The sequence below is a fragment of the Lemur catta genome, chromosome 17 (assembly GCF_020740605.2).
Source record: "Lemur catta isolate mLemCat1 chromosome 17, mLemCat1.pri, whole genome shotgun sequence".
Classification (NCBI taxonomy): domain Eukaryota; kingdom Metazoa; phylum Chordata; class Mammalia; order Primates; family Lemuridae; genus Lemur; species Lemur catta.
This window is the reverse complement of record NC_059144.1, coordinates 21,166,702-21,406,296: the sequence shown is the minus strand read 5'-3', so window position 1 is coordinate 21,406,296 and position 239,595 is coordinate 21,166,702. Positions and strand designations below refer to the sequence as shown.

At 42.0% G+C, this 239,595-nt stretch overlaps 5 protein-coding genes and 1 pseudogene across 8 annotated transcripts; 2 read left to right on the top strand and 4 right to left on the bottom strand.

The window, feature by feature from the left end:
* Window positions 1-2,946: 2,946 nt before the first annotated feature.
* Window positions 2,947-62,785, bottom strand: RBL1 (RB transcriptional corepressor like 1). The gene is made up of 22 exons (XM_045528629.1): window positions 62,352-62,785; window positions 58,449-58,582; window positions 46,132-46,332; window positions 45,692-45,756; window positions 45,463-45,591; window positions 45,197-45,357; window positions 42,159-42,208; window positions 41,355-41,541; window positions 40,066-40,232; window positions 34,133-34,245; window positions 33,841-33,944; window positions 30,324-30,461; window positions 28,422-28,586; window positions 25,913-26,045; window positions 22,256-22,522; window positions 21,157-21,368; window positions 19,101-19,277; window positions 17,212-17,283; window positions 15,574-15,664; window positions 8,280-8,428; window positions 6,531-6,695; window positions 2,947-4,041 (listed from the first exon to the last, which is right to left on the bottom strand). Exons 1-22 carry the CDS (start codon window positions 62,505-62,507, stop codon window positions 3,871-3,873), a joined length of 3,207 nt encoding a protein of 1,068 aa, XP_045384585.1. The 5' UTR covers window positions 62,508-62,785; the 3' UTR covers window positions 2,947-3,870.
* Window positions 62,786-74,929: 12,144 nt separating this feature from the next.
* Window positions 74,930-130,169, bottom strand: MROH8 (maestro heat like repeat family member 8). Its single transcript, XM_045528628.1, has 24 exons — window positions 129,829-130,169; window positions 125,835-125,956; window positions 123,260-123,405; window positions 119,848-119,970; window positions 114,558-114,637; window positions 113,706-113,850; window positions 112,039-112,134; window positions 110,679-110,783; window positions 106,042-106,177; window positions 104,020-104,138; window positions 102,637-102,789; window positions 100,514-100,674; window positions 96,873-97,008; window positions 93,325-93,515; window positions 91,801-91,938; window positions 91,402-91,516; window positions 90,237-90,377; window positions 89,139-89,303; window positions 87,970-88,125; window positions 85,669-85,791; window positions 84,067-84,166; window positions 83,707-83,772; window positions 75,661-75,831; window positions 74,930-75,240 (listed from the first exon to the last, which is right to left on the bottom strand). Exons 1-23 carry the CDS (start codon window positions 130,113-130,115, stop codon window positions 75,683-75,685), a joined length of 3,153 nt encoding a protein of 1,050 aa, XP_045384584.1. The 5' UTR covers window positions 130,116-130,169; the 3' UTR covers window positions 74,930-75,240; window positions 75,661-75,682.
* On the top strand, window positions 129,650-182,954 carry RPN2 (ribophorin II). Of its 2 annotated transcripts, XM_045528625.1 has the most exons (18): window positions 129,650-129,975; window positions 131,813-132,006; window positions 142,197-142,292; window positions 143,368-143,543; window positions 147,664-147,739; window positions 148,835-148,969; window positions 151,449-151,625; window positions 153,679-153,797; window positions 155,852-155,957; window positions 167,261-167,352; window positions 169,057-169,171; window positions 171,416-171,610; window positions 172,826-172,912; window positions 174,872-174,967; window positions 176,339-176,414; window positions 178,281-178,410; window positions 179,857-179,904; window positions 182,627-182,954. In XM_045528625.1, the coding sequence occupies exons 1-18, from the start codon at window positions 129,963-129,965 to the stop codon at window positions 182,637-182,639; spliced, it is 1,944 nt and encodes a 647-aa protein (XP_045384581.1). In that variant the 5' UTR covers window positions 129,650-129,962; the 3' UTR covers window positions 182,640-182,954. The 2 variants fall into 2 exon arrangements, with proteins under 2 accessions (XP_045384581.1, XP_045384583.1); XM_045528627.1 differs by lacking the exon at window positions 179,857-179,904 and having other exon boundaries at window positions 129,657-129,975.
* On the bottom strand, window positions 159,589-159,881 carry LOC123622365 (annotated as a pseudogene).
* A 5,401-nt stretch (window positions 182,955-188,355) lies between the features above and the next one.
* On the bottom strand, window positions 188,356-192,322 carry GHRH (growth hormone releasing hormone). 2 transcript variants are annotated; one of them, XM_045528623.1, is made up of 4 exons: window positions 192,240-192,322; window positions 191,889-191,993; window positions 190,372-190,491; window positions 188,356-188,472 (listed from the first exon to the last, which is right to left on the bottom strand). In XM_045528623.1, exons 1-4 carry the CDS (start codon window positions 192,320-192,322, stop codon window positions 188,454-188,456), a joined length of 327 nt encoding a protein of 108 aa, XP_045384579.1. In that variant the 3' UTR covers window positions 188,356-188,453. The 2 variants fall into 2 exon arrangements, with proteins under 2 accessions (XP_045384579.1, XP_045384580.1); XM_045528624.1 differs by having other exon boundaries at window positions 188,356-188,469.
* A 23,212-nt stretch (window positions 192,323-215,534) lies between these two features.
* Window positions 215,535-238,679, top strand: MANBAL (mannosidase beta like). Of its 2 annotated transcripts, none has more exons than XM_045528621.1 (3): window positions 215,535-215,578; window positions 225,640-225,845; window positions 237,738-238,679. In XM_045528621.1, exons 2-3 carry the CDS (start codon window positions 225,696-225,698, stop codon window positions 237,843-237,845), a joined length of 258 nt encoding a protein of 85 aa, XP_045384577.1. In that variant the 5' UTR covers window positions 215,535-215,578; window positions 225,640-225,695; the 3' UTR covers window positions 237,846-238,679. The 2 variants fall into 2 exon arrangements, with proteins under 2 accessions (XP_045384577.1, XP_045384578.1); XM_045528622.1 differs by lacking the exon at window positions 215,535-215,578 and adding an exon at window positions 223,534-223,558.
* The last annotated feature ends 916 nt before the right edge of the window (window positions 238,680-239,595 follow it).

Sequence of the window (239,595 nt, the reverse complement as noted above, 5' to 3'; positions counted from 1 at the left end):
CTACCCACTAGATACCAGTAGCATTCCTCATCCCAGCTGTGACAACCAAAAGTGTCATTGCTAAATGTCCATAAGGGGGGCAAAGTTGCCCCAAGTTTAGAAGCACTAACCTAATTTGTCTCTGATTTCAGTCTAGCCATCCTCTAATCCACCCTCTGTACCAATTCCAGAGTTCTAAGCCTTGCTACTCATGTATAGTCCTTGGACTGCCAGCATTGACCATCACCTGGGAGCTTGTTAGAAAAGAATTCAGGCCCAACCTCAGATTTACTGAAATTAGGCAATCCATGTTTAACAATATTAACAATCCCAGGTGATTCCTATGCTCATTTAAGTTTGAACAGCACTGCCAGAAGGTCCCTAACTTGCTCCAGGGTAAATATCACTTGGAATGGAGGTTAATGAAACAAAATTCCTGGGTCCTTTCCCTGGAGATTATGATTCCATTGGTCAAGGGTGGAGACTACAAATCTGTATTGTTAATATGTCTCAGATAATCATTGTCCTTGGTCAAATTAGGGAACTGCAGCTCCAAAATAAACAACAGATTTTGTTATTATCTACTTAAAATTAAAACCTCTTCAGTGGCTTTCCATGGCCTACAGCAGTGGTTTTCAGCCTTAGGTACTCATGGGGGGACTATTTAAAAATCCTGATGCCTAGCTGGCTCCTAAATCAATCAAATCAGAAATCTCTGGGAGAAGAAGGATCCATGAATTGATGTATTTTTTTTAGAGCTCCCCAGTTGCAGCCAACATTGAGAAACATTGAAAATGACCAAGGCTAAATTCCTTAACCTGGCTTTATAACCTCAGTTATGAAAGTCCCCTGCCTGTCTTTCTAGCTTTACTTTTTTCTTTTTCTTTTTTTCTGCCTGTGGGGGAGATCTAGTTTTACTTGCTACACTCCAGCCTCACTAAATTACCTGAATTCTTTTTTTTTTTTTTGAGACAGAGTTTCACTCTGTTGCCCGGGCTAGCTAGAGTGCCGTGGCATCAGCCTAGCTCACAGCAATCTCAAACTCCTGGGCTCAAGCCATCCTTCTGCCTCAGCCTCCCGGGTAGCTGGGACTACAGGCACGCGCCACCATGCCTGGCTAATTTTTTCTATTTTTAGTTGTTCAGCTAATTTCTTTCTATTTTTAGTAGAGATGGGGGTCTTGCTCTTGCTCAGGCTGGTCTCGAACTCCTGGCCTCAAATGATCCTCCTGCCTCCGCCTCCCGAGGTGTTAGGATTACAGGCGTGAGCCACTGTGCCCAGGGTAATCCTGTTTATATGTACTGAAGGGTTTTTTAAAAAATTAAAGTGAAATTCACATAACATAAAATTAATCATTTTAAAGTGTACAATTCAGTGGCATTTAGTAAATTCACAATGTTATGCACCTACCACCCACGTCAAGTTCCAAAAAAGTTTTCACCAACCCCTCCACCAAAAAAAACAACTCTGCACCCATTAGCAGTTACTTTCCATTTTCCCACTAGAAACCACAGGAACATCAACTTTTAAGTTACACTAAGGAATTTAAAAGATATAAAGTAGATATTTAAAAAGACATAGAGTTTTCATGGCTGTGCAATTACTTCCGTCACACAAAAAAGGGCAAAAGTATAGTTTTGTTAATAATCTCAAAAATTCAAATTTTTATTAACCATTTTATGTACATTGATACCAAGTCCTAAAATCTGATAAACAAACGTCCAGAGTTTCTTATATAGTCAATGTACAAATGCTCATTTATATTTTGCACATGAATAATGGAGATAAAAATGATACAATAGTTATAGCTACATAAAAATATGTACAAGGATTCAAGACAGACTTTACTGTTTTTTTTTCTTCTTTTTTTAAGAGACAGGGTCTTGCTCTGCCACCCAGGCTACAGTGCAGTGGTACGGATCATAACACACTGCAGCCTTGAACTCCTGGGATCAGGCTATCCTGCCTCAGCCTCCTAAGTAGCTAGGACTACAAGCACAGACAACCACCCCCGGCTAATTTTTTATTTTTAGAGATGGGGTTCTGGCTATGTTGCCTAGGCTGGTCTCAAACCCAACTCCTGGCCTGAAGCAATCCCCTTGCCTTGGCCTCCCAAAGTAGTGGGATTATAGACGTGAGCCATCATGCTTGGCACAGACTTTATGTGATTTGGCTTATAACAACGCATAGATACTACACAAAGAATGAGGATGTAATTTTTAGTTAAGTAAAATGTGACCAAAATCCATTTTCTTCTTAAAATTGAAAAATAAAATTCCTGACAATATTAATTGCTAATTGACAGCCAAATCTTAGACTATTTCAAATTAGCCATGGTTAGACATAGGTAAGGTAAATACTATACCTTTTAAACATTAAGGTTTTTGATAAATCTTCTCAAAATTAGTGAATAATGGCTTATCCATGTCCTTCCAGAGTCTAGAAACACACTAGAAAAAAGTGAATGATGAAGAGCTGATCCTTTGGAGAGCTATATCCCTACTGAAAAACATCTTCAGGGGGACCCAGCGGTCAAACCCTAATAGGAAACTCATGATGCACTAATAATACTGAGAACAAAGTTGGGGGAATAATAAGTAGTTACTTTACTGATGTATATTAGAATTATAAGGCATGAGGTGATTTTAATGAAGTTTTAAAAAAAGGTTTCAAATATTCTTAAGGAATCAATTAGACATTGAGAATGATCTGTTTTTTTTTTTGAGACAGAGTCTCACTCTGTGCCTGGGCTAGAGCACCGTGGTGTCAGCCTAGCTCACAGCAACCTCAAACTCCTGGGCTCAAGCAATCCTCCTGCCTCAGTCTCCTGAGTAGTTGGGACTACAGGCATGGACCACCATGCTCAGCTAATTTTATATATATATATTTTTAGTTGTCCAGCTAATTTCTATTTTTTTTAGTAGAGACGGGATCTTGCTCTTGCTCAGGGTGGTCTCGAACTCTTGAGCTCAAACGATCCGCCCACCTTGGCCTCCCAGAGTGCTAGGATTACAGGCGTGGGCCACCATGCCCGGCCAAGAATGATCTTATGATGACTTCAGAAACAGTATATCACACATTATCATGGTGCTACCTTACTAATAGGAAATTCAGTTTCTAATAACTTATTCTGAATTTTATTCTACTGGCTTAAGAAGCAGCTTCATATGTGACAATTACATGACTTACTACAATCATGCATAATTAAGTTAATGTCATGAAAAACAAAATGATAGTAGTTTAAAAAAGAAGTACCCCTTTTATTGGGTTGTGACACCAAGCTAAGAGAGCTCAGGGTTGGAAAGCAAGGAATGGGGGTAGCAGAGGCTCAGGCACAAATCTGCTTATGCTCAAGGAGAGGAAGGGCACAACCCAGAAGAGTAGTGGCACCTGGATGCAGAGTTACCACAGTGGGCCAGAGATAGGCTGGTGCATAATCTTGTGGCCCAGGTACTATGGGAACCAACCCTTACCTTCAATATTAAATTGAAAATACAAATATCTCACAGCATGCTTAATAAAAATAGATTACCCTTATATTACAAAGCACACGAGGAGACATTTGATTATTTTTAAAAGACAGCTAAAAAGTTATGGGGTTCCTCCTTACTTTATCTTAATAACTAACCCAAGGAACAGTTAAAAAATTCTATGACTATTAATACTTCTAAAAGGCACTTAAAATATTCCTTTCCAAGCCAAGTCAAAAAACATTTCTGTCAACTACATTTTGGATAAATGTAAAAAAAAAAAAGCACATAATTTTGGTGCACTTTTTCTTATAACCCAATGACATTTTACCATCTACAGAGCTGAAAGATGTGAAGGACAGAGCCCCAACTTTCTGCAGAACAAACTGAAAGTGCTTTTATCATAGAAACAGGAATGACATTAATGATTTGCTCTTTCACTGACAACATCCTGTAGTCGTTTAAGTAAAACGTCATCATTTTCTTGGCAGAGGCGTTTGGCAGGTGATTCTGCATCACTATCGATGGCTATTGCTCGCTTCTTGGTTCTCTGCTCACCTTGCCTTATCATGTTGTTGATATCTTTCAAACTCTGTGCAAAAACAGAGGAGATTTGTGAGTAAAAGAAGTAGGTGTGGGGAGGGAAACAGCAGCAAAGAATCAAGCTAACTGCATTTTCCTGTCCTCTATCATCTATCCAAATCTAAACACTGGGGTAGAGATTATTTTTTTGATTTAGACCAATTTATTAAGGATGGCTAGAACTAATATTTTCAGGTGGCTTAAAAATTGGATTTACGGCCGGGCGCGGTGGCTCACGCCTGTAATCTTAGCCCTCTGGGAGACCGAGTTGGGTGGATCGCTCGAGGTCAGGAGTTCGAGACCAGCCTGAGTGAGACTCCGTCTCTACTAAAAATAGAAATAAATTATCTGGACAACTAAAAGTATATATAGAAAAAATTAGCCCGGCATGGTGGTGCATGCCTGTAGTCCCAGCTACTCGGGAGGCTGAGGCAGTAGGATCACTTAAGCCCAGGAGTTTGAGGTTGCTGTGAGCTAGGCTGACGCCACGGCACTCACTCTAGCCCGGGCAACAAAGTGAGACTCTGTCTCAAAAAAAAAAAAAAAAAAAAAAAATTGGATTTACCTTGTAACAGTAGTTCTTAGCGTAGTCCCCAGACAAGAAGCATAAGCATAAGCATGTAGGAACTTATTAAAAATGCAGATTCTCAAGGTTCACCCTAAACCTACCGAAATCAACATTCTGGGGTAAAGCCCAGCAATCTATGTTCTAATATCCCCTCCAGGTGATTCTGATGCTTCCTAAAGTTTGAGATCCTTTACTTCAGAGTAATGTTTTTCAATCTTTAATGTGCTTATTAATCATTTGGGGATCTTTAAAATGCAGACTCAGAACTAGCAGGGCTGGTGTGGAGCCTGAGATTCTGTGTTTCTTTCCTTTTTTTTTTTTAGACAGAGTCTTACTCTGTTGCCCAGTGTAGAGTGCAGTGGCATCATCACAGCTCACTGCAACCTTATACACCTGAGCTGGAGCGATCCTCATGCCTTAGCCTCCCAAGTAGCTGGGACTACAGGTGTGTGCCACCACACCTGGCTGATTTTTTCCTATTTTTGATAGAGATAGGGTCTTGCTTCTGCTCAGGCTGGTCTTGAACTCTTAAGGGATCCTCCCACCTCAGCCTCCTAGAGTGCTAGGATTATAGGCCTGAGCCATCACACCTGGCAGAGATTCTGTGTTTCTAACAAGCTTCCAGAGAAGCAGTTCCTGAAATCTGTGCATCACAAACATCTATGGAGCTTGTTTTAATTAGTCTCAGACCTGACTGGTAGTGATTTGGATTCAATAGGTGTGTGGACCAGGTATCTGTTCAACAAGTTCAACAGGTGATTTTCACTCATGGTTTCAGAATCACTACCTTAAAAGTCAACTGGTCTAATCTTTGATTCCATGCAAGAATCTCTTCTAAATATTTTTATAGGAAATCAATTTCTATAAAGAAGAAAAATAAACCTGGTATATATATCTTAGACAACCTTTTTGTCAAGTATGGTAAGAACTCAATAGGTGTTTGTGGAACTGAATAGGAAACTAATGAGATAAGGAGCTGTCCTTGTATTTGAACTGAGTTACAATCTGCCCCCCTACAATTTCTTTCAGTTGATACTGATTCTGGCTTCTGGAGATATACTAAACTTATCTGCTTGATAGTCCTTGAAATATCTGAAAACAGTAATCATGTCCATGTCACATCTTCATCACTATATGAAGATAAGATAGAGACAACCACAGGGTTGTCTATGTACGTAAGAGGAGGCCTCTGTTTTCAGACTTTTCACTATCCTGGTTGCTATGCACCAATGCACTTTCACTTCCAAGGCCTTTCTTTAAATTTAACAGTCTCATGTCTGACCATTTGCAGGTGTTGCCTTATGGGTCCCTTCTCAAGATCATGCTTGAACAGGGAGACACACTGGACTCTGGACATGAACTCCCCAAATATATCAACAGTAATGGATTAAACTACTTCAACTGAATATACTGCTCTAGATCACAGGAAACGTGCTAGAGTTAACAGTTTATTTATTTATTTATTTTTGGAGACAGAGTCTCACTCTGTTGCCTGGGCTAGAGTGCCGTGGCATCAGCCCAGCTCACAGCAACCTCAAACTCCTGGGCTCAAGCGATCCTCCTGCCTCAGCCTCCCGAGTAGCTAGGACTACAGGCATGTGCCACCATGCCCGGCTAATTTTTTTCTATATAGAATTTTAGCTGTCCAAATCATTTCTTTCTATTTTTAGTAGAGACAGGGTCTTGCTCTTGTTCAGGCTGGTCTCGAACTCCTAACCTCGAGTGATCCTCCCGCCTCGGCCTCCCAGAGTGCTAGGATTACAGGCGTGAGCCACCGTGCCCGGCCTACAGTTCACATTTTATCAGTATAGGAGTAATTTGGCACAAAAAAAAAGGCCAGATTAATGATTATTGATTGGTAATCTGAAATCCAACTTTTAACATATGTGTGTATATAAGTTGTTTTGGAGTAAAGCCTGTATGCACCTTACCTTAGAAGGGCTGCCATTGAACTTGTACAGCAGAGCACTTCTTGGTGTAAGGCCTGACCCATTCTTGTGCGGGGAAACATAAATGGAGTGTTGCTGGGAAATGCGGCGTGGTGAGCCGGGCTGTTGCTTAATGTGTGGAAAAGGAGACAGTGGTGGAGCATCCATCTAAAATAACCCAAAAGTCAGATTTTTAAGATAAAAGTTTTTGTTTTTTTGAATCCCATCATATTTTTATTCTTACGGCATCTCCTAGTTAGGAGTCAGTTATACTGCAAGAGATTATTTATGGCTAAAAAGTGCAAAGAAATGGTTCATTACATCTTGGGTTTTTTTGTTGTTTGTTTTCTAACAATTATTAACAGATAAAGTAGAACTTATTTTTCTGGATCTTTCAGGAAATCCTGTAACTAGTATTAAGAATTCTGGGCAAGACATCAGGAGTGGTAAGAAAGCAGTGGTTAGAAAGTAGGGACAAAGAATAATCAACATTCTAATACTTGCAATAAGAATCTCTCTACACTCATACACACCCATGAACAAAACAATAACAGAATGAATAAAAGAGAGGCAGGGAATTCCATGAGCCAGCAAGATGATTCCAACATGGAAAAAAATCTGTTAAGGAAATGGGAAAGACACAGAAATGCAAAAGATTTAGACATAAATTAGGTGAGCAAGGATTTCATTTTTCTTTAACATTCTGTACAACACAAATAAATAGAGATGGCTCCTTAATTAATATTTCTTTCTTTTTTGTTTTTTTGAGACAGGGTCTTACTGTATTGCCCAGGCTGGAGTATTGTGGCCTCATCATAGCTCAATGCAACCTTGAACCCCTGGGCTCCAGTGATCTTCCTGCCTCAGCCTTCTGAGTAGCTGGGACTACAGGTGGATGCCAACATACTCAGCTAGTTTTTTTCTATTTTTTATAGGAACAGGGTCTTGATCTTCCTTAGGCTGGTCTTGAACTCTTGACCTCTAGTGAGACTCCTGTCTCGGGCTCCCAAAGTGCTAGGATTATAAGCGTGAGCCATTGTGCCCAGCCTTATCTAATATTTCACTCATCATCTTCACTTGAAGCTAATACAACTAGTTTCAGTTGGCTGACGGTAAAGATATTCATAGCACAGCACGTGACAGAGAGGAGGCAGAACTGATGGAACAGGATGAACAGTTATGGTCTGTGACTATCCTCACAACATGCTACTGGGTGGCTGGCTGCAGCTTGTACTAGGGCCCTCTTTCTTATAGCTAAAGGCTGGTATCCTGGTAACCAACCTCAGCATATACACTGGTAACACTTTTTCAGGTCTGCTGCTACTGCCAAAACTAGGGACGATATAAAAATTTCTTAGTGTTGCCTCTATTAATGATCCAGGCCTACTTACTTATTTCTTTTTCTCTTTACCTTGAGAAAAACATTTATCTTCCACAATATAACAAGAGAAACCAAAACAAAAATTACCCAAATTAATTGTTTTAATATTTCCATGTTCCTATCTAGTCCTTACCCATATGTATACATAATTTCTAGCAACATAATCACAGTATAGATAAAATTCTCATGATGCCCTCTGGTCTCTGTTGTATTATAGTCTTAATCATTCTGATTATTAGTCATTCTCTGATTAACTGATAATACATTTTCTCTTACATAATGTATCAGTGAGGCTTTAAACTCTGAAATATTTAGCAAAAATAAACTCATAGTAATACAATATTAACAAAGTAGTAAAACATGAAACATACCACATGGTCCTGATTTGACAAGTCGTATTTCAATGCAAATGACTTCACTCTTCCTACATATATTGTATTGTAAAATTTGATAAGATCACCTCTTTCCTCTTTCACTGGTCCACTGGAACAGTCTGGTGTTTTTGTAGCCTCTTCCAAGACTGTTGAAAAGAATTCAATGTTGTGATAGATATACTTTAATATATAAGGTGGTGATTGGAATTTCCTCTCTACAGTATTAAAAAGGCCACCACAAATCTTTATGTAAGGCAATTAGTATTTTCAGAGACGGTTCAGAAATCCACCCGTGTTGGCCAGGCACGGTCGCTCACACCTGTAATCCTAGCACTCTGGGAGGCTGAGGCGGGTGGATAGCTTGAGCTCAGGAGTTCGAGACCAGCCTGAGCAAGAGAGAGACACCGTCTCTACTAAAAAATAGAAAGAAATTAGCTGGACAACTAAAAATATATAGAAAAAAATTAGCCAGGCATGGTGGCGCATGCCTGTAGTCCCAGCTACTCAGGAGGCTGAGGCAGAAGGATTGCTTGAGCCCAGGAGTTTGAGGTTGCTGTGAGCTAGGCTGACGCCATGGCACTCTAGCCTGGGCAACAGAGTGAAACTCTGTCTCAAAAAAAAAAAAAAAAAAGAAGAAATCCACCTGTGTTATTTATAAATCAAATTGGAATCAAGAAAAATACAAACATATGAACTTAAAGTGGTGCTCTTTTCTCTAGATACCACTTTAGCAAGAATGTTTTCACAAGCATAGCTTTTGGATTTACTGTCACTGGTGGCCCTTAGAAGGGCACCAGTTCTGGGTTGGTGTTTAGCTAAGTTCCACAGTATGGGTGGCAGTGGCAAACTCTGGCTTCAGATCATAAAAGGGCCTACAGATATTCTTATTGGCTTTTTAAGAAAGGTGGAGAGACTCTAAAAGGTAAAGCATATCCTCACATGTTAAGGAAGAAGCAAAATGAATTGTTTGTGTTTATTTCTCTGCAAATATATGGCAAAGGTATTCAAAAAGCCTTATTTTCCCATGCACAACAGGAACCCTGATCAGGAACCAGTGTTCAGTTTTTAGTGAGCCCCCTCAATTGTAAAATGACAGCTTGTCCCAAGGTGCTTTCCTAGTTACTAGGGTTACTCTGGGATAGCTTATGGCACCAACAGAATTTTATCCTACTCTTTTTTTTTGGGAAGAGTATTACAAACTATTGTCTACCTGTATATACAAGAATCATCTGTTTAAAGGAACTAGGAAAGCCACTACCAAGTAAAAAGAGTTCAGCATATATAAAAATGTTCTCATTCTCAATACACTGGCCTGCAAACATTGAGCACAATGTTTGTAGAAACATGCCTTCCCCTTAGGAAAACCAGAAAACTCAAACATGGGTCAAGGCTCAAGCAGTCCCAGGGGATTTCAGTCCTAATATGAATGTCTTTTTTGCTATTGCTATTTTTGAAGGATCTTCACTGGGGCAGCAAGGGGAAGCTATGTGGTTAAGTTGAGAAAATGCTGCATATTATATTGGAAATTCAGAATGTATGTTAGTATATTAAGAAGTAGTATGGTGGGGAAAAAAAAAATGTTCACTTTAACTTCATACTTTCCAAATTTTTTATACATAGTCTGTCTTCCCCCAAAACATTTATACTATCATTCTTGGAAACACTGTTGCAAAGCATACTGGCTTGGTAACAGCTATTTTACATTATTCTCATTACATGGATGAATTAAAATTATTTAGTATCCTCCTTGGGTTAGAAATTTCTTTTTTTTTTTATTTCAGCTTATTATAGGTGTACAAAAGTTCAGGTTATATATATTGCCCATGCCCCCCCATCCCCCCGAGTCTGAGCTTCAAGCGTGTCCATTCCCCAAATAGTGCGCATCGCACTCATCAAGTAGGTTACACCCATCCCCTCCCCTCAGCCCCCACCTCTGTCCGATACCCAATTGGTGTTATTCCCAAATGTGCACTTAGGTGATGATCAGGGAAACCAGTTTGCTGGTGAGTACATGTGGTGCTTATTTTTCCATTCTTAGGATACTTCACTTAATAGAATGGGTTCCAACTCTCTCCAGGAGAACCAAAGAGATGCCATATCACCGTTATTTCTTTAGAAATTTCTTGAGGCAGAGACTATACTCACATATTTCTGTGTCATTCCAATTCCAGTTGTTAATATTTACATCAGGTAAGGACTATACTTCGTTTAAATGAACCAAACATTTAAAAGTCTCTGGGACCTTGGATTCTAATCAAAAATTTTTATTTAGCTATATTTTCATTTTAAAATAGCAAGACGTCAGTTATCTTTTATACAGGAGACAGATTTCTACCGTATCAGTTCATTAAGGACCCTTGGCACTCTGAAAATAAAGCTTTAGTAGGCCTAGTGACTATCTTACCATACATACTTATTTAAAAGATGAAACGTATGAAAGAATGGGACACAGAATGTGATCAAAGGTTTGTCTGCATGGTGCTATAAGTGTTACAAATCTGTTTCCCTTCATATGGTAGGGATCTCTGCCTAATATAATCTGAAACACATGGTATATGTTTGATACCTATTTGTGAAATGAACCAGTGAACAACTATAACCAGCTCCATGAACAAAAAAGCCTTTTTGCAGTTCTTTTTTTTGAGAAAGAGTCTCATTTTGTTGCCTGAGTTAGAGTGCCGTGGTGTCAGCCTAGCTCACAGCAACCTCAAACGCCTGGGCTCCAGCAATCCTCTTGCCTCAGCCTCCTGAGTAGCTGGGACTACAGGCGTGTACCACCGCATCCAGCTACTTTTTACTATTTTTAGTGGAGACGGGGGTCTCATTCTTGCTCAGGTTGGTCTCGAATGCCAGAGCTCAGCAATCCTCCCACCTCGGCTTCCCAGAGTGCTAGGATTACAGGCTAGGATTACAGGCGTGAGCCACTGTGCCTGGCCCATTAACTTTTTTTTTTTTTTGAGGCAGAGTCCTGCTCTGTCACCAGGGCTAGAGTGCCATGGCATCAGCCTAGCTCACAGCAACCTCAAACTCCTGAGCTCAAGCAATCCTCCTGCCTCAGCCTCCCGAGTAGCTGGGACTACACGCATGTGCCACCATGCCCGGCTAATTTTTCTATATATATTTTTAGCTGTCCATATAATTTCTTTCTATTTTTAGTAGAGACGAGATCTTGCTCTTCCTCAGGCTGGTCTCGAACTCCTGAGCTCAAACAATCTGCCCGCCTTGGCCTCCCAGAGTGCTAGGATTACAGGCGTGAGCCACCTCGCCCGGCCCCAGTAACTTTTGAGTTATTTTCCCAGGAACAGCAGAACCTCCTTGCAGCCACAAGATAACCGCAAGGTCTTATTCCACCTGTTTATCCAGAGAAAACAAGGTAAGCACCATCCCACCACAGATCTTACTCAGGGATCCATTTAGCTACTACTCTCCGCATCCCACCTAAGAACAAGACCAAAAGAATGACTAATATTAACCCTGGCTCATTATACTACTGAAATCTCCGTCCCAGGAGGGACTTATCTGCCATTTTTTGATCATGTGATATATGTGCTAGTATGATTTCTCACTGGGCTGTCTTGCCTTGTACTCTGCCCCAAACATGTAATGATGCTCACTCACTTCATGCATTATTCATTTTACCTCTACAAAAACCTGTGACCCTGTCAGTCGGGGAGGCAGATTTCAGGCAGTCCACCTCTCCCACCTTTCTTCCTTGACAATCCTCACTGTCTCAGTAATTGGCTTTCTGTGTGCTAAGCAAATGAAGGGAATCCCCTTTGCAGGTTTGTTAACACTATTATGGTTTTATAATTCTCCCTACTGCTGTTACAAAAGAGAGGAATGTCCTTTCTTGGATTACAACGTATCACTGTCAAGCAACTAAATGTGGTTTTATATAAACCATTTGGTGAATAAGACAAGCCCTTAGGAGAACACAGATACTATCTGCAGAGCTCCAGGACATGCTAAATTTTTTACCCTAGATCTTTGGCTTGAGAATTTTCCAAGGATCTAAAGTAAAAGTGGGAAGGGAGAAGGCAAACTATCTCACAGCTGTGGGTGGCCAGAGACTGTTAGTTTTATACCCCAGGATGATACATGTACATCCAAGGGAAGAGAGTTGAAGGGAAGAGTAGATATCCATTTCTCATTTAAACTGGTTTCCTGGGTTAGGCACATCCAAATTGTTTGGGATTACATTTTAGTGAAATCCTCATCTATCATTCCCAGAGGAGCTGCTCAATTGGCTGTAGCTGGTTTCCTTGTATACACTGTCATTAGTGTTTAGTTTGAGAAGAGGTATATACTGTGAACCTTACCACTTAAAAATGGAGAAAATAAGAAAGCAAAATTCTTTTAAGATAAAAGTAAGAAAGAAGATTGGAATTTATTTATAAACCAAAGGGTCAGGTTGAGATATGATGGGCTTGACCAGCATAGTAGCACTTCCCTAGATTAGGCACTTAGCATTTATTTTACATTTCTCCTGCCACGTCCTCCACCATCCTTTTTGCTCCTCAAAATCACAGTGTGCAGGAAATAGTTCAGACTGTTTTCTAAGAGGGCAGTGGCATTTAGTTCCAATTATGCAAAAGCCACTTATCACAGACGAATTAAAAACTTCAATGGTTTTAGATCATTTCGGTGATATTTTGGTAGTTTCTTGTGGGCTCTAAAAGGCATCACTATAATCTAAAAACAAGTAAAAAATGTGCTCTACTCATATCATGGTTATCTGTTTCGTGACTGTAACATGGGTATAACACAAATAAAGTCACCTATTTATCAATTTGAACTTACCAAACTTATACATCTTATATGAAAAAAGAATTTTTGCCCCTTGAGAGAATTTGCTTTAACTGTTTTTTGTTTTGGTGGGGATGCAGTTTTCAACATAAAGGTTTTTTTTTTTTTTTTTTTTTTTAAAGACAGGGTCTTGCTCTGTTGCCCAGGCTAGAGAGCAGTAGTGTCATCATAGCTCACTGTAACATCAAACTCCTGGGCTCAAGTGATCCTCCTGCCTCCGCTTCCTGAGTAGCTGGGACTCCAGGTGCTTGCCATCACAACTGGCTAATTTTTCTATTTTTTGTAGAAACATGGTCTTGCTATGTTGCTCAGGTTGGCTGCAAACTCCTGACCTCAAGTGATCATCCCACCTCAGCCTTCCAAAGTGCTAAGATTACACATATGAGCCACAACACCTGGCCAAAACACAGTATTATAATCTTATGAGGCCACTTTTGTATATGCAATCTGTCATTGATTGAAAGCACATTATGCAGCACATGACTGTGTGCATGTGTGTGTGCATTTTAAATAGTAATTATTTTACATCTAATAATGATTTTGTTTATAGAACCAGAACTGTTCTTCCCAAGGTGGTAGTCTTTGGTGTGTCCAAGTCTAGGTTGTAGCATCTAACCATAGCTCCAGGAACTAGAACAGTCTTATCTGAATATAGACTTATCTGACTGAATCCTCCTCCATAACTTCCTCTGGTCTTGAGTGCTAGAATTCCTGAGTCCATTATTACTAAATACCCTCCCTGTCCTGTGCCATCACCACTGTACAGGATCTCTAAGAATGGTTTTTTGCTTGGTTGCTAATATATATCTAGTTAATATATGTTTGTATAGAAGAGTTTGAGCCGAAACCTTTAGATTATAAGGGAAGCAGCTAACAACACCTCAAACTTCTTTGGCATATACTTACCTATCAAAAAAAAATCATGCTCTATTACCTTTTGCTTACCTCTCTCTAGAACTTCATTGCTTTCTGCATCTGAGATACTGGTTAGCAGTTGCTTGGTTTCTCATAGAGAAAACACAAAACAGACAAGGGGTCCACAGTTTCCTAGCTAAACTATGATGCCTAGTTTTGTAGAAAAACCACTCTGGATAGGTAAGTAACAAGTATAACAAACATAGAAAAAGGGTTTTTGATATTTTTCTGAGATACTGTCTTATATACTTCTCATTGCCTTAAAAAGGCTCAGGAATATGTATCTATATAAAAAGAATTAAGTTTGGTCTATGTATCCTTAAATGGGATCAGATTCTAGGACATTATTAAAAGATCTTTTTGGTGAGTGAGATCTTAAAAGTTTAGATCCCAGGAGACACCATAATGATCATGGATATTTGTGTAATTAAAAAATTACTTTTAGCTGGGTGTGGTGGCACATGCCTATAATCCCAGCTACTCAGGAGGCTGAGGCAGAAGGACTGCTTGAGCCCAGGAGTTTGAGGTTGCAGTGAGCTATGAGGATGCCAGGGTACTCTAGCCCAAGCAACAGAAAAAGACCTTGTCTCAAAAAAAAAAAAAAAAAAGTTTTGACGCAGCCAATTTTCTCTAAGAATTTATCCTAAGGACGTGGACCAAAGATTAAGCTACAATGTTTATCACAAAGCTCTGTATAAGTTGAAACAACACTAATGTCCCACATTATAGGATTAAATAAATCACAGTACATATATAGACATGCATTTATATAAGAAAGATGAGACAAAGAAAAGGAGATGGGCAGAAGAAGAATATGAATAGTAACTATTTGATTTCTCTTTTCTTTTGTGGTAGCAGAATCACCTATATACTTATTATGAATAGTACATTTCCTTAATTGTCTCCTCGGGAAGATCACTGACAGCTACCTTGCATTCCTGTCATTGAGATTTATGAATTTTTTTTTTTTTTTTTTTGAGACAGAGTCTCACTCAGTTGCCCAGGCTAGAGTGCCGTGGCATCAGCCTAGCTCACAGCAACCTCAAACTCCTGGGCTTAAGTGATCCTACTGCCTCAGCCTCCCGAGTAGCTGGGACTACAGGCATGCGCCACCATGCCCAGCTAATTTTTTTCTATATATATTTTAGTTGGCCAGATAATTTCTTTCTATTTTTAGTACAGACAGGGTCTTGCTCTTGTTCAGGCTGGTCTCGAACTCCTGACCTCGAGCGATCCACCCGCCTCGGCCTCCCAGAGTGCTAGGATTATAGGCGTAAGCCACCGTGCCCAGATGAGATTTATCAATTTTATTAAGTGTCTTTTATGTGTTTTATTAACATGCATAAATAGACTAGAAAATTTCCAAAACACAATTAACAAGGGACAAACAATTGGTTTCTATACACTATACCTGCCCATCCTTATCTTAAACTTCATCCTTTCAAAATGTGTGCATTGCCCACCCCACCTACATCATGACTCCTATTTCCAAGTTGCCCAACACCCACTATATTATGTACAATGTAATCAAAGGTGTTTTACATATAGCATGTTAAATTGGATAACTTACCACAATCTATTATTTCAAAATCACCATTTATGTTTTTATTGTATGCCACAACTTCTCTTGGGATACTTCTCAACAGAACACTTCTGTATACCTACAGGCCAGAGGGGGGAATAAAGGATTGCTGAGTCACAAAGAGGCACAGGTTAAGCAAAATCAAAATGAAAAGAACAATATTTTTTAATCAAGCCAATTAAAAAATATTTATAAGTGATAATCAAGGGTTAAGATATTATTAGCTCTGGTAAGTGTAGAATATGGAAAACACCATAAAAAAGGGCATATTGAAGCAGAGCCTACCACATAAAATGTGCCATCTTAGTTTACAAAACAGAAGAGGAATTAAGTAGCAACTAAAGATGACCGGCAAGTTTTGCCAAAGAAAAGCAACCTCAAAGATCTGAACTTGTTCCTCCTTCCTTTTAATTCCTTACACAAGAACCATTTGGTCTTAACGGGGCTTGTTTTCCTGTCCCCAGCCCATTCCCACTCCTTTTAGATGGCCACATGATCTTTAAGGACAATCTGGACCACTATAGGTTGAGTTTCTGGGCCTCTTCAGGAAAATTCATCACATTCATCTTGTGACTTAACTTGTCACAGGATATAACAAATGTATATACTTCATACAATGTTGCTCAATATCATGTATTTTGGGGCTTGAGTAAAGAAGTGAAACCATTTGTGGGGCTCTCTTAAAAGAGGGTATGGCTACCAGTACTGGGCCCCACCTCTCTCTTTTTCTGTGATCTCCAGGGCCAGAGAAAAGGCCATTATGCTCCTTAGGAGCAGAGCAACTAGGTTTTTGAAGGTCAAACCCTTAAGGTAACCTACCTTTGTTCTTTAGCTATAATAACAATAAGAACATCTCTACTAAAAATAGAAAAATTAGCCGGGCATGTGGCGTGCGCCCGTAGTCTTAGGTACTCCAGAGGCTAAGGCAGGAAGATTGCCTGAGCCCAGGAGTTTGAGGTTGCTATGAGCTAAGCTGATGCCACGGCACTCTAGCCTGGGTGACAGAGCAAGACTCTGTCTCAAAAACAAAAAACAGAAAACACACAATATGAAGTTAACATTCATTAAGTGCCAACTATGTGCCAGGCCACTAGGCTAACATTTTCCATTTCTAAAATTTAATGGTTTTACAGGATTTTCACCACAGCTAGTAGAACAAAATGATCAGAAATGCTTCACATCTATTCAAAGATGCAAACATTAAGATTCTTACCAGATGATGGCAAGAGAAGCTGGAGTTAAGTTTATAAAGCCTCAATTTCCACTGGATTTTAATATCATCAGAGAATCAAGTTTCATATAACTAAAGAATATTATTACTATTACACATATCTTTCATTAGATTTTCAAGTGAAAAATGTCTCCACTCAACAAATGAACAAATGAAATGGCAGAACTTGAAAGAAGTATATGCAAGTATATGGATGAGTCAGAAACAGCTGGATTTCCTGGCTTCTATTGAAACTGTCCTTTAATGAAACTGTCTCTTGAGTTTAATGGTATCCATTAAACCAGAAAATCTAAAGTATAATAAAATTATAAAAGAAGTTTACCTTTTATATGACTTGTCAGTGGAGAAACAGAACAAATCTATTTTTGGACAGTAGGAAAAATAATGTAACTCACGTGACTATTAGCTTGGGGCTGATTCCTGTAACTTTTCATTATTTCTTGAAAAGTTCTTTCTTCTTTTGTTACCTAAGGAAAACAAAAACTGCATTTATCAACTGCTTTTGAAAGAAAAATGGCTCTGAACAAAAACTTCAATTATAGGTTGGCATTGAGAGCAGTCTTGCAGAAAGCCATTACCCCGAGGCCAGTCCATGACTAAAAACCACTAACATTTATGATTTTTACTACCTTTAAAGTTTGGGCTTTGTGGCCTGTGGGGACTCAGTTAATAGTTTCATTAATCAAAAAGTACTGAAATTGCCCTGGTGTGACTCTACTGAAAATGTATTTCTTCATAAAAGAAAAAAAAAGATATAAGAAAACCCAGATCTGTTGAATCCCCTGCAGTCTCCAGTTTTATTAGTTTAAAGTACTTATTTAAAAGTAAATTAACCACATACTGAAGGATAGAAAATGTCTTGCAGTGATTCACAATAAAACTGAATGGTTATTATAGGATTAGGTTTTAACATTTCAGGACAGACTGTAGGTTTCTAATGTTTAGACAGAAGTCACAGTGGTGGCCAAAAGGAAGAAAATGGATTAGTGGTCCAAAAAGGAATTCTTCTGGTTTCTCTGTTATAATAAAGTTCATTTAAATTACAACTTTACCCTGCTTCACTGTCCATTAGCACTAAACCTGTTGTCTATAATGATGAACTAGAAATAGCAAAGCCTGAACTGACAGTTTTCTGGAAAACACAAATGATTAGTTAGTAATGTTTATTAAGACTTATTTTTTTTTTGGCCGGGCGCGGTGGCTCACGCCTGTAATCCTAGCACTCTGGGAGGCCGAGGCGAGTGGATCGCTCGAGGTCAGGAGTTCGAGACCAGCCTGAGCAAGAGTGAGACCCCGTCTCTACCAAAAATAGAAAGAAATGATTTGGACAGCTAAAAATCTATATAGAAAAAATTAGCTGGGCATGGTGGTGCATGCCTGTAGTCCCAGCTACTCGGGAGGCTGAGGCAGTAGGATCGCTTAAGCCCAGGAGTTTGAGGTTGCTGTGAGCTAGGCTGACGCCACGGCACTCACTCTAGCCCGGGCAACAAAGCGAGACTGTCTCAAAAAAAAAAAAAAAAAAAAAAAAAAGACTTATTTTTTTATAGAGATTTTAAGAAGGCATTATGGGAGGTGGGTGACAAAAGTGTTTGAAAACATGTCCTCTGTTCCAAAAAGCTTAAACTCAGGTCTTAATTGTGTATCTCTGCTAGGACTGCCAGTGTGGCCAATATGGTCAAGACAAAGGTTATAAATGATGGTTTCAGATATATCAGAATTTAAAAAATCAAGCAAGAATGTTATTTTATGACTTAAAACATGTTGTAGCAACTAGAAAGTAAGATGGTCTTCTGAGGCAGCACAGTAAATCACTGGAAAGCAATATGGCATAGAAGCTTATACCAGACTATGAATCAGGAGATTCTAGATTGTCCCTTACTGTGTAAACTTTGGACAAGTTACTTTCAGATCTGGGGCTCAGTTACTAACCTACATTGTGAAGATCATTTTACTTTAAAGCACCAAATCAGACGTATCCTGGGGTAAGGATGGAAATGGTTCACATTAATAGTGTGAAAAGCCATTTTACTAAAAATGGTCTCTAAGATCTTTCTCAACTCCTTTACAATCGATGTATTCTTATGAAGGGGGAAAGCTGATTATTATAAAATTAACTGGAGAGTTCAGAGAATACATGCAGTAGCTTTAATTTACTACTTAAGAATAGTGGGCACTGTTGTCTTGCAGCACTAAAGGAAAACTAAGGATCAAGTTCAACAGATTATTACCTCATGCTTCAAATATAGGCAACTAGAGCAAAGACCTCCCCCAACTTATACATTACCTTTGCCATGATATAAAAGGCACAAAGGAGGAGCTGGTCCAAATGCCTGTCTTTCATTAGGTCAGGGCAGTGAACTAAAGTGAATTCAAAGCATGTCCATATCTTCCTTCGTAACTCATTTGAAACATCCAGTTTTAAACATAGATCACGTAAGCGTACACTTGCCAAATGATATACCTAAGATGGAAGATAACACATTGATACAAAACATTAAGTAAATAGTTTCTCAAATTTTTATGTCTTATTGTGAACATTGGCTTTCAGGCCAAGATTAAAAAACACCTGGGCTGTCGATACATTAAAATAAATAAAATTTCTATTCTACAGCAGTAGTTCACTGCTAGAGCAGGAGGATATAGATTAAGGCAAAATTCTCTTTGGAAAACTATTTTTAAAATTTTTTTTAAAAGGATGTCCCCGTTACTCTATCCTGCCAGCTATGTAAAGTAAGAAACACTAAAATGCAGGATTTACCTACATCATGACCATTATGAATGCATAATTTTTCAAAAGTGTTCAGAAGTCTCTATCTGTTCCCTTTGGGTTCAGGTAAAATTGCTAGGAAACCTAATATGTCAGATAATAAAAAACTAAAATATTTGATTTCAAAAAGGAGTCAGAAAGCAAAATGAGGCCCAGCCAGGTGCGGTGGCTCACGCCTGTAATCCTAGCACTCTGGGACACCGAGGTGGGAGGACTGCTTGAGTCTAGGAGTTAGAGATCAGCCCAAACAAGAGAAAGACCCAATCTCTACAAAAAACAGAAATATTATCTGGGCATGGTGGCACATGCCGGTAGTACCAGCTACTTGGGAGGGTGAGGCAGGCGGATCACTTGAACCCTGGAGTTTGAGGTTGCAGTGAGCTATGATGATGCCACTGCAATCTAGCCCAGGTGACAGGGCAAGATTCTTTCTCAAAAAGAAAGCAAAACAACTTTAAAAGTTTCTTTATTATTCTACACTATTTTTATGAGCATAGGACAGGAATATTAAAGTAAATGAGAAATGAGGTTTGCTGTTTTTTTTAAAGTACATCAGAGTAAATTCAGTTCAATGCCCTGAGCCTTTTATATATACATTTTTTTTTTTTTTTTTTTTGAGACAGAGTCTCTGTAACCCAGGCCAGAGTGCCATGGCATCAGCCTAGCTCACAGCAACCTCAAACTCCTGGGCTCAAGCAATCCTACTGCCTCAGCCTCCCAAGTAGCTAGGACTACAGGCATGCGCCACCATGCCCAGCTAATTTTTTTCTATATATTTTTAGTTGTCCAGCTAATTTCTTACTAATTTTTTAGTAGAAACAGGGGTCTCGCTCTTGCTCAGGCTAGTCTCGAACTCCTGAGCTCAAACTATCTGCCTGCCTCGGCCTCCCAGAGTGCTAGGATTACAGGTGTGAGCCACTATGCCAGGCCTATATATACAGTCTTAATATGAATTGATACTAATGCAAATGGCCTTAAGATCCTACAAGAGTCATTGTTTTAAGAACTGGTAACCCTGATGTGGTATTCCTAAGCCAGACAATTCTGTTTAGACTAAGCCTTTAAATTTAATTGTTCAGAGGAAAAAAAGAAAGAAAGAAAAAGAAAGTAAGTTATCCCTTACAGAAAATTATCTTTGGCAGGAAAAATATACAAATTGAGCGTAAAAACTAATTTAAGCTATTCAATAGACTAATCTGATATTAATATAAAGAGAGACAAGTGGTTGACTCCAAAGCCACCAGTGATTCTTTTTTTTTTTTTTTTTTGAGACGAGGTCTTGCTCTGTTGCCCAAGCTAGAGTGCACTGGCCTCATCAGTACAGAGTTTCAGAATGGGAAGATGAAAAAGGTCTAGAGATAGATGGTGGTAATGGCTGCACAAAAATGTGACTGTATTTAATGTCACCAAACTGTGCACTTAAAAATAGTTAAAATGGTAAATTTTATGTAATGTATATTTTACAAAAATTAAAAAAGGGCAAAGCTGCTCTGTTACTCAATCTTTCTTCCTTTGATTAAGTGAACTCTTCTTATGAGACTGATGTGCTGTCTACTGCCATAAAAACACATACCTTTCTGTAAAACAGTGCTAAGGACCCAGTTCTCTTTGGCTTGCTTATTCCAGTTGGATGTACCTCTTGTGCTTTAGTCAGATGGGTCTGTTTTGGAGAAGCACTAATCAATGACTGAGCAGTAAGTGATACAGGACTCTTGACTTTGGACTCCTGAGTTGTATTCACGGAGATAGGTATCAGTGTGATCTCTCCAGCATCATTTGCAACACCTGAAAGTACAACCAAGAGTTCTCAGTTTTAGAAATAAGCTGGAAATTCTAGTAGAGTTCTAGGAAATTTGTCAATTTTATACACACACACACACACACATCTGTGTGTATAAGCATAGGAATATGTCAGAGAAAGAGAGGAAGGCTACAAAATGCTATATCTATTATAGGTTATGACTGAATTCTTGTTTTCTATTTCTTCTTTGAAACAAGAATATGCTGTTTTGATACTTTATTTTAAAAAGCAAATTTTGTTTTCTATTTTGTATGTTACTGTGATGTTTTAATACTTTGAATTTACTGAGAAAAAGCAACTTTTGTTTTGTTTTGAGCACTTAAGGAAATGTACACTAATTTGGACAGCTGAGATAAGAAAACAAGTACTAACAAAGAGGGTAGTGAATTTATAAAATTTGAAAATTCAAAAAACAGGATAGGTTCAAAACAAAACAAAGGGTGGAGCACAAGAGGATTTTTAGGGCAGTGAAATTACTACTTTGTATGATGCTACAACAGTAGATACTTGTCATTATATTAAATACATTGTCAAAATCCATACCCAACACCAAGAGTAAATTTGTAGGTAAACTATGGGCTTTGGGTGATAATGGTGTTGTCAATATAGGTTCATGGATTGAAACAAATGTAGCACTCTGGTGTGAGATATATGTGCATGGGAGGGGGAGTATATGGGAAACATCTGTACCTTCCTCTGAATTTTGCTGTGTACCTAAAACTGTTCTAAAAAATCAAATCTATTAAGAAAAGAAAAAAGTATAGAGTCAAGAAAAATAATGAGTTAGACCATGTGACCCAATACAGTAAGCCATTTTTTAAATTTTTGTTCAACCCAGAAAAAATATAAAACAAATGTATTAAAATGTTACCATGCAATGGAATTGTAACTTTATGTCCTGTTGTCCCTGTTACTGTGGCTGTGGCCATTGTTAGAAGAGTTTGACCAGGTAAAATTGATATATTTTCAGCAGTAATGCTTGAAGAAGGAGCAATTTTCAATTTTGTTCCTTCTGTTATGATCTTGTCTGTAAGCATTTCCTTTGGGGGGTCCTCTCCAAAAAGTCTTCTCTTAGCACTCCCTGCTGTAGGAGAACTGTAGCGTTCATGGACAGAAATTGGAGACAATGGTTGCATATCTAATAAAGAAAAAAAGAAATTTAAAACAGTTTGAAATGTATTACAAAATAATAAATCAGGTTTACTCATTCATTCAACAAGTAGCTATTGAGTTACTATGCTAGGCACTTGGGATCTAGCAGTGAATATAACATGGCCTCTGCCCTCATAGAATACCAAGTCTAGTGGGAGAGCGACGCATGAAATAAGTCATTACAATAAAATGTGAAAATTATGACAGCTCATCTTCCTGGTTTCTTGAATCTTTGACTATATTAAAGGAGCAAAACATTAAGGATAAAGCAGTAGTTGAGAGGTAAATGATGTGTCCACTAAATTTAAGAAGTAGTCTAATGTCTCCCAATCTTATCTAGTAAATAGCACCTGAGAAGAAGGGAACCAAAAGCAAACATTAGTGATGTGGGTCATAGTTTTGCCACCTCTTGCACTCCTACACTCTATGCTATTTAAGGCAATATCTGTGGCTTTCTGATTTAGTAAATATGGAGTCATCTTTAATAAATCCATCAGAAGATGCGAGTAAAGGTGATATGACTCTGCTTACCTTGCCTTAACCTGAGGGTTGGCAGTAGTGTGTTGATCAAAAATAAACTAAAAGGCCGGGCGTGGTGGCTCACGCCTGTAATCCTAGCACTCTGGGAGGCCGAGGCGGGAGGATCGCTCGAGGTCAGGAGTTCGAGACCAGCCTGAGCAAGAGCGAGACCCTGTCTCTACTAAAAAAAGAAAAAATAGAAAGAAATTATCTGGCCAACTAAAAATATATATAGAAAAAAAATTAGCAGGGCATGGTGGCGCATGCCTGTAGTCCCAGCTACTCAGCTGAGGCAGGAGGATTGCTTGAGCCCAGGAGTTTGAGGTTGCTGTGAGCTAGGCTGATGCCACTGCACTCTAGCCCGGGCAGAGCGAGACTCTGTCTCAAAAAAACAAAACAAACAAAAAAAACTAAAGGTTATGGATTATGCCTCTCTTCCAGTGCTATCCTTTCACAGCTGCTGCTCTCCATTCTCTCTCCACTATGCTCACAGATTCTTGCAGCCCCTTACAATTCTACATCTTTTTCCACAATCCTTCTCTCAACCAACTGTTCTTTACAAGTATGTGAATAATATGGTTTTTTTGTTGCTGTTGTTTGTTTTCTTTAGAGTCTCACTCTGTTGCCCAGGCTAGAGTGCAGTGGCGTCATCATAGCTCACAACAACCTCAACCTCCTGGGCTCAAGCAATTCTCCTGCCTTAGCCTTCTGAGTAGCTGGGACTACAGGTGTGCATACCACACCCAGATAATTTTTCTATTTTTTGTAGAGATGGGGTCTCACTCTTGCTCAGGCTGGTGTCAAACTGGCCTTAAGCAATCCTTCTGCCTCGGCCTTCCAGAGTGCTAGTATTATAGGCATGATCCACTCTGCCCAGCCAATAATATGTTTTTAAAGTAAAAATATTTCATTATTTATTATCATATTTACTAGTTAATTTGATAGTCATGTAATCTATTTTCAAATCATGCTCAAAAACATGAAAATTACCTCTAGCAATTATTTGGAAACTCTGTATTAGTGAGATGATTGGGAAAACAGTCATAGTTTAAAAATAAATCTTTCCATAATTCTGTTGCTTATGAAAACAGTTCTGACATCCCCTGTCCTCAGTAAACAAGTGGACATTTCTACCATAGCTCCCATTATTCCTTTACAAGAGTCTGCTTGGATGCCTTATATCTAAGAAATCCAAGTCAGCTCTTGAATCTGACTAAGGATTTTCAAAGCTGACATTCCAAGGGAAGACTTGAATTACAACCATAAAATTAGCTGCAAACCCTTTAAAATGATCTTTCCTTAGCACAGTACTGGAAAAGCTATGGTGGATACTCAATAGAAATTTAATGAATATACAAATGATAAGCTGATCCAAACTTACAAAGGATCATGACAATTTTCCAGGGCATAGAAAAGATGCTCACTTAGTTATAAGTTATTTGAGAAAAAAGCAGCAAGCACTGCTTAAACTATTCTTGGTGTTTAAAAAAGAAAGAAAATAATTCTCAAGGTTCCTAATGTTTTAAATTATAGTGTACCAAATAAATATTTTTACTATTTTTTCATTTCTCTAAACATTAATAATCAGCAGTAAGAAGTGCTTTTAATATTTTGACAAGATTTGTAAAGGTCACAAAATAATTGTAATAATTCCCATTTATTAAGATTGCTTTGAGGCCCAGGGCAATGCTTCATGCCTGTAATCCCAGCACTTTGGGAGGCCAAGGCAGGAGGACAGCTTGGGACCAGGAGCTTGAGACCAGCCTGGGCAACACAGTGAGACCCTGTCTCTATAAAAAGTAAAAAAAAATTAGCTGAGCGTGGTGGTGCATACCTGTAGTCCCAGCTATTTGGTGAGGCTGAGGCGCAAGGATTGCTTGAGCCCAGGAGTTCAAGGCTACAGTGAGCTATGATCATGCCACTGCACTCCAGTCTGGGTGACAGAGTGAGACCTTGCCTCTTAAAAAAAAAAAAAGATTGCTTTGCATTCCTAGCTTGCACATTTTTATGATCCTGCACTGAATGTAAAAACTGCACAAACATACACATACAGTCCAAAAATGGATGTACCTTACTATGTAACCTGAATACTTGTTCATCTAAGGATTGTTCGGGAACAATGTGTAGTCAGGAGATTTTCTTAACTGATTTAAAAAAAAAATCCAAGAGCTATATAATCCAGAAGATGCACACATCAGTTTGCTAGATCACAAGAGAAACTAAGAAAGAATGCACTAAAGTCTTCCCATTGGTAAGGCTCAAAATGAACTATTTTAAGAGAGTATAGATATGTCTTTTATTAGATGAACTTAAGCGTCCCAAAGAGAATATGAGTATCCTGTTTTGCCTTAAATATTTTTCTACAGAGATATACACAGACAAAGGTAGAATGGAACTTTTTGTCAAATTTGTAAAAGTAGCTATTTAGCTTTTTTCTATTATTTTTGGAGACAGGGTCTCAATATTTTGCTCAGGCTTGGCTCTAACTCACAATTCTCCCACCTCAGCCTCCTGAGTAGCTGGGACTACAGGTGCATGCCACCTGGCTTTAGCTTATTTAAATAATTTTCCATTAGTATTCAAGAAAGATTATAAACATTTATCAAAAGTCCAAAATATTATTTCCACAATAAATGATATAGCAATTTAAAAGATAGATTATATTCAAAATTCCACTAATGCAATATAAAAAAAGTATACAATGAACCACAAAAGGGTGATGGCACAAGTATCAAGCCCCTTTTCGAATCCTGATTAATAAATTAATTTCTTAATAATGTATTCATAAGACTTAAAATTTTCTCTGAAAAAAAAGATCTTTGTTACTTTTTCTTTATTATTACAATGTTGAACCTACCCCTTCGAAGACTCCCACTATCGGTCCGAACTTCCTTGACTCTTGGATGCATTATAGGAGACATTGGCATCATGGGAAGATGTCCCTGTACATTTCCTCCATTTACTATTTCAAAGTTATTTGGGAATATAACCTGTAGAAAACAAAAACCCTTTGCTTTACATACAGATAAATCCACTGATTAAAACTTGAAATAGAAAAAAGAAAACTCAAGAAAAAAGATTTTCTTAACTTCTGTTTTTTTTTTTTTTTTTTTGAGATAGGATCTCTGTAACCCAGGTTAGACTATAGTGGCATCATCAGAGCAACCTCAAACTCCTGGCCTCAAGTGATCCTCCTGCTTCAGCCTCCCAAAGTGCTGGGATTACAAGCATGAGCCACTGCACATGGCCTCATGTTGTGAGATATATGAAAAGAGCTCATTTCACTTAATCTTATAGTTTATCTACGTAAGTCACTGATCACTAGAAGTAAACCTGTGAGGGAGGCACTGTCATTCTCCATTTTGGGATGGGAAAATTGAGGATCAGAATGTGAAATTTGCCCAAGGTCACACTACTACTAAATAATAAGAGCAAGGGCTTCAACTTAAATCCTTCTCCTTCACACTTTTTTTTGAACTTGAAGGAGTTCAAAGTTCTACAATTGAAATATACTGATGAATATTGAAGGTCGCCCAATGAATCACAGTCTGCTACAGAAGGCCAAAGAAGCGTGCAAGAGAGATTTTAAGAAACCATCCTTTTTTCAATTCTCCCAGGTCTAGGACAGTTCTTCCAGTATTTTGGGATAGGGAAAAATGAAAGATTAATGAAGTTTAAGAAGACACAGAAAAGAAAAGGATGAGCAAAAGACAGGAGTTGGCAGAGTGTGGTGGCTCATGCCTGTAATGCTAGCGCTTTGGGAGGCCAAGGTGAAGGGATCACTTGAAGCCAGGAGCTTGAGACTAGCCTGAGCAAAATAGTGAGACCCCCATCTCTAAAAAAATTTAAAAATTAGCCATGTATGGTGGTGTACGCCTGTAGTCCCAGCTATGTAGGTGGCTGAGGCAAGAGTATTACTTTAGCCCAGGAGTTTTGAGGTTACAGTGAGCTATGATGACACCACTGCACTCTAGCCCAGGCAACAAAGGAAGACCATGTCTTCAAGAAACACCCAAAAAAACACAGGAGTTACAAAAGAATAACAGAAGAGGTAGAGTAAATACCTCAATTTCTCACAGGATACTGAACTGTTTAATGTATGATTTGATTTGTGTACAACTTTTGGCACAAATATTTGTCTTTTTTATTCTAAATACCACTAATGAAGTATTCAACTCTTTACATACACCTTTGAAAATTAAAAAATGATGAGATTAATAGTTTCTTAGATATGACACCAAAAGCACAAGCAAAATTAAAAATAGGTAAGTTAGACATCGTTAAAATTAGAAATTTTTGTGTTCTAAAAGACATGTCAAGAAAGTAAAGAGGCAACTTAAAGAATGGGAGAAAAGTTTTGCAAATCATGTATGTGATAAGGGAATTGTACCTAGAATATATAAATAACTTCTATAACTCAGTAATAAAAATAACCGAATTAAAAATGGGCAAAAGATCTGAAAGAAAATTTCTCCAAAGATATGCAAAAGGCCAATTATGTACATGGAAAGATGTTCAACATCATGAGCCATCAGGGAAATGCAAATCCAAACCACAATGAGATACCAGTTCATACCCACTAGGATCCCTAGAATCAAAAAGACCGATAAAAACAAGCATTAGTAAGGAGATGGAGAAATTGGAATCTTTATACACTGATGGTGGTGTACTAATGGTACAGCCACTTTAGAAAACAATCTGATGAAAACAGTATTAATGGAGCAGCCACTTTAGAAAATAGTCTGACAGTTCCCCAAAAGTTTAAAGAAAGTTACCACATCACCCAGCAATTCCACCTAGATATATACCCAAGGAAAATGAAAATATATGTCCACATAAAAACTTGTGCCTGAATGTTCATAGAAGCATCATTCATAATAGCCAAAAGTTGGAAACAATCCAAATGTCTATGATTGATATATGAATAAATAAAGTGTGGCATAACCATACAATGGAGTATTACTTGGCAATAAAAGGAAATGAAATGCTGATACATGCTATAACACAGATGAACCTTAAAAACCTCATGCTAAGTGACAGAAACCAGTCACAAAGGATATTTTTATGATTTCATTTATATAAAATGTAAAGAAACTGATAAATTTATGAGATAGAAAGTAGATTAGTGGTTACTTAGAACTAGAAAGAAGATGGTACACAGAGAAGTGATAGCTAAAGGATGTGGGTTTCTTATTGAAATGATGAATATGTTCTAAAATTGACTGTGGTGATGGTTGCACATATCTACGAACATACTAAAAATCACTGAATTGTATACTTTAAATAGGTGAATTGTATAGTATGTAATTATATCTCGATAAAGCTATCTTTTAAATGATGGAATTATCAGCCTTGCCCTAACTCACTTCTTCACAAGTAGGAACTTTGTTTGCAGAAGCCTGGAGGGCCTCCCATAGTGTAGAATCATGACTCCATGCTAAACTCTCCAAAATCTGTTCTTCGATGCTGTTCAGGTGTTTTACCATGTCCCTTGAGAGACCATCCTCTGAGCGAATTACCACCTCAATAACCTGGAGAGGAGAAAATTGAGAAGACAATGTGGTTTCAAGCAGTCAATTCAACTCCGGGCTTATTCTTTGACAAAGAACTGATGCCATCTGTGAATCATAATTCTGTGGCTTACTAATATCTTGTAATTTATAAAGGAGCTTTAAGGTCTTTAAAAATACTTTTCACCCACATTTCTGTTTTTCATGTTTTATTTTATATATGAAAAGTTGAGGCACTGATAGGTGGAAATTAGTCCATAGCCCAACAGTGGTAGAAGTCAGCTGTTGGGTTGCCAGTCCAGTTCTATTTTGAATGTACTGCTCCTTTCCAACTGTTCTTCCCAATATCTCAAAAGAACAGAATGAATAAACTACGTACAGTAACTTTCCTTATATATACTATAATTCCATTTTAATAAGGGAAAATACCTAGAACAAAGTATAAGTATATGCACAAAAATACTAATACTGATTATTAACAATTAGATTATGTGATTTTAATATTTATATTGACGTGTATCTTCTGGTTTTCTTCAATGAGCATATATCATTTATGTGATTAAAAAACAAAGGCATTAAGCTTCTTTGTTTTTTTTTTTTTGAGACAGGGTCTCCCTCTGTTGCCTGGGCTAAAGTGTAGTGGTATCATCATAGCTCACTGCATCCTCAAACTTCTGGGCTCAAGTGATCCTCCTGCCTCAGCCTCCCAAGTGGCTGAGACTATAGGCGCATGCTTCATGGCCAGCTCATTTTTCTATTTTTTGTAAAGATAGGGTCTGGCTATTGCCCAGGCTGGTCTCGAACTCCTGGCCTCAGGTGATCCTTCTGCCTTGGCCTCTCAAAGTGCTAGAATTACATCGTGAACTACAATACCCAGCCAGCATTTAGCTCCTTGAATAAAATAAGGATGCTACAAATAAAAACAAATTGCTATTAGGTTGTGGGCAAAAACAAAACTTTTCCTAATGCAAAAACTGAATATACACATCAATATTAAAATAAGTATATAGAATCACTATATTTTAATCACATGCAGTCAACAATTCAAACAGAGAAGCTTTCTAATAATCTGTATCAGTAGTTTGAAAGTATCCCAGATGACCAAATATTAACTAAATCATGCCAATAGGCCTAACAGTAGCATTAGTATTAAATTTGGATACTGGGTAACATTAAATGTTATTGATTGTGATGATTAAATGTTATTGACTGTGATGACATAGCTCAATAGCTGTGATATTTACATTCTACATATTCTACAGAAAAAGGTTAATAAAAGTAGTTCTAGCAAAAAAAAAAAGGCAAGGTAAATAAGATTCATCTACACTGAATTAGTTCAAATTTGGGGAAGAAGCAGAATCTGTTATTACATCTTCTTTAGTTAAGACCATCATCACAATCACTTTTAGGCCTTTTCTTTCTCCTGGTAGAAAGTAGTTTTTTGTTCTTCATTATGCTGCACCCATTTAATGGGATTATGATTTCCATTCACAAATATGAAAACTTTGAAGTTAAGTACTTATTTCCAGGTCATATTTGCAAGTCAGTGAAAGAAAAAGAACTGAAGCTGTGAGATTAGATTAATTTACTGATATGTACATACTCTCCTTTTTTGTTCTGCATTTCACCCAAAAGGAATGTATATTTTCAGAACACATCTGGAAATATTTTCCAGACATTACAACAGTGTCTCTTCAGCACTAAGATAAATACAAGGTTTATATGAGTCACCATAACTGAACTTTGCCCTCTTCTCACCTTATAAAAGTAAAATGGTTGCAAATTGAGAACTTCAATAATCCAAGGAAATGTACGAGGTGAGCTGTAGGCAAAGAGCACAATTTCCAAACAACAAGCCATCAAGGAACGATGAAATATATCTTGCTCTAAAAGAACCTTGGGACAGAGAAAGACCACAGTTTAATTAATTTCTGAGCAATTTTACTATTTGCCCTTCTATAAAGAAAACTATAAAAATAAGATTAAATAATTTGTGCAAATTATATTATGCTAGATCACCAGAGGTAAAAATTTGAGCTCTCAAACTCATAAGGAGTTTTCTTAAGATAGCTAATTTTGCTCAGTGGTTGTGGTGAAAATGGAACACTTATACACTCTTCTTGGGAATGTAAATTAGTACAACCTTTATAGAGATCAATATGGAGATTTCTGAAAGAACTAAAAGTAGATCTACCATTTGATCTTGTAATCCCACTACATGGTATCTACTTAGAGGAAACAAAATCATTATATCAAAAAGATACCTCCACTCGTATGTTTATTGCAGCACAAGTCACAATTGCAAAGACACAGAATAAACCTAAGTGCCCATCAACTGATGAATGGATAAAGAAATTATGATACACACACACACACACACACACCCCATGGAGTACCACTCAGCAATAAGAAAGAATGAAATAATGTCTTTTGCAGCAACTTCAATGGAAGTGGAGGCCATTATCCTAAGTAAAGTAGCTCAGGGACAGAAAAATAAAAGCCATATGGTCTTACTTACAAGTGGGAACTAAACTATGGCAACAATAAGGACATATAGACTGGTATAATGGACCCTGGTGATTCATAAGGAGGGAAGCTGGAAGGGGTGCGGGATGAGAAAGTACCTATGGGGTACAAGGTACACTACTTGGATGATGAGTACACCAAAAGCCCAGACTCCACTACTATGCAACATATACATTGAGTAATGGAATTCAACTTGTATCCCTAAATCTATTAAAAATTTTTTTAAAAGGAGAAAAAAAAAGACAAATATTAGCAGAACAAATTAATAAGAAATGCCTATAAGAAATGCACTTCGGGCTAGGTATGGCGGCTTATGCCTATAAACATAGCACTCTGGGAGGCTGAAGCAGGAATATTGCTTGAGCTTAGGAGTTTGAGACCAGGTTGAGCAAGAGTGAGACCCTGTCTCTACTAAAAATAGAAAAAATTAGCTGGGCGTGATCGCATATGCCTATAGCCCTGTTACTTGGGAAGCTGAGGCAGGATGATTGCTTGAGCCTAGGAGTTTGAGGTTTGCAGTGAGCTATGATGATACCATTGCACTCTAGCTGGGGCAAGACAGCAAGACTCTGTCTCAAAAAAAAAAAAAAGAGAAAAAGAAAAAGAAATACACTTCAAAGATAATGATATACGTCACTTTAAAGTAAAAGGATGTAAAAAGATACATCATGCAAACATTGATCAAAACAAAGCAGGAGTGGCCATATATAAACATCAGGTAGATTTCAGAGCAGACAGAAGTACCACGGACAGAGAACATTTTATGATAAAAGTGTCAATTCACCAAGAAAACAGTAAGCAATCCTAAATGTGTATGCACCAAACAGCAGAGGTTCAACATATGTGAAGAAAAAAACTGACAGACTGAAAAAAAAGTCCAAATCCATAATTATATTTGGACACTTCAACACCCTTCTTGCAACAACTGATAGAACTAGACAGAAAATCAGCAAGGATATAAAACTCAACAAATCATCAACCAAGATACAACTGATGTTTATAGAAACTCATCCAACAATAGAATACAGCAGGCTGTCAACCAACATTGTTTTGTTCAAGCTCATTTTGTTATAACATTAATGAAAAAAATCAATTCCTGGTGGGGGCCAATGTCTATATGGAGTTTGTGCATTCTTCCCATGTCTGTGTGTGTTTTCTCTGGGTAATTCAGTTTCTTCTCAGATCCTAAAGATGTGCACATTAATTGGCGAGTCTAAACTCCCCCTGTATGAGTGTGGGTGTGTGAGTGCACCCTGTGATGGAATGGTGCCCTGTCCAAGGTTGGTTCCTGCCTTGTGCCGTGAGCTGCCAGGATAGGATCTAGCCACCTGTGACCCAGAATGGAATAACTGGGTAAATAATTATCTTACTTGTTTTTATTAATCTTTCTTAAATGTATGTATAGCTCATTTATTTCAATGTTTAACATTAAAAGGGTTCAGGTCTTCATTTAGAAGTTTGGTGATATTTTTGTGACCAGAAATATGCCATAAGAACTTAATTCTTATTTATATCAATTAGCCTGTGACAAAATTTGTTTCATTACACATCATTTTGCCTTAAGTCACAGTTTCCAAGAACCTACTAACAACATTGAGAATTTACTGTATACATTCTTTTCAAGTGTACACAGAACATTTACCAAGATAAAGCATATCCTGGTTCCTGAAATAACTTCAACATAATTTTAAAAATGAATTCATACAGAATGTCTTTTATAAAGTATAGAAATGGAAAACAGCAGTGGCTGAGGGAAGTATGACTATACAGGGCAATATGAGGAAGATCTTTGTGGTTACAGAACAATTCTGTATCTTGAGTTTGGTGGTGGCTATATAATCTACACATGTGATACAATTGTATAGACAGATACACACTGTTTCAATGTCAATTTCCTAGTTTTGATATTATAAATTGTAACCACTAGGGGAAACAGGGTAAAGGGTACCTGGGACTTCTTTGTACTACTTTTGCAACTCTTTGTGAATTTATAATTATTTTAAAAATAAAAAGTTAAAAAATTTACTTCTTTCTCCAAAAGCCATGAGAGTGTATGCTCTACCAAGATGTTAGGGTAAACTACAAAAGAGAAAGATATAGAACTCCCCCCCCCCCCAATAGAGGGTAACCAACACAGAAGAGATACAAAGAAAATTTCCAGATGAAAACAAAGAGAAATTCTATTACAATAGTTATGTAGCATTCTTAGATGTCAACCTCTTCCTATTGAAATAGAAGGTCAGAAGATTCCCAGAATGACTGACTACAGGGGAAAAAAGGAGAGAAGAGGAAATGAAAGATCATATGATAGTTTTGACTTATAGAAAAATTATTTACATAGCTTATTGTAGAGAGTGGTTGGACTTGGTCAAATAGTCAAGGAAAATGAAGCAATTTTTAAAAATTCCCACCATTTTATAATCCAAAATCCTTGGAGGTATGGAAAAATATCTTAATTATCAGTTAGCTTAATAGTTAGGGGGGTTCATTATCACTACCTAGGAATGAAGGACCAGAAAAAAGGACCTACAGGGAAAGGACATTGTGTACCAAAGATGAATTTTACATATTTCACATTTCTGCCTACACACAGCTAGGCCTGCATGTGCCAAAGTCAACAAAAATGTCATCTTGGCCTCATTTGCCATAAACTGCTGACCTCTACAATGCCCTATAGAGCATCTAAAAACACTACTTCCAGGCTAAGATTTTAGACCTTGCCAATGGCTGGGAGAGTGAATTTACTTACTGACATGTCCATTCCATGAAGTCTTCGTGTTTCCTGAACCATTACAGTCTCTAATATTTTATAATACAAAATTTCTGCCAGCTTTAGTCTGTTTACAGCAAAGTCTACAGGGGAAATACAGGGAAAAAAGGAGTTCATGAATTTTAGTTGTTAAGGACTGAAGAACAAAAATTATATACATTTAAATTTGATACATTAAGAAAAATAGGCAAGGAAAAAACTTGAATTTGTGCTTTTTGGGGGACAATCTATCGACCTTCAATATTGTGCCGATTTTATTTCTGCTTCTTACCTATGTGAGATCCTGGCTGTTCATCTGTTGATTGAGTATAGTGTTGGCAGAAAGTCTCTCCTATTGCTTTCACTATTTTCATAATGTTTTCCATTGGATTACGTATACAAGATCTACAAAATACAAGAGGAACCTAATTACCAGGAAAACATCAGAGTGTCTACATTCCTTCTTTCAAAAATTAGTTTGTTTTTTAGTAGCCAAAGTTTTTTGTTTTTTAAGACACAGGATCTCACTCTGTCACCCAGGCTAGAGTGCAGTGGTGCGATCATGGCTCACTGAAGAAGCCTCAAATTCCTTGGCTCAAGCAATCCTCCCCCCTCAGCCTCTCGAGTAGCTGGGACAAGCCAAAATTCTATTCTTAGTTGTAAACCTGTATATGTAAACAAAGCTTTATATATGTAAAATATTTCATATATAATATATAAAATTATGTATAATAAAAAGTTACATTTTTTACACATGTAAAAAAACTTTGTTTCTATGAGTTTGACTATTTTATATACCACCTCATATGAGTGGAATTATGCAGTATTTGTCTTTTTGTGATTGGCTTATTTCACTTAGCATAATTTACTCAAGGTTTATCCATGTTTTAGCATATGACAAGATTTTCTTCTTCTTCTTCTTTTTTTTTTTTAAAGACAAGGTCTTACTCTGTTGTCCAGGCTGGAGTGCAGTGGCATGATCATAGCCCACTGTAGCCCGAAATTCCTGGGCTCGTCCCATCTGTCTCCTGAGTTGCTGGGACTACAGGCATGTGCTACCATGCCCAACTAATAATTTTTCAATTCTTCTGAAAATATACCCAGAAGTGGCACTGCTGAGTCATATGGTAATTGTATTTTTAATTTTTTGAGAATCTTTATGCTGTTTTCCATAGCAGCTGTAGCACTTTACAGTCCTACCAATAGTGTACAACAGTTCCAATTTTTCTACATCCTTACCAAGACTTGCAATCTGGGTTATTTTCGGGAGGGGGAATAGTAGTCATCCTAACAGATGTGAGGTGACATCTCATTGTGGTTTTCTTTCTTTCTTTTCTTCTCTTCTCTTCTTTCTCTCTCTCTCTCTCTCTCTTTCTTTTTGAGACAGGGTCTCACTCTGTTGCCCAGGCTAGAGTACAGTGGCACGATCATAGCTCACTGCAGCCTCGAACTCCTGGGCTCAAGAGATCCTTCTGCCTCAGCCTCCCGAGTTGATAAGACTACAGGTGTGCACCATTATGACTGGCTAATTTTTCTTTTTCTTTTTGTAGAGATAGGGTCTTGCTATGTTGCTCAGGCTGGTCTCGAACTCCTGGGCTCAAGTTATCCTCCTGTCTCGGACTTCCAAAGTCCTGGGATTACAGGTATGAGGCACCATCCCGCTTCCCAGTAGTTCTTTTTTTTTAAATTAACTTTTTCTTATCACCTACAATTTTAATTTTGTGGTTATCAAAAAAGTTGTTTTAGACTTAAATAGATTATCATGTTTGTCTCTTGCACACACGTAAAAAGAAAAAGACATAGCAAGACTTCGTCACTACAAAAAAATTTTAAAAATTAGCCAGGGCCGGGCGCGATGGCTCACGCCTGTAATCCTAGCACTCTGGGAGGCCGAGGCGGGTGGATTGCTCAAGGTCAGGAGTTCGAGACCAGCCTGAGCAAGAGCGAGATCCCGTCTCTACTACAAATAGAAATAAATTATCTGGCCAACTAAAAATATATATACAAAAAATTAGCCGGGCATGGTGGCGCATGTCTATAGTCCCAGCTACTCGGGAGGCTGAGGCAGTAGGATAGCTTAAGCCCAGGAGTTTGAGGTTGCTGTGAGCTAGGCTGACGCCACGGCACTCACTCTAACCTGGGCAACAGAGTGAGACTCTGTCAAAAAAAAAAAAAAAAAAAAATTAGCCGGGCATGGTGGCAGGCACCTGTAGTACTAGCTAATCAGGAGTCTGAGGCAGGAGGATCGCTTGAGCCAGGGAGTTCGAGGCTGCAGTGAGCTATGAAAGCATCACTGTACTCCAGCCTGGGTTACAGAGTGAGATCCTGTCTCTAAAAAAATATAAATTTTTAAAAAAGAAAACGATGGGTGGAATAAGTTAAGTCTTCACTTTCAGGATGTCTGTGAGTTTCCACAGAATATTGACTGTTGTGCAATCAAGGGTGTTGGTGATATAGCATTTCTTAAGAGAGCTCCACCAACCTCTGAGATTTTCTTCCAAGTCACTGACCCTCACATTGTAAGTTTTAGTACGGGTTCTTTCTTGATCTCATCAGAAGGTATCAATAGATACATGGCTTTCGAACAGAAATCAGGATTTGTGCTCCTTCTTCAAATGATCCCTAAATGGCATAGGAACTAAAGTATCCAGAGGCTATGGTCACAGTTGTCCAGCCAAGGCACCCAAAATAACAACCACGTCCATATGCATAGGTAATGAAACTCTAACACAACTGACATCGACTCTTGCACAGAGAAGCATCTTCACAGGTGCCTTACATGCTCTTGTCATCTGTGTCACAGCTCAAGGTGGAAGAACAGGAGGTAAAAGAGGGCTCCCTCAGACTAGTGGTGAGGGGCATGAAGGTTCTGGGGTGCCATGCCCACCAGGGACACAGAAACTAGGTCTGTAAGTGGTGAGGGCAGGAGTGGTTTTGATTTACATTTCCCTGGTTAGTGATGTTGAGCATTTTTTCAGATGCTTGTTAGCCATCTGTATATCTCCTTTTGAGAAATGTCTACCCAACTCTTTATACACTTTTTAACTGAATTATTTGTTTTTTGTTAGTGAGTTGTAGGAGTTCTTTACATATTCTGGGTATGAACCCCTTATCTGATACATGGTTTGTAATTATAATATTTCTTCCATTCTATAGGTTGTCTCTTTACTCTGTGGGTTGTTTTCCTTGCCTTGTAAAAGTTTTTAAGCTTGATATAGTCCCATTTGTCTATTTTTCCTTTTGTTACCTGTGCTTTTGGTGTCATAGTCAAGAAATCATCGCTCATTCCAATGCAATAAAACTTTTTCCTCATGTTTTTCTTCTAGTAATTTTATAGCTTTAGGTCTTATGTTTGGATCTTTAATGCATTTCAAGTTAATTTTTGAATATAATGTAAGATAAGAATCTATCTTCAGACCAGGCATGGTGGCCTGTAATCCAAGCACTCTGGGAGGCCAAGGTGGGAGGATTGCTTGAGCTCAGGAGTTCAAGACCAGTCTGAGTAAGAGTGAGATCCCGTCTCCACTAAAAATAGAAAAATTAGCCATGCCTATAGTCCCAGCTCCTCAGGAGGCTGAGGTAAGAGGATCACTTGAGCCCAGGAGTTTCAGGTTACCATGAGCTACGATGACACCACTGTGCTCTATTGAGACTCTGTCTCAAAAAATAAAAGAGTCTATCTTCATTTTTTGTATGGATATCCAGTTGAAGAGATTATCCTTTCTCCATTGCATAGTTTTGGCACCCTTGTCAAAGATTACATGACCATGTATGTGATGGTTTATTTCTAGGCTCTCTGCTCTGTTCCATTGGTCTACAGGTCTGTCTTTAGGTCAATGCCATACTGTTTTGATTACCGTAGCTTTGTAATAGGTTTCAAAATCAGAAAGTGTATAGTATCCAGCTTTGTTCTTTCTCAAGATCATTTTGACTATTCAGGGTCCCTTGAGATTACGTATGAATTTTAGGTTGTTTTTCTTTTATGTCTACAAAAAAATGACATTGGGATTTTGATAGGGATTGCACTGACTCTGTTGATCACTTTTATATGACATAGACATTTTAACAATATTAAGTCTTCCAGTCCATGAATACAGATGTCTTTCCATTTATTTGTATCTAGGTTTTTTTTTAACTTTTGCATTCTATACTTCCTTCCTTCTTTTTCTTGTTGCTATAAAATGTTTGTATAGTTGCCTTGTTGTATCTTTTCAACTTATATATGCTTAAACGAGCAGTTTAGTCCAGACCTATTTACTCAAATGCTATGGAAGGCAGATCTCCATAAAAGTCTTACTACCTTACCAGCAAAATGCTTATCTTCTGAGGTTGCGGTCTCCAACCCCTGGGCCATGGCCAAGTATCGTGGCCTGTTAGGAAACAGGTCGCATATCACTGCCTGAGCCCTGCACCACCCCCCCGCCATGACATCCCAGACCCCCACCCCCAGTCTGTAGAAAAACTGTCTTCCATGAAACTGGTCCCTGGTGCCAAAAAAGTTGAGGACTGCTATTCTGAGGTATTTCTGATGCTAGGGATTGTTCTGTCCAGTTTTCTGTATCCTAAAGGTTTGAGAAACAGGGGGAGAGCTCAGCTGGCACTATGTTCAACTTTTATTGGAGGACCAGAGATTTGCTTTCTCTTCTGAGATTTAGTTAAATGTCCCCATTCCAGGGTTCACTATACCTAGTCAGGGATATCTCCTAGTTTTATGAGGCTCTCTTCCCAAATCATCATGGAATGTTGGAAAATGGCAGCCCCTGGCAGTTGTTCTATTTCTAGTGGGATCCTGGTCGTGGTAAATAGGGACTTTCACTTGGGGAGGTTTCTACGACTTTTTACCCACCTGCCTACTCATCCCATTTGTTTCTCTCTAAATCTGAGGTATTAATGAGCATTCTCAAGAGTCTATCAACATACCCTCTTTCCCCAGCACTATTTCTTAGGGATGGGCACCCGAATCATCATTTCCTTTCTTGATGTCTATTTTGGAAATTTATGGCATGAAATTATGTCCCTCTCCTCATTTGGTTGCTGCTGATAAATATTTTGCTGGTTTTTACTATTCTCTTTTTTCATTAAGTATTAGGCAAGAAAGTTCTCTGATCTGGCTTTATTCTACCATCTTTAACCAGCAAATATCCCTTTTTGTAGAAGAAAAAACTACATAAAATTCCATTTTATGGCTGTACCACCAATATGTAATCAGTCCCCTATCTGATGGACATTTAGATTTAATTCATTTAAAGTCAATATGAAAGAAAAAACATGCATAACTCACGGGTAGTTAGTTACAAGAGTAGAATGTCAGAGCTAAATAAACTTTAAGATATATACATATCTTTGAAAGTTTATAATCCTATGAAATAACATTATAGATAATTTTTTTAAAGAGCAGGGTCTCAGCCTGAGCAACACAGTGAGACTCTGTCTCTTAAAAAAAAAAAAAAAAAAAAAAAGCCAGATATGGTGGCGTGCGTCTGTAGTCCTAGCTACTTGGGAGGCTGAAGCAGGCGGATCCCTTGAGCCTAGGAGTTTGAGGGTGTAGTGAGGTATGACTGTACCACTGTAATCTAGTAACCAGGACAGAGCAAGACTCTAAAGAGAAAAAAAAAGTAGCTGGGACTACAGGTGCATACCACCACACCGGGATATTATATATAATTTTTAATACGTACTTCTATCTGGTTGTAAGTCAATATATATATATATGTGTGTGTGTGTATATATATATATATATATTTTTTTTTTTTTTTTTTGAGACAGAGTCTCACTCTGTTGCCTGGGCTAGAGTGCCATGGCATCAGCCTAGCTCACAGCAACCTCAAACTCCTGGGCTCAAGCAATCCTTCTGCCTCAGCCTCCCGAGTAGCTGGGACTACAGGCATGCACCACCATTCCCAGCCAATTTTTTCTATATATTTTTAGTTGTCCAGCTAATTTCTTTCTATTTTTAGTAGAGACGGGGTCTCGCTCTTGCTCAGGCTGGTCTCGAACTCCTGACCTCGAGCGATCCACCCGCCTTGGCCTCCCAGAGTGCTAGGATTATAGGAGTGAGCCACCGCGCCCAGCCGTAAGTCAATATATTTTATGATTGAAATGGTATAGTAAAACTTGCCAGATTTATATCCACTATGTCAAAAATTCTGAATATACTAAAAATAGAATAGAATACAGAATCCAATTTTAAAACGACATTTAGAAAAATAACAGTATTATACATACTCAAAAATATTTATAAGTTGTTCACTTGGTGCATTTTTCAATCCAGCCACAATACTCTGTAACCGGCTTACACTTTGGGTGGCTGATGCAACAGGAGTAATGACTGCTTCTTTTTCTCGTAAATATCGCCGTCCTGTCAATGGGGTAGAAGGTGCAAACGATCTTTTCTGTCAGAAAAGAAAAATCTGTGACATTAAAAAGTTATCTTTCCCCTTATGTATTTAATTAAGTACATACACCATCTTCTCTATTCATATTTGGTGAATATCCAGCAAATTTTTAGCAACACTATGCTAATAACATCCTTATTTTTGAATAATAGTTTTTCAAAGCACTTTCTACCTATAATCTTATTTTATCTTCATAAAATTCATGTGAAATATACATAACGTATACACATTTTAATTTTACATATGAGGAAACAAGCACAGAGAAGTCAAAAAACTTGTTTAAGGTGACAAAGACAATGGTAGTGCTTGGACTAAAACTTAGGTTTTCTACCTTCTAGACCAATGAATTTTCCATTAGACCTCATCCTCCAAGCCATTTTACACATAAATAAAAAATTAAGCCGAGGTCGGTGGATCATTTGAGCTCAGGAGTTCGAGATCAGCCTGAGTAAGATCGAGACCCTGTCTCTACTAAAAATAGAAAGAAATTAGCTGAACAACTAAAAATATATAGAAAAAATTGTCCGGGCATGGTGGTGCATGCCTGTAGTCCCAGCTACTCGGGAGGCTGAGGCAGAAGGATTGCTTGAGCCCAGGAGTTTGAGGTTGCTGTGAGCTAGGCTGACGCCATGGCACTCTAGCCCAGGCAACAGAGTGAGACTCTGTCTCAAAAAATAAAAAAAAAAAAGATAAAAAATTAAGCCTTGGCCATTAACAATCAAATCCAGAGTTATACAGCTGAAGTTAGAGAAGAGCATGTAGTCTGTGCCATGGGTAGGAAAGCAAACTACACTTTAAAGAAACCTAACAGAAGCTAAGTTGAAGCAAAGAAAGAATGCTAAAAAAGCAAAAATTCCTCTTTATGTAAAAAGACAAATACATTTACCAATAAACCCAGGCATATTGGTTAAATGTATACAAAATATGAATAATAGCAGGAAATGAGGTAAAAATACTAAATGAAATAGTTTTACAAATTACCTTGTCAGGCTTTCATAGGAAACATGAATTAGTAGAAGAAACTCAAGATTTAACTCGAAAGATGCTTCTGCTGTTAGTAGAATCACACAGAAAGAAGAAAAGATCATTCAAGACTGAGGCCAGGCTAGGTTATATTACTTTTTCAAAGTGTTGTTGAAGGTTATACTCCACATGAGCCTGTGCTGTTAGTTTCCCTAATGGCGTATCACCAGGGAACTTTCGAGGGGTTCCAATTTCTTCTTCTGCATCTGCTCCCAAAAAGATCCTCTCATCAAAATCACCAACAGTTAAAACATACTCTTCATATTCTTTGTTCACTGCTTTGCTGCAAAGAAAATTAATTTTAAGCTGCTGGAATAATATTTAATTACACAATGGATTTATCTTGATTTAAAGATAGATTTAGAGTCCACAGCTTGGAAAAGTTGAGGACTTTCTAGTTTTTATTAACTCTGCCCATCTAACAATATCAGAGGGTCCTATCTGATTATAGAAACTCTTCACATTCACATATAGAGCAATAAATTAATTGAAAAGTGAGTGAAAAGAGAAGATATACTTAATCTGAAAACTAGTTGAATGTAATTAAGGAAAAGAAAGTGATACTTGATCATTGAGGAAGAAATAATGGCTTTGAAATATGGGTATTCTGAATCTGCCGTCAGGTGATTAATGAAAGAATACAAAATCAAATACAGCATCAATGGGTCCATTTATAATTTCTCAGGAGAGTAGCTGTTTTAAATGCCAATGATTTATTAAAATAAATGTACATAACGCCATTAAGGCTCAGTGAGTGACAATACTCATTCAATGCCACTAAAGCAGAAGGAATTTGAATTAGGAGGAGTTATTCTGATATAATGTTATGCTTAACAAATTACAAAAAATCATTATTGGCAGCTTGTGATATGCCAGACACCATTAATGCTAGATACTTACCTATTATCAGTGAAACTAGAAAGGTCCAGGAGGCATTCTCCTTTTAAAATCTAGGAAGAAAAAATTATTTTGGGTTGTCATATAATAATTAAATAGATTAACACACACCCCAAAACATAAAATTTATCTAAGTTTTCACATTGTTAGTTGTTACAATACACACACAAAACAGAATTACTAAATTATTTCAGATGAGTATTTAGCATGCAAATAAAATTTTTTTTTTCATTTTTGGAGACAGGGTCTCTCTCTATTGCCCAGGCTGGAGTGCAGTGGCATAAACATAGCTCAATGTAACTTCAAACTCTTAGGCTCTAGCGAACCTCCCACCTCAGCTTCCCCAGTAGCTAGGACCACAGGCATAAGCTACCATGCCAGTTAATTTTTTAAAAAATTTTTGATAGAGATGGGGTCTGTTGCCTAGGCTGATCTCAAACTCCTGGCCTTAAGCTATCCTCCCACCTTGGCTTCCCAAAGTGCTGGGATTACAGGTGTGAGCTACTGTGCCCGGCTGTAAATAAAATATTAAAAAAGAAAAAAAAATTTAAAGTCATGTTTTGAAACTTTGTTACTAGTCTATGGTAGTGGTCTCTAGATTTGAGTGATACAAGAGTCGACTTATAGTAGATCCGGAGAAATTAAAAACAAACAAACAAAAGAATCACTTAGAGGAAAATCTGTTAAAAATGCAGACTGATGGACCTCAAGGCCTGAACTGAGGCAGCATTTTTAATAAATTCCCCAAGTGATTCTAATGAAAGCTGCCCATTATTAAACGTTGGTCTATGGAAAAGGGAAACTAACATTAATTGAATCATATGTGTCAGACAAGTAAAAGATTCAAAGAGAATATATATAGGTACTGTCACTGGAGGGAAAGGAAAACTACATTGTTATTAATATGTTCTGTGTACTGACACAATACTTAGATTACTATGCATCAGGGGTTGCAAACCCAAATGCCTTAAGGGGTCAGGGTTCAACATATATAAACAAAAAGGGTAGGAAGCTTACTTCCCATCCTAAAAGAAGTGGCCATCATTTAGCCTGACAGCAGTAACCCATGTAGAAACTCCAACCCAGTATTCCGTAGCTTCTGATTTTTAAAAGCTTTTCATGTAAAAGGTCTTGATATTTAAATGAAAAAATTGAATGAAATAAAAATAAGTATCATATTATTTTTATAACATACTTATACAGGCCAAACAAAACATCTGTGCCCACGGGCAAGAGGACCATCATCTATAGCAGGATACTTATAGAGGTAAAGGAGGTACTACAATAATTATGCCAAAACAACAGCCAAACACCAGATAATCCAGGCAAACCAATATTTATGGTCATTATACCCAGGTAGTATGCTACTGCTTCTGCAGAAGACACTGAACATAAGCCCTAGGTTCCTTTAAGACTGTGGTCCCCAAACCCCGGGCCATGGACTGGTGTCCATCTGTGGACTATTAGGAACCAAGCTGCACAGCAGGAGGTGAGTGGTGGGCAAGCAAGCGAAGCTTCATCTGTATTTACAGTTGCTCCCCATAGCTCACATCACCACATAAACTCTGCCTCCTGTCAGATCAGTGGGGGCATTAGATTCTCATGGGAGTGCAAACCCTACTGTAAACTGCATATGTGAGGGATCTAGGTTGTGCACTCTGTATAAGAATCTAATGCCTAATGATCTGAGGTGGAGCTGAGGTGGTAATGCTAGCACCAGGGAGCAGCTGCAAATACAGATTGTCATTAGCAGAGAGGTCTGACTGCACAATAAATGTAATGCACTTGACTCATCCCAAAACCATCTCCCACCCCACCCCCAAACCTGTCTGTGGAAAAATTGTCTTCCATGAAACCGATCCCTGGTGCCAAAAAGGTTGGAGACCACTGTTTTAAGAGTTTACTTTGCTGGACAAGATCTTTAGCATACAGATAAAGAACATTCATTCATTCATTCATTCATTCATTCAAAGATAGAATACAAAAGTTTGTGTAAGAAAAGAAGAAACCAGTTAGGGAAGACTTTATGTTTAAAGAAAAACCTCAGTATTTGCAAAGTGGGGGACCACAGTGATGACCTGATCCAAACCCCTCCTTTTACCACAGAGAAATTTCAAGGCCTGGCTAGATTTAATGGCTTGATGTTCGGGAAATAAGAAATTGAAACCCAAAGGAACAAGCCAATTCGTAAATATAGAAGTAGCTAATTATTTATGAAAAAAAAATCCAGAATGCATGCAGGTAGTCTATAAATAGCTACAAAACTATAATGGATTTTCTGCTCTATTTATATAGAATAAAAACTACAGTTGTTATACATTATCCTACTTTTAGTAAACAGACAGCAGTTATTCAAACTGTAGCAGTAAATTAGTCAGCTTACTCTGACTTCCTGTTTTTCATAATTCTTGACCAGGCTTTCTCTTATGTTCTGTTCTTTATAATTCTTTTTGTTTTTTTTTTTTTTTGAGACAGAGTCTCACTCTGTTGCCCAAGGTAGAGTGTCATGGCATCAGCCTAGCTCACAGGAACCTCAAACTCCTGGGCTCAAGCAATCCTACTGCCTCAGCCTCCTGAGTAGCTGGGACTACACGCATATGCCACCATGCCTGGCTAATTTTTTCTATATATATTTTTAGTTGTCCAGCTAATTTCTTTCTATATTTTTTTAGTAGAGACTGGGTCTCGCTCTTGCTCAGGCTGGTCTCAAACTCCTGAGCTCAAACGATCCACCCGCCTCGGCCTCCCAGACTGCTAGGATTACAGCCGTGAGCCACCATGCCCGGCCTATAATTCTTTATCAATACCTCCTATAGTTGGCTCTGACAGTGCATTTACCTGGCGGTACATATAGCTTGTCATATTCTTCAACAGCTGAGTTTCTTACATCACATAAGATCACAGGGAAATTCTGCATCACAGCAGAGATTGAAACCTGGGAATCTTGACCCTGAGTCCTATAATGTTGAGAACTTGCTTAAAACATTTTTTTCCTTTGAGGCTGCTGCTGACCCCTAATCATTTAATTATAAGTACAGTACCTTTCTATCAAAAAGTTTTGAAATATATGGTTTAAAGTAGTGCTCCTTTATTCCTTTTGCTTCTACTAGAAGTCCATCATGCAGTTCACACAGTACAGCAATTATGCAGGGAGGCTCTTCAGAAGCCCTAAAGTCAGCAGTCTGGAAATCAGATGGTAAACCTAGTTTTACAGGGTAAGAGGAGCAGGGAAAAAAACAATATGGTCAACTTTTAAAACTTTTGCCAAAAGTTGATAATCAGTTTTCAAAATAAATAAAAGTCTTACCTTTAAATGAAGGGTTTAGCAAGTCTTGTCTATTTGGGCACATAATGGCATTGGCAAAAATCAGATCCAAGCAGCACAGAAGTAAATGATAAGAGTTTACTAAATCATCCCCAATCATACGAAAATTACCTTTATAAGAAAAAAAGACATAAAAGCCAGAAACCTTCCATGTGAAATAGCACCAAGTTCCCACAGTAGAAATTTAAGACCATTGAAAGTATCACCTTACCTTTAGTATAAACAAAGAGTGTCCAACAGAAATTAAAGAGATCCTTTACACTACAAGGAATCCTCCTAAAAAGGAAAAGAAATATACTTTTTGTCTGAGTGGCTTGCTAAATATCATGCAAATTGAAACAGTGAATATAAACAACAAATAGTAAAGTCAAAGGATATATAAGATTCCATTCACAAAGGACAGATAATCTATGATGTATGAAATGGACGTAAATAAGCCTTTCCAATCTGCATAAAATAATCAGAACACAGAAAAATAAGTATTACCCTCAATTTCCACACATGGATAATTAATTGTACATGGATTTAAAAAGAAATTTAAGTTCTTTGGAGATGGATATTTCTCGCAAAAAGTAGACTTTCAAAAAAGCAAATTCTCTTCAGTTTGTATTATAATCTTTATGTCAATTACAAAAGGATTAAGGGTCTCACCTCTGTTTCCTGCTTCGTGGTAACTTTGGTTGTTCTTCATATGGATTTTGAAATATATCTAAAAAAATTGGCTCAAATTTTTTGAAAATTACAGTCGACACCTCAAAATTTCTCTCTAGCCTTTCTATACGTTCACGAAATTCTTGTGGCAGGTTTGACATGTCCATCCATTTCTTCATTTTACTAAAAAACTGTATTAAACTAAAAAAAAGGAGAAAAAAGGCAACTTTAAAATTCATTCAGATAATGGACTGAAAAGGAAACATTCTATTCATGACTAAGACTCTTTATCAAAAAACCTAAATTTAGGCCAGGTGCAGTAGTACACGCCTGTAATCCCAGCTACTTGGGAGGCAGGAGAGGATCACTTGAACCCAGGAGTTTGGGTTAGTGCACTACAATTGCGCCTGTGAATAGCAATACAGTGAGATCTCATCTCAAAAAAATTCCCCAAACACACACATACATAACAACAAAAAAACCACACACATACGTAACCTGAATTTATTAAAAAACAACAAAAAACCTTACTCCCAAGTGCTATGAAATGATTTTGGTTCCCAGGATCACTACGGGGATGTAGAGTTCAAATTAGTGGTCATCAGATAAAGTGTCTTCTATGCAGACATTTTGTGTGCATTTACCTACTTCTTTTATTCCCTATAGCACCTAGACAGTATTCTGCATAAAAAAATTAAAAAGCAAATGTCAGTTAACAGATTGACAGGTTCACAAAATTAGCTTGAGGAAAAGCAGAAGTCTCCCAAATGGAAAGACTTTTTCTCATTTTCCAAATGGGAAGTTGATCACAACGCACCAGATTGTTACAGGTTAGGAGTAAAATTCAAGTGTTTGAGTTCCAATGGGTGATTCTACCACCAAAAGGAAAGAGGGTAGTATATACTCAAAAAATGTGGGGAGTTAGCTATGCTCTCATCAAAAGTTCGGGTCCCTCAGACAGGGGGCGTTGCAAAGGATGCAAAAATAATAGGAAACAGAAATAAAAATAATACACAGAGCCAAAGATATAGTTTATAAAGTAAAGATTTATGAAGATAGATAAAGCAGGGTGCCCAGAAGGTTACATCTCTTCCCGCGGAAATGTAACCCAGACTGAAGTTTTACACAGATACTTATAGGTAGGTACAGTTTCTCAGCAACGGGATTTACATAATGATAGGTAGTTTGGTTTGGGGTCAAAGTCTTCTAAAAGGCTACTACAGATCCTTCAACTAACTCTATCTAGGTGAATAATGAGTTATAAAATCTTCTTAAGGCAAACTTCTAAGTTTTATGATAAAGCTATTACTTTAGCAAAAACAGAGACATCGTGGCTCTGGTTATTGTGTATTACAACAGAGATTTTAGAAGTCAAACATGAGCTGTCCCTTATGCTATTTATTTTAACTGCATGGTTCTGTCTGGGTCCAGCTCAGGCAGCATATCTATTTGATCAGCTCTCATCTCTAGCGGCCTGTCTTTGTTGATCAGCTCGAGCATCCCTTGGCTCTAGGCAAGACCTGCTTTGTCTTTCAAAACAGGTGAGAGTCATAGGCCCAGATAGCAGCAGTCGCCTTGGAAAGCAGCTGCTACTGACCATTGAGACACCCTCCTGAGGCGAGGCAGCTTTTGATATGCGAACTAACACATTTACATTTTCCTTTAGGGCAAAGCCTTGCAAGACTCCTGAAATCATTTCTGTCTTTAAAAATATACGGGGCATTTCTATAAATCAATATTTCTTAGGCTCAACAAGAAAACCACTTAATAGATTATTATTCTACCTGCCTGGCTTATTCAATTATAGGTACATTCTTTATGTCTCTATGTTAGTGTGGTCTTAGATTAAAAATGTGTAGTGTCAAAGATCACTTTATTGTCTAGTAATATATACAGAATAATATTTGTAATTTTTTAAAAAGGTGATGAAAGACATTATCCCCTAATTGTCCATAGGTATTCAAACTCTGGACATGTTGATTGAAATCTCAGATTCTAAGAGTCCCATTAAAAGAATCTTATCAATAGCAGCAAAAAATTTGCCAGATTACTAAATATGTTTTGGCTCACAAATTATACTCCCTTAAAGAGGACTTTTTTTCTCTTTTGGATGATCAGCATATGAAACCCTTTGCTTTGAGGATATTCCCACTTTTGAGTCTTATCTTCACTAGATAAATCAGCTTTACCAGAAGTTAGGATGAAGGAATATAACCTGAGTTCCTTTATCAGATGCATCTGCTCAGGAATTTGAATCTGAAGCTGGTGGTGTAAGAAGTGAGGAAGTGGTAAATTCTTATAGCAGGATCAATAGCAATATTCAGCTCCTAGGGGCAAATAAAAAGCAATATCCAGGGACAGCATTGCTAGCCATGCAAGCTGTGTCCTCACTATATGGATTCTGTGATATGTTTTTTGGCTGTGAGCCCAGTCTCCTTTTGTTCCTGCCCCTTTTCCAAGCCAAGTTTCTTAAGTCATCCTAAAGATTTTATTAGCTATTTAATATTTCTCTTCTTCCTAAGTTAGCCAAAGTTAGTAATTGATATCTGTTTTTTTGTAAACAAGAGCCTTGACTATTACATTCCCATATAATCCATTGTACATACTCCTCTCCCAAGAATGGCTGTCCTAACCTGGAACAAAATGCATCAAAGTGACTGAAAACAAACAATATTTATAGTACTGTTATCACTTAAATTATGATTATGATTTTTAAAACAAAAATAAGATGTAAACTTCACAGCTTTCAATATTCATTGGGATTCTGTTATAAAGAATACACAACTCAGGCTAGGCTCAGTGACACAAATCTGTAGTCCCAGTTACTTGGGAGGCTGAGGTGGGAGGATCACCTGAGTCCAGGAATTCAAGACCAGCCTGGGCAACATAATGAGACCCCATTGTATAAAAGAAAAAAATTTCAAATATTAAAAAAAGAGAGACAGAAAAGGATACACTAATAAGCACATAAAAAGATGCTCAACATCATTAGTCATAAGTGAAATGCAAATCAAAACCATGATAAGATACTACTTCACACCTACTAGGATGGCTATAATAAAAAGACAGATAATAACAAGTATTGACAAGAATGTGCAGAAACTAGAACCCTCATAAACTGCTGGTAGGAATGTAAATGGGTATGGTCACTTTGGAAAACAGTCTGACAGTTCTTCAAAAGCTTAAACATAAGAGTCACTATATAATCCAGCAATTCCACTCCCATGTACATATCTAAGAGAAATAAAAATGTGTTGACACAAAAAGCTATACACAAATGTTTACAGCAATACTAGTCATAATAGCCAAATGGTGGAAATAATCCAAATGTTCATCAATGGATACATGGATAAGCAAAATGTATACCATATCCATGCAATGGAATATTATTTGACCATAAAAAGAACTGCTGATACACGCTATATGATGGATGAACCTTGAAAACATTATGCTAAGTGAAAGAAGCCAACACAACGGACCACGTACTGTATGATTCCATTTATATGAAATGCCCAGAATAGACATTGAAATCTATACGGACAGAAATTAGATTAGTAGCTGCCAGGAGCTGGGTGTGGGAGTGGGGCTAGGGATGAATCCCAATGAGTGTGGGGTTTCTTTTTGGGGTGATGAAAATGTTCTAAAATTAATTGGGGTGATGGTTGCACAAGTCTGTAAATACATTAAAAACCACAGAACTGGCCAGGCTCAGTGACTCATTCCTATAATCCCAGCACTTTGGGAGGCCAAGGTGGGAGGATCACTTGAGGCCAGGAGTTTGAGACCATCCTGGGCAACACAGCGAGAACCTGTCTCTACGAAAAATAAAAATATCATGTGACTGTGGTCTCTCTTTCTCACAATATCTTTTTGTACTGTACTCACCCTTCTTCTTCCTATGATCTGATGATCTGATAACTGAGACAGCTACCAAGTGACTAAGGGGGCAAGTAGAATATACCGTGGATACGTTGGCAAAGAGATGATCCATATCCCAGGCAGGATGGAGAGGATGGCATAAGATTTCATCATGCTACTCAAAACAGCATGCAATTTAAAACTTATGAGTTGTTTATGAAATTTTCCATTTAATATCTTCAGATTGAAGCTGACCAGGGGTAAATGAAAAAGTGAAACCTTGAATAAGGAAGGATTACTGTACCTACAATATTCTGGACTTCGCTTTTTCCTCTAATTTATCTTGGACATCTTTTTATATAATTAAAACCTCTTCCATCATTTTAAGAGCTACAATTTATTTCATTGTATGAAAGTACCATAAGTGTACTTAACCACTCCTTTTATCCCTTAAACTTTATTTTGAAATAATATTAAATCTACAGAAAAGTTGCAAAGATAGCACAAGACCTCTTTTTATATCTTTCATCAGTATTCACCAGTTATTAAGATTTTTCATATTTCCTTTATCATCTAACTCTATATATACTATAAACACACATATATGGTGGTAAATTTTATGTGTCAATTTGGCTGGGCCATGGCATCCAGATATTGTCAAAAATTCTGCATGTTTTTGTGAAGACGTTTATTGGATGAAATTAACATTTTGATTGGTGGACTTGAGTAAAGCAGATTATCCTCCACAATGTGGGTAGACCACATCTAATCAGTTGAAAGTGTTAACAAAGACTAACCTCCCCTGAGTAAGAATGAATTCTGTCAGCAGACTGCCTTTGGACTCAAACTGCAACTCTTCCCTGGGCTTCTAGCCTACTGGCCTACCCTATCAGACTTTGGACTCTTTAAGCCTCCACAATCATGTAAGGCAATTCCTTTAAATAAATCTCTCTCTATATATATATCCTGTTCATTCAGTTTCTCTGGAGAACACTAGCTATTACAATATATATATAATTTATTCTGAACCATTTGAGAGTAAAGTTTGGATATCATGCCCTTTACCTGTAAACACTTCAGTTTCTATTTTTTGAGAAAAAAGACATTCTCTTACATAATCAGAGTACAATAATCAAAATCAGAAAATTTTATACTGGTAAAATGCTATCAGTCTATTTAAATTTAAATTTAAAATTTGCCAATTATCTAAATGATATTCTTTATAGCAACTTTTAATTTCTTAATCTAGACATTTTAGAATAGGCCAGTTATTTTGTGGTATGTCCGTAAATTGGGTTTGTCTCATGCATCCCTTATTAGAATTAGGCTTTCTCTCTCTCTCTCTCTCTCTATATATATATATATACACGTATGTATGTGTGTATATATATGTGTGTGTATACATACGTATATATATATTTATTTTTATTTATTTTTTTAAGACAGGGTTTCACTCTGTCACCCAGGATGGAGTGCAGTGGTGTGATCATAGCAGACTGAAGCCTCAAACTTCTGGGTCCAAGCGATCCTCCCACCACAGCCAACACTAACAGCTAGGACTACAGGTGCAAGCCACCATGCATGGCTACTTCTTAAAAATTTTTTTTTGTAGAGACAAGGTCTCACTACGTTGCCCAGGCTGGTCTTGACTCCTGGCCTCAAGCAATCCTCTTGCCTCAACCTCCCAAAGTGCTAGGATTACAGGCATAAGCTAGTGCACCAGCCAGCAGTTTTAATTTCAGTGATTCCAAGTCAGAACAGTGGAAGTAAAATTTTGAAACATCAGTGTGGAGACCTGTAACCAGGAAAAACTTCAGGATTTAGTCCAAAATGTAGGAAAAGAATAAAAACTCAACAACAATGGTCATGGCTAGAATTTAACATAGGTATGCTAAAATATTTTTTGAAACATAATCTTTTTCTTTCTAGTTCCCCATTTTTACTGAAGATAAACCTTAGTAGGACCAATTTACTTGCAAAGTAAGTATTAGTATTATATTACACGAATGAATGAGTGAATTCCTCTCTTCTTGAGGTGCCCCAAATATCTTGAGGTTCCCGGGCATGTCAGAAAGTGACATTTTTTTTACTTATCACAAGGTCAGGTACCTTGTAAGGGAACCAAGTAGACAAGGTACCAGCCCACTCTTTCTTTTTTTCCCCTCCACAGCTAGACAGCCTAGCCAGCCCAGTCTTTACAAATGGCTTTTTTTTTATCAGCTCTATAAAGTCAACCTCAACTTTTTACAGCAGTCTGGTCATATCTCAAATATACCCCTTCAGTCAAAGCCTTGTAAAATAAGTGATGTCTATTAGAGACCTGTTAAGTGTGTCCTTAAAAGCAGAGCTTCAATTCCAACTCCATGGAACACGGAATCAAGTTGCTGGAATGAAGTCTGAATCTCAAACCAAAATTAGGGAGATTCTAAACCTGAGAGGAGACTTGCCACAGACCCCTGATGACTCTGTGAGGTCAGGTGAACGAAAATCATTTGTGCCGGTACCAAGATCCCAACTGTTGGCAAACAGAGGCTCACTTCAGGTGCCTTTGTGGTTGCTAAAATGTCAACTGGCCAGGAGCCACAGACAGCAGTAGCCAGTAGAGGACAGTAGTGAGCATGTGCATCTCCATGCCTGGCTGGTCCTCAAGGCCAACCCAAGGTCACCAGGACGCTAAGAAGTAGTACAAGGGCCTGGGGACCAGTGTCAAGGTGGGTCACTGTATGTGCTGTACCCCTTGACCAGAAACTCCGGGGACCCATGTGCCTCTTTCTCCTCCTTGGGCCGAGGCCCACCACACCCTGCCAGTGCCAATGGCTGGGCCCCACATGGGCATCAGCCCTGCCCATCAGTAGAGTGCAGCATGGCTTGCTGAGGCTGAGCTGGGCCAGAAAGCAGCTCAGCAGCCATTGTTTAATGGGTATGGAGTGTCAGTTTGGGAAGACGAGGAAGTTCTGGTCATGGATAGTAGTGACGGCTGCACAACAATGTGAAGGTACATAATGCCAATGATCTATACACTTAAAAATGGTTAAAATGGTCAAACTTATGATATATACATTTTACCACACACATATAGACACATACACAGAGTACAGTTGGCCCTCCATCTCTGTGGGTTTCACATCTATGGATTCTACCAACCACAGATAAAAATATTTGGAAAAAAAATGGATGCTTGCATCTGTACTGAACTGTACATGTACATGTACAGACTTTTTTTCTGGTCATTATTCCCTAAACAATATAGTATAACAACTACTTACATTGCATTAGCTATAACAAGCAATTTAAAGATCATTTAAAGTATATGGGCTAGGTGCAGTGGGGCATGCCTATAGTCCCAGCTATGTGGGAGGTTGAGGCAGGAGGATTGTTTGAGACCAGGAGTTCGAGGCTGTAGTGCCTAATGATCACCCCTGTAAATAGCTACTGCACTCCAGCCTGGGCAACATAGTGAGACCTCATAAAAGAAAGGAATGAAAGAAAGAACATAGGAGGATCTGCATAGATTATATGCAAACACTACATCATTTTATATAAGGGACTTGACTATCCATGGATTTTGGTACCTGCAGGGGTAAGGTGGGTCCTGAAACTAGTCTCCCATGGATATTGAGGGACAATTATATAGGGTAGGGATAGTAAATATGTGACTTATGTTCCAATAGCAGCACACTACTGAATTTTAATGGCACTCGAGATAAAATTACTTTGTAACAAATTAACATCATCAAATGCTCCAAATAAAATATATGAAAAAGTTTTTCATGAACTTTCTTTCATGTTTTATTATAATACAAAAATAATTACTGAATGAAGGAACAAGTGTCAACTTGATTTAAATCACAAGGTACTGACTTGTGAAAATAAGGATAAATTACTTCGCAAAACTTAAAACAGGGCTGGGCATGGTGGCTCATGCCTATAATCCTGGCACTTTGGGAGGCTGATGCAGGAGGATCACTTGAGGCCAAGAGTTTGAGACCAGCCTGAGCAACATAGTGAGAACCTGTCTCTAGAAACAATTTAAAAATTAGCAAGGTGTGGTGGTATGTGCCTGTCATCCCAGCTACTCAGGAGGCTGAGGCAGGAGGATCACTGGAGCCTAGGAATCCGAGGTTACAGTGATCTATATTTGGGACATGGCATTCCAGCCTGGGTGACAGAGTGAGACTCTGTCTCTTAAAAAAAAAGAAGAAAGAAAATTGCACAACAGATACCACTTTTTAATATACTTAATAGCAAAACAAATTTTTATGTGATACTTTTATTTAAGTTGAAAATTACATAGTATTAGGTTTTTGTCCCAAACTGAGGCTGAGAAAAATGTGGTTTAGGCTGGGCGAGGTGGCTCATGCCTGTAATCCTAGAACTCCGGGAAGCTGAGGTGGGAGCACTGCTTGAGCTCAGGAGTTTGAGACTAGCCTGAGACAGTGAGATCCTGTCTCTACGAAAAATAGAAAAATTAGCTGGGCATGGTGGCATGCACCTGTAATCCCAGCTACTCAGGAGGCTGAAGCAGGAGGATCACTTGAGCCCAGGAGTTTGAGGATGCAGTGAGCTATGATGACACCACTACACTCTAGCCAGGGTGACAGAGGGAGACTCTGTCTCCAAAAAAAAAAAAAAAAGGTTTAAAACAGAGACATACTGATATATATTTGTGTGTAGATACATGTGTAATACAGCATGCACTTGGGAGAGTCTGCCATTTACTGGGTACATTACCCCTGGCAATTAATTTAAACTTCTCTGTAACTTGGTTTCCTTATCTATAAAATGAGACATTGCATGGAATCACCATAAGGACTAAATAAATAAAGAGATGCAAAACATTTAATACTTAAGTACATGCTTGGCACATAGGTAAATACTCAATAAAAATCTGCTATTTTTACATATGTCTATAATCTATACTTATATATTATTTTATAGTATGATGTATTAATACTATTAATGGGCATTTTCCCATGTCTAGAAAGATCTACATAACCATTTAAAATTATACTTAAAGTTCAAATTTTGCAAACAGCCCAAATTATTATAAATAAATAACAATATCATTTGCAATTCTTTTTTTATTTCTCTGAATAAACATGTTGATGCTGGTGAACTGCTCTTATAGCACTGAGAATCTGACACAAAAAAATTTGGGGAGAAAGGGACTTTGAAAATAATAATCTACACTTTAAAAAGACATATATTTTGACCCCCGTTAGCAATCACTATACTTTTTAGGAATTTATCAGAAATGCATACTTACAATTGGTTACTTGTCTATAATCACGAAGGACTGGATATACCTAAATGTCCATCAATAAGGAGCTGGCTAAATATATGAAACATCCTTATACCCTAAAATATCCTAGAGTCATTAAAAAAAATTAATGAGGTAGAACTATATATGCTGATATATAAGGATTTCGAAAATACATAGTAAGAAAAGTAACTGCAGAACAACACATATAGTATAAACTCATTTATGTTTAAAAAGAAAAAAAACAATGAAAAATAGATTTAGGTGTTTATATATAATAGGAAATTATGTATAAAGGTTAATTCTGGGGAATGAGAAAAGGAGGAGACTTCTTTCTACCTTTAACACTTCTGTATTACTTGACATTTTTAAAAATCATTTTTGTGCATGTTACAAAACAAAATTTATCATTTTAACCATTTTCAAGTCTGTTCAGTAGCATTAAGTACATTCACATTGTGCAACCATCACTATCATCAATTTCCAGAACTCATTTCACATTATTTGAAATTTTCATCATAAGCATGTACTATTGTAAATTTTTTTGTTATAAATCTTTTTTGTTCAGTTTCCCCAACATCCTACTATTACAAAGATTTAAAAATAATATGGTCAGTGATGAGAAACATTGACAGAAAAAGATCAGATTTGTTTTTTATTAAAATGGATAACATTTTGTGCAATCAAAAAATTACTTTAGGCCGGGCGTGGTGGCTCACGCCTGTAATCCTAACACTCTGGGAGGCCCAGGCGGGTGGATCACTCGAGGTCAGGAGTTCGAGACCAGCCTGAGCAAGAGCGAGACCCCGTCTCCACTAAAAATAGAAAGAAATTATATGGCCAACTAAAAATCTATAGAGAAAAAATTAGCCGGGCATAGTGGCGCATGCCTGTAGTCCCAGCTACTCGGGAGGCTGAGGCAGTAGGATCGCTTAAGCCGAGGAGTCTGAGGTTGCTGTGAGCTAGGCTGATGCCACAGTACTCACTCTAGCCTAGGCAACAAAGCGAGACTCTGTCTCAAAAAAAAAAAAAAAAAAAAAAAAAAAAAATTACTTTAACCCCGGATGGGTGCAGTGGCTCACGCCCATAATTCAAGCACTTTGGGAGGCTGAGGTGGGAGGATCCCTTGAGCACAGGAGTTCGAGGCTGCAGTGAGCTATAATTGTGCCACTACTCCAGCATGAGTGACAAAGTGAGACCCTGTCTCTCTTAAAAAAAAAAAAAAAATTAAATAAAAAAAATAACATTACTTCAACCCCATCAATCTTGATTTTATTTTCATCTATTATAAAAATTAACATCTAAAGCTTTTTAAAATTATCTTGACATTATTAATTTTCCATTCAAAGAAGCAAAATTGTTCTGAGAATTTTTTTTTTTTTTTTGAGACAGAGTATCACTCTCTTGCCTGGGCTAGAGTGCCGTGGCGTCAGCCTAGCTCACAGCAACCTGAAACTCCTGGGCTCAAGTGATCCTCCTGCCTCAGCCTCCCGGCTAGCTGGGACTACAGGCATGCGCCACCATGCCTGGCTAATTTTTCTATATATATATTTTTAGCTGTCCATATAATTTCTTTCTAGTTTTAGTAGAGACGGGGTCTCACTCTTGCTCAGGCTGGTCTTGAACTCCTGAGCTCAAACAATCCACCTGCCTCGGCCTCCCAGAGTGCTAGGATTACAGGAGTGAGCCACCGCGCCCGGCCTTTTTTTTTTTTCATTTAAAATGAACTGAAACCTATTTGCCATCCCTGGACAGGGCTTTAAACTTTGCTCCTCTTCCACCCCAGAAAACTAGGCATAGCAAATAGACAATGATCTCAAATAGTTCTGTCTCAAGAACATTAACACCTATTCAAACTGGATAACTCCATTTCTTCTGTTTGCTATCCAGGCAAATAATTCTATATGGTTGATACTGGAGCAAGTAATAGATATAAATAACTAAGAATTGTAGAGCAGTTGCAAGGGAAAAAAAATATGAACTATACATAGAGAAATAGGACAACACCTGACAAAATGACCAAAGTTAACAGCATCAGTGAGACACGACAGATGGATAACATGCACCATCAGATATCTGTGATATTCTGAAGACACAAAGTCACTTGTATAGTTTTCCATCAGGGAATGTATAATCTGCATCTCATCGTAAGAAAATATCAGACAAATCCAAAATGAGGAACAATCTATTATAATAAAAAGGGAGACAAGGTGGTTGTGGATTATGTTCTTGAAAAATGTTAATGTCATAAAAGACAAAGGCTGTGGAAACGTTCCTAATTAAAGGAGAATAAATAGACATGATAAGCAAATGCATTAATTAATCCTAAATTGGAAGGAAAAAATGCTATAAAGAACATTATTAAATTGACTAACAAAACTAGAACAGAGATGGCAGGTTAGATAAAATTATTTTATCAATGTTAACTTTGCTGAAGTTGATAATTGTACTGTAGTTACTTAAGGAACTACACATTGAAGTATTTAGGGTTAAAGGGCTATAAATTCACACTACTCACTTTGAAATGGCTCAGGAAAAAATATTAAAGACAGAAAGATCTATATATTCAAGAGAGAAAGATCAAATGACAAAGCAAATGGGATAAAATATCAATAATAGGTGAATATGGGTCAAGGGTATATGGGTATGTTTGGCCTTTTCTTTTTTCTTTTTTTTTTTTGAGACAGTCTCACTCTTTTGTCCGGGTGAGTAACTCCTGGGCTGAAGTGATCCTCCTGCCTCAGCCTCCCGAGTAGCTGGTAGTACAGGCACGCGTCACCATACCCAGTTAATTTTTTCTATTTTTAGCAGAGATGGGGTCTCACTCTTCCTTAGGCTGGTCTTGAACTTCTGAGCTCAAGCAATCCTCCTGCTTCGGCCTCCCAGAGTGCTAGGATTACAGGCGTGAGCCACGGCACCAGGCCTATCCTTTCCTTATTTTTGCAACTTTTCTGTAAGCCTGAAATTATTTCCAAATTTAAAAAATTAAAAAAATTAAGATTTAGCACAGAGGCCTCTAGCTTAAGTCAGAATTTGAGGAAGAAAGGAAGAGGAAGAATGTGAAAATTGGGAAAGGATACCCATGTGATAACAAACTTAGAATTAAATGAAGTCAAATGATTTAAAATAAAGAGAAATTCAATTCTAAAATTAAATTTAGAGCTTATAAAACAACATTAGAAAAATCAAAGTGCTTTACCTTAATTTAGCTGAACGTAGTATTCTGGTAAGTGAAACACAGTTTCCTTCCATGATACCCTTTCCAACTGTGGGAATAATGCTTTTGCGGCATGCAACATATAATGAACATGCCAACCAGTGTATAACTTCTCCCTGGCAGGCAAAAGACAAACAGCGAAATGGATGTATTATTATGTTTAAATGCCTGAATTCTAAAAGCAGAAGATATTTTAGAATTATCTGTCTCAATCCTCCTTCTATAGATAAAGGGTCAGAGAAATGAAGATATTTGCCCAAAGTCACAAAGCTAAGTTAGTTGCAATAATGGGTATAAAAATCTTTACTCTTAATCCTGTGTTCTTATAACTATACCATGCTAAATCAGTATTAATCTAAAGATAGATCTTTCACCTACACCTCAAATCTAATACAGTCATGTACCACATAACATTTTGGTCAATGATGACCTCATATACAATGGTGGTCCCTTCAGATTATAATATGTTTTTACTGTACCTTTTCTGTTTAGGTGTTTTGAAACACAAATACTTACCATTGTTTAACAGTTACCTATAGTATTTAGTATAGTAACATATTAAACATGTTTGTAGCCTAGGAGCAACAGGTTATTTCCTATAGCCTAGATACATAGTAGGCTATACTATCTAGGTTTGCGTAAGTATACTCGATGATGCTCGAACAATGACGAAATTGCCTAATGGAATGTATCCCCATCGTTAAGCGAAGCATGACTGTATGAGAGTCAGCATTACTTAAAACTTGTCAGCATTACTTTCACAATTTTAAAACACCAGTCATGGCCTTGATGATGCTGAAGTTCCTTTCTACCATTTTAGTTTTGTTTCTTCTTAACCAGTTTGGCAGAGAAAGGAAAGAACAGAGTAAAAAGTTGGCACAGGAGTCACACATAAAAAATTAATACTTACCCTGTGCAACATAAAGGAGACTGTCATTTTTGTGAGGTAAAAAGTTGGAGAATCATTTATCCCAAAACATGTCATCTTTAAGATGCAGTCATGCATTGCTTAACGAAAGGAATATGTGCTGAGATATGCGATGTTAAGCAATTTTGTTGTTGTGCGAACATCATAGAGTGAACTTACACAAACCTCGATAGTATAGCTTAACATAAACCAAGGCTATGTGGTATAGCCTATTGCTCCTAGGCTACAAACCTGTACAGCATGTTACTGTACTGAATACTGTAGGCAATTGTAATACAATAGTAAGATATTTGTGTAATTAAACATATCTAAACATAGAAAAGGTACAGTAAAAATATGGTATTATAACCTTATGGGACCACTATCATATACGCAGTCTATCATTGACTGAAACATTGTTATGCGGTACATGACTGTAGTATGTATGGCTCTCCATCTTAGATATCTCAATTTACAATACTACAAAAAAGGTGACATTTGGGAATTCCACACTTAATTTTCTGCATTAGACTTTATATCTCCAAGCTAGAATCATTTTATGACTTCATTGGTGAAATACTCCACTTTAAGGATTAAGAATTACAGATGCAAATCTCAGAGCACAACATAATACTGCTCCTATTCACTGTTCTGCAGATCCTCTTTAAGACCAGATTCTAGAAGGATACAAAGATTTCTTGTAATAATCTAAAAAGGGTGGTAGAAATGGGTGGCCATCAATAAAACTAAAACTCAGTGTTTCTATCCTAACGGAGTGAGAAATCTTATTTGCTAAAAGCACTAAATGAGGCAGGTAAGCTTAAAGATGAACATTTTTAGAAGCCTTACTATTGAATTATTTGGGAATAACATCCAAGTACTATAGAGCTTTTGGAGACAAGCTACTGACCGAAAATGCTATTATAGCAAGATGGAAAAGAATATCAGTACTAGAATTATTTTGATTTTTTTTCCTAAAAAAAAAAGTCAACTATATATTATTTATTCTATTTCCTAGGCCTCAATGCTAGGCCTTAGCAATACAAAAATGATTTCTGATCTCATGGATCAAGTCTAGAGCTACAAAGAACAGATACTCTTATCTATAACTGGTGAGAGATAAGCCATAAGAACTGAAGATAAAGCCTTGTGGGAGAATATAAGTAGTGAGTAACTGATTTTGACTGAGGGTCAGGGAAAGCTTCGCAGAGGAAAACTTAAAATTGGTAAATGGTAAATCACCAAAAATGTAAGCAGCAGTTTGTAAGGTAGACTAGAGATAGGTAGGGTTTGGGGGGGGGGGGGGAGGTGATTGGTTCTTGGGAACCAGCTGAGATATATGAAAGTGCCTACTCCAAGTGCCTGTCACCAAAAACTGAAAGGGGGAGGTAAGAGGAGGAAAATGAAACACTGGATAGAATAAACACTCACAAAATCTCAGCTCATAAATCAGGTGCTTTCTAAAGCAAACATTTAAGATATCCTGATCAACTCTGCCTAACTAGAGATTTAGCTCTTCAACCTCCCCTGGAGTTGGGGGTGAGAGGAAAGGTTCCCAGCAGAGGGAACGGCATGGAGAAGCACACAGCTGGGAACAAGCTTGTCATATTCAAGAATCTGAAACAGGTGCCTAGTTGAATGCCTTGACTCAGTTTGCATACAGTAAATGCTTATTCAATGAGAGACCAAAGGAGCACCTGGGATGTCAGAAATGCTTTCTCAGGCTTTCAGAAATCAGTTTTGAACTGAGAGGCCACTGATTCATAATCTCCCTTACTTTCTTATTTTTCCTTCGGCTTTCCAGGCATGCTACCCACAGATGCAGATCATTCATTGTCCTTTATCCAGTCTATCCAGTCCTATCCTGGAGACATACAAGAGTCTTTCTCAGGTACTTTCCCCCTCATATATAGACACACATACAGTCGACTCCACATTTCCAACTTTATGCTTTTGAACTCAGCAATTAATTATTTCACTGGGTGGTGAGTCAGTGGAGCACCCTATGCGTGGGCTGAGCCCTCTTGGCTCATAAACGCCTTTGAACGGTGGTTGGAATGATAAGCTGAAATACGTTCCATCACAATTCTGTCTCTACAATGGGCTTACGCTTGTCTGGGTTTCCACATTGGAATGACCCTGGGCAAGACAATCCTCAGGGCCTCGATACCCTGGAAAGTAGGTATAATACTGACTGCCACGCCATGTTCACAGGGCTGTCGTGAGGATAAAATGTAACAGTGAGAGGGGAAAACCTAACAATGATAACCGACATTTATTTTATTCACAGCCAGACACTTTGCTGGCTTCATCAGGACCTTGATCTGACAGAGGAGGAACGTGGGGCGGAGCGATCAGCTTCGCGTGCACATCGGCTTTGATCGAGCCACCGCACAGTGAGTGCCGCGCTACAAAGTGAGTGGCCCACAGCTCCGCCCTGGCGAGGCAGAGGATGGAGAGGTTCAATGGCTCAGGCTCCTGCTGGCTGCATCACTAACCTGTGGCCCTGGGCAAGTAGCTTAACCTCTTTGGGGCTCCACTTCCGGTTCGTGGAACGGGGAGAACACACGTGTTCAGAGAGAACTGAGATGGTATAAAGCTCTGAGCAGCGGTGTCTTGGCACGCAATTCATTTTCGTTTTTACCATTATATTTATTTGCATTGATGTTAGGGCAGTACATGACGTTTGTGGCGCTTGGCGGGGCGGAGGGAGGTACGGTCTGGACGCCCGGAGTCCCCTTGACTGGCGCGGGACCTAGGACAAGCTGCTCCTTTTCTAGGGTTTAGTTTCCCGCCTTAAAAAACTGGGTGGACCGCCTGAGCTACACCCACCCTTCCCGCCCCGCACTCCTCGGCGCCCGGCAGGGTAGCGACGCTCCTCGGTGGGGAAACTCCCACCGCCCCATAGGCTGGGCGGGGGCGGGGCGGGGGTGGGGCCTGGCGGGGGTCGTCCGGCCGCCCCACCTGCCGCCGCTCACCTCTAGGCTGTAGTTGCCCCGGATGGCGGTGAAGTTGTCCAGGGCTTCGGCCGCGCTCCCCTCGTCCAGGTTCAGCTCCTGGCACAGGGCCTGCAGCGCCTCCCCGGCCGCGGCGACCACCGCCGCCCCCTCGGTGTGAGGCTCGTCCTCGAACATCCCCCTCAGGCCCTGCGGGCGGCGCGCCACAGCCCCCAACTTCTTTCTCCCTCCCGGGCGCACTACCCACAACCACCCGCGCCAAAGCGCGCGAAAATCGGCGACTTCAGCGCCCCATCTCTTCGTCCGTCTGCCTCCGCTTTTCTCCTCAAAAAAAAAGTCCGTTTTTTTCTCCGGAGCTCCCAGCCGTCCTTCTTCGGAAATATGACGAGAAGACTGACCTTGTATCCTGGAAAAACCTGGCCTTGGCCCATGGCGGGCTGTGTGGGGTCCCAGACTGCGGGGCAAATGGAGAGCGGAGGGATCCGCGGCCTGCGCGCAGGGTCTGCCGGGAGTTGAAGTCCATCCCCGGCCTTGCCGCCTACGTCGTCGCCCCTGTCTCTTTGGTCAGGCTCCTCGGTTTAGGCAGGGCTGGGCTTATAGGGAGGCGGCCTCGTTCATCCTAGTGATGTTACAGCAAGTGTTACAGCGGGTGGTCCCGAGGACAAAGCGAGTGGCACACAGAGTTGGAGAGTCAAGGTTTATTTACCAGCGGGCTCAGAGGGGTCTCGCCACCAAATTCTGAGCCCCTTCTACCCGATTTTTCCCACTTTTATTAAGTTGGGGTGGTCCGAGGGGGTGGGGTCTCAGGTGACTAATGCCCGCCAGGTAATAGGTTAGTATTATGTTGATGCACCAGGTAATAGGTTTAGTGTTATGCTGATGCGACAGGTAATAGATGAGTTGATGGGCCAGGTGATAGGTTAATATTATGCTGATGCAGGTCTTCTGTGAGGGCTGGGGGTCTCAGGTGGCTGATGGGGGTTTTCCTTATCACCAAGATGGTGAAAGGTGATATTGTTAACTAGGATGGAGTACAAGCAGAGAGATGAAATCAATTTTGGAGCCGTTGAGTCTGGGATGCTTCCAGGAAATTTAAGTGGAGGCTGTTGGGTCCCTTCTTGGAAATTTCCCAATCTTCTACATTCTCCACACATAGAGAGGGTTGGGACTTGGGAACCAAGTGAGCAAAAACTCAAAAGTTTCCCCCAAAACTCAAACTCAAACTGACCCACCCATATGGTACTTCCAACTTGTCTTCCTTCTAAAGGCCCTGTAGCAGCTGACTTCAGGACTATCTCATTGTTCTCTGGAGGGTATGTCAGCACAAAAGTCTGCCGACAGAATCTCTGCCCATGAATGTTTACTTAGAGGACTGGTTATGGGCAATGGGAGGAGGTGTATCTCCAATGCCAAAGGGGTCATAACAGGTTAGCATCCCTCCTCCTAACTTCCTTTGCTGCCAACAAAGACGTGTCAGGATTAGTGGAGGTGAGATGGATGAAGGTCCTCTTGTAGTGGTTCATTTTTTTTTTAGTTAACCTACTTATGCCTATTTAAGAGAGCTTCCAGCTCAGCAGAGAGGTCCAGGAGTGGGGGCAGCCTGAACATGATGATTTGGAAATGTCCAGGCGGTACCTAAAGCTAAGGGAGCAGGTTGATATCGCTCAGGGAATGTGTTGGCATGAAAAGAGACCCAAGGTAGAACGCTTAGGGACATCAACATTTAAGGGATGGCAGAATTAGAGGAGTGAATGAAAAAGACTGTCCAGAGAGGAATAAAAACAAGAAGTGGTATCTTAGAGGCCAGGAAAGAACTTCATAGAGACCAACCAACTCTGCTGAGAATCCAAGTAGGTTGAGAAATTCACAGAAGAGCTCATATATTATCTTTTTCTCTTCTTTTTTTTTCTGGCAGGTGAGTTGTTACACACACCTCAGCAGATTCTGATTTCCATGGCCATGTCCTGCTTCATATATTATCATTGCTTCGTTTTTAGTGACCTTTGCCAGAGCAGTTTTCTATAGCACAGTGGGAGTGGAAGCCTGATTATTGTGGCTGAGGGGCTAATGGCAGGAAGGTCAGAAAGTTGAAGCAGGAAGTGAAAACTTCTCTTTAAGAAGTTTGATAGAGAGGCAGAGGATGGGGTTATTTTCTGTGGTAGGGGAAACGCAAGTATGAATAACCAGGGGCAGGAGCAGGCAGAGAGAGATTGAAGATTAAAAAAAAAAAAGTCATTGCTGTAGCCAGGCCCTGAGGAAAGTGGCTAGGCTGGGAATTGAGAGCCTGGCCTTTCTCTTCATAGCTCCTGTCTGGAAGCTACATCTATTATAGATTAAATAGGACCTGCTAGGTGCCTTGCCGAATGGAATATAGAAAATAGAATAATATGCAGTAGGGAGCTGAGAGTGGTGAAGATTTGAAACAACTGTTGAGAAATAATCACTGGGTCTGTGAAGTGCAAAGATCATGGTCAGAATTTTTTTGAGGAGTAAAAGTAAGTTTAGGCCTTCTGATTTCAAGATTCTTCTAAGCACCAAAGGAGGCAAAAAAAAAAAAAAAAAAAGCTTCATCTTTCTCTGCTGCACCCCTTTTAATAAAAGGATTTGTTCTGCAAAATTTGGATTTAGTCAAAAGGCTGCACTTAAGGACCAAGAAGGCCACATTTTGCCTTAAGGGTGCAGGTTCCCCACCCCTGATGGGATCTTGGCTTTCATAGCTGGTCCTGGATGAGATCATGAAAGCTAAGAAGCCTCTAAATCTCAAAGTAATAATGGCCTGAAAGAAAGCAAGATAAAAGGAAACAGCTTTTAGGAATTATAAACCAAGTAAAACCAGAGACTCATTGCCTGATTTCTCAGCTCTTTAATAGTTTTCAGTGAGTTGTAGTCTATGTACTCAGCCTGTTTCTACTTTATACTGGATTTAATTCTCCTGATTCTTTTTCTATTTCATGCATTCACTAATTCCTGAAAACTCTTCATTTGTTCATTCTGCAAATGTTTAACTGAATGCCTGCAATCTGCAAGGTGCTGATTCTTACTTTGCCGTGACTTTCAGATCATTCAGATTTGAACTAAGGGACATTGCTGGCTTGAAAATGATCCAAGAACAAAAGAAGCAGCTCTCAAAGGTCATCCAGTAAACAAACAAAAACTGAGAAACATGTTTTTTGTCTTTGGCACTAGATCTGGGCTCTAACTTTGGATTTTCAATAAGTCATATCCTGTCTATGTAAAGCCTTCCATTTTCATCTATCTTTTGATTTTTCTAACCTATCACCCTCTTCCTTCAATCAATCACTTGCTTCCATTGCTTTTCCTTTTGTCATGTTGTCATTCTAAGACTGTCATGAATTGAATTATTAGGAAATATGGGCCTCAAAATTAAGGCCAAGATAAAAGGAAATACTCTTGAGTTCTCTTGTTTCTTTTATGAAATAGAGCAGATTTAAACAATACCCTTATTCCATCTCCTTTGCGACTGTAACTAGACTATGTCATTGGTTTTCAATAAACAGTACTGTCACACTTGCAAAAACCCCCCACAGACAGCCCATGTTGTTATCACTTTGTTATCACTGACTCTTTTTGTTCATCCCCTACACCTAATCACTAAATCTTGTGGCTTCCTGATTTTATATTATCTCTTCCAATCCATCTTATATTTAGTTACTAGTCTAGTTTTTCTCAAACACCATTTATATCATGTCACTTTCCATCTCAAAACTCTTCAGACGTTCACTGTTACCAGTTGAATCAAATTTAAGTGGCTTAGCACTGAGGGACACATCTGTCAGACCCAGCCTCACCTGCGTGCATTTTTAAATTTTTAATCAATAAGCTTTCCCTCATGTTCATTTTATTTTTTCTTATTATCCCAAGGCATGCCCCATTTAACACAAAACTGAGTTCTTCTGAATAGAAAATGAAATATGGATAGTGAAATAGATTTACTTTGCCCTTTAATTTTGATCCAGATACATGCGACAGTTGTTTCTATTTTGATCCCATTGTGTGATAGCCTCTATGATTAGCTCCCTGCTGTGGTTTAATATTTCAGAGTTCTCCCAGAGCATGTGCCCATTGGACACTGAGTAACACCTTTAGAGACTCCAAGACTAAAAAGATTATGGTACACACCCTCCCGAATGTAATCACTAAATATAAGCAATTCTAAGTCACAAAATAAGTATAAGAAAGTGCAACAAAGTTCTAATAATTTTCCCAAGATGGCTATTTCATTTTGAAATTCTTTTAAGAAATTTTTTTTCTCTCTTTTTTCCCCCCAGCTTTGCTTATGCCCTAAGCTGGAATTTGGTCTGCATTTGTCCTTCTTAGGAAAAACTACTCACCTAAACTTCTGTTAAAAAAAAGCAGTTGATAGTTGTGGGGGAGGGGCAAGACCTGACCTCACCATTCTTACTCTTCTTGTTCCTCAGAGGAAAAATTAAAGTGGCGATCCTTAAGCTGGGTCGCTACAGGGAAAGTAGTGCCATCTCTACTCACAGGCATACTTCAGTGACTTTTATACCCACTTTAGATTTTGGCTAAGGAAATGAGAAACTGAAAAGCACAATGTAACTTTAAAATGTTACTTTTAAGGACTTTATCCATCAAAATCTATGCCCAGGGCATTCAATTTGGTCACAAGATATTTCAGAATAGCATTTAAGTTTCCCTCTTGAGAAACTGTCCTGACACACAGACATCATTCTACCTAGGAGCAAAACTTAGGATCATTTTTATTTTCTGAATCCCTACATACCTGGGTTAATTCTACTCCTCTGCAATCCTAGGGAAGCTGGAAAACTGAACATTACTGGCTAAGAATTATCTCAGATATTAGCCCTTAAGCAGAAGGTCTTGGTGGGAATATCAAACCTATGAGAGGGATGTGTGTAATACCCAAAGATAGCGACAGCAAACAATCTTGGTCAGATTATCCCTCCTGGTTTTTTCCTCATTTCAATTTCCTCATTCATTTAGAGAAGCTGATGTTTTCTCTTCCTTCTTTGAAACAGCTAATGCTCTTACCTATGGAGGGGCATTGTGTGTATGTTAGAAAGTACAGAGCATTGGAATCAAGAGCCTAGTCTAAATCCTAGCACTGCTACTTACTGATTTTGTGACCTCTGGCAAATTATTTAACCTCTCCGAGCCTGTTTTCTCATCTGTAAAATAGCCATAACAATAATATCTAAATTACACAATTACTAAGGGCAAAAATAACATGTGAAAATTCTACACAAATAATAATTACAACTTAGTATTTCTTCTACTGTTTTCCCACTGCACCAGAACAAATTGGCCCCTTTCCAAGCAAATGCTAATCTATTTATTTCCAAATCTTGAAGAGTGTCATCTCAGTCAATGTAACTGATTTTTAAATGCATGAACTTAATTAAATAACTGTGATTAGGAACAGGTCCACTTAGAACAAACAGACCAAAGATTATATATATTCATACTATCTGCAGAATATATCTCTGGAAGATCCATAAGAAACTGGGAACAGTAGTTGCCTATGGGAAGAGGAATTCAGTAGTTGTGAGATAGGAATAAGGAAACTTATTTATTATGTATCTTTTGAACTTTGTACTTACTCCAAAAACTAATTTGATAAATAAAATGTATGCTATAGATTAAAGGAAATAGACTGTATATATGCTATGGTATTTAAGATTTTTTTTACTACCTGTTTTTATTGATGAGCTCAATTTATTAACAATTGCACCTAAGAACTTCTAAGCATTTTGTCATTTCAGAAACTTATTTTTTGAATATTTGATTTTTTAAAAGCATGGCTCAAGGGTTGAGAATCATGAATTATTTTCCACATACAATCACAGTGTTGCTGCCAGGGTCCTATTAAAGTTTGAAATGTAACACACAAAAACAAAACCCAGGCAGTTAGACCATCTCAGAAGATAACTGAATTTGTAACTAAAGTAACAGGCAAAAGGCTAATTTCTCCAATATATAAGAAACACCTATGAATCAACATGAAAAAGACTAACAACCCCCCCCCCCCCCCCGTGGGGAAGGATTTGCATACAGTCTTAGAAAAGGAAATGTAGATGGTTTTAGATGTGAAAAGATGTTCAACTTTTCGAATAAGAAAAAAATATAAGTTTAAACCACTATAAAACCATATTTTAAATCTATTCAATTGGCAAAAGTTTGAAAATGCTCCAGTGATTCCCCATTTCTTTTAGCTAAGGCAAGCTCCTTATGAAGGCCTACAAGGCACTAAAGATCTAGACCCCTATATAATCCTGTCTTCATTTGCTACTCTCCTCTTTCTCACCCCACCCTCATCATATTTGTGATTCCTTGTGATTCCTTGAATACTCTAGGCAAACCTAGTGTCTTAGGACCTTTTTTTTTTTTTTTTTTAGAAACAGGATCTCACTGTGTTACCCAGGCTGGAGTGTAATGGCCTGATCATAGCTCACTGCAACCTCGAACTCCTGGGCTCAAGTGATCCTCCCACCTCAGCCTCCCAAATAGCTGGGACTACAGGTGTGTGCTACCACACCCAGCTAATTTAAAAAATTTTTTGTAGAGAGAGGGTCTCACTGTGTTGCCCAGGCTGGTCTCAAACTCATGGCCTCAAGTGATCCTTCCACTTCCACCTTCCAAAGTGCTGGGATTGCAGATGTGGGCCACTGCATCCAGCCCCTTAGGACTATTGTGGCTGTTTCCTCTGCCCAGAATGCTCTTTCCCCAGATCTCTGCATGCCTGACTCCTTTACTTCCTTCAAGTCTTTGCTCAAATATCACCTTCTCAATGAAACCTATTGTTACCATCTTATTTAGAATTGCACCCCTTCCTTCTCCACAACCACCACACTCCTGATTCCTTGTACCCTGATCTTTTTTCCAGACTATGTTCCAGCTTCTAACATGTTATATGATTTTATATAATGTTTATTTATATTATATAAGATTATATTTCTCTCCTCCTGGTGGAATATAAATCCCATTAGGGCAGGGATTTTGGTGTTTCCCAATTGCCTAGAACAGTGACCCATAGCAAGAATTCAATAAATATTTGTAGAGTGGATGAATATTGCAGTGTGATGGCAAGGCTGCGGGGAGACAAGCATGCCCTATACATTGCTGGGCTGAAGGTAAACTGTTAATTCCTCCATGAAGGTCAGTTTGGCAATAATTTCTAATTGAAATTACAAATTACGTATCCTTTAACCTAGTAATTCCACTTTTAGGATTTTATCCTAAAGACACATTTGGCCACGTGTGAAATATATATATCCACAGTTACTATAGTATTGTTTTTAAGTGCCAAAGACTGGAAATTTCTTAAATATCCATTAATATAATAAATACAATGAAATACTGGGCAGGAATAAAAAAATGGGGAAACTTTTGGGCTAATATGGAAAAATCTCAGAAATATTTTATTAACGGGAAAAAGTACAAGGTGCAGAACAATGTGCACAGAATAGCATCATTTATGAAAAAAGTGGGAAACAGAATATACATATTTGCTCATAAATACATAATTATGTCTTGAAGGAGATACAAGAAACTGGTAACACTGAGTGCCTCCAGGGTAGTCAAGTAGACTGAGAATATTTTGTAACTTTTGAATTTTGAATAAACATAGATATGTATGTATTACCACTTTAATAAATCTAAGTCAAGAAAAAATAAATATCTGAACTCCCTTTTTCTCTTTTTAAATACTGTATTTTAATTTCAAATAAACCTAACTGATTTAATATTCTGATTTAAAACATAAAACAAAAGACTGTTGAGGTACAGGTCTTTCATATAAGAAATCAGATGCAGAGATGAGCATCCTGAGATTTTCAGTTTGGTCACTTACTGATTTGGTTTCAAGATGAGATCACTTACCAATGTCTATTTCACATTTTTATTTCACTTTTGGCAGTGATGAGGACTGAGTGTTATGATATTAGTGTTTCAAACGTCTTAAAATGGTCTTTCAGCAACCAAGATGCTGTCACAATTTCATTAATTGTTAAATAGTAAAAACTTTGAAGGCCATGAAGTAGAAGACTCTTTTATAACTTTTTAAAAGGCTGTTTTCAATTACTTTAATAATGCAGTTGATGGAGATAGTTTTATAATGGGCTTTTGACTTAGAAATCTTTAAAAAATAAATTCTGACAAGATTATTTAAAACTCGAAAACAGGTTACCTTAAAGGAATTTGTGGATTGTGTTTGGCTTAAAACCTATTTGAAAAAATTTTTTTCATATAAAACTCTACTAACGTGCAGTGGGATTGGTTGGCCAGACTTTATAATTCTGTGGGATTTTGTACTGAAATGATAACCCAGGCAGTAATACAACACAAAAACTCTTTAGAAGCCGCAAAGGCTATTGTAGGGGAAAGCCTTGATGTGTTTCTTGTAAGAATCAATTTCTTTAGTTTTAAGGTCACAACATTTGAACTGCCTACAAATTCCTTTTCTTTTTAGTGTTCTACCCTTCCTGACCCAAAAGAAGTGATTTCCTGAGTACTGATACACAGTCAGAGCTTAAGGTCAGCAGGCTTTGGTAGGTTTGTTTTGGTTTAGTTTAGTTTGCTTGGTGATTGGTTCAAAGACAAAGGGAGAGATGTAACCTCAACTGGCATTGTGACCTCTTTTAAATGCATAGAGTGGCTGGGGTGGCAGAGGCTTTCCCTTAACTGTGGTCTTTTGAAGTCTGGGGGAAGATTCTACTGACAACCAGTGTCCTAGGGACCAATACAAAATAAGGCTGGACTCTATGTTTTACGTATCCTCTATATTGTCTCACCTCTCTACCTTTTAATCTAATTCACAGGTGGACATCTTTTTTGGATTCCCAGCTTCATCTCCCTTCTAATATCTTCCCATATCCCCTGTTCCTTTAAAAAATGTCCCTTTCTATATTCATGCTACCATTTCTGTTGAAAAAAAGAAGACGATTCCTTCCTAAAGATTCTTTGGGTTACATAGGAACCATTTTAAATCAGTGCTGTTCTCCTTGGACATCAGATGAAATTGTAGAAGACATAACTGAATCATTTGGCTACTGGCCATATTTTAAGTAAGATAAGTCATCCTATGTACTAGAAGGAATCACCATTTTTCAGGAAGGATAGAATCTATCACTTCCCTACATGTTTTGTTTGCATAACAGAAGGCAGTTGTTAATTATCCTTTCTTTTCTGTCTCATCTTTTTCCTCTGCTGTGTTCTGAGGAGGGTTTTGGAAGAGATAGGAAAAGTAGCTGCTTATGATATGGTTTCAGGGATGACAGGACAATCTTCACTCCCCACTCTTACCTCCAACCCCATCTCCAAATACCTTCTCTCTCAAATTCTGCTCAGTAATGCCTAACATTTCTCAATTAGAGATTCATGCCTTTGACTTAAGAACTCCATCCTGTTAAAAAGCAAGACTCTTTGGAAGTGTTGACTTCATTAAACATTGCATTATTAATCATTTACAAATAAGGGTGAGTTCATCAGACCCTTTCCTGAGAGGGAGACACAGAAAAAGGAGCATAGAGCCAAAAAGCTGGGAAAATGGAGGGGAAAACCTGAAGGGGCAAAGAGACTTGACCTATTTTACAATTTTACCTAGTACAGTTTTACTTGCCAGGTCTGGTGTCTAAGAGAGTCTCCCCTTCCTCAATCTCATCTTTTACTACATGACAGTTTAATCTTTCAATAAGAGAAGAAAAGAATTTCTTATAAAATAATATCTCAGTATAAGGGGGAGAATATTTAAAGTAAAAAAAGTAAGAATCTAAAATAATAAAGACACAGATAAGCCAGTAATAGATAATGGAGAATACATTTTAATAGTATGTGGATGAAAATAAAGCCAAAGTGACATTCTATTATATTGAACTTTTATTTCAATGTTATAACAATATTAATATCTAGAAACTTTTGTTTTGTATATTTTACAAATCCCATAAAAACACAAACCTATCTCTGAGGACAGCCTTATATAAAAATAATGGAGCTATCTGGACTAAATAGACTTGTTAATATAATCACTATTACGTACTTCTTCAGCTCTTCCTAACTGTTGAGGTAGTTCAGTAAAGAATACTGCACTGTCTCTTTACTCTGTCTCTTAATGGATGCTCTCTGTGAATTTTAATCCAATAAATCACAAATAAAATAGAATAAGCATCGTTGTGCTTGTTATTCCCTGTTGGTGGTATCACTCAGAAAATAACTTTCCGCCTGGAGGGAAAGGGACTGTAGCATAAATATGAATAGCAAAGAGAAAAGATTCATTCAAACTCCTTCATGTCACTGGAGATTTAAACTGTACCCTAAACCTAGCCCCTGAAAGCATACACCCCTTAAGTTTTTGGATTTGAAAAAAAATAAATTCATTCATTCATTTATTTTTAAATATAAAAATTTAAAGATAAGTGTATTCCAGTCACCAGAGGTCTCTTTTCTGCTGTGAGACGGGGATAGTTCATGAGATCAAATCAAGGACTGAAAAAGTATTCTTCAAGAATAACTACCACTTTTTACTCTAACTCTACTTTCTTTCTCTACAGTATAGGATGTGCATTCTATTCCTATTAAGAAATAAAATAAGATACACTAACTTTTGGGGAAGAAGTGTTCAACCTTTGTATTTGATAAACTATTTGAGGCTCAATATCTGTTTATAACATTTGTTTGATTACATGTGTGTGTTTGGGGCTTGAGTTCAGCAACTAAGATTAATTGTAGAATAGATGTGCATTTATTCACATTAGCAGGAAAGAGTAAGATTGGAGAAGAGCAGAGCAGACGAATCAAGGATGTGGGCTTTGGAGCCAGACTCCTTGGCTTTGCTATTTACTAGTTGTGCAACCTTGGGCAAGTCATTTTCATGTTTGGTGCCGCATCTTCCCCACCTATAAAACGGAGATGGTTACAAGGAATAAAAGATGTTAGTTATATAATGTACCTAGATCAGAGTTTGGCTCATTGTAAGCACTCAATAAACATTATTCATTTTTATTGGGTAAGCCACAAAATGGATTCAAAAGTGGAGAGCAGAGTTGGCTGCACGTAATGAGACCAAGCAGAATACAGCAAGGGATGCATATAGCTCAAATGTGCGTTTTGTGTTGAAAGTTACCATCTAGTGACTGCTCTCAAGGTGTACTCTTAGCTCTGCTTGAGAGTGAAGATTTAATAAATCAAGCAACTGGGGGCTGCTTTGTTAGAGCCGGTTCCCCTTGGCCCCGGGAACAGAAAGACAGAGTCACTGAGGCTGCAAAAAGGCAAAGGAGTTTTATTGACTAGTTCAAGCTAGGGTCCAAGCCCCGAGCACCAACGCAGTGGTCTTTTTCCATGGGCAGGGACCCAGCGCAGCGGGGGGGCATGTCTTTTATACTTTTTAGCAGATCACATGCACGGGGCACGCCATCCCCCCTCCCTCCCTTAATTCATTTGGTCCTTCAAAAGTGGCTGATTGTCTTGGCTCCTGATTGGTTGGTTTTCAAGCTGCGGGACTGGCTTTTGATTGGTTGTTTTTTTTTTAAGTTGCGGGACAGGCTTCTGATTATGCCTTGCCCTTCTTATCTGGTTAATTGGTTGGAGGCCCCGGGACTCTCCAGCCCTTTATCAAGAAGTAACTTGCAGTACCTGTCAAGGCTCCACTTAAGCCAGCAAGCCATATTTACAGAAGCAATTAGCATCCATTAGAATCAAAGAGAGCACATTCTTTCTTTTTTTTTTTTTTTTTAAAAACAATTCCCATTCTTCAGCTTTTTAGCTCAAAACTCCTGCTGGCCCCAGATATGAAGAACTTTCTTGGGCAGTGATTACCTTGAAGTCACATTTGGCACGTGGCATATATCAAAACAAATCCAATTCACTATAAATCATGAAGAAATTTATTCCTAAAAATGTCTCGGCAGGGGGATAAGGTGAAAGGTGTGGCATAGGGTGAATAAGGGTTCGTATTGCTCACTGTACAACAAAAACTTAATGCAGTTCACCATTGGATATCTCTATTCTTCATCTGCCAGTTGTCCCATTTCCTTTCTCCTTTCCTGTACCACCTCCAAGAGCCTCTCCATTGCCCCAGATAGTTCAGCTCTGATTCTCTGCTTATGTTCCTCAACCAAACAAGAGCCTGAGAATTAGACTGACAGTGACCATTTCTAATTAGTCCAGTGTGCCTTGGGGGCTTCCCCTGCTTCCACATGCAGTATATTGAACTCTTCCCCAACACAAACTGATCTGTCTTCCGGAAAATTTCTGCTTATAAGAAAATTTTCTCTATCCTTAAAGCAGATAGTGGGTACTCAACAAATAATAATTCCTATCCTAGAGCCATTTGAGGATCTAAAAACAGTTGCAGGAGAGATAATCAGGAAAACAGAAAAAAAAAGGGGAGGGGAGGAAAATTGCATATATTGAGAGACACTTAGCATTATATCATTTCAGAAATTTTTTCTTGCTTGAAGGTTTATTTTATTTTTTATTATTTATTTATTTTTTGTTCAAAGGTTTAAAAACCTTTATGGAAAAGGAAAAGGAAGAAGAAAGGCCATAACGGATTTTGTAAAAATACATCATTAAATATAAAAGTATAAGAATGGATTGTTATTTTATTCTTAAGATTATTGACAATTAAGGAGACTGGGAATTGGTAAAAGAGCCAATAATACTAACATTATAACATTAACATTTATTTAGACTCTCTTTTGAAGCTGTCCTTGAATTGTTTATCAAGACAGGAACTTTATGGATCTTCTGGTATGCCTAAAACACTCAGTACATTTTTCACTATATCTGCAAATTTAAACTAAGGGCTGCCCTCCCCCTATATATTCTAACTACTTAAAGGTTTTGACAACACAAAACATGTTGGAAGTAATTAAATAGGTGGAAGTATCTTCATGCTGGCATTGTTTTAAGTCTGAAAAAAAAAAATGGATCATTAGTTGCTTCTGTGGTTTCTAAAATGATTAGCTTTAGGCCGGGCGCAGTGGCTCACGCCTGTAATCCTAGCCCTCTGGGAGGCCGAGGCGGGTGGATCGCTCGAGGTCAGGAGTTCGAGACCAGCCTGAGTGAGACCCTGTCTCTACTAAAAATAGAAAGAAATTATCTGGCCAACTAAAAATATATATAGCAAAAAAAATTAGCCGGGCATGGTGGCACATGCCTGTAGTCCCAGCTACTCGGGAGGCTGAGGCAGTAGGATCGCTTAAGCCCAGGAATGTGAGGTTGCTGTGAGCTAGGCTGACGCCACGGCACTCACTCTAGCCTGGGCAACAAAGTGAGACTCTGTCTCAAAAAAAAAAATAAATAAAAATAAAATAAAATGATTAGCTTTTACCTGACTTGCTTATGTTGCATTTCTAGGTAGGGAGACAGCCCATGAGCCTCCTCAACCAGCAAACCGTCTGCTCAGTTTCTGGCTCGGCCCTCACCTTCTGGACTTGGTACAGAGCCTGGAACGCGAGGATGCGCAGAGAGGGCTCTGGGTCTTGCAGCAGACCTCTCAGATCTAGTGACAGGAAAAACAGGTTGGAGGAGAAAGTTCCTGAGATCTATGGAAATGAACATTGGTCTAGACATCAAAAAGCCCACATGCCTGTACCAGCTGAGATAAAGGGCCAACTTTGTCTAAATCTCTGTCTAAAAGTTTATCAGTGAATCAATTCCAGTTTTGACCTACAAAATTTACTGGTTTCTGAGTTGCCAAATATTTCACACCTTTGCAATAATCACATTCCAAGAAATCTACTTAAAATCAAATTATCTGGACCTGCCAAGCCATGTCTAATGTTAATCTCTAAGTTTCTGTGTTGGTCCTAGATATAACTCTTAAATCACTGTTCCCTTTTAATTTTTTAAAAACTTTTAGTTTTTGCATTTCCTTATTGCCAAAGAAATACATGCTCATTATGTAGAAAATTTAGACAATACATGCAAGGATGAGAAGAAAATCAAAGTTACCCATAATCCTAGTATCTAGAAATAACTATTGTTATTTTGAGTGTGTATCTTTCTGATCTTTTTTCTATGCATTTCTTTACATATGTAAGCTTTTATTTTTTTGTCCGAATGGAACCATATGACATAATAATTGCCGGTTTTATTTAATGATATCACATCGTCATTTATGTCAGTCATTTAAAAATTATTCTCAAATATTTTTCATGGTTATTCAGATTGAGTATCCCTAATCCAAAATGCTTGAGACCAGAAGTGTTTTGGATTTTTTCAGATTCTGTAATATCTGCATATATATAATGAGATATCTTGAGTATGGGACCCAAGTCCAAACACAAAATTCATTTTTGTTTCACATACATCTTATGCACATAACCTGAAGGTAATTTTACACAATATTTTAAATAAGTTTGTACATGAAATAAAATTTTGACTTTGTTTTGACTTTTGACTGTGACTCGTCACATGAGGTCAGGTACCAAATTTTCTCCTTGTGGTGTCATGTCAGTGCTCAAAAAGTTTCTGATTTTAGAGCATTTCAGATTTTGGATTTTTGGATTGGGGATGCTCAACCTGTATATAATTCTACAATATGGATATGCTATAATTTAACTAATTCTCTATCCCTTCCAATCAAGAATATTTCCCATTTTCGCCATTCTAAATTTTTTTTTTTTTTTTTTGAGACAGAGTCTCACTCTGCTGCCCGGGCTAGAGTGCCGTGGCGTCAGCCTAGCTCACGGCAACCTCAAACTCCTGGGCTCAAGCGAATCTCCTGCCTCAGCCTCCGGAGTAGCTGGGACTACAGGCATGTGCCACCATGCCCGGCTAATTTTTTCTATGTATATTTTTAGCTGTCCATATAATTTCTTTCTATTTTTAGTAGAGACAGGGTCTCACTCTTGCTCAGGCTGGTCTCGAACTCCTGAGCTCAAACAATCCGCCCACCTCGGCCTCCCAGAGTGCTAGGATTACAGGTGTGAGCCACCGCGCCCAGCTATTGTAAATATTAATAACACAAAAATGAACATTTCTGTAACTATTTCTACTTATTTTCATAGGTTAAATTCCTAAAGAGTCAAAGTATATTGTTATATTAAAGGATTTTGAAACATACTGCCAAACTTTCCTATTAAAAAGTATCCATTTATAAGCTAGGCACCGTGGCTCACACCTGTAATTCCAGTGACTTGGGAGGCTGAGCTGGGAGGATTGCTTGAGGCCAGTAGTTTGCAAGTAGTTTGGGCAACGTAGTGAGACTCTAAAACATGTTTGTAAAACTTTAAAAATTAACTGTAGTCCCAGCTACTTGAGAAGCTGAGTCAGGAGGATGGTTTGAGCCCAGGAGCTGAAGGCTGCAGTGAGCTGTAGACTGCACCACTGTACTCTAGCCTGGGTGACAGAGCAAGACTCTGCCTTTAAATGGAAAAAAAAAAAAAAAAGAAATATCAATTTATGTTCATTCAAGCACAGTGTATAATGTCAGTTTTCCCTTAACGCATCAATATTGAGTGCAATTTGGTAATCTTTGTGACACAAATAAATTGAAAAACATCCCATGCTCATGGGTCAGAAGATTTATATTGTTACATGACTATACTCCCTAAAGCAATTTACAGGTTCAATGCAATCCTTATCAAAATACCAAAGTCATTTTTCACAGAATTAGAAAAAACAACACTGAAGTTCATATGGAACCAAAAAAGGGCCCAAATAGCCAAAGCAATCTTGAGCAAAAAGAACAACACTGGAGGCATCACATTGCCTGACTTCAAATTAGACTATAAGATAATAGTAACCCAAACGGCATGGTACTGGTGTAAAAACAGACATCAGCCGGATGTGGTGGCTCATACCTTAATCCCAGCACTTTGGGAGGCCAAGACAGAGGATTGCTTGAGGTCAGGAGTTCAAGACCAGCCTAGGAAACATAGTGAGACCCCTTATCTCTAAAAAAAAAAAAAAAAAAAAGACACATAGGCCAGGCACAGTGGCTCATGCCTGTAATCCCAGCACTTTGGGAGGCCAAGGCAGGAGGATCACTTGAGGCCAGGAGTTTGAGACCAGCCTGGGCAACATAGCAAGACCCTGTCTCTACCAAAAAATTTTAAAAATTATCAGGGCATGGTGGCATGTGCCTGTAGCAGGATGGTTTGAGCCCAGGAGATCGAGGCTGCAGTGAGCTGTGATCAGGCCACTGCACTCCAGCCTGGGTGACAGAGTGAGATCCTGTCTCGAAAAAAAAAAAAAAGTTATAAAAGACATATAGATCAATAGAACAGACTAGAGAACCCAGAAATAAAGCCACGTACTTATAAGCAACTGATCTTCAACAAAGTTGATAAGAACATACACTGGGCATATCCTTTTCAATAAATTGTGCTGGGAAAACTGGATTCCTATAAACAGAAGAATGAAACTGGATCCCTATCTCTCACCGTATACAAAAATCAACTCAAGATGGATTAAAGACTTGAATGTAAGACTGGAAACTATAAGAATACCAGAAGAAAACCTAGGAAAAAACTCTGCTGGACATTGGTCTAGGCAAGGGATTTATGACTAAGACATCAAAAGCACATATAACAAAAACAAAAATAAACAAATGGGATTTAATTAAACTATAAAGCTTCTGCACAGCAAAAGAAATAATCAACAGAGTGAACAGACAACTTGCAGAATGGGAGAACATATTTGCAAACTATACATCAGACAGGGGACTAATATCCAGAATTTATAAGAAACTCAAACAACTCAACAACAATAGAGAATCCAATTAACCCCATTAAAAAATGGGCTAAGGGCCGGGCGCGTTGGCTCACACCTGTAACCCTAGCACTCTGGGAGGCTGAGGAGGGCGGATTGTTTGAGCTCAGGAGTTCGAGACCAGCCTGAGCAAGAGCGAGACCCCGTCTCTGCTAAAAATAGAAAGAAATTTTATGGACTGCTAAAAATATATAGAAAAATTAGCCGGGCATGGTGGCACATGCCTGTAGTACCAGCTACTCGGGAGGCTGAGGCAGGAGGATTGCTTGAGCCCAGGAGTTTGAGGTTGCTGTGAGCTAGGCTGATGCCATGGCACTCTAGCCCAGGCAACAGAGTGAGACTCTGTCTCAAAAAAAAAAAAAAAAAAAAAAATGGGCTAAGGACATGGATAGACTTTTTTCAAAAGAAGACAAATAACCAACAAACATATGAAAAAATGTTCAACATCCCTAATCATCAGAGAAATGCAAATTAAAACTATGATGAGATCATCTTACATCAATCAGAAGAGCTATTTTTAGAAAGACAAAAAATAACAGATGTTGAAGATGTAGAGAAAAGGGAACTCTTATACACACTGTTGGTGGGAATGTAAATTATTGCAACCTCTGTGGAAAACGGTACGGAGATTTCTCAAAGAACTAAAAATAGAACTACTATATGATCTAGCAATCCCACTTCTGGGTATCTACCCAAAGGAAAAAAAATCAATGTATAAAAAAGATACCTGCGCTTGTATGTTTACTGAATCACTATTCACAATAGTAAAGATATGGAATCAACCTAAGTGTCCATCTGTGGAGGATTCAATAAAGAAAATGTGGTACATATACACAATAGAATACTATTTGGCTATAAAAAAAAGAGTGAAATCATGTCTTTTACAGCAATGTGGATGGAACTGGAGGCCATCATCATAAGTGAAATAACTCAGACATAGAAAGACAAATACCGAATGTGCTCACTTATAAGTGGAAGCTAAATAATGTGTATACATGGAAGCAGAGTGGGGAATGATGGACAATGGAGACTTGTCCATGATGGACAGAGGTGGGTGGGTGGGGGTGGATGGATGACAGGAGGTTGCTTGGTGGGTGCAATGTGCATTACTTTGATAATGTGTGCACTGAAGGTCCTGTCTTCACCACAAGGCAATCTATCAATATGGCAAAATTGCACTTGTACCCCATGAATATATACAAATAAAAAATAAATGGGAAAAACTTGGTAATCTTTACCATTTTGACAGAAAAACACATACTGGTATCTCATCATTATTTTATTTTCATTGTTTTATGTTATTTTAATTATTTTATTTTCATTGTTTTATTTAATATTACTAGTAACATTGAATATTTTTAATCTATTGGCCATTTGTAATTATTCAATTATATTGTTTGCTGCTTTTCTTTTATGAATTTACTAATTTGTTTTAAGGATATTAACCCTTTATCATGTTGCAAATATTCCCCCCACATATTATTGTTTGCTTTTCAATTCTGCCTGTTTTTCTTTTTTTCAAAGTTGATTTTTAAAATTTTTATGTAGACAAATCTATAATTCATTTATTTTATGGATCTGTCTTTGGTTCATACTTAGAAAGTCTCTCTTTTTTATTGTAATTCTCCAAAGTCTCAAAAATGCTCAAGACCTCTTCACAGTTTGAAGCTTTTTATTTCTTAAGTAGCACTTTGCCTTTAAATTCATCATGTTTATTTCCAAAATGTAATACTTCACTAGTTTCTAGTTTCTTTCACTTGCATTGAGATCTGTCTACATGTTCCATAGAACACATGGAAGAACAGACATCAATTCTGGAATCCAAAGGAATTGAAACTTATTTTGTCATGAAATTGGTTTAAATCGATATTTAAATTTTTGTTATTTTTTTGTTTAAATTTAGCTTAAAAATTACTTGTGGTAAATGACATAAATTTGTTCAAAAAGACTATTAAAACACCTTATTTTAGGAGAGAGAAGCTACTGCTAGGGAAGGATGGGGATGGGATTATTCTATTAAGCTAAACCACATGAGATTACTGATATTCGACTGTTTTTGATTTACAAAATGGCAGTTTCATATGGTTTATCCTAATATACATGTACATAATTTTATACGTGTATATTCTAGATCTTCCATATAGATAACTTTTGAATGGAAAAGAAACTTTGGTTCCCCAATGTTTTAGATTAGAAAATAATTTCCTTTTAACTGAACACAATCAGCCATGTAGAATCCTACCCCACAGAATAATCTACGTGGCTTTTTCTTTCTTTTTGCTTCGGATATCTGTAAGGAAGTGGGAAATTGTAGAGAAAAGTGGCATGATCTTCCTTAAATAAGCTTTAGCGCTCAGCTGTTTTACCAGTTATGTTTGTATTTTAGAAGTAATGAATTGTTTGGGATTTTTTTTTAAACAGGGTCTTGCTCTGTTGCCCAGGCTGGAGTGCAGTGGCGTGATCACAGCTCACTGCAGTCTTGAACTCCTGGGGTCAAGTGATCCTGCTGATTCAGCCTCCCTAGTAGCTAGGATTATAGGTGCATGGCACCATGCCCAGCTGATATATGTGTGTGTGTGTGTGTGTGTGTGTGTGTGTGTATATATATATATATATATATATAACACGTTATTTTTTTTTAATTTTGAAGAGACAGCATCTCACTATGTTGCCCACACTGGTCTTAAACTCATGGCCTCAAGCGATCCTCCTTCCTCAGCCTCCCAAAGTGCTGGGATTACAGGCAGGAGCCACTGAGTCCGGCCTGTTCAGGATTTTGATTTGGTTCTCAAAGTAATAATTTTAAATTGTGAGACTTAGCATTTCATGTCATTTTCTAATTGTAGGACTACTTCTTAAGTGGGAATAAATAATTCTTTGAGCACTAAATTGTATAGCAGAGATATACAATAATAGAAAAATTTCACTCACTGACAATTAGGAAAACCATTTGCATGATGGTAGCCTTATATGACTTAAAACATCTCTGTTACCAAGTCCTGCCACCTTACAAATAACCACTTATAGAAAATAGTGCTGCAGTCATCTCTGTGGTACTTGTGAGGCATGATCATAATTTACTAAGATGTTTAGGTTATTAAGTATGAAATGTCTGATTTCCTTAAGTGCTAAGTTTGACAGTTGATATCTCTGACATATCACTTTGACACTTCTTGTCTTATTTTTATTGTGAAGGTACCTCCTCAGTCTTTCAAATGCACATTTTGGCTTGTGATTATCTTTCAAATTTTTTTCTAGAGCAATTTTTGTAAAACTACGGATAAGTAAAAAATTCGTGTTATCATTGAATATGAGTTCCTTTGTGGAACCAATGCAGCGCAGACAGCTCAAAATATCAACGAAGCATTTGGGAAGGATGTGATTAATGAATGCATGGTATGTCAATGGTTTGAGATGTTCCGTTTTGGTGATTTTAATCTTGAAAATGAGTCATGTGGGCAACCTGAGACTAAGGTGGATAATGATGAGCTTAAAGCTATAGTAGAAGCGAATCCATCTCAACCTATGCATGAATTAGCAGCAAGGTGTGACGTTACTATTCCAACAATATTGGACCATTTGAAACGAATCATCAAGGTAAAGAAGTTGGATAGGTAGATTCTGCATGAATTAAACAAGCATCAAAAGAGAAATCATCTCAAAGCTTGCCTTTCTTTGCTGTCATGACATAAAGACAAACCATTTGTACACTGTATTGTTATGTGTGATGAAAAATGGATTCTTTTTGATAATCGCAAGTGTTCAGCACAATGGTTGTTGGATAAAAATGAAGTTCTGAAATACAGTCCAAAACCGAATAGTCATCAAAAAAAGCTAATGGTGTCTGTTTGATGGTCCAGCACTGGTATTATCCACTGCAGCTTCATGAAACCTGGTCAACCAATGACAGCAGATGTCTACTGCAACCAATTGGATGAAATGATGAGGATGCTTGCAATTAAGCAGCCAAGATTGGTCAATAGAGACAGGCCAATCTTCTTGCAAGATAATGCTCGATCTCATGTCACACAAACAATGCTGTTCAAACTACAGCAGCTGGACTTGGAAACTCTCTGTCATACATTGTATTCACCAGATCTTGCACCAATGGACTATCACTCCTTCCAGGCTTTGGACCATTTCTTGCAAGTAAAATAGTCAATTCTCCACAAGCTGTGGAAAACACCTTTTACGATTTCATTGCCATCACTCTCCAGGCTTCTTTGCTGCTGGCATAAACAAACTACTGTTAAGACGGCAAAACTGTGTCGATAGTTTAGGAGCATATTTTGATTAATTGTACTGCTTCTTGTTTGAGATATAATAAAGTACCCTTTTGTTTAGAAATTGGACATTTCATATTTAATAACCTACTATTATTTGTAGGTACTATCTTATTTCCTGGGTTCAGAAACTGTCCTTGAGATACTCATCAAAGCTGGTTTCCAGACAAATAGGGTCATGTCCTTTCCTAAACGGGGAACCGGACTGGGATGAGACTGTCATTCAGCTGAAGTCTCCAAGGGCTTTATTGTTGCAAAAGTCAGGCACTCCAGATCTCAAGAGTCTCAGCTCTGCTACACAGTCTGCCCACAGTCACTTCCTCACATACATTCCAAAACATGGATGTACCCCAAATTCAAGGACTGTTACCACTTACCATCCTCTATCCAGTCAGTACCCTTCATCCTGAGCTCACTGCGATCCATGTACTTTGATAAGAGCCCTAAATGGAGGATAAAGTCAGTGAGTCTGTGATCTGGCTTTTACTCTTGGAAATTAATACCTAAGTTTTTATCATTGAAAAATCTATGCAGCTGGTAGAATTGGCCTTTTGATAATTAGGCAGATTCCAAAACTGGACTTCCAAGTGCCTGGTAGTTACCTATAGGTACCATAGCCCCTTTCTCCTAGAAATATTTTCAAGGTCATCTTCATAAAGAATGGGGATACTCGAGAACGCAATTTAGGAAAGTAGAGGACAAAAGTGACAGTGGAAATGAAAGGATTTTCTTTGTACCTACAAACATGACTGCTGATCTTCGGATGGGAAGTTTTGCATTCTTGGAGTACATCAATGTTTGGGCTAGGATGTTAATTTTCCCCTTGCATTGTTTTCCCTAAGTGGGGAAAAAAGAGTACAAAGCAGTGAAGTAGCAACACTATTTTCATCAGCCTCACCATAGTTTCTGGGGGCAGAGACTGTATCAGATATAGAGTATAGCTGTACTTGAAATAACTGCAGTTGCTGAATAAGTATTATATCACAATGACAAGCCCCTGGGCCAAGTTAAATCCTCTGAATACCCCTTGTTCACACCCACTCATGCCACATGTTGTGCCTATAATGCTTCTAAAGCCACCCTGGCTCCTCTGTATCTAAGCCTTTGTTCTCTAAGCTCCATCTTGAGCTCTGCTGCCCTATGAGCTCTTCCCTGACCACCTGCCTGCCTGAGCTAACCCTGCTCTGAGCATTTTGCAGGTATTCCTCTCTTGGCACGTATTATTTTCCACATTGAGTTTTATTTAATTTTCCGTAGAGGTTTTATCTCCCTTACTAGTTTGCAAGCTCCCCTCAAGAAGTTTTAATCCTTGGGCTCTTCATGGCTTATTGCACACTGTATTTGTTGTGCCTATTGGGTGAATGAATGCACCTCTCAGTGGATGTCACATAAGGACAGGCACCTCAGGAACAGGAGGAGGGGGGAAATAGGAATTTGTTGTTGTAGAACTTATTTAATTAACATGGACAACTTGTAGTTTTATCCACTGACAGCGCTAAATTTCCTGCTGTAAATACAGGCATCACTGCATCAGCTACAGGTTTGGCTGCAGGTCAGAGAGATAACCCCTAGTGGAAAGCCTGACACGAGGGAACTGCAAGTCTGATCAAAGGAACCTACTATGGAAGATTCCTGGGAACAGTCAGTCCTAGGGTCTTCATAGTAGACGCCAAGTGGTTTTAGGGTCATTTTCTAGAAAACTATGGATGGGCATCCTGAGGTTATCCTGGCTCATGCTTGCCCCTGAGATCAGCCACAGTAGCCTTTGTCGAGTTTGTGAGGAGAAAGGATGCAATCTGGGTCTTGGTAAAGCCAGTGGCATGCCGCCATCATGCTGCATGGCCGCACTGCATGACAGCCCTTGCTTGGGACTCCCTGAACATGCTCTGATAGAATAAATCAATCCACGATATTCAAGGAAAGGATTAGAGATAGCTGTATAGGCAACACATAACTCCATTTCAATTCAGTCCAATAATAATTTTTTGAGCATGTACTATCAGCCTCACCTTATAGCCTCGGGACCAAGGTTAGTAGGGCTCCCAAGAACTCACCAGTCTTTTTTGTGAGTAAGCATGGTAATAGAAAGTAAATTTGTGTAGCTTTTGATTTAAAGTGAGAAGAAAAAAAAAAAAGAAAGTAAGTTTGTGACTCAAGTGGGAGGCAGCCATAGAAAAATAGGTCCACAATACAAAACAGTTCCTAGGTATCAACTGCTGATGTTGATAGGGATGGGACATGTTTCCTGTATGCCATGTTCTTTCATTAAAAACTATGTCAGAAAAAAATAAGTACGTCAGCATGTTAAAGAGTTAACAAAGCCATTATCGCACACATACAAAGAATTTGCAGACTGTTCCAGCTTCAGCAGGTTTGATGTACCAGGGCTCTTTGCAGTATACTTCCTGGGGGAGCCTCCACTTCAGGAACTGGGCACATACAGTTAGGACTTGCCTGCTCTCCTGTGAAAAAGATTATCATAGATCAGCATTTTCAAACAGTTTCTAGCTGAGGTAATCTTTCTTCAGTAAGACTGATACTAAAGTCCAATATGGAAAGCTGATAAACTCAGAATTATCCTGGCTGAAGTGAGTGGAGGGGTGGAAAGGAACCAGAATCCTGCCCTCCTCCTCCTACTTCCCCAGACAGTCCCTAAAGGGGATGCATAAAGCCCCCAGCGTTCTGGGGAGGATGTAGAAACCACTGGCCCTGGGCAAAAGTGACAGCTGTCAGATGGAATCCCCAGATCAAAGGTTTGGGCAGGGACTCCCACTACCCCATGCTCTGGAGACAAGGCTCTCACCCCTGCTTGCTGCTCCCATGTCATTTTTCTGTCACTGTACACAGGAAAGTACAGCTCCTGACTTCTCGCCCTTGTGGCATCTCTGAGTTGGAAGGAACTATAGAGAGTATTGATCCCTTCCTGACCCAGATACTTAAGCAAGATTTAGCCAAGTGGGACTTTTCTCTAGTTCACTGCTCTCAGAATGCCTCCCACGCACCACATAACACTTCTGACAAGTCTCCAGCCAGTATTTCATCTCAAGTTCACTAAATATTTGGACCATAAAAATTCCTTTGGGGACTGATGGGAATACAAATTAGTTCAGCTGCTTGGTTTAGTAATTTATAAATATCTAGGAAAGTTAAAATACCCAGATATTCTACTTCTGGGTTTATGCCCTCAAGAAACTCTCATATATATACACAAGGAAATATAGACAAAAATGCCCATTGCAGCATTGTAATCATGAAAAATGGAAAACTATCTAAATGTCCAGGAATAGGATAATGGGATAAGTTGTAGATTATTCATATGATAGAATTCTACATAGCAGTGAAAATAAACTAGAGCTACACAACATAGATAAATCTCATAAATATAATGTTAAACAAATAAAAAAGCAAGATGCTGAACAATTTGTAGAATGATACAACATATAAAGTTTTAAAACATGAAAAAATATTACCACAGGAATGATGAGAATAAAATTGAGGATGATAGTTCTTGGGGAAATTTAATTGGAGATGGGTATATGATTTATTCCTGTTTTATTTCTTAGGGTGGGTGGTGGATATATGGGTGTGTATTATGTTCTCTGTGCCAGTGACTCCTAACTCATCTTATGTCAGACCGCCTCCTCTCTGCTTAGACTACTTTCTGAGGAGCCTGGAAGGAGGCTAGAGGTTGTTTAAGGCTTGAAGGAAAATAAGCCCAGAGTCTTAGCTGGCCCAGGCCTTTCCTGACTGCTGAGGGCTGGCCAGGTAGGGGTGGGGTGTCAATATCTCCATATATCTGGAACCCCTGCAGGGTATACTTCCCCTTCACCTAATTAGGAAGCTCTACCCTTTACTTTATTGGAGTCTAAAGTATTTCATATTTATAGCTATAGAGCCATAAAGCTTTCCTCATAACAAGGTCAGGGCCCACCTTAATCTTAAGTCCTGTTTCTACCTGAAACCTTGAGCTTTCGTTTCTGTATAGTGGGGGACAGAGAGGTGAGAGCTCTGGCATTTACCCAGAATCCTTGAGGTCTTAACCTTCCTGGGTTGCTGCAACTGGTGGTGATAGCACCTTGGAATGGACATGCTTCTGAGGTGGGGGACATTACTAACAAATGACAACATTCCAACCAACCTCCCACCCACCACCTAGTTAAGATTCGGATGGCTTAAATGGAAAAGCACAACTCTTATGGCAAAAAACCTTGGAAGATCAAGGAGAGGTAAAGTCCTCTCCAGATTATCAGAGAAGCTACTATCTCTGACTTAGCCCCAAAACAAATCTCATGGTCTCAAGGCCATGAGCCAGTTCTTGAAGTAAAATAGAAATATAATAGAATATCATCATTGTCATCAACAAAACAGCTTGTTGAGTTGGGTGCTGTATGTAGGGCTCTGTGCCAGGCTGAATATCAGGGAAGGGGCTACAAACAAGGATAATATATCATTCTTATCCACAAAGGACTATAATTTGCTATATAGAAATAAGAAGTAAGATTTTCCACTGGGCCAGAGGGAATGGGGGATAAAGATGTTACTACAAAGTCCCTGCCCACAAAGATACGAATGCTTATGTGCAGAGTTGGCTGGGGATTTGAAGTTATTCAGGACTAAAAGAAGTTAATAGTAGGCATCACCTCAGCGACTGCATCATTTTCATCCTGAGAGTACAAAAGTAGTGGGACCAAGCTGTCCAGGACTTGCTTCTCTATATTCTTCTTATCTGAGTATTTCACAGACTTTATGGAAGCTCCAAAGAGAACCATGGAGAAACGATGAACATCAGGTCTCACCTATAAAAGGAGTATCCAAAGAGAAGCAACCCACTGAACATCTCCATGCTTAGCTTATAAGAATCCTGGGCGAGTTGAAAGCCAGTCCTAACATTAGGCTACTTAGCTGTATGTAGTTGAGGGCAAGAAAGCAAATATATGTGAAGATACTAAGACTTGCTACTTTGGCACTACTTGTTCTCTCACTCTATAAATAAGAAACGGGCACAGTCCCACTTGTAGTCACAAAGCTTGCACCTGATAGTGGTATTAACCATTCACACAGGCTGTTTTGCTGAAATTCAAAATCCCAGCCTATCCCAGCTTTGGCATGTTTTATTCTTCCAAGGATTCTGGTCATTGTACTCCGTATTTCCTTTTGAAAAATATATGGGATTTTGGACAAGGACATAAGTATACTACACCATCTTTTTTTTTTTTTTTTTTGAGACAGGGTCTTGCTCTGTCACCCAGGCTGCAGCATCATCACAGCTCACTACCAACACAAACTCCTGGGCTCAAGGGATCCTCCTGCCTCAGCCTCCCAAGTAGCTGGGACTACAGGCATGTGCCACCGCAACCAGCTAATTTTTTCTATTTTTTGTAGAATAGGTTCTGGCTATGTTGCTCAGGCTGGTCTCAAACTCTTGGCCTCAAGCAATCCTCCTGCCTTGCCCTCCCAAAGTGCTAGGATTACAGGTGTGAGCCACCACTCCCAACCACTCCACCATCTTGACCCAGTTCTGATCCTTGAAAAGAAAATGTTTTCTCCCTCCCCATCCCATGAAGTAGGATAGTACCAACAAGTTTCTATGTCTCAGTTTTTTATCCGAAAAAAAAAAAAAAAACAATAACATCAGCCTTACCAATATCACAGGTTATCTGGAAGGGTCATAAGAGAGGAGATTTGAAAATGCTCTGAAAGTAAAAGTCCTATATAAAATAGAGTGTACTTGCTACCATACCAACTTCTGCTCCCTGTTATGCAAATTACCACCCTCCCCTCGAAAGTCTCTCCTCTCCCATTGTCTTACATCACCAAATAAGGAGAGCAGGGTCCTCATCATGGCAGCCAGGGTAGTGAAATCCATTGTCCTGACAAGCTGCAGGAGTATCTGGATGGCCAACAAAACAATCTCCTCATCGGCTTCACATAACCTGTCTAAGATGCATGGCAACAGGCTCTTGATATCTTCCCTCTGTGTATCCAAAGGGAAAGCATCACCTCCTTTCCTGACAGCATGTCACCTGGTACCAATGGGAGGGCTCCCCACCTTTACTCGGCACCTAGTGCTTACTGAGTTTGTGGTAGGGCTGGCTAGTCCAGGATGGAGAAGAAGAGGACATGACTGTCCTTTCTCAGTATTGGCAGGCCTGATATGTAGGGGAGGGCAGAGCTGTTGTGAGTTGCCTCACAGGGCAGAAGTAGGATCAGGCAGGGAAGGTCTAGGGATGTGGACCTGGGCTCACTATAAGGAAGAGTTCTCCTAACGATGAAAGTGGAACAGCTATCTCAGGTCACAGTGAGTTCCCAACTATGAAAGGTATCCAAACAGAGCCTCAAAGATCCCTTGGCAGGAATTCAAGCAGACATTGACTGAGGACCCTTAGGGGTCCTTCACATTCTGAATTGGGATTCTGCTCTTCTAAACTCATAAAAGGAAGAAGTCTCAAGGGTTGTAAAATTTAAAACATTCTTATAAAAATGTAAGTAGAATAAAGCAACAGATATTAATTGGATAATCAACCAGAATTAATATATATTAACATTTGTCACTTTTGCTTCAGATATACCCAAGGCATAAGGGGATAGCTGAATGTTATCTAGGTTGTGATGATGATGAGCATACTTCTCACACAAATTTCAGGTGCCAAATATTATGAATATATGTAACTTGTAATTTTTATTTATTTATTTTAATTTCATTAATTTCTTAATAGTCAGTACTTGTATATTTCCTAGGTACAAATTCAAATGGTTCAAAAGGATGTGTGGCAAAAAAGACCTTCTCCCACCCACTCCTGTCCCCAGGCTACCCAATTTTCCTCCTCAGCTGTATTAGTTTCTTTGGTATCTTTTTGGGGTGTTTTATTTGTGACTTAAGAATCAGTGGTCTGGGGGCCCCTCCTACCATCTCCTGGTGTCTGGCAAGATTGTGCAGTCCCCTCAGGGCAACAATCCTAAAAAGATTATTTTCATGATGTAGCCAGTCTTTCAAGCGGGCAATGGAGTATATGCTAGGCAGTCTTCTAGCCACCGGACTCTGGAGAAGCTGAAAGAACCCAGAAATCCACCAAGGCAATTACCTTCAAGCCTTTTTTCATGAGGGGAGCTACCTTCCCACTAACTTAAAAATCTGTATTTTTGGGCCGGGCGCGGTGGCTCACGCCTGTAATCCTAGCTCTGGGAGGCCGAGGCGGGTGGATCGCTCAAGGTCAGGAGTTCGAGACCAGCCTGAGCAAGAGTGAGACCCCGTTTCTACTAAAGATAGAAAGAAATTATCTGGCCAACTAAAAATATATATACAAAAAAATTAGCCGGGCATGGTGGCTCATGCCTGTAGTCCCAGCTACTCGGGAGGCTGAGGCAGTAGGATCGCTTAAGCCCAGGAGTCTGAGGTTGCTGTGAGCCAGGCTGATGCCACGGCACTCACTCTAGCCCGGGCAACAGAGCGAGACTCTGTCTCAAAAAAAAAAAAAAAAAAAAAAAAAAAATCTGTATTTTTGGCCGGGCCAGGTGGCTCATGCCTGTAATCCTAGCACTCTGGGAGGCCGAGGTGGGAGGATCACTCAAGGTCAGGAGTTCGAGACCAGCCTGAGCAAGAGTGAGACCCCGTCTCTACTAAAAATAGAAAGAAATTATATGGACAACTACAAATATATATAGAAAAAAAAATTAGCCGGGCCTGGTGGTGCATGTCTGTAGTCCCAGGTACTCAGGGGGCTGAGGCAGAAGGATTGCCTGAGTCCAGGAGTTTGAGGTTGCTGTGAGCTAGGCTGATGCCACGGCACTCTAGCCTGGGCAACAGAGCCAGACGCTGTCTCAAAAAAAAAAAAAAAAATCCATATTTTCCTTTGAAATTTCTACAGTACAGCACATATACTGCAGGGTACACAAAGAATACCGAATAATGAATGTGTGGAAAGAAGAATTTCAATAGGCTTGAATCTGAAAAATATTTCTATCCTACACCTGAAATGGATCCCAGCCTTCTATTCAGTTGGATATAGCCTAGGAAGGCAGGTATTGCTGCTTTATAGGCTTCCTGAATCCAGCTTCTAAAGAATGAGTCTTACCTCCACAAAAAAGGCTGCAGATGTGAGTTTATGCTCATCATTCCCTCGGTTAAGAAGTGGGACTAACAAGTACATGACCTTACGTGCAAGGTGGTGACTTCTTTCCCGCAATGCACTGCAAAATAGAACACCAACAGAATGACTCTCAGAAATGCTTCCATACAGAGAGCATTTTCTCAGGGCTGAGGACCCTCTGAAGTTTTTGCCCAGCTTTGGTTTACAGGAACGTATGGCAGGGCCAGCACCTCTGAAAACTTTGCCAGGCATTATGGATATTTGACCACTCTAATATGAAAAAGTTATTCAACCTTAGTTGCTGTGATAACTAAAAGGGAAACAAATACCCCAAACAATGCCACTTTAGAGCAGGTGGGTATATGCATGACAAGGAAGCCTTACTTGGCAAGGAGAAATACTCCCTGAAGATGGCAATCTTTTCTTTCTAGAAGAGCCCATCCTTTATTCTTTTCCATGAGGTTGAATTCCTGCCAGCACAATGTTCTGAGGAGGAGAGTCTTTATAGCCTGCATAGCAAAGCTGAATCAAACAAAACAGTATGGGTGAATTTAATAGGTCCCTCCAGCTTCCAAGCACACAATCACCCTGCTCTCACTGAGGAGGGCCATGCATTGACAGCTGGATGGTAATTCTCTCCTTTCTAGATTTCCTAAAAGACTTAACACTCTAATAAGGCTCTTTACACAAGTTCTCAGCATAAAGAAATCTAACTATTAATAGAATCCTATTTCTCCAGGAGTTTGAAAAGAAATCTATGATAAAACAAATGATCTAGGATGCTAAACAGACACCCACTGCTATTTTTGTAAAGCTTTATTAAGATGCCATTTATACCCCATAAAATCTATCTCCACGGCTTTTAATTTTTTTTTTTCATAGAGGATGGATCTTACTGTGTTGCTTAGGCTGGTGTCAAACTCCTGGCCTCAAGCGTTCCTCCCACCTCAGACTCCCAAAGTGTTAGAATTACAGGTATGAGCTACCACACCCGGTCTCTCCATTGCCTTTTTTTTTTTTTTTTGCCCAGGCTCTGTTGCCCAGGCTAGAGTGCCGTGCCGTCAGCCTAGCTCACAGCAACCTCAAACTCCTGGGCTCAAGCGATCCTCCTGCCTCAGCCTCCCGAGTAGCTGGGACTACAGGCATGTGCCACCATGCCTGGCTAATTTTTTTTCTATATATATTTTTAGCTGTCCAAATCATTTCTTTCTATTTTTAGTAGAGACAGGGTCTTGCTCTTGCTCAGGCTGGTCTCGAATTCCTGACCTCGAGCGATCCTCCTGCCTCGGCCTCCCAGAGTGCTAGGATTACAGGCGTGAGCCACTGTGCCCGGTCCTCTCCACTGCTTTTAAAACTACTTATTGAACTGTCATCCTGGACATTGCATCAGAGAAAAGAAAGAGTCCTTAGAGATTACCTACCCTGACTTTCTCATTTACAGATAAGAAAACTGAGGCACAGAACAATAGATTTGCCCAGGGTACACAGCTTCGTTGAAAGGATGAATGAGAACTAGAACTAAAACTCAGGTCTACTCACCCTTAGTCTGGTGTTCTTACATATGCCACATTATCGTACTATAGTACTTCCTCTGAAAGAAATCCACGTACTACAGCAATACTAAGAAACTTCTACTGAGACCCTACTGGGGACTTAAAAATATCTCTCCATGTAACAAAGCAGGAACGAGGAATCATTCCACGGCGGATAAGTACAGTTTTGGAGGTGGGTGTAGGCTATTTTACTTGTTTCTGTCTCTACTTGATTTACTAGGAAAGGGTCGGCATGATATCACACATTATTTTGCAGGGCATCTGGACCGGATGGACAAATTCACCTTGGTATCAATAAAACCAAAGACAACCAGTGAAAAGCCCAGGACGGTTCCTGTTCATGTTGATGTAGTACCTCAAAGGGGTGGCCTCTGAAGACACTTCCTGTTGTGGGTACAGACCAATTGGGACGGCAACGTCAGACATGGTGAGGCCGATGCTGTGGTGAATCTGGATGAGCAGCGCCATGAGAAGCTGAGGGAAGAGTCGCAACGTAGCTGCTAGGAGACGGTTTCCCACAAACACCTCATAGAGGGCGTCTGTTGCCTGTGGCAGAAAAGACAGAGCGGAACTGAGCACTAGCACGAATCCCACTTTGGCTTCACTGCTGTTTGTTCCAGAACGTACTTTCTGGCTCTCCTGCCCCATAGGCAGAACAGCAGTGGTAGTCAGTACAGGGACATGAAAGCCAAGGGGAAAAGTAATAGGAGTGCAGTCGTCTTTAAAAGTTACCAAAGAACTAGGGGAGACTTGAAATCCAGAAGACATGAAGGGAACTATTAATATGAACGTATCTGACTACATACAAACATAAAACCAAGGCAAAATTTATCATAAAGTTAGATGACAAATAACAACCCAGAGAAATATTTGCATCAATGTGTTATTCTTAATATATACAGTGCTCTTAGGTATTAGTAAGAAAAAATGTAAAAGGCTTGCTACTCAAAGTGTGGGCCAGACACTAGTAGCACTGGCATCACCTGAGAGCTGGTTAGAAATGAAGTCTCAAGCCTCACCCCAGATCTTCTGTATCGGAATCTACATTTTATTTCATTTATTTATTCATGTGTTTATTTTTTAGAGACAGAGTCTCGCTCTGCCTCCCAGGCTGGAGTGCAGTGGCATCATCATAGCTCACAGCAACCTGAAACTCTTGGGTTCAAGTGATCCTCCCACCTCAGCCTCCCGAGTAGCTGGGACTACAGGTGTGTGCCACCATGCCCAGCTAATAAAACACTTCATTGATTTAAAATAAGGACAGGTATTATCAGAGATTTTACTAAGATCCCCAGGTGATTGTGGTATGTGTACATATTAAATTTGAGAAGGACAGGTGTATAGGACATGAGCAGACAAGTCACAAAAGAAGAAATATAATTGGCCAATTAAAAACACATACAAATATTCAACCTTATCAATAACAAAATTATAATTAAAACAATATGTTCCCATTTCACCTATCAGCGAGGCAACAATGAAAAGACTATAATGTTCAGTGTGGTGAGGGTATGGGTAAAAGGCATCCTCGCACACAACTAGAAGAAGGGCAACTTCTAGTGGACAATATGGGGACAAATACCAAAACTTTAAGTAGGTCCACTGACCTAGAATTTCCCCTTTAATGGACTTTATCCTAAGAAAATAATTGAGCATATATGAAATTTATGTATGCATGAGGCTGCACTGTTTTAATGGCAAAAGTTTGAAAATTTCCAAAATGTTCACTTAACAGGAATCTGGATACTTAAATGATGATTTTGTACCATGTAAGACCTATTTTTATTTTTATTTTTATTTTTGAGACAGAGTCTCACTCTGTTGCCCAGGCTAGAGTGCCGTGGTGTCAGCCTAGCTCACAGCAACCTCAAACTCCTGGGCTCAAGCAATCCTCCTGCCTCAGCCTCCCGAGTAGCTGGGACTACAGGCATGTGCCACCATGCCCAGCTAATTTTAGTATATATATATATATTTTTAGTTGTCTAGCTAATTTCTTTCTATTTTTTTTAGTAGAGACGGGGGTCTCACTCTTGCTCAGGCTGGGGTCAAAACCTATTTTTAAAAAGGTAATTACAAATAAACTACTATGCAGGTTGCAGTGAGCAAAGATGATACCACTGTATTCTAGCTCAGGCAAGGGTCTCAAAAACAAACAAACAAACAAAACCCTACTATGCAGCCATGAAAAGGACAACAGAGAGCACTTATACTGATATGGAAAGTAATTCATATATTGTTAAATTTTAAAAAGAAAGCCATTAAACAGTATATGCAGTATGATCCTATGAATATATATGCAATTTTATAGGCTAACATAATTGAATACATACCTTTATCTGCCCCAGCTCCTAAAACTGCACTAAAATGACATTATAGGGATTTTTTTAAAAAGGCATAAGCCCACAAGAACAGAGGGAAAAGGAGTGGAGACAACAGCAGATTAGAGAAGTTGAAATAATTTTGGAAGCTAAAAAAAAAAAAAAAAAAAGTATGACAATAACTTAGACCGGAGAAAGCTGAACCATAAAACTGGTAGGGGAGAAAATGAAGTAAAAAGTGTATGATGACAGTGGGAGAGGCTGTGTGTGTGGAGGCAGGGGGTTTATGAGAACTCTTTGTACATCCTGCCCAATTTTGCTGTGAACATTATACTGCTCTAAAAAAATATTTGAAAGGAAAAAAATGGGAAAAAAGTATACCAAATATATATAAAAAGTTTACATAGGCCGGGCGCGGTGGCTCAAGCCTGTAATCCTAGCACTTGGGAGGCCGAGGCGGGCGGATTGTGTGAGCTCAGGAGTTCGAGACCAGCCTGAGCAAGAACGAGACCCCGTCTCTACTAAAAAATAGAAAGAAACTATATGGACAGCTAAAAAAATATATATATAGAAAAAAAATTAGCCGGGCATGGTGGCACATGCCTGTAGTCCCAGCAACTCGGGAGGCTGAGGCAGTAGGATCGCTTAAGCCCAGGAGTTTGAGGTTGCTGTGAGCTAGGCTGACGCCACGGCACTCACTCTAGCCCGGGCAACAGAGTGACACTCTGTCTCAAAAAAAAAAAAAAAAAAAAAAAAAAAAGTTTACATATATATAAATACTTCTAGAAAGTTCATTTTTAGGACAGTGGTGCAGACATCAGCTAAGAATGACTTTTACAGTTTTAAAAGGATTGTTAAAAAAAAAAATCCAAAGAATATGTGAAAGAGACTGTATGTGGCCTGCAAAGCCTAAAATATCTACCATCTGGTCTGTTGCAAAAATTTGCCAACCCCTGCTCAAGTGGACCTTTACTTTCTACTTTATATACTTTTTTAAAAATCATTTTTAGAGACAGGGTCTTGCTCCATCACCCAGGTTGGAGTATAGTGGCCTGATCATAGTTCATTGTAACCCTGAACTCCTGGGCTCAAGAGATCCTCCCTCCTTAGCCTCTTGAGTAGGTGGGACTACAGGTGTGTGCCACCACGCCCAGCTAATTACAAAAATTTTTTTTGTAGAGACAGGGTCTCACTATGTTGTTCAGGCTGATCTTGAACTACTGGTCTCAAGTAATCCTCCCAACTTGGCCTACCAAAGCTTTGGGATTACAGGTGTAAGCCACTGTGCCCACCCTATTTTACATACTTCTGTATTATTTGAAAATTTTTTATCACAAGTTTGTGTTACTCTTTAACTATGATGATAAATTTTTTTTAAAGGATGAGGGAAGGAATGTTTAAAACATATTAAACCATACTGATTCCTGTACTCTTCCTAGCTCCCTCGGTGTCAGTCTCCTGGTAGAGACCCTGTGGATTTACAAATGGGTGACAGAGCACACTTTGAGAGGACCAAAAGGAAAGCTCTGCCAGAGGGGTGTGTGACCCTAAGGAGGGGCACCGTGGGCAGAGCTCAAGGGCTTACAGCCACGGCCTCATAGGCCATCTTCTCCTGGGTGGGCACATTATGGCACTTCTGCAGCTTCCTCAGGAGCCTCCAGAGAATCCAGGTCGTGCTGGGCAGCTCTACCTCCAGGGATCTCCACAACTCAGCTAGATGCCTAGAAATCCCAAAAAGTAAGAAGGTTCAAGAGATTCTGGCTTCTCCCAGGCCTACCATAACCACAAGCTTCCTAGAGTCTGTTTGGAATCCAATCTATGAAAGGTTTTTCTCTCTGCTCAGTGCCTTCAGGGTATCAAAAGACTTCCTATCTGATTTCATAACTAACTCCCCAGGTTTTGTCGAGTCAAGTTCCCATGGTCTCAGCATGCACTTAAAGGCCATTCATAAACTGGTCCTGACTTAACTTTTCAGCCCCACCACTTCCCTGTCATGTGCTCTGTGCTCGAGCCACCCAGACCATCCACCTTAACCAAACAAACCACGGACTTTGAAAACCCTATGCTTTTGCTTATGTCGCTTCCTTAAACCAGAAGGCCCTTTCCAAAACTCTTCTCTGCCTGTCACAATCCTTTAAGGTCTAGCTCCAGTGTCACCTCTTCTGTGAAGCCTCTGCTGCTTCATCATGTCTCTCACAAGAGTTCCCATAACACTTTTAAAATTTCTTCTTAAAGGCTGCCTCAACCTTACATGTGCTACTGTCAGTTCTCTGCGGGTGCATCTCTGTTCCCTCTGAAGGAGGGGATGATTTCTGGCTCTTCTCTGAATTCCTCAGGGCCTAGCACAATGCCAGGTTCACAGAAGGCATTCAAAGACAAATTTATTCAATACAATCTATGGTCCTCAAATTTTGGCTAAGGCCCATCCTTGAAATAAAACTTTGATCCTGCTTAGAAGAGATCTCTTAAAGAAAAATCATATAACTTCTCTTTCTGTCATTGATTCAAATGTAGGGCTTGAGAGCTATATAAACATTGTGGAAGATCATTATGATAAGGGAAAGATGGGGAGTTACTCATGCTTTTAATCTATTCTCTTATTTTCGGAATCTATCTAGCATATCTTTGTATGCTACGGTCAGGGTTTTTTTATCTTCTAAAATTTTTTAAAATTATTATGGGTACATAATAGTTACATGTATTTATAGGGCACATGTGATGTTTTGATATGGGCATACAATGTGAATTGATGACATCAGGGTAACTAGGGTATCCATCACCTCAGGCACTTATCATTTCTTTGTGTTAGGAACATTCCATTTCCCTTCTTTTAGTTATTTTAAAGTATATCCTAACTTTTTTTTTTTTTTTTTTGAGACAGAGTCTCTTTCTATTACCTGAGCTACAGTGCCATGGTGTCAGTCTAGCTCACAGCAACCTCAAACTCTTAGGCTCAAGTGATCCTCCTGTCTCAGCTTCCTGGGTAGCTGGGACTACAGGCATGTGCCACCATGCCCAGCTAATTTTTTTATTTTCTATTTTTAGTTGCCTGGCTAATTTATTTCTATTTTTAGTAGAGATGGAGTCTTGCTCTTGGTAAGGCTGGTCTTGAACTCCTGACCTCAAGCCATCCTCCCACCTTGGCCTCCCAGAGTGCTAGGATTACAGGTGTGAGCCACCACACCCGGCCTACCCTAACTTATTGTTGATTATAGTCACCTTGTTGTACTTACAGTCAGTTTTTAAAGTGTGGTCTTCTAACTACCTGCACGAGAATTCCTCTGAAAATTGACAGGCTTAAAGACATTTAACATTTCACTCCCTACCTAAGAAATTCTAATCAGTGAATAAAACAAAGTAAGAAAGTCCTAAAGGGAAGGCTGGAAAGACAACATAGGATGCTGAAAAGGCTGGGGAACAATTAGATGGCAGAATAGGAACATTCATCCTATTAAGAAACTCCTATGTTCACTTACCCTTGGTTATCTTCTTTAAATTCCTGAGGGAGCAAATGAAGTACTTTGAGAAGCTATTTATTGTGAAAGAAGCATTTCAAAATACTTTTGGTTTGCTGCATGTTTTAAGTATGCTGAATTAAGAAAGCATCTGAATTAAGGAAGCACACAGCCTTTAAACCAATGGTTCACAAATACAAGTGTGAAAAACATATGGAAGATTTGTTAAAAATATGGAAAAGATCTTCCCACCTCCAGTGATACTGATTCTTTAGAAGGGACATGGTTTTTGCTTGCCCATTATCCCTTTGGGAAACTGCCATTTCAAGATTCTTAATAATTCTATTAATATTTGGTCCATGTGGTTTGGTGGAAGCTGACTCCAAGCCAGGCTAATCAAAGTCCTGCCCAGGACGTTTGTCAGAACTAAAAAGGAATAGATACTCCCTTTCCAATGCAGTTGTGAGCTGATGGTGGCCATCTCTGCCCCCTTTAGTGCAAACCCACCTGAGAGACGAAGAGAGATGGATGGAGCCCTGATACAATAAACTGAGTCCCTGGATTCAATTCCTGAAGACAGACTCTTGGACTTCCTGCAATATAAGTCTATACAATTCATTAAGCTAGTGTGAGCTCAGTTCCTGTTACTTCCAATTAAGAGTCCTAACATAGTAGGTCTGAGGTAGGGTCTTGGAAGATGCATTTTTAACAAGTGCCATAGGTGATTCTGATGCAGTGTTTCTCAGACAACACTTCAACAAATACTGCACCAGGAGACTGGAGATTGGAGAAGGCTACATCTTTGAGGACAAATCCTGTGCTGTAGCCTCCATATGGAATAGAAAGAGAAACAGCCTCTGGGCTACACCTTATTTTTAGGCAAAATCATTCTCAAGTGAGTTGCAGACATTATGACACTTCGCCCCTACATAACTTTAGTATCTTATCTCCTAAGAATAAGAACATCCTTCTGCATAACCATAGTATCCTTTCACACCTAAGAAAATTACATTAACTTAATAAAATCTAGTATAGAATTCATATTTAAATTTTCTCCACGTTTTTTTTTAATAGCTTTTGTTTTTGACCCAGGATCTAATCAAGGTCAAATAGTGCATCTGGGTGTGTCTCTCACATATCTTTTTATCTAGGACAGTGCACTCACCACCGTTTTTTTTTTTTTTTTTTTTTTTTTTGAGACAGAGGCTCACTCTGTTGCCTGGGCTAGAGTGCCTTGGCATCAGCCTAGCCAGCAACCTCAAACTCCTGGGCTCAAGCGATCCTCCTGCCTTAGCCTCCCGAGTAGTTGGGACTACAGGCACGCGCCACCATGCCCGGCTAATTTTTCTATCTATATTTTTAGCTGTCCATATAATTTCTTTCTATTTTTAGTAGAGATGGGGTCTTGCTCTGGCTCAGGCTGGTCTCTAACTCCTGAGCTCAAACAATCCACCTGCCTTGGCCTCCCAGAGTGTTAGGATTACAGGCGTGAACCACCATGCCCAGCCTCACCACCATTTTTGCTTTCATGACATTAACTTTTTTGAAGAGTCCAGTCCAATTATCTTATAGAATGTTCTTTATTCTGGATTAGTTTGATTGTTCCCTTACGATTATGTGTTATATTCTGATTTATATCACAGGCATTTATCTATATTTTAGCTCCTCTGTAAGACAGTCATTAGAGTTTTGAGGGCAACCATGTTCCACGATACTCAGAGCTATGTCACATACCCAAATTTAATCCAGAGGCTATACAGGGTTCTGTTACCTGTCATATGGTATTGGATGACACAGAAGGTGGCTGAGCACTGTGTCCGTGTACTTGGGCCTGGATATAAGCAAGCTCACAGCATTTATGATTTGTTGGCGGACTCTAGGCTGGCTGATTATGGATAGCCGGGCACAGATAACTCCTATAATTTCTGGCACCTGAAGAAGAAGAAGAAATTCCTAAGACCATAACCCTGCAGGACACTGATGGTTACTGAGGATATTTCTAAAAGGTCCTGAGGGGTGACTTTTAAACAAATGTTTATTATTAAAAAAAAATTTGTGATCAAAACTACTTAAAATATATCTGTATATATGTATATGCACCTAAAAGAATTTGGAAGGATTTATAATCAAAGATGCTACTAATGTGTCTTTGAGTGATAGGATATTAGATTTATTTTTTCCTTCTATATTTTTTCTAATTTTTCCTCAATGATTATGTATTGCTTTTATAATTAAGCAAACTAATAAAAGTATTGCAAGGAAGCTGGACTTTTTCCCACTGTGACTCTGAGAATGGCAGAAGAGCCCTTACCCATCTTTCTCCCAGAGATGTCCACTGGGCTCAGGTAAAGGAAACAGGAGCCATTGGGCTTTCGTCCCTTTCTCTGCTTGGACGAGTCTTCCCACCCACAGACTCATGGCTTCAGATCTCTGTGGAAATGTCAGCTTCCCAGAGAGATAGTCCTCAACAACTTTATATAAAATGTCCGTCATCACCACCAATTTCTAGAAACTGGTTTACGGATGGGCAGGTGACAACATTTCATTCTGCCCAGTGAAACATGAGGGTAAGTTTACTGGGGGCTTTGGGAAAGATTTTCTTCCTTTAATAAAGACATGAAAAGGAAGGCAACATCTTTCTTCTTTCTGGATATAGTCTTATCTGGTCAGAAAATGTGAAATTGTTGCAACTACCTTATGACCATGTGAATAGACAAAGTAGAAAGATAGAAAAACCTCTGGGTCTTTGATAACACTGTTGAATCACTGAGCCAATCTTGAAAAAGACTCTACATTCAGACTTCTTATTATGTGAGATAATAAACCCCTTGGTTAAGCCTCTTGCCAACTATGTTTTTGCTGCTGAAAGCACCCAACTGATACAAGCACTTACCTCACCATGCTCTCACCATACCATTCTTTTTGCATCTTTGCTATTTTAATAGGTTAAAAATGGGTTCTCATCATTTTCAAATTACTTTTTATTTTTAATTAATTAATTAATTTTTTTTTTGAGACACAGTCTTGCTCTCTTGCCCTGGGTAGAGTGGAGTGGTGTCACTATAGCTCACTGCAACCTCAAACTCCTGAGCTCAAGCAATCCTCCTGCCTCAGCCTCCCAAGTAGCTGGGACTACAGGCGTGTGCCACCATGCCCGGCTAATTTTTTCATTTTTAGTAGAGATGAGGTCTTGCTCTTGCTCAGGCTGGTCTCGAACTCCTGAGCTCAAGCAATCCTCCCACCTCAGGCTCCCAAAGTGTTAGGATTATAGGCATGAGCCACTGTGCCCGGCCTACATTTTATTTTTATCACAATATAATATGCACATATTTTAAAAAGTCTAGTGGTATTTCAAGGCTCTTTCCTCCCTATTTCCCAGGTCTGCTCTCCAGAGACAACTTTCCTCTCCTTTATCTCTTGCTGTATGTCTTTCTCTATTTCTAAATGATATAGTTATATTGTTATTTCTTGATATATCAATTTTAGACACATTTAGATAAATTCTCTTGAATTTAGGCTTTCTAAGTCTGCCTCCTTCTAGGGTCACTTATGGATTTTTTTATCTTGACACCTTAATCCATCTGGATGCATATCTAAATTGAAGTTACTGTTCTCATATGTGTTACTTGTATCTCCCCAGAAAAACCTCTACTCTTATGGAAAACATGGACCACATTTTAGATTTAAAAATCTCTCTCTCTGCTGCATACACAGTGGTTGTGTTGTTCAGTATATGTTTATTAAATGGATGAACGTTTGTGACCAAATGGACTAAGGCTTTGACCCTGTCCTCATCAGTAGTTGTTCTCAGCTGAATAGCGGGAGCAGAAGAGACCCCAGCAGCTGAGGTCTTGCTGGTATTTTGAACCAAGGAAATGGCCACTGAACTTTTACCTTCTCAAATCGGGACACTGCATTTTTCACCAATGTTATCAGCAATTCTCCTGCTGATTCCTGGATGCAGGGATTTTTCAGATTTTTCAGGCCATCCAATGTAGCCATCACAAACTGGCAGAGCTCACTGGGATTGAGAAAAACTTCAAAGACCTGAAATGGTTTAGGAAAAATGAACTTCCAAGAAATATGATAGATACAAAGAGCCCTGAACAAGCACTAGCCTCTAAGTCAACAATCAGAGAAGTATACAAAGATGTACAAACCTGTTTACTTCAATCTTGTTTACAAAGGTGAAAAATTAGAAGCAACCCAATTGTCCAACGCTAGGGTCTATACATGGCCTTTTGCTCCGCTTTTAGAAAGAAGCTTTATTATGAGATCCTTAGAAAGAGTGATACTTAAAAAAAATTTTTTTTGTTTTTACTTTTTTAGAGATAGGGTCTCACTGTATTGCCCAGGCTGGTCTTGAACTCCTGGCCTCAAGCAATCCTTTTGCCTTGGCCTCCCAAAGTGCTAGAATTACAGGCATGAGCCACTGCGCCCTGCCAAGAGTAACACTTTTATGGGAGTAGGACTAAAGAAAAGTCCCTAATGTTATATAGCTGACATGGTCCCAGGCATAACGAAGATAGGGGACAACATAATAAAAGAATGTGTCATTCTGCTTCTCATTGCATGTGGCAGTATATAAAATGCTTCACATGATTGTAATAGGTACAATCTACTGGGTACTTACTATGCAACAGGCATTATGTAAAGCATTTTCTATACAATATCTCATTTAACCCTTACAACAACTGAGCCTAATTTTTAGAAATCCCCATGGTATGAGAAAACTGATACACAGGGAGATTAAATTACCTGATACCTTTGAAGCTAAATGAGTAAAATCTGTAGGCTTTCTTTTTTAGCCCTAATCCCAAAGATGCCTGGCACCTAGTTGTTGTGTAAATATTTATTGAATAACTACATTAATTAAATAATGTCTGTCTCCTTTAATCAAACACACTCTCTTGCAGCTCCTTTTGGTGACAAGGGTTTACATTTGCAAGAGGCTGGCAATCAGAGGGAGCAGAGCTGGTCTGCAGAGAAATCCAGGGATAGGGGCCTCATTGACAGGTTGACCTAAATCACTAAACTAAGAAGGCAAGGTGTATAAGAGTCACAAACATAGTGCCTCGTTCCCAAAGTATAATTTGTTTACAGAGCTCATTCCCTGGGTAATCTTGTATGTTTAGTTTTAGATGAAACTACCAGAACTCTTTCCAAAGTGATTTTTACCCTTTTATATTTCCATGAACAAATGTATGAGACTTCTGGTTGCTCCCCATCCTCACCAACATTTCAAGCTGCCTTTATAATTTTAGCCATTCTGATTACCTGGGTAATTTCGAAGGGACAACTGTAGAACTGTTTAATATTGTAGAGCTCTAGGAATTCTCGACATTTTTTCAATGCTCTTCTTAAGCTTTGGTGATTTTCCTTGTCATGAGTGGTATCTGAGAAAAAACAAGAAATGTTAATACTTTCTTTCTTCTTGATTTTATAAGTCTGGTTGATCTCCAGTTTCAAGTGGATCCTAAGATCTCACTCTTCTTCTCTTTTTCACTTGAACAAAAATGCCTGGGGAAGGGAGTGTGTATTAATCTGAAGGCTGATTTGTTTCCCTTTTCTTGTGGAAAAATAGATAAAAATAACTGAAAGACCAGCCTGAGCAAGAGCGAGACCCCATCTCTACTAAAAATAGAAAGAAACTAGCTGGACAACTAAAAATATATAGAAAAAATTAGCCGGGCATGGTGGCACATGCCTGTAGTCCCAGCTACTTGGGAGGCTGAGGCAGGAGGATCGCTTGAGCCCAGGAGTTTGAGGTTGCTGTGAGCTAGGCTGATCCGCCTGCCTCGGCCTCCCAGAGTACTAGGATTACAGGCATGAGCCACCGTCCCCGGACTATGGTTAACTTTTTATTTATAAGTAGGAGTATGGTCAAAAATAATGATAAGTAGTATAGCAAATACATAAAATAGTAACACAGTCATTTATGATCATTATCAAGTATTATGTGCTGTACATAATTACATGTGCTATGCTTTTATATAACTGGCAGTGCAGGTTTGTCTACACCAGCATCACCACAAACACGTAACACATTGTGCTACATTATGACAGCTACGATGTCACTAGGTGACAGCAATTTTTCAGCTCCATTATAAATAATCTTATTGGACCACTGTCACATATGCAGTTTGTTGTTGGCTGAAATGTCATTATACGGTACATGACTATACTTGGTGGGGATGGAGCAGATTGAGATTTGAACACTGGGAGGATGCTGTGTTGGGTTGGGTATTTTCTAAAGTCCCTTCTAACTGGGAAAGTCAGTGGTTCATTCCTTGACCACACTGGCCCTCTCTCTATTTTCCACACTCCTCAAGCTCACACCTGCTGAGGGCCTTTGCTTACGCTGCTCCCTCTGCCTTATATACTCTTCTTACCTCCTCACCTGGCTAATTGTTCTTGATTCTTCAGATTATCTTCAGAGAGGCCTTTTCTGAACCTTACAACTAGATCTGATTCTTACTCATGGCCCCTGCAATTTCCCTTCATAGCAGTTATCTTTGTTGACAATAACGGAGTTATTTGCTGATTCTTTGATTGTCTGAATCCCCCAATAGAGTGTCTATAATATAAGGACCACTTGTGTTCTGGTTACTGTTGGATCCTGAGTAAGTACTAAACAAACATTTGCAGGGTAAATATATGAAGGCCCACATGATGGCAAGAACTTCTCTTGTTTCTCATCAAACTAATCACTCCAGTTTGTCCACAGGGCCACGTGTTTAGCCACTCCATGGTCATGCAGATGGCTCACAACGATGGGTCTGATCCAGTGTTATGATTCTAATTAAGTCAGTGTTGCTTCACCTCTGCCTGTGGACCATATACCTTTCTCTCTCCCTCTTTAAAAATTTAAATAGACTTACGGGGGATAAGTGTCTTTTGTTACATGGCTGAATTGTACACTGCTGAAGTCAGGGCTTTCAGTGTACCTGTCACCAGAATAGTGTGCATTGTACCCAATAGGTAGGTTTTCATCCCTCTCCCCTCCCACCCTCTCCCCTTCTTAGTTTTCAATGTCTATTACAACACTTTATGACCACATATATCCCTCATTTAGCTCTCACTTACAAGTGAGAACATGTGATATTTGTTTTTCCATTCCTAAGATACTTCACTTACGGACCACGTACCTTTTAAACTCTTTATAAACTCTTTGTACTCTTTATAAACTACTGTAAAAAGTCTTTCTAGAACATGGGGAGTGAGTGTATAAGGAGGGCTGGTGCTTATGTTGTGCTAGAGAATTCACTCAGGGCCTCGCAGCCTTCAGCAGGGCCTTACACTTGAGCCTCTGGGTGATATACAGCAGGTAGTGCGTGCCCTCTGCAGCCTCCTCGGCCACCTCCTTCACTGGGTCCCCACACAGCAGCACCATCAGAGCCACCAGGTGTCCAAGTCTTTGGAATCGCAGCGGAAACTAATTAAGAAGGAAAAAGGAAAATGCCATCAGAACACAGGTGCATTCAGTGCTTTAGATTTGAGTTGTTGGGAAGTAATCCCACTTCTACCCAAACTCAAGAAGTGCAAAGGTCACATTCCATCCTTGGATCTCTGTAGGGTTCACGTTTAACATGGGTAGATGTTATGCCCAGCAGATGGTATTAAATAGGGAAATTCTAGCCTAAGTAAACAATCTGAAAAATGAAAAAAAACTTTGTGCATAAAGATGTTCATTCTAGCACTGTTTTTAAAGATCATATTTTGGAAATAATTGCATAATAGTAAAGAGAATTATGGTACAACCACTCTATGACTATAACCATTAGAAATCAAGTATCTTAGGAATTTATAGTACTGGCAAATGTACTGTTCTCCTAAGTAAAAAGGCTGAATGCAAGGTTGAGATGTAGTATTTAATACTATTTAAAAATTTTATTTATTGATATGCTGCTTTATTATGCAAAAAAATCTAAGGTGCCAGAACCATACCAGAAAAAGAAATGTACCTTAAATAGTAAAGAAAATCAGACACATTAAAAAATTAAGGTAGAAAAATGCATAATCATTATTTTCTCAAAGTAGGCCACAGAGTTAGGCTCTGAACTTTCTCACGGCTAATGTAGAGGTACACACAATGTCCTATGTCATATAATTCATGTAGTTCATAAGATAAGAAGCAACTAGCTAAGCAGAGGAAGTACAACTTTTCCTAGGATTGAGGCAGAAAGAAATGTCTTTTTTAAAAAAAGGGGTTATTTGGGTTTTTTTTTAGAGATGGGGTCTTGCTATATTGCTCAGGCTGGTCTCAAACTCTTGGCTTCAATCGATTCTCCTGGAGGCAGAAAGATATTTCTTCTGTGGCTCTTCAAAAACAAGACACAGAAATATTGTGAAAAAGAATCTCTACAACCTCTCTACAGTAAACACAGCAACACTTACACAAAGCTGTATAACATCTTTAATTCACCATTATAATCTTCATTCAGTCAATCAATAAACATAATATCAATTATGAGGCAGTCACTATGACTGGAACTGGGCATATAAACAGTAAACAAAAGAGACACTCCTGCTTGTGGAGGTGATAATCTAGCTGGGGAAACACGAAATAAACAAAATGAATATGTAAAATTAATTATGTATCAAATGGTGATAAATGTCATGATGAAGCAAAATGCAGAGGAAAGGGATAGAAATTATTATTTTAGAAAGGTCAGGGACGACCTCACCTGATATTAAAATGAGGGATTGAACCACGTGGATATCTGGGAGAAGAGTATTCCAGGCAGCGAGAACAGCAAGTGCAAAGGACTGAGAAGAGAGTATTTGATGCTTCTAAGGAACAATAAGTAGGTTAGGTTGGCTGGAGCAAAGTAAATGAGAGAAAAAGAAATAGGAAGTGGATGAAAGATGGGCCAGATGGTGTAGCAACCTACAGAATATTGCATGGATTTTGGATTTTATTCTGAGTGAGATGGTAAGACATTAGAGGTGTAGAGCAGAGAAGGGATCTGAGCTGACTTACATTAACCTATAAATAAATATTTAATAGAGAATCGGCCGTGTGGCAGAGTCTGTGCTAGGCAAGCACTGGGGTGGGGACCTGTGTTGAACAGGCAAATGTAATCACTGGTGGAATTTATATGTTATTAGAAGGAAACAGATAATACATCAGTAAAGAATAATCAAACCAGACAACCTCTGATCATAAGAAACCCTAGGAAGGAAAGAGAGTGATGAGAGACAGCAAGGCCAGACCTGTGTGTTGAGCAAAGGCGTTGTTGAGGTAAAGACATCTAAACGAGCAGCAAAGAATGAAGAGGGGCTGGCTGGCTCCGTGCACAGCTGGGCAAGGTCATTCCAAGCAGAGGAAGCCGCAAGTGCAAAGGGCACAAGGCAAGAAGAGTCTATGTGGGAAGGAACATAAAGAAGGCCAGTGTGGTATGTTGGAGGGTGTAGAGAGGCAGGCGGGAGGGAGGCACACGAGACCTTGTATTCTAATAACAGTTGGAAATCACTGCATCAAACCAGTGACATGGGGGAAAAAAAAGGAAATGATAAAAAAATAAAGAAAACATAAAGGGGAACAACAAAGAAACAAAACAAAAACAAAAGAGTGACACGGGTCTTAGGAAGATAATTCTGGCTACACGTAGAGAATAAATTGGAAGTGGAAGCCTCTACCAACATACTCATGCACAAAAAAGTACTTGGAAGGAATAAAAATGTTAACAGTGGCTATCTCTGAATACAAGTTAATAATTTTTCCTTCTGCTTTTTAAATTTTTTTTGTAATAAGCATATTTATAATCATAATAGAAAAACACCCAAACTTTATTAAGACAAAAAAGTCCATTGAAGAATTATACTCCTAGTCTGATCACTAAGTGCTTTTCTTTTTTTTTTTTTTTTTTTTTTTTTGAGACAGAGTGTCACTTTGTTGCCCGGGCTAGAGTGAGTGCCGTGGCGTCAGCCTCGCTCACAGCAACCTCAAACTCCTGGGCTTAAGCGATCCTACTGCCTCAGCCTCCCGAGTAGCTGGGACTACAGGCATGTGCCACCATGCCCGGCTGATTTTTTCTATATATATTTTTAGTTGTCCAGATAGTTTATTTCTATTTTTAGTAGAGACGGGGTCTCGCTCAGGCTGGTCTCGAACTCCTGACCTTGAGCGATCCACCCGCCTCGGCCTCCCAGAGTGCTAGGATTACAGGCGTGAGCCACCGCGCCCGGCCTTCCTTCTTTTTTTTTTTTTTTTTTGAGACAGAGTCTCACTCTGTCGCCCTGGCTAGAGTGCAGTGGTGTCATCATAGTCACTGCAGTCTCAAACTCCTGGGCTCAAGTGATCCTCCTGCCTCAGCCTCTCAAGTAGCTGGGACTACATGCACGTGCCACCACACCCAGCTGATTTTTCTATTTTTGGTAGAGATGGGGTCTTGCTGTTGCTCAGGCCGGTCTTGAACTCCTGAGCTCAGGTGATCCTCCCAGCCTCCCAGAATGCTGGATTACAGGCATGAGCCAACATGCCCAGCCCACTAAGGGCTTTGTTAACAGTTTCTTTTTTATCTTTAATATTTAGGCTCCTTTGAGAATATGAAAAAAGTCAGGGATGCAGAGAATATACATTTGTCAAAACTCATTGAATTGTACATTTAAATCAGATGGATTTCATTGTATATAAATTATACTTTAATAAAGTTGACATAAAAAAAGCTACAGACCTTTGTCAGAAAAATCCAGAAAACTGCAGTACACTAAATTCTACATACAACTTCTGGATGTTAACAGACCCCAGTGGCAGCCAGGTTAAGCATTCCTACACTAGCAACTCTCTCTAGGAAAAACAATGCTAAGGAAGATCTCCAGGACCCAGAGGGAGATAGTGAATACAGGAGGGAGTCACTTGAAACTCTTCTTTAATCTGCAGCAAAACTCAGAGGTTGAAGAATGTAGAAGGAAGAACAATGCATTGTTGGTATCAGAGTAATAGGTTAGTCAGTGATGCCCAGAGGTTACTTGCTTGCATTCTCTAAAGAGAAAAAAGGAAGTAGCATAGGTTGAGGGGCTGAACTTCCATAAAGAGGTAGAAAGTTTGGATATATTTTCAATGTGAAAAATAAGAAAGCTAGTAGAATGCAGTTCTTTTAAACAGGATTGTTAGAACCTTTGTATCAAGAACAAATTCTCTGAGGAAAATTCTGACATAAGCACCCAGCGTTCCTACCCTACCAACCTCGTTCCAATTCCCAGGGCTTATTATGCAGACTGGAGACATGATGGATGGAGAACAGAAGTAGCTCCCATGGCTAGGAAACCTGCTCGGGGAAGGGGAAGGAGAGATTCACAGATGAAAAAAGGAGTAGATCCAGGAAGGAGAATCTTAGTTTTGAGGAATTCTCCTTATTCATAGCAGTTATGGTAGAGGATTCAGAACAATTAGAAAGTGAGAGAGTAAAAGAGAAATAAGATTTTTAAAAAGAGAGAACATATGGGAGAGGACTCAGAATTGAGAAGTGAGAGAGTGAAGAGAGAAATGCAAGGATTTAAAAGGAGATACTAGAGTACCATTCTTTTTGAAATCCCGGGAGCTGTTTAAATTGATTTATATAAATTTGCTTGCTGGATTCTATTTCTTCAAACACAACACTGTACCGAGACCAGGCCACTGTGGGCCCTCAGATATTTTCAGATGATATTTATGTATTCATACAGTCATTCAAAAATATTAACTATATTGTTATGTCCCAGCTGTTGTGCTAAGCAATGGGGATGCAAAGATTAATCAACACAGTACCTGGCCTTAAGCTGCTCGTATTTCAGGAGAGGGCAGATATGTAAATAATGCTAAGTGCTATGATATCACCTGAGCACCAAGGGGACACATAACCCCATTTGGGGAGTCATGAACAAGAGGGGAAACAGGCAGTGGGTAGGAAGGCTTTGGATCCTTCCTCCTCTGCAACCAAAGGGCTGCTCACCTTCAAGCTGAGATGTCTGGACAAGCACTTCAGAACTTTAGCCATGCTGGCTGTGGCCCGTTCCCGCTCGTGGTCTTTGACTGACTGTAACCAGGGGTCCATGTGCTGTGAGAAATAAAGGGAGGCTAAATGGTTTATCAGGAAGATTTGGGACTTTTATTGTGTTTAGAAGAAAATGTGAAGAAAGAAGTTCCATGTTACTACTGTGTCTGTAGGTATTTTTCTAAATGATGAATCACCTTGAGTGAGACACGCAAGTGCCTGGACGACAACCAAGGCATAAAGACCTGGGTGGTCGTGTGGTCTGGCTGCTACAGGAGCTTATTTTCTAGATTCATTTTCCCTTCATCCTAATTTCTTCATTAATTATTCCATTTTTCTATATGTTTTTAACCCTCTCAAATCTTCTGCTTTGGAAAGAAATAAAGTTAATAACATCCTATCAAAGATGACAGTTTCCGTAGTGTAGTGGTTATCACGTTCGCCTCATACTATCAAAGACCTCTGAGGATAAGAAATTGCAGCAACTTGAACACTCAGGGAGGAATGAATGGAGAAGATAATATCCATGAGTAGGTGCTCATGAAGAAGGAGGCATTTCAGGCAGAAGAAATGGCTTGAATTAAGCTGCCAAGGCAGGAAAATACAAAGTACAATGGGAGAAACCCAGTCTATCTGGTATGTTAACGTACAAATACAAGAGGAGTGAGAAATAATGTTAAGCTCAGTTACGACAAGAATAATGCTGATCTGTACTTAGGTACAAATGATTAATAATAGCTTGAAGGGTTATCCCTTTCTGGGATATCTGCATCTTTAAGAAGGGCAAGACAGCAAGATGCTTGAACTGCAGAGAATGCACTCCAATGAATAAATCCCTAATGATGGAATGGCATATACTAGAACAGGTACAGGTAGGGGCAGGTGGTCATTATAACCCTTGAGTCCCACCTGTAGAAGGCTGCTTATTTATTAACTCACGGGGCTGAGTCTGTTCCCTCATCAACAATTAAAACCCTTCCATGCTAGTAAGGAATAATAATTTAAGGAATAGTTATAGCAACCATTTAAACCATTTATTGAAGGCTATTTATCCAATACTCACAGTAGTTATTATCTCCATGTAAAGGTGAAGAACAGACTTTGAGAGAGCAAATTCCTTGCAGAATTTACAGCAGAAGGACTTGTAACCAATGAATGGCAGAGTCAGAATTTGAGCCCAAGTTTCTGACTCAAAGCTGATAGCTGATACTCTTAAATAACATGTTGCCTTCTACAACTTGAGCCTTCCACATTTTCCTCTTCCACTTTCACCAGTTAACAGGAATAGTTTTCCATTTCTCCCTGATAGCCTGTTTACCTTCAAAATGGTGTCAAGATTTTCCAAATGTGGGTCTTTTATCACCAAACTCTGGAGCATCTCAAAGAAGGCCTGGAACGTCAGCCTGTGGAGACACTGAGAAGGCACAGCATCAGCAATGCTCCCACCACACGAAGCTCTCCTAGCACTGTATGTTTTGGAGGCTCTTATCATTATCTGGAGACTTTACTCAAGGTTGCAGAACCAGTGTAAAAGTTCTCGTGGACAATTTGCAGCATCAGGTGAAGCAGAATAAATCTTCATTTCAAATGGACACCTTTGCATGACTGGGATCACAGTTAAACGACTCTTACTATTAATTCATCCAGGGAATTACTGAACGGTCATCAAGATACTTTTAAAAGTGACTTGTAACTCTTTGTGACATCTTGAAACAGAGGAGAATAAGTCCTCTTTGGCAATTGCTTTACCAGCTGAGTTTACTAGCCACTGAAGAAGAGATCAGACCGGGCGCAGTGGCTCACGCCTGTAATCCTAGCACTCTGGGAGGTCGAGGCAGGTGGATTGTTTGAGCTTAGGAGTTCAAGACCAGCCTGAGCAAGATCGAGGCCCCGTCTCTACTAAGAATAGAAAGAAATTATATGGACAGCTAAAAATATATATAGAAAAATTAGCCAGGCATGGTGGCGCATGCCTGTAGTCCCAGCTACTTGGGAGGCTGAGGCAGGAGGATTGCTTGAGCCCAGGAGTTTGAAGTTGCTGTGAGCTAGCCTGATGCCACGGCACTCTAGCCGGGGCAACAGAGTGAGACTCTGTCTCAAAAAAAAACAAAAAAAGAAGAAGAGATCAGGGCCTTTGTACCTAACCCTTCCCTCAGCTTAAAAGCTTCTTTCTCCTCCAGACATACCCACACCGTCTCTTTTCTTTCAACTATCACCCCATCAGGAAGGCTTCGCCTGACCACCCATATGCCTCCCAAACACAGTACTCTTTTTTTTTTTAGAGACAGGGTCTTGCTCCATCACCCAGGCAGTAGTGCAGTGGCGTGATCACAGCTCACAGCAACCTCAAACTCCTGGGCTCAAGCAATCCTCTCACCTCAGCCTCTTGAGTAGCTGGGACTACAGGAGCACACCACCACATCTGGCTAACGTTTAAATTTTTTGTAGAGACAGGGTCTCACTATGTTGCCCAGGCTGGTCTTGACTCCTGGCCTGAAGAGAGCCTCCCCGCTTGGCCTCCCAAAGTGCTAGGATTACAGGCGTGAGCCACTGTGCTCAGCCCACAGTACTCTTCATCCTCCTCTTTCCCTGCTTTTCTTCTCATAACACTTATTACCAACTGACATATTTTCTTTATCACCAGTTTGTCTCTGCACTAGAATGCAAGCTCCGTGAGTGAGACTGAACTGCTGTGTTCCTATTGCCCATCAGAATGCTTAGCACATGGTGACCCTTAAATAAATGTCTGTTAAATATATGAATAACTACTCCTACCTTATTTTACAGCTGAAAGGAAGGAATGAAGTAATTAATGAAGGGAAAATGAAGGGGAAAAAAGCTATCTTCTAACTTAACCACCTATTTTGTTCACCAGACTTGGCTTAAATGGTTTCTGGCTAGTTTTAAAAAATCAAATGCACTCTCTAAAGGCCAAGATCAGCTGACCCTGTGGATGGGCAGTTACTAAAGTGAAGCGTGAGTTACCTCTGAGTTGTAGGGCCCACTCGGCATGATTTCCTGCAGCTGGGGAAGATTCCTCACAGAGGGCAGAGTGATCATACTTCTGGTGATGAGGCTGAACAACTCAGCTCGATCTTCAGAGCCAAACAGCAAATGGACATCTTGGTAACTAAGAAAAGACACTCTGGTAACAGCAAGCTGGGAAAAGGGTTTGACTTGATATTGATAAGCAGGGATCAAAGTTACAAAAAAGGGAAGGGTAAACCGGCTGGGGTGTCATTCTGATGGAAGAGATAAATGGCTTGTCAGTCTATTTAGAGAAATCTCACAAAAGGTTGGAGAAGAGTTCCCCCGCAAGAAGTGAGCGGAGCAATATCCTGCCAGGCTTTCCTTCAGTTCAACCGCAGAGGGAAGCCTGCTACAGCCTAGCATGGTAAGTCACAATTTTCCAAAACATGCTCTGCTGAATGTTAATTTGGGCAACAGTGGGTTAAAACTTTTTAACTACAGGACTTCTCAGGACCTGCAATCAGTTTAATCACTGCAGAACAAATCTCCAAGACAGGTAAACAGCAGGCAGTCCTTCCAAATTTCTTAGACCTTGGAACTCGAATGTCATGAAACATATATGGGAGTAACTTGGCACTGAATATACTTTGGGCAAATCTGAACTCCAAAGAGGTTCCAATAAAGTCTTTCACATATTAATGACAGCATATATGAAATCAAAGTTTGTACTCAAAAACGTGGATTTGGCTTCCCCTTCTCTACCTAAATAGTTTTCAAAAGTTAAAAATATGGAACATGTCAGTTGTCTCTAGCATTGGCCCTGAATGAGGAAGCAGGATGCACATGTAAGGGGCATGTGGGTGTCACCTGAGATCAGTAATGGTGACAAAGACCTCCTGGCGCACAGGGCTGAATAGAGAATGCAGCGGCTCCTCTTGCACCAGTACCTGAAATGGAAGGAAAGAACTTGAGAGAGTCAACAATGTACCCGTTCATCGGGCCAGAGATGGTCAGAGATGTGGGTGGCATGTAAGAACAACAGCAGGTCCTTCAGTCGGCCCTGCTCTTCGGCCCCACAGGACTGGCTGCACGATGGTGGCAAAGTTAGGGGTGTATTCTCTCAAGCCAGAGCCCCAACCCTGGCTCTACCTCTTACCAGCTGTTTGAGCTGACAAGTTATTTAACCTCCTGGCACCTCAGTTTCCTTACCCATGAAACTAGATAACAGTACTACTTACCTTCATGGGGTGGCTGTGAGTACTAAATGAGCTAATTCATGATACCTACTATCCCTTCTTAATTGTCAGCATCTGTTATTATTTTTATTACCAGTGATTATTTCTACCTTACGCATTCTAACTCCTTTTTCTACTAGTCATCTCTACTATCATATCTAATGTTATTCTGAGTCACTTGTCCTGGAAAAGGAATAACTCTCCAAATTAGAAATTGGCAAAGGGAAAGCTGCTTGGAAAGTCTGCAGTGATACAGAGGGAAAAACAGGGGCTTTGGAGTGGAGAGTCCCTGGGGTGAGCACTGGTTCTGCCACTCACTCGATGTATGACCCTGACCATGTCATTGAACTGCCCGAGTGCCTTATCTGCATGAGGGAATGAGATATATCTCAGGGAACTGATGTGAGGCGCAAACATAAATGGCTTTTGTGGAAGCCTCTTTGGGAACTGCTCCCAGCCCACAGGAATAGGCACCTCAGAGCCATGTGTCTGCCAAGTCATTCTATCTCACTGGCCACAGCTCATCTGTCCAGGAGTAGATACCAAGGTCAACTGGATTCTCTCAGGAATCAGGACAAACTACCTCAATCACAGTCTGGCTGGACTTCTTTTTTTTTGAGACAGAGTGTCACTTTGTTGCCCTGGCTAGAGTGAGTGCTGTGGTGTCAGCCTAGCTCACAGCAACCTCAAACTCCTGGGTTTAAGCGATCCTACTGCCTCAGCCTCCCGAGTAGCTGGGACTATAGGCATGTGCCACCATGCCCGGCTAATTTTTTTCTGTAGATATTTTAGTTGGCCAGATAATTTCTTTCTATTTTTTTTTAGTAGAGATGGGGTCTTGCTCTTGCTCAGGCTGGTCTCGAACTCCTGACCTCGAGCGATCCACCTGTCTCGGCCTCCCAGAGTGCTAGGATTACAGGCGTGAGCCACCGTGCCCAGCATGGCTAGACTTCTAAAAGGACAAAATTTAAATTTGGGAGCACTGGTTCCTATGGACAAGGTAACAGAGATGGCCAATTTTGGGGTGAGGCTGGGGCTGGATGAGGTGGCTTACGTCTGTAATCCTAGCACTCTGGGAGGCTGAGGCGGGAGGCTTGCTTGAGGTGAGTTCGAGACCAGTCTGAGCAAGGGCAAGACCCTGTCTGTACTAAAAAATAGAAAAAAAAATTAACCAGGCAACTAAAAATAGAAAAAATTAGCTGGGTGCCGTGGCACGCACCTGTAAGTCCCAGCTACTCAGGAGGCTGAGGCAGGAGGATCGCTTGAGGCTAGGAGTTAAGGTTGCAGTGAGCTATGACGATGCCATGGCACTCTAGCCTGGGCAACAGAGTGAGACTCTTGCCTCAAAACAGAAACAAAAACAAACAAAAACAAAGGAGAAAAGTTAAAAGATGAAGAAAAAGTTCTCCCTGAGTTTGTGGAAGCTTTTTATTATCTAGATAAATTCCCTTTCTGGGGCAGGCTGCTCTTCCTGTCGTAGGGTTCTGGAGAACACTCAGTGATCCTTAGAACAAATTCCCCCTTCGGTGTTTCAACTGCCTCTAGTGGATGTCTCTTACTGCCACCAAAAAGACCTCACGAGGAACTCAGGAGGCAGTTAAGTGTCAATGTGTGTTACCAGGTTCCCCTTCTCACCCCTTTCTTTTTCTCTTCTCACTTTCCAACTCTGGTCTGACTCAGATCTTGCTGGTGGCCTGCTGCTCTCCTTCACTTACTTCCTCAAGGAGCTCATTTATTTTTATGGCTTTATAGTCTGCAAGGGACAGAGCATAGGACTGTCTTCAGCCTTGACAGCTCTCCCAGGGCTCGACTGGCCCACATCTAGTTATCTCAAGGACACACCTTTCTAGCCTTTAATAGTTGTCAGTGGTGCCCTTTCCCAGGGCTCATTAAAGAGGTGATTTATGACTTTTTTCTCTTTTGCTCAAGCCCTACATCCCACCCATAGCCACTCCCTGCTCTGCACCGGCTGGTTTCTGGGACTCCCCCTTTCCAGAGCCATAATCCTCACATGTGGATGAAGGCAGTGTCTCTTAGCTGAACCCTCAGGCCTGCCATCCCCTCTGACTTCAATCTACTTGACCCACTGCTGCCAGAATCTTCTTTTTTCTTTTTTAAATGAGTTGGGTATTAAAGGCTTATTATTTGTTCACAATTATGCCAGCCACTACAGGGAATTCAGAAGTGAGACAATTTTTAGTTTGTGAAGTACTTGTATAGTAGAAAACTCTTTGGGTGACTGCCCAGATCACTCCTTCTCCCTGGGAATGCCTCCAACACACAGGGAGGGATGCCCAGAAGTCAGATCATTGCTATATGATCCTGCCCTCAGACATATGTGATTGATGCAGGGGTGGAAAACAGACCTAGTCTGGGACAATCAGATTCTCTCTTGTAGTTTGGAATTTTAGAGTGACAGAGACTGGGTTTGAGCTGCTAGAGGTTTGAGTCATGTTGATGGTAGAGCAGCCCCTGGCTGAGACCCCTGGAGCTGTGCTGGAACTTGCTCCTACCTCCAGGCAACCACTGGTCTGCTATCACTATAGATTAGTTTGTATTTTCTAGAATTTTATATAAATGAAATCACACAGTATATCATCTTTTCCTGTCTGGCTTCTTTCACTCAGCATAATTATTTTGAGATTCTTCCAAGTTGTAGCATATATCAATAGTTTGTTGCTTTTTATTCCTAAGCAGTATTCTATTGAATGAATATACAGTATCACAATTTCTTCATCTACTCATCTTCTGATGAACATTTGGGTTTCTTCTAGTGTTTGGCTCTTACATACAGAGCTGCTATGAACATTTGTGCATACATCTGTGTGGACGTATGCTCCATTTCACCTACGAGTGGAATTGCTGGGTCATATGGAAAGTGTACGTCTAACTGCTTAAGAAACTGCCCAACTGTTTTCCAGCGTGGTTGTGCCATTTCATATTCCTACCAGCACTGTATGAGAGTTTTGTTTGCTCCATATCCTCACCAACATTTGGCATTGCCTTTCTTTTTTATTTTAGCCATTCTAGCAGGTGTGTAGTTGAATCTTACTGTGGTTTTAACTTGCTTTTCTCTAATCACAATGATGGAGCATCTTTTCATGTGCTTATGTACAGTCTTTGGTAAAGTGTCATTAACAGATTTTTTCCCCCTCTTTTCCACTTTCTGTTGTTGGCTTCTCTGGCTCTTTTTATTTGGAGATTTAAAAGCCATGCACTGGTGTGGATCACAAGAAGATTGACAAATGCCTTAAACTTTTATTTCTCTGTGATGACCCTGGCTTTTTCCTCCAGTGGGTTCCTCAACAGCACTGCTTCTCCTCTTGGGTACCTTTCCTCTTGGTTGTTGGAAGCCATGCTTTTTCAGCCCCTGCAAAGACTTTGTAGACTTGTACAATGTTGAAGTGATCCATGCAATTTCTCATGGACACTAGCTACCCTTAACTCTTCTAGGCTGAATCCCTTGCCAGCACATACTTTGGTTAATATCGGATGTTGGCCTTTCACTACTGGTTGGACAGATCCAAATGCAAAGCATGGGGCAATTCAGTGTGCTTTTGCTGTCTGAGACTTGCATTTGTGGATTTTCTAAGTTGGCTTGTTGAACCATGTGGCAACCCATTGCTGCCAATTCTAGTGGAAGCGGAAATTTCGAAACATGTCACTTTGGCTGAGTTTTATGGCTGCCTACAGCTCTTTTTCCAAGAAGTATGGCCAAGCAGAAAGCTGCGTTCATTCTTAAATCTGCTTTATATTATTCTGCACTTCCTAACGTATTATTTGGAATGGTTCTCAACCTATTTACTTTTTGAGATATGGTCACTTCTGGATGGATTATAAACTCTTGGAGAGCAAGGATTAAAGTTTCTAGGAAGTTTGTAACCTTTATCAAAGCACCATAGTGTACTAGATATAGAAGATCCTTGATAACTGTCTACCATTTAACAAAACTGTTGGCTGGTTAGCCTTCAATTTAAAAAGTTAATCATCAATTTAGTCAGCCTTACAGATCTGTGGTATGAGAAAGAACTGCTCATATTGCTGGAGTATATATGAAATCTCACAATCAGAATTTTAGAGCTTTAGAGAAACTGAAGGGGGGATTTCACAGATGAAAAAACTAAAGCACCGAGAAGTTAAGTACTTGCTTAAGTGCCTCACCTCCTTTGTAAAGCCCTCCTGGACCCTTTGACATGGAATTGATCACTCACTGCCTCCTCTGTGCCCCCAGTACACCCATTTAAACTTCTGTCACAGTCCCTGTGACACTTGATTACACCTTCCTTGGCTGCATGAACAGGGATTATGTCTTCTTTGACTTTGCAGCCCCAATTCCCAGGATAGTGCCTGGAACTGTCAGGCACTTAGTAATGGAATGAATGGATGAGTTGGTGGCAGAGGGTGGCTGGAGGACAAGCAGGACAAAATACAATACTAACATTAATACAATCATGTTTCTCAAATGCATAATGTGTGTTAGTTACCATGTTACATGGCTTACACTGATTTCTTATTTAATGCTGACAATAGCTCTGTGAAGTAGATATAGCTATTCTTATTTTATAGATGAGGAAACTGAGGCATTCACAAGTGATTTCCCAAAATGACACAGCTAAAAAGAGGCAGAGCTGGCACTTGATTACAGAGACTGTCTCAGATCCCACTGCTTGATTAATGAGAATGCAGCATCGGCCTTGCTGAGAAATTTAAATCTTATTTCTCTCCTTTCTATTCTTCTTTTAATTGGTTTCCAAGGGTGATTGTATTTGTAAGGTAGCCCTGAGTATTTCTCCTCATGCAGAGATACTGAAATGAGTTCGAGGGAATTGATAACACAGGTGAAACCACTAAAACATGTTTTGGCCAAGTCACTGAATTTCTTGTGTAGTCCCAATAATTTGTGATAAGGTCATAATACTTACATTTAGGGTATGCACAATGTTTGCTATGTGGTTGTGAATGAATGATTCTGCGGTTTCATCATAAGATAAAGTTTGGCTGAGAGAAGACAAAGATCTTAGGAATGTCAGCTTTTCAAGTTCATCCTGAATTTGTGGAAAAATGATAAAAACACAGTTATACACTATCATCTGATCATTGTAGAGGGCTTTTGAAAAGTTTCTTGGAATGTTTTAAACATCTGACCTCTCATTCAATCCTATATCAGGCTTTTATTATAAGGAACGAATATACGACAGAGGATTTCAGTGAAATTCCTTGTCCACTGGCCCTGCCTTGATTAGAACCTCGTTTTTCCTCACAGCTAGATTACTAAGTGCTCCTTGATGGCTCTCCCCATCTTTAGCCTTTGCTTTCCTGCTTACCCACCCTGTGCAGTGCTGCCTGATTAAGCTTCTTCAAGGTGATCTCTGAGGCTGTTACTTCTAGTTCTTCTGATGTCATTAAAGATTCATTATTTTGTCTTTAAGGTTTGCTATTAAAATGCAAGTTCTCGTTTGAAGAATAAAATCTCTTTTTGTATTAACATTCTCTTTTTCTGATTATAAAAGCAATCTCTCTTTATCATAGAAACTTTGAAAAAATAAAGTATAAATTAAAAAATAAAAGACACCAATAATTCCACAACCTTGAGAAAATTTCTTTCAGTCCTTTTCTCTTGCACATAGAAGATGTAAACTGGTGCAAGTTCTCTGGAGAGCACATAGCAATACACTGCAAGAAGGCCCCATTCTCTCTCATGTAGAGTAGCATAACCACCAGACAATGGCTTGTCCTGTTCTAGTTTTGCCCCTCTCCAATTCATTTCCCCAGTTGTGGCCAGATTCATCTTTCTCAAATGCAAATTTGATCAGGTAACTCCCTATCTAGAATCTTTCAACAGCACCCATGGAGGTTGAGGCCCGTCCCAACGTGACCCCAGCTGACCTCTTCAAATCTGGCTCTTGCCCTGTGGCATTCTGAACTCTAGCCAAATTAACTTTTATGCTGCCCTTTCCTGCTTCTGGGCTTTGCACCTTTTGACTTCTCTACACTTCTTCTTGCTTACTGACTAAAATCAATATATATTTTAAGAATCGGATCATGCAATTTCTCCTGAAGCAGGGTCAGGTGCCCTTCCTAAGTGTATCTATAAACCACATGAGTAAATCGCTATCAAGGCATTTGTGATACTCTGACATCATTACCTTCTTATTCATCTATTTTCCTGACTGACACTGGAGTCAGGTCAAGACAGGGAATGGGCTTTTTTGTTTCAGTTCACTGCAGCAATTCAAGCCCTTCATTAATTACAAAGAAATGCAAATAAAGCCTTGCTGACATGAAGTCTGATGAATAGTCCAAGTCAAAAGTGAAGACCAATGTGCTGGCTTTAGGTGTTCTATTTTTATTTTTTATTGGCATTCTACATAAAGAAAATGTATAGCCTGGTGAATTTTCACAAACCCCAAACACCTGTGTAGCCAGCAACAGATTATTATAAGCATTCCAGAAGTATTCCTCATCCTTTCTTCCAGTAGAGGCTCAGGTTTTTTTTTTATATTGTAAATTGACAAATTATATTGTATATATTTATGGGATACAAAGTGATATGATGATTTTTTAAAGTATCATACAGTAAAATTGATTCTTTAGGGGCAAGTGTGTGGATCTATGCCTTGTAATACATGCATACATACATGGAAACACCACCACAACCAAGATACAGAACAGCTCCATCACCTCCACAATTTCTCAGGTGCTATTGCTTTATAGTCATACCCTTTCCCCATCCCTAATTCCTGGGAATCACTGGTCTGTTCTCCATCACTATAGTTTTGTCTTTTAGAGAATGTCATGTAACTGGAATCATATATCATAGTATGTAACCTTTTGTGACTGGCTTTCTTCACCCAGCATAATGCAGCTGAGCTTCATCTAAGTTGTTGCGGGTATCAATAGTTCATTCTTTTTATTGCTGAATAGTATTCTGCTTTATGGATGTCCCCTAGTTTGTTTATCTATTCAATAGACTTTTTAAATCTTACGACTCCAACTTCTTCTGAGTGTCTAGCACAATGTCCTATAAATGGTGGGTGCTCACTCATTCCTTACTTGTTGATTGGCTAAATGGGATTTCAAAACGATAAAGTGAAATCACCGGGAACACTAACGAGAGGAGTCACTGTGATACTTGCTTCTCACGAAGCTTCAGGCTAAGTAAGCTACTACCCAGTAGGATGAGAGATGCTAAGATACAGAGGTAAAACAAATGGATTCACTTGTTCTTCTATTAGATTGGTAATGATTAAAAACAAAAAAAGTAATACTGATTTTGGACAGTTGTAAGCAAGTAGCATTTAATATATTTTGCTGGTGAGACTATAAATAGGCTTAACATTCTTGGGGCATGATTTAATAGTATCTATTAAAAGCCTAAAAAGGGTACATACCCTTTGATTCAGCAATGGCACATCTAGGAATTTACCCTAGAGAAATCATCTGAGGGGTACACAAAAACCCACATAGAATATTTGTCAAAGGACTATAATAACAAAAAAACTGGAAACTAAATGGCTAATGATGGGGTATTAGGATATTCATTTCCTTATATATTCCTTATTTGTTTTATTGTTCTTAGACTAAAAATCAAAATTCTTATCCTGGTTTCCAAGGTCTGCCTTGATCTCTTCAGCCTCACCTGGTACCACCCTCCCCTTTCATCACCATGATTTAAACATACTGGTCTTAGTTCCTCAAGCATGCTGTGCTCCTTTCTGCCACAAGGTTGTTAAACATATCCTTTCCTATTTCTGGAACACTCACTAACCCCAATCCTAACTTCTAGTTTTTCCTATTCATTCCTCAGATCTGATCTTAAGGGTTAGGAGATGCCTTCCCTTACCTCCAGATAAGTTCTTCTGTTACGTGCTCTCATACATGCATGAATGAATGAACGATTCACCTAAATAGTGGAATACTATATAGCTATTAGGTAGAATAATATTGGTCTATAGTTACTGACCTAGAAAAAATTTTTTCTTCTACCATATACAATGGTTTTTCCCTATAATCACATGCATTTGTATGAACAGATATAAAAGCCTAAAAATATATACAGCAAAATGTTAACAGTAGTTAACTCAGGAGCGTGGGATTAGAGAAGATTACCTTTTAATTTTTATTATGGTTTTGTCTTTATATGAATTTTATAATTATATATAAATATAATTTATAAATATATAAAATATATTCATTATGAATAGAAAATTAATAAACATGTTTTATAATCTATAATGTAAAATTACTTGTATAATAAAGAAATAATATATGTTTAAAATATTTGTTAAAATGGAGGAATAAGCTAGACAACTCGTAAGGATTGCTTGTGCATACCTTTAGCTCACCATTAAAAACCGCCTGGATGGACTGGATCAGCCTCTCAATGATGGCCTCACTGAAGGGCCCCTGGTGGGTCGGGTATCTGAAGCTACATGAGAAGGACTCCCGAGGAAGTCCAGGGATGTCAGAGATATCCAAGTCTAGTATCGAAAGAAAGACACTGGGTGACGCCTCCATACTGTGTAAAGTGATACGGTTTAGCAGGGAGAGCCACTAAACGTCAGGATAGAGAGGTCCTGTTCTCGCCTTTACTACTTGATCTGCGACTTGACCAAGTCCCTTCCCTTCTCTGAATCTCAGTTTTCTCAATTACAAATTCAATGTTCTCTAAGGGCCTCCTAAACTACAAGAACTTTTGGGATTGAACTGTAGCAGAATAGTTAAAAGCACGGACTTTCAATCTCAGTTTGAGACTAGTTTGAATCTTAGTTGTATGACCTTTATCAAGTTAGTTTCCTCCTGGGACATTAAGTTTCCTCATCTGTAAAACAGGGTTATTGTAAGAATTAAAGGAAGTAATACCTGCAAAGAACTGATCCCAGGATCTGGCACATAGTAAGCACTTAATTGGTAGGTATTATTCAAACTCAAAAGTTTACGACTCTGTAGTGACAAGAGCTTAAAATATACTAGCAGCCCCTTGCTGATCCTCATCTATTCCCACTGGAGCAGGCCACGGTATGTGCTGGAGGTACCTTCTTCCCCACCTGGGACAGCACAGGCTCACCTGCCCATCTGCCTAGGCTCAGAGCCTGGCTCTGCCTCTTTCTAGCATCCTGACCTTGTGTGACCTTAGCTTCTCCGGGCCTATTTCTTCATCTCCAAAATGGGGATGATGATAGAATCTACTTACTTACCTCATTCGGCTGATACAGAGTTAACACCAAGGAAGTGTCAACAAATATTACTCCTTCGCTTCCTGAGTGACAATGATGACAGCAGCATCATTTTTCTCTTTATTTATCTTTACATCCTATCTCCTCTATTTTCCTATATAAAATTCCTTATTCCTGTTAGGCTAATAGTCTTACCATTTCCTCCTTAATACATCTGTCATCTGAAGATTTCTGCCACTCTACTTTTATAATCTTTTTAGTCTCCTGAATGCCTCTTTTGCAAACTCCTCCTACTCCTTGCCACATTCTTGTCATCCACTAATTGCAATACTTGAAATCATGTTCTTGCTCACCTCTGACCTTTGCACAGGCTGTTTCTTCTGCCTGCATTTTTCTCCATCCTTTCCCCCACCTTCCCTTACCTCTCATTGCCTTGCTAACTCCTACTCTTTCTTCAAGAACTCAGCTCCAGGATGCCTTTCCTGCATCCCCTCTTTGCCCATTTTAGCTAAGTATCCTTGTAGTCACTAATAAACCTCTGTTTCCACTCTGGTCCCCCTTCCCATCTCACAGATTACACCTAGTTCCAATTGTACATTGTGTCTGTTCTGTTCACTGCTGCATCTCCAGCTTCTAGATTAAATTTAGAGCACAGCAGGGCTTTGGTATTTGCTGAGCGAATATATGAATGAATGAATGTAGTTCCTCAAGCACACCAGGTCTTTCTATCTCGTGCACATGCTGTTTCATCTGTCTGGAATGTCTGGCCCTCTACTCACATGGGTTACTCTTTCATATCCTTGAGGCCTCCTCTAGGTTTAAACAGCACTGCCTCACACAGGAGTTCTCTGACATCCATAGTTGAAAGTAAGTTCTCATCTCCCTTATTTTTGGTTTCAGTCTCTTGTTTAATTTTTCCATAGTGCTTACTACAACTTGAAGTTACTTTAGTTACTATTTACTTTTTTGTTGTTGTTTTTTTGGAGACACAGTCTAGCTCTGTTGCCCAGGCTGGTGTGCAGTGGTGTCATCATAGCTTACTGCAACCTCAAACTCCTAGGCTCAAGCAATCCTCCTGCCTCAGCCTCCCAAGTAGCGGGGACTAACAGGCACAAGCCACCTCACTCGGCTAATTTTTTCTATTTTTGGTAGAGATGGGGTCTCACTGGTGGCTCAGGCTGGTCTCAAATTCCTGGCCTCAAGCAATCCTTCCATCTTGGCCTCCCAGGGTGCTAGGATTACAGGCGTGAGCCATCATGCCCAGCCTGTTTACTTTTTTGGTGTTTTTTCTGTATTATAATGTAAGTTCTGTGAGGGCAGGGATCATGTCAGCTATGTTCACTGTTATATGCCCAGCACCTCGTATTCAATAAATGTTTGTAGAATAAATGAAAGATAGTTATTCTACAGCTAAATCCAAACCCCACCTTCTGCATGAAGTCTTCCCCCTCTATGCCAACCCACACCCTCCTTTCCCTTCTCAGAATAATCCCCCAAGCACTCAAACTCTGCTGCAGAGTCTGAAAGACTGTCTGTTTCATTTTCTGTACATCTAGAATAATGCATCTTATCTTACCAGCTGTATTCCAAAGTCTCAAAGTCAGGTACCAAATTCATTGTCAAAGTCTAGTCAAAGGGCCGGTCACCCAGCAAGTACTCAATACCTCTTGGCTTGACTTGAAAAGAGATTCCCTCCCCACTGACCCTCTTTTTTAGTCCTTTCCCCTTTTCACCTGTAAATTCAGAGCTACTTGGACCTTTTTTAACATCCTCTAAGTTGCTCAGCTGCAAGTCCACACTTCCCGAATCATTGTCAGAAGCACAAGGGATCACTACTTCTTCCTGACCACAGATCCTAGGAATGAAGAGGGGATTAGAAATATTAGTTTTTCAGGACTGCTTCTGTCTCATCATTTAATCGACATCCTAAATATCACCTTCTCAGAGAGGCACTTAATCATCTAGATTAAGTACCTCCTTCTACCTAGCCCCACAGTTAATTTCTCATTTTTTTCTTGTAGTATTTACAAGAAATACACACCTACAATTATCTTTTTCATTCATGTGTGTTTGACTGTCTCCTATCAGACTGTAAACTCCACTAGAGGAGAAACCTTGTCTACGTGGTCACAGTTTTATCCCCAGCACCTGGCATACTGTCAGCCTCAGGGGGAGTGAATGGAGAGGTGAGAAACACTACACTGCTGTTAATAACAGAGTGAGGTAGAACACCTCACCCACCCTCCCTCAATGCCCCTTACCCTTTCCTCCTTTTTCTTTTTTCCATAGCACATAACGTGTTTTAATACATTATTCAATTACTTATGGTGTTCATTGTTTATCATCTATTTCTTTCTGCTAAAATATAAGATCTATGAGAACAAGGATCTTTGGCTGCTTTGTTCGTGAATGTATCCCAAGAGCCTAGAATAGTGTCTGGTGCACTGTAATCCTCAATAAATATTGGCAGAGTGAATGAGTACATTTATATTTACTGAATGTTTAGCATAGAATAATGAATGAAAAAGCAAGTTGCCAAACAGTGGACATAAAATGACCCCATTTTTATTAAAATAATAGTGCTAAGTATGTGTGTACACACACAGAGAAACATACACACACACAAATGTTGGGATACAGGTAGAAAAACTTACAGAATTCAAACCAAACATCTGTGGAGTGAAATTGTTGAGAGAAAATTTTGGTTTTTAAATTTCTAAATTGCATGAATTTTTTATATTGGCATGAATATTAAATTTGACAAAGATGTGGAGCAAACAGAAATCTTATAAATTGCAGTTGGCAGTATACATTGGTACAACCACTTTGGAAATAATTATCTAGTAAACTTGAAAGTGTATATACACTGTGATTCACTCTTCTATTCCTAGGAGTATCTTCCAGTGAAATTCTTACACATGCATACCAGGAATATGTATAAGAATCTTCATAGCAGTATTTATCATAGTAAAAAACTGGAGACACCCAATGGCCTGTCAACAGCAGAACAGATAAACTGTGGCATCCAATGAAGTATTTATAGGAGTGAAAATGAATGAGTTCTAGCTATACACAACAAAACAGATAAATCTCACAATGTTGAGAGAAAAGAAAGTCATGAAAAAAATGCAGAAAATTCCATTTATATAAAATTAAGAAATATGTACAACTAAATACTTCTTAAAACTATAAATGTACAAGGTAAAACTATGAAGAAAAACAAGGAAACAATATAATCTGCAGGATGGGTATTTCTCAGAGGGGAAGGAAGGGGGTGGAATGGATAGGACCAGAAGGAGCACTTCAAAGTTATGGTTATGTTCTTTCTTTTTTCTTTTTAATAAAAAAAATTTTCTTTTTTGGTAGAGACGAGATTTCACTATGTTGCTCAGGCTGGCCTCAAATTCCTGGCATCGAGCAATCCTCCCACCTCTGTCTCCCAAAGCCCTGGGATTATAGGTGTGAGCCACTGCACCCCTCCTATGTTCTCTCTTTAACAGGATGGTGGGTACACAGTTTTATTGTATCATTATTCTTTTTTCCTTACGCATGTTTTGTAAATTTTTTTTCAGTAAGTCAACATTAAATACAACAATTTTGGAAAAACCCCCTCCAAATCAATAGAGTTTGTACTTTTTCCTGTGTGCATGTATTTCTTTAATAAAAAAAATAAGTTAATTAAAAACAAACAAAGCCTCCTGGAATAGAATGATTGGGTTGTATGGTAGGTTGTATAACTGATTTTTTAAGAAGCTGCCAATCTGTTTCCAAAATGGTTATACTACTTTACATTTCCACCAGCAGTATGAGAGTTCTAGTTGCTCCACATCCTTGCTAACATTTGGTATTGCTGGGTTTTTTACAGTAACCATTCTAAAGGATGTGTAGTGGTATCTCACTGTGGTTTAATTTGCAGTGATGTTGATCATGTTTTCATGTGTTTATTTCCTATTTATCTTTGAGGAAGTGTCCTATGCAAATCTTTTGCCCATGTTTTTTATTGGGTTGTTTGCAGTGGTATGCTGGTAAATGTTATTTAATAATAGGTTCTCTAAGTGTTGTTTGTAAGTGAAAGCTAGTTTACATCTTCATTTACATCAACAAATAAGATGTAATTGAAACAACAAAGACAAGTTGAAACTTCAGGAGTGACTTTTCTGAATTAGATAATAGTTTTCAAATACTAGAAGACTATTTCCTCAAATTTTTGTGCTATTCACAATGTAACGACACAGATGTGACACACTTTTAAGTTTAATCTCTATTAACAATTTCTCCATTATTAAGTTTAAATAGTCAACAGAGCATTAAATCAAGCTGTTCATAGCATTTGCTGATCTATGGTATAAATACTCCCATAGTGGCCAAAATCAAGCTACCAATACTACTTTGAGAAGAGATGTGCAATAGCATACCACCAAATAACATTTCCACCATACAGGTACAATAGATATAAGCAACCACAAAAGCACAGACAATGTAAAATGTGGTAAAAGAATTAGGAAATGATGAATTTTGTTTTCAGGATACTTTATTTCATTGTTAAGTTGATACAATTTAATTTTCTAAATAGTTATATTTAAACAATTTGCAAAATTCCTGAAAATTTAACAATTGACTCTCTCAAGATAGTATGAGATGGCTCCAGCACACCAATGGTTGTCTGTCTTATTGAGTTGGAAGAGTTCTTTATATATTCTAGATCAGCACAGCCCACTAGAACTTTCTGTGATAATGGAGATATTCTATAATTTTGTGATGTCCAATACAATATCCACTAGCGACCTGTGGCTATCGAGTGCTTGAAATGAGGCTAGTATATATGAAGTACTGCATCTTAAATTTTATTTAATTTTAATGTATTTAAATTCAAATTTAAAATACCTGAATAAGACTAGTGGCTACCATACTGCACAGCACAGTCCAGACACAGAAAGAACTGATTCTCCCCTATGTGGGATAATATTTAAGACAACAATAATGATAAGAGTTATCATATTGTGCATACTTTTTATACGTTCATAATACTGTAGTTAAATGCACAGATTCTGGAGTCAGGCTGCCTGGTTCAAATGTTTCCCTTCTTAAAATGGAATTAACAACAGTACATACCTCACAGAATGGTGATAAAGAGTCAATGAAATAATGTAGGTAGCGCGCTGGGTGCACTGTCGGGCTATATTGTAAAAACTCAGTAATTGGAGCTAGTTATTAGTACTGTGTTCTTAGACGAGTCACTTCCATGTTTGAGCCTGTTATGTCTGTAAACTTGGGCTAATATGCTCCTCACGAGTCCCTGAATTGCTCCTAAAATCTGATAAAATGCCACTCAGAGGTCGGTTATTCACAACCAAATTAATGATCTTTGGAGGAAATTGCTATAATTTTCTAAAGAAAAAAAAATCCCTTCAAATATTGCTCTCTGCTCCTCATCCCACCTTTCCCGTTCCTTTAAAATTGGCCGGGCTGCAGAGACGACTGAGTGACAGCACGTTCGGCCAATCAGAGGCCGCCCCGTCTCGGGCCCACCCCGAAGCCTCGTCCAACCGCTTCCCGGCAGCGCCCGGAATAGGACTGTTGCCAGACGGTCGGTTCCAAGTGGGCCCGGGCGCGGGGGGAGGGAGACGGGCCTATCCGCGAGACCAGCTAGGCTCTCTGCGCGCGAGGACTAAAATCCCGCCGCGGCTGCTAGGAGCGCCCGGGCCCCGAGGGCCCACGGAGACTGACCTGGGTCTAGAGCTCATCCCAGCACGCAGAGCTTGCCGCGAGGCCCTGGCGTCCCCTCCGGCGCGCTCCTGGAGCCACTTTCCCGAGCGGAAGTCAGCCAGTGGCTCGGGCTCCGGTGGGACCTGCTCCGAGGAATGGCGCCGCCGGGTGAGGCGTTGCGCATGGCTCAACAGCGGGGCCCCGCGGCCGGAGCGCCTTGGGGAGCGGGGCGTCGCCCGCGGGAGGCTAGTGGTCGCCACTCGGGAGCCGGCCAGGCGGGGTCCCCTTCCCCTGTAGGGCAGGGGCATGGGCTCGGGCTCTCTGGGGGTCGAGGGTCTGACGGAGGGGTGCGAGCTGGTGGGAGTGCCCGCGACCAGCGGTGGTTGGGGGTGTGTGGTCGTGTGCATTGCGGAGCTACGGGTCCCCCCGAGGCCCAGTCAGGGGAGCCGCGGCCGCGCTCGGCCCTAGGCCTGGCTCGGCTCATTCATTTGACTCGCGCGGGCTTCTGGTCCAGGGCGGCCTAAGGTCGGATCCCCGCGCCGCCCCTTAACACCGTGTGCGCTTTGGGGCAGATCTTCCTTCTTTGGGCCGTAGTTTCGTTTTCAGTGAAAGGGCAAGAAACTCACTCACGTCTCTCTGGGAGCTTAGAATATAAGTTCTGAAGTTAGACTCTGGGTGCAAACTTGCAGTCTGCCACGTATTTATTATGTGACCCAGTGCGAGTTACTTAACCCCTCTGCACTTTAGTTTCTCATCTGTAAAATAAGGTAGTCACGTTGTCTGCCTCATAGAGTTGCTCTGTTAAATGAGAGAATCTCTGGGCATAGTTTAGAACAGTGCATGGCACTGAGTAAGCGCTCAATAGAGTTAACTGCATTGGTGGTTACTGAGTGGACACTGCAGAATGGAATTTGATGTAGTCTCATCACGGTTTGGGAAGTGTGTACTCTTGTGATTTCCATTTGGCAGATGAGAAGTTGGAATCCCAGGGAAGGGAAGTAACTTGACCAAGGTGACAATGGTTCACCGCTTCACTATTTGAGAAGTTGAGGATAATACCAAGTGGTTAAAAACAGACTTTGGATTTTGGCCACTTGCAGTTTGAGTCTCAGTTATGTGTCATAGGGCAGTTAACTACTTCTGAGTCTCAATTTCTTGATCTGTAAAATGCAGAAAATAGTGACCTCACTTGGATGTTGTAAGGATTTAATCGGTGCATGCACAGTCCTTAGCATGGCACGGGCATACTCAATCTGTGTTAAGTGCTCAAATTTTAGTCAGAAAAGTTATTTTTGTCATTAACGTGAGGTGGAAAGATTAGGATTCTGACACAGATGCTGTGTTAGGGGAATTTGCAGTCTAGCTGGGAAAATGCTAGTCTTAGTCATTCACTAGCTCTTAACATATTGAGTACATAGGCATTGGGGATTCAGCATTAGTATCTTGGTTCCTCTTTCTCTTACATCTTTCTGTCCATTAGCACTTCTGATAGGCTTTAACTTTGAATTCTTCCTAAGGGCTTCTTAAGGAAGGGATATTTGAGCTGGAATATGAAAGTAAAAATTAAAGTTGACATAAGGGAAAGCATGAAAAAGTGCTGGGCAGGAAAGAACATGTCACCTTAGAGGGACAGAGGAGGCCAGAGAGCAACAGATGGTGGGAAGAGTGAGAGAGGATATCTGGTTGAGAGGTGGTATGGCAGGGTGAGGATTCAGGACTGGATCTATCCTAAGAGGCCTAGAACCTACAAGCGTCCTTTAAATGGGAATAGTGTGATGAGTCCTGTGCTTTAGATGCCTGGAGGCTTGCTGGGAGGACTGTCCTTCTGACTGTTTAAGACTAAGCTCACTACTTCCCCAAGGCTTATTTTCAGGTTAAATCTCCCTGGCTTCCTTACTCTTTCCCATGTGATTTGGTTCCCAGACTTTGGTGTGCATCATCACTGGGACTATGTGTAGAACTTTGGAAATATGTGGAGTGTATTTAATAGTCATTTCCCCCCAAGGTTCAAGCACTGTCTTCCTGTTGGCCCTGACAATCATAGCCAGCACCCGGGCTCTGACACCCACTCACTACCTCACCAAGCATGATGTGGAGAGACTGAAATCCTCGCTGGACCGCCCTTTCACAAATTTGGAATCTGCCTTCTACTCCATCGTGGGACTCAGCAGCCTTGGTACCCAGGTGCCAGATGTACAGGTAAGGCTGCTTTTGTCCTGGTGGCCAAAATGGTTCAGAAGAAGCTTCGTCCCCACACTGGGTTACCTTTGAGTACTTCAAAACTAACTCTTGCTCATTTGATTGCTCATTTGAGGATAACCAAGGTTAATCCAATATGAGAAATAATGTTTTTCAATCTGACACATCTTTTTTTTTTTTATTGCTTAATGTATTATGTGTTTAGGACCATGCCATGTGTTTTTAGTGGAATATAAAGAAAAGCAAGTCTTAAATCATCTAGAAACTTTTACCATATCTCTTTGAGGGAGACCGTTCAATACCACATGTGCCCTAGGTGTGTGGCTAGTAAATAACAGAAGAATTCAAGGTGCGGGGTGCTCACATTTATTAAACAGTGATAGTCACTACATCAGGTAATTTTGATGTATTTTTTGGACTTTTGCTGAGGAAAATAAATAATCATTAAAACCTTTTCTGGAGTCTAGAACAGTCTTAAGTGAATTTACATTGTGTTTATTATGATAGTATGTACAGCTAGTCTAAGGGATTTTCCTGTGCCGGGTTTCTCATATGCCTTAGTTTTCTATGACTGTATAACAAATTACCATAAATTTAGGGGCTTAAACCACCACCCATTTATTAGCCAATAGTTGTTTTTTCTTCTTTTTTTAGAGACAGGGGTCTCACTATGTTGCCCAGGCTAGAGTATAGTGGCTATTAACAGGCACAATCATAGTGCAGTACAGCCTTGAACTCCTGGGTTCAGTGATCCTCCCATCTCAGCCTCCCAAGGCAGATGCTACTGCACCTGGCTATTGGCTGATAGTTTTGCAGGTCAGAAGTCTAGGCAGGCTTGCCTGGGCTCTCTGCTTAGTGTCTCCTAAGGTTAAAATGCAGGTGTTGGGCAGGCTGGGCTCTTATGGGAAGCTTTAGGCAAAGAAACTGCTTTCAAGCTCATTAATATTGTTGGCATAATCCAGTTTCTTGTGGTTGTAGGTCTGATGTCCCCATTTCCTTGCTGGCTGTTAGCAAAGGGTTGCTCTCTGCTCTTCAAAGCCATTGGCATTTCTTCTCATGTGGCCTCCTCCACCTTTAAGCCAGTAATGGCATGTTGAGTCCTTAAGCTTCAAATCTCTCTGACCTCCTCTTCTGCCACTGCTATTAAAGAGCTTACCTGTTTAGGTCAGGCTCACCTGGATAATCTCTTAATTTTAAGGTTAGCTGACTTGGGGGTTTAATTACACCTGCAAAATCCCTTCATAGCAGTTCCTAAATTTGTGTTTAAATGAATAATCAGTGGATGGGAATCTGAGTGGAGAAGGTGTGGACATCTGCCTACCATATTTTGTATTAGCATAGAAACAACCCCAATCTCATCAGTGGCTTATGATAAAAGTTTACTTTTTGCGCATACTTGGTGGTGTGGTGGGTCAGCTGAGGCTTTGCTTTATATTTTTTCAGGCCAGGATTTAGCTGATGGAACAGTCTCTATCTGGAGCATATGCAGAGGGCAAATGAGGGTATGGCTCCTAAAACTGCTCATGAGAGATACGTGTCACTTCTTTTTATCTTTCTCATTTAGTTGGCTAATGCTAGTCATATGGCCATTCCTGGGTTCAACAGGTCAGGGAGGCACGAACTTCTCATAGACAGGGACAGAGTATTTTGGGGAATGATAACTTGTCCAGCTAGCCTCCTGAGTCCTTTTTTTTTTTTTTGAGACAGAATCTCTCTCTCTTGCCTGGGCTAGAGTGCTGTGGCGTCAGCCTAGCTCACGGCAACCTCAAACTCCTGGGCTCAAGTGATCCTCCTGCCTCAGCCTCCTGGGTAGCTGGGACTACAGGCATGCGCCACCATGCCTAGCTAATTTTTTCTATCTTTTTTTTTAGTTGTTTGGCTAATTTCTTTCTATTTATAGTAGAGACAGGGTCTCGCTCTTGCTCAGGCTGGTCTCAAACTCCTGAGCTCAAGCATTCCTCCCACCTCAGCCTCCCCGTGCTAGGATTACAGGCATGAGCCACCACACCTGGCCTCCTGAGTCCTTTTGTCGCAGTGCTGCTCTGAAATCCTCCCTGGCTCTGGTCTCGGAGCTGTTTGCTTTCTTCAAGGCTAATAGTTCCTTTTCTGAGGAGAGTGGTGAGCATCCTGACCCACTGTTTGATAGGTTAGCTAACTTTCCTATGACCTTCTCATTCATCGAGCTGTTGTGTACCGAGCACCTGTACTGGGCCCTGGGCATACAGTGGTGAACCAGTCATAATTACTGCCTTCAGAGAGCTCACAATCTGACAGAAGTTAAATGAATAGCAGCTCTTTTGTTTCAGTCTTTCATTATGGAAGTTTTCAAACATTCACAAAAGTGTAGAGAACATATGAGCCTCCTGGTACCATCTGTCAGCTTGAATAATTATTCACATTTTGCCATTTTTATTACATTTACTCTCCCTCTTCTTTTTAAATTTTTTTGCTGGAATCTTTTATCTGTCTATCTATCTATTTATTTATTTTATTTGTAGAGATAGGATCTTGATATGTTGCCCAGACTGGAGCACAGTGGTTATTCATAGGTGCAATCATAGCACACTATAGCTTCGAATTCCTGGGCTCAAGTGATCCTCCTTCCTCCTGAGTAGCTGGGAGTACAGGTGTATGCCACTGTGTCTGGCTTGCTGGAGTATTTTAAAGCAAATATCAGATATATCATTTCATTTGTATTAGTATCTCTTAGCGGGAACATTTTTAAACGATAATGACCATTGTTTTGTTTCACCTAGCAAGATTAACAATAATTTTTTGTTTGTTTGTTTGAGACAGTTTCGCTCTGTCACCCAGCTAGAGTGCAGTGACATCATCATAGCTCACAGCAACCTCAAACTCCTGGGCTCAAGCGATCCTCCTACCTCAGCCTCCCGAGTAGCTGGGACTATAGGTGCACACCACCATGGCTGGCTAATTTTTTCTAGTTTTAGTAGAGACGGGGTCTCGCTGGTACTCAGGCTGGTCTCAAACTCCTGGCCTCAAGTGATCCTCCTGCCTTGGCCTCCCAGAGTGCTAGGATTACAGGTGTGAGCTACCATGCCTGGCTCCATTTCAGTTGTTATTCTTTTTGATGCTCAAAATGTTCCATTTTTGCCTAAATATGTATGTGTGTATGTGTGTGTGTGTCTATTTTATGTGATCCAGTAGCCTTTGAGAATTTCTTTGCTTTCTGGTATGACATGAGATGAGCTAGGCTTATGTTCTGTATTTTCTGCTCCAGACTGGAATCAGTAATCAGTATTATTTATTGAGTGCCTCAGATATGCCAGGTATGCTGGATATGTTATCTTGAGTTAATTTTCATAATTCTATATGGTTAGAAATATTATCCTGTAATAGAGAAGGAAATGAAACCTCAGAGAGGGTGAGTGAACTGCCCAGTGTTTGCCAAACATCCTCTGAATACCATTTGACAGAGGGGTTGATAATCTATGTCTCCAAGGGCCAAATCTGGGTTGAAGACTATTTTTTTAAATAAAGTTTTATTGGAACACATCCACACCCTTTCATTTACATATTGTGTAGGGCTGCTTTTGGGTTTTAACTGTAGAGTTGAGTACTTACTAGACTGTCTGGTCTGAAAGCCTAAAACATTTACTAACTGATCCTTTATAGATAAAATTTGCTAATCCTTGCTATATTAGATCTCACTTATTCAGATTATTTCCTGACAACCATTTCTTGTTTTTGCCTAATGTTTTCTTCCTATGTGTGACCGTATTAAGGAAACAGACTTTTCCTCATGAACATACTCTTGTAAATCCTCAAGGTGAATGTACCTCCTAATAAAATGAGTTTAGCTTAAAAGTAAGAGCATAGGCATCAGAGCCAGTTAACCCAAGCTTTTAATTCTGACTCCACCTCTCTGTAAAAAGGGAGTTATAAAGCCTACCTTACCGGATTGTTATAAGGGTAAAGTGAAATCATATAGTGCCCACCAAAGGCTCTTCAAATGGTAGCTATTATTTGTCATTCTTAATATTAAAAAGTTTTCTTTATAATTTATTTAGGGGGCTTCAGGCAGTGCCAGGTGCACATACTATGTTTATGGTACCTTTTGTGGTGCTGCCTCAGCCTTCTGCCCTGGTTTCCTTGATGACTGTAGAGGCCCTGGAGGGGAGAGAAAGAACAAATTAACTAGTAGAGGTTTTATACTGTGAGGTGTAGTAGATAAAATTGGGATATTAGATTAATGTTAAATTTTGGCAGGATTTGAACGTGGGATGAAAGGTTTCTGCTGTTGATTTTCAAACTTTAAGGGAACCCTAGGATTCACGTTACGGGGGTCATGGAGGCATCAGGCACTCTCACTTCATCCAGAGCGTTGCCTTTTTATCTGTGTCACGATTTAGAGTTCCACATGAGATTCAGGTTGAACACATACCCCTAAAGGTGTTCTCTGCCAGTGTCATGAATTTGAGGGCATGTTGGTGAGGGCTAAAGATGTAGAATGAATGGCCCCATAGACGGCTGTCGTGCGGTATGACTTGGGATCATTACATGATTAGGCCAGCTGTAGCTTTAGGTTTATAATATAGATTCTAAAATCAGACTGCTTGGCTTCAAGGTGTTAACTTCAAAACTTCACAACTCAGTCACCTGTGCAGCTTACTTAACCTTTCAGAATTTTTGTTTTCTCATCTCTGAGATGGAGATGATAGTAGTACTCAGCTCACAGGTGATCTATGCAGGGTAGTTAGCACTTTGGCATGTGGTAATACATAGGAAGTATTAGCCTATATTCGTAGTACTTTTATGAAGTAATAGTAGTTGGTGTACATTGATTGACATTTTAGTTTTTTTCAAACTGTCTTCCTGCTGCTTAGCATACATCTGACACATGGAGGATGTTCAACAAATATTTGTTGAACGGATGAATTGTAAACTTTAGCTTAATAGAAATGGGAGCTCTCTAAATGTGCCGCATAATCGGAAAATAAATAGGTTAATCACATACTTCATTCTTCTAATTGCTTATGAAATGTGCTGTGGTGATTAAGTGGTATGTGTGCTATAAGTAATGGAGGGGAGTTGTATGGATGTTTCAGAGCTGTTGAATTTCCTTATTAGATGCATATAGTAAATAAATCCAAAGAGAAAGTCTCCGTTACTGTCATGTGTTCTGCTCAACCATTGTTGCTTTCAGCTGAGCAGAACTCCCTCAGCCCTGTTCAACACTCTTGGTTGTTCTCAGAGATAGATCCTTGAGGGAGATTTTGGTTATTTTGTCATAAGAGGTTTTAGCAAAACTGGGAGCAATGAGGTTTAATGAGAATACGAGAATAGAAAGCAGCTCTGGAAATAGCAGTATGGAATGAGAGTTGAATTTAGGTGTTATGAAGAGTGAGCATCTTTCATTTTGATAGGTATTATATTTATATAAAACATAAGCACATCAGAATGGTGATTTTATAGATATTATTGTTTAGCGTTTTACAGGGTTAAGAACATAACAATGGGAGTTGTTTTGTATTAATAAAATAGTAAGTGAACGTGATACATTCTATGGCAAAAATGGTGATGGTAGTATTCAAATGACTGAAACCAGGAAACGGTGTCCACAGGTTGTCAGTGAATCAGGCCCTTTCTTTATCTGTAAACTAGGCATAATAATACCTGCCTTAATAATTGTTGTGAGGTTTAAATGAGATAAGTATAAAGTGCTTAGTGTAGTGTCTGGCGCATGATGAGGGCATATAGAAGTAAGTATATTTGCTTGTTTGTGGACCAGGCACTCAGCGAATTGCCGAGGATAGCAGAGACTGAGACGGTTCTTCACGCAGTAGTCATTTCTGGAGCCTCTGCTGTGCGCCAGGCATTGTGCTAAGTATAGAGAAGACAATGGAGCTTGTTTTCTAGTGAGAGACAAGTACCATAACAGAGTGCTGAGTACAGAGGCACGCAGGTATAGTTTGTGGAAAGTACCATGGAAGTCCAGCAGAGGGAGCCGGCATACACCCTGTCCGCCAAGAAAACTTCCTACAAGCCACAGTCTTGTACAGGGGGAGTTGTCTGTGCTGGCAGCTACATGATTCATTTAATTCAACAAATATTTAATGAGTTTCTGCTATACACTAGGCATAGTGCTAGGCACTAGGGATTTAGTGTTGAACAAAAAAGAGGGCCCTGTACTCTTAGAATATATTGTCTAATAGTGGAGATGGGCATTAGTCATGTAATCAACATGTACAATATTTGTAACAATGGTAAGTTTTTAAGGTGAGATATATGCTGTTATAAATAAGGGACTCCTTTGGGTGTAGAATAGGAGGCTTTGACCTGGTCAGAGAAGGCTGTCCTGAAGAAATCTCTGAACTTATATCTCACTCTGCATCACACTAAATTACAGCTCCTCCAGGGCAGGACTTTATCCATTTTATTTGTTGTATATCCCCAGTGGCTAGACTAGCACTTGGCATGTGGTAGGCACTGAGTAGCTGTTTATTAAATGAAGGAAGGCATGATTGATCTGAATTATAAAGGGCAAGTAGGAGTTAACTGGGGAGAGGCAAGGGATTTGAGGCAGAGGGAGTAGCCTGTGTGGGTAGAGAGCAGGTTATATTTGAGAGTCTAACAGGAGACCATGTGTGAAACAGAGTGGGAGGGAGAGGAGTGAGGCTAGAGAGGAAGGCTAGGCCCAAGCCACAATGCCTTGGCAGCCACAGGAAGCGTTCTCATCTTTCTCCAAAGAGCAATTGATTTTAAACAGTGAGACTCGTGATGCAGTCTGCATTTGGGGGAGATTTCTCTCCTGCTTTGTGGAGGACACACTATAGCAGGGGGCTCTGGGGAAAGATTGAATGCAGAATGGGTGTAAAAGATAACACGTGGATTTCCAACTACTTTTGCTGCATGGATGGATGGTCAGGCCATTCCATAAGACGGGAACATAGGAAGAGAATTAGGTTCGTGTAAGGAAGATCATGACTTTGGTCTTCAACATGTTGAGCTTGAAGTGCCTTTGCAACATGTAAGTGGCTGTTGAAAGAAGTCTAGGCTAGAGGTACAAATCTGAGAATTATCTGCATGGAGGTTTGGGATGAAGCTATGGACATGAATGAGATGGCCTAGGGAGAGGAAGGGTTTGGGATGAGAGGTAGGCCTAGGAGTTGAGAAACTCCAGTATTCAATGGCCAGGCAGGAGAGCTTGAAACTGAGAAGGAGCTGCCAGAGAAGTAGGAAGAGAACCAGGAGAGTACGGTGGAATCCCAGAAGCCAGCAGAAGCAAATGTTTCAGAATGAGAAAGTGATTATTCTGTCCAGTGTTGAGGGAATGAACACTGGAAAATGTCCCTTGCTTTAACAGTTTGGAGCTCACCAGTGGCATGCTAGGGACAGAAACCAAACTGGAGCGAGTAGAGGTGAGAAAATGAAGACTTGAGCACAGGCAGCTTTTTGGAGGAGTTTGGCTGTGTGGGAAGAGAGGTGGTAGCAGCTGGAGGGAAGAGAAGGACTGAACGAAGTTGTATTCTAAAATAAGTCTTGAGTTTTGTTAATATGTTTTAGAAGAAGTTGAATTGATGAAATAATGGGCATCCTGGAGACTTAAAAGTACTTGTATTTGGGGGCAGCGAGTTGTGGTTGGGGCGGCTGGAGCAGAAATGTGTGGGAGCACATGGGAAAAGTGGGCCTGGTGACAAAAGATCTGGTGGGGGGCTCCAGCCAGGGTGCACCTGGGTAGTGCATCACGGCAAGGACATCTGCAGAGACTACAAAGCACAGTTTAAGAGGCAGCAAGAGTAGCTGGGAGCTGTTTATAGTGGAGATGGGGGGGGCAGATGAGAGAGATTTACTCTCTTTTTCTATAGGACTTGGTACCTGATTAGGTTCAGGGGGTTGTAGGGAAAAATGTACGGTAGAGGAAAGCACTGCTGTTCTTTGCTCTGGAGGATGTCTAGATAATTGGAGTATTAACACAGGGCACAGAAAGTTGGAAGGCAGCAGATAGGGGGACGTTTAGGGGGTGATTTCTAGCCTTCAATTGGGAAGATGAGTCTGGAACGTAATAGGGCAGCTGGAATCAAAACCCCTGAAAGCGGCTGGCTGAAGCCACTGGGTGGGGTTCACTGAGCATGTTCTGTGAGGTCTTTCCCTACTGCTGCTGCTGTTAAAACTATATACCATTAACATCTTGGGCTTTGAAGCCGCTGAATGCCGGACCTGTTTACCTTGATTTGTCTTTGCAGAGAATTAGAGTAGGCATGATGCCTGTTTTACTCCAGAACAGATCATTTTTAGTAGTCTCTTGAGAGATGGAGGTTATATAGCACAGATTCTGGAGCCAGGCTGCCTGGATTTGAATTCTAGTTCTCCCAGTTACGACCTTGGACAAGTTACTTTGCCTCTTTAATGCCTCGGTTTTCTTTTCTGTAAAATTAAGATAATAAGAGCACCTAATGCATGGGATTATTTGAGGATTAACTGAAAAATGCACATAAGGCATTTAGGACAATGGTGACACATTTTAAGTGCTCAAAAAGAAGTAGCAATGGAGGTAGAAGTAACCAAGTAATCTTGGTTTTGGGGTCTTGGGTGCTGTCATTCCATTACTAAAACACCAGATGGCGACAAGCACATGTCTTAAACTTACATTCTACTGATAGGACGGACTCCTTGAGTAGATTAACTTGTTTTATTCAGATCCCTAAATATCAGGCAATGCAGAATGGTTATTAGTGAAAAGCAACATTCCATTGCATGGTCCACCTTGCCCTACTCCCTGTCATACTCCCCAGAAGGACCTACTTTCAACTGTTATTATTTTGAATGGTTGAAATTTGTATTTTTTCAACCAAAATATTTAGCAATATAACCATTCAACAATATTTCTTGGCGTTTGCTAGAGTAGAAGTAGCATGGGTTTTGTTATGTGCTTACTCTGTACCAGTCACTGTAATGGGCGTTCAGCAAAGTCCCTGTTCTCAGGTAGCAAGTTACTGGGGGAGGTAGTTAATACAATGCGGTAAGTGCTTTGGGGGAGCATTTGAGAGGGAGGACTCCTGGCCTCTCCTGGGATGAATGTCTGGAAGAGGTAATATCTGAGCAGAGATGAAGATAGGACCTACGTTGGCAGATAAGAAGGACAAGGGAAAGGGTGCTCCTGGCAGGGGGAGTAGCAGGTTCAAAAATATTAAATGGCAAGGGCATAGTATAGTTACAGTAGGGTGGAGGGTAGGATTTTGGAGTTGGAGGTAGGGGTGTGGTGATGCAGCTGGCACAGAGAGGGAGGGTCAATCAAGAGGGCATCTCATCCTGTATCAGAAACTTTGGATCTTATCTGAGAATTATATATAAGGAACCACCAAAGGGTTTTAATAGCAAAGCAACACATTATATTTGCATTTTGTGAAGATCACTCTTGAAGCAGTGTGCAGAATGGATTGCATGGCTTGAGACCAGTTAGGAGATGACTATGACAATCTAGGTGAGAAATGGCAAGGGCTTGCCCTAAGGCAATGACAGAAGCCAGAGGGCAGGACTGGGTTTGAGAAATGACAAGGAGGTAGACTTGATAGGCTTGGAGGGGAAGGGAAAAGTCAAGAATGGTTCGCAGGCTTCTGGTTTGGGTAGTTAGATGTGTGGTGATTCCTTGTACATGAGCTGGGAAGTCCAGGTGAAGAAATAGAAGGTTTTAAGCTCATGTTATATTTGTTGAGCCTGACTTGGCTTTGGAGACTCCTACGTGGAGATGCCAGTATGGTTAGAATCAGAGGAGACTCCCTGCCACTTGTTAGCTTTGTCACCTCCATCAGGTTACTTACCAACTCCAAGCCCCAGTTTCTTTTTCAGTTAAATAGGGATGGTGACAATATCCCAAAGGGTCCTTATAATTCTACCAAAGGGTCCTTATATTCCTTAAAAGGAAGATCATCCTTTATGGATGTCAGCAGGAAGGTGATGGCCACAGCAGGTGATTGGTGAAGTGGTTTCTTTCTTTCCTTCCTAAGGTTTAGAAGGACTAGGTGCCTTCAGTCTTATTGCTCCGTGTATGAAGTGAACAATTTTGGGTAATACAGTGTCCTAAGGAAAATAACTGCTTAAAAAACTCAATCTTGTATAGCTCATTCTTTAAGCCATCTTAGATGGCTTAGAATTTTACTTATCCAAAAATACCTTTGCTTTTCCATTGCATATGTCTCCACTAACTTTGACTTTTCTCCCTTGTTTAGAAAGCATGCACCTTCATTAAATCTAACCTTGACCCCAGCAACGTGGATTCCCTCTTCTACGCCGCCCAGTCCAGCAAGGCTCTCTCAGGGTGTGAGGTGAGTCCAGGTTCCTACGCTGACATTTACTTTAAACTATAAAATGCATTTTTAAAGGGGAAGGGTCATATCAGATTATTATTTTTTTAACAATAAGAATCCATTGGTGTGGGTGGGAATTCTGTTCCTGTGGTTTTTTTTTTTTTCCTTAAGAAAGTATAGTTTGTTTATTTTTTTCTGGGTAGAGTGCGGTAGCGTCATCATAGCTTACTGCAACCTCAAAGCTCCTGGGCTCAAGCAATCCTCCTGCTTCAGCCTCCTGAGTAGCTGGGACTACGGGTACACTCTGCAACACCTGGCTAATTTTTGTATTTTTAGTAGAGCTGAGATCTTGCTCTTGCTCAGGCTGGTCTCAAACTCCTGAGCTCAAGGGATCCTATCACCTTGGCCTCTCAGAGTGCTAGGATTACAGGCGTGAGTCACCATGCCTGGCCTTAAATAACTTTTTCCTACAGTTTTTGCCTTTCTTCTAGGAGATCTTGATTTTTTTTCTTTCTATCTCCCTTTAACATTTAAAAATGTTCAAAGTAGGCCAGTGGCTCATGCCTATAATCCTGGCACTCTGGGAGGCCAAGGTGGAAGGATCGCTTGAGCTCAGGAGTTTGAGACCAGCCTGAGCAAGAGGAAGACCCCGTCTCTACTTAAAAAAGAAAAAGAAAAATAGAAAAAGTAGTCCCATCTACTCAGGAGGCTAAGGCAGGAGGATCCCTTGAGCCCAGGAATTTGAGATTGCTGTGAGCTAGGCTGACACCACAGCACTCTAGTGTGGGCAACAGAGTGAGACTCTATCTCGAAAAAAAAAAAAAAAATTCAAAGTATACCTCCACACCAGATTTCTGGAAATCATTTTATTGAACATGGAGAACCATAAATGTAGGAAGTAACTTGTCAGTATCTTTTCAAAAGTATTGTGCAGAGGTTTTGCAAACATTGCATTCTGGTGTCTGGGGATTGGGGAATGAGCATGTGTGAGGCGGTGTGACTTTGGCAGCTGCGCTGTATGCCGTCTTTGGCATGTCTGCCACAAATTGCCAAAACCTGTTCTAAAACTCTGTATCTGCCAATTCATTCTTAGATCTCTATTTCAAATGAGACCAAAGATCTGCTTCTGGCAGCTGTCAGTGAAGACTCATCTGTTACCCAGATCTACCATGCAGTTGCAGCCCTAAGTGGCCTTGGCCTTCCCTTGGCATCGCAAGAGGCACTTGGTGCCCTTACTGCTCGTCTCAGCAAGGAAGAGACTGTGCTAGCGTGAGTTGTCATCTTGAGCACTTCTCAGGCTTCATTTGTCTTGGGTACTATCCTGAGAGGGTTCATTCATTGGTTCAGCATATATTTCTTGGGCATCTAGTATGTGCCAGGTGCTCTGCTAGGCACTGCAGACATAATATTGCATTAAGGCAGGTAAGGTCCCTGTCCTCATGGAGCTCACATAGGCACAGTCTTCTGCAGGCTGCTCAAGCTGAAGGTAGGTACTGAGTCACAGCCTAAACATGCAGCCACCTAGAGACCCAATTGCCCTTTTGAGGTAAGATGGCTCGAGCAAGGGTAGATAACCGAGGAAGAGCCACATGCATCTCTTGTTGAGGCTTGGCCAGGGACATTTTGGCAGTGGAGGCTCTATAAAGAAGAAGGGTTTAAGGAATCCTTGGAAGTTGTGAGACACAGCATGTGGTGGGAGAAGTGGGTACTCATTGTAGAATATTCTAGGAATCAGACTCTACTGCTCTGCAAAAGGCTCAGATGAAGGAGAAGCACCTTACAGAAAGGGGCTTGGAACAACTTTTCTGTGTTTATTATAATGTTGTAACTAACTTCAGGATATTTGCTAAACTTTTAAATGATAAATATATGTAGTAGTTTTTTCCTTTAACACTAAAACTCTTCCTTGAAAACAATATTTTTATGTTGTTTGTGTACCCCACTCAATTGTGACCCCTGAAAGAGAGGGTGTGAAATGCCTGGAGATCCTGTAAATTGTTAAGCAAGAGGTTGGTAACACCAATTCCCCTTTTCAAAACAGTGAGATTATTTTCCAGTTTTTTAACAACAGCCAAGTTGTTTCTAAACTTGAAGGTTTGTTAGGGCAGGGCTCACAATCAGTTGACATTCTTTCTTTGTCAGTCTCACACCCTACTCATATTCACATGGTCAGCGATCAGTAGCCCTGAGGCTGACTTTGCCTAGGACTTGGCCCTTTTGACCCTTTGATTTTAGGCTATATATTTTGATCTCTGCTAGTAATCTCTGTGGAAAATGCTTCCCCAGTCACCATCATCTTGTGTCATGATGTCTCTATCAGTGCCTTACACCTCTGATGCCACCTTCTACAAAAAAAAACTTCCCATTGTCTCCAAGCAAAAAGGAAAATCTCCTTTTTCAAAACCCCAGAACAGAAAGAAGTACAAAAGCAGTACGTCCACTTTGGAGTCAGATAGTCTTGGGTGTAAACACCAGCTGTGTTCCTTGTTTGCTGTGTGATTTTGGGCAAGTTACCTCCCTCTCTGAGCCTCTTCTGTAAAATGGAACCAATAGTCCTTGTATCTACAGTGAATGTTAGGATTAAACGAGATTATAGAGGTGAAGAGCCTCATGCAGTGCCCGGTCCTCAGTGGGCATTCAGGAAATGGAGTTCTTTTCTAGATCATTTCTTTCTTAGGTCTCTTTCTTAGCTGATTACTTCCTTTATTGAATTGTAATTATTTCTGTATTAGATTATAAGCTTCTTTATTTGCAGTGCTGCTTATAGAGCCTGGCACATAGTATGTGCCCAATAAAGAGTTAATAAAAGCTAAAACTATATTTTGTGTTTCTACTACCTTGTAGAAAGCCTCAGGTGGAAAGAGCATATGCTTTGAGTCATAAAGAACTTTGTTCAGATCCACACTCTTCTACTTAATACCTCTGAGACTGTAAGCAGGCTGTTGAACTCCCCTAAACTTAGAGTTTTCGTATGTAAAACCCAGAGAACGATATCTTTCTTAGGGTTATTGTGAAGATCAAATTGGTGGGATGCCTAATATTACTACTAATTTGCCCTATTTAAGGAAATCTGATACAAATTAGGACTCTTCTAAATGGGCCTTCTATATTTAAGTAGACTTACTCTAGGAAATATGTGTTTGTAAACTTGAATGGAAAAAAGCAAATATTTATAGGTTTGAATGAATCATCTGAAAAGATGTCATTGTGGTCTCTCATAAACCAATTTCTCTGAATCATCTGCTGTATATTAGCAAGATAGGATCTGTTTTCTTGAATATAGGACTCCAGAGAAAAAAGCAATTGCTGTCTGGGGAATAACTAATTAAAGCCAGTGACAAAACTTTTCTAAAGCTAAGTGGATTAATTTCATTCTAAAACTTCTGAGATTGTTACCAGTATGGCACTCACTCATTCCAAAGAAGAGAAAAACAATATCTTAATTGAAAAGTTCTTTCTAGGCTATTTTAACAGCCTTTTCTGAGCTCAGCATTTATCATGGGCAGATGTGGGATTTTACTCTTGTTGGGAAATTCAGGTTTCATTTTCTCAAGTGCATTATAACAACAAGCATCCCATTGGAGTCGTAGAATACTCTGGGGCTTCTCGCTCTGTGAATTGTGACCCCTCCGTTTTCTAACTTGTCATCTTAATGGAATTAGTTTTCCATGGACGGAATCTAAACTGTTACGATCTCCACATAAGCAGACAGATTCTTGCTGTACATTCCCTGACACACTGACTGGGTAAGTGGTGGGTTTACACACGGGCCCAGTCATCTCTTCGGAATTAGGAAGCCATTCTGGGGTTGAGCAGCAGTCTGTTTAACCACCAGGGGGCCTCAGCTTTCCCCACTGCACCCAGAAAAGCACAATTTATTTATATTTTCTAAATCATCTGTGTTAAGAGAGTAGAATCTAATAAATACTATGTATATATACCTATCATAATCCATCGTAAAAAGTTTACCTTATAGAAATATGCTCATAATTGGGTAAAAATAGATGAATAAGCCATAAAAAAAGAATGAAGTGCTGATACATGTTGTAACAAGGATGAGCCTTGAAAATATCATGCCAGTGAAAGAAGCCAGACACAAACGGTCACGTATGGTGTGATTCCATTTTATATGAAATATCCAGAATAGGTAAATCCATTCAGGCAGAACATAGATTGGTGGTTGCCAGGGGCTGGGGGAAGACGGAATAGGGAGAAACCACTTAGTGGGTAAGGGATTTTATTTTGGAGTGGTGAAAATATTTTGGAACTAGACAGAGGTGGTGGTTGCAAAGCATTGCAAATGTAGTTAGTGCCACTGAACTGTTCACTTTAAAGTGGTTAATTTTGTTATGTGAATTTCATCTCAAATTTTTAGAAAATGATATATATGAATAAGGGTTGTCAGTTCTAGCATTGTATGACTTAGTAAAACAAATGTTTATCAACTGGAGATTAAGAGAGTAAGTTATGGTACTTTTAGACAGTACGACTATGTCATTGTTAATAAGAATGAAGTACATTTATATATACTCATGGAAAGAGGTTTACATATGTTATTAAGTTAAAAATTAGGGGACAGTTATCTTTTAAGGGTGAGTGTAAACAGGAATTTTAACTTCTTTAGTAATGTATTGTTTGAATTTTTGACAAATACTTATTTTTATAATCAAAAATAAATGGCAGGAAAAGAAAAAAAGAATAGATTCTGCTTTTGGAACAAGTCTGTTCCTTTCCTTTTATTTAATGCTTAAAGGATGAGTGACTTTCAGGTCCCCCAGCCGGGTAGCCCAAGCGTTAGCCATTCAGCATGTTTACCGAATGCTTCCTCTTCATGTTGCTTTGCTCTGGTTTTCAGAAAAGTGGGTCCAAATTCTACCCAACAATCTACAGGTGTAGATTCCACAATATTTCTTCAGTCTTGGAGTAAGAAATATAGAAAATTAACAGGTACCAACTTCTGCCTGGCATAGTGCCTTGTACAATGTACAGCCAAGTACACCTTGGTTGAATCCTGTTTCCACAAAGAGCATATCTCTTATAAATTTAATTCATAGTTTCAGTGTTCTACATGTGGTGCCATTAGGAACAAAACCAGTTTGGAGGGAGCAGGCAGTGGTGAACCTATGCTCCCTCTATCTCTGGTGCCCATAGTTTGTATTGCCAGTATTATTGCCTAGATTGTCTTCTCAAGCTGTGATGTTCTTTTCCTGTCCTTATCACATCTGCTCCAACTAGATCATATTAATAAATAAACTCCTTAAAGGCTGAGACCAACTTATACTTCTAAAGAACAAGAGTGGGATATTTGTGAAGGTGTCTGGATATGAGAAGGGGTGAGTAGTTGAAAGGAGACTTGCCATTCATTGGGGATCCACTTTTTACCTTCCAGAACGGTCCAGGCTCTGCAGACAGCATCCTACCTGTCCCAGCAGGCTGACCTGAGGAACATCGTGGAGGAGATTGAGGTGTGAATCTCTTTTGCCAAATAGATTCTGTCTTTGACACTGTGTAGAAGAGTCTTGCAGATAGATGTGCATGATTTGTTACAGCCAGTTACATTGCTTTTTTTCTTAATTGAGACAGTGTCTCGCTCTGTCGCCCCAGTTAGAGTGCAGTGGTGTATCATAGCTCACTGCAACCTCAAACTCCTGGGCTCAAGCAATCCTCTTGCCTTGGCCTCCCAAGTAGCTGGGACTATAGGTGTGAGCCACTACGCCTGGCTGATTTTTTCTTTTTATTTTTAGTAGAGAGATGGGGTCTTCCCTTGCTCAGGCTGGTCTTGAACTCCTGAGCTCCAATGATCCTCCTGCCTCAGTCTCCCAGGAGTGTTAGAATTATAGTAAGCCACGGTGTCCAGCTTTTTATATCCATGGCACACTTAATGTTCTTTGTATTAGAGCAAAATGTCCAAGGAAATATTTGTGCCTGGTATATAATAAGTGCTCAGGAAGTAGTCACTGTGGTTTTTATTATTGCTCTATCCTTTCCTTTGCCCAGGAGATCCTGCTCCTCAGGGGCCACTCTCATGAAATACATAGCCAGTGAAAGTCCTGATAGTGTCATCACCGGATGCTTCACGGGCACATTAGCTGCCTGGTCATGTTGCCCAGGAGAGCAGTATGTCTCTCTTCATCTTTTATAGCATTGAATAAGAAAGGGAAATGCTATGCTTTGTAGGTTGTATTTGAATGGATGGCTGTGCACTCCATCTGTGTTGTGATGCTTCCTGGGTGCACTGTGGCCTGGCCCATGGGCCTTCTGCCCAGAGCAGCTGGTGCTTTCAGTGCCATGAGTTCTGTGCTTGGGCATGAGTATAAGGGGCCAAGGAAGGAGCACTCTCAGAGCTGCAGAAGATACTGTTCTCTTCAAATGTCTGTGTGATATACTTCACTCTCTGCCTAAGCACCTTTTTTGAGAATGTACTAAGTGACTGAGATGGTCCTCAGATTTTAGAGTAAGAGATTTCTCAAAATTGTGTCTTCACTGGGGTTGACAGTGGTTTGTGCATCTCATTTCTGCTATCACTTGACATCCAACATGATTCTGTTTTGTTGTGACAGGACCTTGTTGCTCGCCTGGATGAACTGGGGGGCATGTATCTCCAATTTGAAGAAGGCCTGGAAACAACAGCATTATTCGTGGCTGCCACCTACAAGCTCATGGACCATGTGGGGACTGAGCCATCCATTAAGGAGGTGCCTGTCTGAATTCTCAGGATGAAACCCAAAGGGGCTGGCAGCTTTATCTGTTAAGGATATCTTTTTTCAGAGACGGAGGTTCAGATAATACTCTAGGGTGTTGTTATTCAATGTATTGGGTTAGGTGTTATGAGGAATAGAAAGATGAAATGCCTGTTCTCAAAAAACTGGTTGTCAGTTGGACAGTCATGTAAACAAATCATCACACTTGCTTTAAATGGGGCATGTACGTGTCATGAGGTAGTGGCAAGAAGACCTAGTGCATTACACTTGTTTGATCTCCCTTTTCTCCTGATACCCCTTCCTTCTTATCTCATGAATGCTCTCCACTTGGGTGGCCCATGCAAATCCTTTCTCTGAAAAGTGCCCCGTACTTCAAAATCGCCTATTCTCCTTTCCCCCTCATGCTCAGCAAAGGCTAAATCTTAGCTAATCTTTGCTGATAGACATAGTTCACTGAGAGGCATGTGTGTCTACCAGACATCCACCAAGAGTTAATTCTTTTTTTCCCAAGAGGAGCTTATTAACCTGAAAGAACCTTTAGTTGAAATGTGTGTAGGAAGTCTTTTTGAGTAGGACCCTCTTTGTACCCCTTGTCTGTGAGACAGTTACCACCCTTGATTTAAAGTATAAGCTGCTATTATTTAAATTTTAAGAGGAAAGATTTGGGTTCTAAGTTAGAACTTTTATTTCTTTATGCATTATGAGTTTTGGGCCAAGTTTCTTTAAGTAAATGATAAATATCTGTCTTGGATCATATGAATTAATTTCATATTTTCTCCAGAGGATATGATCAAATAATTGATTCATATATTTGCATTCTTATTGTGTCTTTTCCTTCATCCTAAGTGTAAGAGGTCTAGAAATAAACTCCCTTTTAATTTCTGTTATGGGTGAAAGTGCAGGAATGTGGGAACTTACAGTACGAACTATTTGGGGATTCTCCTATACACAGTAAAATGGATGAATTGGTAATAGTATACATATACAACTTAAACTTATTCTTTCTTTTTTTTTTTTTATTTTTTTTAATATTTTTGAGACAGAGTCTCGCTGTGTTGCCCGGGCTAGAGTGAGTGCCGTGGCATCAGCCTAGCTCACAGCAACCTCAAACTCCTGGGCTTAAGCTGATCCTACTGCCTGGCTGATTTTTTCTATATATAGGCATGCGCCACCATGCCCGGCTAATTTTTTCTATATATATTTTTAGTTGGCCAGATAATTTCTTTCTATTTTTAGTAGAGACGGGGGGGGGTCTCACTCTTGCTCAGGCTGGTCTCGAACTCCTGACCTCGAGCGATCCACCCACCTCGGCCTCCCAGATTGCAGGATTACAGGCGTGAGCCACCGTGCCCGGCCAAACTTATTCTTTCTTTATTTCCAAGCTTTTGCAAACCAGGTATTTGGCTAGAGTAATTTTGCTGTCACTGCTTTCTTTTGACATAACAATTCTGAGGAACATTCATCCATTTTAACATGTCAACAGCCTGGTGATGGAAAAATGTAATTGGTACAATTAAAGAAAATTATTTCATGTCGACTGTGAATAACACCATCAGGAACAAAGGAGCTCTTTTGTTAGATGGTAGATATTAAAAAACAAAACTAATGGAAGTGGAAACTGTTTGCTCCTAAGCAAACAACCTCTAGAATTTTAATTATGCCTTTTAGGTTCTACTTTTGTAAAAAATTGCTTTTTCTTTTCTAAGCAGCCCATTAGTTCTTTTTTGTATTTTTTCAATTTAAAAAATTTTTTTTCTATTCTTGCTGTAGGTAATTAGGTCTTAATGGAGAGTTATTTTAGTTTCTTTCTAATGCACATTTTAGCTATGAAGTTTGGTCTTATAAATACAAATTTTGCTGCAATTTACTACTTAGAAGCAGGGAGGTAGGGAGGGTAGTTTAGCTGTGAGGGTGATGGGAATCAAGAAAGAACACATTTTCTTCTGGAAGGACTGTGGGTACAAACAGACCTACATGGTCTTGCTGTTTTTGTTGTTATAACTTGTAGAAGTTACATCTTTGGCTTCAGTTTCCTCGTTTGGGAAACATTGACAGTACCAGTCTTGTAGGGCTTTTGTCAAGATTCAAGTTAATGCATATCACCCATCACGATGCCTGGCATTTAACAATGATTACTGTTATATGTATTTTATAACATACTTTCGTACCTCAGTAGTTACCTGGAAGTATCTTGTTTTTTTATAGTAAGCATTCCTTAAATAGTGGACAAATAAATGTATGCATTTCAGTTTATAGTAGAAGATGGAAAAAAAATCAGCCAAATCAAGTTTTAAGCTTAAATGGAGAATATTTGCTTTTTCTCCCTCTACCAGTTTGGGTTAATAACTAAAAGACTGTCCATGTGAACACCCGAAGCAGATGGAATGTCTTGAGTCGGTGGGGAGACGGGTGGCCCTCTCACCTCCCTGCCTGAGGAAGGTCTGCAGCTGCGTTCGTTCCCCTTTCCTTCCAGGATCAGGTCATCCAGCTGATGAACGCGATCTTCAGCAAGAAGAACTTTGAATCCCTCCCAGAAGCCTTCAGTGTAGCTGCTGCTGCTGCTGTGCTTTCCCAGAATCGCTACCACGTGCCGGTTGTGGTTGTGCCCGAAAGCTCTGCTTCCGACACTCATGAACAGGCTATCCTGCGGGTATGACTTCCATGCCCAAAACGTGCCACTGTGGTTGCAATTTCTAGCGGAAGGCTTTCAGAAATCCAGGCCACGGGACACAGCCAATTGTAGCCCCCATGAGGAAATTACCCATTAAATGTAGGACCAGGTTCACTTTCCTTAGCCTGGAAATGGGGACTTGACCACTGGGTGAACTAGTCACAGAACCCTTCAAATCTATCAAAAAGCCTCCCTCCCACCATGAGAGGATTTTAAATAGTATGGGCTTTAAATAAATTAAGGGTAAGGAAACTGCATTTCCAGGTCCGTAACTGTAGATGTGTAGAGAAGTCTTGCTTCTAAAATGCATTTCCCAGTACCAAATTTTTCTAAATACGTTGTTTTAAGACAGGTGTTTTAATTCACAAGTAATTCTGGTGCTTATAGGTGTTAAAGTAAGTTATCAGGTCTCTTCCTCCCTGGTACTGTTAGGATATAGTGTATCTTTCTGCCTCTTCATAACATAGTCCTCCCTCTCACTCAGGAGTAAGCATGGACTTATCTTCTGTGTTAACTCTTTGAACAGAGCAAAGCACAGATTTTGAATACGCTTAGAAGTTTCATTTCAAATGAGACATTTTTTTTTTTATGTGTAACATTGAGTTTAATAATTCAGCAGAACTTCACTATGACATTTTCAGGGCACTGGCTAGGAACTTGAGAAATGAAACCATTTTGTTACTGGTCCTTGTCTATTTCAAAAACTGATAATTAAAGTCCATATAAGATAATCTTAGGTATATTTCCTTCAATTCAATAGCAAATCCACTGCATTTATAGAATGTTTTTCCTCCTCGTTGCACTTTAAGATATTGCATAAAAATAAAGTAAAACACAAAAACATATAATCTAATTCAAAGAGTGATACTGATCTCAACACCAAACACCTAGAGAGAATAATTTCCCTCTAAATTGCCAAGTGGCTAAAAAGAGGACTATATAGACAAATTTTGAACAGGTGCTTCTCTAAGCTTCAGTTTTTTCGTCTAAAAATAGAGACAAAAAAAATACCTCCCTCCAAAAGTAGTGGAGATTGGTTGAGAGAGTCTATGTAGAGCCCTTAGAACTGTCAAATGAGGCCTTTTGATGCTGTCTGGAAACTAGTGACAAGCTAAGATCTTCATAAGAGATCACCATTTTATTTATAGCTAAATGTTGGGGTTCCACATAGGACAGTTCTGTCTGTCCCCTTAGTTCTACTCTGGTGGCCCCTGCAGATATCCTCCTGGAAAAGTGCCCTGTACTTCAAGATGGCCTATCCTCTCCCTACATACAACTCATATCCCCTCAACAAAGATTCGAGTGAGAACCTGATTAACATAGTTCACTGTGAGTCAAGAGGGGCTTAGAGAACAAGGTGGAGAAAGTATTGGCTCTGAAACTAGATAGACAGGTTTGAGTCCTGGCTCAACCACTTAACTGACCATGTGGCTTTTGGCAGTCCCTTAACCTCTTGTGGCCTCAGTTTCTTTATCTGTAAAACGGATTATGCTGTCTATCTCACAGGACTGATGGAAGGATATATGTAGAGGGCCCAACCTAGTATCAGGCATATAGTTGACTTTCAACAAATGATAGTTATTAACGTTATCTATATTTTTTCAGTTTTCCCATTGCTGATACCTTCCTAAAGTATTTTTCTGGCTGATAAATTTTTTTAAAGATTCTATAGTAGAGAATGGAATAGGGAATCAGGAAAAAGGATATATAACTGTTTGTGTAATTTGGGACCAGTCATTTTCTTTCCCTGGGCTCTAGTTTCCTTATCTGAAAACTGAAATAATTGGGCAAGATCATCTTTAGGATCCTCCCCCACTCTAGCATTGTATAATCTATCCCATTCCTAATTGAATTGTGTGTTTTCTGTATTGGATTTCTGATAGGCAGCAGATCAAAGTTGGGGAAGATTTCCTGAAACAAGGCTTTTTTGCTCTCCTGCAGAGCTTGCGCCTTATAAATAAAGCACCCCAGAAACAAAATTCTCTACTCCTGCAGCCTTTGTTGCTACAGATAATTTTTTATTTATTTCCAGTTGCAAGTTACCAATGTTCTGTCCCAGCCTCTGACTCAGGCTACTGTTAAACTAGAATATGCTAAATCTGTGGCCTCTGGAGACACTATCCTCCAGGAGACGTCCTTCACCCCTGTAGGGTAAGTCTGATCATATTTTGGCAGGGCATCAACCTGTTTGTTTTGGAAAGTTAGTCTGCAGCCAGTGTAACAGATTAATATGGATAGTGCCATGATCAGAAAACCAAATTTACCTAAATGCCAGTTAGGTAAATTTGATGTGCTGGTATCAAAATGCTAGAGTTGAATATAAGGCAAAGATTTTTAAAACTAAAAGAATTTGGGTTTTACTGTTTTATTCATTGTCTATTTCTAGTTGGTTCTGTATTGTGATAAAAGTAGCTAGCTATTTTAATATTTATTGTTTTTTTCTGGTGTATGAATAATATATCTTTATTATAGGAATACAGAAAAGCACAAAAATGAAAAGATAGCTCATCCATAATTCTACCACCCAGAGATAACTATGGCTAACATTTTACAATGCTTTTTTTTGTCAGTCTTTTTTTCTATGCATATAAATAGATTTTTTAAATTCATTGAGGATTATGCTTTATAACAATGAATCATGAATCTTTTTCCATAGGATTAAGTATTCTTCTACAATCATTTTTAATGGCCACATATTATTGCTATGTAAACTTTTTTTTTTTTTCAAGAGATGGGGTCTTGCTCTATCACCCGAGTTGGAGCACAGTGGGGTGATCATAGCTCACTACAACCATGAACTCCTGGGTTCAAGCAATCCTTCTGTCTCAGCCTCCTGAGTAGTTGGGACTATAGGTGCACGCCATCGTGACTGCTCAGTTTTTTGCATTTTTTTTTAGAGGCTGGGTCTCGCTACATTGCTCAGATTGGTTTCTAACTCCTGGCCTCAAGCTATTCTCCCACCTCAGCCTTCTGAATTACTGGGATTACAGGCATGAGCCACCGTGCCTGGCTCCATGCTATGTAAATTTTTTTAAAATTAAGGGTCAAGCTGGGTAAAATGGCATTTGCCTATAGTTTGAGCTACTCAGGAGGTTGAGGTGGGAGGATCAGTTGAGCCAAGAGTTTGAGACCAGCCTACGTAACATAGTGAGACCCTGTCTCTAAAAAAAAATTAAAGGTCAATTTTTGTATGGAACTTTTTAAAGCGTTAAATTGGTAAGTTACTGAGATCAGGAGTTCGGATTTTAGAGAGAAAATGTGTTTTTTAGACAGTAATAAAAGTACATACTCAGTATGTGAAATTTAAAAAGCAAAATCATTTTTAGGAATGATCAGTGGAATGGTAAAAGATATTGGGATTTTGCTGTATAGTTAGAGTTAGGAATTATCTTCTTTACCTTTTAAAATAAAAATTTTTTAAATAAAAAAGATACGTCCTTTTTTCTTTTTTTTTGAGACAGTCTCACTCTGCCACCCCGGCTAGAGTGCAGTGGCATCAGCCTAGCTCACAGCAACCTCAAACTCCTGGGCTCAAGCTATCCTCCTGCCTCAGCCTCCTGAGTAGCTGGGAGTATAGGTGCACACCATAGCACCTGGCTAATTTTTCTATTTTTAGTAGAGATGAGGTCTCACTCTTCTCAGGCTGGTCTCAAACTCCTGAGCTCAAGTAATCCTCCCACCTCAGCCTCCCAGAGTACTAGGATCACAGGCATGAGCCACTGTGCCCGGCCAAGATACCTCTTTTTTGAGAAATTCAGAAAACATGGAAAAGTAGAAATAATACCAAGAAATTACCCACAATTATACTACTCTACACCAACCTCTTTGAAAATGTTGGAGTATTTCCTTCTACATTTTTTTGTTGTTGTTAAACATAATCGGGGCATGCTGTAGACTTAACCTATTTTACATTAAATTGTGGAAAGCTACCAGAAGGAGGTTGAACTTTAGGAGCTGAAGGGGAAACAAAGGAAAAGAAAACTTTGGAAACTTAGGAGGTCATTTTAGATAGTTTTAAAGGTTTCCCCGCATTGTAATCTGTGATTTAGCACGAGATTCCCTAAGTAGGATGGGAAGTCAAAAGGTGACTTAAGGATTGGGATATAGCCTTGGACTGTCTGAAGGAGACACCTTATCGGCCCTGTTTGTCATATCTATGACTTTCCTACATGAATTCTTGCTAACCCTGCTGTCATTCTTAACAGGGATGTTTTTGAGCTAAACTTCATGAATATCAGATATCCCAGTGGTTATTATGACTTCTCTGTCAAAGTTGAAGGTGACCACCGTTATATTGCAAATACTGTAGAGGTAGGTGCTTTTCTTTCCATTCCCATTGCCATGTTAATATATCCAAGGAAATGACCAAATAGACATGCAGCATTAATTGTCTGGAATATTGACTTCTCTTTGCAACCAAGCTAACATGACTATGTTAAGAGAGGGATAGGTTCAAACTATGCTTTTTGACAGACTTAGCCAAGGCAGTAAATCAGGAACTTGTTCATCATGAGTTTGCTTTTATTTGTAAATTATTCATTTTCCATTAAAATTTAGCATTACTATCTTATGTAAAATTTAGGAAGTAGAAAAGATAAAAATCACCCGTAATTCCACTAAGGCATAAATCTTTTGTGTGGTAGGCCTTGGTAGATTTAGAAAAGTGCTGATGCCAAATAGGTGACAAAAAGCATCAGGTGACACATATACAAGACTGTAATGAGGCTATCTGGGTAAAGCATAAAAGAAAACTGGTAATCCATCATAATGAATTGTGTTTCACATGTTTAGCTAACTCTAGCTGGGTTGAAGATCCAAGTGGCTTTAAGCCTCATTTATCTGATACTTTATGGGAATGAGGTATTTCATATTAGTGTTTTTCCCAGATACTTGAAGTTTTACTTCTTCCAGCACTGTGGCTTTCATTTTAACCTTTTTACGTAGTAGTTTATTTAAGATGAATTACACATTTTCCTACTTTCTTAAACTCGAGTATGGTTGAACCTTTTTTTACTCTGAATTAGGATCATTAGTGTGAACCCTTTGTTGAATGCCTGTTACATGAGAAGCACAGTTCTGTGTGTTTTGGTTATATTATTTTATTCTTTTTTTTTTTTTTTTTGAGACAGAGTCTCACTCTGGTGCCCGGGCTAGAGTGAGTGCTGTAGCGTCAGCCTAGCTCACAGCAACCTCAAATTCCTGGGCTCAAGCGATCCTCCTGCCTCAGCCTCCCGAGTAGCTGGGACTACAGGCATGTGCCACCATGCCCGGTTAATTTTTCTATATATATTTTAGCTGTCCATATAATTTCTTTCTACTTTTAGTGGAGACGGGGTCTCGCTCTTGCCCAGGCTGGTCTCAAACTCCTGAGCTCAAACAATCCACCTGCCTCGGCCTCCCAGAATGCTAGGATTACAGGTGTGAGCCACCGTGCCCGGCCTTGGTTTTTTGTTTTTTTGTTTTTTTTTTGAGACAGAGTCTCACTTTGTTGCCCGGGCTAGAGTGAGTGCCGTGGCATCAGCCTAGCTCACAGCAACCTCAAACTCCTGGGCTTAAGCGATCCTACTGCCTCAGCCTCCCGAGTAGCTGGGACTACAGGCATGTGCCACCATGCCCGGCTAATTTTTTTTTTATATATATATATATTTTTTTTTTTAGTTGTCCAGATAATTTATTTCTACTTTTAATAGAGATGGGGTCTCGCTCAGCCTGGTCTCGAACTCCTGACCTCGAGCGATCCACCCGCCTCAGCCTCCGGGAGGGCTAGGATTACAGGCGTGAGCCACCGCGCCCGGCCTTATTCTTATATTATTTTATTCTGCAAGATGAGTGGAGTCATCTTCATTTCATAGGTGAGGCGTGGGGGCGTAGAGTAACTTATTACCAGTTTCGTTAGTATGCCCTGGGCACTGTAGAGCTAGCCTCAGAGACTGCAGAGCTGTGTATGGCTCTAGCAGCTGGCCTTTTCATAAAGTTACTTTCTTCTTTCTCTTCCACCACATTCAGCTCTCATTTCTCAATGTTTCCACTACTGTGTCTTTGCTGCATCTACCTGACTACATTGCCATGCATTCTGCTTAATAGGGACCTTGGAGTGGTACTGTGCCTTTCCTGAAATATTCAGTGTATGCTGTTTGTGACAACTAATTTTCTTTACTATTTAGATGTCATTTTCTACTCACTTTTTTTAATTACAAATGTTTTTATCTTTTCATTTGGAAATAATTGTACTCTTAATAAACATTGCAAAAATAGTGTGTAGAATTCCCGTATACACTACACCCAGCTTCCCCAAATGTTAATATTTTCTGTAACTATAATATAATTGTCAATACCAGGAAGTTAACATCAATACAGTACTATTAACTAATCTATAGAACTTAATTCAAATTTTGCCAGTTGTTCCACTAACGTCCCTTTTGTGGTCCAGGATTCAATCCAGGATCACATATTCCTTTTGTTATCGCATCCTTAAGCCTCTTCCAATTTAAGATAATTTTTTTGTTTTTCATGACCTTGACACTTTTGAAGAGTACTGGCCAAATACTTCGTAGAATGTCTTTATTTGGGTTTGTCTGATGTTTCTGATGATTAAATTCAGGTCATGCATTTTGTGCAATAATACTCCAAAAGCCATGCTCTGCCCTTCTCAGTGCAGGAAGTATATGATGTTGGTATATCTCGTTACTGGTCGTGTTAACCTTGATCACTTGAGTAAGATGTTCTCTGCTAGGTTTCTCCACTGTGAAGCTACTGTTTTTCTGCTTTGTAGTTAAGTGTTTTGTGAGGTGATACTTTGAGACTCTGCAAATATCCCGATCATCTTGTTCACAACAGTTATTACTATGTTGTTTGCCAAAAATGATTTTCTCTTTTACATTTATTAATTGGAATTCTGCTGTAAGAAAATAACTTTCCTTTCTCCCTCATTTATTTATTTATCCAATTATCTATAATAATAATAAATATTCTCGTAATAAATATTATAATATATAATTTATATAATGTAATATATTTATAATTTATCATCTCCTGGATATTTATTTTACTATATAAGTTATGATCCATTACCTTCATTTATTTTTTTAGTCATATTATCCAAGGTTTGGCCTTTGGAGAGCTCCTCAAGTTGGCTCCTGTGATACTTTCTTTTGATGAAAGAAGTAGGCAGGTAGACAGTTTGACCTTTTCAAAAAATATTAACATGGGTAGTTTAAACACTTGTATCTGAAGTCTGGCAGAAAGGAAGATGTTTTCTGGAACTCTAATCTCTCTGTCTCATGTCTGACCTTTTGGGCATGAGACATCTGATGCTAGTGCATTCACTAAGACAGAGTTTGGATAGAAACTATTATCGTCTGTACTTCAAACCTTTCAAATCTACATTCTGGTAATGTTAGTTTCCTTCATTAAGAGGCCTTATTTGCAACTTAATACATTAAAAGACAAGCTTTTATTTTTATTTTTATTTTTATTTTTTTGAAACCTCTTCTTTCCACCTTTGAATCCAGCTTAAATGCCAGGCTGATACTTAACCGCTTCCTTTCTTTTCACTTCTACCTCCTAGTCAGTTACCAAGGCCTGTTGATTCCACCTCTTAATGTCTTTTACATGAGTCTTTTGTTGTTGTTTTATTGGATATCACCAAATTGCTCTTTTCTTCATATTCTTATCAATATCTGGTATTATCAGTTTTTCATAATGCGATGCATATGAAACGGTATGTTGTTTCAATGTTTTTCCTTGATTACTAGTAAAGTTGAGCATCATTTCTTATATTTGTTGGCCATTCAGGTTTCCTTTCCTGTGATCAGAAATCTTTGCCTGTTTTTCTTTTGGTTTGTTAGTCTTTTTTTATTATTGATTTTTACGAGTGATATTTTTTGTGTATATATATATTTTTTAACCATAACATTTATTGCATGACTAATTATTGAAATTCTTAAGATGAACTGGATGTTGCAACAGCTGCCTTCTTGGGTTTAGGTGTTGTTCTTCATGAGAGTCATGCCTGAATCTGCAGTATACAATTTTTAGGTGCCTCATTCAACCCAGTCTGGGTGGTATTTTGTCTTTCAGCCTTGGCACTCCAGTTATATTTTTTCTTGCTCTTGGCAGTGTAGCCACATTTACCATAGACAACTTCTGAAGGTGGTGGGCCTTAGAGCCACAGCAATGGCAGAGTATGTGCATCTTATTGTAATGCTTTTTGAACAATGACGTTCCCTGTGTCATCTTGCTTCTGTGGCCGAGACCAAAGAGGAGGAGACGTATATATTCTGGATACTAATCCTTAGTTATAAGCATCAGTATCTTCCCCTAGTCTTGCTTTATGGCATCTTTTGATGCATGGAATTTAATTTTAATGAAGTCTAATTTAAAAGTCTTTTCCAAGATTGTGTTTTTGTATTGTCTTTACAAAAATCCCATGCTATCCCAGGGTAAAAAAGGTATTCTCCTATGTTTTCTTCTAACAGTTTTTAAGTTGTTTTTCTCCCTATATTTAGGGCTTTAGTCCACTTGAACTTTACTTTTATTTCTTGTTGTATTTTGTACCCTGTCTATAATTGTACTTATTGAATTATATTACCATTGTTTGCTTATATGCATTGCTCTTTCACTGGGCTGAAAAATCCTGTGGGTGGAGATCAAATCTTCTTTTTCGGTGCTTAGATTTCATCTCAGACCACTTAGAAGAAGAAAAGGATGGAGTGGTCTAAAGATGTTTTCTCACATTCCAGAGCCCTTAGAACTTTATGGTGATTCATCTTCCAGGGGTGAGCCTTGGCTTTTATTTATTTATTATTTATTTATTAAATAACAGCTTTTTTTTTGTTTTTTTTTTGAGACAGAGTCTCACTCTGTTCCCCGGGCTAGAGTGCTGTGGCATCAGCCTAGCTCACAGCAACCTCAAACTCTTGGGCTCAAGCTATCCTCCTGCCTCAGCCTCCTGAGTAGCTGGGACTACAGGCATGTGCTACCATGCCCGGCTAATTTTTTGTATATATTTTAGTTGTCCAGCCAATTTCTTTCTATTTTTAGTGGAGACGGGGTCTCGCTCTTGCTCAGGCTGGTCTCGAACTTCTGAGCTCAAACGATCCACCTGCCTCGGCCTCCCAGAATGCTAGGATTACAGACGTGAGCCACCACGCCCAGCCTAAATAACAGCTTTATTGAGGTATAATTCTCATACCATAAAATTTACTCATTAAAAGTATGCAGTTCAAGCCAGATGTGGTGGCTCACGCCTATAATCCTAGCACTTTGGGAGGCTGAGGCAGGAGGATCACTTGAGGCCAGGAGTTTGAGACCAATTTGGGAAACATAGTGAGACCCTATCTCTAAAAAAAAAAAAAATTTTGCTTTAATTAGCCAGATGTGATGGCACACACCTGTAGTCCCAGTGATTCAGGAGCCTAAGACAGGAGGATTGCTTGAGCCCAGGAGTTTGAGGCTGCAGCAAGCTATGATGATGCTACTGCACTCCAGCCTGGATGACAGAGCAAGACCCTGTCTCAAAAAAAAAAAAAAAAGTATGCAATTCGGTGTTTTTAGTATAGTTACAGACTTGTGCAACCATTATCACAATCTGATCCAGAACATTTTTTTCTTTTTTGCTACAGAGTCTCGCTTTGTTGCTCGGGCTACAGTGGGTACCACGGCGTCAGCCTAGCTCACAGCAACCTCAAACTCCTCAGCTTAAGCGATCCTTCTGCCTCAGCCTCCCGAGTAGCTGGGACTATAAGCATGCACCACCATGCCTGGCTAATTTTTTCTATATATATTTTTAGTTGGCCAGATAATTTCTTTCTATTTTTAGTAGAGATGGGGTCTCGGTCTTGCTCAGGCTGGTCTCGAACTTCTGACCTCGAGCGATCCACCCGCCCGCCTCGGCCTCCCAGAGTGCTAGGATTACAGGTGTGAGGCACCACACCCGGCCCAGAACATTTTTATCACCCTAAAAAGCAGCCCCACATCTATGAGGAGTCACTGTCCATTCTTTCTTCCTCCTGGCCCTAGGATCTACTGATTTCCTTTCTGTCTCTGTTGTTTGCCTGTTTGGGACATTTCGTGTAAATAGAATCATATGTCACCTTTTGTGTCTGGCTTTTTTTTCACTTAGCATATTATTTTTAAGGTTCATCCATGTTGTGGCATGTATTAATATTAGTACCTTATTCCTTCTTATGGCTGAGTAATTGTATGGGTATATCACATTTTGTTTATCCATTCATCAGTTGATGGACATTTGAGGGATTTTCACTCTTTGGCTCTTATGAATAATGCTGCTGTGAACATTCATGTGTAAGTTTTTATTTGATCACCTGTTTTCAGTTCTTTGAGATATATGCTTAGGAATAGAATTACTGGGTCATATGGTAACTCCATATTTAACTTTTTGAGAAACTAACAGGTTTTCAAAGCAGCTGCACCATTTTACATTCCTAGTAGCAATGTACGAGGATTCCAGTTTCTCCACATCCTCAGCAACACTTTTTATTACCTGGCTCTTTGATTATAGCCATCATAGTGGGTATGAAATGGTATCTCATTGTGGTTTTGATTTGCATTTCTCTGATGGCTAATGATGTTGAGCATCTTTTCCTGTGTTTTTTGGTCACTTGTATATCTTCTTTGGAAATGTGTCTATTCAAATCCTTTGCCTGTTAAAAATAAGGTTTTTTTGGTCTTTTTATTTCTTCCTTTCCAATCTGTATACCTCTTATTTCCTTTTATTCTTTTATATTACTGAATTGTAAGAGTTCTTTATATATTCTGGTTACATGTTCTTTGTTAGATAAATATATGATTTGCAAATATTTTCTCACAGTCTGTAGGTTGTAGTTTCACTTTCATGATACTGTCTTTTGCAGCACAAAGGTTTTGATTTTGATGAAGTCTAGTTTATTTTGTTGTTGTTATTGCTTGTGATTTTGGTGTCATATTTAAGAAACCATTGCCTAATCCAAGGTTGTGAAGATTTACTACTATGTTTTCTTATAAGAATTTTATGATTTTTGCTCTTACACTGAGGTTTCTCATTCATTTTGAGTTATTTTTTATGTATGGTGTGAGGTAAGGGTCCAACCTCCCTCTTTTGCATGTGGATCATCTAGTGGTCCCAGATCCATTTGTTCAAAAGACTTTTCTTTCCCCACTGAATTGTCTTGGCACATCCTTGTCAGAAATCAATTGACCATAAATGTAAGGGTTAATTTCTGGACTCATAATTCTGTTCCATAAATCTGTATTTCTGTCCTTTTGCCAATACCACGCTGTCTTTATTACTGTAACAGCTTGGCTTTTTGTAACATCAAATCTGGTGTTTGTCCACGTGTTTGTGTTCATTTTAGAAAAATGATCTAAGTACAAAATAGCAGAAATGGCTAATAGCTGTTGTTCATGCAATGATAATAAGCCCTCATTGAGGCCATTTGCTGTCCTTTTCCTTCCTGGTGATGAAAAAAGCATTAAAAAATCTCCTTTCTCCCTCTTCATTACATTTGAGCTGTCTGTGTGTGTGTGTATGTGTGAGAGGGAAAGAGAGAGAGAGAGAGAGTTGGTTCTGACCTCTGCCATATATGCAACTTTACTTTGTAATTTCAGTAACAGTCACGCTTAGAGCCTTGGAGCAGGTCAGTGGGTCCTGTGTGCTCTCCCTAGAGATGCTCAACATTGGTCAGAGTGCATTAACGGTGGTTTGGTATGGGAGGCCTGTAATAGCACTCATTGACATTGAACTTGCTGTCAGGGGAAGCATGGGTTTTGGAAGCTTTCATTAGCATTAATTGCCCCTAATGCACCATCATTTTGACAGTAATAAGCTAAACAGGGAGGTTATTACTCCCAGCAGAAAGACAGCATTTCCTGGCGTTAAAACATTTTTTGAGATGGATATGGCATGCGGTGCAGGCAAAGAAAGGAATAGCATGATCCCGTGTAAAGCAGGCTTAGCTGCATTTAAAGTGCAGAAACAAGTCCCTTTCCTATTATAAAAACTAATCCTACAGCGTTGGTTTGAAGAAAGAAGCAGCTAATCAACAGGGATCCTATGCTAAACTCTTTAAAAGAGGGCTTTGAAAAAAGTTATGATGATTTTTATTTCTAAATTTGCTTTAAAAGAGTAGCATAAAAATGCTTTTTCCTTTGAGACTCATTTGTTGTAAGATTTTAGGAGCAGAAGGAATTTAAACTGTTGCCTATGTAAGAACAGCCCTATAGTGTTTCTGTGCAGCAAAGAAAGTTGTAACTTAAGGAGCCTTTTAAAATTAGGGCTGAGAGTAAACCAAAAATGACTCAGGTTGACTGCAGTTTGCCCTTTGCTCATTCCATGTGTCTGTATTATCTGGGAATGCTCATGCTGTCTTCAGAACACACACACAGCTGAATCTTGATTAGCAGGCCCTAGTGGCCATGTTACTGCCGAAAGTTTATAGTCAGGATTCTAGGTGAACACCTGAAAATTGATGGCTCCCTTTTCACTATGATTAGGATACATTGAGGAGCCTTACACAATTCTTTAAACCTCTGTTTGTGTATATGTATCTGCTGAAAGGGAGAGTGATTATTTTTGAAATCATATTTATTGGGTGAGACTTTTTTTTTAAGTTGGGTCAGAACTCCAAGGGTGATACTTTCTTAATTCAAAAAAGTATATAAAGAAGATAGTAAATGACCCACAATGTCATTGCCAAATGATCCCTATATTTAAAAAATAGTAAAATATGCATGTGTTTTTAAAAAACTTAAAAGTACAGAAAGGATATAATGAAATATAATAGCCTTCTTCCATTCTTTCAATTGGTCCTCCTCAGAGGAATTCCATTATTAACAGTCTCCTGTGTACTCTTTAAGAAAAAAAGAATACTTATTACAGCAAATGTGAACATATCCTTCTTAATGTACATAAAAGAGATCATTTGATAAATAGTTGTATTCTTTGCTTTTGCCACAAGTAGAGGCTCCCAGCTTTACCCTTGGGGAGTCTATTAACTTGACAGCCATCTCCTGCTCCCACCGTAATTCACCCTGTTGCCTAGATTCAATGACAGACAGTGATTATAAAAATAATTTTGCTACTAGATGGCTGTATATTCAAAAGTAGGTAATATCTCCATATTCTTGTGTAGACATCTACCTTGTTCTTTTTAATTGCCCCATAGTAATTCATAGGGTGCATTATTCATTTAGCTAATCTCCTATTTATGGATGTTTAGGTGGGATGATGATTTCAAGATCACATTTACAAATTAAATGAAGGAGTTAAGAGAGTGTGTTACAGAAATGAAGAGGGAATTATCTGGTTAATATTGATGAAGATTGCAGACTAGTTAACTATGAAGACAGATTATTTTTGTAGCATAGAGTATTGCTGATCTCCTACCTCTCCCAAAACTGCTAAGCCCACCAAGCCTCTTCCTTAGTCTTCTTGCTATGGAACATTTCCCACTCCCCAATCAGGGGCTACCCCTGGGCAGGCTTGGGTCACAGTTCCTTCTCCTGTGCTTTCATTACGCTTTGTACATCCCTCCGTTAAAGTTGCAAACTGGTCTGTTATAATTATGGTTTGCATACGGGGCAGGAAACGTATCTTGCCATCTCTGTGTATTCACTGCACCTAGGTGCTCCACATGGTATAGGGAAAGTGTTCTCAGTGGAGTGTCTTGCCAGAAGTCAGTAGCCTCATCAGAGCTCTTTGCTTCTCTGCCTAAGCCTTCCATTCTAGTTTGTCTTCACATGGAAATGGTGATGGTGCCTATCTGGGTTGAGCTTTAAATGGCAAAGCTTTCTCTGGTTCTGAGCCCCGTATGAGTTATGAGGCTGTCTACTCAAGAGAGAGCCCAGAGAACCAAAGTCGAGGCTCCTTGCTCTCTCCCTGATGGGCCATCATCCACCTCCTCCACTGCTGTAATTCACCCAGTTGCCTACACTCAGTGACAGGCAGTAATGCTAAATATACTGCTGATAGGTGGCCGTGTATTCAAAAGTAGATGGTAATATCCTCACACCTTCTGTTAATAAGTCTTAAGCAAAACAGAACACCCCTATACAACCTGATAATTGAGGCTGTTGTCACAAAATAGTTATTATGGAGGCAAGAGAGAAGGCTGTTAAAAGAAATAGCTATCTTTATCTCTTTTTAATTTTTCTTATTTGCCCTTGATTGGAGATTGTCACACCTTGATATGGCATTTTATTATAGGAAAATGCCAAAGCTATCCTTCAGTTATTTGCCCAGCCCTCTGTCTCTATTCCTTGATCCTGACTCAGACTATAAACCCATGGATTTGGCAAGGATTTCCTTAAGCATTACATTCAAACCTATCAAATATTTGGAAGGCTCACAGATATGTTTGCACATAAAAGCGCCTCGGGTTTGCACAGTTTGCACATTCAAACTAGATTTTAACTCAAAAATGTCCCATGAATAGACTGTTAACATATTTTCTATCTCTTTTGGGTATTTACATTTATTTTAATCTAATTTTTAAATTTGTTGTTTACTGGCATTAGCTAACTCCTCTTTGTGAAAGTGTTTATAAGGGACATACAGAATTCAAACACTGGAAGAATCTAGATAGATTGGTTTATGCTTATAACAACAGTGGCTTAAAACAACAAAGGCTGATTTTTTGCCCATGCTACGTGTCTTTAGGCGGTCAGCTGGAGGCTGTGCTTCATGTTGCCCTTACTCCAGGACCCTGGCTGAAGGAACAAGCTTCCTCCTACACGTTGTCTGTGTCCATGTCAGTGGAAAAGAGAGAATCACACCCTCACTCTCAAAGCTTCCACCTGGAAGTAACACACCTCGCTTCTATGCACATTTCTTTGGCCAAAGCAAGTGACATGGCCATACCCAACTCCAAGCGGGCAGGGAAGTAGAATTCTACCACATGCTCAGAAGGAGAATGAGAAGTACCTGGCGAACAGTGCAGATAACTGCCATAGCTTGTCAGATCCTATGCAGAGTTCCAGTGCTCCTTGGCACAGAGTAAGCGTTGACAAGAAGCTGTATAACAAGGTGCTTAAGCACCTGGATTCCAAGTTGGTGTGCCTGAGCCTAAATGTTGGCCCTATCACTTACTAGCCATCTAATCTTGAGCAAGCAGTGTAATCTCTCTAATCCTTAATGTCCTCATATGAAGTAGCACTACTTTACAGAACTGTCATGAGGATTAAATGAGATAGTTTTTACCAAGCCAGTGCCTTTCACACAGCAAGCACACAGTGAAGCTTAACTGTCGTTAGAGTTGAACACTTATTGATCTGAATTATTTAAAGGTTACTGCCTAAGGATTTTTCCCCTTATTTATTTTAAAGGATACATGATCTACTCTTTTTTTTTTTTTCTTTTAAAAATATATACCATCTATCCAAAGCTAGAGAAGGGAAGAAGGGATGAGAATCAAGGGATTATTTTTTAGGCCTCAGGTTGGGAGTGGGTGGAAAATACTACCTGGCTGGGTCAGGTTTACTATAATCCTTAAAGACTCCTGTCCTAGGATTTTTTTCATGCCTTTGCTGACCTTAACAAGTGGAAAGCTTTGAATATGCATGTTAATTCCTTGTATGTGCACCAGTTGACTTGGCGACTGTGTTCTGTTTTGCTCTAGCTCAGAGTCAAGATCTCCACTGAAGTTGGCATCAGAAATGTTGATCTTTCCATTGTAGATAAGGATCAGAGCATTGCGCCCAAAACCACCGGGTAGGTGGGATGCCCTGGGGGCACTGGGGGAGCCCAGGATGAAGAGCTAAGAGGAGCATGCCTAGGTGCACTGAGCCCCTCTGGACATCAGTTCTGTGTCAGCAGGGATCCGGTTTGCATCCCAGATTAAAGAGGCTGTAGTTGCACTGGTACTGCATCAGAGATTCTGCTCGGCATCTAAGCGGATTTGGGTATTGTGTATACCAGTGTTCAGTCCATGAACAAACTGTACATTACCAATCCACTCGGAGATAAGGAGCTTACCTCAGGATGTAAGTCTGAGTCAGTCAGCTATATCACTAAGCACGTTATTTAGTTCAGATGACAATTTTTTAAATAGCAAGACCTTCTCAATGAAGGAAGCAGTGTATTAATTTACATTCTGGTGCAATGTCCTTATCTTCACAGTCCTGAATTTACTTATAGTAGCCTCATGGAAACTCTCTCTGGCCCATGGTAGGTCTGAAATTAGTTGGAAGCCTTGTTAGTCCTTAGAACGGAGCTGGCAAATACCCAGCACGAGGGCTGCCATTCCCCTTCCCAAGTCCGGGGAAGGCATCACTAGTAAGTCACAGCATTTGTTCCTACTAACCTCAGACTCAGCTTCAGAATCTTTTTTTCTTAACACAACCTTCTAGGTAATCATTAACAATGATCAGAGTTGGACCAGAACACTGTATGAAGCCCGTTTGTCAGCCCTTCCTCAGATCCTTATTTTGGGGATCTAGATCTCTGGGTATAGTCTAAACTCCAACTTTATTCATCTGGGGTGGCTTTAGAGGCCAGAACATAGTAGGTGACCCCTAAAGGCCATTTTGAAGACGATGGATGTCAGTCAGAGCCTGGAAGCCTAGCAGTCACGCCTTTTAAATCACGTAGAGGTGGTCTTTCTGTCTCTGGCTTGGTTATTTCCGTAGTGATATTGGAGATGAGCAGCACTGTTTGAGAATCCACTGAAATAATGTCTGTTAGAGTGCTTTGCAGTTTAATTCTCTGTATAGATGAAGAGTTGGTGTTATTCGTGAGTAAATATAAAGCATAAATATAAAATAAAGCCAGGTGTGGGCTCTGTAACTGTTTGGTTTGTTTACCCTGAAATCCCAGGAGATAGCTGTGAAAAGAACAGTTTCCCTCATCAAGTCTGCCTTTTGAGAAAATGACTTTTTAAAACCCAGTTTCAGGGCCGAAAAATAAATTAAAGTACTATCCAGGAAGAAATACAGCATTAAAAAAGCAAAAGCCAAAAGTAGCCTTGTTTGCTTTGCAGCTCCCGTTCCTGGTCTCTCGACCTTGCTCACATATGCTGCTAGCGTCAATCTTGTGATTATTTCTCCTTGCGGTTCTGCCAGCCTGGTTCTCCTTCTCCTGTGTGCCTGCAGAGGTACACATGAGCTCCACTGGTGCCTGACTTGGTTGAGTTGCTAGCCGTAGGTCCTTGAAGTGAAAGCCCAGAGGTACAAACATCTGCACACAGCATTTTCTCCAGACCCTACTGAAAGTTGATTCTGAGTTTTCCTTAGTTCTGGCTTTAGTAATCCAATTTACCCCTAGGCCACAGACAATTCTCCACAACTGTCTGTCCACAACAGAAGTGTTACAGTGGGAGAGTGAGGATTAAGCAACGAAGTGAAGTATGCATTCTTTGCCTGTTCTCAGCGATTTTCAGATCCTCTCCAAAGACTAACGGCATAAGGTCTCTTTCAGGGTGAACTACCCAGCCAAAGCCCAGGGCACGTTCATCGCGGACAGCCACCAGAACTTCGCCTTGTTCTTCCAGCTGATAGATATGAACACTGGTGCTGAACTCACCCCTCACCAGGTCAGGAAGAAGCCCAGCCAGTTCTCTTGGCCTGAAACATGAGTGTGCACTGGAGTTAACAATGTGGTGTGTAACGTGGACTAGAGGAAGTTCCATGTTCCTGCTTTCAGACCTTGACTCTGAACCCTGACAGTCTTTCAGGTTCTTCCACATGAAGCTTTACCCCTTGCACTGGTTGTAATCCTTCACCTGGAATACACACTTCTTTTTAAAAGATAGCTGGTATTGAGGAGATGTACTGAAGGCAGATTAGCACTTAATTGAGGCTTTCTATTTCTGATTAAAGAAAGGAAATATAATGAAATAATTTTTAAAAAAGAGGAACCTAAACAGAAGGCCCAAAGCATTATTTCTTCTGGCCAAAGCAGATTTTCTATTTGTGGGACTCTGAAGGATATCCTGTTTTAACTTGTGCCTACTTTGTATTATAACAGCAATAGGCTTTTTTTTTTTCATATATAAAGTAATGGAAATTATCATTTAAAAGATTTTCAAACCATATACCCTTTCCTCAGAGAACCTACTATGGATTTTGTCCACTGTTGGTCCTGCCTTTAGTGTTCTCTGAAGGACAATTTAGATAAATACTTGGAATGCTGAGAGACAAGAAAGAATGTGGGACCTAGTAGGCTTGGTTTAAGTGCTCTGTATTGATGCTTTAGCAAGAACCAGCAGACTTGTATTTGTGCCTCAAGGCAGCTTCAGGGCAGACCACTGAGATGAGCAGATTTACTTAGGAACCTTCTTGCTTTCTCTTTCTCATAGCTGCAGCTGCTGCACTTGTGCCCCAGAGCACCTGCCCGTAGGGCCACAGTCCCAACAGTCTTCTTCTCTCTTCCCTCCACCCCCAAGCTCTAGACCGCTTGGTCAGGGCCCTTAGCCATGGCTAACTGACCTTTAAACATTTCAACCTCTTAGCGTTTCCCAGCTCCTTCCCAGAATGACATTTGCCAAGCAAATAGCACGAGAGAAAGAATACAAAGAAAAGAAATTAACAAGACTAAATTGGTAGGATTAGGGTTAGAGCAGGGAGAGTTAGTGAGGAAATGCAACTTTAACTGAATACTTGTCTCATCCAAGACTCTGTTTTGGAAATCATGGCTTAGAGACCTCCCAGGCAGAGATGGCATGTTGTGGATGAGCTTGGCAACTGCCTGCACTTGACTACGATAGGAGGGAGATCAGGCACCTGGACTCCTAAATGCCATTCCTGGCCAAGACTGATAGCTGTAGTCGGGATGCTTCGCATCTCTGGGCCCCTTTCCCTAAATACTTGATGGTGGTTCTTTGTTGTTTGGGTGTAGAATAACAAACCAGATTTATATTTTTGCTGTAGATCCAGCACTAGCTGTGTGACCATGGCAACTCATTTAATGCTCATGTCTTACAATCTGTGCCTTTGTTGAATTCTTTATTTTGAAACATTTAGAAAAGCTCTGAGTGGATATTAAATTTTGCTGCAGAAACTCTAGTTTCTTGTGCCATTGTGAGGATAAAGTGATTAGATTCAGGACCATCATATTGATAATAATATTAGCTACCTTTTGTTGACTACATAGTATATACCAGGCCCTGCATTAAATGCTTTACATACATTATTGCAAATCTTCACACAGATATACCTCATGTAAAAGTTAATCTTTCTGCCTTAAAGATGAAGAAATCAAGGCACAAGGAGGTTAAGTAACCTGCTCAACTAATAAGTAGTAGGGCCACATCTGTCTGTCTTTAGAGCTGGGGCTCTCTCTGTGATGCTGGGCTGGTCTGCTCGATTAGAACCCTGCCTTACTATCAATACCCAAGCCTCCTCTACTAAATCTTTAGCTGCAGGCACTAGGAAATTGAAAACGGGCCTTTTACAGTTCCACCTCATTTCCCTTCTTTTCACCCTCTGCTGAAGAAGTTAATTGGGCAGCAAAGTGGCCAAAAGGCTGGCAGGAAAAAGAAATTACAGCAATTGCAAAGGGCTTAAATCATCCACAAACTGGGCATTCAGCCTCCAACTGGTCGAGAATTGGCTGGACCCCTAAGTTAAATTTCTGTCCTTGTACCAGCAAAAAGTTATCTTGGAGCTAGCAGCGAGGGTGGCATGACCACTCCTTCCACTTTTGGGCAGGTCTGGCAGGTCCCAGAGTGCTCACTGTGAGGAAAGAGCTAACAGTCTGCTGCCTGGCAGAGTCAATGTTGGGTCCATGGGGGGTTTTGAAATTATCAGATGAAAGGTTGTATTATTGTTCCATGTAGACATTCGTCCGACTCCATAACCAGAAGACTGGCCAGGAAGTGGTGTTTGTCGCTGAGCCAGATCACAAGAACGTGTACAAGTTTGAACTGGATACCTCTGAAAGAAAGATCGAATTTGACTCTGCCTCTGGCACCTACACTCTCTACTTAATCATCGGAGATGCCACTTTGAAGAACCCAATCCTCTGGAATGTGGTATGTGCCCAAATGCACCCTGGCCCAGGTGAGAGTGGCTGTACCACGGACACAGACGGCTCCTTTTCAGGGGCAAGGGCTCTTCGCCCCGGCCTTGCCTGCACCTCCCACAGGTAGTGAATAAGTGTTGTGAGGCGAGGCACTGTGTGCTGTTTCCTTAAATAGTCCTAGGGTCATGCACGGCTTGGCACATTGTAGGTGCTTAATAAGTATTGATTGAGTGATTGAAGTGTAAATTTGCCCTTGTGAGTGCTAGTGATCTGTGAATTCCTGTAGATGTTACACAGGAAGGAGGCTTTCATATTCCAAGCAAGTCACTGTGGGGGGTATGTAGATATAAAAGATAAGGCCCTGACTTTTGAGATGTGGTATAGCCTCATGGGAGGAACAAGATCTGAATTCTGATGACAACTCAGGATGGTGTAGAATAATGAATCATAGGATGTGCAAAATGCTAATTAACTAAGGGCTAACATTTGTGTAGTGCCTCTCTTCTGATGGGTGTGATGAGAGAAAACTTCTCGAAAGACATGGCCTTTGAGAAGCGGCTGAAGAGTGGCAAGATTTGATCAGAATAGTATCTGGGTGCTGTGGGATGATCATTGGGGAACGGCCTGCAGAAAAGCTCAAGGTGCTTTCATTGAGATGTGAGTGGTTGTGTTTCCCTGGAGCACCTGCATCCTGTCGAGGGCAGAGGGTGATGAGCTTGGAAAGGTAGCAGAGGCCAAATTGCAGGCCTTGAATGGCGGTTGGCTCCCTTCCCAAGACAAAGGGACAGCTGTGTTCTCTTGTGCCGTATTCAAGGCTCCTTTTCTTCTCCTGGACTTTGGGCTACTTTTTGTACAAGAACACACTCTCATTTCTTTCTTTCTTTTTTTTTAAATGTGACTAAATCACACTTCCCAGGGACACCAAGCAGTTTCTGATTGCAGCTCTAACAGCTTGTGTACCAGCTGGGATTTTTGTATTAAGCAGCCCTGTGGGGGTTGCCATACCAGTAGAAAATTAGAACTCTTGCTCTGAAAAGCATTTTCAACAAATACTTGTTTTTGTTTTTGAAATTTTTACTGCCGCAGTTTGTCAACTAATGGATCAGAAGTGATTGGACTGCTTGGAGCTTTTCTCAGTTATGTGAGTCAGGGAATGTTATCCTGCCGAGCAGTTTCGCCCCCTGCTCTGCCCCTGTGATTTTAAAGACTGCCCTTATTTTTTTAGGCTGATGTGGTCATCAAGTTCCCAGAGGAAGAAGCTCCCTCGACTGTCTTGTCCCAGAACCTTTTTACCCCGAAGCAGGAAATTCAGGTATATCCCAAAGGGCTTATCCACTAAACACAGGGGAGAAATGGGTACAAAGAAAAAGGGCAGCAAACCCCCTGGACTGTGGCTCTGGTCCTTTAACCTGTTTATATGATGTTCTATAGTTTGATCTCACTACCCTGTAAATTAGGCAGGGCAAACAGCAGCCCCATCCTTGAGCTGAGCAAACAGGTTCAAAGAGTCCAGTGACTAGCTTCCCGAAAGCAGAGTTGGAGAGGAAATCAGAACCTGGGTCTTGTTCCTGACATCCGGGAGGTTCAGCCTTCAGACTGCTGCTTGATAGCTACGAGTACAGATGGGTTTAGCATCTATCTCGCTGCTCCTGCATAAATCAGGGCTGATGGGGAGAACAGGACCTTACTTCTTTCGGCAAATCCTTGGATAAGCAAGGCCTGCCCTGGCCTGCCTAGCTCACAGGACTGCTGTAAGGATCAAAGTAGGTCATAGATGAGGAAAGAAAAGCTTTGAAATGTTCGTAAAGCCCTTTACAAAATAAATGCAATAATAGCTAAATAATTTAGGTACTGGTTAAGGAAACTGAGGTGAATCCACTCAGTGAATTGACTTTCTGCAATCACGAGAAATGATCATACATGGAAACCTACATATGAATTAATCTAATGTCCAAGTGTTATAAGCAGATTACCTGCTTTCATTTCACTATAAAAAAAAGACAAGAGCCGAAAGGGTAGAGCAGTAATTTTAAAGCAGGAATTTTAAAATTCCTCTTGATGTTGATAGAGCATTAAGAATTTAAGAATGTAAAGTGCAGTTAAATACTAGAAGGTACAACTGCGACCATGAAGGGTGCTGACTAATCCATATAGTATGGAGTAGGTGGCGGCAACTGCTACGGTGTTAGAAATCCTTTAACGTCAGTGGCAGCAAAGGAGCACAGAGGTGAAAATATAGGAACAGGAGGCTCAAATGAGGCTGCCTCATCATGGCACCGGGCATTAGCAAGCAGAAGAGACAGCCACGAGTTGATAACACTAGAGGAAAAAATCTTTAAAAAGAAAGCTTGATTTGCATAAGTGTGTTACAGCTTCCAAAGCATAGTCAAGTGTCCTATTTCATTTGGTCTTTAGAGTGTCTTTACAAGCCTAATAGGGTGGTGATTGCCCTCCCCACCCCCAGTTTTCCAGGTGGAAGCTGAGACAGAGTGAGAAAGTGATTTGCCCTGGTTGTACAGCCATGCATATCAGTTTGGGCCTAAATGGAGGGCTCTGGACTCCCAGTCCATTGCTACTTCTGCTAGCTGAGCTTCCCAAAGAGAATTGGTGTAGAATTGCTCAGGAGAAAAAACAAAACAAAGAAATATTGGTGGGATGCTTGCCCAGCCTTCTGCTTTAACTCTGGAAATCAGGCAGAGTAAATGAGGGAGAAAGTTTGTGTAGGGCTTCCTTAGAGTCCTGGCTAGGGGAGAGAACAGTGAGTTGTGGTTAAAATCTGCAGTGAGGCCTCTGTTATATTTTTAAAGGGACTGAGGTTACCACCAGTTGGCTAACTTAAGTGAGGCAGCAACATATGCCAGTGCCACCTGGGAATGCAGATGCATTATGAAGTCCAGAGTCCTGCCTCGGGTGTGTCACACAAGCCATCCCTATACCTGGGCACTGTCTTTGACACTAGCCTAATGCCACTTGATGGGTTGCACTCTCCAACTTCTAAATGGCAGCGGGTCTTTGAGGGGACAAAAGGGTTGGCCAAGCAATGAGCTGGGACTGATATAGTGTTTTTGGAAGGGAGACCTTTGGGATCAGAAGCCAGCATCGAGAAGAGGCAAAAAAAGGCCAAGTGGCCACTTGTTGCCAATAGGTTTTTGCCTCTGGGTAGCATTTCCCCTTGGTGACCATCATTGATGCTTTGGTCCCTGGTATATATGGCAGCCCCTGCTGGGCAGGGCACATTCTTAAGTCTTCTTGGTGTGTCTTCTTTTGGCAGCACCTGTTCCGTGAGCCTGAGAAGAGGCCCCCCACGGTGGTGTCAAATACATTCACCGCCCTGGTCCTCGCACCATTACTCCTGCTGTTTGCTCTGGTGAGTGGTTGTAATTAGCATGGGCAGCAGCGTGTGTCCTGTGCCGGAGTCGGCAGATGTAGCCCTTCCAAAGGAGCCTCTGTGCTCCAGCCTCAGCACATCTCCAGAGAGGTCCAGCAGCTGTGACCTGAACTGATGGTCAAGAGATTTTAGAATGACCAAACTTCCCCAGTATGGGGAAGCGGCCAAACAAATTGACCCATTGACAAGGGGGCATGAGAAAGTACCTAGTAGCAACTAAAATGACAAAAGTGGAGGGACTGTGATGCTCCATAGGAGTATTCAGAGGAGACCAAGTGTGAGCAAAGCAAGATCCAATGCTGACAGCTATAAAAAAATGCAGTACAGAGGCTATGCTTGTCAGCACTGTTTGGAACATAAAACTGGAAACAACGCAGTCTTCATAAAAGCAAGTGTTAAATAAGTTATGGACAGCCATACAGCGGACTAATATGCAGCTTCTTCAAAGAATGGATTGATTTATATGCTGATATGGTGATTGCCAAGAAGTATTTATTGCACGAAGAAAGCGATAAATACTTGCCATATTTGTAGTATATTTAGTATGATCCTCTATAAAAAGCTTTGAAAGGCAGTGTGGATTAGTGTCGGTCATCTCTGAGGAGAGGACATTTTTGGAGAGTGTACAGGAAGGAAACTTTTACCTTTTCTACTTTTCTGTACTGTTTGAATTTTTTTTTAACCAATTAATTTTTTTTCTTTGTTTCTCTTTTAAAATTGTAGACATATATGTATATCTTCAAAGTTGAGGGAGTTTTGAGAAAAAAAGCTTTAGACCTTGTAGAAAGTTTTCTGTGTTCCTAATTAATTCATTGATTTTAATAAAAGAATTATTGGTTAATCTAAACCAGGAAGACATGCCACAAGCTTTCGGAAACCATACCTAGGGTATGGGCACCTGTTCTCATATTTGAGTGATCAGAATTTCAAAAGGCATGGGAGCCACAGCAAGAACATCGTCCTACCAGCTGCCAGCAGGTTTCTCTTACCAATTCCTAGAGAACCTGGTGGGAGTGTCAGTTACTTCATCGTAAGTGCAGTTTCTGACCTTTTGGCTTCATGTTTCCACCTATTTTAAAATAGAAAGTTTTGCCATCATTAAAAATGATGTTCAGGTTTGAGTTACCCAAGCTTAGGTGCTCAGGTGCTTTTGTAAAGAAGAAAAGGGAACAATTTTTCCTGAGGGCTTGTAATACGGTGGTTGTCACTTGGAAGAATTCCCCCTGTCCTTCCACTATGCATGACTTTCTAAGCCCTTGGGGCCGTTGATTGGATTAGCATTGGCATGACGTGTGTTGCCTCCCTTTTAAGTTCTAATGTCTTTTTAATTTATTTTTCCCCATCACTCAGTGGATCCGGATTGGTGCCAATGTCTCCAACTTCACTTTTGCTCCTAGCACGATTATATTTCACCTGGGACATGCTGGTAAGTGCCCCAGGCTGCTAATTCCATTTAACCTCCTCTGACATTTCGCCTGCCCACGCAAAAGGCCTGTTAAGTAGACCCACAACCTATTAACTATAATGACTTAATAGCATAACATTTCCCTCTTCCTCCTGGCCTTTTAGGACAGTTAATATGATGATAAACCTGTTTGGTCCATCAGCTTAGAACAGCTGTCATTAGACTGGGCTTCATTGTACTAGGCTGCTGCTGGCAGGCCATTTACCCTCATTTAATAGCCCTGTTCATTTCCAGAGATTACTCACTTATCGTATCTTTACATCGAGCCATCTTCCCGGATGAAGAGCATTAATGCAGTTTCCAAAGGTTATCTTTCCCTACCATATCGATCTTCATATTTGCCAGCGGCTCTGTGTGGACAGTAACAGAAAACACTCCTTTCCACAGTCAGACATGCTGTCCTGCATTGTTCTCTCGAGAACTTAGGACCTAAACAACCTAAACATGAGATAGTGCGTTCATACGTCAGTTCAATATTACCAAGACTTTTGACACTGTTGGATCGGTGGTGCCTCGCACTTCACGGAGACATCAATATTTTTAAACTTCTTTGCCTCTCTCAGGAGTCACTGTCTATGCACCCACAGTATGCAGATTCTCATAGGGGTGCATAGATGAATCCCTTGAAATTCTAGGCAATTATGTGTCTATTTTTCTGGGGAAAGGGAGAGTTACTACTTTGATCAGATTGTCAAAGTGGTCCATGACCTTGGAAATGGTCAAGAACCCCTACTGTAGTTCACCTGTCATCCTTCTGGGCAAAAGTGACAGGACGACCTTTCTCTCCAGCTCAGTTACTGGCCGTGAATCGTGGCCCTCCCGGGTCAGACCGAGAGCAAAACCTGAATATAAATCTGCTTAGAGCCATGGCTTTTCTTGCCAGTATGCTTTTTGTGATTGTTGCCTCATTTGATTCTCATCACAACCCTGTTGGGGGTGATTGGGGCAGGAATTATGATCCTGTTTGACAGGTGAGAGAATTTGGGCTCAGGGAAATTAAGTGGCTGGTCACAGCAGAGCCTGGACCAGAACCCAGGGCGCTCAGTGCTCAGCTCTGAGCTCTTTTCACTAAACCTTCCTCAGTCCTCCTTGCTCCCAAATGGCAAATTATCCTTAATTTTTTTTTTTTTTTTTTGAGATGGTGTCTTGCTCTGTCACCCAGTCTGGAATGCAATGATGTGATCATAGCTCACTGCAGCCTTGAACTCCTGGGCTCAAGTGATCCTCCCACCTCAGCCTCCCCAGTAGCTAGGGCTGTAGGTACACGTTTCACCACACCTGGCTAATCTTTTGTTTATTTATGTTTTATTAGAGATGGGGTCTTGCTGTGTTGCCCAGGCTGGTCTCAAACTCCTGACCTCAAGCCATCCTCCCTCCTCAGCTTTACAAGTAGCTGGGATTATAGGCACTAGCCACCATACCCAGCTTATAATTTTTTTTTAATAAAAAAGAAACTTCATTTATTTATATCCTATGTATTTTTATTAAGAATTTGAAAAATAAAATCCCAAATATAACATGAGAGTAAAGTTTTAAACAAAATAAAAACGTCATCAGAGAAGCAGAGAAATAGATATTAGCAGGAAATGGAATGAAAGTAGCTGAAGCCTGATTTTTTTTTTTTACCTCTGGATTTTTTGGTAGCTATGGCTGAGAGGCAAGTATATTGAATTACCTACTTTTTGGATCAGATAAAAGGAATAAAACAAGCTGGTGTAGAAATACAGGCCTTTTCATGATCTTGCAGTTCCTGCTCCTAACTCTCCTCGACCTCAGGGAATTGTCACTGTTTCATTTAATTGGATATCATGACACCTCTTCTTACAGCTATGCTGGGGCTCATGTATGTCTACTGGACTCAGCTCAATATGTTCCAGACCCTGAAGTACCTGGCCATCTTGGGCAGTGTGACATTTCTGGCTGGCAATCGGATGCTGGCCCAGCAGGCAGTCAAGAGGTAAGGCTGGGGCTGGGCCATGGATCCGGAGTAGGGTTAGAAATATTTGCATCAGCTCTGTGAAGGAGAGTATGTGGCAAAATGATTCGTATTCTCCAGAAGAGGGCCTTAGTGATTAGCTTTAAATGTAGTAAAACCACAGTAATTTATTTTCCTGCACGTTAGAATGAGAGAGGAAAATAACTTCTCTATGAAGATTAAAATGGATCAGAATGTGTGGCAGAAGAGTGTTAATTTTCTGGCTGTGTAAAAAATTCTCCTCTCTGCCCTGCCCTCCTCCCATGCCCCGGAGAGTTGCTCTCTGTAACCCCTGACAGCTCCAGGAGCTTGTCCTCGAATCGTGAGTCTTGTTCTTTCCTGTAGAAGCTGCTGCAGGTTTCGCAGGGGCTCCCAGCAGGGAGCGGGTGCTCGGCAGCCTGTACTGCTTCCCCGGGAACCAGACAGCCTCGGAGTCGTACAAACGGTCAGACCTTGACATGATGGCAGCTTGACTTTTGAAACTGAATTGGAGGCAAATTTAAATGTCACATAGGTGTTTCTCATTGATTTAATTTTATTAGAACCTGGGTGATTTCAACCACACAAAGGCCGGTAAGAAAAGGTCAGAATTGCTTTCACCTTTGGAAGAAATCATTTTCAGACGTGCCCTGTTTTTTTCTGTCCAGGACTTTTGCTGGAAGAATGTAACTCAATAGCGTGCCCTCTGGCATGGCTGTCAATTAGGTTGGTCAGATCAGAGAGAGGCTTTTTCAAGGAGACCATTAATGAGTAGGAGAAGCAAACGCCTCATCTCTGCCGGAGTCTCCATTGTGAGCTTTTTGAGCACTTCTCTGTGGAGACGTGACACGGACATGCTCCCTGGCTTCCCTGTAGGAATTCAGGTCCCACCGGAGCTCCCCATGGCACCAGCAGTGGCAGCTGGTTGGTTTTCTGCCCTCCAGCAGCCTTTTCTTGCCGGCTGAGAAGGAGCTGGGACTCAGCTGTTTTTGCAAAGCAGAGCTCTGTTCCCTTCCAGCAACTGCCTTGGGTCCCCAGGGAGCCAAATGGCTGTGCTCTGAGTTCTCTCTTTTCTGGAAGTTGCCCACTCGGAAAAAAACAAAATCAAGGGGAGAGTCAGGTAGAAACCATTTGGTTTAGATCCTGCATGGCTGGAGTTCCTAATCTGGAATCCTAAAGTTGTATGCATTTTCTGGGGAAAGAGGCCATGGTTTTTATCAGAATCCCAAAAGGATGGGTGACTCCTCCCTCCCCCTACTCACATATCCCACTTAAGAGCTTAAAGCCCACTCTTCTGTTGTCTTCTTTGTGAGTCCTAGAATGAACTCTGCCCTGGGAAAATCAGTGACCCTACTGGAAGCTCTGGTTGGGTGTTTGTCATTTCTTTCCTCAGCTTATTTCTCCTCTCACTGTCCTTTCTTGATTCTCAAACCCTCTTTCCTTTGGCAGGATCGCTGCAGAGCAGAGCAGTAGATTGGCAAAATATAGGACACTACGGTAAAGATGAAGGGCGGACTCATCCCAGAAGCAGGGTCCCTTTCCCATCTTGCCCACCTCATGCATGTCAGTTATCTTTCCAGTTTTCAGCCCACTCATTCCTCCCCACCTCTCCGTAAGCCAAAGCTGAATTCTGGGGCCATTTTCCAACTTGCTGGGTGAGGTTGTGACTGGACCAGGGCAAAGGCTTCCTGAGTTAGCCCAGCTGACGGGGTAACTTAGCAACGGGGCAGATTTGGCCTGGCTTTGACTATATAAGATTTCATCCCTCATATCCCATGGGGTATTCATTTGCAGACTACACCCCTCTCTCTTTGTTTATAGGAGAGCTGAGTTGAGGATAAGACAAGTCCAAAATTCATTAAGTGGTAGTTGCATGGCAAATCCTGGCACACCTTGTCACTGTTTCTAGGCCTTCTGTAACACTAATGTTTAGTTGGGGCCAAATGGTGTGGTTTGTTGAGACTCTAAATTATGAAGGACTGGTGGCCACAGAGCAAAGCCAGCATCAGAATCCAGCTTCCTAGCACTTAGGGTAGGGTTCAGGGCTGCCCACCTTGTGACCAAAATGTTAAGTGAAGTACCACTCATTCTCCTTCCACATGTTAGTCCTAGGATGGGGATAGAAATGGATGCAAGGTGACAGGAGGGAAAGAGAGAGAGTGTCTGATTGTCTGATGCTTCATTGATCTGTTCCACTAGACCAGGGGCCAGCAAAAGTTTTCTGTAAAGAGCCAGGTAGTATTTTAGGCTTTGCTGGCCATACAGTCTCTGGGCAGAACTACACAACTCTGTCACTGTCACATGAAAGCAGCCATACACTATGTATTAACGAAACAAATGGGGATGACTGTGTTCCAGTAAAACCTTATTTATCCACACAGGTAGTGGGCTGGATTTGGCCTGTGTGGCAGAGTTTGCTGACCCCTGCCTTAGCCCAACAAAGGGAGGGAGGTATTTGAATTTTCACGTCATGTTCCCTCTTAATGGCTTTCCCTGCCAAAGCAACAAAGCCATCTAATTTTTAATCCTCTGAAAATAGGGGAGATCAACAAAAGCATAGAATTTAGAGCCTTTCCGCTGCTGTGTGCACATAAGCTGGGTCACCTAGTCCTTGGCTCAGAAAGGAACTGCATTTGGTTTTTGTTTTGTTTTTTCAGGTTTAACTGAAGTTTAATTTATATATGGTAAAATTCACCCATTTTAGTGTACAATTCTGTGAATCTTGAAAAACTTAAATAGTTGTGTAACCACCATCTCAATCAAGATATAGACTATCCCAACCCTCCAAAAAGTTCTCCTGTCCCCCTCTTATAGTCGGTCGCTTCTCCCTCCCTCATTCCCTGGCCATACACATTTAGTTTTATCTTAAATTGCTCTGTCTGAGATTTGCTTTCAGAACTAGTCCTTTCTGCTACATGTTGAGTTCTTTAATTCTTTACTCTGGATTGATTTTCTTTTTCTTGATTTTTAAAGAGTCTACCCCCACCCTGGTACCCCCAAATCATATTGCTTGAGAGAGGGGAAAGTTACTTGATTATTTAGACATTTGGTACTGTCTGAGGTTGAGACCTAGTATTTTGTAGGGGAATCCCTGGTGGTTAAATGCTCTTGATCTGAGGACAGACGTTGATTTGAGCAGACATCATGTAGGGCATAACTTTTCAGCCAGGATAGAGGGTTGTGGGCCACCAGCCTTCAGCTGTTCTTATTTCATACTCATGCTGTCCTTTTTGCATGAACATTTATGAATGCACACGCTTTAGCGTACCTAGGAACCTCTGAGTGTTGGCAAGGAATTAGGAGCACACACTCTGGCCCTCAGCGTCAGTTCCATGCCTGTGCATGTCCCTTGGAACTGTTTTATTAATTGGTTTGGAGCCTGCCATTCTGTAAGACTGCATTCTCATCACCTTAGTCCTCACCACTGGGCAGAGCTGCCTGCTACAGGGTGGTGTGTGTGTCAGCACCCCCACCCTGGCTTGCCGGAGCCTGCCTGATTCAGTTACTAGCTGCTGTTACCCCCACACACACAGTGTCTAGATTGTCATTTTCGTTCTTTGTGTTTCCCCATCACTTAGAGTCTAGGGAATGGCAGACAAGGGGAAAGAGGGAATAAAGAGACAGAGAAGTTTCTATCCCCTTTAAAGGTTTTCTGTTAGTTGAATCCCATTTTTGAGAGTCCTTTTGTGTTAGTTTAGATGGAGGGTCTGACGTGGCAAGAACAGTCACGTGGCAGGGGTGTGGTGCAGGTTTCTGTAGCGAATGGGCAGGATGTTGTCTTCAAGCTACATAAGGGCCACACGTTGGCTGGCAGATCTGGAGTCTGAGAGATTGAAGATGAGCATTCTTCACATTTTCTTCTGTTCATCTAGTTCAAATTTATGCTCTCTTTTTGGCCTTGCACTGTGAGAGGTGTGCCCGGAATTACCGCATCTGCTTAGGTGCTCACGTACCACTTTCTTACTTAGCTGCCATCCAGTTTGTTTCATTGTGTATATGTAAGTGGGCATCAACTGTAGTTTTGAACAAGCTGTCTCACATTCTTTTGTAAAATGAGATGGGGAGTAAATAAGTAGAATCAATAGTTAAATGATTATTCCCTTTTAAATGGGATCTTATAGTGGGAGAGTACCTTGGTCTCACTCTTGTCACCAGTTAGGAACTATAACAGTGAAGTGGAACCTTCAGTAATTTTGTGTTTGTCTCCATTCTCTTTCAGAACAGCACATTAGTTCCAGGAGAAGGATGGAAATTCTGAAAACTGAAATGAATGTTGAGAAAAGGAGTCAAGAATAATTCACAGTGTGAGAAGAGAAATTAAACAAGCTTTATTTAAAAAGAAAAGTGGAGATTGTGGTTATCCTTTTGCTTGTTGTTTTTCAATTTCCCCAACACAGAGCAGATACCCGTGAGCCCAGATTGTCCCTTTCTTTGGCATGGTGCCCTAGCAAGGTGCTGTGGCTATTCCTAACTTACCCAGATGTTGCATTTGAAAAGTTGAAATCTGTAATTAATCTGTTTTGAAATAAAGAGAATGATAATAGGAACAAAGGCCTTGTTGAGAGCTTATTCTAGTACTTTTGGGATCCTTGGGTATGTAACATGAGAACTCAGTTGGGAAATGCTGTTGACGGAGATGGCCTTCATACATGGTCCTTCTTGCCCCTTTCCTAACAGGATGGAGAACTGCCTAGAAAAGCCAGCTTCCTTTCTTCTTCTCCAGCACTGAGCACCGGCTGTCTGCACAGGAACTCTGTTGGTATCCAAAGGCCCCTCTTGGTGTAGCAGCGAGACCTCTGCTAAAGGCTCTTGCCTTGAAAGCTTGGCCACAGCATGTAATGGGGAAGGGACGGGATTGTCTTAGAGCTAACTGTCTTAGTCTGTTCCTGCTACTATAACAAAACACCACAAACTCAGTGATTTATAAATAATAGAAATTTATTTCTCACAGTTCTAGGGGCTAGGAAGTCCAAGATCAAGGTGCGGGCAAATTGGATATCTGGCAAGGGCCGGTTCCTCGTAGATGGCACTGTCTCTGTGTTCTCACAGGGCAGAAGGGGCAGAGGGGCAAAAAGGGGCTAGCTAGTCCCCTGGAGCCCTTCTGTAAGGGCACTAATCCACTCACATAGTAGGGCGGCAGCACAAAGGGTGCTGGGCATCGTGGTTCCCGGGAACAAGGGGCAGCCAGTGGCTGGAGGGAAGGGAGTCAGGAAACAGCTTTTTGGAGAAGGGGCTGGCAAAGCTAAGGGGAACTGAGCCTGGTTCAGGGCTGGCCTGCAGAGGGGAGCGGGAGAACAGAGCACAGCACACACAGCTGCGTGCCCGGCTCTGTGCTGTGTCCCGAGCTATGGCAGTGAGCAAGAGGGACCTGTCCCTGCCCTCTGCCCGCTTACAGCCTGGAAGCAGACAGAAGGGAGACTGGAGCAGAGTGACTGCAAAGGTGAGGAAGGCTTCCAAGGAAGCAGTTTTTACCTAGAGGGGCTGGGAAGGCCAAGCTGAGACCTGGAGAATGAGAAGTGCGTATGCGGAGCCAGGGAGGTGCTCTCTGGGCAGGGAATCAACAGCACATGCAACGGCTCTGAGGCCAGAGTTTGGCATATTTGATATATTTCAACCATTAGCAAGAAGGAGAACATCCTCGGCTGAGGTAGGAGGAGCCAGAACAAATTCAGCTTTTAAGGGCTGTGATGAAGGGGATAATACTTTTTAGGACCAATACCAAATTTTAAGCAACCTGAGATTTTTTTAGAGATGGGATCTTGCTTGTTGCCCAGGCTTACCTCAAACTCCTAGGCTCGAGAATCTTCCTGCTTCAGCCTTCCGAGTAGCTGGGACATGTGCCACCACACCGGCCAACTTGAGTTTTCTGTTGGGGTACGGCACAGGCAGGTGCTGTCCGTGCCGTCCGTCTGGAGCAAGGCTGCAGTGGAAGAATCTGGTTGCTGTAGCTTAGTCGGTCTGGGGAGCCCAGGAATGGACCAGCAGTCCTGTCTCCTATAATTTATGAAACCTGCTGAATTTGTCACTCAGATTATTCACTGCACTAGTGCCTAGACCTGGCCTTCTCTGAGAGGCACAAAGCACGTGAGTTTTAGAGTCAAACGCAACTGCTTTGAATTCCACAATTAGCTGTGTGTCCTTATGTAACTTTCCTTCCCTCTCTGGGCCTTAGCTGCCCATCAGTGAAAATGGGGCTAATACCTCTGAGGGCTCTGTAAGGATTAAATGAGGTCACACCCAGCACAAATACCATAGCGCCTGACACTTAGCGTCTCATCCGTGTTTGCTCCGATTAGTGTAGATATTGTGGTCGTTATTTCCCAGGTGTTGTTAGGAGGAGCCTGGTACACGGTTTGTACCAGGTCCACGTTGCCTGTTAGCTTAGGTCATTTGATTCCTCAGCTCCCTCATTTCCTCCCGGCATTTCTTGAGGGGCCTGGAGCCCTAAAGCAACAGGGCAACAGGGCACCTCCCTCTGTCCCCCCCCCAGCAATCCCCAGCCCTGCTGCCTCCCAGCTGTATGACCCTAGGGCAAGTCATCTGACCTCCCTGGGAGGCCTGGCCAAGGAGCCTGGCCTGGCCTTCTTCCAGAGGGTGGTTGTGGAAAGCAAATGAAGTAACAAATGGAAAGCCTCTTTGTGAACTTCAAGTTAGTGCAAACAGAAAGGATTGTCATTAAAAGCAACAAGTCCCCCACTGATGAGAGCATTTCTTTGGGGAAAAAAAAATATAGCACTCAGTCTTAAGTATGACCCTCATGGCAGTGGGAAGCTCCCAGCACCTCTGTGGGGAGGGGTGAAGTCTTTTAAGGCGCCATTAGTGTCGCAGTTAATGGTGACAGAGCACCGGAGCTGTTCCTATGATGGTGTTTCCCTCTGTAATTGCATTCACCTCGAAACCCACAAGTAGCAGCAGGTTCCAGCGGTCATTATTTGATTTGAAAAACTAATTGGAAGTGGAGAGACCTCTCGGATTTTGCTTTTGTTGGGACGAGCAAAGGGACGAGATGAGCAGGTGGGTCCAGGAGGAAGGAGGGGTCTCGGGCAGGCCAGGCGTCTCTCCCATTCAGCAGCCGCCCCCTTTGTTCTCCTGCTTGGCAGGTCCCCGGCCTGCCTCCCTCGCGCCTGAAGTGGACGCCTGCCCTCAATGGCCAGCCTTCTCTTCTGGAGGGGCTTTTGTTCCCCATTGTTCTCAGCAGCTCCTCAGCAGAGCCAGCCGGCCCCTTGCAGAGCGTTTCCCACGCTTCACATTTGTTCTTGGGGCTCCCGGGGAGAGCAGGTGGTGCAAACCCTGCAAGGAACTGGCTGTACCGTTCTGGTGCCGGGAGACTGCAGGCTTGGATGCCAGGCCCTCGGGACTTGGATGGGGCACATCCCTTCCCTGGTGGCCGCGTCCCGGGCTGGAAAACAAAGCGGGCAGGGTTGTTCTTCTCCGAGTCCCACAACTCTAAGACGCCTTGATTCTTTTTGCACTTTCAATCAAAACAGACACGCCATCTTCCAGACTGTTCACAGTTGTCGGTTTTTTAGGTTTCATTTACGGACAGCAAAATGCACAGATCTTAAGCGAACAACTCAATGAATTTTTATAGGTAACCACACTGGTACAACCACTACCCAAATCGCAATACAGAACCCCAGGAAGTTCAATCAGCCCAGAAAGTTCACAGATTCCGATAAGAGGTATGCGGAGGCTCTGTGATGCGGGGATATCTGCCCAGATAAAACGGTTCACGAACAGAAAAAGCTGGGTAATCACTGAGGTAGGGACCTCTGGTGAGTGGCGCCAGTTCTCTGCTTCCCTTTATAACAAAATTTCTCAACAAAAATTGTCTGTACCGGCGCCATCCAATAGAAATACAAGGCAAGCCACATGTTCTAGTAACCAGGATGAAAAAGTAAAAAAGAAACAGGTGAAATTAATTTTAATATATTTTATTTAACCCAATGTATCTAGAATATTGTCATTGGAATATGCGATCAACATAAATATTGATATATTTTGTATTCTTTTTCATCTTAGGTCTTTGCAATGCAGTGTTTCTTTTACACTTAAAGTGCATCTCAGTTTGCCCCAGCCACATTTCAGGTGTTCAGCAGCCACCTGTGTGCAGTGGCCCCCACATTGGACAGCCAGGTCTATACTCTCGGGCTCTGATTGCTCTTCTCCCATTCTCTCTTGAACCCACTCGAACCAGACTTTGGCCCCCACCACTTCACCCACTTTGTTCCTGCCAAGGTCATCCGTGGTTTCCACGGTCACTCCCGTGGTCGGTTCTCAACTGACTTGACCCGTTGTCAGTCGCATTTGGCGGAGAGGATCCCTCCCTGCAGTTGGCTGCTGGGGTCCCGCCCTTGAGTGCTTTTCCTGTCATCTCACTGCCTGCTCCTTCTCGGTCTCCTTTGCTGGTTCCTCATCCTTCCTCAAAACTTTAAATGTAGGAGTGCCCCAGGGATCAGTCCTTAGACTTCTCTACACACTCTGTGTCCTTCCTGGCCCTTGACTTTAATGACTGTCTCAATCTGTGGTCCCCAAACTCCCAGCCGTGGACCGATACCAGTCTGTGGCCTGTTAGGAACCGGGCTGCACAGCAGGAGGGAGCAGCAGGCGGTAAATGAAGCTTCTGTATTTACAGCTGCTCCACCTGCTGTCAGATCAGCAGCGACGTTAGATTCTCATGGGAGTGCGAACCCTACTGTAAACTAGCATGCGAGGGGTCTAGGTTGTGCACTCCATATGAGAATCTAATGCCTGATGATCTGAGGTGGAGCTGAGGCGGTGATGCTAGCACCGGGAGCAGCTGCAAATACAGATTGTCATTAGCAGGGAGGTTTGACTGCATAATAAATGTAATGCTCTTAAATCATCCCGAAACCATCCCCCCTCAATCCCCCAATCCGTGGAAAAAATGTCTTCCATGAAACTGGTCCCTGGTGCCAAAAAAGTTGGGGACCAGTGGTCTAAATGGTGACAGCTACCAAAGCAAACCAGCTGTCCAGACCTCTCTCCTGAACTCCAGACTTTTACATCCCTGTGCCTACTCAGCATCCTTGCTTGGACTTTAATAGGCACCTCACTCAGTAAGCGCAAACCCAGACTCCTAGTATTCTCCCCACCCCTGAAGCTGCTAAGCAGCAATTCCATCCTTCCAATTCCTCGAGCCAAAAACTTGTCAGTCATTCTTGACTTCCCTCCAATCCCTGCACCCTATCTGTCAGGAAATGGGTTCTACCCTAAGAATGTATCCAGAATTTGACCTTTTCTCAGAGTGCCTTTTTTTGGAGACAGGGTCACATTCTGTTGCCTGGGCTGGAGTGCAGTTGCGTCATCATAGCTCACTGCATCCTCAAACTCCTGGGCTCCAGCGATCCTCCTGCCTCAGCCTCCCGAGTAGCTGGGACTACAGGCACATGCCACCATGCCCAGCTAATTTTTTTGTTTTTTGTAGAGACAGGGTCAGTCTCACTGTGTTGCTCAGGCTTATCTCAAACTCTTAGCCTCAAGTGATCCTCTTGCCTCAGCCTCCCAAAGTGCTAGGATTATACCGCACCTGGCCTCTCAAAGTGACTTTAGATAGATGAGCAAGTCACCAGCGGAGGAAGGACGACTGTGACCCAGGGTAGATGAATATGCTTTAGAGCCTGGTTCTGGGCTGGACTGCCTAGGTTTGAATCTCGGCTCTCACACCTGCCGGCTGTCACCGTGGCAATTTGGTTAAGCTTTCTGTGCCTCAGTTCCTTGTCTGTGAAGTGAGGAGGGTGCCAGTGCGTGCCATTGGACTGCAGGGAGCATGAGATTGGCGCTCTGTGGGTGCTTGGTAAATGTTAGCTATTTTTTTTTATTATACCTTGTAATACCACTCTGGGAAATGTAACTATGTAAAACACATAAAAAATTAGGCTGAAGATAAAAGAAAATTTACATGCAGACCAGGATGGGGGAATTTTATTGTATTTGCCAAGGAAAGAGTAGGTCAGAAATGAGAGAGGATTAACTGGGTCCAGTTGTGCTTTGGCCACAGGTAGGCTAAGCCACGGGAGGAGTCTTCATCCTAGGGAATTCCTGCTGCAGAAAGAAAGATAACGCTCAATCTGGGGGGTTGAAGTAAGGGTGAGTTGGGGCAGGACACCTAGAGCCAAGGTGACGGCTACTCTGGCAGCAGGAGGTGGCTGTTTGGGTTCCAAAGGAGGCAGCGTGGGGTGGAGGGAAGGAGGCTTGTGTGCGTTAGCAAAGTGGATCCCAGTGCCAGCCCCTGCTCTGCCAGCTGGCCCCCACCGAGACCCTGGGTCAGTCACTTCCCTTGAAGAAGCCACCTCCAATCCCCAGACAGGGTCAGCTTCCTCCAGCCTCCCACTCACCACACCCCTAGTCTCTTCTCACTGATCACAGACTGAGTAACTGACCATATGAGAACTTGTTTAGTTCCCGGCCACCTCAGTGCACCGAGAGTTTCACAAGAGCAGGGGCCACTGCTGTCCTGTCACTGCTATACCCAGCCCAGAGCGGGCACTGGGTGGTGGTGGGAGGATGGCTAAACCTGAACCTTGGTCTCCTTACAGGGCTGTTAGGCGGACACGGGGTGTGGGGGTGTAGAAGCGTCCCCTCTCTCTCATGCACGTTGCACTCCACAGGTATAAACTCGTCCCTATTTCTGTGCTCTCTCGCCCACCAGTGATGTCCTGGTGTTTGCAGCAGTTGAGCTGGAGGGGGAACAAATAGCTGTAGCAGCCTCCAGCCCCCTTCCTGCCAGCTCTGTGATCCGGAGCTCTGGCTTTTAACCTGTGGGAACAAAGCCTGTGTTCTGAGGACCGGCCCTCCTGGGGCCATCCAGCCTACCAAGCCCATGGCAGGTGAACGATTGCCTAATCCCACGTGAGAGGCACAGAAGAGGCATTCTTCTTAGAGACGTTACTGTAGAATCCTAGCCTTGGGGACCTTAGAGGTGGTCAGAATGGACCCCTCCTTTCATGGAGGAGGAAGCTGGGAAGGCTGCTGGGAGCAGCTAGTGGGCTGCAGACCCAGGCCTGGGGCTCAGGTGTCCAGGCCGCCTCCCCGCCTGGTTCTCACCTCTCCTGTCATCTGCGGCAGGCCTGCTGCTGCTTGTGTCTCCGCAGGGCTGGACAGAGTGAGCTCGCTGGGCTCGGGGTTTCTAATTAAGTTGGAAAGAAGGTGAGACAGCACATGGAGAGCTCTGTTGGGAAGGGATTTGCTTAATATACGGGTCCAGAAGTGCCAGGCAGAGTCATGCTGGGACATGCTTGTGCTCACAGTTTAAAATTAGGCTGTAAAAACCAACAGAGTTTCTCCAAACAGTTGTGTCATTCTTGGGAAACGTTTGTCCATGGAGTGGAGTTTCGCGGGAAGAAGTTCAGGAGGTAGAGCAGGTCTTGGGCCTGCAAGTCCCTGACCTGGGGCCAGCTGCTGCCCCTTCCTTGGCTTGCTTTTCCTCTTCTGTAAAATGGGAAACCTCATCTCTGATCTTCCCTGACCCCCAGTGGGAATGTGAGGGCCAGGGGGATGGGGAACAAAGATTGTCACTGGCTCTCCTCTGATGACAGTGTGTCTGCACACTCCCAGGGTGTGGGAAGCTGGTTTGTCTTAGGTTTTATAGTTCTTTGAAGGGCTCCAGGGCATGCCTCAGATCGCCTGCATCAGAATCCTCTGGGACACTTGATTCAGGTTTCTGGGTCCTATCCCAGAACTATTGCGTGAGTAATGTCTTCGGGCGCAGAGGCTGAGCCTGGCCTCTGGCTACACACTGGGGACACAGCAGTGGATAAGGTGCAGTCTCCATTGCACAGTTTCTCCCCTTCCTCTAGTTCTTCATGTGTGTAAGGAGGGACTGTGTTCTCGGTGTGCTTAGCAGAACTCCACACCTTTAGAGGGGGGGGATTCTTTCCCATTCCTGGCAAGGGAAGGAGGCCCTGAGGTACCTAGATACACCCCCCGACACACACACCCTACCTGTGCTTCTGCAGCAGGGCCACCACGACGCTCTCCAGTGCCATCTGCTTTTGTTCCGCCCACACACCGTCTACCTGACGGCCAAGCCGCACCCTTGCTCCTTGCTCCTGGTTTCTCTCTCTGTGTGGTTAGAAAAAGAGAAATAGCTGAGGTCGCTATTTGGGTAGGATGTGGAAAGGCAGGATGTGGAATATTCCCATTCCAATATCTGGTGTGGACTCTTCTACCCACCTGAATTAGACTCAGCAACAATTTAGGGAGGCAGTCTATGTAGCAGGGAAGAGTACAGCCGTACCGACGTACACAGTTGCGAAATGTCTCCCCACAGTTTATTAAATATGAAGGAGAAACTATTAACTTTACAGAGGAGAAACCTGGTAGACACCATGTTAACCGAGTGATCGAAGTTACCACCCACCAATATTGGGACAAATTGACATCCTGTGCCTCCTGATACCGTGCACTGAGAAGGACACAAGACCACCTCTGTGAACGCACAACCTGAATCGAATCAGGAGGATGTGTGCAACAAATTCAGCGTGAGGAGCGTTCTATAAATCATTAGCCTTTACTAATTAAAATGTCAATGTCATAAAAGGCTGAGGAGCTATTCCAGACTAAAAGAGACATGACAACTAAATGCAACCCGTGATCCTAGATTGGATCCTGGATTAGAAAAAGAAATAATTGTTATTAAAAGACATTTTGGGACAACTGGTGAAATTCAAATATGGAGTATAAGTGATAATTACACTGGGATTGTGTAAGGGAACGTCCTTTTGTTGGCTGTTGGAAGACACATGCAGAAGGACCTAGGGGTAAAAGGTCATGATGTCTACAGTTTCCTCTCAAATGGTTCCACAAAAATGATGACACTAATAAATGTGTCTATGTGTTTGTGTGTGTACAGAGCTATATCTAGCTATAGATAGAGTGTAAGCACATACAGAACAACGTCAGGAATTAGAAGGGTATATGGAAGTCCATGGTAACATTGTTGCAATGTTTTTGTAAGCTGGAAATTTTTTTCAAAATAAAAACTAAAAATTTACAGGCTGTAGAGGCGGGCTGTTTGGATCCTAACTCTGCCACTCTTGGGTTCTATGTCCTTTAGAAGCTGTTACGGCTCTATACAATGCGGTGGGAGTCCCTACTTTGTAGGGTTGTTACAAAGATCAGATGAGAAACTGAGCATAATGGCTGACGCTACCAAGGGCTTCCTGTGTGTCCGGCACTGTCTGTAAGTGTCCCAGCGCAGAGCCTGTGGCACAGAGGCATGATCAGACAGTACCCACCGTCAGTGTCGTCACCGTAGGAGCCCAGCCTGGGAAGGAGCACATGGTAAGTGCAGAGGTAAGTTGAGGTTTAACACGGGGGCCCTTCTGCTATGGAAGGTTCAGAAATGCCAGTTGCTGTGCCACCGAAGAGACCAAACTTGGTCCCTGGCCTCTTGCAGTGGGGCTTCCAAACTCGGATGCACAGGGTTATGGGAAGAAATCACTAGAACTTCTGCTCACCCGTGCTGCCTGCTCATGATGTCCTGGAGCAGCTTGCGGGCGGACAGCTGGCCCAGCACCTTCCGGTAGCTGTTGGTGAAGATGGCATCTGCGTACCGCCGTGTCCTGTGCCGAAGGAGTCAGAGGTCAAAGGGCTGTGTGGGGGCCGGGCGAGAGGACAGCGGGGGCTGCACTCACCATGTCTCGGCAAGATCCTTCTGTTGCCCTTCGTCCCACTCACCCCTAGAGAGACTCGGACCCTGGCTGAGCTGAAGAAATAGCCAGGCCAGTGGATGGCTTGATCCTTCATCCCCTAATGCCCGCCCCAAGGCAGGGACGCTTGGGGATGGCGGGAATCCAGGTGCTGCTTACCTGAGGGACAGGGAGGGGGGCAGGGAGCAGTGGGAGCCGCTGCTGAGGGTGAGGATCACGAAGAGGAACACCCAGAGCAGCATCCTTCACCCCTGGGTGGCACCTGCAAAACAACAGGAGGGGAAGGTCAGGCGCAGACTTGGTTCTTGTCCTTTGGAAGCTGTGGGTTGGGAAAAAGAACCCAGACTCAAGTTCAAGGGTTCAAGTTCTGCCTCTATCAGTCACCAGCTCTGACTTCATTTCTCTCTCTGTGAAGCGGACATGATAAAGTTCCCCTGCAAACCTCATAGGGTTGAACAGAAAACCAAAGTTGATGTAAGGCATTAAAGCTGGGATTTGGGCCTCAGCAAGGGATGAGGGGGAGAAAGCACCTTCCCGGGGAGGCCCCTCCGTCACCCCCATCCAGTGTGGCACTCACAGCAGGGAGCAAGGTCAGCTCTAAGTCAGACAAACCCGAATTCAAATTCTGGCTCTGCTGTCACTAGCCGTGTGTCCCAGGACAAGTGGCTTCACCTCTCTGGGCTTCCCCAACCATAAAATGCGGTTGGTAACTATGCTTCCTGCACTGGGTCCTTGTGAAGATCAGGGGAGATGAGACACGTGCATGAGTAACTTGGCATACAGGGAATTCTGCATGAACCTTTGCTGTGGTTACTACATTGATCCACTCAGTGGGCAGAGGCCCCCTGTTTTTATTCCCTGTGGAGTTGAAGGGGAGAACAAAGGCTATGTGTGCATCTTGCTGCAGCCGCTGAGATTTTGCCGAGGAGTTTTAGTCCGGGAAGGCCAGTGCGGCAGCATCATCTCATAGATCATGTAATTACCCATAATTGGGGCCTGTCAACACTGTGCTCTGCATCAGGGCACGAACAGCCAGCGGGGGACAGAGCCTGCCTCAGCAGCGGAAGGTGCCCCTGCTGGGCAACCCAGACCCCTCCCGGGATGGAAATGCGGCTGGCCTTGGGGCACTCGGCCACCTAGGAATTGGGTCTTCCCCTCTCCCATGGGCACCCCCTCTGCCAGCAGGAGGACGTAGGCATCACGGGGATACAGACCCAGCCAGGGGCCCCCCCAGCCCCCAGAGGGCAGCACTCCCTCCTGTCCCCCATAACTTTCACATGCACCCCCGCCCCAGTCCTGCTGAGGAGCGATTTCTGGCAGGCGGGACCAGCACTGGCAGGGTCCACCTGGTTTTTCTGGGCTCACTTGCCCTCTCAGGGCATTGACCCTGCTCTTGGCAGACACTAGGGTCTCTCCTAACCCAGGAGTGCCTTGGGCCTCCGGGCAGCACCCATGGAGACTGCTCTCTGTGGCCTGAGACCCCCCGCACCCCCAGAGCTGGAGGGAGCAGCAGTCCAGGCCTCAGGGGTCAGGCCCTCCCTCCCCCGTGTGCACCCCACACACTGCAGTTCCCCAGTTCCCACTCGAGCAAACACTTGCTGCCAGGGAATGACAAGGCCCTCACTATCCTGAAGCCAGCCTGCCCTACTTCCAGGCAGTTCTTATTGTTAGGAAGTTTTTCTCATCATGTCAAGCCCAAATCCCCTTGTCCTGCAAATATTTGTCCAGCCTGTACTATTCCAACAAGTACTGGGCCAGAGAAAAGATGAGAACATAGTGTCTGTCCCTGAAGGCTGCCTCCTTAATGTCCACCTGCCCTGCCACCCAGCCCTCTGCACCTGCAGCCACGAGGCCTGTAGATATGTTTGGCATCTGAGTGAAGCCTTTGCCCTCAGATCTAGGATCTGCAGTCTTCTGTCCTCCTCATCACACCATATCTCATCTGGCTCCCCTTCTCCCAACCTTGGCCAGGCTGCTGCTCCAGAAATTTCCTGAGCAGGGAGATCTTTGGAGACAAACAGGGCCCCGTGACACAAATCACTGCTTCCTCTGTCTCCAGCTGCAGCCTGGCTCCCTCGCCTTCTTTGCTGCCGATCTTTGATGGATTTGGGCATATCCAGGTCCCTTGCTAATCACCTCACTCCCCTGCTCCGAGGCCTTGGCTCCCCACTCCTTCCAGAGTGAAGCCCAAACCCCTCCTCTTGGCCTGAGCTGTCCCCCTGCCTCCCCACCTCCTGCCCCTTCTCCCTAGAACTGGCACAAGTGATTCTCACCCCCTGCACCCTCCTGGATGGCATGGCCAGCCCACCCTCGCACTGGCTCTCTGGAGCAGGTATCACCACCCTCATTTTACAGCCAAGAAAACGAGCCCAGAGAGGAGAAGGGCCTTTTCCCATGGTCCTCCATCAAATTGCTTTCAGAGTGGGCACTTCAGAAGGGGCCTCCCCATTCCCAGGCCAGCAGACTTCCTCCTGCTCCGTGGCAGCCTCCCAGATACAATACCCTATTCACAGCGCTCCCTATTCATGGGGCGCTTCAGAATTCATCACCTGCACATGGGAAAGGGTTCCGGAAAAAAAAAAAAAAACAACAGAAAGCTTTTGCTCTTTGTCCTTGGGCCTCTGGGGGAGAAAGAATGGGGACATACAGGAACACCTGCTTGACTGGCACCTCCCTATGCACACCGAGTTGCTTTGGGGAGTCGAAAATAACCTTAGAAGAAGGCAGACTCTGGGGGGCAAAGCACGGTAAATACAGTAACACCCCAAGCATTCAACGTGAGGCCAAGTGACTGCACAGTCTGGGTAACCAGGAGGCTCAACATGTACCAGAAACCAGGTGCCAGGGATAGATCAAGACACCACAGCAACCTCTGGGCAATGAGAACCTAATCCATGGGGTTGCAAATCCCACTGCACAAAGCCGGGGAAGAATAAGAATTATCCAGCTTAGGGTAAGATAAGAATAGAGGTTGTGTTACCAAGGATAAAATAGCCGTTGACAGACACATTCCCCATGACAACCTAAGGAGCCAAAATTCACTGAATTAATGTAACACGAACCCAACAGCATCACTGACAGCTCTTTGATGACTGAAGGCGTTGTAGAGTTCATAATCTATCAGTATGAATATCAGTTAGCTCTCTGCGGTGCTTATCCATTCTGTGATTAGATATATTTGAAGTTGTCTAAAATCAGGGTAAATGGGCACTTGATCTACATCAGTTGGCACCTTTTGCCAGCCTTCATGCCACGAATGCCATTAGCATTCTGCAGATACACCTTTGGCGAATGACAGAGGGTGGCTCTCAAGTGTCAAAACCAGCAAGACCACTTTTGAAAACCCAGGGAAAGAAAATCTCTAACCTTTCTTAAATATTCTGCATTGAAACTTGAGAACCCCAAAGCACTGACATCTTGATTCAGTTTATAAACTGTTTCACTACCAGAGTTCCAAGTTGAAAGGAATCAAGGTTTTTAATGAGGAAGCATCTTGAACTGTCATTCAAAAGAGTGACACCTCACCTCCTTCCAGAAAGGGGCTGAGTCGGCTTATGGGGAAAGACACAAAAACTTCAGGACCATTAAAGCAAAGATCGGGAGACAGGCGTGGGGTAAGGGAGGGTTCCAAGGGCAGATAATTAATGTCCAAAACCTAGAGTAAAGAGGTGGCTGCAACTGAGCAAGAGAGCAAAGTGTTATCAATTTCCAGGCGATTACACTGAATTGGTTCTGAGCAGTCAATGAGTGGTATTGATTTGCCCAGCCGCTTAGCTCCTCTCTGATCCATGGCAGCATCTCATCATTGACAGAATCGAGCCAATTCACGTATGGCCCCAGAAGCTGTCCCTATACCCTTGGAGGAGCACTGAGACCTCACCTGCCTCTGACAGAGCCCTGGAGCAGATCTGCCCGCCACCTATCCCTGAGTTGAAGAGCTACGCACCCAAGACGATGCCCAAATGACACCAACCATTGAAAGGATGTTCCAGAGCCCATAGCAAGGGGACAGTTTACCCAGGCCAGCCCCCAGGGCCACCCCCTCACCTCCGACGTGGCAGGTCTCCCTCCGCTCTGAGGCGCTGCTCCAGTTAGTTTCTCGGGCCTCGGGCTGTGCGTTCACTGGGCGGCTGCGCGGCTCTGCTGCCATTTATACCTTCATTTTCCTAAGTGTTGTCGGCGTCAGAGAGTCAATTACCCACATGTCAACCAAAGGACCATTTTTAGCATCACACCAACAAACCTTAGCAAGGGAAAGAGGTTTTGCCCCTTGCAAATTAAGACTTCTACCAAACTTTATCTTTGAGGGGGCGGCCGTGTACAAAGTTGTGATATTATTCTGAGAGGAACAGAGAATACAATACTGCTAGTCTAAGAATCGAAGCGCTCACAGCAGCGAGACACCAAGGGTTCATTCATTCTCCAAGATAAATGTGCCTTTTAAAAAGTTCTTAGAGTTTAGTCTTGTCCACGTGTAACTTTATTCCACTTTGCGGGTAGCCAACATTACAAATAAGTGTTTTTCTCTCCTTAGTGAGGAAAATTGTTCACTGTCTCCCTTGCCGTCCAATTATCAGAATTTTCTTCTGTTTGATTTGTGCCCGCTGCGGGTGCAGGCAGGTTCGACCGCTGGCCCGGGGAGCCTCTGTCCTCTCGGGTCAGGCAGTTGCCTCGGAGAAGTGTGAAGTGAGAGGAAAGAGATGAGAAACCTTGGGAGAGCTGCTGTGTTTCCAGAGTTCTCTAGCCTATAGCTAAGAAATCCTCAAGGCTGACATGAAAGCATGTGAGGCCCCAGCTCTGCTTCCCAGGCGGCCGTTGCCAAGATGCAGAAAGAGCTCAAAGCCTCTGAGTCAAGAGACCTATGCCTCTCCTGGCCTGTCAATCACGACCTCTGTGACCCTCAGCAAGTTACTTCTCCCCTCCAGGCCTCAGTTTCTCTCCGTGAAAACTTGAGAGTTGGCATAGAACAGCAACTTTCAAACTTTTAAACAAATGGCATAACCCTTTCTTTGGAAATCTTCTACAGGGCACAGTATATGCAACAGATTTTAAAAACTGGGGCTGCTCTGGTTGAGGACGGGGGAATAGAGACCCCCTTTGCCTGCCCCTGGGGTACTTCTATGGGTCACAGTTGGAAGCACAGTTGGAAGTGTGTGGGGCCCTCTTAGTAATGGTATTTTGTGATTCTGTTTCTTTGCCTGCACTGAGCCATGTTCTTGGCATCCAGCAGACATGGGACGTTTCTCATAAAAGCAAGGACTGAGTGGCATGTCACCCTGCTGGCCTGGACACATAGTGGTCAGGTCAGGCCAAATCCCCAAGGATTAAGAGTGAGCGATAGGGCCCGGTGCGGCGGCACAGGCCTGCAACCCTAGCACTCTGGGAGGCCAAGGCGAGAGGATCGCTTGTGGTCAGGAGTTTGAGGTTGTTGTGAGCTAGGGTGACACCATGGCACTCTAGTAGCCCTGTGCCACAGAGCAAGACTCTGTCTCAAAAAAAAAAAAAAAAAAGAGTGAGCTGATGGCTTTAAACTAAATATTATTTAAAAACAAAAGGAGTAGGTCATAGCAGCAGGCAGCAGATGGAGTGATCAGGAGAACAGGCTCTTGCATGGTCAGAAGCTGTGGGGTTACTCCAGCGAAGGCAAGATGGGGACGGTGTAGAGCAGGGCACCCAGAGTGGGCACAGACGCAAGACACCTGTGCTCTTTGGCTGGAGAAGCCTGGGATTCAGGATTCAGCACCAGCTGAAGCTCCGTGCCAAGCACTGTGCTAAAGTCTTCATGCCTGACCTCAGTTTCCCTACCTGTAAAGCAGTAGCGATGGAGCTCAACTCATAGGCTGCTGGGTGAGGATTACTGTGACAGGACATAAGGTACAGGCCTGGCACAGGCTGAGCCTCACAGATGAGCTTTCACCATCGCTATTCTTGTTACTGCTGAAGGTCACACACTCAGCCACAGTCACAGAGCTGGTCAATGCCCCACACAAAGCTCAGGGTCTCTGAAGGTCCTGCCTTGGTGCCCACTAGGTTTTCTTCTAATAAGCCTTTTTAAAAATTTTTAACAGCTATATTAAAATATAATTCACATCCCTCAAGCTCACTTGTTTGAAGTCTATGGCTTTGTGAGTATTCATAAATGTACACAGTTGTGCCATCATCGCCACAGTCCTGTTTTGGAACACTTCCATCACCCCAAAAGTTCCTTGCAACCCATATGTGTCGATCCCCACTCTTCCCCCCAGCCCGAGGCAACCACCAGTCTGCTTTCTGTCTCTACAGTTTTTCCTGTTGCAGCAAATTCGTATAAATGGGACCATACAATATGCACTCTTCGGTGTCAAACTTCTTTCACTCAGCAGAATGTTTTTGACATTCATCCATGTGGATCCCTGTATCAGTAGTGTTTCTTTTTATTTCACTGTATGCATGTATCATAGTTTGTTTACCCATCACCTTGATGGACATTTAGGTTGATTCCAGTTTGGGGATATTGTGAATAATGTTGCTATAGACATTTCAGTGCAAGATCTTGTACAGACATATTCTTTCTTTGATCTTGGGTGGGTACCTAGGAGCGGAATTGCTGGGTCATTTGCTAAGTGAATGTTTAACTTTTTAAGAAACTGCTGAGCTCTTTTCCAAAGTGGCTGTATAAATTTACATTCCAACCAGCAGTAACAGAAGGCTGCCCTGCTGGGTTTTCAATGAGCATTTATTTCCTTATCCCATAAGGCCCTATTAAATACCTAATTAGGCCCAATGCAGAGCTTGCTGGATTAGCTGTCCATCTCTGAGTGGCCTGGCCTCATTTCTGTAGTTAGGAGAATGGGGTGGGCTTCTCCCCACTGCCTGGCATCTCCTTGGGCACTATAAGAAACACCTTGAGGAACCTGAGAGTGTGGACACAGCACTTATCTTCAAAGAGCTGCAGGAGGATGCTGAATAATTACCCCAGGCAGGTAGATCCAGAAAGGGATGCACCATAAATGCTCTAAGAACTGAGAGAAGGAAGAAATCATGGAAAACCGGGTGTGCTTCATCAGACAGGAGCAGAACAAGCCTAGAACAGGAGCAGGGGTTTAGGTGGCAAATGGGTTTGGATTTGAAATCCAGCTCTGCCACTTGCAAGATGTGTGATTCTGGGCGTTCTCAACAAGTGGCAGATGTTACTGTATAATAGTTCTTATGATTGGAGCTGAGCTTTGAAAGCTGGGCAGCGAGGCCGTGGGGATAGCTGAAAGCCATCTTGGTGGCAAGCTTTATTTGCAGTAAATTCTCAAACCCTTCAAGAAAGAGGATGGGGGCTGAGGGCCAGGGGTGGGATGGGAGGTGGGGGAAGAAGCCAAAAAGAGCCCTGAGAATGAGAGCCCAGCTCCCTCCCCCCGATTCCCACCCGGCCTCATCCTTGTCCTCTGAAAGGCCATGAGAATCCCTCCCTAGCTACCGCGCTTGCTTTCCCAGGACGTGTTTTAACCCAGTGTTAATTAGCAATCGCGGCTGCGGGTAGGGGCTGGGGGCTCGAGCTGCAGAAAGAAAGCGCCCCAAAGAAAGGCAGCCTTTAAGACGCCCCAAAAGGCTGGGGCAGTGAGGCTCTGCCGAAAGGGAGACAAGCCATGCATTTGTGTTGCAAATTTCCAGTGTGAGCTCGCCAGCCATTCAGAGCGGGATGCTAAAGGCAGCGGGCACGGGGGTGGGGATGGAAAGGAAGTCCACAAAGGGGGCCTGTCTGAGGGCCTCAGACTCTGCTTTGTAAAAGCTGCTTTCATCGCCCTCCCTGAGTTGTGGCTGTGTTCCCAGCCCGAGGCCACCGTGCAAGGAAGGGGGAGGCCTGGACCCCGCACCCCAGATTCCCTTGGCCTCTTCCCTTGCCCTCTGGGCCTGTTTTTATGGAGTCATCTGCAGCACATGTCAGAGTGAGGGACCTGGATTCTAGCGGTGTGGCCCTGCTGGGTGGCCTCAGGCAAAGTCTCTTGGCTTCCCTGAGCCTCTGTTTCCTCTTCTGTAAAACGGGGCTGATCTGATCCTTTCTCCTGCTTCACATGGTGCCATCCAAATAGAAGGGCGGTGATTGGACGGTGATTCAGGGGTTCATCTGTTTCTGAAAAAGGCTGCATGTGGGGCAGTCACTAGAAGAGCTCTTTTATTGTGACCAGCGTGAGCTATGGAAATAGAAAAATTAGCTGGGCATGGTGGTGTGCACCTATAGTCCCAGCTACTCGGGTGGCTGAGGCAGGAGGATCACTTGAGCCCAGGAGTTTGATCTGAGGTTGCAGTGAGCTATGATGATGCCACTGCACTCTAGCTAGGGCAACAGAGTAACAGAGTGCAACCCTGTCTAAAAAAAAAAAAGAAGACGAAAGGAATGAAAGAAAGAAAGAAAAGAAAGGAAGGGAGGGAGGGAGGAAGGAAGGAAGGAAGAGAGAAAGAGAGAAAAGAGCTCTTTTAAAGAAGACGTGAAGTCGATTGTACTTAGTGAATCAATTAAGTGACTCTGGGTTGCTTGGAAATGTTACTCCCATAAGTATTTTAAACATTCACCTTGCTTGGGATCTCTGGGCCCGTCACAGTCAATTGTGACTGTCACCCGGGTTGGTGTTTGGGGCTGGCAGGCTGGGTGCAGGTGCCACTTGTGCTGCCACGGGAGGCCGTCCCCAGTGGTCCTCAGTGCTGGGGTGCAAAGCCTGGAGGTGCCCGCAGTGCAGGTAGAGAAAGATTTCTTATGCAGAGACTAAGATATATAAAGTTAAAGTTTATTTTATCTTCTTAGAGAAGAGACGGGGGAAAGGGGGCAAAGAGAACTCTCGCGGGGTACTCATCAGTGAGAGAACTCAGGATTGAGCTTTAACGGTTACTGGGAAAATTGTGGGATTGGGTATTTTCCTGTTATTTTAGCGAGGCCGCCCCTTTCACTCAGGTAACCTCTCCCTGGTGAAGATCTGACCACCCTTCAAAAACCCCTTTGGAACCCGTCTCTCCAAGAAGCATTCTTCCTCCCTGGCCTTTCCGTGTGGTTGAATGATTTTATATGTGGAAAATTTCCTCCTTTCCTGAGACCCCCAGGATGCCCGGGGCCAAATCTGATTGATCTGTGGGCCCCCTGGAGCTTTCTGATCAAAGTGCGGCTCACAGAACAGCAGTATCGATAGTAGCTTCTTAGAAATGCGGCATCTCGGGCTGCTCTGGACCAACCGAATCAGCAGCTAAAACCCCTTGTCTGAGGATTCTAAAGGCATCAGGCACCGAAGATGGGCGGTCTCCAAATGCCCTGCGGCTCTGACCGGGAGGAGGGCCGTGGCTGCAGGCAGCCAGAAGATGTCGCTGTTCCCCAGTCATTGGCACCGTCACACCTTGCTACCGACGCCGGAAGCCCCACGAGCACGGCTTTGTTTGCTCTGAAATCCCAGGTCCACCAAGGGGCCCGGGTCTGGTCTGTCGTGCCACCCTTTCCTCAGCCCCCCAAGCCCCCCATCCTTCTGCGCCCAGTTCCTGCCCCAGGTTCTCAGCTACGTTTCCAAGACGGCCAGGAGAAAGCACGGAGAGAGTGCATCCCCCCGGCCCCCCTCAGCCTGGCTCACCAGACAAGAACAGCAAGGAGGGGGCACCAATTGGGAGGCCCCTCTCATTTGGAGTCTCTGAGTTGGAGGATCTCAGTGACAATGGGACCTGCAGACACAGTGAGAGGAAGTTCCCATTATTTGAGTGTCTACAGGCAAAACCCAGCCGGCCTGGGACTCCAGTTTCCAGTGTCCCACTCAAAATGACGATGAAACCGCAGGGGCCAGGTTGTGGCCTCACTTCCCTTCTGTGGTCACAGTGCAGTTAGGGAACCGCAGTAGCCCTGATGGCAGAAACCTGGGCTCCAAGTCAGGTGTTCACCCCCGACTAGAAGCAGTCACTGGGGTTTCCCTCCGGGGCCCGGAGCTCCCCGTTTCCTGGCTTCCCCCCGCCCTGCATCAGTCAGCAGAATGAAGACCAGCTTCCACTTCCACACCCAGCCTCAGCCCGTCCCTGACTCCATAGTGGCGGGGCCTTGTTGGAGCTGGAACTCTCCTCTAAACCTCCCGGGTCCGTGGCTGAGATCTGGCTTCCTGCCTAACTCCTGTGACTCCAGGTCAGCCCCAGTCACCACCACCACTTACAGGAGTCTAGTGGTCCTGGATCCCAGCAGCGGAGCAGTAAGATCTACGTGCTGGTCACGTAACCTACATGATCTCGTGCAGCAACCTCGGAGGTTGGGAACACACAGTGCTGTCATTTTTATGGTGGAAGAAGCTGAGCCTTGTGATATTGGGTGACTTGCCCAATCTCGCAGAGACAGTCGATGGGGAAGCCAGGGTTAGACATGGTGCTTGTCTGCCTCCGACAAGCCCGCCCGCCCTGGAGAAGCGCTACCCCCTGCTCCAGCCCCGCCATCCTGATTTCTGCTAGCTCGTCACAGCAAATATCAGATTTCCCACCGAGCAGTATGGTCTCTGTGGATCCTGCAAGGTGGAGTGATAAACGTGGGAAGTGAGAATTTCCTGTGGCCGATGGCAGGGACGCCATATGGAAGGTGGTGCTGGACTTTGCGCATGCATTCGTCACAGTGACAGCGACATTGCTGATTAACATCAGGACTTCAGCCCGGTGATTTCACTAGTGAACCTGGAACCAGAACTCTTGGATCCCATCTGACCTCTGACCCAATTCACACATGCTTCAGGTTAGAGATGGTCCCAGGCATGCACAAACATTCCAGAATATTATTTGATGATGAGAAGTCATTTATTTGCAGATTCTGCCATTTATTCCTGCTTCTATCATCCTTTGATAATCCATCCATCAGACATTGATGTAGGAACACCCACCAGGTGTTAAGTGCTGTGTTTGGTATTCAGGAACCAAGAAAGAGTAAGACATAATTCCAATGAATTGATGTTTATCAAGTGCCACTAGGTGCCATCCGCTGTGTTGGGGGCTCCAGGCATTCCGTGGACGTGCTTTGGTGGAGATTCCGTTCTCGTTTGGCAGACAGGCCAACAGATAATTACACACAGCGTGATACACATGGTCTATAATAGAGGTGCGTACAAGGTGCTGTGGAAGCAGAGTGGGTGGGGAATTCACTCTGCTGGGAGCTGGGAAGGTTTTGCAGAGGACGTGACACTTACACTGGGCCTTCAAGAAAGGGGATAAATTAACCCAGCATGAGTGAAGGCCTAGAGGCCTGATTGGTGAACGGCAAGTTGTTTGGTGTGTCTGGAGTGAGGGTCCTCAAATCCCTGTGTGTTTGGACCTGGACCCCAGATTCAGTTGATTGGGGTAGGGCCTAGGGTTCTGGATTTTTAACCAAGGTCCCAAGTGACTCTGATACAGGTGTGAGGGACAACAGATTGAGAAACCCAGGCCTCCTGTTGCTTCATCGGCAGGAAATGTGGATGATTCTGGAACAATGCATTAAGGCCAAGCTGTGCAGGGTGTCAAATGCCATGTTAAGGAATTTGGACCTTTCCTGTTCTCAGTGGAGAGAGTCCACGGGAGGCTTTCAAGCCCCAGAGTGGTGGTTTCAGAAGGAGAGTGGTGCCAGCAACCTGGAGGGAGGAATGGAGAACAGAGAGGCTAGAGGGAGGGAGTCCAGTGAGGAAGCTTTCACAGCTGTCCAGGCCAGCGATCCTGAGGGCCTGAGCCAGGCAGGTGGTGGGGAACATGGAGTAGGTGTGGGGGCGTGGGATTGAGAGGGCTCTGGTAGATGGGACCCTGGGCTTGCCACAAACAGATGAGGGAGGTGAAGGGGAGGATGTTCAGAATGAGCTGGGGGGCCCCAGGGGATGATCTGGGGCAGAGGGTTTAGAGGAGGAGCAATAGCTCTGATTGGTACATGTTGCGTTTTTAGGACTCATAGAACTTCAAGGAGGACATGGGTAACAGACATTGGATCTGGTCCGGAGCTTGGAGAAGGTGGTTGAAGCCGTGGAGAAAACCTCTGAAGAGTAAAGGCATACAGGGGAACTTAAGAGAGCATACAAATCTCAGGGCAGGTGGAGGCAGAACTGTATAAAGAGGGTGAGCAGAGCCCATTAGGAAAGTAGGCTGCCGGACTGTGGTCAGTGTATCACCTCCACTTCGCAGATGGGGAAACTGGGACCCAGACAATGAAATGACTCGGCCACAGTCACTGTGCTCATCTGGGTAAAGCTGGGATTTTAAACCTAAGCCTCTTTGGCTCCAGTGCGCATACTCTCACCTCTGCTGAGTCTCCGGGAGGCAAATCCTATTCCCAGGTACAAAATAAGCAGATTCAAAGATTGGGGTGAGAGGGTGGAGGTGAGGAAGACGTAGCAAAAAGAACTTGCAGGACAAAGGCGGCAGAGACTAGTGCATGGGGAATATTTTTCATTATCTACTGTCACTAGAATATTTTGAAGCAAAGCCCAGACTTCCTGTCATTTCATCTATAAATATTTCATATGTATCTCAAAAAGATAAGGGCTCTTTCTTTAACACAATCACAATCCCATTATCACCCCTTTAATAAAAATGTAACAATAGTTCCTATTAAGGGAACCTATTGAGGACAATTTGACAAGACCTCAGAATGGAAGTGGGGCTTGTTTATCTCTAGCCAGTATTGTCACAAAGCCGTGATAAGGAATTTAAATTTCTCCAAGATAATTACAGCCAAGGAGAACAGGCAATTGGAAATGCAGGAGATTTGAGAAGCTTGTCTGGCTCTGGGAAGGAAATGTTATAAAGGGGAAAAACAGTCCAGAAAGATTTGCAGAGTACAAAAGAAATACTCTTATTTCTGACTTCCCTTTATCCTCATGCAAGGATTGTTAGTCATAAATGTGAAATAGAAACCCGGTCTAAAGTGAAACCAAACGGATAAAATTAACAGGAGTACAGTAATGCTAAATGCAACAAGACACGTCCGTGGGGCTCACTTCCCACCAAGGCCATACCCAGTGTTCACTTCAGAGCTAAGGGCTGTTAGGCTGCCGCTGTTCAGAATGTTAGCTTCCCAGGAGGTCCTGGATGTTGTTTATTGACTGGTTATCGTGGACACTGATCCTCTGCTGGGCATCAGAAAACCTGATTTCTAGGTCCAGCTCCTCTAGGAACTTGCTCTGTGACCTTGTTGTTACACTTCCCTGGGCTGATCCATAAAATGAGGGTGTTAAATCATAAGACCTTATAGTTTCCTTTAAGCTCTGAGTTCTCTGATGCAATGAATATCTAGTAAAATGGTGCTCATTTCCTGGGGTTTAGAAAGTGTTACTAGGATTGGGTTCAACATGACAGTGCATCTGCAAAATGCTTGGATAACCTAGATGAAGGATGCCATGGAGACGCCATGTGTTTATTATGCAGGTTTGTGCTTCAAAATCACCCAGGGTAGCTCTTGGCTGACCCCCACCCCCCACCCCAGAGGAAATCCGAAAGGCAGCTCTGTGTGAGCACTCGGGAAATCAGCAGGGGACGGGGAGCACATGGAAACTGCACGGAGCCATCTGCACATGGAGTCTGTTGCCTGAGGCCCAGGAAGCAAACTGTAGAAATAAGTTGAAATGACAGCCTGACGTGTTTGCTTTGTTCTAATGGCAGGTACAGGGCTTGATGGACAGTGACCAGGGATTTGGGGCTGAGATGGAGCTAAAGGGGAGGGGGCTGGGAGAGGCTGTTGGGTCAAGTTGCCATATGTTGCTGGGATTCTGGAACCTTGGCCTGGAGAACTGCATTTGAGGACAATTTTGAGAACTGAGGCTGGATGGAAGCCAGAGGAAGATGCACAAGAACGTGAACCAGAAAGGGTAGGGGCGAAACAAAACAGACCCCGTCCGGGGCCAGAAGGAAGCCCCGTCCTGACAGCCTGCCCTCCGACCGGCTCCTGCAGACACGCAGGGAAGGAGGCTGTCGCGGCGCTCAGCTCCAGCTGCTCTGATTTCTGTTTTCAGTTCCTCCGACGTGCTCTGCTCTTTCCCACTGCACGGCCTCTGCCGGGGCTGTGTCCTCTGCCTGTAAAGCACCTCTTTCCCCCTTGCAGACTCCTGCTCAGACCTCGACTCAGACCTGCTGCCTCCAGGACACCCTCCGTGGCTTCCCCGTCTAAGATGAACCTCTCCGTTTTACACCATTATGCACTTTTCGAAAATTGCACTCATTGCTATGATAATTTTTCATGTATTTTTCATGGTTCTTTTAAAATTCTACCTTTGAAATAACTTCAAGCTTTTAGCAAAATTGCAAGAATAATACAAAGAACTCTCACATACTCTTTGCCCAGATTCAACAATTGGTAACGCTTTGTCACAATGGCTTTGCCGTTCTTCTTGTCTCTGTCTCTGCATAGATTATACATACACTCATGCATATGTAGGGAATATTGTATATGCTTGTTATTTTTTTCTGAACCACTTAAGAATAACTTGCAGATCCCTTGCCTCCTCGCTCCTAACTATTTCAGCATTATTTCTCAAAACAAAGATCTTTCACTTGCGCAACCACAGCACAACTAAATTGTGTGAGTCTTTGAACAACATCTGTTTTCTTTCATTTAAACGCAGGCTCCGTGAGGGTGGGGCCACGTCTGGCTTATTGCCTATGTGGGTAGCACCGAGCATAATGCCTGGCACATAGGTGGGACTCTGTAAATATCTGCTGAAGTACAAGATATCCCTAATTCTGAGGGGCCTGTCATTAATATTGCATTCTTTTCTTCCTGAGAGCTTTCTCACTCAGCACACGTGTGTGCTGGATGGGGCTGGGCATTCAGACTTGTCTGCCCAACCCCATATCTATGGGGAATCAGGATCCCACGGAGGTACATTATAGTGCCTGAAGATTTGGCTTCTGTCATTTTCAAGTTCTCTCCAGCCAGCTCTGGCCCTTACTCAGCTACATTCTTGACTGGCAGCCGCCTTTCCTCCACTCGGTGGCACCTGTTGGCCATCACACCCAGTTAATTGGCCCCACAAGAGAGTTCTGGCAAAGGCAGTGGGCATGCTGGCCAAACTTTCCACGCAATTGCTTGTATGAGGCACTGGCCTCTGCCTTGGAAACTGCCCTCTGTGCCCCGGGCCCGCCAGGTGCTTTGGCCTCCGTCACAGCCAGTGCTGTGCCCTTGCGTTAGGCTGTTGTAGCTGCTTAGTTAACAAAGGAGGCCAATGGAGAGGATGGATGTACCCAGGGCAGGTGCAAGGGGGCCCAAAGCCTTCAGGATCCTGAGTTGGAGATCACATAGGACAGCGGTTTTCCAAATGTGGTCCCCAATCTGTAGCCTCCATAACTCCTGGGAACTTGGTAGAAATGCCCCAGCCCAGACCTCTTGAATCAGGAACTGGGGGAAAGGCACAGCAATCTGTGTTTTAACCAGCCCTGCAGGAGGTTCAGATGCATGCTAAGGCCAACCCTGCCAGTATTCTAGCGGGGGTCGCCCTGATGCCTTCATTCACATGGCACCTTCTCTGCTCATTTTTGCCCATCTGCAGCCTACTGGCTTTTTTTTTTTTTAATGTATTCAGAATCAAAAATAAGCTTATCACAGGCTATTACATTACCATGGCAACCTGGCAGCTGGCTGAAAGAGGCAGGTAGCACAACTGCTTTGGGGTCTCAGTGGTACCAGAGTAATTGTAGATTTTCACTCTGCAGGTCATTCCTCCTACGCACGGCCTCTTTGTTTCTCTCGTCCTTTCCTCCGCTTTTCTCCTCATCTCTGTTTGGCCCCTCATTACTCTCTCATCTCATTAGGAGCAAGACGCGTTCTAATCATTTTAGATTTTCCAAGAGGCAGCCACATCTGACCTCTCCTTTGAAACTAATGATAATATCAGGAGGTAGCTGATGTGAGCAGCGCTTTTGGACTGCATTTTTTATCCTCATCAAAATGTATTAAAAATTTCTTGAATTGATTAATTCATTTTCCAAGAAGGCACATACACCGAGTGCAAAATTCAAAAGGTACAAATCGGGACACATTGAGATTAAGTCCCCTCACAACTCTGGTGTCCAATTTCCTTCCTGGAGGGTCCCATTACCTGTTTTTCTTTCTTTATTATTATTATTATTATTATTTTGAGACAGAGTCTCACTCTGTTGCCCTGGCTAGAGTGCCATGGCATCAGCCTAGCTCACAGCAACCTCAAACTCCTGGGCTCAAGTGATCCTCCTGCCTCAGCCTCCCGAGTAGCTGGGACTACAGGCATGCGCCACCATGCCCAGCTAATTTTTTCTATTTTTAGTAGAGACGGGGTCTCGCTCTCGCTCAGGCTGGTCTTGAACTCCTGAGCTCAAGCAATCCTCCCACCTTGGCCACCCAGAGTGCTAGGATTACAGGCATGAGCCACCGTGCCTGGCCCGTTACATTTTTTTTGTGCCTCCTTACTGAGACAGCCTGTTCATGGGTAAGGATGTTCCCTTACCTCCTTCTCCATTTTTTTTTTTTTTGCACAAATGGCAGTGTTCCATACCCGCTGTTCTGTACCTTGTTTCCTTCACTCAGTATGTCTTAGGGATCCTTCTCCAGCATTTAGAGTTGCCTGATGCTTTTTAACAGTTTCCTATCTCATAGTGCAGACGTACAACCATTTATTTAAGCAGTCCCCTGTTGATGGATATTTGGGTTGCTTCTAGTCTTTTGCTATTTTCATTCTCATTTTACAGCTGGAAAAGCTGTGATTCATAGAGGGAGGTGACCTGTGGAAGTTCCCAAAGCCAATGTTGGCATCCTCAGACATTGCTTAGCTATAGAATGTAAGAGAAAAGGAAGAATTGACTGACCCCTGAATTATAGAAAAGAAAGCGCCATCAGAGACCTGGTTTCTTTTCCTGTCTTACTAATGTCTTAACTAGCTTGGTTAAATTTTGTTAACATTGCCTGATGCCTGATATGTAATAAAATAATCGTTTGTAGAAGTGTTTTAAATCTGTCTTCCTTGCTAGACGGTCAGCTTTGTTAGGGCAAGGACCATGTTTTCCTCACACTTGCATCCCTAGCAAGTACTATACTCATAGCAAGCTCTGGGCAAATAGTAGGTGCTCAATAAATGCCTGTTGGATAAATGAACAAATGAATGGACCAGGATTGTGTGGTTAAGACAATGGACTTGGTGACCTGGCTTTGACTCCTGGTTCTTACACTTATTTGTTATATAATCCTAAACCCATCACTCAACTTCTCCATGCCTCAGTTTCCCCAGCTGTAACATGAACACACTTCCTTGGGATTGCTGATCAAGTGAGTGAATGCAGGACGAGTGTCCATCACAGGGCCCTGCGTGCAGTGAGGTCTCAGCCATTTTTTTCTTAAGCCAGAGCTGCTTTTGGTGTCATATGCTTGCTGCCTGGAAATTCTGATGAGGGAATTGAAAAATCTTCAAGGCGGAGGTAATTTGAGCTGAGCCCTGAAGGAGGAGTAAAATTCCAGCTTATGTGACCGGGGCCAGATCTCTTTACTGAGGTCATCCAACCACAAAATGGAGGTGATGACACCCAGTTTCTCTCTCCCTCTGGGAGATGGTCCGGCTTAAAATCCCTCAAGAGGAAAACACCACACAATTAAAAGTGCCATCGTTATTCAACTGGAAAAATGCCTTCACAGGACAAGCGGACTAATCCCCAGAACCAAAAATGATTCAGCTTGTGCTGTGTATAATTGAATATTTAGCGTGGATTTAACCCAGGGAGACAACTGTGCTGTCAGTCAGAGCCAAGTTTAATGGGGCACTTAATAAACGTGGAGGTCATTAATCCCGGCCAGATGCTGGATGCCCAGGAACTTTGTGCTGCTTTCATGACGAAAAGCACTTCAGAGAGATGAAGTTCTGGAGCCTCTCCTCACGGGACCTGGGAGCCTGAGTCCTGGCCTGAGTCTTTGCTTCTGCTGTCCCCTTGTCATGGAGATTGAATGCCACCTACTCTGGGCAGTCCTCTGTGATTGCCAAAGGCAGAGTCTGATGCTTCTCCCGGGTTCTCCTGTCACTCTACACACTTCCCTTGTAGAACTCCAAAGCTCCTATTACATTAGTCTGTTTCTATGCCTCTCTCCCCCCACGAAAGCCCAAGGTTTTGTCCCTAGGGTTTATCCTACATACAGTTGGTGCTCAACAGATGTCTGCTGAATGAAGCTTGTCAGATTTCAGAACTGTGGGAAATCTTGGGTCTCAAGAACAGATCAGGATGTTTGGATTTTCTTGGGAAGGGCAGACCCTCTGAAGTGTCGACATGTGATCTATCGTCTGATGGAAATGCTGTTTGATGCCCTCTCTAAGGAGCCCAGCATTGACAGGTGACCCTGTCCTCCTTTGCAGCAGAACTGCGGGAAGATTCTAGAGCACAGGAATAGGACCTGGGCACTGTGGGTTTACAGGTACATCAGCAGGGAATCCAGCCCTGAGTCCATACCTTGCAGGAAGCAAGAGGCCAACAGGCCACGCACGATCAAAATTGGTGATCTGCTATGAGGCTTCTGGAGTCCCAGAGAAAGAGCCTGCAATGTGGTGAGTCCCCACTGCTGTCTGGACCCCACTGGCTCCAAGATGAACAAGTCCTTGGCCTTTTTGGCACATGGAACATCGTCCCACTGCCTGGAGAAGAACGATCCCTTGTTGTGGTCCTGCATTCTGGACTCGGCAGGATCCACCACGATCAGCATTCTTGGTTTCACGTTAGGGCTGAACCTAAGGCGAGAAGGAGTTGTTGGGGACACTGTGGCACCAGGCTCAGGGAGCAACCACCCAAGGTCAGGTGTGGTCAAGATCCTGCTTGGGAGAGCCACCTGCTTTGAACAAGGCCCTGGACTCGGGACTCACCACTGCCTCTGACTGGCCCTTGCAGCTGGCATCTCTGCCTCTGAATTCAGAGTTGGGGGTGGGAGCTTCTGACCGGTCATGGTCAGGTCTAGTGTCCACGCTCCAGCAGGTACTGGAGAGAGGGGGTGTCCACCCCATTCATCTACCATGTCTCTCTACTTCCTGGGGTTCCCACAAAGGGTGGTCCAGAGGTTGAGCAGCCCAAGTAACAAATACCAGCTTGGCCCCCACTCCATGAACTCAATATTCTCTCACATTACTCTTCAGAGGGGCTACATCTCCTGGTCCTACTCAGTCACTCAACAAACATTCATATGTACCTACAAGAACCAGGCAGTGTGCTAGGTGCTGGGAGACAGGAGCAAACAGAGGAAGCGGAGATTATGTCCTAGTGGGGGAGAGGCTGTTAATAGATAGGTCAGCAGACAAGAGAATTACAGATTGTGGTAACCACAATAAAAGAAACAGGCAGGGAGCTGTGAAAGAGAGCAAGAGAGGTTTGCTTAGAAAGGGAGTTTCTGTTATTCACACCCCACAGCTTAGAGGCTTAATATACTCACTTACGGCGCTTATGAGTTGTGGGTCAGGGAGCTGGGTAAGGCTGGGCTGGGGGCCATCTCTGTTCCATGTGGCGTCTGCTGGGATGGCAGAGGCTGGAAAATCCACTTCCAAAATGGTTTCTTTATTGTCCAAAATTTTATAATGAAAAATTTCAAATCTACAAAAAAGTCAAAAGAATTGTACAACAAACATGATATCCACCACCTAGATTCTACGCTTAACATTCTACCACATTTACTTTATCACATACATATCCACGTCTCCACGTCTCCAAGACGGCTTCTTTACTCTCGAGTCTGATGCCTGATGCTTCCTGGACTTTCTCCCCACATAGTCTGGGCTTCTCACAGCTTGGTGGTCTCAGGGCAGTCGTACTTCTGGCATGGTGGCTAACTTCCAGGCCAGGTAAGTACCATGCTCAAAACTGACACAGCATCTCTTCCACGGTAGTCTATTGCGCAGCGCAGTCAAGAGCAGAATGACAAATACCGCTGCAGCCATCTTTAGGAAAAGCAATCATCCGGGAGCACTGGCTCATGCCTGTAATCCCAGAACTTTGGGAGGCCAAGGTGGGAGGATCGCTTGAAGCCAGGAGTTTGAGACCAGCCTGGGCAATATAGCAAGACTCTGTCTCTACAAAAAATGTATACAAAAAAAGGAAAGCAATCAGTTATAAATGATATCAGGGAAGCCTTGTGAAGGTGACACTTGGGCTGAGAGATGAGAAGGAGCCTGTCTTATGAAGAGCCAGGAGCAGAGTGCATTCGAGACAGAGAGACCAACAAAGGCAAAGACTCGCAAAAGCAAACCTGCACTTCTACTTTCCTTTCCCTATATCCAATCCAGCCCATCATTTGGGACCCACACCAAGCCTCTTCCCTCATGAAAGCTTCCCAGATACCTGTGGATCTTTCCTGTCTTCCTGGAGCTCTCGCGGCTGTAGTACTCATCTGGCTTGCACACACTGGCTGGGTAGTACAATGGTTAAGCACACGGTCTCCTAGGGAAGTTGCCTAACTTTTCCAGGCCTAGGTTTCTTCACCCATAAATGAAGATAGTAATACCTACTTTATAAGGATGCTGGGGGAAATATTGGTATATGTAAAGTTCTTGGCACCTAGTGAATACACAATAAATGGCCGCTACCATTAATACAAAACTGGCTCACCCAGTCAAGTGTTAATCTAGTTTAGAAAATTTTTTTCAGAGCACAGACCATGCCTTTTTCAACTTTTTCTCCTTCATAGTGCAAACACTGTGCCTTACATAGATATTAAGGATAGGGACAAGCACGCCACACAGCTCTCCACTATGCTGTGGCACTAATAGAGCCATGCAGGGCACAGAGATGAGCAAAACTGGGCTGGAGGCCTCCATGAGCTTCCAGAGAGTGAGCAAGTAGCTGTGCCTGCAGCAGTCACACTGGGGATCTTTTACCTTTGGATACAGAGAATAACAAGTTTCAAAGCACCTGCACACAGGTATTAGTATGCTATGGCTGCTGTAACAAAGTACCACAAACTGGGTGGCTTAAACAACAGATATTGATTTTCTCACAGCTCTGGAGGCTGGGAATCTGAAATCAAGATGTCTGCCGGTACCTTCTGAGGGTATGAGAAATCTGTCCCATGCCTCTCTCCTAGGCTCTGGTGGTTTGCTGGCATTCTTTGGTGCTCCTGGGCTATAGAAACATCACCCTGATATCTGCCTTCATCTTCACTCGACATTCTCCCTTTGTGTACATCTGTGTCCAAATTTCCCCTTTTTATAAGGACACCAGTCATATTGGATTAGGGCCCACCCTAACAACCTCATTTTAACTTGATTACCTTTGTAAAGATCCTATCTCCAAATAAGATCATATTCTGAGGTACTGCAGGTTAGGACTCAAACATACCTTTTTTAGGAGACACAGTTCAACCCATAAAACACTCTTCTCATCCACATCTCTCAGTGAGGCCCTCCAGGGCAAGTACCACGTCCTGTCCTAAATATCTGTACCTTCAGGCCTCAGCTTCACCCCCTCAGCTATTCTTGTGCTCTTGTGCCCTTTCCCACAATCCGGCCTTTCCAACTCCTACTGTGCTCTTTCTGCCTTCTCTTTGCTGGGCCAATTCCTAGTCATTCTTCATTTCTTACCTTAAATGTTACCTCGTCACGGAGGCCTTCCCTCATCACCCTTTCTTGATTGTATCTCCCGTGTTATTTGTTCTCTTGTGGTTCCCCCCTCTTTCTTCCCAACACATCTCATGGTTTATAAGTATACATTTATCTGTGTGAACGATTAGTGGGTGTGACAGACTTTAACCCCTAAGCACAGTGAGGGTAGGGACCTACCCTACCCACCATCGGCTTCCCAGTTTCATAGTGCATGTTCCAGAGTAGAGATTCCATAAATATTTGTTGAATGAATAAATGAAGGAATGAATTATGTATTTTGGATCCCCCATACCATTTCATATGTCATGGGATTAGTGAATGTTGAGCAAATTATTTCTGCCTGTGTTTTCTAAGAAAGAGTATATGCCTTGAGGGTAAAATAAGTCTCATTCTTTTTTGAATCTCAAGCATCCAACCTCTGCTCCTTGACCCTCTATGTATTATATTAGTTATCTCTGCTTTATAATGAATTAGCTTGACACTTAGGAGCTTAAGACAATAATATTTATTATTTCACAATTTCTGTGGGTCAGGAATTCAAGTGACTTTCCTGGGTGTTCCTGGCTCCAGGTCTCTCACGAGGTTATATTAAAGATTTTGGCCAGGGCCATAGTCATTTGAAGGCTTGATTAGTGTAAGGCTGGTGGCGGGCACCCCTCCCCTCCCTAATGAAAAAAAAGAAGAAGCCCACGAGACTTGCTGAAAACAATGCCTGCTAGGTCCAGCTAAGTTAAAGAATAGCCACACCTGGATGGTTACCCCGATAAGGGTCTTGGTTCCTGGAATCTATACATACCACCAGCCCCTCCTAGTTCTCAATACCCACCCTAAAACCATAATGGAAAATTCCTAACTCTCCGAGCCGAAAAACCCCCATCTCCCAGCTCTAAAACATATATGAGCCAACACAAAACTTCTGGGCAGTGGGACTTCTCGGGCCCCTCTCTCTCCTGGGACCCGTGAACCTCGCCCCGGAGTGCTCCAATAAAGCCTCATTGCTTAACCCTTTCAACTCTGCTCCTCTTTGTTTCTCTGGCGCCAACTATCCAAAAACCTTACAACTAGGACTGGAGGATCCACTCTGAAGGTGGCTCACACACATGGCTGGCAAATTGGAGTTGGTTTTAGGCAGCAGGCTCAGTCACCACCCATGTGAACCTCTCCATAGGACTGCTTGAGTGTCCCCACAACATGGATTCCCTGTGAGTGATCAAGAAAGAGCAAAGAAGTTGCAATGTTTTCTATGACTTTATCTTGGAACTCATGCTCCATGACTTCCACAACATCCTATGGATTACACACGTCAGCCCTATTCACTGTGGGAAGGGACTACAAAAGGGCCTGGATACCAGGAGCCAAGAATCACCTGGGTCTAAAGAGGTTGATACCACCAGCTAAACTAGGTCTCCTTTCCCTCTATTACTTGCCTCATCCATTCCATCCCACCCCATGGAACCCCGTTCTTTGCCTTCCAAACACTAATCATATTGTATGATTCAATGTTCATTTAATTATTTTAGTCTGTCTCCCTCCAAGAGACTGTAAGGTCCACGAAGGCAGAGACTGCGTCTGTCTGCTTCTGCACTCCACCCCCAGTGACCAGCACAAGTCACAGAGTAGGTGCTTGGTGAATGTTTTTTGAATGAATGATAATGATTTGCTTCAGTTTGAATTATGTCTTTGTCTCCCCTTTGCAGAGTAGGCTCCTAGCTCAGGGCCTGGCATTAGAATTAAGGCTTCTATAAATGGTGAATTAGGCTGAGTGATGAACAAGCTTGGAGAATCAGCAGGGACTGGACTTCGCTTCCTCAGACCTCTCCGTCCAGCTCAAATCCACAAAGACAAAAGTCGGACAAAATCCAGCACTCGCGCCACAACCCTAGCAACGCGGGCGGAGCTGAGCCCGCCGGTTGCTCAGGGCGCGTCACTTCCGGGACCCGGGGTTGCGGGATCCACTTCCGGGGGAGCGGCGCGGCGGCGCGGGAGGTGAGATTCGCGGCGCCGGCGGCTGGGCCGCGGCTTCGCTTCGGGGCGGAGTTCGCGGTGCGGCGGGAACCGGGGGAAGGGGCGGGTTCCGGCCCGGCGGCTTGGCCCGTCTGTCCCCGGCAGCGCTGCTCGGGCGGCCCGGGCGTCGCTCCGCGGGGCGTGAATAACTTCCCATGGTGCTCGATAGAGTTACTTGCAGAGCGGAATTTGAGTCCTAGGGTGGGAGGCGAAGGGCCTCGCCAGGTGCCGCGTACAGCTTTAGTGCAGAGCCTGGGCCAGAGCCTAGAGCTCCTCAAGGCCGTGCCAGGGCCTTTCCTCCCACGGGTGGAGCCTGAGCTCCGGAGTCAGTCTGGCCGGGGTTCGAACCCTGAGTGTGCTCCATATTGCTGTGTTACCGTGGGCAAGTCACTTTTCCTCTCTGGTTCTCAGTTTTCTCCTCTGTAAAATGGGCATGCTGGCTGAAGATGAGATAGTGAATGTAAAGAGCATAGTAGGTGCACAGTGCGTGTTTGTTTTATGAATTCTTTTTAAGAGAAGTGAGAAATGAATGTGAGAAATTTAATACTTTTAAAATGATGGCAACAAATTTGGATTAATAATTATATTTTGCAGGACATCTGCATATCAGTTTCAGCCTATCGGCTACCAGTTGTGACTCCGCCCTGAGAAATGGCTTAGCTTTCCGTAGGACAAAATTCTAACCCAGTTTTGAGCAGTTCTTGGGAATTTGTTATATTGGGATGAGTTTGGGTATACAGCCATTGCTGTAAGGCAGTAACTCCTGATAATGGTTTTTTATTCCCCAGTCTGTTTCAGTTGAATTCCCAGAACAGAATTTAAAATCCCTTCATTAGAAGTCAAGAATCCCCTACCAACACACTATACAACATTGGAAGATGGTGAAGCCTCTGGCAACCACGTGTTCCAGTGATTATTATGTATTTTGAAATGTTGACCCATTCTTTTTTCCCTCGATAAGCTTTATTTCAGAACAATTTTACATGTACAGAGGTATTACAAAGATACTTCAGTAAGTTCCCATATATCTCACACCCAGTTTCCCCTGTTATTAACATCTTACATTAGTATGCTACATTTGCCACAATTAACCAATATAGATACATTGTTATTAAATAAACTTCATACTTTATTCATATTTCATCAGTTTTCCCCTAACGTCCTTTTTCTGTTCCAATATCCTATTTAGGGTACCACATTACATTTAGCAGTCATGTCTCCTTTGGCCCTCTTCTCTATGGTATTTCTCAGACTTTTCCTTGTTTTCTTTTCTTTATTTTTTTATTTTAGAGACAGGCTCTCTGTCGCCCAGATTGGAGTGCAGTGGTGTGGCCATAGCTCACTGCAGCCTTGAACTACTGGGCTCAAGCAGTCCTCCTGCCTCAGTCTCCTGATTAGCAAGGACTGCAGGCATGTGCCACCACACCTGGCTAATTTTTTATTTTTTGTAGACATGCGGGTCTTGCTATGTTGCCCAGGCTGGTCTTGAACTCCGGGCCTCAAAAGATCCTCCCACCTTGGCCTCCCAAAGTGCTGGGGTTACAGACATGATCCTCTGTGCCTGGCCAGACTTTCCTTGTTTTAGATGAACTTGACAGTTTTGAGGATTACTGGTCAGATATTTTGCAGAATGACCCTCATTTGGCATTTGTCTAGGATTATGGGTTTTGGAGAGGAAGACCACAGAGGTAAAATGCTCATCACATCATAGCAGGGGTCCATGCTATCAGTATGAGTTATCACTGTTGATGTTAACTTGGATCGCCTGACTTGAGGTAGTAGTCAAGCTTTTCCACTGTGAAGTTACTTTTCCTCTTCCTCCGTGCCCTCTTCCATACTATACTTTTGGAAGAAAGTCATTATGTACAGCCCACACTGGAGGAGTGTGGAATTATACCTCACACTTAAAGGCAGGGTATCTATATAAATTATTTGGAGTGCTTCTCCATGGGAAATTTGTCTATTCTTCATTTATTTATTTACTTATTCAGTCATTTATATCAGTGTGAACTTATTAGTGTTTGTTTTTATATAATCCAGTACTACTTAATTTCATTTGCTCAAATTGTTCCAGCTTTGGCCATTGGGAGCTCTTTCAGTTGGCTCCTGTATCCCCTTGACATGCTCCCCTGCCCATGTGTTTTTTGTTTTGTTGAGCCCTTTCTACTCCAGGTTCATTTTGTATATTTCTGCCCCAGTCCTAGAATTAGCCATTTCCCAAAGAGCCCTGGTTCTTCTTGTCGGAGAATGGCCTAGAAACCAAGATCTGGGCATGAGGTCTGCTTATTGCTACTGAGTGTGCTTTCTTCTAGGCCCTCTTAGTGGACAGAGCAAGAGATATATATGTATAAATATTCCTATTATATGTAACCACCTGTATCTATATTAAGGTAAACATAACTGATGTCTCCAACTCTCATCCATTACCACATGAATTATTCTAGTATCTTTCTCTTGTTTATCTGTAACCTCCCACTCCACTATGACAAACCTGACTCCCACCATACACCATACATTTAATTAATTGTTCATTCAATTCTATTATACATGTATAGTGGTTTTTAGAATTGTTCACCTGTGTCCTCTGTGGGAAACAACTTTATCAACTAGAGTACAAAGCATATGTACGGTTCCTTTTGCCTTTAGTTGTACGGAGTCCACTGATTTTCAGTTACTTAGGTCAGCATCTTATTCCCTCATCTCTTCAATGAAGTTATTAATATTTTTAGATTCAGAATGTCTCATTCTGCATTCCGTCCTGGGATACTCTGATCTCCTATGTGATTTTTAAAATATTTGCATACATTAAAGTTTACTCTTTTTGCTGTAAAGTTTTACGGGTTTTGACAAATGCTTAATGTCTTATATGCGTCATTACAGTGTCGTACAGAATAGTTTCCCCTCCTCCCGGGATTATTTTTAAGTTCTTTTAGATCTCACTTTAGCAATCCCGTTGGCTCTCTCTTCAAAATATATCTATAACTTGAGAATCTACCATCTCTATGGCTACCACTGAGGTGCAGGCATGTCTTTTAACTGTTAAAGTCGGTTTTTGACTGGTTTCTCTGCTTCCACTCTTGTCCCCCTATAGTCTATTGTCGACCATGCAGTCGGAGGGACCATGTTGAAATGAGTCAGATCATGTAAGAACCTTCCAGTAGCTCCTCTTTCACTCAGAGAAAAAGCCAAAGTCCTTACAACGGCCTACAGCTTGCTCTGTGCTGTTCTTCTTGATTGTGAAGTTCATTCCTGCCTCAGGACCTTTGCCCTTGCTGTTCCTTTATCCTGGGATACTCTAGCAAATATTTAAATGACTTATTCTTTTGCTTGCTTTTTGCCTCTGTCACCTTTTCAGAGAGGCCCTTCTCTGACTACCTCATATAAAATAGCACCCTCTTCCTCCCTCCTTTATATTTTCTTGTAATACCCCTGACATTACATTATATGTGTATGTGCATGTTTTGAGGGCTTCCAATTAGAAACTCCATGGCAGGGACTGGAATAGTGCCTGCCACATAGTAGATAATAAATATGTGTCCAGTGAATGAATGTCTCAGTCCACCAGTGTCTGGTATTCAGGCATGAGCCTCAAAGTGTCCAGTAACTTCATGAAAGTATTTGCCATGTTTGGTAATAAATGAGTATGCACTTTTTATTAAGTTCTAATAGGGGTATGAAAGTCCCCCAATATATATAAAAAAATCTCTGCCCTTAAAGCAAATCTGGAGCATCACAGGGCTAGAGACCAGGATAGTCAGCTCTGCCCTGACTCACTGGGAGAACCTACAGGCTTCTGTGGCCTCTCAGCTCCTCCTCCTCATTGTTAAGTGACGCAGTTGGTTGAGGCATTTGCTTTTGCTTTAAAGGTGGAAACAGAGGCACAGGCTTTGTCATTTACCAAAAATGTATGAGTCAGGCCCTGGGATAAACTCAAGATGGACCCAGAGTCCCTGCTGTCCAAGAGATTACAGTGGATCAAGTAAAAAGCACAATTTCAGTGTAACATTTCTCAAACAATAAATACATTTTAAAACTTGATCCAGGGCCGGGTGCGGTGGCTCACGCCTGTAATCCTAGCACTCTGGGAGGCTGAGGCGGGAGGATCATTCGAGGTCAGGACTTCGAGACCAGCCTGAGCAAGAGCGAGACCCCGTCTCTACTAAAAATAGAAAGAAATTATATGGACAACTAAAAGTATATAGAAAAAATTAGCCGGGCATGGTGGGCGCATGTCTGTAATCCCAGCTACTCAGGAGGCTGAGGCAGTAGGATTGCTTGAGCCCAGGAGTTTGAGGTTGCTGTGAGCTAGGCTGACACCACGGCACTCTAGCCTGGGCAACAGAGTGAGACTCTGTCTAAAAAAAAAAAAAACTCGATCCAGGACATACATACTAGGATATAGATACATATTTTAAAAGTTTCAGGACAGAATACTGGCCCTTACTAATGTGATGCACTCTGATTTCTATTGCCATTTATTTAATTGAATAAAGTGCTGGCTAATAAAGAAAAAATGCTGGTTGTAGCCCCGTAAGTGGTTTTCATGGCTCACCAGTGGGTCATAGCCTGCAGTGTGGGTAAGAGCTCGGGCTCTGGAGGAGCCAGCCCATTTGAATGCTGAGTTTGCTACTTACCAGCCACATTATCCCTGGGTAGGTCATGCAATCTCTCCAAGCCTCAGTTTCCTCATACTCATTAGTAGTACCTCCCAGAGTGGTTATGAAGTGAGATGCTGACTGTGAAGTGTGATGCACAACACCTGGCATACAATCTGCTCGCTGCTGGTGCTGCGGCAATGGCAGGGGACAACAAAGCCTGTCACAGGGAGTGTAAGGTTTCTAAAGGATGAGTGGGACTCTGTGACTTCTGTAATCAGTAAAGGAAAACCCAGAAGTCCTGGCAGGCAGGCTGGGAAGTAAAGCACAGAGGTGCAGGGAAAACTGGATGAGAGTTTTAAAGCATACACAGTATGTGTAGAGCATTTCATGTTTTCCGGAACCTTTTCACAACCACCCTCCTATTACACCTGTGCTGTCCAAGAGGGAGCCTTTGGCCACATGTGACTATTTATCATTAATTAAAGTTAAATAAAATTTAAATTAAAAATTCAGTTCCTGTGTAACCACATTTAAGTACTCAATAGCCACATGTGGCTGGTGGCTACCGGTTGGAGATCACAAATATAGAATTTCCATCATTGCAGAAAACTTTGTTGGACAGTGCTTCATTCTCCCCTAACAAAAGTCTTGTGAAGAAAGTAGATAGGGCATAGATTTCTTTTAAATTGTATTTATTGTTTCAATAACGTTCCAAAAAATTACAGCTCAAGACTCCTTCACCTTAATAGCAACTATTTACATTTTCCTGTGGCCTCTTTTGATCTTTAGCCAGTGAAATCGGCTTATAGATGGTTCCATTCACAGTGTTTATACAATTGGTTACTTTTTAAATTATTATTATTTTGAAATGACTTTCCACTGACCTGATACACAATGTTTATATTTGCCATTTTAGTGAAGGGGGATTATGCCGTGATGTATCATAATTGAGTTAATTGGTTTCTTATTGTTGGACACTTTAGTTGTTTCCTGTTTTTCATTATTATGAATAGCACTGCCATGAACTTTTTTTGTACTTGGAGGCTTTTTCTTCTTTTGAATTGTTTCCTTACTATAAATTCTAGGAAGTAAGTAATTCCGTCAAAGGATATAATCACTCTTATGGCTCTTGGTATATATTACCTAATTGCCATTAAAAAAAGCCTAGATGTATTATAAGTTTGAATAGGTATCACTGATATTGCTCGGCTCGTGAGAACATCAACTCTCCAAGGGGTCAAGAGGTTTGCCCCAAGTGTAGCCAGCTACTTGCTGATAGTCAGGGTTTGTGCCTGCCCCTTCCTTACCCCTGCCCCATCTTTCTGTTGTGTCACTGCAAATATTTATAGCAGTGTTGCTGTTAGTAAGTAATAAATCTGAGTATTTGTACCCCCTGTAGGCTTGTTACAGCCTTAAGCGTAAGGCTTGGAGCCAAGAGCATTTTTAAAAATGTATGATTTATGACGTGTAACTGTGAAAAATGATTTATGAGGTGTAACTGTGAAAAAATGAGAATGCGTTTTTAAACCTTGGTATTCCCGTGATGGTGCCCTGTAGGGGCTGTATGTTTCTTCCAGTGAAGCTGTTCTTTCAACCCCCTTGGCATTTACTTCAGGGCCAGTTTATGAGCCGCCTCAAATAATCTGCCTAGAGTCTGAGCGTCATACCTTGTATTTGACCAAAAATGGCATTCCTGAGCTCAGGGCCCCACCTGACTCACCAGACTGGGAATCAGGTGATGTTGGGTTCTTTCCAGAAGTCAAATCCTTCCTGGGAATATGAAGATCTGCCAGTTCTGAGGATTCTGGGAAAAAAAAATAATAAAAATAAAGGGCCTCCGGCTTGGAGGGCCATTCCCCAAGTAGACAGAGCCGGTGTGAGAAGTGGCCACCCTGGTGGCCCAGGCACTTGATCTTCCGACGCTGAGCAGGTTGAAAGGGAAGCAATGCTCATTTGTGTAAGTCCCACTCGGTTTACTTAGAAGGTTATTTTTATTATCTTCAGTTATTTCATGTTGGAAACATGGTACAAAGCAGTGACACCTCAGCACCAAGGTGGAGGAAGGTCTTTAGCACAGTCCCTTTAGCCCAGGGCCATCCCACAGGAGTATAATACAGGCCACATGTGTAATTGTACATTTCCCAGTAGCCACATGTAAAAAGTAAAAAGAAACAGGTGAATTTTTTTTAATTGTTGTAAAATATACATAACAATTTACCATTTTAACCGTTTTTAAGTATAAAATTCAGTGGCCTTTGCAATGTTATATAACCATCACTGCTATTTTCAGAGCTTTTTCATCTTCCCAAACTGAAACTCTATACCCATTAAACAGTAACTCCCCAGTCCCCCTGCCCCTTACCCTGTAACCTCTATTCTACTTTCTGTCTCTATGAACTTGCCTATTCTAGGTACCTTGTATCAGTGGAATCATACCATGTCCTTTTGTGTCTGGCTTATTTCACATACGTTTATTCACAGTTCATAATGTTTTCAAGGTTCATCCATGTTATATCATGTATTAGAATTTTGTTCCTTTTTTAAGGCTAATATTCCGCCATATGTATACACTACATTCATTTGTCCATTCATCCATTGATGGACTGTTAGTGTTTCCATCTTTTGGCTGTTGTGAATAGTGCTGCTGTGATCATTGGTGTCTGAGTCCTTGCTTACAGTTCTTTTGGGTGCGTTACCTAGGAGTGGATTTTCTAGGTCATATGATAATTCTATGCTTAACTTTTTGAGGAACCACCAAAATATTTTCTATGGGGGCTACACCATTTTACATTTCCACCAGCAATGCTTGAGGGTTCTAATTTCTTCACATCCTTATTCACACTTATTTTCCTTTTTTTTTTTTTTTAATAATGACCATCCTAATGGGTATGAAATAGTATCTCATTGTGGTTTTGACTTGCATTTCCCTAACGACTCACTGATGTTGAACATCTTTTCATGTGTTTGCTTGTTGGTCATTTGTATATCTTTTTTTGGAGATATACATATATTCAAGTATATTCAGGATATACTTGAATGTCTATTCAAGACCTTTATCAATTTTTAATTGACTTGTTCTGGTTTTTGTTGTGTTGTGAGGGTCTTGCTTTGTTGCCCAGGCTGGAGTTCAGTGGCACAATCACAGCTCACTGCACCCTCAAACTCTTGAGCTCAAGCAATTGTCCCACTTCAGCGTCTTGAGTACCTAGGACTACAGGCACATGCCACTACACCCTGCTAATTTTTTAATTTTTTATTTTTTGTAGAGATGGGATCTCGCCATTGCCCTGGCTGGTCTTGAACTCCTGGCCTCAAGCTGTCCTCCCACCTTGGCCTCCCACAGTGGGGGGCTGGGATTATAGGTGTAAGCCACTGCACATAGCCTGTTGTAGTTATTTACATATTCTGTGTACTAGACCCTTATCAGATATATGATTTACAACTATCTTCTCACGTTTTCTGGGTTGTCTTTTTACCCTCTTGGTGACGTCCTGTTATGCACAAAAGTTTTTAATTTTGATGCGAAGTGTATTTATATTTTCTTTTGTTGCTTGTGCTTTGATATCATATGCAAGAAATCATTGCCCAACTCCAGTGTCATGAACATTTCCCCCTGTGTTTTTTTCTAAGGGTCCATCTTCATTCTTTTGCATGTGACTATCCAGTTTTCCCAGCACCATTTATGGAAAAGACTGTCTTTTTCCCATGAATGGTCTTGGCACCCGTGTTTCAAAGTCAGTTGACCACATATATGTTTATATCTGGACTCTCTTTTCTATTCCATTGGGCTATATATCTATTCTTATACCAGTACCATACTGTTTTGATTACTGTAGCTTTGCAGTAAGTTTTGGAATCATAAAGTGAGTCCTCCAACTTTGTTCTTTTTTAAAATGTGTTGAAATTAATTTTAATAATATAATTTATTTAACCTAATATATCATTTCAACATGTAATCAATATAAAAATATTATTGAGATATATTACAGTCTGATTTTCATACTAAGTCTTTGAAATTGGGTACGTATTTGATTTAGGATCTCAATTCAGACTTGTTGCATTTCAAGTCTTAATAGTCACCTGTGGCTCATGGCCACCTTATTGGATAGCTCAGATTTAGCAGAAAATTGCATTGTGGCACAAATCTCTGAAAACACAAAGGGCTTTGGATCCAACTGGGCCTGGCTCCAAAGGATATTTGCCTCTTTATCGTTGGGGTGGGCAGAAGAAAGCCACTGGTGGTGCCACAGTAGAGGGGGAGGGTGACAAGAAAGGCATGTTGGGGAGGTGACACTTGAGCTCAGGCTTGGAGGTAGCGTGGAGGCTTCACCAAGTAGTCAGAGTGGTGAAGGACATTCTTGGCAGAGTGTGCAGCTTGGACAGAGGCCCAGGATTTTGAAAGAGCTCAGTGCTCTTAGAGAACCACAGCAAGTTCTTTCAGCCCAGGGTGTTAGGAGTGGGGGCCCTGCTGAGAGGAGAGGTGGGCTGGGGCTGGACCTTCCACCACTGGCCCCATCATTCAAGCCGCCAATATTTCTTATCTGGCTTATTGGCTGTAGCCTTGTCACTGGTCTCCCTGTGGCCACTTTGCCGCCTCCCTGCATTGTGTCTTCCCCATTTAAAAATGTAAGTTGGATCATGTCACTTCTCTGCTCAAAACCCTTCGGCGGCTTTACAGTTTACTCTTTCAAATTGCAAGTGTCAGGGACCTATGAGGTCTGCCCCACTCCTGATCGTGCCTCCTTCCGCTCTCCCTCCTGCCCTCTCTTCTCTGGCTGTATTGGCCTCATTTCCCCACCCGGGGCCTCTACGCTTTCTTTTCTCTCTTCCTGGAACGTGCTTCCCTCAGATACACACATGGCTCACTCTCACTTCGTGTCTCCACTATTTCATTTCCATCTCTGTACTTCAGAGAGGCCCTTCCTATCACCCTATACACAATAAAATGATGCCCTTCTTAAGTTTTTCCAAAACAGTCATCACTGCCTAGCATATCATGTCTCGATGTGTTCATTGCCTGCCTCTCTCCTGAGCATGTGGGCCCAGGAGACTCAGGGTTTTGTCTGTTCTGCTCACTCTTCTGTGCTTGATGTTCCATAAATATTTGTCAAACGAGTGACTGGATGAAAAATAAATGAATAAACAAAGCCTGAAACATAGCTGACCTTCAGTAAATGTATGTTGATTTGAGATTTTTGTTGAAGTGTTTCCCTTTGCATTTATTTGTTTATTTTCCTTAACTTTATATTTGGAAAATGTCAAACTTACAAAAAAGTTGAAAGTATGGTTCAATGACTCTCTATATATCATCTATTAGATTGAAGATTTGTTAACATTTCACCACAGTTGCTTTATATATTCTTACATGTGTGTGTATGTGTGTGCATTTGTGCAAGTTAAAAGTCGCTTGTAGAAAAGTGACACTTAACCCTTTGCATTTACAAGTTGGCTCTAGAGAGTGGTGAATCAGAAGTGACCTCAGGCAGCGGGCGGCTTGGGCCATGGCCTCCGACCTGGACTTCTCACCTCCCGAGGTGCCCGAGCCCACTTTCCTGGAGAACCTGCTACGGTACGGACTCTTCCTGGGGGCCATCTTCCAGCTCATCTGTGTGCTGGCCATCATCGTACCCATCCCCAAGTCCCACGAGGCGGTGAGTCCTCCTCTAGGAGCCTCAGCTCCACTGAGTGCCAGGTTGGGTTCTGGGTACTAACAGTAGATAACACCACAACCAAGATCAGCAGGGGCCATGCTGGGCCTTCTTGATTTAGTGTGTGCCCCCAAATTCCCACCTGCGAGACTGAACCACATAGCTAATACTTTATTTGTTCATGTATCTGTTAAGCAGATTTTTATTTAATGCTTACCACATGTCAGACTCTGCTGAAGGATGTAGAATCTGCCCTTAAGGGGCTTCAAGTCCTTGGGAGGGAAGGCAGATATCAAAAAATACCCATATGTGCTCCCGTAAGAAGTACAGGATATGGTGAGGGCATATAACAAGGGGGAGGACCTGATCTTACCCTGGGGCAGAGGCTGGACTGTTCCCCCCTGCCAAGGGGACAGTGTGTGAGCTGAGACTGAAGGAATGAGCAGCCTTCTGCCAGGTGAAGTGGGCAAGGAGTAAGGAACATTCCAGGGAGAGGGCACTGCGTGTGCAGGGGGCCTGAGGATAAAGGAACAGACTAGTTCAAGGAGCTGAATGCAGTTGAATGTGGCCAGAGCACAGAGGGGACATGGTGAGAGGTGTAGCCAAAGGTGTAGACAGGACCCGGAGGGTTTTAAGAGAATGACATGATCAGATTGTCTTTTTTATTGTTTTGACTCTTGTTCTATAAGTGTCTTTATTCAGTAAGTGTACACTCTCTTTCCACCCACTTTCTTGGTGCTCCCCCCCCCCCCATTTTCTCATGACATTGATTTTTTGGAGAAGGCAGGCCCTTTGTCATCTATGATATACACCTCCCAGGATTTGGCTGATTGCTTTTCTATGGTGTCATTTAACGTGTTTCTCTGTACCCCATATTTCCTGTCAACTGGAAGTGCCATCTGGAGGCCTGATTCCATTCACATCAGGCTCAGGTCACCTCATAGCTGGTGCTGTACTTCCTACTGCATGTCGTCAACAGGCACATGGTGTCTGGCTGCCACACATTTAGAGATCCTAGGATTGATCCGTGGGGTCAGGTGGTGTCTGCTGATCCCTCCATTATAAAATCCCCATCACTCCGTCACCTAAACAGTTTTAGCATCCATTGATGATTATTGCTTAGGTCTGTCCTTTCCTTCTGCATCTATTAGCTGGAATTTAATGAAGGTGTTTAACGAAGACCTTTTCCTCACCTGTATGGTTACTCTGAACTGCTCGTCATACTGAAAAGCAGGATAAATACTTGGTTCTTTCCCTTTATCAGTTTTCAGAGTAGTGAGTTCAGTCCTTATCAGCCTCCAGTGTTGACCTGTGAAGCTTTGGTTTTCATATCATTTGGAATATGTATTTTTATACATTTAATATGTTTTAATTAATTTGGTTTTTTTTTTTTTGTTGTTGTTGTTGTTTTGCTCAAATTGGCTCAGCAGGGCCCCCTTTAAGTTGGTATCTTTGTTCTTTGTCACGCTTCATTAGTCTTTAATAGCTTCTTTGCTCAATAAGATGTCTCAGGCTTATTTTGTACATTTCCTGCCCCAGTCTTGGAATCAGTCATTTCACCAACAAGCGCTGGTTCTTTTCAGCTGGAAAATAGTATTTAGAGACCTCAGTTGGAACACTAGAAGTGATGGGTGCTACTGAGCTATGATTGCTTCTGGGCCTTTCAATGAATAGAGTTAGAAAATGAACATTTTTTTTAAGAAAAGAAAGAGTTGTGAGTCCATATTGGTATTTCCAATTCAAATTTAAGGGTGTAATGTTTTTATTTACTTGGTTTTATACTGGTATCTTGTGTCTTGCATCTCTTTATCCTATGCTGGAAATCTTGTTTCCCAATAGCAGTAACGCAATGACTTATTTGCCATATCCTACTGTGTCAGAGGACCCCAGTAGGTCACTAGGAGCTGTGATTTATCGCAGTGCGAGGACATCAGGCAGCCTTGCAAAGGGAAAAGGTGCATGGGGCAAAGACTGGAGGAAATCAGGTACTAGCTTCCGAGAGTGCTGTCCCAGTCGAGTCACACAGGATGTGCTTATTTCCCCCAGCAAGGAGTTGTGACAATATATGTGAAGTGTTGTGTAGCAAGGAAGCTCATTAGAGACTCAGTGCCCAAAATTCCACACTTCTAGAAAGAAAGCAGGTGTTGAGCATAGACCACAATGTTTGCACAAACAGTTTAGGCACCAGTGAGCCACTCTTATCATTTCTGGGAATTGTGGGAACCACCCAATTCTAGGTTCCCAGATGCCAGCCACAGGCCAACTTTGCAAGCAGCCTTTTCTAAGATAGCAGTTTGTTTGTGTTAATTCTATTCTGCACACCTATGATATACTAATTATAGTTTTAAAATAACTGTATTGGTTTTTACTACTAAGAGTAAGACTCAGAATGAAATTTAAGATTTCTTGCTGCTTCTTTTTTGGCTTTTGAATATGTCCCTGTAGGGCTATACAGTCAAAGTACTATGTTTAGTTAATTTTTTTCTCCATGTAGGTTTCCCACTATAACATACAGTTAGGTTAATTTGCTTCAATGTGTTTTTTTTTTTTTTTGAGACAGAGTCTCACTCTGTTGCCCGGGCTAGAGTGCCGTGGCGTCAGCCTAGCTCACAGCAACCTCAAACTCCTGGGCTCAAGCGATCCTACTGCCTCAGCCTCCCGGGTAGCTGGGACTACAGGCACGTGCCACCATACCTGGCTATTTTTTTCTATTTTTAGTTGTTTGGCTAATTTCTTTCTATTTATAGTAGAGACGGGGTCTCATTCTTGCTCAGGCTGGTCTCGAACTCCTGAGCTCAAGCAATCCTCCAGCCTCGGCCTCCCAGAGTGCTAGGATTACAGGCGTGAGCCACCGTGCCCGGCCGCTTCAATGTGTTTTTAATTTTTAGGGATTCTTTTCCTTTTTGACTTAATTTTTTTAATTATATAAAACATTATGTACAATATTTCCCAAAGTCAAAACTATATGATCAAGGTTCATTCACTGAAGTTTCCTTTAATCTTATTATCCTCCATCCTATTCCCTCCTCCCCCGATAGGTAACCATTTTTATTATTTAGATTTATTTTTCCTTTGTTTCTTTTTAAATACATAAACAAATATATATATGTGTGTGCATATATCTGGGAGGACGATGGGAATTTACTGATGTAATGGGGAACTGCGGTGAAAGGACAGGGAAGGAACATGCTGAGTTCAGTTTTAAACAGATGCTTTTAACATGTCTAGGTGGTTCTGTCAAAGTAAGCTGGTGGATTTACAGGTTTACAGCAGGAGGAGGGTCTGGGCTGAGTGTTGACCAGCATTTGGGATTTGATGAGATGTCACTGAAGCCATGGGAGGGGACGAGGTCTCCCAAGGAGAAAATATGGAGGGAGAGCTTGGAGGTGCTCCAGTATTTAGGGGGACGGGCAGGAAAAAAGGAGCAGTGAGTGAGGGAGGGGGAAATCTTAGTGAATGTGGACAGGCTCGTGGCCTGTGGGTTGTTCTGTCCATCTCTTATTCTGGTGTTTTCAGAAGGAGCACAGGATTAGAGTTTTTCTACCCACAGTTGTATCACACTTTAAAAACACAAGCCCTGTGCTCTTGGGCTCTCTTCAAAGACATGGCATGCTATTGGGTATTATAAATAACAAACATTTTTATTGTCGTTGGCCGCTGATGAAGCCTGCTAAGAGTCCCGAGGGAGGGAGGTGATGAATATTCTTGTTTTATAGGCAGAGATGTAGAGTCAGAGGTGTGTGACCATTTGGAGAGCTGGGAAGCTGCTCACCTCCTGTTGTGTTCTTAACTCTTGGAGGTAAACCTCAGAGGCCCGGGTCAGTTCAGCAAACTCAGAAAAGGGGTCCTCTTACTTCTGTCTTTGAGGTTTTTAATGGCATAGTGGGTTAAGGTCTTTTGAGGCAGGGAGTTTGACAAAAGGCTCAAAAATATGGCTTCATACCCCCCGAGGCCCCCACCATTTGGAGGTTAATTTGGGACAGCAACCTCATCTTTTAAAATATAAATATAGTACATCCCATCTCATTTTTATTTATCTTGCAGTTTAGGGGAACAGGGCTCACACGAGTGAATTGTCTTCATAACTGAAGCTTGCCATTTTAACTTTTTTTTTTACCTTTTCAATGGATCAGCAGCAAAAAATACAGTATTGTCAGTCTAACTTTTTATTGGTGCATCAGGACAGCAAATGGCCCCAGTTACACAGGTATTCTGCTGCTGGCTTTCCTCTGTGTGTCCCCATAAGGCAGCCTTCTCTCACTCCCCAAACTCCTAACTAAAGGGAAAGGAAACACAGTATTCTGTGCCTAAACAGGATTACAAAGAGAGGGTGAGTGCCTGGACTGCTGCTGGGAGGTTCTACCTCACAGCTAGCTGGGATTTGGAATTTGGATGGGGAGGGGACAGGGAGCTCTTAGGGAGGAAGGGAGCCCATGGGAGTGGGGCAGCTTGTGGGGACTCCAGACAGCCTGAGGGTGGTCAGGAGGTACCTGGAAATGAAGGGTGGCAGGAAAGGGGGGCACAAGTGGGGCTGGGAGGACAATCTTGCTCTCTTTGCCGTTTGCTTAGGGCAAAACCATCCCTCTTGCTTAGCCTATAGAAACAAGGTTTATTGGTAGCTTTTTGGGTCAGAAGATAATATTTTTGGCTCCAGATGATGGGAAAGCCTTTGAAAAGCAAAAGAATGTCTTTCCTGTTGTTCCAGTAAGCCGATTTTTTGCAACTAGTTTATGACTTCAGTACTTCACTACTTAGCAGATTATTTGAAAGCTCTTTTGGGGGTAATCAGGGAAGAAAAAAAGGAACACATACAAATGCTTCCCACCCCACCCCCTTCCTTTTCAAAGTAGGAGCAAGAACCAATTTGTAAAATCAAAACTTAAGTCCCTAGAATCCTAAGCCAAATGAGAAGGTTTTCTCATTGACACCTCATTAAACTAAGACCTGAGAAAACAAACATTTGTTTGAGCCTGACTGAGGCCTGGGCTACATTCAATCCACACATTTTCTTGTATGCTGGAGTCTAAAATTTAAGATAGATCCTTATACCATTTCCATCTAGTCCAGGATAGCAGATACATCTCCTCTCTCATGCCACGTCTGATTGATGGCGTGTGGCAGCGATAGTGAACAGGGTTCTGGGGCTACTTCTAGCTCCAGAGAAAGAAATTGATCAGCAATGTTTACCAGGAGCAAGGGGCTAGGGAGACGTACCACAAATCGCGCATCCTCTAGCTGCCCATGATTTTCTGCCTGGCCTCAGGTTAGAACCATCTGGGGAGCTTTCAAAGGCCTGGACTTCACCCATAGAGATTCTGATTTGGTTGTTCTCTTGGATCAGTATTTCTTTTTTCTTTTCTTTTCTTTTCTTTTCTTTTCTTTTCTTTTCTTTTCTTTTCTTTTCTTTTCTTTTCTTTTCTTTTTCTTTCTTTTTTTTTTTTTGAGACTGTATTGCAGTGTTGCTCAGGCTGGTCTCAATCTTCTGGGCCCAGGTGATCCTCCAGCCTCAGCCTGCTGAGCAGCTGGGATTACAGGCACACACCACTGCGCCAGCTGTCGGATCAGTATTTTCTCCAAGTGCCCAGGTGATTCTAATGCATAGCCACTCGTCTAGTCCTTAGATGATTTCCCTGAAGTACAAACCAATTTTAGGAAGACAGGAGATGTTCAATTTGAGATGTGTTAAGTTTGAAATAATAGCAAGACATTCCAAGTGGGAAAGGAAGAGCCAGTGAGAAGTTGGAGACAGAGACCTGGGAATTATTTTATCAACATCGCATTATTACTTGAAACCTAAGAGTGAATTGCTGAGCTTTTCAAGGGAAATTAAGATTCAGGAAAAGGCTGAATGTCAGGCATGCCCAACCTGCATGAAGTAGCTTCCACACAATGTAGACATACTGAAAAGGTGTGGGGGTGTCCTAGAACCCAAGAGCAGGGATGCAGCTGCTGGAGTGGAGACTGGGGACTTCCCTCTCACCATCTGCATGCCCTCTGCCCCACTCCCCGACTCTCTCCTGTCTTTCACTTCTCCCACCAGGGCCCGCCGCTCTGCTTGCTGTCCCCGTGGTGAGGTGGAACACGGCCACTGACAGCTCCCAAAGTCGACATCTTTCAGCTGCAGCGTCCCGGAGGGAGGCTGCCTTCCTGCTTAGTCCCAGTTCCAAAACCCCTAGTGAAGGACCTGTGGCTGACCCAGCTTGGGACAACTATGGCCAGTGTGGGCGGAGGGTTGGGTCCTGTGGGGTGACTGCTAGGTGTGGGGGTTGGGAGGGTCTGTTTCCACAGGAGCAGGAGCGCTGGGCAGACAAAGCTGGGATGTCCTTTCCTCTCACTCTCAAGAGACAGGCAGAGCAGTGGACAGGGGAACAGGAGAGTGTGGCCTTGCCGAAAACCACCGCGCGGCCCAAGGGGAACACGTGTAAAACCAGCCCCACAGAGACAGTGGGGGAGAGCCGGCTCAGGGTGGCGACAGTGCCACGGTCTGGCTGCTCTCCTTCGGGGCTGGGCTTCGGTAGAACAACGCTCTTAGTAGGGAGGTCCTGTAGAAGCTTCAGGAGTCTGTGAGCCCCTGTAACTGTGACGTGTACGTGCTCAGGCCTGTTTTCTGGAGAGAGAGGGTCTATAGCTTTTCTCTGAGTAGAGTTTCTCTGAGGAGGTGGGAGCCAAATTCCAGGAGCTTAAGGAGTGGGGAGTGAGGAAATAAAGGTGGGGAGCCGGTCTCCCCTCCCTTCCGTAGCCTTCCTGAGCTTACCTCCCGGCCCCCGTGGATCAGTTTCTACACAGAATGTTGATCCACTCAACCCTAAGCAAGTGGGTGTTGACTTTTAGTTCAGCGACTCATGTAGCAGATAGGCAGTAATAGTTCAACTGGCAGTGAATCATAAACTCCTAGTAGCTTAAATGTTGACTGTTCTCATCTCTTCACATGTTTATGTCACATGCTGTCACCCAGCAGCTAGCTCCTAGAAGGCAGGTACTTTCACCTCCACTCTGCTGTGTTGGTCTCTTCTTATATGCACGGGATGCTTCCTGTTGAAAGTTCAGAAACTCAGCTCCAGCAGCTTCCCCCAAAAGGAAACAGGATTGGCCCTTGGAACTGGGAATTTCAAGGCACAGCGGGATTTAGGGGCTCAAGGAGTCTTCAGGGCTCTGCCTGTCTGTCTAACTCCTGGCTTTCCTGGGAGCGTTGGCATTCTTCTTAGGCCGTTCGCACGTGTCAGGAATGCACGGTCTGCATCCTTATCCCTGGCGATTTACAAGTGAGAGAAACCATTTCTCTGCCCGTGCTCACTTTCCAGATCTCATGGAAGTCCTCTGCTTGGTCACACACTGACACCTCGCCTCATAGGTGGGTCAGGGAAGTGGGTACTGTTTCTGGCCCGGCCACATTCAGCTGCCTATTCCTGCGGCCACAGTGACTGAGAGTCCCCCCGAACTCCATGGTCCAGGGAAAGGGTAGGCCCCAGTGGAAAGAGGGTGCTGGGCACAGACAACATTGTGACCTAGTAGAGAAGTCACCAGAACTGATGGCGAGAGTGGTGGCTTTCAGTGTGATGCCTGTATAGACTTTGCCGTCAATCAGAAAGCCCTGCAGCGTTTGGAGCCCTGAAAAGGATGGAGCCTTCCCGTGGTGCAGTGGGACAGTGGCCTAGAAGGTCAGGACCCTTTTGGAAAATTTTGCACGAGGGTGTTGATTTTAAACCAGGCCCCTGGTTGTCAGTGAGGGCTGCCATAACTAACCAATCAACTCAGGCCAGCGTACACCCCGTTCTCAACGCCTCAAGAGACAGTCTCATAGAACCAACTTTGCAATTATGCTCTGTATTTTTTTTTTTTTGGTAAGATTTTGGGAGGAGGTTGCTATTGGATTGGGAGGCAGGGTGGTTTTTACTTAATGACCCGTTCCTGAGAGATTGCTGTGTGGTGGGCAGGGTGAGGGTGCGAGCATGTTCCCACCAGCCACTGGTCAGGAGATGGGTGCTGGCTTGTGGGAGAGACGGCTGGACACACAAAGAGCCACAGGCCAGCCAGTGGGAAGGGCCTGCAGAGTCGTGCTGAGTTGTGTCTGGAAGGAGCTCCCAAGGCTGTTCCTTCTAATCACAGTTCTCCTCGCCTGCCAAGTGCGTCCCGGACTCTGTGTCTCGGTTTGCCCTGTTGAGCCCACACGGGCAGCCTCCCCCGCTCCGTGTTTCAGCTGGTTCTGTCCTCTTCTCAGGGCCAGTGCTGGTCTCTGCAAGGTCTTCTCAGCCCCAGCCTGCCCAGGGCCTCGGCACGCGTGGCACAGGGGGACGGGGGGAGCTTCAGCGCTAGGCAGACTGGTCTGAGTGCTGACCTGCCCATTACCTGCCCGAGCCTCCGAGTCCTGCACCATCAGAAGAAGACATTCCCACCCAACCGGCAGAGTTCCTGGATGGCCGCGTGTGTGCGATACGGTGCGTGAGGTGCCCGAGTGTAGCATCGTGGTTTTCTCTCCCCGGACCCCTGCAAGGAAAGAACGGTTTCCATCTGTGTCGAATGACATTTGGTTCTGATTTACGGGACTACACCCACACTGAACTGCATAGTGGAAATCGTAAAGTTCACCCTGGAAGGGGTTTGACACACTGTGGCACAGATTCGATTATTTGAATCTGACGAATGGCAGCCATTGTCTGGCCTGGTGAGCGCTGGGGAGCTGCTTCACTATCGACGGGGCCTCTGGCCGCAGTGGGCGCCGCCGCAGGCCCAGGAACCGCCTGGCCGCGGAGGCTTTCTCTATACGTGACAGTGTGATGGCTGAGGAAACTTAAAACTTGCTACAGAGGAGGCGCGGTGTCCCCAGATTGAAGGGTGGGGCTGTGGGGTTTGTGGTCTGCCGTCTGCCCTGCTGGTGCCGGCCAGGTACACCGAGGAGAAGTTAAGTCAGCCCTTCATTCGGAGTCATTTCTGTCAGCTAACAATTGGGGGCTAAGGGTCCATGTGGCTGGGACCCCAGGACCCAAACCACGTGGGCAAGGGCCACCTTTGCTTCCCTGCAGCTTGGGGGCAGGGTGGCTGTGCTGCGTTGGGCCCGTCACCCAGACTCAGGAAGCCTCAGTGTTGTTGCCTGCGGGACGTGGCTCACGGTGGCTGGCGCATCAGGGTAATTGAGAGGCTCTGCGAGCCACGGTGGGGAAGCACCCACGTGGTGCACAGCCACTGCACGCGTGTGCTCTTCGTCCTTCCCCTGGTGCCTGGCATAGTACCTGCGTGTGCTGGGCTGGGTGCAGGTAGCTAGGTGACGAATGCTCAGCATCTGTATAGAGGATGGAAGGGAACACAATGGAAGGGACTGGCTGGCCAGCAGCCCAGAGTGACAGAGAGTGGGCTGCACGAGTGGGCGAGCATGGAGACAGGGCCAAGGCTGAAGCGGAGAGGCCTGGAGGCCGTGCCGGGTCTCTCGGAACTCACTCGTACGAAGCGGGAACCAGCAACATTTTGAAAGCAAAAGCAGTCATGATTAGGACTGTTGTCACTGTTTAGGAAGATGGACTCTGAAAGCCCTGCAGAAGGGGTGCGGCTGGAGAGGGGTGAGGGCAGAGCAGGGAGACCTGTGAGTGGGTGACGCGCTGAGCAGGGCCGGCAGGAGCCTCGGGCTGGACAGGGGCAGTGGGCTGTGTCAGGGGGACTGGCTGAGTCTAGAGGCCCCTGGAAAGTACAGTGGACAGGCTGTGGGGACAGATGGATGTGGGGGTACAAGGGAATGGCGAGAGCTCAGGAATGACTGACTTGGAGGTTTCTAGCTTGGGTAACTGGGTAGGTGACGATGCCAAAAGCTGAGATGGGGAAGAGAAGAGGAGGTCTGGGGTGAGGAGGATTCGGATGACTCGATGACTGCCATGTGTGTGCACACCAACGGGGGCCTGTGTGACTCTGCGGCACTAGCCCACCCTCCTGACTCCTCTAGGAACTTTAATCACAAACAAGGGGAGTTTGAGTGACCCATGGACAAGATCTAGAACAAACTGTCCTTGTCATTCCAGAGTCCCCTCGTAGTTCCAGGGGCTGCTGAACCAGAGAAAGTAGATTTCACAGTTAACTTAGATTCATACTGTCCCCAGCCCCGTGAGCCCCAGGAAACCTGGTTGTCGCTGTCTCTGTGGTCTCTCAACCGGAGGAGGCCCCCAGCCTGGAGTTCGGAAAGTGGGTTCCGACATGGCCATATATGGTCAGGCCTCTGCAAGTTTGGTTTGTTTTTTTCTTGGTGGGGGGAGGGTAGCAAGTTCCATAAACAGTATCAGCAGAGAGGGACCTTCAAGTCATTTTGACTCTTGGCTGGAGGAGGCTCAGCAGGGGAGTCCAGAGCTGCAGTCACAGACCTGGCCAGGGGAGGAGACAGTCCTCTAGTTATCTTGGGACCATCACTCCTTGGGGGCCTGGGACCAGGCTGGCCCTGTAGGTCTGATATCTGCCTGGTTGGCTGGAGACAATGGTGGCTGATAAGGGAGTTGACATTTCTCTGGACTGGACCATAGGCAGGGACCGCCCCTCCCCGGAGAGGTCCCTCCTGTTCTGTGGGGCAGGGACTTGGGCCTGGGGGTGAGCAGGGAAGGCCAGAGTAAAGCAAGCTGGAAGTGAGCTGGCAGATTAGATGCAGATGGTACTTTTCTTATCCAGAAGTGCGCTCCCTCCCAATGTCTTAATCTGCCTTTTATTTTCCCACTTTCAGTAAAGAGCACAGGTTCCAAGAAACTTCCCTATCGTAGTGCTGGGGGCAGGAGGGTGGGGGGGGCTCTTGGGTGGGTACCTGAATAAAGGGACCGTCACTGCCCTGCCCACTGCTGCTGTGAGGGAATATAGGGCCAGTGTCACCGGATGTTTAGTTTTCAAGAAAAGCTAGGAATCCAGATTTAATGGAAAGTCTCCCGGTTGGCTTAAATTTTTAAAAATAAACACTGCAGGCCATGTGAAGTCTGCTGTGGGCCGGACGAGGCCCGGGGGCTGTGGTGAATGTTCTCCCCCGGCCTCTCTAGTCCTTCCTGGCTGCAGCACACTGCGAGTTACCACCCAGGGGAGGAGAGGATACTAGGCAGGAACAGACTGAGCCTGTTCCAGATTCTTCTCTGACATGAGCCTGAGTGGCCTGGGGTAGGCCATGTCTCTTCCCTGGAGTCCCCCCTTCTTTATCAGTGCAGTAAAGGCCAGGGCTGGATCTGTGGTTTTCAACCTTTTTTTTCTTAGCAGCAGAACTTTGTTTCAACTAAATCTTACAAGGAACAAACCACAATGTAGGAAATGGGTTAAGAAACAGAGCTGCTCCAGTTGCAGGGAGAGTCTGCAGTTCTGCCCCCCCGACGGGGGCATCCCTGCCAGCCCCACGGAGCATGGGGGCGTGACTGCCCCCCTGCCGGCTGGCTCCCCCGGCCCTGGCATTCTGTGGGTTGAGTGGGAAGAGAATGGCAGCTGAGAGAGGAGCAAGCCATAGCGGGTCTGCCTCACTGCCACAGAGCGACCAGCCAGCCCCTGGGTGCGACTGGCGTTTCCTGGGGCTTTCTGTGTATTTTTTGCCTCCTCACGTCAGCCCCCCAAGGTGTGCATCGCTTTTTCCATTTCACAGGTGAAAGACACAGAAAGGGGAAGTGAGTTTCCCACAAGGTCACTCGGGCTGCAAAGTGAAGGAGCCCAGATTCCACTCAGGCCTGTGAAACCTCCCAGGCTGCCCCTTCCCCGCGGCCTCCCTTATTCACCGAGCGCTGCGCTGCTCCCAGGGCAGTCCCACGTGCGTGTGGCTCTTGGGTCCCCGTAATGATGGCTTCCATGCCTTGCGTTTCTGTGGCATGCTTCAGTTTGCAAAGTCCCTTCAGACGTGATCTCATTTCGCTGGGGTCAGGCTTGATTCATCTAAGCAGGATTCTCCTTTTTCTCACCGTGCAGGAGGCAGAACCATCTGAGCCCAGAAGTGCTGAGGTGACGAGGAAGCCCAAGGCGACTGTTCCTTCCACGAACAAGAGGCCCAAGAAGGAGACCAAGAAGAAGCGGTAGAAGAGGAGGCCTGAGGAGCCAGGCGGGCAGGCAAGCGTGTGGGCCAGCCCTCCAGCAATCAGCCTCCCGCTCCTCCTCTCCGTCCCAGGCTCAGGGCCAGAGATGGCTGCGACACCCTCTGACCACAGAGATCTGGACAGTCATGACAGTCCCCAGGCTCCCGCTGGGCAGACCACCACTTCCTCTTCCTTCTGCTGCCATGACGGTTTAGTAGAGTCAAGGGGACCGACACATGCTGTGAGCAAAACAGTGTTAGGAGGTTTGTTCAGAAGTCAGGTCAGCTCACAGAGTCACATTTTCTCACTTAATCATGGAGTCCAGCCTTTAGTCACCCCCCTTGTGGGTTTACACTACGTTTTGGAATCATTATCTAATCCCGACAAGCACGCCCTCTCCCATTATGTGTGTGCCGCAGATCTCCTGCCAGTCACCTTTGTCTCTGCTTGTGTGGACGGAGCCAGGCCTCACCTGGTAGTCTCAGTCAGGATGCCATGGCCACGCGGTGCTAGTGATCCCGCCAGCTGTGACAGCCAGGTCTGGAAAAGGCTGGCGTGAGCACCTGGGGAAGGCCTGGGCCAGGGTGATGCCTGTTCCTCCTCCAGCAGGTGGAAGGGATTTGGCTGGATGAGTGCATGTCTCTTGGCACAGACTTCCCAGCCTCTGCCCTGAGAGGCTTGTCAATTTCAGACCAACCCCTTTCCAAGCCATCCCAGCATGTTCCAGGTGTGCCTTTTGACTTCCACCTCTGCATCCCCCCTCAATTCTTTTATTCCCTGCCCAGTGAGGAGACCTTACTGGGGGAGAAAGGGTCAATAAACTGTCCTGCATGCTGAACCTGCCTGTGTGTCTGCTGTCGGGGCAAGGGGGTGCCTGGGCCCCTGCCTTGGGAGGGAGGGAAAGGCTCCCCTCCAGAGAGGTGGGAGGGTCGGGGTGAGGATGGCCAGAGCAGGGGGCAGCTTTGGTCGGAGTGGCTCTGCAGGCCAGTTCATGCTGGAACAAGTTTTCAGGAAGGCTCCAGCCACCTGCTTCGTGTGGCCCTTAGTCACTGGAAACACTTGGGTACATCTGTGGGTGTGTGAGAGTTTCCGCTGGGTCCAGGCCCCACTCATCCCCCAGGTTCCTGTTGCCTGAGGAAGATGCCGGTTGCCCTCAGAGTGGCCTGAGAAAAACCAAGTGCGGTACAGCAGAAGGCCTCGTGTGGCTGCGGGCGGGTCTGTTCACGTGCCGAGGAAAAGCCCCGGCCTTTGGTAACTGGGATTTGTCCAGCTCATATATGGTCTGCCAGACACTTGCCCAGACGTTTGCAGGGCTGACGAGGATCTTAAGGGATCAGCATCCACCATCTCCGTTTTTGAGATGGGAGCCTGAAGTCCAGACTGAGAGTGCCCAAACTGGGATTTGGACCCAAGTCCCTGGTACTTTCTTTGGTATATGACAAATACATCGTGAGCATCCACAGGCACAGAGCTGCGAGGGTCCCCGCCGTGCTGCAGAGGGCCTTGGCAAGGCCTGTGAAGGCCACTCCATCTCCTTCGTCTCTCTGACCTCATCTGCCCCTTGCCCACTCTGCTCCTTCCTCACTGTCTCTGTCTTCCTCCAACATGCCAGGCAACCTCCGTCTCAACGTCTTTGAACTTGCTTTCCCCATTTCCTCCAGATACTATGCCTCCTATGGGAGGCAGAATAATGGCCCCCAAAGATGTCCATGTCCTAATCCCTGGAACCTGGGAATATGTGACCTTCCATGCAG

Excerpts from the sequence above, each read along its gene's own strand:
- GHRH (XM_045528623.1), bottom strand. The coding sequence starts at position 192,322 with ATGCTGCTCTGGGTGTTCCTCTTCGTGATCCTCACCCTCAGCAGCGGC. Across the intron at positions 191,994-192,239 it reads CCCCCCTCCCTGTCCCTCAG|GACACGGCGGTACGCAGATG; the intron begins GTAAGCAGCACC and ends CCTTCGGCACAG. Across the intron at positions 190,492-191,888 it reads ATCATGAGCAGGCAGCACGG|AGAGAGAAACCAGGAGCAAG; the intron begins GTGAGCAGAAGT and ends CTAACCACACAG.
- RPN2 (XM_045528625.1), top strand. Across the intron at positions 148,970-151,448 it reads CTGAGCCATCCATTAAGGAG|GATCAGGTCATCCAGCTGAT; the intron begins GTGCCTGTCTGA and ends CTTTCCTTCCAG. Across the intron at positions 174,968-176,338 it reads TACTCCTGCTGTTTGCTCTG|TGGATCCGGATTGGTGCCAA; the intron begins GTGAGTGGTTGT and ends CCCATCACTCAG.
- MANBAL (XM_045528621.1), top strand. The coding sequence starts at position 225,696 with ATGGCCTCCGACCTGGACTTCTCACCTCCCGAGGTGCCCGAGCCCACT. Across the intron at positions 225,846-237,737 it reads TCCCCAAGTCCCACGAGGCG|GAGGCAGAACCATCTGAGCC; the intron begins GTGAGTCCTCCT and ends CTCACCGTGCAG.
- RBL1 (XM_045528629.1), bottom strand. The coding sequence starts at position 62,507 with ATGTTCGAGGACGAGCCTCACACCGAGGGGGCGGCGGTGGTCGCCGCG. Across the intron at positions 30,462-33,840 it reads TTCATGGAATGGACATGTCA|GTTCTTTTAGAGCAAGATAT; the intron begins GTAAGTAAATTC and ends CTCTGTCCCAAG. Across the intron at positions 4,042-6,530 it reads TCAATGGCAGCCCTTCTAAG|AGTTTGAAAGATATCAACAA; the intron begins GTAAGGTGCATA and ends GTTTTTGCACAG.
- MROH8 (XM_045528628.1), bottom strand. The coding sequence starts at position 130,115 with ATGCCCCTGCCCTACAGGGGAAGGGGACCCCGCCTGGCCGGCTCCCGA. Across the intron at positions 113,851-114,557 it reads GTCACCATTACTGATCTCAG|TTACCAAGATGTCCATTTGC; the intron begins GTGACACCCACA and ends GTCTTTTCTTAG. Across the intron at positions 89,304-90,236 it reads TTGCCAGACACCAGGAGATG|AGGGAAGATATCAAGAGCCT; the intron begins GTAGGAGGGGCC and ends TTGGATACACAG.